Below are 235,984 nucleotides of genomic sequence, written 5' to 3'. Positions count from 1 at the left end.
TTTCCAGCATCAAAGTTTCAAGAGCATATTTATACAGAGAAGAAAGATCAAGATTATCCACGGGGACGTTTCTTCTTTGCTGTTAACTCATCCTAACTTAAAGGAGGATTAGACACAGTGCATCACCATCTCACAGGCATGAGATGTGGACATCTTATTTATTCTTGACATGCAGATTTTCCAGGTGGGAGGACACCTGAGACCCCACAAAAAACTGAATATGGAGAGTTCTTTACACAGAAAGATCAGCTCTGATTCAGACTGTGGGAACTACAAAATTAATGTGCTGCTGGCTTAGTGCATGTTTTTGAAGTGCAACTCTTATAATACTCTCAGCCTTTAGTCTGTCTTTGTTTGAATTTTGTTCATATTTTACAGTATAGGTCCACAGTTACTTTGATAAACTCCAACTAAAACAAGTATTTAACATAGCAGGTTGTACAAAATTAACTAGATGAACCAGTGACACAGGAAGAGTAAATACACAGCTGAGATTTTGTCTTTTCAGTTTTTATTCACCTTACATTACAAACAGCTTGTCAAAAGGAAGCAAACAGGAGAACCTGCAAGACAAAAAAGGATGAAGGTCAGTGGATGCAGCTAAAAAAAAAATAAACCTGAACGATAAGATGTATGCAGACTTGCAGTCCTGCTGCTGTACCTGCTTATGCTTTCTCTGCTGCTGCCTCCTCATCGCCACCCTTGGTGTTACGTGTGTAAATCAGCTGTGCTCTGTGTTTGGACACCAGTTTGATCATGCCTGCAAGACAAGAACAGGAGCTCGTTCTATCAGCGTATTCTCATTTTCATGCACACATTAGGCATCTGATGTTGTGACTTAATTTAGCTGACCTGCAAATCACTTGACCAGTGGATGTGTGCAACAGACCATTTCAAATGTCACTGTGAATGTGTCACAGTTCATAGCATCAACAGCTCCATCTTCTACGCTATCATACTGTTTTCATTTTCAGAGGACATGGTCTAAAAACTGGCCATACTCCTGTAGTTCTACTAAAACTGAGGTTTTGTTACAGGTTTCATACAGAAAGGCACTGAAACGAGTTCACCGTTATCATGTGGAAACTGTTTGACACCCGATGGGATACAAAATGTTTGAAGTAACATTCACAGTTGTACCGCTCCCTTTCAAACACTTTGTACCTTGAGTATTTTCAAGACGAGCGAGTCAATAATTTCAATGGAAGGACAAAAACAAATGCTGCAGCTGCGATTAGAGATGTTAGCAACAGTCACGCTGCACATTAACCATGAAAAATCACTGTCAACTAATGGAACCACAACAAAAACGGATCTGTAAACATTTATCAATGTTAGACGCAGCCAACACACGCAGCGCTGATGCCTGCCAGACATATCGATGGGATGAACCGAATGTTGTATCAAAATATGGGAGATGTCAAAACATGTTATTGTTGCAGTTTAGTAGCGGGGAACCATCTCCTCCTCTACCTTTAAGGTAAAACACGCGTTCTGGCAGATGAGACGACAGCTCAGCTCTAAATTACAACTTCTGTTGAACTTTTCTCTGCATCCCGTTTGTCAAGGCATCAAAATATTCATGTAAGCGTCTAATTTTTCCTGCTTCTTTGGCTAAAATTTCACTTTCCACTTGCTGGACGAACAGTCAAGCAAATTCTGCTTGACCCCCCAAACACAAACTGAGATTATATTAAATACACAAACATACAAAAAGTGTGCTTATCACCAACGTCAGACATGATCAACTAAAAACAGAGTAACAATCTTTAACTTACTTATTCTAAATAGATGTACTGAACATGTAACAATTAAACTGCATCTAAATGCTACCTGAACCAAAATGTCTGAACCTGTGCGCCCCATTTTGGGGATAAAAAATTCACCTTTGGCGAGCAGCTCCTGGAGAGCGTTCCTGGCCAGGGAGCCACGGATCTTCAGCCTCTCTGACACGACAGCGGGGGTGATGAGCTTGTAGTTGGGAACTTCTTTGTACAGCTTGTCGTAGGTCGCCTTGTCGAAGAGCACCAGGTTGTTGAGCTTATCCCTCACTTTTCCCTTGGACCACTTCTGCTCACAAACAGACACACCGGATCAATGATTAGGAAAACTCTACAGTGCACCTCCTCATCGATTATTTAGCAATTACATGTGAAGGGCCGATCCAGGATCAGTATTCGCCACTGCGTACCTTCTTCTTGGCTTTGCCTCCAGACTTGTTGACTGGGTCCTTGTCCTTTTTGGACTTCCCGGAGTCCTTCTTCTTGTCCTGCTTGGGAGGCTGAAAACAGAATAACATGCTTTAATGTCCGTGCATCAGAGTGTATGGATGTCTCTGCATCAAAATATCTTGAATAATGAAAATGCCCAGCTGATGGACAGAGAAAGCAGCCTGAGGTTAACTCGGCTGGCCCGGCATGGGATGGCCTTGTCTGCGTCTTTACAGAGCTTTACTAGCCGCACAATTAACACTATTGGTTATTATCACTGTTACACTAAGTGGACATTATTATGGCTTTGGCGATGTGTGCATTTCTAGATATTGTTATCACTCTGTAGATTTATGACTGGTAATTTTGTAGGGCCCATTTTCTATAACTTCAGTGCAGCGTGAAAGCGTGGTGGAATTAGCAAACTAGCTAACGTTAGCTAGCTAACTAGCCCACCGCTAAATCATAAATTTTAACAACTGTTTGCTTCCTCCACGCATTCTTATCGCAACGTGGGGAAAGCACATTGCTTTTAGCAGCTAATCCGAATAATTAAAACTCCAGATCAATGACAGAAACATGGGTAACTTTTCATTTGTTTCTACAAAACGTGTAATAACTGTCCTCACCATGTTTCCTCGTCAAGATGTCGGAGCGAAAGGAAGTTCACCCGTGCAAGAGCCCCTTAGACAACCTGTATATGCGGAAATGGAAACAGGGATTATGGGAAATATAGTTTTTTGTGTTGTATCCTTTGAACTGAATTTTATTTTTGTTACAGGCGCACCAAACTGCTGCACAACAGTGAGACCGGTAATTTAGAGACTGGTAGGGAGATAAAAATAATCACAAAGCTCAAACTATCAAAGTATGAGCTTATATAGATTTTTTTCTGTCTTTTGACGGTTTGTGGTCATGTGACACTTTTGTCAGCTGCGCATGACGTTGCAAAGATGGTGATCTTCAGTGTGTATGTTGTGAACAAGGCTGGAGGTTTAATTTACCAATATGACAATTATGTCCCGAGGGCGGAAGCCGAAAAAACATTCAGTTATCCTTTAGATTTAGTGCTCAAGCATCACGATGAAAAGGTCGTGGTGTCGTTTGGACAGCGAGACGGAATCAGAGGTAACGTTGTATAGCACATCGTTAGCTCTTTACTTGCTAACCTAGCTAGCCGGACATGTATAACATTACTTAAAACGTAAGACGAAGACAAATCAAGCAAAAGTAAACGTACTAATAAATCAATCTGTCATTTATGCCAATCACTTAATTAGGTTGTACCAAATGAGTTAGTTTCTCATGGACTGGCTAAAGTGTTCGTACTCTGCAGGAGTTCACAGTCTGCATGACATTTCATTCTGCATTTAAATTGGCCTTATTGTAACATTACGGATGTGAAAATCCCTTCGGAACTTCCTCACTGCATGATTTGTTAAAGTCTGAATGTAAACTGTATTTTCTGAGTCTTGAGTGCTTGTTGTCATCCTCCAGTGGGCCATGCAGTGCTGTCCATCAATGGAGTGGATGTGCTCGGTAAGAACACAGCAGAAGGAAAGGACATCCTTGAATACCTGAAGGATCCCTCAAATTACCCAGTGTCCATTCGCTTTGGACGAGCACGCCTGAGCTCCAATGAGAAGCTGATGCTGGCATCTATGTTCCACTCGTAAGTCACATCTCATGTGCCATGTGTGGGCAGTGGAGGAGTCTGTCAGTCAGCCTGTTTGACATCCTGTTTGAGAACGAATGGCTGAGCTCTGGGTCTGGTGGGTTTTAACAAGGGGCACTTCAGTCCATCTTTGTCCACCTTGATACCAATTCTGCTGTCAAACCCAGGGTTTCTGTCCAAACTGGAAGCGATTAACATCATTCCCCTGTACCTACACATCTGATCATATCTGTAGGTAGAGCCATTCGCGCACCAACAGAATGCAGCTCCTGTTGTTCTGGGGGATTCATGGGATTGTGTTAGTTATTGGTGGTCAGAGCCAATGTTATATTTGCTGTCTTCTCTGTGCCCGTATGTTAAACAAGGAAAAAAAGGCTTCACTCAGTTTAATCATGTGTCTGCATCTCCTCACCAAACCACATCAGCTCTGCTTGGCTCCATGTTTGAAACTACTTCTGTTTAATAACAACTGTTAATACAGTAACAGTCTACCATCTATTGTGAAGCATTGGCCTCATGTGTATCACTGGGTAATCTCAGTATCGAACGTTCTTTGTGTTTCTCCCCAGGTTGTTTGCCATCGGCTCACAGCTGTCCCCTGACGTTGGCAGTTCAGGGATCGAGATGCTGGAAACAGACGTCTTTAAGCTCCACTGTTTCCAGACTCTGACAGGTCAGTAGCGTGAGTGAGTGAGTGCTACTGTATGTGAGACAAAGTCCATTGCAGAAAAAAAGCTGTAACAGAGATATTCAGGCCCACGGCCCCATTAAAGATCCACCCACCCACTCAGATCCTTACAAAATGACTTGTTTACTTATTGTATGATTGACAGTATCTAGTTTAAACTGCCATCTTTCTCACTGCTTGTTCCATCTCTGTTCTGTCAGGAATAAAGTTCATCGTGCTGGCGGACCCTCGGCAATCTGGTATTGATGCGCTCTTGAGGAAAATTTATGAGATCTATTCAGATTTTGCCCTCAAGAACCCGTTCTATTCTCTGGAAATGCCCATCAGGTAACAGAAAGAGTCAGGGCGATGTCGCCTTCTCCTGTTATGTTGTTATTTAGCTTTTGTTACGTTTCAGATTACATACAAAGTGCCCAATGTCTAACACCTGTCACTGTAAATGCTTGATTTTCAGGTGTGAACTCTTCGATCAGAATCTGAAGAGTGCGCTGGAGATTGCAGAGAAAGCTGGCAACTTTGGAGCTGGATCTTGAACAAGAGAAGACGAGTTTGACTGTGCTATAATTTCTAACCGCAGCAGATTCACTGAACTCGTGTGACTGCTTAAACTTCAGTTGGTGCATTGTCTGTGTTGCTTTTTCCCTTTTGGAGTCGAAGTGGCAGTTAACACATTGTAAATATGTCATGTTTTGTAAATATTTGAAGATTAAATTGCATACTGTGTATAAACGGTCCATGTCAAATTTTCTTTTTGCCTGTAGTCTACAGTGCACTGAGCGTAATCTATGAAAGTGACTGAAAAAAAGTATCATTTATTCAAGCCTTTGACTGTTATCATGAGGAAGACCACACACTTTCTAGAAAAAAGACCAGCATTGTGTAATGTAATTCCATTCATCGTTCAGTATTACAAGTAGTTGATTAACACAGATGCTGTATAATATAGCAGTTACTAAACCAGGCTTTAGTTTTGTGCGAGCATCATGGAAATACTTCAGCAGCCTTTGGAGAGAAAACCTTTCTCTTTTCTGTATTTTTGCCACTTTTCATTCTATGACACACAACGTGCAGTCATTCGCATTCACTTGTTATTGATTAATTGTTTACAGACTGTAAATACTGTATGTAGAAAACCAACTTTCAAAAGCGTTTACTGAAGAAAAAGTGCTGAACTTCTCAGAGCTCCCATTCATGTTTCCATCCTGTGAGACTGAGAGAGAATATACTGTGGTATAAAAAAAGAAGTAAGAAAAATATGGAAATACAGTGAGAGCTCAAAGTATCCAGTTTCCTCTGGGCGCAGAGGATGAGGTGGAATGATGTTTTAGTCTGCCTTCTTAGGCACACGACCCATCTTGGTTCGGATGTTGCGCAGCAGGAAGAATGCAATAGTGGTGATGCCGCAGGTTATCTCTGCTACCCAGAAGGCCATTTCCCAGCCGTGGTGCTTGGCAATAGTGCTGAATGGTAGTCCAGACAGGAAGCCACCGACTGAGGAGAAGGCAAATGGAAGAGTTTGTTTGAGAAAATAAAAAGTGTTTTACAGTATATAAACTAAGAGAAGCTAGTGGTCTGGAACTGCATAAAGGACATTTAGCAGTAACAGCTGAGACGTGTAGTTAATGCACAATGTTGAGACTGAAATGAAAATCAATCCACTTACGGTTGGCCATCAGGGCAACAATGGCATGTGATGTCCCGCAGTAGTTGGATGGGGCGCTCTCATTGGCTATAACTCCGAACAGTGCTATTGGTCCATAAGAGGAGAAACCAAAAGCAGCACCCAAGCTGAGGATCCACATCTGAATGTACAAATGAGAGTGAATGTACAAACCACGAAGGGTCTGACACACTGCGTACTGCGTTACAGAGTCAGCCATTTGTTTTTGTCCATGCGGATGTCAGTGTGAGCGCGGGTACCTTTGAGCTGTCAGGTGTAACCGTGACTCTGAACAGGTACATGGATACAAACATTCCAGCCATCATGCAGATCAGGATGAAATGGCGAGGATTGCCGTAGATTCTCATGCCTTGCTGTAAGAAATAAGTAAATATATAAAGACAAGCTGGTTTTGCTGGTGATGAGCAGAGCATTGGCCCAAACGGTGCAGTCAGTTCAGTTGCACATGGCTGACTATGGAGGCAGATTTGTAGAAAAGAATAAACATGGATCCATGCACCAGTTTTCATGTCGCACAAGACAAAAGCAGTCAAACACAAACACCCCTAGAGGGATTTTGCCATATTGTGGGAAACAGCTATAGTTCTGCAAACTCACTTTGGCCACAGCCTTGTCAGAGAGGAAACCTGCTGCCAGACTGCCCAACAGGCCTCCAAGCTCCAGCGCACTCATGTATGAGCTACCTATCGAGAAGAATATAGTGATTCACAAGAAATAATAAGCGAAGGACACTTAGCGCTCAACACATTTCTCTACGGAACATGGAGGCATCCACTCTGCCCCCCTTCCCTACCCATGAGTGTGGACTGGCCCTTGTCCTGAATGAGAAATAGCTGGCCCCAGTCGGTGCACACCGTCTTCACCCCGAACACCACCAGGTAGGACACAGACAGCAGCCACAGGTAGGGTGACAGCAGGAACTCAGACAGTGTGCTTTCATCACTGGAGGATCCTGAGCAGAGCGGAGTATTATCACACTGAAACATTACCATCAACACAACGCGTGGATGTTAGGGGTGGGCGACACTGGGAATTTTGGTATCGATCCGATACCAAGTACATACAGGGCTAGTGTCACTGATATCGATACCGATACTTTTTACTTGAAATTTCATGATCATTGAATCATTTTGTGATTTTGCCTTTAGTTGGCTGAAGAACGGGAGGAACATGCAAACTTCACACAGAAAAGGCCCTGTCCGACCCGGGGATCGAACCGGCAAGCTTCTTGCTGTGAGGCACACACACTACCTGCTGTTCCACCATGCCACCCGAAATAACAAAATGATTAAGATAATTAAGTCTGTAACTGTAATCTGCATGTAGCCTAGATAGGAATACTAATTTTCCTTCAAGAGTTAACACAAAGGGTTATTATATTCAGCCATATTCATATTTCAGGTTTGAGGTATTTATCTTTATATAAATGAATATTTTTGAGTTCCAGTAAAACAATTAAGATTTTTTTCAACTGGCTGAACATATGATAATAGTTTAATCATTCTGCTGAAATTGCCTCTCTGATCACCAATTACACTGTGAAAAACATGACTTAATGCTAGAGATTACATGGATACGTGGATTTTTTGGCTGAAAAGCCCCTGCCAGAGATCTCTGTCTCAGTGCCGGGGGTCTTGTGTGTGTTTGGGAATCACGCCCAACCCTAATGGATGTAGCATCACTGAGGTGGGAGTGGGAGGGATGTGTGCTTCTAGTAAGACTACTGCATCTCAAATATTACTTTCTCACTTTGCCTGTGCATGATCTACACACAGCTCACACAAGTGGCATGTGAAGAGCACACTGGGTACAGAGTCCACCAACCTTTAGTCACAAGAGCCACATGCTGCATGAAAACACACACACACACACACACACACACACACACACACACACCTGCACAGTTATGTCTTTACTGCCTTTACACAAATATGCTCCTTCAGTCACTGTCAGAGAGAAGTAAAGGCTGCAAACTGTGCTTCTGATTGTCATCTGAATAGAAGAATGATTAGAAATCACGCAGTAAGACTCAGCCTCACCGCCTTTGCTCTTCTTGGCTGCTGTCTCTATATTGGGCAACCCCACATCCTTTGGCTCATTCTTGATGAGCAGCAGACAGACGAAGGATACCACCACACAGATCATCCCAGACGCCGACAGTATCGTCCTCCAGCTGTAACTCTGGGCCAGCACCGTGGCAATAATGGGGCCCAAGCTGCCAGCCAGATTCATGCTGCAGGACAGGACTGACCACCATGTCCCAAACTGAGAGGGCTCAAACCACTGAGGACAGAGAAGGGGACGTAACGTCATGAAATTATGACAGATTGAGATGAAGTGTCATCATGTTGCCTTTGATGCACAGGAGGGATGAAATAATTGAACCAGGTCATAAGTGAATGACGGTCATTTGAGCGTTGCCATATTGTACAGCGTGACTACAAACAAATGATGTCTAGCACTGTATATACATTTTCTCAGATGGCTTCTTACTATGAACAATGAGGCCCAACATGGACAACCAATCCAATCATCCAATCAGGATTTAGCAACATTTACATTTAAATGGGTCAACAGCTGTGGGACTGTTTTCTTATACTAATCTGATCAACCCACACAGTCCTGGTGGAGATTATAACACCTGAGGATGCCTCTTTTTTAATGTTAACTGTGACTGATGATTATTTAATATAACAGAGAAACACATAAGATTTGGCAACAAGTTTTCAGTGTGTTTGGGAGCATTTGGTCCCTAGCCCGCCATCTTCATTTCATAATCAACTACAAGACTGAAAACACAAAATTCAATATCTGAGTCATTGGTGATTCTCCATCTGTAGAAAGCCCCTTGGGTCAGGAATACTGAATTATTGTGAATAAAACAAAGGAGCAGGAATGTGTCAAACAATAAAAGAACATCCTCCCTAAATCAAAAATGTAGCCTCTAATAATTGTACATGTTGCAAAGCCAACATCAGAACAACCTCTGTTCAGCCACAGGCTTTCTGTCGTCTTGCTGGTCAATCTTTCATTGATTGTGCTGAAAAACATGTCAAGACTCTAGCAATGCAATCATTTGTTGAGTACACTATAAACAATGTGGTGTTACTTATGAAACAGCATTTACACAATTATCTGTTTTATGAGGCGTCTTCTGTATTTGGGGCTTTTGAAGATGAACTGGCCACACAGGCAGAGGACAATTTTCAAAAAGCTACAGGCATCCAACCTTCCTTCAGAGTCCTAGAGGAGAATATAAAGTCCTTTATCTCTGTTTCAGTATTCTGTGACTTCATGTATTCATATTAAGTAGATACATTTCAATTGTTATTTTAAGCTGTGTAAGCAAAACTCCAATCTTTGTTGGATTCCTGAAAAATATTAACTATTTAACCCCTTATATTTGAGGATTACATACTGTATGTCTGATCTGAACTGTGTTTCTACCTGCATGTATAACTGAACCCAGTTCATAGTGCATGTTCCCAGTTAATTATCAGCTGTGTTCTGGTGCCTGTTTGTTCTTTGCAACACAGGAGAGAAAAAGAAACATCTCAAATCTGATATCAGTATGTGGCAGCACTGATGTACTGGCTTGTGGGGTACCTTGCGCAGCACCCTTCCACAGGGAGGCCAGCCGAGGCCCTGGCCCAGACCGTTGAGAAACCACAGGGCAGAGAAGACAGCGACGGTGGAGGACCAGGAGAAGACCACGTTGATGCCTCCCACCATGCACAGGCCAATGGAGAAGAGCCAGCGGGCACTGATCTGGTCCGAAAGCACACCACTGATGAACTTACTGATAGCGTAGGCCAAGGACTGACTGCTGGTGATCATGCCTGAACAAAGAGAGGACAGGAGAAGAGAAATGTCCTCAGAGCACATATTTAGAATCTTGCTATGACATACTGTAAAACACACAGGTGACATGAAATGCATGAAAGTGCACCTGTAATCTAAAGTCTAGCAAGAGCCAGTATAAAGTCTCATACCCAGGTCATCCTTATCCAGCTTAATTTCTTGCATTAGAGAAGGCATCACAAAGGAGAAAGTCTTTCTGTTAAAGTAGTACAGCGTGTAGCCCACAAACATGGCCAGAAATATAGTGGCTCTGTAGTATCCGTAACTTGGTGTAGCCATGGCTGCCGATTAAGTCCTATAAAAATAAAGAATAGAGGTGAATCCAGAGGAGGGAGCGAGCTCCTGCTGTTTGACAGACTTGTGCAGCCTGTGACAGTGAACTTTGCTTTAGGACCCGCTGTACAAGAGGCAGCTGCTCCCACGTGGAGAGGCGATTGCAATCAGTAGGGAAGGTTAATAGTCAACTTCTCCTGCCCGCAGCTGAATCTGGGTTGGCATGTGCTGCAGGCCAGCTGGAGGAGAAGGAAAAGGAATTCATCAGTCAGTGTGTGACATCAGCGCTGAATATGATCTGCTGTTTTCTTCAGCCTCCTGTTTACGCTTGAAGAATGACCTCGCTGTTCTTTACATCTGCGGCTGTTTGTTCCTCTAAGGATGTTAGGGATGGCCTCCGCAGACTGATGTGGTTAATGTTTTACTGGGGAGTCCAATAGTTACTGCAGACCAGGGGGCGGCTGCTCTCCAAGAGAGGGGGTGTGTCAGCTGCGGTGATCCTCAGCAGCAAAACAGCACACAGTGTGTGAGCACAACACAGAGATTACAGTCATTGTGGCTTGTCTGAATAAAGCATGAATACAAAGCTCCTTTATCTCAGCCAACATCAAGGAGAACCGTACATTTACACTAGTCCATACTTGACAGCAGTAGTGGTAGTAGTAGTATGTAAATGTCAGACATGATTGTTCTACAAAAAGTGTCCAAACAACCCATTCTGACAGCTCTGTGTGTCCACCTCCTCTTTTATGTGTCCACCTCACAGATGTTTGCGTGTTGGACCTCTCCCCCGCAGCATTAAGTCGCTTGTTTTCATTGCAGAGTTGCTCATGTCCAGGCTGCAGAACAGGACTGAGGGACGTTTCATTTCCGCATCATGTACAGTGACGAACACCGGCCAGCCACCGGGGCGAGGCGAGCAACACAACGCCGTGTTTTAGCTGCAGTGACACTATTATCAGAATTGTGACAGACTGTTGTGAAAGAAAAAATAATAAATCGACATTAATGTTAAACCAACATACTTTAGTACTTCGTGTAAGCGTTAAACTACCGCCCAACAGAGTAGCTCATGAAACTGTGTGTAACTATAAATCATTTACCGAACAGGAAGCACGAATACGACTGTCAGCTTGATGCACGCGAGCAGTAACACGCGAGGCTAACATTGCATTTTTATGCTAACGTTTCGCGGTTAGAGTTTTCGTTTTAGACGCAAAATCCCAAAGTCTGTCGAGTAAAAGTGGGCGTGCCAGATGAAGCCCCGATTCGAGGCTTGTATAGTGCTTGTGGAAATCACGTGACCAATGACAAACGAGGCCTCGGTTTGTGTGGGTGACGTAACTGTTTCATTCAGAGTATGGCTTCCGTATAAAGCGGGTTCGAAACGCACGCGTCTCTGAGGGTGTGTCGGTGCTTATGGTAGTGTGGTGGTAGTGTAGATATATAGATATATAGATATATAGGTAGATCAGTACTAGTGCAATCATAACAATTATTATCATTAGTCATAGTATTATTATTAGTAGTATTAGCTTCTATTAGTTAGGGTACATACAATTACACCAAACCTAGCTGGAAGGTTACAGTGTTGTACACTGTGATATTTCATCCTCTGGAGCCTCCAAGAAAGAGGAAGTCTTCTCCTGTCTGGGAGTATTTTGACATGGTTGCTCACAATACAGTATATGCGAATGATTCAATTTTATTTGCACATCATCACAACAGTTGAATCATGAAGTGTGATAACATTACCCACTTACTGGACCCAAGGTTAAAAAAAATGGGTTTCTTAAGTCAGGGCAGGCTTCAAGAGGCTGTTACAAGGCTGAAGTATGAATGTGCCAACAGGAACTCTGCAGTAAATTCTGCCAGTGGCACAACCACAGCTCAGGTAGCAGCCTCTTCAGCAACATCTTCAACATCAACAGCATCCATGAACAACAGTAAGTAGTGTGTTTCTTTGTTTTGTCAAAATTAACATTGATCGGTAGTAATGTGAGCCACTGTTTATGTTTTTTCATTTAACATTTACTAGATGACCTTTGGCATCTGCTGGACACACCAGTGGATCAAAGTAGAAGAAGCTCAAGTGCCAAAGCAGATGCCACATCGGAAGTGGATCATTATTTAGCAGTGATGAACCTGGCAAGAACAGAAGATCCCCTTGTCTACTGGAGTAGACAGAAACACCAACATCCCCACCTTTACCAGCTGGCTCTCATGTTTTTATGTTGTCCTGCATCTTCTGTTCCATGTGAACGGGTATTTTCTAAGGCTGGAGAGATTGTTTCTAAGAAGGGGAACTGTCTGAGCCCCAACACTGTTAAAAAACAAAACAGAACTTATTTTTCTAAATAAAAACCAATGCGCATTCTCATCCACCACCCAATGAAACAGTGTCTCCCATGTAACATTCCCAGTCCCACATCCCTGCGCTAAGCACAAAAACAAAGTTTTATTTGTGGTGTTCATACAGGCATCTGTAATCAAAAAATAATTTTACAAATGAGCATTAGCATGGGCGTGTGAAAGAACTGTGACAAAGATTAATGTTTTATTATTTTCAATCACAGAAAAGGTGCCCACTCAGGTGATTAGCAAAATTATTTGTATTTCTTTGGACAGCAGGTGTCACTAATGAGAACTGAATGAAGCTTCGGGTAGTTAACCTTCTGGCAAACCAATGGGCTGCGAAGCTACAGTGGTTCAGGAAGCCTCAGTTTGCCATCACTAATAATACTCTATTTCTTTCTGCAACACATTGCAGTTGCTCGTTTTCTTCTTCGTAGATAGGTTTAGTGCTCACGAAACCGGATGTGACGTATCTAGACCCTCCTCATTTTAAAACCCGCCTGTTTGTTCCCATGGTAACAGACAACAAACGTTTCGGTTGTGTGTACGGATGTCATGACATTGTCAAGTTTATCTCGCCTTTGAAACTTAAGAAAGTAGAGCCGAACAAACTTCCCTCCCTGGACTAGACTAATTAAGGACCATGGTAAGTTTTAGGTTCAAATAAGAAGCAGGGTCATGACGCTTCCCATGTGACATGAGCTCCCTTTTAAACCCTAGTTTTCAAAGGCATCTCATTTGAACTGTCATTTATTGACACTGGTGATGTTAATCTCCATAGAAACTCGGATCCAGCTCCAGGACTCCCAGGAGCAGCGCACATACCCGCCGGTACCGCACACGGGCTCTGGTTTGTGATGTGGATGAAACCCTGTTTGCAAGTCCACCGGTGAGTGACTGTGGCACAAACTGCTGCTAGAGGTATCCGTTTAGCTGTGGCGCGAGAGCAGCTCATGCATCTAGTTTGACACTTTAGTTAGTGTAATATATTGCGAGTGTGGAGAGATGACGAGTTATGAGTGGGTTTGTGAGATGTCGCTTTCTAACTCTGTGCAGGTATCATCACAGGTCGACAAACATGGAAAGTCACCATCCAAAGACAAGAATGAGTCTCAGAAGAACAAAGACAAAGAGACTGTCCAAATCATCACCAAAGACCTCATTCGCAATCTAAGGTAGGTGAGAAATGTATAAACTTTATAGTCAAGGCCTAAAATCCATAGCTGTAGTACATCATAGAAAAAAATAATAATGTCACAATATTGTAAAGATTCTTATAATTAAGATTGATAATGAAACTGAAACCCGTATGACACCCTGCCATTATGCCAGGATCCCATCCAAAGATCCCTCAGGAGAGTCCATCATTCTCCCCTCAGCTGAGTTTGAGCGGATCAAATCAGAAGCCCGGGTTCTTACCAAGGAGGAGAGGGAGGCCCTGGAGGAGGATTATCAGAGGAAGAAAGAAGAGGAAATTGTAAGAAATATGAAAAACTCCCAAAATGGTCCTTTAATGTGCATAACTGACAGTAAGACAAAAAGCCCTTCGCTCTTTTTGCAATATACCAGAAAGCTGCAGAGGAAAGGAAGCGTCAGCTCTTTGAGGCAGATCTGTCCCGTAAGAAGAACCAGGCTCTGACTGAGCTGGAGCTGGAGGCCCAGGACCGTGCGCAGGGCTTGGTGGAGCGGGCCAGAGAGCTGAGGATGGAGGAAGAGGATGAGGTCAAAAAGCTCAACAAGGTGGTCGAGTTTATTTATACAGCACATTTCATACAACAGGCACAGACTCAGTGAGCTCATAGGAGTGATGCGTTCAAACCTGTTGGTTTTAGTTAATACTCCGGCTGCAGTGTTCTGAATAAGCTGGAGTTTATTTCACACCTGCTTTGTCAGTGCAGGAAAAAGGTGCATTCCATTAACCTAGTCTGCTGGAAATAAATGCATGAAGCAGCTTTGCACCGTCTGACTGTGACAGGGAGCATCTAACTTTAATTATGAAAGGCAGCCGTGGAGATATTAGATATGTGCCTCTGGAAGTGAAGATCAGCATCTAAAGTCATACCCAAGTTTTCAGCGTGCTCATAGGGGTGTTCAGACGGGAATTAAAGTGTGAACCTGGCGCCTCAAAGCCTTGGGCCCTACTGAAAGAACCTCTGTTTACTGTAGCTGGAAAAAGTTACTGGCCATCCACTTTCTGACATCAGGTAGGAAGCAGCAGCGGACATGCGGATGTAAGTGCAGCTGATTTGTTGTCAGTACATCAATACTTCTGTGTGTGTGGTTTCCTCAGCTGATTCTGGGTGCTCAGTGTCAGGCCACACTCGACGCCCAGATCCAGGAGAAGAAGCAGATCCAGGGGGAGCTGTTAGACGAGGAGAAGCGTCAAGATGTCATGATGGAGGTGGAACGCCGCAAGGCCTTGGAGACTGAGGAGCAGATTGATGAGCTGCGCAAACACCAGAGGATCCGGTGAAGGGAGTTCTACTGAGAAATACACACATGAATGGATTGATTCGATGAATGAAGTTGAAAAAATATTCTTGATCCACCCAAACCTCCCACATCCTTCTTATAATATCCCCTTTCTGATCATCAGGCTGCTGGTGAGCAGTAAAGGAAAAGGTCTTCCTGTCTAGGATAGTCATCACGTGTGTGTTATGCCTGTGTTATATTCTAGCTGGATGCAGCATATTAACAACCAGATCCAGGAACGTCTGGAGGACCAGAAAATGCAGGAGCAGATGAAAGAGTATGAGAGCCAGCAGATACAAGAGAAGCAGGAGAAAATGAACATGGAAGACCTCAAGGTGCAGCCCGTGCAGAGACAAGGCACACAAACACTAAAAATGAGGACACAAATGAGTCTGTTTCCTCTCTGACTGGTTGTCTTGTTCCAGGCCCTGGAGATGAAGAGGAATGAGCAACAGCATCTGCAGGAGGAGATCATGAAAATCAATGCCGAGACCATGCGGGCCAAGGAGCAGAGGAGAGAGGAGGAGAGGCTGGCTGACATCAGAGATATGGAATACATCCGAAACAAGATGGTGAAATGAAAAGCAGATTATCTCCACAGACAGTCCATGGACAGTCAGTGCAGTTAAATAACTCTGAGTGTTTCATGACCTCTGCAGGAGCGGGAGGCAGAGTATGAAGCAGAGCAGAGACGAATCAAGAAGGAGAAGGAGCTGGAGATCGCCAGTCTGAGAACTCGGCTAGAAAAAGCAAAAGACTACAAGGCAGAGCAGGTCAGGAATAAACCGCCGGCTGAGCACAGCCTTAGAGGATTTAACCCCTTTCCAAATCAAAATTCTCTAATCACATTTTTAATAGGGAATTAAAGCATTCAGTATGTGCACATGTAGTGTGTTTGTGTGTGTGTGCATTTGGAAGGATGAGCTCCGTGCTCGGAGGAACCAAGAAAGTGCGAACAGAGAGTGGAGGAGAAAAGAGAAGGAGCTGGCTGCAAAGAAAGCGCAGGAGATGGACATGCTGAAAGCGGCTCACTTGGAGCAGGTTCGCTACAAAGAGCACTTGCTGTCAATTGAGGCTGGCCGGGAGAAGGCAGAGTTTGAGCGCGTGCTGAAGTAAGAAATTTGATCTGAATCTCTTTTTCACATCACATCACTTTACCTTAAGAAGGATGGCTCAGTCATTGTGGTGAAAAGTGTACATAATATTTAGTCTTTAACATGTTTCCCTTCATTCATTCCATCTCACACATCCACCTACATCAGTGTATTAATGTGAGTTCTCCCTCCCTCCACTCAGGGTGCAACAGGAAGCGATCATCAAACAGAAGGAGGAGGAGGAGAAGCGGCGTCAGAAAGCGTACCGTCGGGCAGACGCCCTGCGACATCAGGTGAGGGAACGGGAGTTGTCAGCCATAGCGAGGCGCAGGGAGATCTTGGAGGAGGCCGATCGGTTGAATGAGGAGGCGCGGCAGAGACGTATGCGCCTTGATGAGATCAAAGAGAAGAAGCTGAAAGAGCTCAGGTAAGAACGAGCAGGTTAATGGCCTCCTTGTCTTGCATGGAAACAGAAGCTCTCCTGTGCTGTGAACATGTGTGTATGAACTGAGTAAACCTGATGTGTGTGTCATTGTGCAGGGCTTCAGGGCTCTCTGAAAAATACTGCACTGAAGTGGAGAGGAGGGCCCGGGACTCCATACCCTGACTCACTCACAACTGGATCCAAAATAATGTGAAGCCATCTTAATTTAACATTTAATGACCTTGAATGAACGTACCAATAAAGGTTTCTGTAGCAACTTCATCTTTGTTTTCCCAGCATTCCATCACTGGTATGTGCATGTTTAAGAAGCTTATGGTATTTTGTACATGTTGCAAAAACAAACAAAATAAGGTAACTTTTTGGGACATTATCACTTCCTCTCACACACTGACTCCACCGGAGACTGGATACAATTTTGAGTTTTTATTTAGGCTAGTATTTCCCTTTCAGGTGAGTCATATTCTTCCACTTATCAATGACAGATCCCCTTTATTACTAATATGCATGACAACAGAAAGGAATTCAACTTATGTTAGGGTTAGGATGACACTTTACACACACAGCTTAAAGCATGTAAGGAAGTTAAGTACATCAAGGTAAGTACAGGCTCTTGTTTCAGACCATTCTTGACAAAGAACTGGATGTACTGAGACCTAATTTCTTCATCATAACCATCTACACACACAACCTACAGGAGTGTTTATGGATCTAATCAAGCTGTCATAAGGACACCAAAGGTTCCACCGGCCCGTCTTCTTCGGCCTCCTTGTTTCTTCTTGCCGTTAAGCACTGACGAAGGAGGAAACAGGACAGGAGAGTGGGTGGAGGACAGATGGGTGGGGTCTCCATCTAAAAGTTTTCAATTCGCCATGTTCACATCTGTACACGCAAAAAAAAAAGTAATGGTGACCGAGGGAAACAGCACAACACCTGGCATACACGGACCTCAGCATGAGGAGGGTTCAGAGTAAATACACACACGGTACGGTTAAGGGGTGAGGGCCTGGGGTTTGGTAGCCGTGGTCCCGTCCTTGCACATACACAGATACAGTCTCACACAAGCACTGTACACGGCACAAGAGGTCACCTAAATACATGGAGCCAATGAGGGAGAGCTAACACCTAGGAGGGTGGATTGGATCGCCCAGTACAGGCTGAGAGGGGTTTAAAATTCTTATTTCGACCATCAGGTCACACTTGTGCACACACACACACACAAACGCACGCTCATTCACACAGTGACATACGTCTGTATGCATTTAAAACTCCATAAAGCTACACGCCTGTGCAGAATATACTATCATCACTTAGTGTTGCTAGCTATAGCCATTGAAATGGCAATATATGTTCAAATATTATATGTAACCTTTTTTTCCTCAGAATATACAATGATGAAATGCATTATACAGACAAACGAGACAATGTAAGCTGTTCACATGTTCCGTACATCAAAAGTAAGAGCTTCTCTACATTAATTTCTTCACGAGTGCAAAATCCAATGCTCCTCCACCTACTTCAAAGGTTCATTGCTGAGCTTTAGCAAGTCCACTTCTGCACAAACCATAAACCAATTAAAAAAAAAATGACATCAACATCAACACAAAAAAAACTAAATAAGTAGTCATAAATATGGAATGTGAAAAACAGACAAACGTGGTCCAATTTCTTTTCAAACAATACAAATAAAAGTCCTTCAATGCAGTTAAATGTTTTCTCTTGTAACAGGACAACATAATAAAAAAATAATACTCAAAATGAGAGTGGGCTGTTGCTTGCTTGTGGCCCCTGTTGTGAGTAGAAGACCATGGGAAGCTGGTGAGGAACACAAAGAGAGAGGGACAGATGGAGGGAAGGTGTCGGGTCGAGTCGTGGTGGGGGTTGGAGGGGTCGGTGGGTGTTCACATGCCGTAACCGAAGCTGGGCTGTGGCGGCTGGCCGTAGCCTGGTGCTGCTGTGTAGCCGTAGCCATAGGGCTGCTGAGGAGGAACGGCCACGTTGGGCCCTGCTGTGAGCATGAGCTGAGGTGTGCCTGGAACGGAAAGAGCAGAATAAGCAGTGAGAAGAGCACGGCTGCGCTCATGTTCTCCAAATGTTCTCCACTTTTCCTTTAAATGTCCTCAAAACAACTGTGTGAGTGTGGTCTCTTTACCGTAAACAATGGGTTGAGACTCAGTAGCCTGCTCCTCCTGTTTCCTCAGAGACTCGGATGCCTCGAGTTTGTCCACCTGAGGAAAACACAACAGCAGGGACAGTGTTAGACCTCGGTTCCACTGCAGCCAATGGGGCTCTTGAAGAGCAAGGGCTGACGCGCCGGGTTTGTAAAAACTGACCTCTGGGGCATTTCACTGGCTGACGGATGGGACCATTCCTGACAGGCGAAGACGAATACAGTCCAGATTTAAATAAAAAACAGGCTGCGGGATGCAGGCCTTGCTAATGTGTTGGAGGCCCTCTAGAAGGCAAGAGGAGTAACTGCATCTGGAGAGCTACTGGCTACTCTATCGAGCTTGGCTACCACAGTCTATCAGATAGACGTCCACGTCTTTGTGGAAAGTATTAGGGATTAGGAGGGGAGACAAAGACAAACAGCTACTGGGCAATAATGGTCCCACCATCCAGCCATCCAAATCATCTACTCTAACATGTTGGAAATATGGAGTATGTAGAGAACCAACCCCTCACCAGTATAAACAGCCGGACTAAAACCTAGTCGTGTTTTTCACCTGCTAGTTTGTCCGTCCCTGAGCAGAATATCAACACGTCCTGCACATTTTTGTACCAAAGTTGTTGGACAGAGAAGCAGACCAAGACACAGCTTAGTTAGCCTCCAGTAGTGTTTCTGTCAGAAAGAGGTGGACACTTGATTTTGAAAGACTGAGCTCTTAATAAGTTAATAAGTAAAACTTGAAAAAAGCTTCACGTCCCAGTGAGCACACTAACATGTCTGTAGACTGACGTGTGCCATCCACAAACATGTGCGCACACTTACTTCACTCTCTCCTTAGACATTCATGGGATACACGTGGAAATGCTCTTCATGAGGATCCTTCAGAGCTTTTTTGGGGTCAATGTTGGGGTTACAGGAATAAACATGAACGATTACTTTCATTATTGATTAATCTGCTGCTGATTATTTGATCTATTAATGGATTCATCCTATAGAGTGTCAGAATAGAGAAAAATGTCCATTGAGTGGAGGTGATGTCATCAAAAGGCTTGTTTTGTCCGAGCAACAGTCCAAAACCTAAAGATATTCCATTTATTACCACATACTTGCAGGTTAGAATAAACACTGAGCAGTTTGTTGTTGTTTTATTTGCCCATTCTGTCATTTCCAACATGGAAATCCAATCACCAACAATGTGTAGTGTTAGGTGTTTGAGCATTTTGAGAGGCACGTCTCTGGCCCTCACGCATGCCCCAATTAAGTCATTGCCTGCGTGCAAACAGCCACAAGAAGCACGTAGCAGCCTTGAGACTCAACTTGCTTAAACCTCCTGGTTTGTAATCGGTGCTTCGGCACTTGTTAAGCAGCTCAGAAGAAGACAATGGCGGGGAAAGGACAAAAGATAGAGCTTAAACAATTCAGAGAATGAAGCAGGCAGCAAAGAGCTTCAGATATGACCCCCAGCTATGACAGTGTGCATCTTAAATACCAATAAAAATCAGTGATGGACAATGCTACATGATGTAACAGCACAGCTTTCCTCTTAAGGTGGTTTTGGGTTCAGTTCTCTACATACTGTCCGGTTTACTGCTACAGTCAGTCAGTCTGGTTAAGCAGGCTGTTTCAAGAAAAGACAAGCTGTTGTTTCATTTCAGAAGAGAAGGGTTGAGAAACATGCTGAAGCGGCAGTTTAGTTATTTTCTCCTTGAAGAGTGCATGAGAGAGAAAGACGGAGAAGCAGAGAATATAGTGGAGGGAGTGTGAGCGAGGGTGGAGGGGATGCTTTTGTACAGCCAGTTCAAGGTTTTCAGAAGCAGGCACAGCCAACAACGATGTCTCCTAGCCTGGCCTGAGAGCTGCTGATGCTACCAAGGGGAAGGGAAACGCATGCTTGTTGCTCTACATGTAGTTTTTCCCCAGAGAACGCACCCAAACTACAGATTATATGCTCTCATAAACTCAACTTATTTGTCGCTTGAAGAGACCACACTTTATGCTTGGTTTTTAACTTGTGTTCGTCTTTAGCACCGAGATAAATTCGGTCGTACGGACAGACATGGAGAAAAATATTAGAAAGGTCTCTAAAAGAATGGTCACTTCACTAAAATAATGCCGCGCTGGCTCTTCTATTACTGAAATGAGTTCTTACACTTAGCTGCAGTCTACGCTACTGCACCGCTGTGCACATGCAGACATAAATATGCCCTCACCCCTCACAACATGGAGATATATCGAGTCAGGGTGATGTCTAGCAGCAGACTGCAGCTGAGTGGTGTCACAAAACAGCTGAACATTAAAACTGATCTACAAGTCAGTGAGAAAAGGGCCTGACCACATCAGGTGAGGCAGTTATCCAGAGTGGCGCTCTTCGCCCACTCCTGAGGAGAGCTGGTGGGTATGCTGGTTGAAGTGGGTGGCTCGGTGTGTTTGAGGAGAACAGCCGTCATGGGGCACATTTGATAGAGAAGGGGGGACCCTCATATGGACAGACCCCCAGAGAGTTGTCACCGGACTCCCCTCAGATCTGTGGAGCTTTATAGCATCTTTAAACTTAGTGTTTTGGTTCACCCTCACTGCTCTTATAGAGTAATTGTAGCAGGCAGCTGTTTTCAGAGGAAACGATCTAGTCTAGCTTCAAAGATGATAACAGGTCTGGGATGGGTTTATGGTTTGTTTCCTGCTGACAAAAAAACCCCCCAAAAACTTCGGTCGGTTTCAGTGAGGCTTGGAGCAAAAAGAAAAAGAAAAAAAAAACCCATTAACAATAGCCTCATTAGATAAATTTCATTGTATTTAAGTGTTGTTTGCAAAGTGCAAGAATATACAAAAAAAAGTCTAAAGCTGACATTTTGAACTGTAATCCTGCTAATTAAAAGTTGTGTTTACACAAACCAGAACAATATAAATGCTGAGTCAATGCTGGAGAAAATCTGACATCTCTGACAGCAACATGTCCCCGCTTCAACAAAAACACGTTTATAGTGATCTCATAAGGTCTCCCAGTAGGTGAATCCAATCAGCAAGTATTAATCATAAGGGGGGAAACAATCGGAAGTCATTGGAAAAACTGTTTTTCACACCTCCGCTTAGAACAAGTTTCGTGCCCGTCTAATTCAATAACGAGTTCTGAGGTCACTCTTTGGTCCAGAGCCATCACTGACACCAGTAAACCCATCAGAGCCCTGACGGCTGGGTGTGAAGAGCCCCACTCTGGAGTCTTGTGGGTTGGTAGGTGGTCTAGTGGAGATGTGGAGTTTACAATCAGAAGCAGCAGAGTGACATGGGGGGGGGGGGGGGCATGCAGTTTCTGCTAATTTTACTCCTCCAAACTACAGGCTACAGGACAGGGGAGAGGGGTCAAAAAGAATGATTAGAAAATGGATTCGACTTTCACCTTTTCCTTTATCGCATCAACCTGGAAAGGAAATTCAGAGAGGCAACTTAAGGAGGAAAAAAAAACAAACGGAAGTCTCCCAAAAATAGAAATTGACAGAGAGAAAAGAGCAAACAGGCGACTTGTCACAAACACAAAAATCCTGAGAGAGAGAGAGAGAGATGCGGGTAATAACACCACTTTTGATACAAATGCAGACTTGAGATTACTTTGGTACTGTGAATTTCCCCTTGTTGCTTACAAGAGTGTGACAAATAAAACACAGATGTGGACTAATAGGGACGCAGTAAGTTTTAACATTTAAACAAGATCTACTAAATACATAATGCAAAGACTTGAAAAAATGATTTTTTGTCACTATAAAAACGATTCCTTTGGTGGAGTTTGCCACAACAAGCACCAACTACAAGACTGCTAATATGACAAACTGTATTATTTTGATGTAAAATCCACCAACTTGACATTTCAAGTTTGGCAAATAAATGCTGCTTCATCCTGCCTTATCGCCCGAAAACCTTAAAATATGACTTAGGCAATTATGCTATTAGGCTAATGAAATGCTCCACTCGGGTCGACCATCTGTTATGAAGCAAACGGTGGGTTGTACTTTTTGCCATGTAACAGAGATAAATGGCATGACGAGCAACACAGCAGTTATGAATCTCCTCTAGAGCACATTTGTATGGAAAAGTAGCTTGAATGGATGGACACTCAAATGAAAAGGAAAACACCAGTGATGACACATGACAGAAGCATAGGAAGATGAGCATGAATGGAGGAAAGAATAGGCAGTACTGGGGGGGATTCATTGGTACAGTCTGGGTGGAAACTGTGTGACACCGCCTATGGCTGTATGGTATTCACAAACAAATCCTAGCAGATACTTTTTTTTTTTTAAAGGTCTCAGGTGGCAATACCAGACAGCAAACGGGGAAAAAGTAAAGATTCAAATGAATAATTAGTGTCTTTCTGTGGTACGCCCATCTAAGCAGGCCTGATAAACAGTAATGTATCAATAGTATCAATACCTAACAGCATCATAAAAATAAAAAAATGCCAGCATGAAGGTAATCTTGCCCCTTTCCCTTATAATTATCTTTTTTCACTGTAGTTGACTTTAGATTTGCTTCGATTTTGCCTTTTCTTTTAAGAAAAACCTCAGCCTGATACATCGCACACGCTGGTTACCTCCGGTCAACCCACCTTAGAGAGGTACTCCCTCATGACCTGGATGAAGTATGGCATGGAGAAGTCCATGATGTTGTGTCGCCAGGCGGTCTCCAGCACCACGTCAGGCCGCAGCAGGTCGTAGCAGGTGAAAAGGCAGGCGGCAAAACACTCCTTCTTGTCCTCCTTCAGGAACCAAGCAAGAAGTTCCTCTGCCAGCTCGATGTCTTTGGACTCGGATGCGTACTGCATGGCATCCTGCAGAAAGGGAGGCGACAATACATTGGCTTAGGGGAAAAACCACATCTGCAGTTCAATCCACGTTGGTTTCGGGGCCTTGATCTACATTATTTGGAAGGAGTGGAGTATCTACTGAAAGTTATTATTTGTTTCAGTGGTCCTGCCTTGTAGAGCTTGTCCTTCTTGCAGAGCTCGACACTCTGTTTCCAGCGGTTGTTGCCCTTGAAAAGGTACGCTGCGATCCTCCTAAACTCAATCAACTCGTGCTTCTCCAGGCCCTGGGCCAGTGAGATGTTGTCAAAGTTGTCATAGGCATCGATGGAAGTGCGCAGTGCCTGGATGAGAGAGACAGAGAAGGGATTATTAGATACAAGTGAAAATGCAATTCAAAAGTCATTTAGAAATATATATTAGGATACTATCAATACACAATGTTAAAATATCATACCGCATAGTCTTCCTCAATGATGAAGAGGTTGTTTAGTGCCTCATTTACTGACTTGTTGTTGTGATTCTGGACAGACCTTAGGTAGGGTTTTACCAGAGGCAGCTGTTTCACCTAAAACAAAGAATCAGAAAAAAAGGATCAACATCCATTTTCAGGTGAACTCGCATTCTCTCAACCACAGGCCACTTCACGGAGAGCAGTCACTCATAACTTTACACAAATGACACACAACAGCATTCATTTATATTATTTTGTTTTAAGAAGGTGTTTTGAACTGAAACACACGCCCTGTTTACAGAGAGCAATAACGACCTTGCTGAAGAAGTTGACGGCACGCGTGTGGTCCAGTCTTGGAGAGAGGACGATGAGCAGGTCGTTCAGTAACAACGGTTTGAACTCCAGATAGAAGTGGATGGCCTTGTAATACAGCTCCACGTTGGCCACCTACAATGAACAACACATGTAAAAGGTCACTGATGTGTTTTGGCCCTTAACAGTGGAATCTCTTACCAGGATGGCACCTAGCATCACTAACCAATCTTTCTTTCCTTTTTCTTACCTTGGTGACGATGTCTTTGAACTGGCCTTCCTTCCATGCGTCAGCTGGGTGGTTCATCATGGTGATGATGGCGTTGTCATACTCCTCGTACTTGTCATAGAGGAACACCAGCTCTGCCCAGAGGTGGGCCTGCTCTGCTGCCCTGAGAACCTGACACACACACACACACACACACACACACACACACACACACACACACACACACACACACACACACACATACACACACACACACACACACACAGTTAAGTTCATGAACTCATATTTTAATTAGTTCACAGATCAGGATTATTATTGTTATTATTATTATTATTATTATTATTATTGTTATTATTATTATCAATTATAACAGCTGCTTCTACAAAAGTTAATCATGCATATGATTATTCAGGACTGTTGTATGTTCACTATATTCCAAATTATCATGCACATGCCAATACCATAATAACGTAATAAGGCTGTTCTTTATTACACAGTTTGAAAACACACACAAGGGTCATAATGAATTTGAAACAAATAATCTGTTGTATTGGTTGCATGAAATGTTCAGAAAGGAACTCCACATATTCTGTGGTGGTCATATTGAGAACGCCTCAAAAAGGGACCCACCATCTTTTTGGTTATCAGTGCTTGTTTTCATGCCTTCTACAAGACAGTGCACATAAAAACAGGCAAAAACTTTCTTTGAAAAACTAAGTGACCTGAAATCCTACTGAAATGCATATGCTGTGAAGTTGATGATTAATCATGCTTTGCTTGAAGATGCCTACCTTAGGAATGTTGACACGAGACCAGAAGAGCTCCAGGTGCTCCCTCATCTTCTGGGGCTTGAATTTGGAGTAGAGGATGGCCAGCTCAGTGAACATACCCATGTGAGCACGCTCCAGACCGAGGGCGGCCTCCAGCATGGTGATCAACTCCTCGAAGTAACCACGATCCTGAAGAGTGCAGAGAGACTTAATGACAGCAGCTATAACCCTTTAAACCATACAATACAAACAAAATACAAAGACTTTTGGTATCTAAGTGCTTAAAAAGGCCAACAGAAAATGCCACCATCCTGTTCGATTCCAGATCGTATATGTGCTCAATAATTACCCAGCATTCATTCAACAGGTGAGATTTACACTGGCTCCAGTTACCTGGTAGTAGTTGATGAGTTCTTCCAGTTCATCGGCGTGGACGACAATATGCAGGCCACACATTTGGGCAAGGCGGAACTCTTTTCCATCTACACACGCAAAACACACCTGGAAGAGGAGAGGAGCAAATCAAACAATGTGTTTCATATAGGTGAGTGAGCCGCATGCTGCCAGCAGGCACTGTAGGAGACAGGGAAGACTCTTCACTCTTCAAAGAACACAACAGAGTTAAAAATGAGCTGGATCATCATTCCTCACCTCCTTCCAGGTGCGGGTGCTGTTGGCCTTGCGTGCTCCGTCCACAGCTGCCTGGTACTCTCCCAGGTGCACCAGAGTGGAGGCCAGACGGCCGAAGTTGGACACGTTATTGTAAAGCAGCTTGGCTGCCTCGTACATCTTGTCGTCGTAGCAACGGTCGCCCACCTGGACAATTGACAATGAAGAACAAAAAAAGATCAGGAGAGCAGCAACAAACAGGTGAAAGAGACGTAAGTGGTGACACCTGTTTAGAGCTCTACTGAATGTTGATTCAAAGCTTTTCACATTTGAACAAAATCCTCAATTTGATGAGAGTGATTCATCACATTAAATGAGTCATTTTTTAGCTTTCTTTAATGAATAATATCAGTTTTGGCAACATAAATACATTTGCACAAGTGCCACTGCAGTTTTTTTGGGGTCATCATCAGCAATCTGAACAAGTTTCCAAACTGAACATCTTTGTGCAATTGTTGTTGGTTTGACAGTTTTGCCCAGTGACAGCAGAAAAATTTCTTTGTAAAGACGATAGTAATTTACTATAATAGTGTTAGAGCTGAAATCGATTTTTCATTATTATGGTTATATAAATGGAATTAATGGTGCTGCTCGACTGCCCCATTAATACAGGTGCATGCTCTTGAGTGTGCTGCATGTCTCTATGCCTCCCAGAACCTACTTGCTGAATGTGAGCATTGTTGGGTCCGTTGATGAACTCTTCCAGCTCAGCCAGGCGGTTGGTCTTGGCCAGAGCAAAGATCAGCTCTGTTTCAACGTACGACTCGCGGGCCTTCTTACGGGCCATCTGCAGAAACTTCACCAGGTCCTCCCAGTTTCCTGTGCATGACAATCAACACTGATGAGTTTCATAAACACATCTATCTGCTGTATATTTACCAAAATGCTCTCAAAGTGTTTTCATTAAATAAAACAAAATTCTTCAAATTTAAGCATCAAATGAGCTAATAAAGTTCATCTTACCGCTTTGGGCTGCAGCTTGTCCCACCTCCATGTAAGCAGAGGGGTCATCAGCCTTGATGTAAGAGTCAATGGCTTCTTTGACCAGGCCCTTCTGAAGCTGGGCCTTTGCTAGCTGACTCCACACTGGTGGCTCATTGCAGCGCTCAGCAAACTCATAAGCTCGGTCCAGGTTACCGATGTGCTCAATCAGAACCTGAACAAAATGAGACCACAGATCAGATCACGTTACATCGGGCTCAATAACGCAATTCTGGTGGCCATAATGGTTGAGCAGTAATGCACTGACCTGCACAGCAGAGGTGTTGACATCAAATTTTCTAAAAATAGCGAAAGCTTCCTCAAACAGCTCATTGCTGATGGCAATGTTTGCAATGTCTGGGGCATCGTAGTTGTCCAGACGGTTGATGTACTCCATAACGCGTGTCCGATCAGCTTTAATGGCTGTCAGGATGAGCAGATTCTGGAGGTTTCTGGAAAAAAACAGCAAAGGACATCCTCAGCGAAGGTCTTATTTTCTACATATATTTTGGATTCACAGCCATAAACATTTTGGATATACAGGTGACATCAAGCCTGTCTCACCTGTGCTCGCTGAAGACAGAGTTATCCAGGACAATCTTCTCCAGAAGCTCGATGAGCTCATTGGGAAGGTCGGCGGTCATGAAGGCCTTGACTGTGACGGACACCTCCTCTGGATCCTGAGTCTCAGACAAAGCTGTCTGCACAACCTGTAACAACAGATGCAATGCACTACAGCTGATGTTTTACGTAAAAAAAATATCCTAGATTACAATTTAAGAATCTTATTCCACAACAGCTACATATAAAAAGACGAACTAGAAGACATATCTTTTAATGTATCCATTATGAAAGCCAAATCTGTAATACAGGTGCTTTCTGCATTATCAATTTTGATAAATTAGTTAATGTGTTATTATTTTGTATTTGAAATGCCAAGAGGTTGGACCTGGTCGATGAGTGGTCGTCTGTAATTGTTGGTCTCAAGCAGCACGCTCGCCCACAGTTCAGGGTTCTTGCGACGTACAAGGTAGCGGGACAGACTCTTGAATAGTGAGTTCTCATTGCAAACCTAAGACACAAAACACATATAAAGTTTAAATGAGAGACAACAACAGTTCAGAAATGTCATGAAAGTAATGTATGCACATCAGAACTAAAACAAGAAACAATAATAGACAAAGAGTTTTTTGCCTTCAATGAAAGTATGACTTCAGGCTAAACTCACATGAATCAGTTCCTGGTCACACTGTCCTCTTTCATAGGCCACACAAGCCAGGTGAGGGTCTCTTTTCTCACAGTACTTGCCCACTACGCGGCTGTCATAGTAGGGGTTCTCCCTCAGGAAGCGCTCAGGATTGTTGTTGCTGTCGATGTAGATCTTTGCCAGGGCGTTGTGGGTGGCGGGCTCCTCACAACCGTCATGAATACGAGCCTCCAGCCAGGGCAGCAGCAGCTTCAGTCTGGTGAAAGACACACGGTAAGGATTTCACCGCACAAGGTTTGAAGAGGAAAAACAACTGCTGACTCATGACTCTGGATGACTGGGTCTCCCTAAAACCTTGAAATTTCACCAAGATGGGTATGAATTTGCTAGTTCATATTCGTGATGAGACGAGCCAATGTGAGGCAATGAGAACGTGCATCAGACACACAACAGGGAGTCCTGTATAGGTCGCGAAGGTTTGACCCACAATTCAGTTCCATTAGTTCCTCCCTTCTTACCGATTTCTTTTCTCCACTTCAGCCACCAGTTCGTCCGTGGAGAACTGTCCTCTAACCACCATGATTAGGTTTTTAATCACATCCTCTGCACAGTCCACATCCAGTAATCCTCCAATGACGACTGGCAGACGGCTTGGGTTCACCTGGAATAAATGATGCTAAAGTTACAACATATTCAAGAACAAATGCACAACAGTTTAACTTAAGTGGACTGAGGCTGTCCAGTGTTTACAAGCTTGATTCTTTGCATCAGTGAGACACTATAAAACTCTTTTAACATAAGTTGAGTTAAATGTTGCTTTTTACTGTCATGAATATTAAAAAAAAATTGTTTCCATCAGGCCAGGAAGTAGTGACGTACCTTCTGCACATAGATCTCAATGTATTTCTGCAGGCTGTTGCGGTACAGGTACAGGACCAGATCATGGACAAAATCAAAGCGGTCACACACAATAATCAAAGGCAGCTGATCTGTCAGCTTAGCTTCCTGTTGGACAAAAAATATAAAGCATTTTATTGGCTAATAAATGCCTGCTTTGTTGAATAACAGTCTTGCACAAAAGGTTAGATTATTTTCATTTCCATTTCTGACCTTGAGGAAGTTCTTCACACGCTCGGGGTCGTAGCAGTTGCTCTCCCGGCAGATTCTCTCCACCTCTTTGATCTGGCCCGTCTTGCAGGCGGCCTGGATATATTTGAAGTGGACCTCTGGATCCTGGCTGAAGTTCACAATGGAACCCAAGAAGTAGAACAAACCTGAAAGATTAAAAAAAAAAAAGTCAACATCAAGAGGAGAACAACTAACTAAACGTATAGGACAAGCAAATCTGCTCAGCACTCTGTATATTGCCAGCTTACCCTCAAAGCTCTTGAATGACTCAAAAAGTTCAGTGAGAGACTGAGTACTGAGCTGCTCATGGTACTTGGAGGCGACCTGGACACAGATCTGCAGGTTCTGGCGGATGTTCGCAGACAGCATGGCTCTCAGACACTCCAGAGAGTCCTCGACTGACAAGGAGCCAAAGAAATTCACCAACCACTGCAGAGACAAAGAGAAAACAATCAGCAACACAAACGCAGATACAGTCATGAAAAACCAATCAATCAGAACACAGAAAGAGGATTAGCCATATTGTATCAGCTGTGTTAGTGTTAGTATTCTCCTGCGTTGTACCTCTGGATTGAGAAGGTGTGTGTGCACCACAGCGCGCTTTATGTCATACAGGTCAGTGTAATGCTCCAACGCCCTCTGCAGGAGACCAGCCTTTTCACACAGCTGTGCCACATGAGCACGATCATAGTGGGTGAACATCTGATTGCCCAGGATGGCATCAGCAACCTGCAAGACACGACACAGGGACAAAGACATTTCAACACTGCTTGAAGCTTTTTTTTGTTTTGTTTTTAAACCAGGAAACTGCAACAGGGGCAAAAGGGAATAAAAAAATGATGAGAGGAAACAGTGAAATGCTTAGTGAAGGAAAGAAACCTTAAGGGTAGTTTCAAAAAGCATGATTGAAAAAAACTGAAGGGAAAAAGTCCTGAATTTATTGAATTAATCTGAGTGAATGTTGACTGTTAATCATTACAGCTATAGAAAACTTATCATGAAATGGCAAGTGAACAACATGAGAATTGTGTTCATACTTGCATTTGAACATCTGCCAACCAAACTAAACTGTGGCTTTCCATCTCTAGATCAGGGCATTTATGTACCTGCGGAGCATGGACCAAATTCATTTCCAGTAGACGTGTCTGCAGTGGCCCTTCCATGGGTCTGTTGTTCTTCAGGGCATCTAGTAGGAAGGATGTGCACTGCTGGATCAGGTTGTACTCCATGAACACATCAACGATCTGGAGACACAAAAGAAAGAAATTACCATAGATGTCAAACTTCTCCTGGTTATTGGGTGGAGGGCAGTAGCCTTTGCACAACTCTGCTTCTGCATCACTGATTTTCCGGTCATGAGGTTACTCTTCTAGCCTTTAGGTAACGCAGGTGCAAGAAATGGGGAAAAGTGGACCTGCTAGAAGCTGCTACTGTGACCTGTGCAAACCTCTTGATGAAAACCACCATAAGTAATAAAATCCATTTGTTATTTTTTTTTAGTTTTTACCTGTGTAATGTCAGCAAGTGGCTCTTCATCCTGAACCAGCATTTGTGAGAACTGAAGACCCTGCTCTGGACTGATCCGCATTACGTTCCTCAGCAAGAAGATCCAGTCTGGAGTGTAGCCCACCTACAGGGACAACAGATCTTTAAACTTCATAGGCCATTTGAGATTTGGCACAGCTACAATGCAATCATATAAAACACATAAACGAAACAGTGGAACACCAATCACAACATTGCAAAATTTGCCAATAGTGTTTTGGAGAATCAGTCAATAGTCTTATATTATATTGGATAACCCTGGTAAAGCAGGCATCGTCACAAACCTTCTTGGCATAGAGGACAATCTTCTGGAACTGCCCAGTCTCTGCAAAACACTGAATGACCTTATTGGGGACGTTGGCTCTGAGGTAGACACTGAGGGCAAGAGTAGGATCTACAGACTTCACCAAGTCTCCAAGCTCCTCAGAGCACTCCAGCTGTAAACACACACGCACACGCACACGTGCACACACACACACACACACACACACACACACACACACACACACACACACACACACACACACACACACACACACACAGGAAACAGGAAAAGTAAATCAGAAAATCATCACAGGTGCACTTAAATCTCTTTCAAGCAGACAAAATGACCAAACTGGCATTTATGTTTTGTCCTGAAGCTTCAGCACATGCTGTGTTTCTGTGTTTGATTAAAAGCACCATAGTGGCTTTCAAATTGATACCACTCCCATTATTTTAGAAAAATGCTCTTGCTTAAAATTTCCTGGACAGTTCTTCCAAAACAACAGAAGATTCTGTGCTGAAAAACACACAGAATTGAAAGCAGCAGTGTTGTGGTATTTGTAGAGGAGCCACCTTACTGACTGTAGTGAATATTGTCCAGAGAGCAGATGTTATATTCTGACATGTTTGGTGAAAATAATTCCTGTAAAGACAAGACAAAGATTGTCCACTGTTAAACCAAACTGCTGAACACATACCTTGTCCTCTTTCAGCCATTTTTCTAACAGCTGCTTGCGGCCCTGTTGGAGGACTGGCCTGCACAGCTCCAAAGACTCAAACTTATTGAGTTGGCCTTGGTCCAGCAAGATGCCAAAGTATTGGAGCAAGGGAGACGTCTGGCCTGGTTGGGCTGGAACACTCTGGAACCGACGGATTGTGTCTGGAGTGCGCAGGATACCCTGAAGAGGAAAGATGGATGGATAGACAAAGTAATTAAGTGACAGTGGGAAGATTCAGCGAAGAAGAATGGTGGTGTGTGGTTACAATAGTTAAACATTAGTGACTGCAGTGAATCTAGATTTACACTGTCTTCCTTTCAGAAACTTCTCAGGCCATCACAGACACAAAACAGGCAATCAGTCTAATTGCTTTTAAACTATTTTGCATGTGTTGTATGTAAATCAACACTTGCTTTACACACACAGTACCTCTGGGTGCTGATTGTTACACTAAGCTACAAAAATCTGCTTAGTCTTAACAGTCTGAGCTTGTATTCCTTGAAGAAGGTGTAACGTCACGTCGCTTGAGCCTGCTCTGAGTGCACGGTGACACAGCGGCAGTACCTTGGGCGCGTTGGCTGCCACCTTGGCAGCTTCTGAGTAATTCCCTGCTGCAAAGAGGGTGTTGAACTTGCGGGCAAACAGCTCCTCGGCGCCGGCTAAGTTGTTGCGGACAGCCATGCGCAGAGCCAAGTCTGGGTTCTGGAGCACATTGGTGATGTAGGGAATGATGTTTTCCTCTTCCACGCACACTGACAACACCTGGGAAAGGACATGTGCATGTTTTACTGTCTGCACATTTATTCCTGAGTGTAAAACAGTGAAGTGTCCATGTTGCATTTTTATGTATTTTATTCCTCAGTCTATTCAAAAACAGCAATGGCCACTATAGCAAATAAACATGTATAGTGACATGAACATCCAAAAGGTGAATTATTCATCTAGAACACCTACAGTAATTCATCCTGGGTTAGGCACCATGCACTATACTTGCTACTCCATGCAAGTGAACACAAATACTAAGAATTACGTGCAACAATCTGACACCTGCCTGCATGAACAGGCACCTTTCAACTGACAGTGAAATGTGGGTACGCTCTTTGTTCACACCTTGGTATGCAAAAATAGGCTTAAGTGAATTATGTCCTAAGAAGCACACTTGTCACATTCCTAAATTACAGATAGGGATTAGCCCATTGTTGCGTGTAGTGTTACATTTAGTGCCTGTGTGTGCATGTGCGTGCGTGCGTGCAACACACTGAGCTGTATATGGTAGACCTGCAGGTGAGAGCCAAGGGCAATAACAGGATTAGGCTGTGTAGTTTGCCTGGCCAAGATTAGCCCTCCTGCTGTGGCTGTCACATGCTGCCTCACACCAAAGATGCTGCTACAGCCTGTTATTTTCAGAGATTTCCTCAGTCAAGGTCACACGACAACACCCAAGAACCCACACTGATACGGTACACAAAAGGGCTGACATACCACAAGGAAAGCGAATCACCGACAACAGTCTAGTTATATATACAGCATATACACATACTGAGTCTCAAACTGGCACATATTTAGAAACAAGCACTATGGGTTTCTGCCTATGTATGTTCATATTTTGGAAGATATTCCTTATTCAGAATTCATCCAAAAAAATGTAAAACAATTTGAATTTTACAAATTCAAGTCAAATTAGTATTGTAAGAAGTTCATTAGGGTTATCAGTGCTTGCCTTTATACCCCATTTCAAACCTCTAGTGACACCCCGGAGGTTTAAAAATGTCCGATGAGCCTGGCTCTTCCACGACAAGCAGATGACTCAGTGTCCCAACGCAGTGGGCTGCATTCTGTGATTCAACACTACATGGACCCTACGAACATTTGTCAGCCTGACACCTCACGCCACTTCAGGGTTGTACAGCGCAACGTATATATTACAGGTACCAAGAAAAAAAAGAAGAAGAAGCCATGCCTCCTAATGCATGTTCTGAGTCCTTCAAGGCAGAAGGTCTGTCCTCAGTTTACATAATTATAGGTTTGTTGCAAATGCCTGACATTTATTTATGATACAGGATACTTGGTTAAATTAAAATTACAGGTTATTTTGCCAAGTCACATGCCTGTTAAAGTGATGAACTACATGTTGTTGTTGAGATGACAACAGAGGTTTTATACTCGTGCTACAATTTTATGGCCTGTGCTAGAAAACTTTCAACCTCTGTAACACCATTACTGTGTGAAAAAGAAGCTAAGGTACAGCTCTACATTTCTTCAGTCTATTCAAATAGGAAGCAATCTGCATGAGGTCAGAGGCCTTATTTTCTACTGTCTGTCAAACATTCAAAATTTAATTAAGGTTAGCCATTATAATTTATGTTTAACATGCAGGTAAAGTTGCTGTATGATCCAGTATGATCTTAACACGAACATGAACCCATGTTATGTGTGCTGTTGTTAAAGAACGTGCCTTTGCACTGTGCGTATCATCAAGTCATTAATGCGCAAATTACAGAAAATTCATTTAAATTAAGGTTAAACGCACATTTCACTCTATTAAATAGGCGGGGTACCTGTCCTTTCCTGTTGACTCCAATGATACCAGCTGTGGGCTCATGGGGCGCAGTGACAAAAATTGTCTCCCCGCTAATCCTGTTCATGTAGATACAAGTTCCAGTCTCAAGGTCATAAAGGTGGATGTAGCCATATTTGGTGATGAGGAAGACTACATCTTGCTTAGAACTGATCTAGATGGACAGAAAAAGAAATCTGGTAAGAAAGTGTAAATAATGAACACAAAGATCCATTTTAAAAATGCTCAAGTCAAACGTCAAGTATTGGCCGGCCCCAGTTTCATGTCACATGTTGCAGGGGGTTCAGAGAGGTTTGTTCAAATGGTGCAACTACAACAAATTCTTGTATTTGATAACAGTATAAACAGTGGAGGGTATCATTTCCCACCAGAGGAGGAAGTCTTGTTTACAGAATAGAAGGCTCAAAATGCCTCTTTGTGAGTAGTTTCTGTACCTGCATGGCCACAGGGAAGTCATTCTGGGCCTCTGGCGGAAAGAAAACATCCACAGCTTTCTTTGGAAACGGTTGGTTCCCAGTTGGTGGAGTCCCCACTTCAATGATGTGCAGCTAGAAGCAAAAAGACATTGAGATAAAATGAGACAAAGTCAGGTAACCAGGGTCTCCAGACTGATTTGGTCCGTGTGTTACTGACTTCCATTTTTCAAATGAGTCACTCCTAATCTCCACGCTTTCATAGCCGTCAGCCTTTTGCAGTGCTTGTAAATCTTACCTTTCCCCCTGCCTGTCCTCGCACAGCAAAGCAGAACAGAGTGGACTCTTCAGTGTTGCCCTCCATCTTGAACTGTGCAAAGCCAGCAGCATGCCCCTCGATGGGCTGAGACACCTTCCTGTCCACGGAGTATAACTGCATGGCTCCGACGACACGGTTTTGCTTAAGAGGAGAGAAAATCCACAAGTTTGTTCAAAGCCCAAAGTTGCCTGTGATTTATAGTTGCATCAAGATTCTTTAAGATCTGCTTCCAGTATCAGACACAGTACTGAAATCAATCATGAAACCTTATGTTTCAATGCATCAACCTAACCTGTAATATCTAATACAAATACATCTTCACAGTAAAGCATTTTTGTATACGCTCTATGGTAGGTGACACTGCTGTGCATGAGAGTAATTAATCACACAAAATAATTCTATGGTAGATTACTGAGCAAGTAAGATAATGTAGTACAATATTAAAGTGTGGTGCTGCTGTTCTCCAGTGCAAGAACTATTTCCTGAAACTGAGACGAACAACAGTATTTAGTGAATGTGTTAACAATCAGGATCAAACGGGTTGAAGCAGCTTTTCAGCCACGCTGTTTCTGTACCTGCGCTGAAATGCCAATGAGCAGCAACCATTTCTGTTTGGCATCAGTGCGGTAGTTGATGATCTGGCAGCCTGCCAGGCTGGAGTGACGGTCAAAGACTTTGATTGGCTGAGAGTCACCCTCCATGCTCCAATGGTAGACTGCGTTGTCTGTGACCAGGGCAACAGTGTTGAGGGAGATCCATTTCCAGAAGGTCACGTCATCTGTCATAGTGTGAGCCTTCATTTTGCTCTTCATCTCAATGTTGAAGATCTGCAGGGTCTTTGCCGCTGAAAACATTAAGAGCAAGGTCAACATACAGGGACACAGATGAGTGCTGTGACACCTCAGAACATTCGTATAATTATGCTCAGAAAAATATTTAACAAAACCAGTCTAGTGACTAAAGCTACCACACACGACCCACAGCAGACTTTGGGAGTAAACATACCAATTGGGCATAACAAACTCCAATTGCTGTACAAATGTTGGTAGTCAGGGTTTGGTTGGAGTAACACCAAAGGATCATACAAAAAGCCAGAACCAGTGTCAAAACAAGAGGCAAGACCAACAAAAGAGCAACCACTTCGGTGGTGGATCTGCATTCAGTTCGGTCTGATGCTATAAACTGTTCATGAGAAACCCATTCAGTTGAGGCTGAATATGCAAACCTCTTGTGGTAATGTGAGCTGAAAATCTGTAACTTTCTCCAAAACAAGACTTTTAAATTGAGAAACTCAAATAGACTCGAATGTGTTCAAACTGATATTAGCCCTGCATCACAAAAATGCATTTGTTGCTATGTGCTCACACAGCTCACTAACTTGAACGTGGCTCAACCTTTTTGTCTTAACGTGAGGCACTATGTAGACTACACGCATGCAGGTGGCGATTCTACGTGGACTCATTTTTGCAATGTGAACAGAGTGTGGCAACCTAGCAATCACTGAAATGGACATTAAACTGTCACTGTGGTTATATTCCAAATAAAATCCTGTTTTTGGTCAGTGTTTTGGTGTCTTACTAGCACTTAAACTTGTAGATCTATTACTTGAACTGGACTTCCTAGATCCAGTTCCTTTGTTTTTTAACACCTTGCAATTATAGGTCTGGACCCACACAATTTTGAATTTGCCTTGGGGATGAATAAAGTATCTATCTATCTATCTATCTATCTATCTATCTATCTATCTATCTATCTATCTATCTATCTATCTATCTATCTATCTATCTATCTATCTATCTATCCTTACAGATAGATATCACTACTACTATGTTTTCTGTGCTTCTGAACTGAAGAATCAAGAATGACTTCCATTGTCATTTTGGTACTGTAGTTCAATTACCAATGAGCTTTTCAACCAAAACCAGATCAGTTAGGAACAAATGTCTGCTGAAGAACATGGTGCACAGTGCAGTCAAGGCGAGGCTTTATAGCCTGTGTCCAGCCCTCCCCACCACCTAACAGAGGAATGAAACTCCAGGCACGTCGCTCTTGCTCTTAAGCGATTCACATCAAAATTTAATCCTAAAACGAGGGATGTGGGAATTTGTGTTGGGTCTGAATGCAGATTAGCAAAAGAAGACCACAAAGCACACAAACAGATGTCATGATGGGAAAGATGCTGGACGGATGCACTCACACCCAAACTGTGTTTTTTTTTCCTCCAGTTCGGTCTCCTTGGAGGGAAGAGAGCCCCAGCCATTTACTTTAGATTCAAACGCAAGCCAAAAGGAGGAAAGTAATTAAAGGAAAGCACATTTGTCTTTGATCTCTACATTGTCCTGGGGCTCACCAGTCAAGATTTATCTGAGCGTTCAGTAGTACATTCATTTTATCTATTTGACTGGTATCACGTGTTAATCCAAGATCATCACTCTCAAAAAGATGACACTACAACTCTAGTTGTGTACATGATAGTGCTGAACTACAGAATTATGTTGCATTAAGTAAAAAACCCCAAAAAACTTCAGTACAGTGTCACCCTCTTTGCTCGTCTACTCTCACGTTTGCTTGCTCTCTTTCTCTTACTGGAAGCTGGAGTAAACCCAGGCGAAGCAGAATATTATGATGCGCACATTTATTGATAAATTATGTATATTTTTTATGTATTTATTTAATATTGGCATCTGTGCATCTCCCCGTGTTGTTAGAAGATGATCGTGCCCACGTCTGTGCTTTACTACATGCCACAGTACCAAAGTGGGAAATTTTCTAATTCTACACACAGTAACTTAATGGAAAAATTGGCACATATAACATAAATTTCATCAATACTCTGACTCTTCTGTTAACTGCCAGGCCAAGATTAGATTAACATAGACTTGACTGAAACAGAGAAACAAATATCATCTACAAATTGGTATGAATGTACCAGCCTCTGCTGGCTGACATTAAGTCATACATACACACATCTATATATCTATATATCTATATCTATATCTATATCTATATAGATATATATATATATATATATATATATATATATATATATATATATATATATATATATATATATATATATATAAGAATGTATTTGATTATTATACCACAGGCCAGGAACACACAATCCTGATGAGGATAAGGCCTACTTCCACAGGACAGCCAGTGCATTATGGCCTACTATTAGTTTAAGGCTGGCCTAAATGTCACTGCTTGCTTCATTTTCCCTTTGTTTAAATGACACTAGCATTTTTTCTGCATGTTTTAGCCCTTTAACAACATACATACATAATATACATTACTACCAACCATTTTCCAAGGCACATAATACTTTGCAACATTTCTGAATATTCTACTGATTTTCTGTTAATACCAGAGTGTGTTTTTCACCAGACGCATATTCTGTTATGTAGACGCCTTCAGGTAGAGAGTAAAAGCTTAAAATTGACACAGGATCCGCATTAGTGAACACTGCCACATTTTTTAAAATTGATATATTAAGGGCTTTCCATCATTTTCACACTACCTATGTTTGCCTTCAGGTTTGCAATGTGTGAGTCAACTTTGGGAGGTTTTCACCACCAAGTCAATGGATTCATTCAACTAAAATTGCCACCATAGACAAACCGTTTGTGATTACCACACAACATTAACGTTTGTTAGACAAAACACATGTGGGCAGGATGTTCCTTGAAATTAATGACCTTTCTGAAGTTGGTTTTAAGCCTTTATGTGCTTATGTTCATACCGTACAGAATGGAAAGCATAACTACATTTACAATTATGAAGTACAGTATGTTTCAGAAAATGGTAAGCTGTAATATAAAATATATGTACAGCATAGCAAATGGGACAAACACACACACACACACAAACAAAGAAAAGAACGATAGTCCTAAAGCTGCCCTCTTAATTTTGCTATGCCCTGACTGTGCTATCTTTAGAAAGTCAAGCATTCATTAAAATCACTATCAGTACTGTGCAAACAATTCAAGACAGTGCATACAGGATTACACTTTGACAACTCATGATATGTAAAATTCAACTCACCGTCTGCAAACATAAGAAAGCAGTAGGAAATGAAAAAAGAGCAAAAACAAGCAAAATACACAAAGCATTCATGACAGCATGACATTTTACTACCACTGCTACTACGGCTTATTTTTCCTAAAATATCAGTCTTGTACATTTAAACTTGTTACACTACAGTTTAGTTACTCAAACTTTTTTTCTTTTGACAAACAGAAATGGGGTGGTCTACATATGAACATCAAAATGAAAAGCAGACTGTGACAGCTATGTAACTGACTGACAACACAAACAAAATTTACACAAATGACCCAATGTATTAGAAAAGCACCATAGCACGGTACGTGACCCGCCAGTACTTAACTGTTTACTTTTCAGTCTACGTGCTTCCAGTAACCTAGCGCACTCTTGTCTAGGTGGCACATGAAGCTATGTGCTAACAGATATGCATTTTAGCTAGAGCTTACCTTTAAGGGCAATAACTTTGCTGGCAGGGTTCATGATGGCGCTGTCTGCAGAGATGGGCCTGCGGATGGGATTGTTGGGGTCGGCCATATCAATGATGACAACCTGGGCCTGCTCGCCCACTTTCTCCCTTATACAAATGAACTTGTCGGACTCCATGGTGAGAGTGCTGAATCCAATGTTGGCTGGGTTGATTCCCAGGTTCTGGAGCTGAGATATGAATGCATAACTTGTTTTAATAACAGTCAATGACCTACACTGTTTACAACAAAAATGTCAAGTACAGCACAGGACCTTTGTACTGTAGTCCTTTCTGTAAAGCTAGCATATATGCAGGATCATGTTATCAACAAAACAACTAAGGACTTATCATCCATAAATCATCTCAAGTCAAACAAAAAGCATACAAAAACAAACAAAAAAATCAGAAGAACTGAAAAATATCATACAAATTACCAAACTATAACTAGGACAGTGAGACAGTGATCTCATTATGACTGTCCCATCAGCCATAATTTCACCTTTTAAAATTGTCGTGGTTGCTTTTGTTTTTTACTTTAGATATGGATAATAAGGCAATTTGTTCCAATTCCTGGCAGAGGAGAACCTAACTAACAAGGTCTTGGTATTATGGCTTTAAACCTTAATTTACACACGTGAGTGCATAATACACAAATTCACACCCCGTACAGTTGTCATGAATGGGGAAATTAGCTAAAGAGGCCAAGACTGTAATTTTTTTGTACCAGGCTGTAAACATGTTGATTTCTGCTGTAAAGTTTGCCATCTTATGAGGGTCTTCCTTTGAAGGAAGCCTCAAGTGGCCATTCGGGGAACTGCAGTTTTTGGCACTTGCACATTGGCTTCATTTGTGAGGCCTGGAGGCTGCAGCTTGGTAAAAAGGCACTAAAAATCAAATTCATTATCATTATGAGTGTAGTGTTAATGGGTTATCCCAACACTACAATACTGGTCTTTGAGGTACATGGGCACTCAGCTGTCATAACTATTATGTGCTGGACTGGGTTGTAGTTGTACAGCACCATCCTTCAAGTGTAACCATCCTTGTTGATGATAGCATAGCATCCAGTTTCTTAGGTACACTTTGCTAACACTAATAAATATATTGTGTTAAACTAACAGGTGTTTCAATTATTTTCTCCACCTCATTTCTATCAATTAGGCAGGCTGGATAACAGAAACACCTCTCTGTATAATGTGTTACAATTAAGCAGCAGCACAAACTGAAGCCTCCAAATGATCAAAAGTTGAATCAACAATGCTCAGTTCCAACAGAAACTGACTTTCTATTATTAATTATATCATATTATTCTAACCTATAAATGAAGGATTTACTGCATGACTGTAGTACTAGGCTGTATTTGTTTTAGCTATTTATACTTAATACACTAGCAAAGAAGTGTATATTGCAAAAATGTCGTCCAATGTGCATAGTCATACTATTAAAACTGCCTCTAGTGGAGTTCAGTCTTGAAATTAAGGTTTAATGAGAACACTAAATACACGTATTAATCAAAGTGTCTGAAGCATAGATGTACTTGCTGAGCTTGAATTTGACAGAACTGACTCTAATCCGTTTCCAGGTTTTCTAGAAAATGATGATGTGTGGATGCATGAGACAGAGAGGAGATCGTGTCTCCTAAAAAATAACCTTAAAGTCTCCGTTCAGTTGTAAAAATACCCTGTCGTACATAACCTTATTATTGTATGATGACGCGAAATGGCACAGGGTTCAGCCAGACTGCAGCTGACCACGGTTTCACAGCTACTAGCTAGCTTTAATACACCACAGACACATCATCATCAGAAGTACCGTGTGTTAATAACTTAATGTCTACATCAAAACAGCCACCCTAGCTATAAACTTTGATGTTAGCCAGCTCGACGAATGAATGTCTTGGATAGCTACAATTAGATGACGTGACTCCAGCATCCCTCACGACACACTAACTGCTAGCTAGCTAATGTAAGAGCGGATATTAGCTGACGTTAATCTAAATGCAGCCATGCCTTGTCAGTAACACTAAAACTGGTCACTGAAGGTCAGCAAAAGTGCTTCATGTTGACTAGTCTCTCTCTATGGTTGCCACTGACAGCTAATGTCGGCTAACGTTGAGTCGGCTAGGCAACAGCATCAGTGCAATGAATGAGCGCTGCTAGCATGAAAAGCTAGTTGTTAGCTGCTGGCTAAACGGGGGAGGGGAGGTCATTCATTTGCTGCGGGTATTGACGTTTAACATTAGCTCAGCCAGCAAGCTGTCAGACGATGGTTATAGGGGAAAATCAACAATTAATGACAATGTTGGTGTTTCTGAAGCTAATACGTGTTTCCACATACCTGCAGGTGCTCCTGGAAGCGGATAGGTAGGATTTGAGCCATGGTGGTTTCTTTGAGCTTCTCCGGAGTCCTGAAATTCTAGCCGTGCAGCTAGCTAGCTAGGCAGTAGCACCGCGCTAGCTACGACCTCCTCACTGTATGTGTAGGTCGGAGCCAGTCAGTGAAAACAAAAAAACACGATAAAACGTAATATGCACTGTTGTTAATCGTGTTTCCGTAATCTGGTATCAGTGGAAATGCTAAATATGTCCCCCTTCTGTGTGTGCTTTCTGCACTGCATCGATGGATAGCAGTGGCTACGGCTGATCTTCTGTCCAAAATCCGCAATGGCGGCGGAAACAGCTCAGAGCCTTCCCAATCCGGAAGCATCTAGGGAGCTCTGGAAGGACACTGGCTCTGGCCCCGTGTGTGGGAAAGGCATTGGCGACTATTATTTTTAATTTGAGAAAAATAAACAAATAAATAAATAAATAATATCTGTGTTTCTATTCACCATCCTGTATAAAACCAGTCGATATTCACCCACATGCGTCAGTTCCGTAACAAATGGATACCTTTTTTAAATCCATGACAACCTACTTTTAAAGCTTTAGTCCCCTCATTTACCCATCGGAGATCAATATTAATTTTAACAACATATACAAGCAAACAAATGCAGTAAAAAAATCTAACTTAACTTTATGGTGCAGATCGTCTCTCTGCACATCTTCAGTGGAAGAAAAAAAAATCATCTAAGGGTGCAAGGATCTCTGAATTTAAAGATTTTTGTTTTCATTTTATTTCTGTTTTCACAACATTTCTAAGCCAGGCTCTCATTCAAATATTTCTACTAAACAGATGAGTTTGGATTTCAGTGTAAGAAAGTTGGTGCAATACAGCTCCATAGTTGCTCAAATGTCATTAGTCTGAAATCAAAGAAATCTTAGAACAGGAAGCAAAAGATGACTCCAGACAAAGTAATGCATTTCAAGAAGCAGCTGTATTCGACTATAAAGGCATTTCTAATCCAGTGTCTCTAAGCTGTTTTCTTAATATTTCAGTGTAAAAAGCCTAGACTCTATTAGAAAAAAGAAACAGTAAACCCAAAATAACATTTCATATGAAAACAATCATTGAAAAAAAAAAAAAAAAAAAAAAAAAGGAAAACAAAATCCCCATTCACCAGTCATTTCAATTAAAATAGAAACACCATTTCACTTTTGCTAACATTTTCCCTCAAAACAAATATATATTTTCCTTATATATATATATTTATATATTTATTCTCAAGGCAGTTGGTCATGGCCAAATTAATTGACCTCATCATGGCCATTTTCATGTTTCAAAGTTAGAAAACATAGCTAGAATGGAAGAAAATAACTAGCGGAAGCACAGTGTAGTGCACTGCACTGGCCAACAAATACCTCATTTATGAGTGAGAGGGAATAGTCTGTCAAGGCAGTGTGGCACACAGACACACTTCCTCTGGAACAAGTGCAATGCAAAGAGAATACATTTCTCACACATCATAAAACTACAACACACTCCCCTTTCACAGCACTCCGGTTGTCCATCAGATTCCCTTTGCTTGTCTCCTCTTCCTCCAACTTCTCTATCTGGCAGCAGCGAAAGCTTGTGTTGTGCCGTTTTAGTTCTTAGCCATTACTGGGAGCTCAAAGTCCATTTGATGGAGACACACTGCAGCAGTCAGGGAGTTGGGGTCTCTGAGCCATCCTCGATTATTGTTGCTTTTCCACCTCCAACTACCATTCGAGACAATTCCCTACGAGCAGATGTCTGAACTGAACTATCAGTAGCAGTGTTTGAGGTTGAACATTTGTTTGTCAACTGAGAAAAAGAGGAAAAAAAAGGATCCCAGCATGCCAGCATCTTGCTATTACAGTAAAAATGTGACAGTATGTTGTCCCTGAATACTGAAGACTGCTCTATCAGTAAATGGTGTGTCTGATAGCAGAAGGGAGAAGACACAAGTAGCAGGATATCTGCAGAAAACAGGGTTACGATGAGTGTACATGATGACAAACTGGAAGAGCAACTGTGGCTGTAGCTATGTGCTCTGAATTGGTTCAGATGAACAGAACACATGGAGGACACGAGGAGACGGGATGAATGAGCAGGGGAGGGATGGGATCGACGGGATCACCGCCGCAAGATTAGAGAGTGATCATCAAAAGTGGCGGATGGCGACATGAGGAGGTTCCCTGGGTTACCATTTACATGAAGTGAATATGCATGATGTACACATAAGCAAGTATGCTCACGTGTGTTTGTGTCAAAGAAAAGAGAAAATGTGTTGGAGAAAAAAAAAAAATAGAGAGAAATCCCTGGGCTACATGGGAGGGCACGGTGGAGGAGAGGTCTCAATGGGGCCTCAACCACATCCATCACATCCCTCTGTTACACCTGACACGCAGCTGAACTATGTGCTTCTCTTTTGCAGCTCCTGAATAAAGGCTGTGACAGGGGAGAAGAGAAAATGAGCATCAAATACTGTGTACTGAAGCAAAATTGAACATTTTTAGAGAGTGCAAAGTAATCTCACCTCCAATAATTTCCTCCTTGACTTTTTGTAGTTCTTTCCGCACCTCTTCCAGGATCTCCTGCAAAATAGAGATTGACGAACAGCAATACAATTGAGCATATGTCAGAAAGGATGAGCAAATAATCACATCCTGTTTTATTTAAGTTTTACACAGCATCCCAACTTTTTTTTGGATCTGGGTTGTACATGATGCAAACAGAAGCAGCTCACTGGAGAAGGCCAACCTGTTTTTTAAGTGCATGTAATCGCGTTCATGCTGAGCTCACGTAGGTTGCTGAGCTAATGAGAAACTCACCTGTTTCATTTTCTCTAAATCCGAGTCATCCATTCCACCTGCATCATTACTGTTGCCAGCAGGCTTCGGCCTGTAAGAGGACAAGAAACAGACAAATACACACAGTTTATGTTTGTGTTTCACACATAGCCAAAAAGGTCCACGGCACTGCACTGACAGGCCAACTGTTTATCCAGCACATCACCATAGCACCGCAGGGATGAAGGAACAGTGAATGGAAAGTAACAGAAATGTACACCAAGAGATGCAATGAGATATAAGTTGATTTTGCATACATTTATGTACTGGTTTATCCATTTATTTATCCACCTTTAACAGCTACGGTTGTATAAAAATGTCTCAACAACAGTAAAAAACACAATCAGCTGTAAAAATAAAACAGTGTCAGAACATGGTAAAGTTTACCACAAGAGGACAGCACAGACCCCAGCACTCAGAAGTGAAAAATAAGCATTAATCACAGTGTCAGACATTATTTTTATTTTTATTATTTTTATTTTTATTATTATTATGCAGTTTTCAGAGGTAACACGCTCAGCTGGTACATCTACAGGTCCCTTGGGTGTATGCCATTCTCTGATCCATTAGATGGTGCTATCAACTGTAAAATATGCTACCCCAGTATGAAGCTGCAGACATGCTGCGCTAACCTGGAGAGAAAAGAAAGCAAAGGGGACTGAGGTCATGAGTGAACGGGACAGCATGTATACCTGGAACCTTGAGACAATGAGGGAGCGGAGTCCATGCTCTTGGCGATGGAGTTATTCCTGTTAGTGAGACACACACACCTTCCTCTTAGAATGGAAATGGCAGACATTCACACTCAAAAGCACGCATGTTCACACAACCACATTCATACTGATGGAGAACTGCTCTGAGGGTGACTTCAAACGTGAGACATCAAACACTGGTGGGGGGAGGGGACAGTCAGATCTACTGACTGAAGCATGCGTTACCTGGTCATAGTAGATTTCTCCCAAGGTCTTTTCATGGTGTCTGAGAAGGAGAATGTATAAAAACACGGGCTGTTAACATCCACTTTGTACATTACATAAAAATTAATATCAGAATGAACGTAGGTGGCATGCTACAGATAAAAATGTTCAGCTCTCACCGCTCTGACCTTGAGGCTCTGAATCATCCTGTATAGAAAAGACAGACACCTTCTGATGAGAGTGAGTCATCCTCAACCCGTTTCTACTTTACTCTATAACAGAACTATCTGTCACCCACTGGGGCAGATCTAAAAACAGTATTTGTTATATATTCTTTGCAGCACCAAAAGCAATGTGACAAAAAAAAAAGCCTTGCAAAATACCCTTACATTATCTTGTGTCTTCACAGGTGGCTTCTCTCCAGTGTCTGCAGCTTTTCTCCTGATGGAAAGAGGAATCACTTCAAGTTAGTCAAGAGTCAGTTAGAGTTAAATAGACTGGGAACAGTTACAGTGACACAATGTAGACTGCATTTTAAATACACTCATTAATCAGGGGAGGAAGGGTATAAACGAAGATGAAAACTAACTCATGTAACGGCAGAAATAGAGTAAGCCTAATGGCTTAATTGAGTGTGGGCACTGTATATTTTAACTGACTTCAAAGATGTGATGTCACCCACCTTCGTGCCAAGATGGCACTCATTTCACCCATCAGACCACCTCCCCCTCCTCCTCCAAGAGAGGAGTTGCTGCTACGGCTGGAGTCAGTTCTGCCTATTGGAGCTGCAGGGGCGCTGTCCTCCTGCTGAGGGCAGCAAATAACAAAAACACAGTTCAGTGGACACTGTGTAGGCACGATGACTCCATAAATACTGACGGATGCAGGAATCAACACTATGAAAGAGTGCATCATTACAGCAGCAGAGCACGTGCATAATTAGAAAAGCACATGATGGATTCAACTACATACAAGTTTACTTCAAAAGCAGCTACAAAGTAACAGGACTGTCCAAATCCACTAGTCTGTACGATAGTTTTGTTATGTACTCACCTTGGATACTTTGCGGAGTTTAGCTCCTGCAAGGGCAGCTGCCAAGCCCCCACCTCCTCCTCCACCTCCTCCCCCTCCTGCAGGGGGCAGAGGCGGGGCAGGCGGGGGTCCTGAGGCAGGTGGTCCTGAGGGAGGTGGTCCAGGCGGGGGAGGGATACCAGCAGCTGGAGGAGGGCCAGGGGGTGGAGGAGGGGCTGGTGGAGGAGCGCAGCCTCCAGGGGCCAAAGGTGGAGGTGGAGGAATAGAGACTAAAAAACAGAGAGGGGCCATCAGCAACATTCCTGAACTATTTAGCAATAACAATGTGCCAATGCCGGTGTGATGCAGGTGCACTGTCAGAGGAAAAAGTAAAGGTCCCAGACATTTGACCATCCTCTGAGAATGGTTGAAATCATTGGTCAGTGATCCAAAACAGTCACCCTAAATTGTGATGCAATACACTGGTCTAGAGCTTTGGTGCCCAAGGATGGCCTGTGTCAAAACTCTAGTCAGAATGTGACTGCTGCTATGACGCATGTCTACACACCAATGGCAGGAAATGATGCAGAATACACCGGCCAACCGAACATTTTTAAATTAAATTCAAATCTGTACAAGACTGATGATAAGGTGTCTCTACATGCATATATATTTGTGTCCATTTACACCACAGAAATGATACATGAGGCTGACATGATTTAAAATTGGTATCATACTATAAAATTCTTATTGGACCCCTCTTCCACAGTATGTAAAGAGCCTGTAAGGTCACAGTTATGGTAGTGTGTGGGGGCCTTAACAAACACTGTTCACTTAAGACAAAAGAAAAAGACTTGGACTCGGTGAAATATGAGGACCTTCTAAGACTGGACTGCACTGTAGTTATGCTGACCAGCCCAGGTGTTTCCTGACCTGCAGCCGCTTGTCTTTCTCTCTCCAGTCTCTCTCTTTCCTGCCGCTCCCGCTCCTGTCTTTCTCTCTCCTGTCGCTCCCGTTCCTGCTGTTCCAACCTCTGCTGCTCCAGCCTGCGTACAAACAAACACATCTGTCAGCAGCAAATACGTAAACATGCTCACAATAAAATCAGCGTATGAACAGGACAGACAAATGAAGCTGAAAGTGATTATATTTCATTTGGCTGTTGTGATTAGATGGATTAGGCATGAGATAAAACAGGAAGTCAGACAGCAAAGGGGCATGATGGGTAATGCTAGCTTTCAGCCATCCCAAGTTAATATGTAAAAGTCTCCCAAATGATTTTATTATTTACGCAACAGCCACTGTTTTTGAGCAACTGCATCTATTAGTGTACTTGGCAGTGGCATGGAAACTGACTCAAGATATATACAACTGGTAAAAGGATGAGAGGTGGATTCCATAGCTTCTGATTAGCCTGCCACTGAAAAGTCCACAGATGGACACGGTGGCCTAATTCGAGCTATGTCGGTTCGCTACCACTACCTCCCCTATCCCCTGACACATCTGCCACTCACAACAGCTGTATGCAGAGCAGCACACATACAATGATCACATACACCCACTCAAAAATGCACAGGTCCTCACATCATGCACACAAGGACAGAGTTGCTGTGATTTAAAGCACAGCTGATTGACTTAGGCAGAGTGCCCAGAAAAGGGGGGGGGGGGGGCGCGGGGGGTGACGTAGATTTTTTCCATCTGATCCTTTGAATTGTGAATCTATGCTCATCAAACCTAAAAGTATTAATGCAAATAATACGCAACAATACCTGTGTCTATGCTGGATTTCAAAGATTGTAAAGGCACCCTAAGCCACAGTACACCAGCAGCCACTGAGACTGCTAGCAGCTTGACAGACAGTCCCTCTAGCCAATCACAAAGCATCCCCAACTGTGCACCATATTACCTTTTAGACTAAATGAGATTAAAAGGTTAATGCCTGGTCTATGCTGGCGTGCACGCTGTCACCACAAGAGGTCTCGCTGTAGAAACAGATAGATGGAGAGAAGGTGGGGTTGATGCAAAAGGAGTCTGCCTTGCTGTATTTTTAACCTTTAACCTACAGGGGCTGACGGAGGGTTTAGCACTGTCAGGCTAATGCCATCAAATCCTCTACATATGCGTGTGTGCAAACCCTTGCCAACAGGGCTACCACAAAGCCAAGACAGCTTGACCTGCTATTGATTGTTATGCAACTAAACCCAGAGGATAGTGTGCTTCTGTTAGCAACAAAAACTTCACATGGACCTCACAGAGCAGCCAACTTGTCTAACAACTTGCTTAGACAGAAAATATACTTAAAAAAAAAATACTGACAGCGCTGCGTATCCCTGGTGCTGAATACAGCCAGCAGACCCAGAAGCAATGTGGCAATGCTGTCATGGTTATCTAAATTTTTTGCCGAATCAGGTCCAGATGACATCAAATGGAATTCACAATAGAATGTAACATGTAAAACAAAGGTGTGTTCCATTCAGAGGAAGTCTGGAAGTACCTCCGCTGTTGTTCAAGCTCTTCTGGAGAGGGTCCATTTGACACTGGGCGGGGGAGGGTTGCATAGCCTGCAAAAACACAACACAAGAAACATTAATACAAACGAAAACATTATGGAATATCAGATAAGATCCATCCATCCATTTTCTATGCCGCTCATCCCTTTCGAGGTCGCGGGGGGGCTGGAGTCTATCTCCGCTGTCAACGGGCGAGAGGTGGGGTATACCCTAGACCGGTCGCCAGTCGATCGCAGGGCACATACACAGCCATTCACACTCACACCTAGGGGCAATTTAGAGTCACCAATCAACCTAATGAGCATGTTTTTGGTCTGTGGGAGGAAGCCGGAGTGCCCGGAGAGAACCCACGAATGCACAGGAAGAACATGCAAACTTCACACAGGAAGGCCCGACCCGGGAATCGAACCTGCGACCTTCTTGCTGTGAGGCACGCGCACTACCTGCTGCGCCACTGTGCATCAGATAAGATGTCTCAGTAAATGGTTTTAACAGCTTGAGCAATTCATGACTTAGTTTCATGTGATATTTTTTGAATCATACTGTTTATGTGCTTTTATTGGTACACTGCTTTTATACCCATGCAGCTGAGAGTACAAAGTTTGAGGGCTGTGTTGAGAGCCATGGTGAGTGGTGTGGCATTTTAAGGCATTTTACTACCTATAATTGCACTAGGATTGCCACATTGTACCACAGCTCAGTAGAGCTCAGCTCAGACCGTACAGTTTTTTTTAACTTTGTTCATGGTTCAATTGTACAAGATACACAAAGCATCTGATTGGATTTAAATAGGCAGCTGATGAGAACAGAAAACAGACACAAAAGGCTCAAAAGACACTGGAATAAGTTTCCAGTAGCTGAGACATGGATAAGGGCAGAATATGACCAAGTTATGATTTGTTGTTACTAATGACACCGCTGGCTGTTATGTAAACTGCTGTCAGCATCCTGTAGGTTACGCTCACACTATGTAGAGGTGACTGAGCTGGCCAATCCCTGCTGAGCTGATGTTACAGTTAGCTGTTAGCTGGTTGGCTGTCCCTGCCTTGCATCTCTCTTGGCTATTAGAAAACAGTCGTTAGCTATGCACCTTTGCTTTGTACAATTAAATAATTAATTGTTGGCTAAAATCAACGCTGTTTGTTATAATGCAAGTTATTATCATGGATCACATTAACTGGTGATGAAATTTGGCAAGCTAACAAATTATCACATCTACTGAGACACTAGTTTGCTAGTGATTATGTCAGCAAGCAAGCAAACTAAGGTTAGCCAGCTAGCTGTAACTTAGCTACACCGCATGGATCTGGTCTTGGTTGGCTCGTATCATTAGCTAATGAAGTAAGCTGCAAAGGGCAAGCTAGCCCATTAACAAGCCAGATCAGCTTAGGGAGACTGGATGAAATATCTGATGTAATCTAGCTAGCAATTTGACCATGTCAGCATGCAAACTAACATTAGCTAACATTAGCCAGCTAAAACCACAATATCACAATATCTTTCACATGCTTTGCAGTAGACTAATGTTAGCTTTGACTTTGGAGCTTGCGTGTTGTGGTGGGTGGTGCTTCATAATCTTAACATATTGCACGTTTAAAACTACATGAACAAAATGGAAAACCAAAGGGTATCAATCTTGGATTAAACTGCAAAACCATACCAAGAGCCAGCAAACAGCATGGCACTTTTTAAAATCACACAGACAAAACAAAGCACATTCCTCACACAGACACAACAGGGTGAACCTTGCTATTGCGTCACGTTTTCTTATTTTCTCAGTCCACAGAGTAGAATCTAGTGAGAACTCATTTACCTGCGTCTGCTATGGTGTTGAGCACCTCCAGAGCATGAGCCATGCCATTGGCGAATAGAGCAGCATCCTCCTTGCTGCCAAAGTTGAGCCCCCACACCTGCCGGGCATCCCGCCACTGATGGAAATTGGGTGTGGCCTGGTTATACTTGAGACCTCTCACGATTGGACAGTTTATAACCACCTGGGAAAGGCAGAGAACAGATGATCAGTATAAGGATCCTTTTGGTAGAGATGGTGAGCAAAATCAGTTCTTCTGTGCCTTTCTGTCGATATTCAAACAAATGCTGAGGTTAGAAAATATTAAAACCAAATCCAAACCTGCTCATCAGAGATTCAAAGTAAATACCCAAGACATGTAAAAGGATGAGGAAAAGCTCCTGGGAGGTGGGTCCCCAACAAAAAACTGGGAAAAACTATTAAAAAAAACCCTTAAACCCACATGCCTTAAAATTACTTAAAATGCTTAAAATTAGTGTCTGCTTTATTTTTGTTGGATTATCCTGGTTTATATTCCACCCAGCAGGTGGCGGGAAGCCTGTGAGCCAGGCGGGAAAAAAATGTTTTGGGTTTGAGCGCTGCCTGAATGTGCTGACACGCCATTTCACTATTTGTTTAACAGCCTCTGGATTCCACAGAGCAGAGCGGAGAAGAGACCCTGTCAGGGTGAATATCACAGCGGGCAACGTGCAGTGAAAAGAGAGGGGAGCAAATCCAACTGCCACTGCAGACAGCCGCATTCCTAAACTCTCCACAATCCTATCAAAAGGCAAGAAAGGCAGGTGAGAGAGTGAGGATGTGACCAGGAGCACATTAAAAAGCAGGATAAAGGGGGGAGCTTTTTTATCAAAAGAAAGGAGAATGTTCAAACAGCCCAAAAGCCTGCAGAATAACCTTAATACCACAGTTCCTCTTGTGTTTTCAAAAGCATTTTAATCATACAATCATAATGCATATAAGTAATTGAAAAGACAAGCGTGAAAACAGCAAAAAGTTACTCTGTATGCAGACGGCCAGAGAGAGAAAACAGGGAAGCAGAGAGAACATACAGTCACCCTGTATTCTCTCATTAGCTCCTCTGTGCACTCATCCACCACCATCCTAAACCGAGCTTCATGCCTCCATCTGACACAAATATAGAGTCCTTATTGGGTATCAGGCTTCTCCCTAAATTGTCGCAGGAAATGGTTGAACAGGCTAACTATCTCACAGGAAACATCATCCACTTTAAGACCTGTCTCTGGGGAACACTTTAGAGTCCTGAATGTTTAAAGAAGGAGAGAGACACTGAGGCAGCAGACAGAGCAGGGCCACAGTCAAGAATAGATCCACCCAAACTCAATTTACCCAGCTTTTAAATTTGGAATCTGACCACCTTTATCTGGTGGTATCTGGTGAGTCGTAAGTTGGCGATAACACAGAGGAAACCATCTTTGTTCTCCTTATCCGACGTGCTGGAACATCAAGCCCATCAATACAACATGTTAAAGCTTCAGGTCTGAGTGTGTAAATACATCTTCCTTGCCAGTCCACATGAGGGGTTAAGCATTAATTATAAAAACACTTGGACAAAACACAACCTGTACTCTGTGTGTGTGTGTGTGTGTGTGTGTGTGTGTGTGTGTGTGTGTGTGTGTGTGTGTGTGTGTGTGTGTATACACACTGAAACCATGGCTGATTTATGATATCCATATTCATGAGAATCAAATCATCCTTCAATAAATGCCGCTAGAGAGAGAAAATAAGAGATTAAAAAATGTCAAATACAAAAGACCAACACTTGAAATCATCACAGCCAGCTGTTTGCAATCAAAACATGAAGCTCATCTGTGAGCTTGGGATCGTTTTTCAGCTTCCTCTCAGACACTTGTAGACCTGTACACCTTCTCGCACTCCCAAAGCACAAACACACTGACTGCAACTGACAAGATAAACAACGTGAACAATGGTGTCCTGTCAAGTTGAGAAATTTCAGCTGTAAATCCAGCGGCCTAGCCTCTTGCACTCTCCGAGATTTATGATCAAACGAAATAAAATAAACCAAACCAGGAACGGTGGTGTACTCTGAAACAGTGGGCTCTTGTTTAACAGTTCAGTAGGTCAGCAGCTTTTTTCCTTTTTTTTTGTAGTACTGGAGCTAGACGTCATATATGCATCAACGCACGCAACTGACAAAATGAAGGCACTTAAAAAGCTATAAAAATCGACTTGGCTTAATCAAAATCAAAATGATCAGAGTACATACAGTAAATACTCTTTATGCAGACTCCCAGCCCAGCCCAGAATGAATGGGCATACACAAAGATAGACTGTCTCACACTTGCTCACTTATGCACCCTTGGGTACCTACAGGAGACCACAGACACCCACAGGGCCACATGACGAACACAGATGAATGAGCCACACACACACACAAAACTACATACACTCACATTTCCAGAGGCAAAGTCTCTCTCACAGACGTACCTGCTGGTCCGTCTGCATCTTGCGTCCCACTATCCTGAAGGCATTGTTGGTGGGGTTGTGATAGATCTGGACTCTGCTGAAGGACTGGGGTCCAGCGCCTGCCGGCAGCCACTTCTTATTGCCATCGTCATAGATCATCACAGTGGCCCGAGCCTGGCAAATACTTGACTCACTGGAAGACAGAGAGCAAGACAGAAAGAGACGACATTAATTTGAGTGCAGGAAACATCAAGGCCACAAGTGAATTGGTAAAAACAAAATCTCACTCAGGACACAGTTGGTAAATGTTAGATTTGATTTGTTATTCTTCAACCACGAATAATGTACTGAAAACAGTACGGGACTGACCTTATTAAATGTATAACAGCTTTGAGAGGTGTATCATTTCCTTTGCACAACACAAAACACAAAAGAGGCGTAAAGCCTGTACCTCAGAGCAGGAAGCTGTGGCAACTGCAATAGAGTAAAAATATAGCCACAAGAATGAAACCACAGAGGTTTGTGGTAGTGATTGCACACTCAGCTGATAAAAACACCAAGGATCTTCACAGTTGTTAGCACAAACACTTGCGACAGCCCTGAAGACCTGCAGAGGCTCAACAGATCTTCGTGGCTCTGCCTAAAAGATGTCCACAAAGACTCTTTTCTTTCATATTTTGCCGTGTGAGAGTGACAACTGATGTGCTTCAAGTTTTGGTGAATCTCACAAATTTACAGTTATGTACGAGTATAAAATAGAGTTGAACCAAACCATTTTGCTCTCAATTTCTAAATATCGAATGACACTTTGAAATGCTATGAGATTATGGTATGTAGTGTGGACTGCAGCTGGAAGGGAAGAAGCCAAACCACGGGGAGGTGAAGAGGAACTGGAGACACCGGATGGATAAACAGACTAAAAACACTCAGTCATCTCTGCTATAAATAAACTATTTTAAGAGATGAGAGTCACAATACAGTGCTTTTGAAAGTATGCTGCGATACAAACATACACCTGATGGATCAAACAGTAGAGTGTGCTTAAATGCTGAGTGTTATTGACGGTGGAGCCTCTGAATTTCATTTAGTGTCTGGCAATCTGTCAGACAGACAATGAGACCACACCCTGGATTGATCACAGAGTAGGATCTGCCTTAGCACGGTTATCATATATCACAATTAGGGCTGTGACTAACAACTGGTTTCACTATTGATTAATCTGCAGACCATCTTCTTGATGAATCAATTGCTTGACAAAAATGTCAGAAAATGGTGAAAAACTTCTCATCAAACATCCTTTGATCTTACCATCCAGAGTCAGACCGTATGGATGATTTCAACATCCTGGACAAATATGATCTGTGTTTCCTGAGCCTATTAACAACCTAAAGGCGGGCTATATAAAGAATGACATCATCCAGTTTGCTCAGTGAGAGCTGAAGTTCTCATGTTTGTTGCTCCTCTGGTGAATCCATTCTTCCTCCCTGATTCTCGCAGTGTGAGCAAAACACTTTTTCTTCCCCATCTATAATGTCGCACACGAACTAGGGTCAACATATTGTTTCTTTTTCAGCAGAAGGCACGGCATCAGCAGCCTCCTCAGTGTGACTTCAGACTGTATGTGGGACTCATCCTCATCATTGTCATTACACCTGCCCGCTTTCAGAAAAGACTTAAGGTTCCCTTGTTTGGCCATGATCTGATCTCTGTCGCTTGTCACTGTTTGCTGTTATAGTGGTTAAGACTATGGTACTCAATCCGAATGAGCGCTTCATCAGTTCGTTTCGTTCATCACATAGGGGGTGAAAATGTGGAAATTTATGTGGAAATTTCCATCGAAAATCATGACCGGAGAGATACAAATATGTATGACTAAATATGACTTCAACAAATTTTCCAGGTTAATAACAGTATTTACCAGATAATGAAAACCCTGTGACTGTCTAAACCCCAAAGACAAAGACACCAATTAGTCCATTGATCTAATCACAATCGTGTGATTGAGGTGTTTAGCATCAGTGCAGAGTAGAAGATACTTCCCACCTCTTGTACATATGACAAAACAACATGTTGAGGTGAGAGAGTAAGAGAAGGAATGCAGCAAAGTGTTGATTTGAGAGGAGAAAAAGAGATTAGTTTGATGCCGAACAAGATGGGAGGCGAGACAACAATGGAGGGTGACAAAGACAGGAAGTTGTGCCGAGCTCCGCCAAAGACACGAGGTTCTGGAATCTTCCACCTGCTCTGCATCAACCTCCAAACATGTGCTGTGGCCAGTGACAAAACATTTATTTATAGTTCCATGCATGCAAAATGCACACAGGCTGCAACACAGCCTGCAAGGCCTGCACATATGCAAGTTTAGGGAGCAGTGTGAGAAGCTGCAGAGTGTGTTTGCATTCGAGACAGTGAGATCCAAAGCTAAACAAAGTGTTGATTGTTGGAAACCGCAATTTGTACCACAACAAATATGGACCAAACAAATACCTCATACAGGTATGAGGTAAAAACAACCTGGACCAAGTGCAAAAGCATAACAGTGAGTACAGAAGGTGGAGGGGAGCACACAGAGGAACAAAGGTGGCCGACTGTCAATTCAAATTTTTTTTTTACCATTCCTCCCCCTCTTCTCCTTATTTGCCCCCCCCATGCTCTCCCCATAGTCCCCTAATCCATCTCTTCCACCTCCATCTGTCCCACCCGTGATACAATCTGCTACTTCCTGTGACACGGCACCAAAGCCACAACCCACTTCCTGTTGCCAGCACTGCCTAATAAGGACAGCCTCAGCCTGAACAATCAATGTCCACGCACGCACGCACGCACGCACGCACGCACGCACGCACGCACGCACGCACGCACGCACGCACGCACGCACACACACACACACACACACACACACACACACACCTATCCTATATTTTCCTATGAGCAGATAACATTGAAAGTCAGTCCACATTGACTGGAAAATGTATTTTGGTTCACAGCAACAGTATAAAAAGGGGCAAGTAATGAGCAAAGAATTAGGATTAGATGAATGATTCAGTGTTTGGGATGTTCGCTTTTCTCCAACCAGGAACTACTTAAATTTTCAGGCCTACAAATATCCCTTTAAACCGTCTGAGTACTCCTGAAAGAAACGGTAAATTACACATGGGAGTGATTTACGATTTCACAAAACGTCACATAGCTTTGGATTTGCTGTCAATCACAGAAAAGTGTATTACATAAACTTCAAAACGCTTTCCTGTTATTGTGTTATTTGGCGCACATCTTATAATAATGGTGCCCAAAGTGAACGTTAGTCCAAACTTTCATCATAACTTAGTCTCCTCTGTGCTTTTTTGGCACCCTGTACAGTAGAGGGTTTTGCAGATGTTTGGGACTTTACTAATATTTCCTGTATTTATTTTTCTAAGTCTTAGTTTCTAATTATTTTTGTGTCAGTCAAACTTTGCACATTCCTCTTAACATTTCGTGACAAATGCTTTCAAGCAGGCAAAGCAGTTGATGTGCCTTGACATTGTGTAGAGAGGTTAAAGGGGCTTCAAATATAAGCAAAAATGTGTAAATACAATAGAGGTGAGATTTGGGTTGGACCTGACTGAGGTAGGGGCCTCAGCATTAAAGGATATTTCTAATATTTTCCTGAGTGATACTGTATGCTGCTATTTGCCTGATAAAGAGGTGACTCTGTGAGTATGTTAAATAAAAACTGCAATACAGAAATGACTGGATATGTTTTGAATTCTGTGCCTCTACAAACTTTGTCCGCCAAATACAAATGACAAGTTCACTTTTCAGATGCAGAACACATGCACTGCCAATGTTGAGTCCACTCAATGCCCATCGGTCACTTCAAGCAGGTTTAAACCACCTCGGGTTGGACGGATAAACACAGCAGCGCTCTCTGATCTCATCTCATCTGCATCGAGCATGCTGTCGATGTGCAGGGCAGAGAGGGCTTATGGGAAGTGGGAGGGGACAGAGACATAGGACTGGGAAGTGGATGCATATTTAATAGCGGGGAAAGCGAGGGCTCAGGAGTGAGACCGAGAGTGAGCAGCTGCATTATTGATAAAACTACGGACACCGAGACTCTAAAAGCGTGTGCGGGACACGCGCATTAAGCCAAGGACTCGCACACAGGCTCAACACCTGTCAACCTGCCAACACGTGTGTCAGTGTGCTGACCCGGTCCCTGGGTATAACAGGGTGCAGAAGACTCACAACTGGGTTTGAATGTGTTTTAGTACTGGAATAAACCATGACAGGCACTGCCATAAACAATCTATTCCTGTCCTTTCTCTGATGAAGATGACCAGTTCGCCAGTGAGGACACCGAAGCTGGCCGTGGAGCTAAGCTAACTAAGTGACCGCTTGACTTAAGAGGGTTTTCTCTTAAGCACAAATAGGTCACTGGCTGATGCTCTGGGGAGGGATTTCAGCCACCAACCTTTAAACTACCTTGGGCAAAGGACTTGCTTGACACAACAGAGGACTTCAGCACAGGAAATGATTGGCAGGATGATATGCACGCACACACTGAGAAAAACACATTAAAAACCGAATCGAGTCCGTTTTCTCTTGTCGTTATTACAAGCAGAGAGAGTTCCTCAACCCACCGCGGTTCCTTGGTCAAGGAAGGGGTTAACAGGAAACCGCAGTGCATGGCCGGGACACACGCTCTCTTGGAAATGTCTGTATAAGGCTGTGCTCTCAGAGCTTTTCCCCAAATGTGCTGGCAAGTACAGTCAGGCCCAGTGGCTCTGTCTCGTCCCTCCTCCTCCCCTCCTAAGTTTACCTGACCCTCCCACCACGCTCCCCCTCCACTCTTCTCTACTTCCCGTCACGGTTCCCTCTGAATCAAATAATTTAAACGAGTGCAAGATCTGTCAAGAGATGCCTTTTGGTGGCATTCACGCAGAGATAGATTACATAACACTGCAGTTCACATTTATATATGGTGCAGGGATAAGAGGACCTAAAGTACAGTGAAATGGACGGGAGTACGTTCGTCCTGTGCACCACTTTTACAAAGCAAAGGGGCATCCATGACAGACAGACAGACAGACAGACAGACAGACAGACAGACAGACAGACAGACAGACAGACAGACAGACAGACAGACAGACTTCAGTCCTGAGGCTGAGACAAGACACACTGAAGTTACACAGGGCTGTCAAACACTAAGTAGAGTAATACCCTTTGTCTCTGCATCTATTCCTGGCTCACTGTCCCTCCCAATTTGTGAGGCTCATTTCTCCTTCAAGAGTTCAGAATACCTATACGCATAATACTATATGAAAGGCCCTCACAGCTACAGCCAACTCTCTTTTTTTAATGATGTCAGGCTTTTTCCTTGCCTTCAGGAGCACTTTTTCCTTGCTGTCTGTTTCCTCTGTGGTAAACAGAGAGCAGACAGGACAGAAACCTCCAGGTTTGACTCACGCTCAACATTTTACAAGCGCGTGCAATCGAACAATCATAATATCCGGGCAGCTTCATGTCTCATCGACATGTTTTTTTCATAGCTTTCAGAATTGATTCACACACATCTCACAGCCAAATGTAAAAAGCATACCTAAAGGCGGCCGCGCTGCACCTTAGGCGAACAATGATTCATTACTTATTATCTTTCTCTACAGTCGCATGTCACATTAAAGCCAGACAGGGAACGACAATAAGTCACTTAATAACATCTGCGTGTGTGTGTGTAAGCTAACCACTTCCTCCCTCTCCTTCACAGCCTGATAAAATAGAGACCACAGCTCACACATGACAGCTATGCATGATATTGATATTGTGGAAAAAAGGTGTCAATTTAAATGTCTTTATACACTATGTGGATAGATTTTTATATGTTTTTCAACAAATAATTTACAGGTGAATTCTTCTGTCTTTCTGAATGTTACAGTCAAATGAAAATTATTTAATGCACATAAAAAAAATAGAATAAAATAAATTATTCCACCCCTTCAGCACATTCGTTTTTTTGAGAATTTCTCTGGAGTTCATAAGATTTTAATATGTTTTTAGATATAGAGATTGAGATAGATAGATAGATAGATAGATAGATAGATAGATAGATAGATAGATAGATAGATAGATAGATAGATAGATAGATAGATAGATAGATAGATAGATAGATAGATAGATAGATAGATAGATAGATAGATAGGCGTATACAGTGAGAACTCACTGTATACGCCAGTGGACAGTGGACAGTTGACAAAAGACACCCATGGGACGGTCATGTTCCACAGAAGTGAGAAAAGGAAGTGTTAGTTGAAAGAGGCAACATGGGAAAACACAGCATGTGCCAGTATTTGAATGTCCTCTGTATAAAATATATATTTAAATAACATACATATAATGAAATAATATAATAAATCTGAAAGCCAGGCTATGTGGTTAAGCAAAAGTGGCATCAGAACATTTGTTTTAGAGTCATTTCTAACCGCAAGAGGCTGAATTTTCCTTTGAAATAACGGTTATTTCTGCCTAAATACAATTCAGTTACGTACAACTGAAGAAAAGTATCAGAGTGACAAAATCTTTCACTGCACAAAAAGTGAGCAAATGCAGATCATTAGAGGAGGGGGGAAAAAAGCCTGTTAGTATTGCGCTGCCGCATTACACACACTGGACTGAGGTCACGGTGGTGGTAAAGTACTTGACCTCTGATGCTGACTCGGACATGGGGAGTCCACACAATAGCCTGTTGACGCTGGCCGGGACATCTGACAGTACACTGTCCTCAAAGCACCCTCGGGCCACATACATGGCTGTCAGCGATGTAGAGCCGGGTCCGCATGACTCTGAGATCAAGGCCTCATGAGAGCCAGACATGAGATTAAACTTCCCTCTGATGCTGCTTCTTTTCTTCAAATATGAGGTGGATGATGGACACAGGCAGATACAGGATTCTGCTTAAGGACGTCATTTATGAACAAAACAGAAAGGCCATTTCTTAAGAAGTATAAGCTAAAAAAGGAAATTAAAGATCTAGAGGGAAATTGTCATTTTGTAAAAGCCTTTAGGAGGTTTGATGAAAGATGTTTTAGCCTTTTTCAAAGCAGTGCAGGCTGCTGACAGTAAAGGATATAAAATTAAAAGCTTTTAAACCATGCACCTTTGCCTTATTACCCCCTCGCCGAACTTCACTCCCTCTTTCTTTGTCCTTTTCCTCATGCCTGTTTCTCCTCTCACAGGTCGTAGCATGCTGCTGAAGCACACAAATAGACACTCGCTTGCTGCAGGCTACTGCTTTCTGCCTCCACGAGTCAGCCATACAGAGAGAGGCATCCAGGCTATCACAGCTATTCTTAAGCTCTTCCTCTCTTCAATATCTTTGTCTGAATGGAGTCAGACATTTTCAGCTGAAACTCCTCGACCAAGAAAACCCCCCCAGCATTCTTTGAGCGCTGACTCATCCTCTGCCTGGCATCGTTTATCGAGCATTGTGGAAAAGCTGAATAGACGTGGCCGAGAACTTTCATTTTGTTGTGCGACCACTTCAAGAGCGGAGGTGAATTCCTTCCCGCCTCTGAGGCAGAGCAGGGCGGTTGTGTGTGTGTGTATGTTTGGGGGGGGGGCACAACTGGTACACTCAATGCCCATATTTGGAACCATCTCACCTCTGTCCTCCTCACTGAGCTCAATTCCTTTTACAGGTTGGAGCACATCCTCTTCGTCTTGGGAGAAGGAGGAGGCAGGTCCTGCTTCTCCAGAGAAGAACAATCGAGTAAGAAAACTCCCTCCCCCTTTCTCAGCTGCTCTAACATGTACACTCTCTCCTTTTCACCAGAGGAGAAATGTCTCTGCGCCCAAAGTTGAGAAAAGAGAAAGCAGAGAAAAGCAGGAGGGAAACACCTAATTATGTTTCCTGCTTCACGCTGTGGCATGAGGGTGTGAGTGTGTGGACTTTGACCTGAGTGTACTTTGCAGACGGTGGTTACCTGGATAACAGTCTCATTGGGCCGGCTTGCACCTCTTCCATTCTGTACTCTAGCACCTGTTTTTACAGTCACCTACAGTACGATGCACAACACCAACAAGCCCAGTCATCAGAAGACATTTATGACAGAGTTTGAGTGCTCTTGAAGACAATGACAATTCATTTCTCCATCTCAACCGTGAACAACAAACAAGGATATCTAAAATAACCCTCAGCTGATTCTTTGTACTACTTAAGCAAAAAGCAATGCAAAAGACGCTGATCCAAACCGGCCAATCCACATTGTGATGTTTATTCTGCTACATAACTGAAACTATGTACAAACAAAACAGCACGAGTAGGCCAATATTCACCCATGACTGAGCATTAACTATTTCACTGATGACAAAAAGACAGTCCTCTTGACCACCCAATTGACCTCAAGTTCCCAAATTAAACGTGCACTGTTCAAATAGACCAGACTGCTGCTTGTACACAGTGGGAGTTTCATGCAGCATCCGGCAAACGTCCCCCACGCCAAAAATGGTTCAGTCTTAAACTGAAGAACACCAAACAGGTTCTCCCTTCTCACTGTGCCTTTCTGCTTAGTTACCTTAGTCAACGTCTGGTCAAACTCTCCCAAGGCAACGTTATCTTTCCTTAGTACCCAGAGTTTAAGTGGTGCGTAATGATAATATAAGGAAACCACTGTCCACAAATCATCTGCTGGGCTCCCTCCAATATTGTTTTATCTAATACAGCCTTTGTGTATCAGCAATCATAACCATCCCAGATAAGTAGAGCTAAGATCTGAGGATCTGAAAGACAGGAATGCTTGAGATGGCTGACAGCATACAGCAGTTTTTATACTGAATGGCGTCCATTACGCTCCATTAAGTAGTGGACCCCTGATGAACCCAATGTATCTCTGCACCCATTAGCAGTGCTGACCATACAATATATCACTACTGCATTTCTGCCCACAACAAGCTTTGGTTTCACTACACTGTTAGGCCCAGACTCTCCGTCAACTGGGATGATGTAACTCTGTTGGGCTACCAGAAGAGGGTTTGTAGAGGTGACTTAAACTACATTCAGTCACTGTGGAGCAGTTTGTTCTTTCACACTGGTGACGGCTAGATCTTTGCCACAAGACAAGTCATACAAGCTAAAATACAGACATCTAAATTGGCTTCTCAGATACACACATCTCAGATATGTTCAGCGATTTATATACTGTACATACATCTGATGTTGGGCCAGCTGAGGGGCTCCACTAGTTGGAGTGACAATTGTCCAATTAGAGCTGTGTAGATGAAAAACGGTGATGTCAACTTCCTTCATTTTTAGCTGGCTACCTTACTACATCCATGTTGTGAGTCAACTAACACATATCACAACTGTTAAATCAACTTGTTTCCTTGATAACTGCTCCTCGTAAACTCTATCGTAGCTTCTGTGATGGACACAAAAGGACCTTGGAGGGACCAATACCTCAGTTGCTCCGGACTGGTTAAAGCAAAACCAAACAAAATATCTCCCCTCCAAGATAAAAATCACAATGTCAGGCTGAACTAACGTTGCAAATCAAAATGACAATTGTGTGTCTGGCCAGTGTATTCTGCTTGTAACTCCACATTCAGTGATCACTGTGGTTAAGAGATTTCTTCCCTCTGCTTCAGGTCATGCTAATGTTTATCTGGACAATGGTCAGTCTCCATGGAGATATACTTACTAAATATTTTCCATTTTTATCAGCAACAACCCTACCATTAGGCAGTTAAAAAAAGGCATGGCATGTTTCCAGTGACTGATTTGGAGACAATAAACTATACCTTGCGTAGCCTAGAGTTGTCAGAAGTTGCTATAGGCTACATTAGACATGGCTGTAACAAACATAGCAGAGGAAATAGAGGTCACACAATAGAAAGAAAACCAGCTGTCTGTCAACCACCAATACATCTTAAACAAGTAGAAAAACTCATCTGTCCACACGTACCCGTTATTCCTAACAGGCCATGTTTTCGTGCATTGTGGGAATATCCTGGAAGACGCCAACAGTGGAAACAGCTGATCAGTCACGTGAGATGAATGTTTGCTCTCAAAACTTATTTGGCAACGGTAGCAGGCTACACAAAGGGGGGTTGTGAACCTGAAGCAAAATCAGTTGTTTCCCAACTGCCAATAAACCTCAAGGAAGAAGAAGAAGCAAGAAAACAAACAATTGGTTTAGCTCCCAGTTTACGATTTCTACTCCTTCTTCTTCCTCTTCTCTGGTTATGCACAACATAGCCTATACCACCAACTTCTGACAAAACCACAGATTTTGCAGCCTTGTTTATTCCCCCAAACCGATGGAAACACATCTAATTTGCATTTTTGCCCAATTTTTGCGACATTTCAAAAGCTTGATTCAAATTCACTCTGCAATTACATGGAAACAGCCAATGAGGACCACTTCAGCCATACTGGATTAACAGAACATTTATGTAAATTTGCTGAAGAACCATGATTTGTCAGGAGCTTAATTTATCGAACGGTGATGTCTTCACAGTGATAGATATTCAATGTACAAAGACAAAAAAACAAAAAAAAGTGTCAAAGCAATTTACACAGGTTTCCCCAGAAATTGGGACAAAGGGCTCACACCAAGACCAGTGAACGACACCTAATATGGGTGACACATGACCAACATGCTGGCTAGGGTAAAGGTTAAGTTTAAAGTAAGTGATCACAGAAGAAATAACAGCTTGGAGAGGGAACGTAACAGCCTACAGGCACAATTTAAGAAAAAGCAACAGCCACCACAGAGCAAACTGGATTTGTCACCAAGTAGACAATAGTTGGTTTTGTATGTTGGGCAACTCCTGTAGCAAAGCATCTAATCCAAGAGGCAGGCCGGCATAATGGCCTATTTATGAGTATGAGGGGTGGGAGGACCAAGAGGGGTAAATTGTTTCAAGGGAGGGGGCTGCAGTGATTGGATGTTGTGGGAGACAAACTGACAAGACAAGACCATTTTAATAATGGAGAGCGAGGCGTGATGATGAAGCATACAGGCTTTGTGATCATTTAGTCACACCAACTGTGCTGCAATGCACTCAGGAGCCTTTTGAAGTGCGTATCAACATGCAACTCTTTATCCATGAAATAAAGCCATTATTCTTAATCCATTATAGATAAGAATTCCCACAAGCACAGCACAATTACCTCAAATTGTTATTGCTCATGGGGCGCAGGGGATAAGTGTGGATATTAGGAGGGCTTTGGTGGAGAAACAAATTTGAAAAGGTTGCCTACATTCACAATAAAGAGTGCAATAATTTCACGTACGCAGAATTTCTCCCACGTATTCAGGTACAGTTTCCAAAAAACAGCGAAGGTGAATCTGAAAGTAGTATTTCTGAATATTATGAATTTTGAATTGGATTTTAGGGAGCAACATTGATTGCAAACAGGACGAAAAGTCTGTTTATGCTCTGCCGCTTATATCAGACTTCAAAAGAAAAAAAAAAGACTGCAAGGGAATTAGAGGAACAAGTGGAGACATGAAAAAAATCAGTATCCCCACACACCAAACACACTGTAATGAACATTACACAACACTGTGGCATGAACGCGCTGTTATCGCAACACCAATGAGTTTCATCTTATTATCCTTACATGGGCATGCGCACCAATATTGCTAAATGCCTTAAATAACAGCTACTGGCCTGTTGGGACATGAGGTCATAAACACTTTGGTAGAGGAAGAAGACATGACAGCAAAACTGCAAAAGATCACTGCTAGAGCTGCATTCCTTTCCATTTACTGCCAAGGCAGGAAAAAAGCTGGAGCTGAGACACAAAGGAGACTGAGGGGGAGGCCATTTCCCTGCTTTTAAGGCTGATCAATAATAAGCTCATGCAAGACTGTAAGGAGCAAAGTGGACGAGCCCACTTTGGCATCGCTTCCAGGCATGTGGAGCTTCTAAACTGAGCACAGAGAACTCGTTAGATTGCAAACAGTGTGTGGTGAGCAGATGCATTACACCTGTCTGTGTGTACGCTCACGTCACTTGTGTTAATTCTTGAGCCTGAGGCGGCCATGCTGTTGTTGTCAGATAGGGCAAGTCTTTTAGTCACAGAGACCCAGTCGGTGAATCATAGTGGGAGACACGAGTCACCTCTGACAATAACAGTGAATCATTTTGCAGATGAACGCACTTCCTGCGCCGCTTGGCCACAAGGATAAGTCTTAAACGCTGATACAGTGTTCTAAACACAGTCACCGTGACTGTAACGTGGAAGATAAACAAACATGCATCTGTGCATCTTCACTAAATGCCACAAAAGCATCTACTTTCCTTCTGGAGCACCTTGTTCCACTCGCATGATGCGCGCTGGGGGTGGTCAGTGGAGATAACGCAGATGTTTCCACGGACCGCAAACGTAACAGGCAGCTTAAAGTTGGAATGCATTAATGAACCATTTTCTCAACTGGGTCAAATTGCTGAACTTTTGACCAACTGACTGCACTTCTGTGTCAACATTCACATACCATCGGGGCGAATGACAATGAACATGAGCAGAGCTGCATTCCAGCCTTTACCTATTATACAAGGTGACGTGACATGAACTGGCCACAATGGAGGGCCAGCAGGAGCAGTGTCCAGACAAAGTTAGAGCTACAATTATCAAGACAGATGTCACCCATCAGCTGCCCGCAGACACCGCTTTGAAGGGCCAGTGGAACCTGAATATAGGCAGAAAGGTTAGACTCCTCCATGTTAACATTGTGGGTCATGGGTGCAGTTGCACCAAAGTGGTTTATGGCTGCAGCTGAGCAATTCCACAATAAAGCTGTTTACTGCTTATCTTATTATATGATGCAATAGTTTAATTGTGAACTATGTGTGGCGGGACAGTGTGTTGTCATAGTGATAGTGTTTACATGTTGTCTGACAATAACTCTTAAGCTGCAGGTAAACTTACAGGTGTATCAGAGAAGTCTTTCCATCTACAAGTCTATTATTCTTTTGCTTCATCAATGCCTCATTAAAAGGGTATGTTTAACACATTACTGTGACTGTGGCAGGATTTCAGGCAGCTCAAGTGCCTCCAGTTCCTGCTGCAATCAAAGTTCCTATGCAGAAATATGTGAAAAACAAATACAAACCCGGGACCAACCCATGTGCCGAGCACAGATATATTGTTACCGAAAGGGCAGCGCACTCGGTTTTGAGATAAAGAACTAGTCACACAGGTTATAGGCCCTGCACCACAGTGCCTCACTGTCCACAATTAAACCTGCGTCTGTCGAGCTTTCAAGCGACAAAAGTTGCTCCTTGACAACCACTCTTGCTTAATTGTGAAGGAGCGAGGAAAAGAAAAAGGAGTGAGCCCAGAGAAGCGGTGGCTTCAAAGCATCTAATTGCCAACTGCACACAGGCTGTGACAGGATGTGGAATTTGTGGACATGAGCTTTCCACAGAGCAATTTTGTTCCCGGTGCAAACTCCTAAAACTCCCAGAGGGAGAAAAATAGTAGGCGAGGGATCGGTTTAATGTGTGGCTGCGGAATGCATGACATGATACAAGCAGCAGATGCATTGGGGGGCAGCAGGGTGGCAAAGTGGTCATTGTGCAGCTGATGGAGCCCCCTATATAGACAGGAATCCACCCTGCTGAAGTGCCTTTGAGCAAGACACTGAATCCCTTTCACATGCTGTCTGAATTACCCCGACCTCTGACCCTAGTTATAAACATACTGCTGTTCACCTATGGAGTTTTTGCATGACAGTGCTTTGATTTAGGCACAATAACACTGAACTGCTGCAGCCAAAGGAGCAAAGCAAGGATCAACATGGAGCGCCTGAACCCGATACAAACCTATGTTTTCGTCATCTAACCTGCTCGACAAGCCCAACACTTTGTGAATAGTTTCCTAAATGACAGCCACACTTTAACACTTTCATTACAACCATACCAACATTAGTTTTCACCAATCGTTCGTATTCTTATCAAGTTATTCGCTGGGCAAGGTCACAAAAACCTGCTCCACGGTGTCATGTGTGTCCCTGTTAGCTGAAACAAAACAGCCAGGAGGCTCGACTCATTCCTGAGGGAGAAATGCGATTTAATGTGTCGGAAACAACTGCTGTGGCGATTAAACTAGCAGGCAGAGTCCAAAGAGACACCACAGGGTCAGGATTTAACAGTCAGCCTTTGTGAAACCAGCGGCCAAAACACAAAATGTAGCCGGGAAACACAATGAAGATGAAGGGATTTGAGCCGCTTTACCCACCTCATTGTTCGGCCAGAGTGGAGAGCCTCTCCTCGCAGGGAAGTTTGGCTGACTTCAGAGCTGAAGCCCCAGCTTTAAAAGTCAAACTAGTGGGATAAATAAATTTAAAAAACGAGGAAAACGGGCGAAAAAATAACACGCATCTACACCCGCAAACGGGGTAGCCACTAGCGGTGTAAAGAAGCACACCTCGACGATTTCCTGGTTCGTGTGGAGCGCGAGAGGAGGGAGGAGAGAGGAGATACAGGAGTGGAGCGGGCTTGTCAACTCCGTTCACTATCCCACATTGATTTCTACGAGCGAAAGAGGGGAAAGCGAGGGGAAGCGGGGCTGCGCCGAGACCACGACTCCTCTTTTCACACTTTGCGCTGGTTTAGAGCCCTGTTTATGGACATTAAAGCCGTGTGAGTGCGCCGGGCTCTCCTCTTGTGCCTCGGTCGGTCGCTCGGTGTGGATTCACTGGAGTCTGGCCCAGCCCGCCTGCTTCAAAGTAGGCTACAATCTTAAGACGCGTTCAGGTGCACCTCGGAATAAAACAAACTCGTGAGTGTGAGTGGCGACTTGGCCGCGTGTGATCCATCTTTGAAGTGTGAAAGCAGAAAGCTGCTGAGACCGAAGTTAGAAATACAAGCAGTGGTATTTACTCAAGGACTGTACCTAAGCGCATATTTGAGAGACTTGAATTTCTGCTGCAATCAGACTCTCATAGTACTTTTTAATCCATTACACCTATAGCCACTCGTTACTTACGATGAAGATGTTACATATAAAACATATGATCAGTTTATAGAATGTGGTGCATTGTTGAACAGTAGTTCAAATGAGTCTCTCCTCGACCATCTGTGACGATAACATGCTGCTCACACATGAATGTGTATTTCTTTCTTTTGATACTTAACCATATGTTGCTGCTAATACTTCCACTTAAGTAAAATTATGGATTCAGGACGTTTACTTGCAATCGACTTTACCATTGAGACAGTGCTGCTTTAAATAACCACTGACGATGACAAATGAACTTACTTTAACACCAGCTGTTAAAGTAAGAACTGCCAAGTGCGATGTAAACACCAACCTAATTGATGCTGTCCAAACATTAGTAGGCATAATATGACTGTCAGGACCATCACTCATTTACTCATCATGCTGTATTCTGTAGTATTAAAATACCATTCACAAGTGCTAACCAGAGGACCTTCTGGTGATATTGGATGCGAGTGACTAAAGTTTGATGTGATTAATGAATACAGATACATTTTAAGTGCAGTTGCTAAACAGTGCGAGCCAGACAGTGGTGTTTATATACTGAATGCTCTTATTTATTTCTTAATGTGGTTAGTGTATTTAATTTCCAGTAGTACCTGAAGGCAGCATCTCATCCAAGCCGGGGGGCCTAGCCAAGCCCTTCACCTCGCCCTACTGGCTGTCTGGGTAACTTCAGGTTTCTACTAGCAACTGTGGTCTTTGTGGTTATCCTATATACGATTTCTGTAGCATTTCATGAGTAATGTTTCTGGAATAAAACGATAAATAAATAACTGAGCACAGATTCGAAAAGATAGACAATAGGCCATGAAATTACAGCAATCGACTGTAGCAATCTTTTAAATAACTTATGTTAACTGCTGAAGTAATACTGTCTAATGCTGTTAACAGTAAAGGAGAGGAGGAATCCTGTGGCTCACATGGCCCAGTTTTCAACACTGAGATACTGCACACACTAAAAGCACTCCTTCTTCCTAATGGGGACAGAAGTGGAAGAGAGGATGAGAAAGGAATGCATTACGTCTGCATGGCATGTGTAAACATCCAGAAAGCCAATATGCCTTTCGTCTCACTACACACACACTCAGACATACAAGCTGACTGCTCTGAGCAACTGTTGGTCTGGTATATATTTATTTAGCTTTGTGTCCCCAGTTAACTCTGCGGACTGAAGCTCAAACTGTCAAGCAGAACCCCCTTTTTTTTTCCATCGCTGAGTGTGCAATTTTGCACTTATTAATATCAGATCCTGTGTGACCTTATGCTCAAAACACGTGCGGAGGTGTTTGTGTGATTTGTGCTGGCACAGTCTCAAGAAGTTGGTCCAGTTCCCAGAAAGTAGCCCGTAAAGAATTAGAAACAGTCATGCAGTAATTTTAGGTTTCTCCTGCGCTCCTCCCCTTCACCACAGCTTTATTTCCACAGCTTGACGTCAGTCGGTCAGCGCCATCCGCAGAGAGAAGGCCCGTCGGACAGCCAGCAGCAGGGAGGCCTTCATGAGACTTAAAGCAATAGGTGTTAAGAGGCATGTGTGTGAGTGCGTGGAGAAACTGAAAAACTGGGGGTTAAAAAGCAGCTGAAGAAACACAGAGCACGTGCAGTGGATGTGCTTGGTCTACCAGACTGAATTACAACTCTAGGCATCTCTCTATCCCTGCGAGTTTGTAGAGAGTCTATTATATAAACAGACTGCACTTTTGCTACATCTGACATCAAGGAGTCCAGGACTTGTTGAAGCATCCAGTCCCGAGGCAGCGTCTGAAAGCCTCCACTGCTGGATGAATAGCAGACAAATAAAGAGAATTACACAACTGAACTTCAATCAAGGAACCACAGTGTCAGCCTGGATCCTGGGGTTGGTAGAAGTTAGCCAGACAGGCATTAGTAACAGTGTAAACTATTCCAGACGAGCCAAAGTTTAGCAGCCTTGTAAAAGAAACCCAGACGACACAGAGTAAATGTTACTGTTCCTCAAGTGTTAGAATTTTCTCGCCCTCTCTTTTTGAGAGGGGAGGAATGTGACTGGAGGAGGGTAAAAATATGTAAAGGGGAGGCGAGACACAAAGGTTCAGTAAGAGGTCTGGGCTGGGAGCCCATTGAGCAAAGGGCAGCATTGTAGAGATCAGCAGGTCCAACTGACATCTCCTGAAAAAAAGGGCCTTGAACTCCTCATAGGGTGAATTGGGGCCATAACACACTGACAAAGCATTTTGTACCAGGCTACTATCCTTAAAGTGAAAGATGAGAGAATGAAATAAAGCATTTTTCTGAGTTCAGAACTGTTTATAGTTTAATATCTGAGCACTGTGCTTACATAAAAGGCAAAGCATGTGACTGACAGACCGCTGCGATACATGTCAAAATGAAACGGGCCCAGGAAATCACCTGCATGTCATATTGAATATCTGGACTCATATCAGACTAGATGATGCTTTCAAGACCCAGTAAATGTGTCTCAGTTTTCAGGACCATGTGAGTAAATTAAACTGGCTTGTCAGTCAAACTAGGTACACTGCTTTTAAAATCCACTAGATGGCAACATGACCTTGATATTAGAGAAAAATGCCACACAGCAACAAGCTGGAAGAGTCCCTCAAACTAAGTGCTGTTCCTGTGTTTTCTTATGCTGCGTAGCTCAATCTGAAACCATTTCAGATTCACATCAGGAGTAAGAACAAAGCATGAGGTAAACCATAATTCATTTTTAAGCAGCCAAGATGTCTTGCAGTGTAACCTTTCACTAAAAGCTCAGAATCCAGAACATTATGCAGCTGGTTTCCTCAAGAAAAATCTGCTGTTGTCCTGAATGCATTTCAGAAACATTCTCAACAAATATCACAGGCAAACTATCAGTTTTGATATTAAATGAACATCAAACATTGACAAAACTCTTATGTCCTCTGTAATGTGCCTGTGAATTTAGAGGTTTACATGATTTTTTTTAAGGTTAAATGAAAAAAAGGGGGGGGGGGGGGGGGGGGATTTGTAAAAATAAATTGCTAAGATGTTTTATACTTTGGAGGCCAGTGAAAAGTTTCCTCGGTAGGTGGGATGGTGCTGCTACAGTAATCCCATTTACACCTGATAACAATCCTTAGTATCCACTAAATGTTATACTGTTTCATACTTTTTTCTGATTCTAATAAAAACGCTCATTTGTGCGTCAGAGCCCAGCACCGCTGTGCTTGTTTGCAAATAGGCGCAGGTCAGCGTGCAGCAGCTCGACACACCTGATCCCTGTTTTGGCTGCCGCTCAATGCGTCCTCGCAGCTACTGCCAGTCACACTTGAAGAGAGATGCGGTGTTTGTGTGTTTCCCTCCTCTCCTCCCTCCACCTGACCTGGCGGGGGCTCTGACACCCGGACCGCGGCTCTGCTTGAAAACAAACTGCGGCGGCGGCTCCGGTTACCGGCGCCCGATCGATGCGCTGCACGGTGTCGCGTTGCTCGGAGGCTCGAGTATCGATGCATGGCCGATCGCTATCATAATCACACTTCCCCCCTCTTATCGCTTACCTACTGAATAAAACATCTGCCTTCCTGCTCATGGATCGCCTCCCTCCGCCCCAAAATCTGGAGGGAAAGAGACTTCTTGAAGTGTCTTTGAGATGAGTGAAGTAACATGAGAAAAGCGCACGATGATACCCAACAAATGAGGTCCCCAAAGTTGTTTTTATCTCGGGCATCTCCAAATAGACCCACCAGCTACTTGACAGCAGCGCTTTGTCCCCGGATGCTGCAGTCGTGAGGGTAATTATTGGGAGATAAATCCAAAATAACCTGCAGCTTCTTGATTGATAATCTTTAGTATAATGAACACCTTGCTGCTCACATCACAGCCACAACCTAATGAAGCTGGATCAAGTTTTTGGAGGCTCTGTACAGAATTTATTTGGGTCTCAGGCCCTGTAACAGCTGCTCAGTTTGCTTAATATGTCTGAAAGACACGTTTAGCTGAAAAGTCCCATCCAAACATTGAACACATAGATATATATAAAGAGTTAATTCATTGTTGAATTGACTACTTTTTTTTACACTTGGTGTCAGAACTGCAGCATAATGCATCACATTTCATGAGTTCAGCACCAGAGTCCAGCCAGTTTCAGCCTTATCTCACTAAGGTGCGAAGTGACAGATCTTCATCTTGAGTACAACAGTTACATGTAGGTTGTACCACAAATATCATATCAATCTATCGTGGATTGTAAGAGGTGGATCAGATTTGTTGCAACACTTCTACGCATTTTGTAGATTTAAGTTAATTAGCATTAAATTGGTGCTTCACCCTTTTCTAATTTTAATTTTAGTTACTGTTTAATTTGGGGTTAAGGTGACAATAAGATAGGATTCATTGAGTCCACACAGTTTGCTCTTTCTATTTTCATACCAATCAATGTGAGTTTTCCTGGGCTGCTGCCAACACATACAATCACACAGATTTGGGAGGTTTAGTTCTGTAGCACAACCAGCAGTGGTTACAGTGCAAAACCTCCTTTTCTCGTTTACACCAAAGGGTCAGTCACTTGTCTTTTGAGAGAAAATCGATGTCCACACAAACCCTTTTCTTAACTTTGATTAATTAGCTGCAATTGTGGCACAATAACACTAATTTGCACACTTGCATGGAAGGACATAAGAGAAGTGGGCTGAATAAATGCAGATGCAATTCAAAGGTGCTTCCTCATCGTCACAAAATCTGTGAACAGAGGATGTTCACATCACAGCTGGATCACATTGAACAGTGAATGGTGAATGACTGTGTTGGTCCAACAGGGGATCAAACTCACACAGGAAGGCCAAATGTGTCTACTGCAACCAGCTGCTGTGGCCTCGATGCTACAGCTAGTGCTGCCGTCCCAAACAGACTTCTGTACCCCTGCACATTTCATTTAATTTCAGTCACATTTTTAAAACAAACATTGCTTTTATTAAGAGTGCAAAAAGCGCATCTGTACAGATGAATGACTTCAAATGACTTCAACATTTAAACTATGAAAGAAGCCAGCAGTTGACTCATCCAGGGGTTTCCTGGTGGCCACAGGGCCCTTAGTAGCTGCTGTGCTTCCTCTTGCCTCAGGCTTGCAGTGCAAAAAAAACTTTTCCGGCCCGTGCAACACGATCTCCTCAAACTTTTGGTAGATGTCAAGATTTACCTGAGGCAGCAGTGCAATAGGTACCATTACATTAGTCACAGGAGAGTCAGAAAAGTTCACCGCATTTCATAAGCAGTGTTCAGACTGGTTTTCCTGGTGGCTGAGTCCTCCTCCTGACCCAGCAGGCTTCAGCTGAAAGCTGTAAATCAGTCAGGCTTCATGGTCACACATCCACCACAGGTGCTGGCCTTAGACATGCTCAGGTTAATACTGAGAGGGACGATAGATCACATGTAAAGATATCAGGGCAGTACAATAGTGCAGCAGGAAGGGAAGTTTAGGCCTACAGAAGCAGATCTTTATAAAGGCAACACACACGACTTTCAGGGAGTTATGTTCTAATTATAAGGACTACAGCTAAACCAACGGGGATTTCAACACTGATACAGCAATCGATAAGATTCAGCTCTCCAAAAGCTGTAATTCACTCACACAATCAAAATCCTGCACACCTGACCACTAAATCTGAGAGCAGCAAAGAGCAGAGGTTAGGTGCCAGAACTGTGAGAGAGGAGTAAGGCGAGACTAGCTGTTAAGCTATTAAGACAATTAACAAAGTGGTCAGGAGGGGCTGAGCGGCAGAGGGAACAGCCTGAAATGGAGAGATGAGGGTGTGAAGTGACAGTCAGCACATCTGGTCTCATCAATAATGCAGTGGGCCTTTAAACGGCAGTTTGTCGCATATTGAGCGCTGCTGACTGAAATCAAGCCCGACACCTAAGATGCTGTCAGGGGAGAGTGAAAAGGGTGACAGCGGGAGGAGGAGGAGGAGGAGGAGGCGGCTGGCAAGGATACACAAGATACGAGTAAGAAGAACTTTTCACTGAGGTTTTCTCTGATACATGTGAAGCAGTGTGCAATAGATAAGCGAGGTTTGGAAGAATGGAATGTAGTTATATTCTTAGAAAACATTCAACAACGATACAAAAAATAAATGAATAAAGTAGAATTATCAATATTAATGTTGATGTTGATCTACTGAAATGACTAAGATAAGAGATAAGATTTATACTTTATTCATCACAGCACACACATGCTACAGGGAGGAGGAGACTTACACACACCATGCTTTATGTGAAATTATTTTTCCGCGTTTGACCCATCCTCGGTCCGTTGTTCCTCCGCGGCAGACCAGGAGCAGTGGGCTGCCAGCTGCCAGCCGATGCCGGTGCCCGCGCCCGGGGACCCATCCTTTTTCGTCACTGTTGGTCAGGCGGTGATCTTCTTGCATGTTTTTAGTGGGGGTTATTAAGGAGGAAACCCCGGGTGAACACGGGGAGAACATGCAAACTCCACACAAGGGCCCTTATTTTTCCTCGAGCAGCAGGCACTGAAGACATGGTGGAGGCACGCCACCAGCGCCCACAGCGGGATTCGAACTGGGGACCTTCTAGCTGTGAGGCGACAGTGTTACCACTTGTGCCACCGTGCTACCCCAATAAAACAAATAAATAAATAAAAACAAATAAAACAAGCATTAGCATTTAATCAAATTAGCTTTAAATCATGTTTTCAAAGCAGGGAGAAACTTGGAAGCTTCATGCAAAAAACACTTTCACAACACTTGAATCTCAACACTTTTATTATTAAAATGAAAAATACAGAAGACTTTCATTGACTATGCAAAACCAGGTTTTCTTGTGCCTAAATGGCTCTCCAAAGAGTACAGATATCATTTTTACCCAACAGTGCCTGCAAAACAAAGAGGTTTCCATTCATGGTAGTCCACTGCCTTCAAATCATTCAACAAAAAACAAAACAAAAAAGACAAGAAAAAAGGCCCTGAGAGCGGTTTAGCTGGGCGTGTAGAAAGAGTTCATTTTCCCGTGATCAGAGGATTTCTCAGCACGATGATGACAGAGTCGCCCCTCAGGAACATTTTAGAAATGTAGCGGTCTTTATTCACTGGCTTGGACTTCTTCTTCCCCTTCCCGCTCTTGGGAACTTCTGTCCACATCTCCTTCACGTTCTCCAAGACCATGTTACAGTGCCTGAAATGACAGTGAGGATGTCAAACATCGAAACTTAATATTACTGAATTTGAAAGGGGGGGAAAAAAATGCCTGAAAAGTCAAAAAACACTAGTACGAGCACATTCATTCTTAACTGGCATGTGTGTGTGAGTGATTTAATTTGAATTTGTGGCATTCAGTTTTCTCATGATATGAATTTTTTCTTATATATAAACAAACTTTAGAATTTCTAACAGTCTTCCCCCTCCACACGGTCTGTATGAATTTGGAGTTTCAATTATTATTATAACACAAACTTAATGCAAACTCAATATTCTGTTCAACGACTGGCCAATTTACAAAGAGGCGTATTAGATCCTGTGATTTTAAGTGGCACATGTTGCACAGCAGTTTATCCAGTGTCATGTCAGGTTGTGGTGTAACATTACCCTCTGTAGGCTATGCTATTATCCCGTCAGATATCTCTGTCACATCCTCTCCAGCACCTCTCAGATCAGTCATGGAGCGCTATCCTTTAGGTTTTAGCATCTCGTTAGACTCGTCCTTTGTTTTCTTTTTTTTGTCTGTTACAGTTCGGGGCTGCTCTGATGACACGTTGTTGGCAGTTGTACAATTATTTTTTTCTAATTGTTTCAGGGCCTCTAATCCCTCTGGTGGATCTGCAACATTTTTCATGTTTGTTGCCAACTCATTTCTGGCAGCAGAAGAAGGTTTTCTTTTTGTTCCTCGATAACAATTTTGTGAATGAAACATGCCTCCACAGGGAGCAGAACAGGTAGCCTTATACACAAACTTTAGGGGTGGTGATTAATGTAATGAGCAAATTACATTAATGCAGGCACACCTCCTCACGAACAAGGCTGAAATGAGCTACGTATGAAAACTAAGTCCAGAGATTGACGAGCTCATACAAGCAAATGTCACAGAAACAAGTAGGAAGGGTAGGCTAAGGTTATGAAAATGCTGCATGAGGCTCAATGATATATACCTTGGACTGAACTAAAAAATGAAATAGGAGATGGCATCAGTATGCAGACATTGCTTAAAAATGTGTTATAGTATCAGGTCCAGGATTGAAAATATCCTGCAAAGATTTGATAGGTTAAAAGCCTATTAAGGTTCTTTTTTCCTTTAACCACAGAATTTGTTTTATTGTGACAATAATTATCCTGTAACAATTATCCAGTTTGAGTGGATAAATCTAAGATCTAAATTTACAGTATGTACATTTTTAGGTTCTGATTTTCTGCTGAGGGAACAGTGTGTCGGTCTGCATCATACACAGAATCTTTTAAGGAAAACAATATATTTTATACTCTTTGAAAAATCTACTTCCAAGTAATCTGTACTTGTGTATTTCAGGCGGCGAGTTTTCAGTAATAAATCAGGACTCGATCTGAGAGATCGACATCATGCGCAATCAATTACCTAGCCAACAATCTCCCCTTGCTTGGCCCTCCTGTCAACTGACAATGACATGATCTGCAGAGAAATACAAGACGTTCTCTGGTGTTACGTCCTGTAAATGCACTGATTGTGGTGCAACTTCTCCTGTTTAATGCAGGTGTGCTTATGCTGTTGTTTTGTAGAAGCATGTAAGTTAAATGCACCTGGTTGGTGCTGATCCAATTTGCTACCACGTTGGTGCCGATCGTTACGAGGTTATATCATTAACAACAAGCCTCCATGGGCCACTTGCTATTGTGAAAAGGGAACCACTGGTAAAAAGATCCAAAACACGAAAACAGAAGAGGTAGAGTGTGTCAGTGTGTGTAACTGAAACCAGAGGAGTGTGTGTGTGTATTGAAATAAGTAGAATTAAATAGCATGCTAAAAAGACAAATACACCCCCACTTCCAGTTATGCTGTTCCTCTGTAGGAGAACACTAATTAATATCAGCAAAAAATATTTTATCATCTCTAATTAAAATTAAATGTCAGAACAAAAACATGAAATAAAACTATTTGATGTTATCAAGCATTAATCTCTTATTACACTCTTAAAGCTGTTGAGGGAGATGGGCTGGGGAGAAGCCAGTGACTGGGCTCAGTACCTGTCGAAAGCCTTGACTCTTCCGAGCAGCTTCTTGTTGTTGCGGCAGTTGATGAGGACCTGTGTGTTGTTCTTGACTGACTGGGTGAGCACAGACAGGGGGCCGGTGTTGAACTCCTCTTCCTCTCGTTTCTGGAGCTCCTCCGGTGTCATCTCTGACTTGGGCTTAGTTAACAGACTCCTGGAAAATGACACAAAATGACCCCAATTAAAATTTTGCTAATAAGAAAACGGCATGTTGGCATATGTGTGGTAGGGATATTGTCAGTTCTGTCTGATATTACGCTAAATAGATGTTATATTGTAATATAGGTAGGCTTATTGTAGAAAACACATGATCGAAGTACACTAGCTCACTATACCTGTACAGCCCAGCAAACAAATCCTTGTCAGAGGATTCAAACTTCTGTCCAAAAACATACCTACCCAGAAGATATTTTCGCTAACACGAAGTGAATACTTCGTTTCACCGATGATGTTCAGACGGCGCATGCTCACACACTTGGTGTTAGCATTCGGCTAACTTACACCAAAGTAACTGTGTGACTTCTGGCTCACAACTTTTCAATTTTGCTCTAAGGCAGTTTTAAAAGTGTGAATTATTATTACTTTTACACTGTAACAGTAACGTAGTTGTAAGGCATATGAGCCTGAAAATAAATAGCAACGAAAAGACATACAAAGGGTTTATCAACTGCAGTTAGCCGGCCTTGGTTCCTATCGCTAGCACTGCTGAAGCTCTACAACGCTAACAAGGTTAGCATTCGAACTGTTAGCTACTGGCTACCGAGATTCAAAGTTCAGGCTCTGAGACAGAAAATGACCCATCTCAAGTCGATCATCATCGATACTTACATGGTTGTGGATTTGTAATAAATATTTTCTTAGATGGTATCCGCCTCGTCTCCACCAGGTGCCTTCGTATCTGCAACGATTCTTTGAGACTCGCGTGGATAGAGGTACTTCCGGGTCACGTAATACGCGCCTCAAAGTTTGGAAATGACTACCGGGTTACAGCAGTCTGGTCAAAATAAACATTTATTTATTTTTGTCTTCACTAGTTGTGATTATATCGTCGATGCATTTGATGTACATTTTGAACGCTGGCAGTGGTGGAAAGTATATGTCTAAAGACACTTTTTTCGGGTTTTGTTCTTAACTCTATACTGCATTATACTTCTACTCCACTACATTTCAAAAGCAAGTATTGTAGATATATTTTACTCTAGTACAACCATTTAACAAATTGTATTCCGTTTTTTGCAGATATGATTTTTACAAAATTAGAATGGGCAAATAAAATAGTTAAAATCAGTTAAAATGCTGATACACATAACACACAAATACATACACATAAGACCCAATATCACAATAGTCTTTTGTCGGATCTGAACCGGGACACACACACTACTAATAACAATAATAATGGTAATAACAGTTGGGTTGAGTCATCTTAAATTAAAGGCATGAATCAGGTTTTCAGCATCCGACCCGGGATCCGACCCAGAACTTTCCCGGGCCCAAAACCACCGGGGAAATTTGGTACCGGGCCGCACAGAGAGACTGAGAAAAAAAAAATTTTGTTGATCATCAGAGTCTGAAATAAGTTTTATTTTGAAAATCGGGTGCATTCGCCTGTACCTCTGTACACATGTCAAACAGACACACACTAATAATAATAACAGTTACACAACAACAACAACAACAACAACAACAACAACAACAACAACAACAACAACAACAACAACAACAACAATAATATTAACTGGAAACATGTACAACAGTTTGTCTCGGTCACGTGATACGGTAGTTAAAAAGTAAGTTCACACAAGCTAGCAAAAATGAGCGTCTTTAGAAAGGGGATAATATCAAATGATGAGACAGAAGAAAAAGAGCCTGTAACTTCCAAGAGAAGCTGCATTTAAGAGACAATATCAGCAGCCCTATTTAAAATACGGGTTTATCGCTTCAGGTGATTCTCACGCGCCAAGCCCGCTGAGCGTAATATGTGGCGACAGGCTCGCAAATGAGGCAATGAAGCCTTGTCATTGAAGAGAAACAAGCACAGGGCTCTCACTAATTACAACAACTACATTCAGGGTAATGGTGAGTTGTATTTTTAACAATTTGTTTTTATTCGTTTCTATTATTGCTTTACGTGAAACCAGTCCGTGGTTGGGGACCGCTGGGTTATGTTGTATTTATATCTTATAGATTACATTAACCACTTGGGCCCTTCATGTTAAAGACACAAATTGTCACAGGGAAAGAGAAAGCAGAGGGAGCAGTGATACCACAGACCCAAACAGATAACTCTTTGTTTTCCTCTTTAACACAACAAGAAGGAAGATAAAGTGTGTGTAAGAGAGAGAGAGAGAGAGAGAGAGAGAGAGAGAGAGAGAGAGATGTAGGCTACATTATCTACACAGCAGCAAGGAGACATTGAGAGATTGGCTTTCTGGCAAGAGACAGACAGACGCCGGCTGGGGGTGTACAACCCACCCACCTTATTTCAAAGGGTGGCACATCTACCTGTGGAAGCCACTTGCTGCAGATAATGGCAGCCTGTGTGTTGTTCAGAGCGGTGAGTGCATGGGATTGATTTCCAGAGCTGCTCTATATCTTTATGAAGCACACCAAGCTTAGCCAAAAGACTTACATCTTAAGCTGTGGAGCAGTGGGCCTGTAAAATGAGCTCAGTGTGGCATCAGCCTTACATGTGACGGGACTGCAGTAATCTGAAAACACTTTTGCAGAGCAAAGATGATCCTACAACCGTTACATCTGACGGGCAAGAAGACAATTGTTGTGTGACTCTGAAACAACAGAATCATGTCTAAGATTGCTTTTTAAAATTTACTTTTTTATGGTCAAATGATTGTTTTCTTTAGGGGTTGTACAGAATTTTTTGGGTTGAGGAGGGGGCCTGAATATTAGATTTTATTTTATTTTAAAAAATGCCCTCTCCAGCCGGGCCATTGGCAGCACACTTTCACACACTTACTGCTCTGCTTTCTTTTATGATGCAAAATGGTGGAGATGGGAGCTGCTGTCATACACTCTGAGGGAGGGTATACATTCAATCCCCAATAACTATGAAGATCTAATAACTATGGAGACATCTATTCTGATTTGTTAAAGTGACATCTTGGTCCTGCCGTCTGATTTTGATGGGAAAAATAAATACACTATGAGACATGACTGGCTGGCCCCTGCACATGGCCAACACCTTCATGTACAATCGCACACAGCAAAGACATCTTTTTCAGAATATGTGACCTTTTATCATTTTTAGAAATAGATTCATTTTTATTCATTTTTTGAAATAAAATATAAAAACCCTCAGCTCTGCCAAAAAAAAATGACACTACCCTCTGTTCATCAAAGCAAGAGATACACAACTCTCTCCCTCCTCCTCTTATAATTTCCATACAGTCCCTTACATGACTTGGCTTTAAATTGTTTCACTTTATCCTACTTTCGGTGGCAAAATTTGAACAAAATTAGAAGCCAGCACCCATGTTCATTGACTTTCAGCACATGGCCAAACTATCCCAATCCACCTGTCTGACTTAAAGACAAAGTGAGACCATGTGTGAATTTATCTGCATCAGCAGCGGTGATTATCAGTGGAGCTGTCAGAGGAAGGTGCTTATTTATTACACTAAAAGCAAACAGTATCTTCTTACTCCTGCCTCTGGGTATAAAACTCCTTCGCACCAGAGACTTGTTGATTCACAGCTCTGTCCCCCTGCTCTCTGTGCTGCTACCACAATTACTCATGCCAGTAATGAAAATATTATTATCTTCATATCTATCTAGACCGTGAGTGTGCCAGCAGTGAGGTTACCTGATCCAGCCCAGTCTGCTTTAACCACAGGCGACTGTGAACGAGAAAGGTGACGGGCTGGGGTCTTTTGATATAAAGAGCCTTTGTCTGAAGGAGGCAGCGGTCCAGAAAGCTGCTCTAATCTCTATCCTTATACATGTATTTTTTATGAATTTATATCTGAGGGGGAGCGACAGGGAGAGGTGAGGGAAAGTTTAACAGGCAGTGATGTCAGCACCGGGTGAAACACAAGACAGATCAATAAGATCAGGCTGGAAATGTCATGTCTACCTGTTGAAGTTACATCACAGTCTGCACGCTGTTTCAACACGATGGTGTGTCCTTAAGAAAGCTTCAGGCGCACATTTGAACTGTTGATTTTTAGGGGGGGGAAGCAGAGGATCACCAGATGATCTTCTCACATTAAACCGTAGTCCTTGTTGTGTGAGTGACACATGTAACACACAGCCAAATAAGAGCAATCACGAGGTTTTAATGAGGAGAAAAGAAAACACAATTAAAAATACATTATTGATCGCATAATTACATGCAGGCTAATTCAAATAGTAATGTGATATTTTTTAGTTGCTGCTCACCGAAACAAGAGCAATTAACATGGGAAACAAGCAGTTGAAATGACATTTTAACGTTGCATCTCTCTCTCTCTCTCTCTCTCTCTCTCTCTCTCTCTCTCTCTCTCTCTCTCTCTCTCTCTTTCTCTCTCTCTCTCTCTCTCTCTCTTTTTTTTTTTTTTTTTTTAACTTACACTGTCTACATTTTAAAACAATTTCACCTCCCTGGACTAAAAACAATTATATTACATTTTTACAAGAATTTAGCTGGAAGTTTTTCCTCACCAGAGCAAATCTTCCACAAAATTTTAATAGTTTTTAAAGGTCTTGTTCAATATTCTGGCAAAAGAATAACTTCAGACAAAGTGATCATTTCGTTTTTTTTTATTATTATTATATTTCTCTTTTTAAAATGACATTTTTCGAATAATTTCAGATGATGACATAGGCCGATAACAGCGACACGCGCGCAACATCACTTTAATTTCTATACTGTCACATATACACATGTGGAAAACTATAAACTAAGTGGAGAACGTTGTTTCTAAAACAAGGATATGTTTTCAGTTGTCCTGTCTCTGCTTACTCTAATGCGCTTTTAAATAATCAAATACACATTTTTTGCACATTTTTGAAAATGGCATGTGTCAGAAGAAGCGTTTGCTGAAATTTTGCGTCACAGGTTGTTTATGCATCAGCTATTTTTAGATTAAGATTCTACACAAATGGCGCAACACGCTTTCTGATGAAATAATACAAGTCAAATGCCCCCCCAAAAATCGTGTTTCAATTTAGATTTTTTTCACTGTAACACAAAGAAATTATTGAGGAAATATCGCGGGCTATTTTATTCATAAACGCAAGAAATTTTGCAAGTCTTACTCTTTAAGCAGGATGCTCTGGCCTTTTATTTGCCAACTTCTTTCATCTAAATTCTACAGAAGTATCCTATACTTAGATATTAGGCACTATGACTACTTTTTTCTATATTCCACGACAAAGGAGGGCTGGAACTAACTTGAGGAAAGTAATTTGGAAAGTCATTACAGCAACCCCCGAGGTCCGAGTGGCCGTTCTTGGATAAGAATTGTCCAGGAGACGTCTTGGACGTGGCGCACTCCTCTTGGCACGGACTAAACGTTGCGGCACATGGTATTTGGTGTGAGTAAAAGTAGCTGGCCTGTCCGGAGATCATGTTAAAAGAGCACGGATCCGACAGCGGCAGGGTGCATGCAGGGATGGATGTGGAGAAAGCGGTGCAGGCAGTGCCGAGCTGGTGGCGACGGGATTGCGCGCAACTGACTCCAATGTAAGACATCTCCTGGTGCGTCTGCACGAACCGGTCGGCGTCAGCAGCACTTGTTGCACTCAACCGGGACCGCTGTGAAACAAGCGACGTGCCGTGGTTGGGGAAACGGGGGTGAGCACTTAGATAAGTCCCTGGGCCAAGGTGGGTGCGCACTGGTGTTTGGAGAGGCAGAAACGGCGGCACCGGCCAGTAAAATGGACCCGCTGCAGCCAAGGTCACGCTGGTTGCAGTGCTGGAGGACATCAGACGACCACCTCCCCTTTTTAGTGCAAGCTTGGCCCTGGAGCCAGTCGCGGCCCTGCGCCGGAGTTTCCCTGATGTGCCACCTATGAAAACGTCCTCACTGCAGGGGTCCAGCATCCAGTAGTTGCCTTTACCAGGGTCATCATAATGGCGCGGCACTTTAACGAAACACTTATTCAGACTCAGATTATGCCTGATTGAATTTTGCCATCCTTGTCTGTTCTGTCGGTAGTATGGAAAGTTATCCATGATAAACTCATAGATGCCGTTAAGTGTGAGCCGTCGTCCGGGGCTCTGGCGGATCGCCATCATGATGAGCGCGTTATAACTGAAAGGAGGTTTCTCAGGTTTAACGCTTTCTTCTGCTCCCACGCTTTTCTTTGATTCTCCCTTATTCCCCTCTCGTTTTCCACTTGCAGTCACCGGTTTCGTTTCTACTTTCGTGCGCTGTTTGGGGCTTTCGCAGTTCTTTGCATCGGCTAAGTTTTCCTCTGGGCTGGGTCTCTCTAAATGAGCGGAGCGCAGTTTCTGGGCCGGACAATGAGACTCCTGGTCCCCCATCACTCCTTCTCGTCTCCTCAACAGGCTGCTGATGCTAAAGGAGGACTTGCGGAAAAATTTCGAATCCTCCATATTAAAGGTTGAAGTTACAACTGAAATCCTCAAAGGTGCCTGGTGATGGAAGCAGCGCGCGCCACTGAAGCCACGGAGCAAAGATGCACTGATTCAAAGTGGTGAGGATCCAAGGACGCACTGGCCTGACAGCGTGACAACAAATGCGCATGATCACAGCAGCTCAGGACTCGCTCCCTACAAAAAGTAGTGCATCAGTGTCACTGGATGTAACAGAGAAACATTTGGGGGCGTAATTTGTGCACGTTCCGGTACTCTGAGACGACTGGATCCTAATTTTAGAAAATCCAATAATTCACCCCCTTTCAGATCACTTTTTTCTCGATAAAATCAAAGCAGAAACAGCATAATGTGACTCAAAAAATGTTTAATTGACACTGGCTTTTGAGGGCCATTATCAAAAGAATCCAAAGTAAACTAGAGTAATATTATAGTACTAACCAAACCCACGTGCTCCCCACCCAAACCGTGCCAATACACACCTGGGCCCGGAATGAAATGCTGTCAATCTGTGTGACTGATCGGTGAACTCTCGGGTTCAATTATAACACTTCCGTGACTGGTGAAACCCAACCCTCTCACGCGCCTTGCCCTCTGGGCTGCGCTCATCTCTCTCTCTCTCTCTCTCTCTCCTTTTCTCCGTTCCTCTCGTCGCACCTTCGTTCACACCGTAATAAACAGAGTACAATTTCAACAAACAGCGAAAGGGGATTCCATTTATTTCTAGATTCAAAACAAGTCTCCACATCGTGAAAAAACAAACAAACCAAAAAACCAAACCAAAACAAAAAAACAAAAAACAACAACACAAAAAACAGATCTTGTTTTGAAATGGGCCCAACACCCCCTCATAAGGCACCATACTGTGTACTAATCTGCTGATTCTCTTAGGGCCATTGTGCTTTGTGCTAGTCTGAGCCAAATTAATTTGTTTGGAAATATGATACATATCACAATAAATTTTATTTATTTTATTTATATGCAAAAGTCAACTAGTTCCTTCTCCTGCTAAGGGTGTAAATATACTGGCATCTTAAAACAGCAGCCTGACTCTAAATATATGACGTACTGCTATGATCAGTGCTTGTATTATTCAATAGTGCCTTTCCATAAAAGAATGTAAGCAAAGCGGATTTAAAATGAAGGTGGGTGTTTGGGTGTTTTTTTTTTTTTTCCCAAATCCCAAAGACAAAAAGGACAGGAAAAGAAAGTCTGTGATTTCTGTTCCAATACTCAAATTGATGAGAGAATATTATTGGACTAGAAATGATTTGCCTCCAGTAAAAGGCAGTGCAGGAAGGGGTCTTAAGGGGAAATTTCTGAGCATTTCTGGAAAATTGTAGAAAAACATAAACAGGGTTGAATAAAGAAGTTGAATAAAGTTCTCTTTTATTTGAAAAAAAAAAAAAACACCACATATACTCGTTACATCTGTCACAGATGAATTGAGTCCATTTAATCAAATATAAAAGTGACACTCAAAAAAATTGAAAATGAAAAACCTTGACACATCAAAAAAGAGCCCTCTATTATCACAACCCCAACTGTAAGTTACTGCTCTAACAACTTCTTAATTTTTAATCATTGTTATTCATCAAATCAGTTGTTTGACTGACTGCTTCAGGGTTCATAAACCAGACATCAGACATGAAAACTGGAACCACACATACACCTTCTCTTACCCAATTTGATAGGGGCTGCCCACCTTAATCCCTGTGCTGCACAAGTGAGCACTTGTTGGGAATGTTTCAGGCACTGCAGAAAGCACGCATTGTTATCTCAACACTTGTAATCCCCTTGGATCTTTTTCTCCGTTCGATATTTGATTTCATGTCTTGTGTTGTTTCCAGTGATATTGCGGTGACACCCTAGAGACATTTGCATGGGAGCACGGCCCTTGCAAAAGCAATTCATAAGCTTGTACTCAGTATATTTTATCACTGTCTGAATTAATTGTTTGGTGGAGACTCCTTCTAACCCCCCCTCTGTGGGGGGAGGTAAGCTACAAGAGAATTCCTCACATGACTAGGAAATAAACCAAATCGTCATGATTTACTGACAAATGTAGCTTAACGTCACAACAGGTGAACGTTCACACCGGAACACTAATAATATCAAGCAAAGTATTCATCAGTTGAATGTGTTGCCCACCATTTTAGCATGACAAAACTGAAAGAATGTAATCAAATTATAAAGAGTGAGAGTTCCTCTGACAATTATGTGAACTGAAGCGCTTTGATTTGGAGCTTTGTAACTGCTCATTTTGGACAGCTAGAGAGCATACTGGTTTCATCCAATATGCTGGCTCCCCCTACTGTAAGAGAAACGTCTGACCGGACATGAAATGTGCAGGGCCTCCTCAGAAGCTTTTACCGCCCAAACATTCCCCCAGTTAATAAGAGAGCTGTGATAGAAATCAAAATAAGACCATCATAATCTGCAGCAAGCCTTATTTGGCATCCCTCAGTTGTGGTAGAGCGGCATAAAGTTTTCCTCCTGGACATTCAGTGCTTCCCAGATCCCTGTGCCCTAACAGAGCAAAGCTTGGGCATAGAAATCCCTGAGAGACACCAGACTGCAGCAGCTGTCTGACTGATGATAGGGCCTCACTGCTTGGCGTGTCATCTGAAATCAAAAGAAGCAGCATTATCTCTAAGTGCAAAATATTATCCAGACCTCAGAAAACCATCCTGAACTGCAGCTTTTCATGCTCTTTCCTTGACATGTAATGTGCTTTTATTGTTGTCATAATGCAAAAAGTAATTAAATAAACTTACTGTTGAAATTGCCCATGAAAGCAATCCCCAGTGAGTCATGATTGTTTCCTTTGGCATGCGCTCCTACCACACCCCAGCCGCGACCCTCGTACACTGTGCCATCTCTCCCGACCAGAAAACTGGAACAAACAGAAGCTGTTTGTTGATCCTGTAGCATTAAAAACTAGCAGAACTCATTAGAAGGAATATATAATTAATATCCATCCAATATGTCAACACAATACTATATAAACAGCAGACAAAACGACATTTCTCTTGAAGGCAAAAGGCCTTGACTCACTTGTATCCAATGTCATCGAACCTTTTGTCTGTCATGTGCCCTCTCTGGATGCTGACAAGGCGATCACTGCACTCTTTCAGGCCTGTGCACCCTGGGAGGGCAGTGTGGTGGATGACAACTTTCTGAGCAGAGCCCTTCAAAGTTTCCTTGTGTCGCGGGGCAGCCGCTCCCCACTGCGCCCTTGAAACAATGTTCACTGAGAAGTAATTTAAAGAACACGTTGAAGTTAAACATCTACTTCACGTGATAACTGAAAATGAGATTTGTGAAAAATCAGGAGTGTAAAGCTGTTTGTCCCCATACCTTTTTGGTCCATTCCTCTGTACACAGATGCCTCTGGCTTTGATGACTGACTGGCAGCGGACTGTGCAGCCGCATTATCAGGCAGCCTGTTTCAGGAGGTGTGGTCATGGGAAATACACCTTCCTCGTTCTTCCTTGTGGACAAGTCAGATGACTGTCAACACGTTATTTTTCTACAGTTGCCCAACAGGTTGTTTGGAATCTACATGTTTGAAAAAGAGGGAACTTCATGACATTGTCAATATTCCACAGTGACGGAAAACCTACGGCGGCTTCCCTCCCCCTGATGAGGCATGAGTGCTTCAAGCCTGTGTAAACGGTCACGGGAGTGTAAAGAGGAAATCAGTATGTTTTGCAATATCAAGTAGTGTGTGTGCTTTTACCGCAGGAAGAAACAAGCACAACACTGATATGAGTAAGTGGGCTGAACACTTTAGAGGCCAATTAAGCATCTGTGCTGCCAAAAGCATAGGTGTATCTGCTAATGTGAAAAATTACAGCATGTGTGTACATGTTCATGTGTTTCATTAAATACTCAAGAGACATTTGAAACAACTGATTCTTTTAATCTAACAAAGCGTTTGAAAACAACAACTGTTAAAAAACTACTAATACATAAAATTTACATTATGTCATCACATAAAGGTAATTCCAGGGTCGACAAACATCAGCAGCAACAAACAGGACAGTGAGAATAAAAAAGAACCCTTTGAGCTGCAGCGAGGAATCGTTCTTTGTGAACAGAAATACTGCAGATGCAAATGTCAGACCTCTTCATTATCACTGACTCTACTCTGTCCACCGGTGTCCACAGTGAGGGGCCGTGCAGACGTAGTACAGTCTCATAGCATCCTGTCAGGAGAAACAGAGCACAGTTTAAAGATAGCAGACCCTCTGTTTCATTACTGGGTGAAAAGCTCGTCAATGTATTCACAGACAGACAATATTAAAACTTAAGGGTCACACATAATGAATTTCATTAACAGAGATCATTACCTCAGCCTTCATACTGTGAGACTGGAAGAACACTGCCTCCTTGTGACCACACCTGGGAAGACACGGAGCACAATGTTAGAAACTGTATACAACGCAGACACTCAATGTCACAGCGTCTCTGTAATTTCAATCCGTCCAAAACACTCAAAGGCTACATTGCTGGTGATCTTACAGGAGGAAAAAAAACCCATTAAAAAGCTGTGGTGGCAACAAACTGAACCCATAATTCTGAGTGTAATCCCTCTTTGTAACGTGAAGGGGCTGTTGATCAATTTACTAAATCATGGATTACACTGAGATTCAACAAGTCTGTAACTTTATCCACCTTAAACCCATATGTGGTTTGCATGCATGCTTAGTTTCTGACACCAGTGTAAGTTGAGGCGACTGTTAACACATCAGACATGTGATGAGTATATAAAAGCTTGTTGCTGTGAATTAAGAATTTAGGAGTCAGCTTGCTGCCCTGCTGTGGTCAAAAATGACTTAATGCATATTGCAAATCTGTCAAAGCTGTTTTTCTGTAGTTGAAAACACATGAAACACTGAAACACACATGAAAAATTAACAATGATGGGCCTCCTGAGGGAACGAGTGAGGTTGACTTATTCAAACCTACTTGGGGCAGGGGTGGTCCTCTGTCCTTGGTAGTGTTGGATCCTGAGAGACATCAGCGATGATTTGTGTCAACTCACTGGAGAAAAGCAGAAGCAAGATGATGGATAACTTATCAATGACTGGCCCTGTTATGTTTCATTCAGTGTTACGGCATCACACAGAAATGTGCTTTAATCACAGCCAGCAGTGATGTCACAGTGTCCTGTGTACACCTGTACATTACTACAGCAAGCTGAGAAGATCAAACAAGTGGAGGGCAGCAAAAACAAGATTTTCAGGGGGTGTTAAGCTACTCTTTCATGCAGTGAATACAGCACAGTGATGTATTGGTAAATTCTATGCTTATCAAGATCTTGGTCATTTATGCTGCACTGTACTTTTATACTTACTCAACCTCGTGGGTGATCTTATTGACATAAATGCAACTGTTGTCTGCCTCTTGTTGGTAGTCACAGTTCCTGCACTGTGCACAGGACATACAGACAATCACTACAGGCGTACAATGAAAACGCAATCAATCGTCTCAATCAATACATTCCTCCATAGGCTATCCCTGTACACTTTGCTTCTTTTCTTCATTAACAACAACCTATCACTGGACAGAAGTTGTACACTGTATACAGGCCTCTACTTGTTAATTTAACCATCAGCACGTTTCCCTGAATCCGTGTTTTCTTATTTCTTTCTACACTACATTTCTCACTGAAATGGACTTACCACTGCAAACTTACCGCATAAAGCAGGATACGGTTCTCCTTGTCTTCTTTAGGGTATAACATGTTGTTACTGGAAGATAAAACCATAGTCTTTAGTGTGTTACCGACATGTTCGATTCTTTTACAAATGAAGGCTTTAGCTCTATATTACGGCGACATTATGTTAACATGCGTGTAGCCTGAATGCGGAACCTAAACGTTACGCTTTAACGTTTAGTTAGCCTAGCAAAGTAGCAAGCTAGGATAACTTGTTACACCCTCTATTCGGCAACAAACTCACCATTCTTGACAAAACCTGATCCCAACAAATCCTGGTTCGTATGCTCCAGTGTCTAAATCCATTGGAAAAACTATCGGTTGAAAGTAATTCTTGGCAAATAATAAATGTAAGTCTCCTTCTCTTCTTCTGCTGCCGATATGACTTCCACTTGTTTGAAAACAGACCATCTGCGCATGCGTGTGCAGCTCTGCACTCTGTGCTGTGTTTCCGCGGCAGCGCCTCTAGGCGTCGGAGGACAGAAAACACTTTGACAGACCAGCTCACAGAGAAGTGATAGATGGCATCCTCAGGGCAGGTGAAGATGTCTGTATCAGTAACCTCCTCCCTTGTTGAACAGCACGATGGCAAACTTCAGGACTGTGTTTTGGGTAGCTGTCAGCCTCCCTCAGCTTGGCTGTGAAGGCTAAAGTGCTGAGAAGGGGCAACACCTGTTACTGTCACAACAAGCAACATAACTAGAAGCACTATGCATGCATGATTGCATTGAATCAGTAAGGCAAAATGTTTCCAACTGAGACAAAATCAGTGAAATGAAATGAAAAGAAAATTCTTGAGTTGAGGAGGAGGGCTAGATTTTATGTTTTTTGTTTTTTTTTTTTTTAATGCAAGACCCTCTCGATTATAATTAATGTTTCTTTAGGTCCCTTTCTTTAGGTTGGGTCACGCAGCTACGTAATCGTCAGAGCCGCCAGCAGGGGGCGGCACTGCCTTTCTAGGAACCTGTTGACTATTTTCATACTATTTAGTGTGTCTCTTATCTAAAAGTGGATATACGAAATATTGAAATGTGTTTTTTGTTATTTTTTTACCTGAGGCCATGAGAAAGAGGTGATGATGACATGATGCACACCTGTTAAAGATAATAATTTAGATAAGGGCAATGGTACAACACAGTAAAAAGATCAAAGATATATGATATTCATCATTGCACGCAGATGGATTTAAACCTTTCTTCAGTGGTCTTTCCATGTTCAGACTGCAAAATGACACAATTACACCATACACATGCTGGCCTGTCCGGTAAAATCTGCCCTTCCTCCTGTTTGTCTCCGGAACAAGTCATCTGTCACACACAGCTGCAACTCATCTGCAGTTAGCCTGTAACATAGTTCACTGCTTGTAGAGAGAAGCTCACGGTTACTGTAAACTCTGAAAATTGATTTTTGGGCCAATTGTTTTGACCAATTGTTGCACTACAAATATTGAACTGGAAATTTTCTGTGACACTGAATTAAAAATACAACAAATTATACATTCCAAAATTTTAGACGGTGTAGCTGTTCTACTGCAGCAGTACGGTAATGTGCAAAACCAACCTAACAGAAGTTCTGCAGAAGGAGGATGCCCTTCACGTGGCACCAGCTCCTTCACTACCTTGTTCCATATATAGCCTACTGACTTAGCCTACAGAGGGGATTACACACTGCTGTTAGCAGTGCTCTCTCTGTGTAGCAATAGTTGGAGCCTGTTATATATATATACATATATATATCTGTCCCCTCCCCACCCCTGAGCCCTTGATCCCTGGGCTAATTCCATGAATCGTCCAAATCTAAATCCACTGATGGAGCAATGGCACACTCAGTTGGAAACGGGCAGAAAGAGGCACGGCCCTCCAGCAGACAGGATGGGGAAGACAGAAAAGTGCTCATATCAAAATTTGCAAAACTTGTGCTTGTTCACTTTGTGAGCAGTTATGCTCTTCCTCAATCAATTTAGCTACCATCAACAGAGGGGCTGTGTGCCATCTGTGCGCCCTTCATATGTTTCTTTACAGATGTACCAGTGACCCAGTGTGCCAACTCATCAGAGGGGACTGTCAAGCCTGACTGACGTCACCCATCCAGCCTCTGTAATCGAAAGAGACGCTAATCCTGCTGCACTCCAAAGCCTGGCAGTGGGGTGGGGTAGAACAGACAGGGATATTGACAGACATAAGGAAGGAAGTTGGATACTGGAGAAAAGGGAGCGTATGAAGACAGACTCAGCGCTGACCTGGTCTAGACAGGTGCTGTCCTAACTGACAAAAAAACCCAGCGCACATCCACCTCCTGCTCCTCTGCTTAACTCCTGGGACCTCTGAGGGTTTTGGACCTCCCCATCCAGGCTTCGCCCTGGAGGCCAAAAGCCTCACTGAGGGCTCTGCAGAGGGGGAATGCTGTGGGAGCTGCTCGGCTCCACCTGCACCCCCTCTCATGTCACCTGAACTCGCATTGGAGGAGCCGGGCTTCACTACTGTGGAGCTGTGCCAAGATGGAGAGGACATCTGCCTGACTGCAAGTGAGGGGTAAGAGGCTGATGAAGTTTACGTGTGTGCGTGAGTGTGTGTATTTCAGGCACAAATATCATTCAGTGAAAACTGTGGGTTTTCCCCAGGCTGAATCATGATGTAGATAATAAAAAGTGTGAACCTTGACCCTAACTTACCCTAGAGTCCCCGCCCTAAGCAGAAAATATTGCTGACAGTTTTACCACAAGTTCCATTTAGCAGCTGCTCTGGAGATTTTGATTATATTATTATAAATTAACAACACCTTTGACACATTCATATTTACATTTGCACATTTTAACTATTATTATTATTATTATTATTATTATTATGGCTATATGTTCTTTTTATAGAAGTTTGTAACTTGGTAGTTGTACTGCAGAAAAAGATGGAAGATTATAAACTAGGTTTAATTTACATAGGGTTTACTAGCTATAGTACTAAGAAGATAATGAATGATTAGTGGAATGACTGTTAAATCCTCATTTCATTAACTTTAGGACTGTTTGCTACATGGCTGTGGAGTGATGAACCCCATTATGAGCCCATTAATTGGTTCTGTCAAGCTGCTTGCTGTCAACAGTCCAGCTCTGGCGATGCTAGAGAAGTGTAAAATAGCTGTGACAGAACAGGAAGCACTCATGGCCTGCTGTAATGGCACCACAGAATTTCTTCAGCATCACTTCTTTGATTGCACAAGAGCAGCACGTTTTAAGAAAGCTTTACAGGAACATTTCTCAGCAGGTTTTGACTTATACATCTCAACTCTCATTTGTGGCTGAATGGCCAGGAGGGCTCTGAGATGAGACAGTGATAAGCAAAATGTTTCTGTGGAAACAGGAAAAAGAAATGCTTATCAATTAGTTTATTGAGCACATCTGCCACATCTCTCACACCTCACAGTTTTCTCTGCCAGATGACAACTAAATTTGTGTGTCACTGATTATCTGGCTTGTGGGTGCTGTGAAAATGAAAAATTTTGTTTTTGGAAAAATGGGGAGAAACTTAAAATTTTTTTTTTTGCATAATTAGTTGCAGTACATTCCTTATTTTATTTATAATGTATTTTTTAGTTAAATATGAAAGGCTTTCTGCACAGTGTTACACTGTAGGTTTGAACCCGTGGCATGCAAAGTACAGTACGCTGCACAAACAAAGAGCGATTGTTGACTGAGCTGAAACATGCAGGTGTTCAGAGAGAGTGTGTATGCGAGGGATTACATGGAGGTTAAGCTTCTTCATCGTTATAGCTACTGAAAGTTTCCATCCCAGGTGGCACACAAACAGCTTAGCGTGACACAGTTGTCAGCAGCGTAATATCAGAAATTGAATTGTAGAGCTGTGCACATTCACAAGTGGGTCAAAAATGATAGCATCCATCCAAAGCTGATCCTATTTAGATGAGAACAGGGTGTCCTCGTTTTGACGGCTCTGCAAACTGGCTTAGTGTTTCTTCATTTGTCATATTATACAATGAACATAAGGATGCTGATAGGAACACTATGCCTGAAATCTGTGACAATAAGGCAGTCAGAGAGAAAAGATCAGCTGAAATCAATTCAGCTCAATTCTAGTCAGAGCTGTTCAATTTGAGAAAGACAGAGACAGAGAGACGACGGGGGCAGAGGGAGGGAGAGACACCATTGAGGCAATTTCTGAAACTCTCAATTGTTATGAAATGATTCATTCTTTCGTTGCCTAATATATTCAAATCAATAGAAAACTCTTGTTGAGATTCCTAACGTGTGTCCAGCAATTGTAAAGGTCACCATTTCACCATCTCAGTTTAGCATGTTAGCATGCTAACATTTGCTAATTAGCACTGAATACAAAGTGCAGCTGAGGCTGATGGGAATGTCATTAGTTTTTATTTATTTATTTATTTATTTATTTTTAGGTATTTGGGAATAAACATGAAGTAGTGTAGTAGTGAACCACTGATGGCTGACATGATGATGACACTAGATGAAAAGTTAAGGAACCAAAGTTACAAGATACATCTGCTGGAAACCATGAATGTATAAAATGTCACGGCTTTACATCTAATAATTACGGTTACAAGATATAGTTTGCATCTGGAAATACATTACATTGCTATATTTCTTTGTGAAACAGTACTTTATAAATAATAAGCCCTCTCCTTGTAGCATTGAACAGCTGTTATATTTGCTAATTCGATTTCTTATTGAATGTTTATTTCCCTCGTGCTGTTTAAACTAGGCTGCATGCTGACAATGGATTGGCTATATATTTAGACCCTTTTTCCTGCTTGACATCCACTTGTGTAGCTCACTTCCAGGAAGAATTCACAATTCAAGACATTTTACCTCCTTAGTTTGACACAGAATGTGACTGGTGCTGCTCTGAGGAAATGCCAAAAAGTACCCAACACAGGGTCTAAAAACAGAAGGACTAGAGATAAAACTTGTCTTTCAACTGCAATTTCATTAAAGAGGAGGCCAGATTTAGCAGATTGTGTCATTACACCAGGCCTCCGAATGACAACAAACCATGATTGGTACTTATGGAGCGAGGACAGACACAGTGAGAAAAAGAAAGAGGGAGCAGGAGAGAGGGATAAAAAGAGGATTCGGACAGATCCTCAGTCCTCCTTAATCCCCCGTCGGCTTTTCTGGAGACCATAAACAGATTGACGTTGGATGCAGGCGCAGGCTCATGCATGTAACAGAAACTAGTGACTGCTTTACAGACACCGTGGACCCAGCATGCAGTCTGATAAAGGTCATCTGATCAGGGCTTGGCTAAAAGAAAACAGAGGTGACTGACTTTGCTGTTTTTCACACCAAATAGTGCAAGTACTAGCTGTGAGATGACATGAGGGATTTCAGAGCACGCTTCTAAGGCCTTAGTTAGAGCCCAACCCAATCACCAGAACAGATGTTGATGTTTGTTTCTGCGAACCATGGATATATTAAAACTTAACATTTCCTTGCATTCAAACTTTATGCTTCTTCAGGTTTTTGGTATTTGGATTTGATATGATGCATATGAAATGTACAAATTTAATGTATTCATAGTCTGAAGAAACACACAGTGCACATTTTACTAGTGACTGGGCTGAAGAGCTCTTTGTAAGAGCTGGCGGATCCAAAACAGAGAATTTATTCTGTTTGCCTTCCGGTCAGGAAACAGGACAGAGGACAGGACCCATTTTGGTATCAACCCCCATTTGAGTTCTGCACTAATCTGAGTGTGTTTCAGTGTGTGTGTTAGGAGAATCACACACTCACACATAGTCACATAATTCATATCGCCAGACCAGCTTTGGCAAATCAGATGTAGGACTGAAAATCTCTGACCTATCAAAAGCCTGGGACGTCGGATACAGAGATACTAGTGTAATTCAGCGGTGACATTGGGGCATGAGGGGGGCAGTGATGTTATTTCATAGAAAACCGGATGAAGTGATCTCTCAGTGGATAGTCGCTGAGCTGTGGAAAGCCTGTAGACATGTCAGAGTGAGAGTCACAAGGCCATGTAAGCAGGCAGTCATTTCCTGATCGTTTTCCATCTGGTTCGCTGTCAATCACTGCGGATTTCTGGTGTATGTTGTACCGCCATAGGTGCTCAACAACATTCATCTGACTTCCAAAGGTAGTACAGAAGATGTCCAAATGATCATTTTGAGAGTCATATGATGGTGAGAGTTATAGAATCAAAGTTATGAGATCTTTCATCCCAAAAGATGAAGAGCCTTTGTTTGTAATAGAACCTCCTCAGTGGACAAACTATTTGCTTAATACGTTAAAGCCTGCCTGCTTCTTTTTAAATGTATTCAAAAAGAATTTTTGGGGGAGTTTCTGTTGTATTGAAAGGTATTTCAAGGACTTTCTGAATAGGATTTCTATGAGTTTCAGCAGTGATTCTATAGTGAAACCCAAAGAGGTTCTGGGCGGGATCTCAGTAGGCTTTAACTGGATTTTAAGGAAGTCTTCTGAAATCAAAGTCTTATGAAAACTGGGCTCTTTTGAGGTTCCAAGAGAAATTCAAGGTATTCTGTAATACTACTAGAGTTGAGTAAAACTTGCTCTATGGGGATTTTTTGGTTTCTACAGTATTAAAAGGATTTAAAGGGTTTCTACAGATATAAAGGAGGATTAAAAGAGATTTTTTTTACGGGCTTCAGATTCACAATGTGAAGAGCAGTTTCCATCCTTGTTTCATTACAGTGTACGTTTGTTTCTAGTCTTATTGTGGCTTTGTTTCCTCTGCAGAGAGATGGAGGAGGTGAGTGGTCAAGATCCAAACTGTGAAGATGAGCAAAGGAAGGACCAGAGGTTGCCATTCCAGGTCTGTTCCATCATCCTACTGTGACCAGACTTGTTCAAATAATTATTGAAGGGCAGCAGAGAGAGAGAGAGAGAGAGAGAGAGAGAGAGAGAGAGAGAGAGAGAGAGAGAGAGAGAGAGAGAGAGAGAGAGAGTATATATAAATATGAGTGTGGTCAAAACTGGGCCTTACCTCAAAACTATTAAGACAAATGTGGATTTACAGATTGGATTAACACTGAGGAACTTGAGTGTGAACTTACTTTCAGTATGACTCCTGTCCTCAGTTCTCAGTCAGCTCTCCCACCTTCTTTCTCCAGATCTTCCCTGAACCTGTTGAGGTTGTCCTGGGCCCAGAGACCACCTTAAACAGCCTGGACCACGACCACGAGAAGGAGCGTCTACCCTCCATTGTTGTGGAACCCACGGAGGTGAGCGAGGTGGAGAGCGGAGAGCTACGCTGGCCACCAGAGAACATGGACATGGAGGAAGACGAGGAGGACCTGTTCTTGGAGCAGTGCATCCCCCCAGCCAACATTGCAGACTGGGGAGAAGAGGAGGAGGAAGAGGAGACGTCAGTGATTCTGAACCAGCAGCAAGGCTTGACACTCATTGGTGAGTGACTCTGCATTATACTCGTGATTGTAGAAAACCTCAGATTAGCCGCTGTAACAGCCCTGTCCACCAGCATTTCTTTTTGGTTTCCTGCCACAGTTGAAAATACATTTTCAACTGTGGGGTGTCAGCCTTTTTATGACGCCTCACTTCTCATATTTTGTGGGAAACTGTGTGTTTCTGTGTGTGCGTGTGTGTGTGTGTGTGTGTGTGTGTGTGTGTGTGTGTGAGTGAGTGAGTGAGTGAACTGCTACCAAGATTGTTTGGCTCCCACAAACCTAATAAATACAGTAGATTATCACACAGTCAGCATTTCCATGGTGCCTTGTTCTCTAATATTGGGTGGAAAGATGAATGTGTGTGTGTGTGTGTGTGTGTGTGTGTGTGTGTGTGTGTGTGTGTGATTATATTATATTATATAATCATTGTATTATATTATAATACATTATGACTGTATATTTGGCTCAGTATCCACTGGGAAACACCCTTGCAACACCCTAACAACAACCTAAAACACCTTAATAGCCTAATCCCTTTGCAAACACGAAAGCGATGTCAACCAAAGTCCTGCTAGCATCATCAACAGAAGCAACAGCTTAGGAAATTGTTAGCAATATGCTAATAATGTTTGAATAGTCATCGAGAACATCTAGATGAAAAGGAAAAGGTTGTTTAAAGCTAACGAATGAGCAAACTTTGGAGAGTGTCTACTTTCGCTCTTCTCTAAGCATTTCTTTAATGCCTCTATTATGAAAATACCACTTACACTGCATTTACAAAGAAGAGAAAAAAGGCTCAAAAAAACCTGGCAGGAGTGGCTGTGGATCTCTGTGAGAGCTAATGTGGATAACTGCTAGCTGTTGAATGTGGCTTCAACGGTGTGCTTTTCTTCTGCAGACCTGCAGTCGGATGCATTTCGAGACGACACCCCGACACTCCCACCGAGCAGTGCACCGGCCCTCAACTGACTTAACCCCTGAGACCTCTGATGGCCCTGTGAGGAAACATCCTGACATTCAGTAACATTCAGGCAACAACTATGGCACAACAAAGCAACCTGGAGTTTGACAACGGCAGCTGAGGCAAAGTCTGAACTGTAAGCCCATGTTGAAAATATGCTGTATATGCTGAGAAACAAGCCAGTTTGCTCCCACTGTGACATCTAGGACCACATTTATGTCAATGTGTACAAGAAGAGCCAGGTTCAGACATGCCTGCACACATGGGAACCTGAACAGGGACACAAATAGACCTTCTCAGACGCAAAAAACCTGGTGACAAAGATTTGAGCAACACTGTATCTTTGCTGTTTTTTTTTAAACTTTTAGAAAAAAAAATGCTGATGTTGTGACTTTGTCTTTCATTTCCCTTATTTCCTAATTTTTAAGGGCTCAGTGACGTCATAGGGCTAAAATAGAACATCCTGCCGTGGCAACAGATTTTCTCTAGTTTGTGCTTTGTTACTTCATCTCTGTCGGTGTTGCAGGTAACAGCCCGTAGCTTATTCACCATCTTTCTCGTAGATTATCCGTTTGACCCCACAGTACCTGGTCATACCTTCAGTGTGAGCAGCATCAATCAACGCGCTGTGAAATGTCGGCTGTTCTCTGAAACGACTTGCTTTTTAAAATGTTTGCTCAGTCCTGAATCTGTGGAGCATTGTAAGACGTGATCTTTTCTAAACCGAAGTCACTGACGGCATTCAATGACTGCGATTTGATCCGAGTCAATGAGGCAACCAGAACACAATCAGATGTCTCATCGTGCGTGATGCGAGTGACTTATGCTGACTAACGCTGTGGGCTTTGAATCAGAATTTTCCACAAGGTTACAGAAATCACTGGTCAGAGGCTTTCTTTTTTCCTTGCTGGACATGATTGGACATTCGATCTGTCTGTCATGCATACTAAACCAAAAAAAAAAAAAAAAAAGAATAAAAGAGGGCAGCTCTAGTTGCTTTTCATGACAACAGTTGTAGGCGCCATTGAGAACTCTAGAGGTGTAATAATCTAGTTTGTGTGTAGGGTGATTTGTGAATAACTTGTATATATGGAAAAGCTCTTGTGGAACTGTAAAATGATTATTATGAATTTGACAATAAAGTACTTTGTCCCACTCATACAAGAGGTGATTATTGGGTGCTGAAGGTTTATTTTAGTTTTTTGGGTTTTTTTTAACATTGAGGAAATGCTGCCCTACTAGATCCACTTCTTATATAATACTTGTCCTTGAATCTTAACTACAAAATTCTCTTATGCAAAATGTGCTAATTAAACAAACTGGCAGACTGCACCATTTTCAGGCCTTCATATACCCCACAGTATAAAGACAGACTAGAACCCAGGTAAGTATTATCAAAAATGGGAAAGCAGCATTTTTCATGAAGGGGAGATAAAACAGAGAGAGCAACTTGGAGGTACATTTTGAAGTAAAGAGGCCGAAACTGAGAAGTAAGTAATATAGATTTGAGGGAGGGTCTCTAGTCAATAAAGCACATTAAGTTCTCTTCATATCATTGTATATCTAAAGCAGCAGCAACATGTTTATGAGGGTTTAAAATGTGTCTTTTGTAATCATTATTTTACATTCACGATTCTTTTGAAACATGCATAGATCTCTAATACTGGATTAAGGTGTAGTGTTTCACCACTGTCTTTGTATTGGTAAATAAAGCTTATATCGTGTAATCTTGAGGGCAAATTAACATTATTTACTGTATTAAACCGTTAAAATTATGACAAACTGCTAAATATGATTCAGAAATACCCTGATATACGTGGTGACCATTCAGAATTTCAGATGAATCCAGGATCAGAGTGATAAACCAGCGTAGGCCGGTGAACACGATCACAGCATTTTAAGATTGTGTCATAAAAATGTTAGATGATGGGGTGCAATATGAGATATGACTTGAATTTCAGCAAAATCATGCAGAATCACTTTGACTTTATCTGGTAAACACTTTTTTGTTTGAATTAAACTTTCTGTGCCGAGAAGACTACATGTCATCTTTTTTTAGAAATATTGTGCAAGTGTGTGTGCGTGTAAGGGGTGGGGTGGGGGGGTGGGTATAAAACACACTTAAAAGCAGAACAGCTCCATAACTTCCTGCTGGCAGTATGGCTACAACATCAGCTCAACCCGTAAGTTGAAATATCAGCAAAATCCTAAATTGAATTTTAAATGAGACTGTTTTTATTAAGTGTATTTTACTTAGTTAAGATAATCCATCTTTAATCAGATTAAAATGTTGGGACTGTTTTGGTCTAATTTAAAGGATTTATCTTTTAAAATTATCACACATTACAACTGTGAAAGTTCAATTGAAATCTCTTCATGAAACATGATAAAAAGGTTCTCATGTAGGCTATTTGACATCTTTTCCACCTGCAGCTTCAAGGACTCATGGGCTATGATGACTACAAGATGTTTGACTATAACACATCTGACTATAACATATCAGACTACACACTGCCGGAGATTCCTGACAATTTGACGCCTAAGATCCAGCCGATCCAGATAGTGGCTCTGCTCCTCTACGGCCTTGTGGTCCTGCTGGGTGTCCCTGGAAATGCTCTGGTTTTATGGGTGACGGGGTTCTGCATGCCCCGCTCCGTCACCTCAATCTGGTTCCTCAACCTCGCCCTGGCTGATCTCCTGTGCTGCCTCTCCCTCCCTCTGCTCATGGTCCCGCTGGCGCACGATGACCACTGGCACTTCGGCCCCCTGGCCTGCACGCTGGTCAAAGGCCTGTTTTACCTGGTGATGTACTGCAGCGTCCTGCAGCTGGTTCTGATCAGCGTGGATCGCTGGATGCTGGTCAGCAGGCCCGTCTGGTGCCAGAACAACAGGCGGTACAGGCTGGCTGCCTGTTCTTGTGTTGCTGTCTGGTGCCTGGCCCTGCTTGGCAGCACCCCCCAGTTCATCTACACCAGGGAGATCAAGGCAGGTGAAGTGAAGAGGGAGTGCCTGACGGTGCACACCCTGCTCAGCGCCTGGCTCATCACCTCCTACCGCTTCCTGGTGGGATTCTTGATACCTTTCCTAGTGATCGTGGCCTGTCACCTGGAGGTGTACAGGAAAGCAAAGAGCGGACTCTCCTCCAGTCGGACCCGCTCCACGCGCACGCTGAGGGTCATCGTCGCTGTGGTGCTGAGCTTCTTCCTGTGCTGGCTCCCACTCCACATCGTGGACTTCCTCATATTGGTGACCCCTCGAAATTCTCCCCATAGCCCCACAATTTACCTGGCACACGTGCTAGCGCTCTGCCTGGCGTATTTCAACAGCTGCCTCAACCCGCTGCTCTATGTGTGCCTGGGCCGGGGCTTCAAGGACAGCATGAACCGCTCGCTGCGCAACATGCTGCACTTCATCAGCGAGGATCCCACGACCAGAGTGACCATCACTAATAACGACACCAGGAGCTCAAGCTACGGGAAGGAGGCCACCAAGGTCTGAGGGTGATACACTGTGGTGTTTGTATTAAAGTGATCCAGCTTCAAAAATTGTGGCTGGGGTTCAGCAGGTGTTGGTTTAGTTTGGCAGGAGTGACCTCTGCTGCGCCGAAGCGGCACAACTACAGGGGTTCACCATAAACCATGATAGTCAGATCGGTCTTTTGACACACTCTGGTCACATAAACCCAGACCGAAGCTAAAGTTCAGTAATTGACAGTGTAAAAACGGCAGCTGTTTTAATGCAGAGGCATTGAGATTGTATTTAAAGATGTTATCGGGACTTGCAGATCAGGAACTATTAGCCAACTTGCAGTATTTCGTGTATGCATTCGTGCCCCGTGCAACAAAATGCTGGCCACTTCTGTTTTTTGTTCCCACGAATGGATGATCTGTGTTTGTTATATAATAGAAGACGGTCATGTCTCTTCATTACTGTGTGAGCTGCAATTAAAGCTTGGTGTCCGAAATTAGACATTGAGATGCACTTGCTATTGTTTTATGTCGTAAAAAATGAATAATTATTTCTTGTAACACACACATTTGATTACCTCATGTACCATAAAACTTACCATAGACATAACAGCAAAACAGTCCTTTTGTGTAGTACTACGCATGAACCGCATGAGGGCGCTGTACTCCAAATCTCTGATGCTGAGGGGCTCATCGATGGTGAGCTCTTCCTCTGAGAGAACCATTGTTTCAGTGTAACGTACCCTTAAGGCAATAAATAAGATAGGAGAAGTGATTTGAGCGAGTATGAGCTTAAGCCATGTTTGTGGGTTTGTCAAGTACTTCACACAACGCAGCATGTATCCAGAAGTCCAGAGAAGAAATGTGCATTCGTCATCATTTGTCACTTGCGTAATGCATGCCTCATTTATGTTAATTTATCTTTTAGACTGATCTTCTTGTATTACAACGTTTGAGAATAAACAAAGCAATAAAAATGTCAGATACCAAAATTAAGAGCAAAATCGCCTTTATTTACAAACTACATTCATTCCAAAGAAGGCCACAAGATGGTATATACAAAAATGTACATGTTTACAAGAGAGTCTAAGTCTGTGCACATACTATATGTGCATGCATGCGTGTGCACTGGCCCCTTACTATGGCCTCTACTAAACCCATTCCTGACTCACAGATATGTGTTTATACACACTGGCCCCTAAAGCAGCTGGCAGAAGAGAGGTAGTGGACAGCTCACTTCAGCGTGAATCCACAGTTTACAAAGAGGCAGAGTACAATTACTGACGCCCTCTGCTCAGAGACTAATAATCAACACATGAATGTAAATGTAGATTTGTATTGTACATCTTTGTCCACTCCCACACAAATGAGAGATTTTGCTACAGGATTGTGGATGTCCATGTGCATGACAAGTCCTCCCTCGAAGTCTTACCACACACTAAAATGAAAAGTAAAATTAAAATTTTAGTCACGCTTTATTTGATGGGTTTGTGATTTCTGAATAACATCCTCATAATTTATGAATCATTTCCAAAAAGTTGGAATAAAAAAGTCATTGGGTACTGATTTGTGGGAAAACAAAGACAGCGTTCAAACTCCAGTTAAATGAACATACAATGCATTTCAGTGATTTGGTCGTGTGGCCCAGTGAGGCTTTTAGCCAGCTGACCACACAAAATATGAAAGTTTGAGCATAAAGTCTACAATAATAACTAAATAATCAATGAGTATGCCTGGGTTTAAATTGAGCTGTTATTTCCCTTTGATTAGTGCCAATTGATGGAAATTAATGGGAAATTTTGAACCTGTCAAACAGAGAAAACTGACATTTCTGTGGAAAATCAGCTCCACAAAACACTTTAATCTCATTTCTAGAGTGTTGCTGTTCAGAGAGACTTGAATCTTTTGACAATATACATATTAGTCATGTAGACTTGGATTTGGCCAACTCTGCACTAGAAGAATTAATTAACCATGACTCTCTTGATTAATGAAACTGTAAGGCCAACAGACATAAAAAAAAATGGCAGCATGTCAACACAGTGTAAGTCTGCATCACATCCATTATTATCAATTACAGAAGGATAATGGCCATTAGTCTAGTGTCTGATGGTTGTCAGCTACAGGATAAATTCAACCAGATACTACAGACAAATGATCTCTAGCAGATGTTTAATCATTAGCATTAATGTAAATGTCTCTTGCTAAGAGCGTACTGTAATTAGAGGTAGATGGAGAATAAAGACTGGATTGGTTACTTAACATATGATTGGTGACCAAAATTTGGCTTTACAACACAATAGTAACAATATGAATTTGACCATTTCCTCATACGGTAGTCATAACTTTGAGGGACCCTGAGCGGAATCTGAGGATCTTCTTTTTGAGAGCATGGGAGGCTTTGATCTTGACAAAGGCTTTTGGTTGAGAGGGGGCATTGGCAGTGGCCTGTGGTGAAGGTGAGGAGGAGGAGGAGGTAGAAGCGAGGCGTGGTGGCAGCTGCTGGGGCCACACCAGCCCCCCACTCTCATCTGAGTCACTGGACAGTGAGCTGGAGGCTGGGGAATACACCTCGCTCATGCTGGACTCAGACTCTGCGGGGGCGGCACCAGCATAGCCCTCCTCTCCCTGACAGAGAGGGGCCCTCTCCTCAAAGTCTGGGTGCCAGCGCTGGGAGTGCTGCTGCTGCTGCTGGTAGCAGTTCTGGGGTTGGGAATGGGGACAAAAGTGACCATGGCGAGCTTTCCGGGGAGGTCGTCTTTGTGCCTGCCCTGCTAGGGTCTCCCCCTCGTCCTGACTGAGCTCCAGGTTAGAGCACCAACGTCGCCTCCCGATGTGAGTGTTGTTGCCCGGGTGTGGCCCTGTGACTTGGCCTTGGTTCTGAGTGTGATCCCCTCTGCCTTGGTGCCTCTCCGTGGTGCTGTACCTGCGCTCAGGCAGCACTCGTTGGCCCAAGAGACTGTTTTCAGACTGGGATCGACTGGTTTTACTGCTTGATTTCTTGGCTCTCTGACGCTCGTTGTGGCTCTTCTTTGAGGTTCTGGACTTGGAGTTTGGGTGGTCAGGAGTGGTGAGAGCTCGGTTGGGCTTAGGCTGCTCTGGTTTGTAGTGTCTAGGGGAGCGCACGGGGGCATGGCAGCCTTTTCCAGGGATGTAATGAGCACTTACTAAATTGTGTTTGTGATCAATAGGAGGTTGTGGATGTAAGTAATGCTGGGGGGATGGAGGTTTGCAACAAGGGTCAAGAGCCCCAACACCACAGTGGGGGTCCAGGGAGGGCAGAGGTGATGGTAGCCTCTCAGTCAGGGAGTGTGGCCTGGGCTGGGGGTAGGGCAGAGCCAGATAGCAGTCCTCCTCCAAAGACGGGGCTTCTCCTCCACAGGCCTCCCCCTCCTGCAGGTCACAACCCCAGCCGTGGCTCTTGGGGTTTGCCGAAAGGTCAACGTGGGGCTGGAGATAGGGGTCAGGAAGGCGTTGCTCTGTGGTCAGAGAGGGAGTTCTCCTGTGTAAGGAGCTGTGTCCGGAGGCACAGCAGTATGGGGGGTCGGGGCTCAGGGTGGTGCGAGGCAGACATGGCCGTGGTGCGAGGGTATGGCGCTGGATGAGACTTAGTATGTAACCCTCCACCCTCAAGGCCTGCTGGTAGTCCTCCTCAGTGATGTGATCCTCCACAGACTGCTGCTGAAAGGCTTGGTTGTCGCTGCTGAGGTTCCACTGCCAGGAGTCCACTGCTGTGCCCTCCTCAGCGATGCCCTCCAGAGGTGGGTAAGGGGCGGAGAATGAGCGGGGTAGGGTGGTGCGTAGGACTGGCACGTCCAGTTCTCCATTCGGCACGAGGGGGTCACCTAAAACAGAAAATAATACTGTTGTAGGTCAAGATGCAGGGGCATCATTGTAATACTACAAACCAAATAATAATAAGACAAGCAATGTGCTTAAATAAAGGTAATGTGTTACTATCATAAGGCAAAGAGACTATGTTTAAATCATCATGAAATAATTATTAATTGCAAGACAGAAGATACCAGAGAAGAGTAACAAATCAGCCATCTTTTTTCCGAGAGATGAGATGAATACATGCTTCGATTCAATGTATGTTGCGATTTCTGAGTGTGAAGTGCACGTGTACTTTTTCTTACCAACAGACTTTGGCCTGTCGTTGGTGGAAGCCCAGGAGGAAACGGTCTCTGTGGGCTCAGTGGAACAAGATCTTCCTTTTGGCGACTGACCCTCACTCAATTCATAGAAGCCTAGGACACGTGATTAGAGAGAGAGAGAGAGAGAGAGAGAGAGAGAGAGCGAGAGGAGGTGATCTCATTTATCATTGCTCACTGAGCATTCCAGGTCTCTATAAATATGCTGCTGGATGCAGGCAGTGTCTCACTGCATTTCACAAACAGGCCACAACACAAAACCGCAAGCAACTGGAGCATGAACGAACAATAAGAGCAGGAATAAATTACAAACTCATTGCATTTTAAAATGCAAAGAGAAAATGTTTCATGGCAAAAAACTGCTCACTGGTTTAACTGAAAGCGAGTGAATTGCAAAATGCTCATTTGGAAAACTCTGAACTTCATGCGCCTCCAAGCTGCGGCCAGAGAAAAGGTTTAAAACTGTGGAAGTACCAGAACTTGGCCGACTGTCGCCTGCGTCTCCTTCAGCTCCGTCATAGCAGCCATTGTCAGTGTCGATCCTCAGCTCTCCCACCTGCTGTTCCAGTGCTTGCATCAGGCCCCATGGGGAACTCTGAAGGGCACTCTGAAACACACACACACACACACACACACACACACACACACACACACACACACACACACACACACACACACACACACACACACACACACACACACACACACACACACACACACACACACATTACATCAACTTGAATTCATTTCCTGGAGACTTGCCCTAACACTAACCAAAGTCCTCACCCTAACATACAATGCTTTACATTATGGGCTCCAGCGTTTTGGTCCCCATGACACTGTTGGACCCCCACACCATGAGTGGGATCCCGGTTTTAAGACCCCGCAAACATAGAGAAACAAGGCCACACACGTATACACTTTCAGCCATTTTTTTCTTTTGTGTCTGCATTTGATTGCCTGTTGAGAAGAATTTTTTAAGTAGACAGTAAGAAGCAACAATCAGTGATTTCAACAACAAAGCAAAAAGTTCAAACGGCGCTCGCAAATCAAATTACTGGTTGGCAGAAGCGCTAATGACAGAAGCACAGCTGTGAGCTCTTCACTGCTTGTTTCTCCAGCTGCACACCAGCTCTCGTTTGGTTTGGCACTCACAGTCACCTGTTGAGATTAACTCGGAAGTTTGTGCGCTAGTGAATTAACGTACTAGATGGGTCGTATTTGGGTGTGTTGTCATGCAAATTCTCATAATGAATTTCACAAAGAGAGAGTCATCTTTTAAGGGTTTATTGCTATATTTAGTCGATCATTTGCGAATGCGCCTCTGTGCATACAGTCTCACAGAATATCCTCACCATCAGAGACTAACAACTGCTCTTAGTCCGTTCACAGCTCCCATCCATCTTTCTTACGGAGTTTCTTTCTCAGACTCTATGTGCTGAGAGGGAAAGGTTGAATCTCACTTCTGATGCATTTAACACCTGCTGGGAAGACGGCTTCACACTAAACAAAGCGGACAAAGCATCACACTGCGCACTTCACAGTACAGTATAAAGCAAGACAGCGCTCATAATGACAGATTAAGTTGCATTATGTTGTGTTAAGTCAGCCACTGACTTGATTCAAAACACTGGTTTGAGTATCAGTCACTTCATTTCCAAAGATGGATATTTCATTCTGATGAAAGAGCGATTTACAGGAAGTAGTTTTTTTAAACAGCTAACAGGAAATCAATCAGCTGACAGAAAAAAAAATAAGTAAAAAAAACCCAAAATGTCAAAACGGATAAAGCCACAACTCAGATGATACAGGTCACCACTGTGCGTGACTGCAGTGCATCCATGTACAGCATCCATATCTGTCACTGGGCTCTCCTGCGTAAGCAAACTTACAGGGGAAAGTCGGAACATGAATAATTCAAGGCTCTGTGAAGGGTGAGGGGACGTTCGATCATATGGGAGGGGGTGTGGGGGGTATATACACAGACACATGCAGACCTGTGCTACCCAGATATACAAACGTGCTTGTTCATAGATATATAGAGAAAAAAATGTAAGAACAGATAATCACAACACACACTCATCCTTGTACTCCTATCTTGAACACGAGGATCCTCGTCCGATGATATACATCCCAAAGACCTCACTCTGAAGATCCAAAACTCAGAATTGCTTCTCATAAAAACAGAGGTGCAGGAATACACACACACCCACACACACACACACTCACATACACTTGTAAGACATGAAATTGGACATGCTAGCTCAGCCAGCCAGACAATTTGCCCCGGTCTCATGTGGAAATCACCTGACACATGTACTGACATATGCAGACACTCACACGCACGCTTGTCTGCATGGCGTAACACACGCGCTCGCCTGCAAACACACTCACGCGCACACACCAACGCACTTCATTTTGTTGGAGGTGATGTTGTTGACACTCAAGGCTCATTAAGAGACTTCATTACCAGAAGATTGAGCATGTCCTCGAGGCAAGGTGACACTTTTTACATTACAAACCTGCTATGATGGACCACCTGTCAGACAACTGCTATAGTCGTCTGCACTTCCTGAGCGCTGTCTGTGCATTTGTGTGTTTGTGCCAATAAAACACTGCCAATAGAAACTCAGACAAACCCTGACTGACTGACCAGACTGAAATATTTCTAGTCCACTGACTTAGCTGATCCTCTGACACCCCCTGCAGTGCTACCATGAGGTTGATATTTTTGGTTTTAGTGGCAAGTTTCGACAATTATTGGGTGGATTGTCATATTTAGATGTTATCATGATCATTGTGACTTTGTTAGCATGTTAGCATTTAGGTCAAAACACAGCAGCGTCCAAGTCCTTCCTGACACAGCTGTTCCTTCCTCCTCACTGTCAATTTTCCCGGATCAAGACACATTTATATAATGCTTCCTTCACAGCTCAAGCTTGAAGAGAAAAGTCTGTGTTTGTGCTTATTTCACTTCTTCAAAACTGTAATTTATCAAGACGAAAATTCCCAGAAAAGAGGAAACTAAGTCTGCACTGCAGCTGATCTTTTGGTCAGTGCACCAATCAGTGCTTGAGCTCTGACGGCTTTGTCTTGCAGACTAAATGTGGTCATAATGCAAATGCTGTTGAGGGCAACTGACCCAAGCTAACCTATGCTTCCCACACAACCTCTTCACCACAAACACTTTTCTTTTGTCTCAACAAGAGCAGTTATTGTCTTAGTATAAACAAAGCATTAGCATCACTACATCACTATGGTTTTGTGTGGCAGACATGAAGAATCAGAAGCTTTGTTTTAGCGACTGGCGTGGGTTAAAGAAAAAGCTGGGAGGAGGGGAGACTATTGGAAATCAAAGAATCAATAATGCAGATACACAATTGATTGCTTGCTGCCATGCCCACAAATGCACACACACATACACACACTGTGGAAGCCGTGGTGGCGGTAATCAAATTACAATGCTGCAGGAAACAGACAAACCTTTGTGGACTAACAAACCAACCAAATACTAGACAACATTTAGTAATGTGGCTTTGGAGCATGTTCAGAGTGGAGTGGGGAGCATTTTGCAGGCTGGTCTTTGATTGCATTCTATTATTAATGGTCTCACACTGGTTCCCTGACACTCTGCACACTGTATCATTACTGTTTTACTGCATCCTCTGCCCCAGGCTGGTGGGGGAAGGGGGAGACAGGGGACACGGTGCAGCCAGCCTCACCTCAGTCATTAAGCTGTAACACACTGGGTGTACAACACATCAAGACCACCTGCTCTTTGAATGAAAACGACTGATCAGCAGGTGAATCCAGGACAACGCTGTAACTGATTACCGGCTGATTCACGTGTTACATCTTCTTTGGCTACTGAGGAGCAAAGATGGAAAGTGAGAAACAGCTTGATGAAAAAAAATTGAGCCAAGGAACATATAAGCTTTTGATTGTGTGAGAGAGGGGTGGTATAAAGACATTACAATTCCCCCATGCAAGAAAAAGGAATAATATGGACCTTGGCTGTTGAAAAGAGGATTTTTATCTGACTAGAACAGACCTCTAACCAGCCACCGGTTGAAGGGTTTTGAAACGATAGCGCCAGGATAGAGAAATCTATGGAACAGGGCACACAAGGCATGCAGCCGCACTGCTGGACTTGTATAATTAAAGCAATGTTGTGACTGGCTCCACACAGGGAGGGCTGTGGGAGGCCGGAAACACACACACACACGCATTTGATTAAGATACTCAGACACCTCAATGCTTTATTTTAATAAGGTAAATTAAATTTTAATGATAAATTCTTATTTGAGGTTGAATTTGCACGCACACACACGGACACACACACACACACACACACAGGTGCCCAGTGTTTACATAACCGTAGTGGATGGCATTCATTAGCGCGCTCTGACTCAGTCATACGTGCACTCAGGCTTGCAGGCAGGGCAGCAGGGAGGGTTGACTGTCAGTGTCTCTTAAGAGAGACGTGAGTCAGGCTGTGCTCATGTGATTGACATTAGAAGACATCGTGTTTGCAAATGTGCACTGGACAATCTTGTTTGTCTGTGTGCGTGTGTATTAACATGTCACCGTATATTTTCAGAATCTAATTTACCTGATTGCCTGTATAAAAAGCCAAATCACACACAGTCTGGTGTTTTTTTTTTTTTTTTATCTTTGTGTGCCAGAACAAAGGGGAGGAAACCACCCAGTGATCCACTCGAGTGGCCGGTCACTGCTGAGCAGACTGACTGCCCTATAGTCTCACTAATGATGTGCTGCTGTCTTAACATGAGGACACACTCAACCTGATCGATGACAAGCCAGCGCTTCAGTGAAGGCACAAAACAAAAGCAGAACCTCCTGCAGACACACAATCCTGAATGAGGAAGGTGTCCGTCGCTCTCATGCAAAGGCTTTCGCATGCACCCACAGGCACAGGTGACAATTAAACACTCGATTTGAATCCATGAGGTCAATACTTTCCAGGGGAGATGAAGCATCACTCTTAAGACTCCTAGAAATCAAACTCTTCCAGATGTAATGTCACACACTCATACACAGTTCATAGTATATTTCCCTCTGCTCTCTCCAAACACACGCATTTGGTAGCTGAGGGAGGTCAGAGCTGGATGCTTTCCCAGCTGCTGTCTGGCGTCCCACAGCTGTCAACACCTCCAAAAGCACACACTGTATGCAGGAGAGAAGGCCCCTCAGCCTGTCTGATCCGGGGCCTCATTCATGTCCACCGGCAGTCTCTCCCATGGGTCAGTTGTTTCTGTGTCACACGGTGAACCATACATTTTAGAGGCTTTAACCTACATGGAAGATGAGATTGGGGACTTGGCTCGGACGCAGATGGCGACCAGATATCGTGAAGACTCAATTTTGAGACTTCAATTAGAGTCCTGTCGGGCACAAAAAAAAAATTCCCTGAGGAACTTCTCGTGTAATTACTCACACGCTTGGATAAGCAAAACAGTTAATAAACATCGATCCGCAGACGCGTTGCGTGGAAAATGAAAAGGGGAAATATGCGAGCCTGCGGGGAAACGCGTGTCACTCCGACTCCGGCCTTGAAAAAGCCTGTTTCCCGTCAGTGTGGACGAGGAGGCAGCCTGAAAAGCGCTGACAGCTCCGGCACCACCAGGGGATATGAATTCACAAGACTGGTGTGTGTGTCTGTGCGCGCGCATTGGAACCGCTTGACCCTCGCGCACTCTGTGTTCTGTGAAATTGTTTTCTAATTAAATTAATCGCTGTTTTCTATCAGAATACTACAACACAAACTCAGATCCATGATGGCAAAAATAGCACAGTGCCCATATCATGCCACCCCAAACTGACGCCGGCGTACAATACCACCTATGCGCCTTATCCTCTCACTGGGGCCTCGGTCGGCATCATTAGTATTCTGCCCCATATGCGCCTATTGTTAGGCCCCCGACGGAGGAGAAGGAGGGAGGAGAGAAGGAGGTGTGAAAAGGAGGCGGCTGATTTAATTCCCTTTTCACCCTCTTTTAATAATGGCTTCCTATTGTCGCAATGTTGAGACAGCTTGCGCGAGAGCGGCGGCCAAACCAGACCGCCAGTCCCCAAAAAATGAAACTTGTCATCAACGGCAGCGTTACGATAAAATCAACATATAAAGCAGTATTTGCAGGGAAGAGCATGCTCAGCGGTGCGTAAAACTTTGTGCGGGAGATGCTGCTGCAGGGATGCGCATACACACACACACACACACACACACACACACACACACACACACACACACACACACACACACACACACACACACACACACTGATTTGTCTTGATTAACCCATTTTCTAATTCTCATGTTGCCGCTGCGTCAAATACGTTTATCGCAACTTCGCTGGAGCTCGACAGAGAGAAAACCTCATCAAATATGCTGAGGGTAATTATGACATGAACATGTGAGCTGCAACCGCAACTCACAAGCCGAAGGAATAATTCATTCCTTTATGATCTGCTGAGAGCACAAATAAGAGCTTGTTAAGTAGTAAAAGCTACAAAAGTCCATGATGAGGGAACAATGGGCCATTAAACACTTGGTCTGTGCCACAAACGGCGGGTGCTCCACCCCCTGATTTCGTTACCCACAGGCATAAATCTCAGCCCAAAGCACAGAAACGCATTACATCCCTTCAAGCAGCGAGCCTATTAATCAAGTTGAGTAACTTTTTTTGCAGATAGAGGTCACATCCACACAAAAGGCGCAGCCCAGTCCAAGAGTCCATCCAACGGTCAAGCGGATTACAATGAGGACACGCTGTAAAGGCTCTCAGACATTCAAAACTGTGTAGGACTGTGGCACATGGGGCAAAAACGGGGTTTCAAACCAGGGTGCGGTAGTACGGTGTGAGTCAACATGGAGGAGCTACTGGAATCCAAACATGCAGTAAAGACGCTCGAACTTCTTACCAGCTGACGCCTCAGTGTCAAGTTTTCCTGCCCCCAGCTGCTGAAACATGCCAGCTCTCCTCTGGAGCTGTTTTGGGGCAGGGGGTCTCCAAGGGCCAGCGCCCCCAGCACCAGACACTCCTGCCTCTGTTTGCGGAGCTCCAGCTCGCACAGCCCGGCCAGACTCGCCTCCAGGCGCTCCTTGGTCCGACTGCGTTCCACAGTCACCGGGAAGGAGAACGCACGGTGCATGCCCCCGCAAATCCCAGCCTTGGGTGCACAATGAAAGTAATTATTTCCCCTTCTCTGTATTTCTTTTCTCTCCAATTGGTCCAGATTTACGAGGGCATTCGCGGGCTATAAAAGGCCATGCTGCATCCCACTCCTTGTGATAGTGCGGTTGCCTTGGAGCAGCATGGTTTCCCAGACCATCTACGCTCTTTACATTTTCTATTTCGCAGCTGTCAAATGCAGGCACGGAGCCCCGCCCTCTGCGACCAGCCACGGCCAGAGAGTGGGAGTCATCCTCCCCTGTGCACATCCAATCTCGAGCCTTCATTGGACGTGAGAGGCTGGTGGGGTGCTGCGCGTAACGCTGTCCCATCCCCCTTGATTCATTACAGTGACGCCTCGACCTCACCCATTTTCCCATCCTGGTCTAGGACTAATGGACTACTTCAGGGGACGGTTATTTCTGGGCGTATAGTAAAACATTGGGATTTTATTAGCCTGAGGCGAATTAAAGCCATCGCGCAGCAGTGAAGCAGAGAATACATCTATAGCAAGACTGAAATACTGGCGAAAGAAGCTGTGAAGAAATAGAGGTTAGATATGATAAAATATACCATGACATCAGGTGACGCTCGTCAGTGCACAAGTACAGATGCTGCATTTGCAAGAAACTATAGAAAATAGTTTAACGCAATTATGGCACCACACCATCATAACAAGTAAGACAGAATGGCTAGAACATGGAAATACTTGTGTAGATAGAAGTTTTTATGCGTCTCCATCTCAGTGCCAGCTGCTCCTCTGCTGTGTCTTCAGGAGGCTGAGGAATTTTAAACAGGCTCATGTCTGGAGAAATCAGATAAAACGTCTTTGATTTGACATCTGAGTGTTTAAATCAGTGACGCATCACACTTCAGATGTCATTTTGTGTCTTCAGCAGCTCCTCATTCAGAATCTGAAATATTCTCTCCAAAACAAAAAGCAGAGCGAAAGAAGCTGCATTCATTTTCCTTATGGGCGTCTTCTACCAGTCACCTGTGGGCACTGTAAATGTATGCCTGTAATATATGTGTATAATGTGCAAAATGATATCTATAATTTAATATAAGGCATAGTCTAAGTTATATATTCTACATTAACATTTGCACCAGAATGAGAAACGTTTCTGTGCATATCTCAGTTGTCTCCTCCTCTTTCTCTTCAGTGACATGGACTGGCATCATAGCTTTCATCTGCATCCACTCACTGACTTTATATAACACAAACAGGCAACTAATTTGACATTCATGCAACAGTGAGACAATATGAGCCACAGGAAACCTATGAGCAGTCTGCTTTGAGCATACAGCAGGTTGAGAGGAATTCATGCTGTACGCGCGGCTCCCAAAATAACAATGCTTTCAATAGCTGGCATCAATATTTGAAAGTCTTTTGATTTGATTTTGCTTTTTCAAAGAGCAGTAACAGATGAATATTTCATCTTGGTGCCTCATGCAATCTTCCTCTGTACTACTCCACTGTGAAGTCTCCTGAGGTCAAACATACTGGCTCTTTAAGGATAACGACTCTTATTTCCTGCCCTAGAACATGATATATCCGTACGAGACTCAGTCAAAACCTCATGGAAATGAGTGTGATCTGTCAAAATACAGAGCGAATGAAGTATCAACACTATTTGTATATTACATATATTTTTATTCATACTTCCAATCTCTACTTCACATGAACCAGAAAGCCACTTTCATCTTCAGTCTATGAGGCAAAGTCATCGGCAAGTCAGAACCTACGCGCAGCGCAGGTTGGAGTCTTTTGTCAGTGTGTGCGCACACTGCAGATATACACAACATATACTTACAGTATATTTATCTCATGTATAAATTTCACTAAAAGTCTCTCTAGAGATCAAAACATTGTCTAAAAAAACAAAAAAAAAAACAACAAAAAAAAAACATAGAGTAGAATTCTTCTTGAACAGAACTACACCAGTACATATTTTATCAAGACACACTCGAAGAAGAGCATTTGCTATGAATCTGATCAGTGGTTGTTTTCAGGAGGTTGTGTGTGATTCCCACCGTGTGTTAACCAAGGCTGTTAGTTAGTACTGGGTTGTGTGGGTGGCACTGATGCCTCGCCGGCTCTGTGACAGCAAGGCAAATGCCAGTTAATACAGTCAATGAGGCGCAAATCTCATTAGTTATCAGGGAAGAAAGGGTGGCATCCAGAACTCTCGGGTCACCTTGGTTCCACAGCTGTGCAGCGATAGCAATCATACAATCAATTTGTGTAACACAGACGTGAGTGCGCACTATAAGAAAGAGACAACAACGCAAAAAGCAACACATGGCTGTTCTCTGTGAGAGATCGTAGCTTAGATTTGCTTCAGTCAAAGCTGTTGGTGCCAGTGAGAAACATGGCGTTTCGAAGGGAACGATGGAGGTGGATAAAAATACTTCATTTGCATGATTGTAGAGATTTTAAGAAATTAAATTCATGTCTGCTGTGACAGTTTCATGGAGGCCAGAGGGAATATTTAATTTAGACTGAAGAAAATCAATCTGCAACTGTTTAGGTCATTAATTTATCGTTTCTGTCGTTTCTCAAGCAAACATGTCAAACGTTTGCTGGTTTCAGATTCTTAAATGTAAGGATTTGCTGCCTTTCTTTGTCATTTATAATAGGAAATGAAGCGTCTGGGTTTTGGACTGCTGGGTGGACAAAAGAAGCAATTTGAAGAAATCATTCTGGGAAATTCTGTTGAGCCTTTTCCACATTGTGAAAATAATCAGCATATCAGTCGATCATGGAAATATCTGTTAGTCGCAGGAGTAAATTTCAGTGTCCCAAGGTTTAAAATCAGATGATGGTGGTGAGCAAAAGCAATGCCATCAAGCATTTATCATGTCTCCTTCAAAACAATATGAGGAGGTTTGCAATTAAAAAAACAAAAACAAAAAAAGAACTCAAGCATCAGAAAAAGAAAAATACATTTCATCATACACTCCGGAAAAACAAGCTCTTTAAAGCATTTCAATCACATTTTCATAGATGACATTTCTGTACCATCATATACACAAAGCATATGTTCACTATATTCTTCCAGTGTCGTCAGGATTGTGAAAGTGATTTCTATAAAACAGAAAACCTTCCCAACCACTCACATTCAGATCTTAAGGTTTCTCTGTGTTATCGTCACTCGGTGCCTCCTTCGAATGTTAATACACACACACACACACACACACACACACACACACACACACACACACACACACACACACACACACACACACACACACACACACACACACACACAGCAGAGGTCCAATCCTGAAGCTTTGCTGCTGTTCTCAATAAGTCAGTCGATAACACACCCTGCAGGCACACAGTAAAGACACCTGTTCCCTCCTGAAATCACTCATTCTCGTCTCGCCCTTAGACAGGAGAGTGTCAGTCTTAGATCGGGCTTTGGGATGAGAAATTCATAGAGATTCACATGTAACCATGTTAAATAGAATAACGCACCAATATTCTATTTGGAAGTAACACTATTTTTGATCAGTAACAAAAGAAGAAATTCAGCTATTTCCATGAGGATGGAAGTTATAAATGACCAGTGATTGTCAAATGAACTAAAATACAGCACAAAAACAATTTCCTCAGCCCTGCAATCACCTCCAAACTAAACCACTGCGATTTCTCTCTGTCCTTCTTTACCCGAAAAGGCCTTAAAGTGCTTCATTTTCTCTCTGTTTTTTGAACACAAGGAAGTTTTCTCATACTTTTGGAAGTGCTTTCATTGCTGAAGTCTGTCAGATGTCAGGGGCCTCTGTTGACAAACTCTCCAGAGATGCTCTTTACCGCATCAAATCCAGTATATATATAATACATGACATACATGATAAATACTTCATTTAAAACAACATGATAATTCGTGAAGGTACATTTCTACTTCTTTCTTTTGGTTCAGTTTAGTTGTGTAGAGTTAATACTCATGCTTTCATTGCATCCAAGACAGACACTTGAAATGGGGGAAGGAAGAGCAGAATATGGGTTGAAGTCGGTGTTTTTAAAGGAATAGTTGGACATTTTTGGGAAATGCGCTCATTTGCTTTCTGTCTGAGGGTCAGATGAAAAGATTGATCCCACCCTCACGCCTGCACAGACAGTTAGCTTAGCACAGAAGAAGCTAAGCTAAGTAGCTGCTGGCTCTAGATTCAAATTTACCGCACAGACATAAGATTGACATCAGTCTTCTCATCAAACTAAAATGAGCGTATTTCTCAAAATGTTCCTTTTCAGCAGAGACTCGTCAGACCACGAATGTGGTGAGATGGACAAAGAGAGTGCAGATGAAGGGTTCATCTCCAAAATGTTATATATCCACTTCCAAGAGAAAAATCATCAAGTTCAGCATTCAATTTTAAAAATTTAGATCATCTGTCTTCTTCCTTTTGTCAAGCACAGATTTCAGCGACTCAGCATGTGGCATTAGTTGATAGTTTAAGCAATCAATCGTTTTGTAAAAGTAGGCATAACTTTGTCTTCAAATGTTGGATATGTCATTTTGGAACAAAACTCTTCAGTTGTAAACTGTACCCTGGTGGGGCTAATGCAAGGCGGCATCCAAACGCATTAGCATTAAAAAAGGCAGTCTGGCTGCAGGAGCCAGAAAAGAAAAATTAAGAAACATACAAGTGTGGAATGGTAAAAATGTCACACTTTACAGCACACACACGCACGCACGCACTCACACACCCACGCACACACACACACGCGCGCGAATATAATCGCGTGAATGCAGAATCATACTTGCACACTGGACATGTCACAGACATATCTGGCATGCATTTTTTTTGAGAAGAAAACACTTTTTGTTAGAAATTCTTTAACTGGTCTAGAGCTCTGATAATTTCTTTATGTACATAAATTAACAATAAATATAGGTAATGTTTATATATTTTGAAATATATATATATTAAATAATGAAATATTCTTATATATTTCAAATATATTCATAGAATTCTTTCTAATTTGAAACATTTTTTTAGAGATATAGTCACAGTTTAGTAATAAAACATGTAAGAACACAGGTCTCCCTATTCGTCTGGCTGCAGCGTCCCTTCGTTGTGACCAACGGCCGGCCTTGTTGACCGAGCTAATACATTCTACTTCACCAGGAGGATGAGGAGTAATGCAGAGGAGGGGAGCGAACACTGTGGCAGGGGCAACCCATGAGGTGAACTGTGATAGGGTTAAAGTACTGGCTTAGGTCCCGTCATTTTACTTCATAAATATTTCAACACAGCGGTGTGACAGGGAACCAGCCCTGACAGGGACCACACAGGCCAGTTTCAAGCAAGGCAACAGGGACTGATCCGTGAAGCTGAGCTCCCAGCTCCGACACTTCTTCACCTTTTTGGTTGGATACTGTACTCTGATCACATGGGGGTTTATCAAAGGGACGCTGCAGCGAGGACCTCTTGGGAACAGTTGGTTTGGAACAGTCTAAAGAGCGTAGAAAGCCATTAAGACTTGAAAGGACCCCCCCTTTCTTTGACTGGATCGCTCCTGTTCTTCTTTTTTTTTGACACACACATAGACTGGAACTGGACCACATTAACACTGACTGAGGGGAGCTAGGTTGTCTAAACGCATGCAGTAGTTTTCCTTCGCTCTCTCTGCCGCGGTCTGGTCGACGTGGCTTACAGTAGGATGCGCTTGGAAATAAGAGAGTAGAAGGAAACGGTTATCCCACAGCGGTAAAGAAGGACCAAGTCTTGCCCCTTCTGCTAATTGCTCGGTGATGTTGGGGACACCTCAGTTCCTGTGTGTAATTGGGGCGTTTTCTGTCCATGACTTCCTCCTCCTGAGGGTTTAACCTCTGTGCACGGGAGATGACTGTTCCTCTCTTTGTGTCTCTTGGACCAGCTCACTGTTGGTCCCGTCTCCCCCTCTGTCCTCTCTCTCTCTGTGTCTCGCTGCTGCCTGCATACTGGTTCACAAACAAAACAGGTCCTATATTGCACAGCATGCCCTCATGGCCTTGTGGTGGTGTGTCAGTGATAGCGACTTCTCTTCTCTTCAGCCTCTGAGCTGTAGTCCCTTATACCAATGCCTCGCTGGAGGTTCAATAAAGAGTCTTTCATCTGAAGAAGAGAACCAAGGGGAGAAAACAATGTGTTAGCTTCTTTACTACAGACTGTAAAATGACACTGGCCTAGATTAATGCATGAAACATGCACTCCTTCAGTCCCTTTAAGATCATTAAATCATTTTTTCTTCTGGTGCCACTGGGCAACTATTGGTTATTCAATAGCTTCTCCTTCTTTACAGCTTGCACTCAGTCATTGGCTACCTTTGAAAAAGCAGCATCAGGTCAGCCTGTCATCGTAGGTCACCAGAGATCATCAGCTGTTAATGAGCTTCTTTATCAAGTCACTATTTACATAGAAATTCCCAAATAACATTGTGAGAAATTCACTGTACAACATTCAAAATGACCAGTTTCTTCTCTGCAGAGACAATGGTCCATTAAGTTCATATAGAAATACTAAGAAAGATATAAGAAATTCAACCCTGGACATATCCGATGGGACCGGCCTGAAACAGCCTCTCATGTGCACTCAGAACGACAGAAAGAGACAGACTGGGCTGGAGACGGAGAAGAACATTATAGATTTTTTGACAGTCCACTGGCCCACCGATCTGCCGGCCAACTGGGATTTGTTTCGATATACCAGATTCCCATTAACCCACTGCACAAGACAAGGTGTGGCTCTTTTCTTCGATCTCTGCTGCTACTCTGTGTTATGGGGTTTGTGTGGTGTGTGCTTCCACTTCCACTTCCACGAGGCTCCTGTCCATCGTTCCTCCGCCCAACATAATGCACTGCTTAACTCAGTTCCCATAACCCACCACAAAAGCAGACTTGTACCTGGTCTAACAGCACTACTGACGACTTGATAATCTCCCTCCACTTCTGCAGCTCGGCCTCATGGTAACGCTGCTGCGCCTCCAGGAGCTGGGCCCACTCCATCTGCGTCTGAGGCAGTTTACTGGGACACACATACACACACACATTAGCAACATCAGGGTTCAGCCGCTGAAGCATGACTTCTATTTTGAGGGAATGCCAACAGTTTGGTAAATTGTGTTTCAGCAAGCCAAGAGCTATTCGGGGGTAATTTCAGGAGCTCAGTGTTTTCCTGTCACACACGTCATCTGACATATGGATGTAGTTAAGTGTGTGTGTTTAAAAGCGTCTGTGAGCATGTGTATGTCTGTAGTGGTATATTTGTGAGTGATTGTGTAGGCAAACAGCCGGATAACCACAGCTCCATTTATTCTCATCTCTGAAGCCATGTGTAATCTGAAATGCCCAGAATCTCAATTAACCACGCTGACTCTCAAATAAATGAGTTTTGTATAAATGGGTGCTAAAAGAGGTGTGTGTACACTTGTGTGTGTGTGTGTGTGTGTGTGTGTGTGTGTGTGTGTACCTTTCATGGAGTCGCAGCCCTTGCCAGGTTGTTAAGGACTGTGCAGAGTACTCCAGCATCCACAGCTTGTAGAAAAGCATCATGTTGAGGAACACCAGCAGGACCAGGCTGAAGGAGAGACAACAAATGAGTCTTTGCATTTTAGTCATTCATATTTCCCCTAATCTGTATTTAGCAATGACGCTATGTTGGGAACTCTTTCTTCTATATATGCATCTGGCTATGCTGGCTCATCAGATTATGTACCTTAGACAGATCCTACGGATGGCAATGAAAGGAGAGGAGAGAGAGATTACACTCAAGACACCAACAATGAGATATTTATAAGAAAGCAAAGCAAATGTTGCAAAAAGTGCACAGAGTCTACTGGGAAAACTGATGAAATCATGAAACAAGTGACTCAGACAAAATCTGTTGTAAGTGAGATGAACATGTGTGTCATGTCTGCACGTGTCAAATTTGTATTTGCACCCTCATAGCCAGACTTACAACCATCATCTAAATGAGTGATTGTGCACTTGTGTGTGTGTGTGTGTGTGTGTGTGTGTGTGTGTGTGTATGTGAATGTGTGTTGTGATCAGCTGCGTACACAAAGCTGATGATGAGCAGCAGTTTGGAGACGCTGTAGAAAGCGAGGCCTCCGGGCAGGTGATGGTGTTCTGGACTCTGGTGTCTGGTTTGCGTGGAGCCTGCCACTTGTTTGATCCTCTGAATCACTTCCTCGTCCGTTGGCGTGGTGACGGGGCTGAGGGCCTCGTCCAGATGCTGGCTGCGCATGTGGGGGAGGGGCCTCTTCTTCCGCCTCACCGTGGAGTTTTTCACCACCTTGGCCTTCGGAGACAGCTGGTGGGACTCGGTCAGAATCTCCTCCAGCTTGGACAGCGCCATCTCTGAGAGGGAGGAAGAAGACGACTGTCACGCATTCATATCTGATGCCTTCAAGATTCAATTAAAGACAGCTAGCCTCGTTAAAAATGTTCACATGCTGCAGTGGAGAATCGGTTCATCTCTCTTCAACAGTAGCCTAAAAACACCGTACCTCTGATTCAAATGTACTGACTGTTTACTGTTCAAACATAGTCACATATGTGTTTAGAATAGCCTAAACATACAAACAAACTACATTCATGTTTACCTAGATGGCGGAAGTTCTCTTCGATCCCGCTCCAGAAGTTTCTCTCTATGAAGCCTTTCACCAGCCCCCACGGCTGTTTCCTGTAGCGCAGCTCCGTCGATACCCTGACACAGACGGACAGGAAGCAATGCATTTACACATACAAGCAGACAGTCTATTATATAAGATGTACAAAATAAAATTCAAACAAAAAATAAAATAGGACACATGATTTAAAAAGCACGCCTCATTTGCCAGCGGTGTCTTACTCACCGTAACCGACACTTGTTCTTGGCCACCCTGGTGAGCATGTAGTGGTTGAGAGTGTAGAAGTAATCGTGGTAGGGCACGTCGTGCGTGATGACCTCAGCGTCGATGATGTAGCACTCGCTCTCCTGGCTGACTTTGTACAGAGTCTGAGAAAAGGAGGAAAGAGTGGTTTCATTGGTTTTTTTGAAAGCTGTCTCAAACCCACATGGCGCAAATAATGAGAAAAGGTTCTGTACCTGTGTCTCACTGACTGTGGATGTTTTGGGGGCCAGGGGGTTGGACAGCGAGATGGTGTACATGATCTCTCTGGTCTGGTTCCCAGCCTCCTCCTTCTTCCACGGGTGGTACACCACATCTAAAAAGCAAAACAATGAGAGAGCGAGAGAGACGTGAATGGATTAGTGAAGCCGGCAGGGGAGCATATTGCCTTTACTCCAGGGAGGTCAGAGCACAGCTGCAGAAGCATCAAAAATACTGACCTGAGATTCGTCTCTGCTCCATGAAGTCACTCATGAACTGCGACTCCGTGAAGAGGATGTCGTACAGCTTGTCCACGCTGAACTTGTAGACCTCGTTGATGTGCTGCCTGCCATTCAGATCCTCATGGAAGGCCTGGACTTCCCCTGCTGGTCCAAGAGACACACAGTTCAGTAAAGGAGCAGACGTTCCCCCGGGTTATGTATTTATGAAAAAAGCAAGGCGTTCACTCTGATGTGTACCCTCGTCGTGCGTTTCGGAGGAGTCGCTGAGCTCAGTGGGGATGTCTTCGTTGTCGTTGAAGTCCAGAGAGGGTGAGGGGACGGGACCACCAGGCCCGCTGGTATCATTGTTCTTCTCTTCCACCACCAGCGGCACAGCAAGCAGCTCGCCGTCTGGTAGGAAGTCTGCATACTCTTCTGCTGGGAGGTCAAACTGTGGAAGAGACAAAGCAGTAAGAAATGCATCACATCCCTGTTTAGAGGGTCTAAATGGGTTTAAATGTGTGTGTATGTACATATGTGTGGGTGTTAAACACAGCATACGAGACATGCCACTCACTGTGATGGGTGTGTCATGGTTGCCTGGGCTGGGGATGGTGCTGTTTGGGACGACCTTCTTGTGCAGCAGAGGAGGGCTCCCCTCAGGCTTGGCCTCAGCGCTGCTCTTGGACAAGCTGTCATTGTTGATCTCATTCTCTTCGTTGGGAATCTCTTCACTGAACCTGAAGGCACCACAGAACAGCGGCAAGCAAGGCCTTTACTCCCTCCTACTCATCTCACCACTTTTTATGGTGTGGTTTGGCTGAGTTAGGTGCCAGGTGGGCAGGATTTGACATGGGGTAAAAATGAAATTTGAATGTTTGGACAATCACAGCAAAATTGACTTTGTATACTTGCATTTAAATCTGTGCAGATGAAAGATCCAAAAACCTTTAAGCTATGGATTTATACATGTGTGGCAAGTAAGTGAAAATGATCTCCACTGCACTTTACTGAGAGGTATGTGGACTATTATCTCTCATTAGCAAAGCCACAGTAACTTCAAGATCATCATGGAGCATCTAATGTGACCTCAGATCAGCCTTTGAAGTACGTCTTTCCCTTCGCATTAGCAGTTTGAGAAGGTAACCCACATACCCTCAAAGGCAATTTGACAGATATTGGGAGTGCACTGGAGTCCAAACAGGTTCAACCCGTGACTGTATTGACTTCACCCAGTAAATCCACTTCAGACATGAAGGGAATGTGTAAATGGAGGAAGGAAGTGATCTTTGAGGCCTTTGGATGAACACTATCTGCTGTGTTGCATCTTTTGCAGCCTTAAAGATCTCCCTATTTGCTGAACAGTAAGCAATCTATCTGGTAAACCAAGGAGTTTCAAACAAATGCAGCAAAGTGCAATGTTAATCAGCAGAGAGTTGAGAAGGATGCGAGTGCATATTATGTATGTAAATTGCTTAGTTGAGAGGGCTGGAGAGTATTGCTCATTACAGCTCATATTGGACTCCTATTATTTCGTAATTTGGGTACTTCGCTCATCGTCTCAAATATTTACAGTGGTAACCACAGTAACTGAAGCCAGCACAGAAGTAGACTCACCCCATGGTGTTGAAATCATCATCAGGGGGAACGTAGTCCTCGTCGTCGCTGGTCAGGCCAAGCTCGTTGCCGTAGCACTGATGGACAAAGTGCCACAGTTCTTTGGGGCACAGGGGCTGCAAGAGGTGTCGACCAATCAAAGTAAGAGATGAGACGACGCTCTGTATGAACTACCCGTGTGAACATCATCTTTCGGACGAACACGAGCAGAATCCCAAACTGGCCAAACAGATTTGCTCACCTTGTCCAGCAGCGCATTCTGCCACAGTCTGAACATCATCATGTAAGTCCTGTCCCTGGCTCCAAATGAGGTGAAAAAGTGCTGTGAAAAACAAAGCAGTGGTTATTTTTATGAGTCTGGTTTGCGACACTCACTGTGGAAGCTTGAGGGCCATTTTATGAGGAGCATGGTTTAAACCCTTTGAGTCTGAGATTATTTTAATTATGTTGCAGTAGTGACGGTGGTCACTGTGGGCATTAATATGTTGACAACAATTCTCCAGACACCCATGTGACAGGAATATGTCCCCACAGATAGTATTAAAAATTAAATCATCAATCTTCCGGCTACCAGCCAGACGTCCAGGCTGTCTCTTTAGGTGAAGATGATTAGATTTAAAACTGACTGTTCAGTCATAGCTATGCCTGCATTAGTTACCACTCCGTCTGCCATATAAATGCTTGTGTTTCGTCAGTTTGGATCTCTTACCTTCTCATTGTCCGTGCAGACCTGGATGGCATTGGGAATGAGGCGGGCAGTCTTTTCTTTCGTCATCGAGCAGATGTCCTTTAGCCGCACTGTCAACTACACACGAATGCACGCAATTACACATACAGACACACATACGTTATGGTTCCAAGTATGACGCAATACTGCCAAAATAAAAGAATATGGGAATGCACAAAGGTCCTGAGCGTTAGCGAGCATACCAGTGTTTCCCAGCGGAAGATGTTGCTATAGAAACAAATCCAGTTTTCAGAGAGGTAGAGTCGTCCCTGCAGGAGGATGTCCCGTTGAAGAGCACAGGAGTAGTCTGGAACATGAAGACGTCATAATAATCAGAGAAAGAAATACCGCAACATGCTTTTAATTTGTATCTTGATGACGTAGTTTCTCTGCAATTTGCATTGCAGACAAACTACATCATCAAGATACACATCATAAAAAGAATGTCCATCAATATGTCAGCCGTAAGAACATGCTGATATCCAATTCTTTTCACTGTCACCACCCTGCTGCAGTCCATATCAGCACTTGTGCTGTGTGAATATCTTGATTCTGACTCTGAGCTGGGAACCCTTCATTGCCAAACCATGACAAAATCAAAGTCCCACTCTGAGCTCAGTTTTACCCTGCAGTTTTAATTTTCAAGGAATTTCAGACAATGGCAGTATTCACTGGGAAAATCATGCAACAACAAATCAGCTAAACTTGTGACACTGTGCATTCATCCCACAGTGTGGAATCTAGCTAAAGGCTGCTCCACTGACTGGCCATGTATAATCCATCAATACAAAGTTTTTGGCATGTACATTCATCACAAGTGTCTCTAAAATAAGCAGAGGAAGGTGTCTGAAAACCGTGCAGTATTTCCGATATTGGTAATCTAGACATTCAGATTACGTCACAATGTTCGACGCTTAGGATGCCCTATCTTTGTTGGAGTCTTGTCCTAGCCCTGCAAGGATCAATCATTTTCTAATTAGTAATAAGTTAGCTGCACCCTGTCCGCCCTCAGCAGGCCCCTGTTTGTGCATGGTCCACTCACCCACAATGAGTCTCTCTGTGTCAGGGAGCTGCTTGAAGAGCTTCCTAAAGTCCTCATTGCGCTGTTTGTATGTCGGGCTCAGCACCTGCAGTGACAGGCAGAGTCAGAAACACCTCATACTCACACATGCTTCCAAAACTCACACTCTTCATGCTCCCTGCTTGCTCACTTGCACGAGTTGTCTCCGTCACGCAGCCCGAGTTATTTGTTTCCATGAGCATGTGAGATAACCTTGTTAAAACCACCCACAGGCTTGATCAGGATGTCTGGTTTACTCTGATTAAACCATGGATTTCATTCTGTGGGTGATTTTCACAGGCACTGGAAATGTATTTACAGTGAATGACAAGCAGAAGTGCGTGGCCTGAGTTATCTTTACAGCTGCATCATTAATGACACAAAGTGATTTAAAGCCATAGACTGTATAATAAATAGTGGATGGAGCCACTGTGACGTCACCCAGTGGTTTGTGGACTACTGTTCTGAAGCCTCAAGTTTGGCATTATGGCCATTACCGTCTTATTTTTTGAGCCAGAAGTGGCCATATTTGGATTAGTGGGTAGAGCTGGGGAGGATATGCATTCCTACGCCTCTATCCTGATTGGATCTGACTGAGAGATTGAGGACATGGCGTATAGCGACTTGTCAATCACAAGGTAGCCATGTCATAAATCATACCCTGCTTTGTCCTCTGTTTTACTCTAAATGGGAGCATAAGTTACAAAATGAGCATCGAGGTGTACTGAAGAAGACTTGAAACCATAAACTCATTAGGAAACTGTTTACTGAGGTAAGAAGGAAGAAGTAGGGTCATTTTCTCATAGGCTTACATACAACCAGACCTCTTTTTGCAACCAGTGGAGTTGCCCCCTGTTTGCTGCATTTCTGCATTGGCTTTTTCTTTTCAGACCCAGAATCTCCGTCCACTTATTATACTGTCTATGTTTAAAGCGCAATTCCAAAACATCAGCCTGCTGTACATCATTCAATACACATGCTGCTATGAGTATGAGAGTTTCTAATATGAGTCACATTCTCAGATTTGCATTACAGAGCAACATGTGACAAGGGGTAAGACAACTGACGAAACCTCAAATGCAAACGAAACTATACATAGAGGTTGGGTTGACCTGGTCAAGCACAAACGTTTCAGCACTGGGAAGGAAACTGCATTCAACATTATCACACTTTGCTTTGCTTGGCTTCGGCAGACTGGATTATTTACAGAGAGAGCCTGCGATGTATAAAATCTCCAAATGTGTGCCAAAGTGAGGGTTCTCACTGTCTGCGCCAGATGCTTTCCTTCAACAGGAAAGCTTCAGGAAACAATAGCTGCCAATACAGTAACAAGACATACACTGAGACAAAAGAGTAATAATATTCCATTGAATTAGGGCTGGTGGGAAAAGAACAGCTTGTTCACATTAAAAATCGCCGCATGTGCCTCCCTTGTAAAACTAAGATGTTGAAATACTGAAATACTTGGGGAGTATCGGTTTCGACATTTTTTCGCCGTTGAGAAAAGTGCGGTGATGAGAAAACTGTTCTGAAAACATGAGAGTGACATCTCTGAAAGCCCTTACTAATCCTCTGGAATTAAGACCATCGAGATCCTTGTTGAAAACTCTCATCTGTGACCACAAACAACCAAACACACCTACATCAGTCATAGATCAAGTCCCTCTCACAGTAACCCGATGAATGCTCCAAACAACAGGCCTCTATGGGCTCTGGAAGAATTCAAATAGCTATGACTCATATCCAAACCAGTTGTTTTCTTTAGTAGTGGGGAATTACCACAGAGCGCTCGCAGCAGCATACAACACAGCCTTCCCCCTCTGTTGTAACTTCATCTTTGCACCAAACAGCTCGACAATCATTTTTAACCTCTCCATATTTTGTTCACTCTCTCCTCGTGGTTTGCAGCGTACATGCGGAGGTCGACTTACAGCAGGGATCTCCTCAGAGTCACACTCGGGGTCCCGCAGGTCCGAGGCAGCCCAGCCCCACTCCCAACCCCACTCCCCTCTAGCTGGACCCTGCAGAAGCCACCCTGCCAACGCCTCATCCAGCTCCAGCACGGCCTCCCAGTCCGACATCGCACAATCCTCGCACAACTCCATATTTCACCGCATCAGATCCTTTTTGGCGCCTGGATGGAGGCAAATTTTCCAAAACGGGGGCCCCAGTGGGCTCTTCTGATGTTGGAGGACCTGTCAGTTACAGTTGGTTTGAAAAATAAGAGTAGACAGCGCTTGTCCAGAGGTTTGGAAGCTGCAGTATCCGCCCCCTGTTTTGGGTGCTACTCCCAGTTCAGTGTTGAGCGGTGGACACGGCACACTCCAGCCACATGATCCTTGTCTCGCTCTGTCTTTGCCTGGCTCTCTCTCTTCCTTTCACACACACGCACACACACACACTAGGAGAGGAGTTATGGCTGTTGCCCTCTAGTAACCCCCAGCGAACAAGTCCTTTATTATCATGCCAGTAGCTTTTCCCCTTTTCTTTCTGCTTACTCCTTCAAGGAAGTGGGTGAGCTGAGTGTGTGTGTGTGTGTGGTGCTGTCCAGGTCTGAGTGCCTTGTAATTACGCAGTTTACAACCAGCAAAGAATGAAGCAAGTTTACATTGCGCAGAGGACTAATACAAACCAAGATATGGCCGAGAACAAAGAGGCTTCAGTACAAAGAAAGAAAACAGGACTGCATGAAAGAGAGAAATTCATGTTTTCAATCCGCTGGAGTGTGTGTCGAGTCCTTCTTGCTGTCCGACCAAGTGATTGAGTTACAGGGAACAGATGTGAGCATAACCTCCAGTTACCTCCGTCTGCAAAACAACACCATCAATCTTGACAGGGTCCGCACTGGTTTTTGCAGTCCAGAGCGTAAATCGCAGGGTGAAGTAACAGGACCAACATACCGCACATACTTCTTTGTCTGTTTCCTTGGATCAGTCATTTAAGGCATGAAATGCTGCTGGAATTCAAAATAAAGGCAGTAAAAGTGCTGATCAGCGCCGATCCCCTGCTTTCTCCCTGCTGTGGTATTTGCCATTCATGTACTCGCAGCTATTTTAGCAGCGCTCACAAAATTGGCGTGCATGTCCTCCCACTCTTCTTCACTTAAAACACTTCAAGAGTCAAGAAGGTGGGCAAAGTGATGGAGGTCACCACGGAGAAAAAAAAAAAACAAACAAACCCAAAACACAAACAGAGCTTGCAGTTCATTGACTCCTGCTGGATGAAGCAAATGTGTAGCCCACATTTATACACTCATCCAGGCCATGACTTCCTCTGCTGTCATTCCCCGATCCCCACTTTAACCATACGCTGTGGAGACAGTCCGAAGCAGGAAGAACAGACGAAACTTGGAAAATAATCTTCAGCAGCAGGTCAGTTTGGAAAACAGAATGGATCATTCACACGCAGCTCGAGAGCGGTCTGTGCCCTTTCGAGAATGCCTTTACATCATGTGGATGAAATTTCAGTGGAAAGAGCGATTCATAAAAACTCCCACCAGGACGAACTGACCCCTGAAATCTCTTTGTGGCGTCCGCGCTGAGAGCAGCCCTTTATTTCCTGCTCATTCAATTCATCTGTTCCGATAAATCAAGCAAAGAAAGAAGCCATTGCTGACTGATGCGGTGTCCAGCGTTCAAGTGACTGTATGAGACAGGAGGACTGTGGATACACAGAGATCATGTGGATCGAGTTAACAATTAACTCGCTGGACAAACAGTAGGGGATGGACGAGACTGGTACTGTCAACCAGGGTGGGGTTTCAGTGTTTTAAAGGGGTGAGGGGCGAGAGGTGTGTGGCCATCCCATCCTTTTTGACTGGCTCCTGTTCATCTGATGGAAAGTCAGGCGAGGTATGTGGGCGTGTGCTTCGATCTGAAGGAAGCGTCGGCTCTCCGCTGCATCGATCTATGCTGATCCAAACAAATTCACAGTCCACAGCGCTAATCTCACATATCTATGCACTGTTTGACAGCGTTTCCGCTCATGTTGTGAACTTCCTGGAGCCTGTGGGTATGACTTCCACAGAAGCATTGCGACAAACTTGTGCTGATGCAATGTGAATGAACAGGAACTGCTGCTGGAAGAAAGATGGCCACTGTGCACATCTCTAACAGGCTCAGAACTCACATGAGGACGGATGGACTTTTAATCATTGTGGCTTCAGTGCCATGGGAGGTCATCATTGCCATGTAGAGGAGCACACATATGCACAGATATGCACGCACGCACGCACACATACACACACACACACACACACACACACACACACACACACACACACACACACACACACACACACACACACACACACACTGTCCTACATGCAGGTACATACACATACAGTCACAACCAACTGAAGTAAAGGTACCAATATTAGACATATTTCACTTATTGACTGAGCTTCAGTACTTATTGTATGAGTAAGGGTGAGTGTACAAGATGTCAGGAACACAGTCCTAATACTGAGATGAGCATTTTTTAAAAGGTAAATTCACCATCGTGAACCCGCTGTCATGGTAAGTTCCACTTTCATTCACACCGCCAATACCACACCACAAAAATCATGTATCTAAACAAGCCATCTGATCACTGTGGTTTGGTGAGTACACTTACTGTAAGGCAGTTTGCGACACATGCTTTGAGAAAATGACACTTGATTTCAGCTTGTTTTGAAAGCAACTTGTATTAGAAGCGGGTGAAACACACACTATATTGCTCTATATTTTTCCTGTTGTGACTTTCTGACTTTCCTCCTCTATCAATAGAACTCAGCCCTCTGGCTCCTACTGAAGACATAAATAGGTCACACGTTTATAGTTTCACTGCAATTTTGAGCAACTGTTGGGCAACTCAAATGGTGGTAAACAGTGTATTTGTGGACTGTTTTCAGCTGCAGATTAATACCCATAATACGCTACCAAGTATTATTTCTGGGAGCAGGATGATGTATGAGGGATTGAGACTGCAGTGTGTGTGTTCATGATGATGCAGGAATATGTCACCCAGTGCAACAGTGTGGCTCACTAATTTTTTTGGAGCTATGGAGCTCTACATGATATTACTTGACAATACGTACTGCTAGGATCAAGCCATTGCTTCTTTTCATAGGACTTGTTGGCCATAAGAGAATATAATAGGACCCTTCACCCTTAAAGAAAATAAGACTTTGGGACTAACAATATAAGCTGGGGGTATAAAATGATATTTGCAGTGTATTAGAGGATGCTCCTGGTATCTTGTACACTGTGCTGGCAGCCAGCTGTGATCTGTAAACATGACATTTAACATCTGTTAGACATTAACAGCGTCAGTGCAGCATCAACTCTAGATTGTTACTTGTTACGCTCCTTTTCTAGATAGCGGGTCAGTAGAGGAAGTGTGAGTGCTGAGTGCATTAGAGAAGTATTTAAGAAGCTATCTGGACTTTTTGGACCAAGCCTCGTTCGACCTCGACACATTTCTCTGTTTTCCCTGTGTTTTCTTCTGGACCATAAAGCTTAAACGTCGCAGTGTCCATGTCTGTCAGAGTAGGACATGGACACAGAAAGTCAGGCTGTGGGGAAACATGCCACGACATAAAGCACCATGCTCCATTCCCCTGTTGTTCAAAGGCATTCAAGGCTCGTCCAGAGGCCCTCGTGATGGTTTGTTGATTTGTTCAGTACGGTGAGAAAGTCAGTCGGCTTGTTACCACCTGTTGCGTGCCAGACTTAGAAGTTTGAGTGGTGACAGGCCTTTGACCACATCTAAGGGACTCAAGGGACAAGGAACTCAAAGGCAGACTGGGATGTCTCTCTTACCATCAATACAATTTACAATTTAAACTACAGGGCTTTAGTTAGAGAAGCATTTAAGGTGTTTATTTGAACATGTTGAAATGACTTTGCGTGGCTTTGCTGTAAAGTGGTAACAACACTGACTGAAGTCAATGGAATGAGAAACAGGCAGGAGGGATATTATCATTCCACCGGTCTGAGAACCAAAAGACAGAGCAAGAGAGACAGAAAGATACCCAGGGTTGCACAAGAATACAAGTCATGCTTACTCTCAGGATGTGTTGTCTTTCATGCTGGGGAGAGAGGGGGAGAGTGTATACACAGGGAATAAAAAAAAAATAAAGAAAAGAAATAAAATAACACAAAAGAGGACAAAGTCCAATAAAGACACTTATGGAGAAACTAGGGTTTCACACTGAGAAGTGCAAAGTCCGATGCTCTCATTCTTTCTCACTCTCTGGGCTTAATTAACACAAAAGGCACCTTTACAGTGTTAAAGTTGGTTGGAACTATTATCAAGGGGTTGTTCAGCAACTGACCACAGGTTAAAAAGAAATTACAGTGGGGTCAGAAATGGTGTTAGCACACCATCTTGTGGTACAGTATAAAACTGCAGTCTAAGCTGTGTGCAGCATGAAGTTTGGTAATATTATTAAGTATCACACCTAGACTGTAGTTGTCCCATTGCTTTGCATCAGAGGTCCACCCGTTGTTCTGTCCATGCTAATCCCTGCCTGGAGGCCCAGTAACCTTGGCGCTCCAGTACACAGGGTCAAGGACAGCAACCTTTCAACTTGTAATTAGAACCCGCCACTAAAACAACCGCAGGAGACTTCCAGGAGTCACCCACATGACATCAGCTCACGCCAGTACACATATACAACAATAAAGGACTCACAAAAATCACATGTGTTGATAATGTGAATGAAAAGAAGGCGTGACTTACGTTGTACCAGCTTTGGCTCTTCTGCGGAGAGAGAAAGAGAAACAGAGGACATGTTTAACTGTGTGATATTCGTACAAACAGCACAGCAGGCTTGTGGGCTCACAGACATACAGAGGGTGTGGCATCAAGGTCATACTGTACCTCAAGCTCTGTCCTGCAGGGAATTACAGGAAGTTATCAACAATGTCTAAAAGCCAGAAACCTTTTAGTTGGACTTGATTTTGAACCTCTGGGGTAAAGACAGTGAAATTCTCTTTCAGTTCGCTCACCTCAGCACTCAAATCAGAATCATATTTACAGAATGAGGCGAAGTGCTCTGATTCAAGCACTTATAGGAATCTTTCAAAATAAAAGCATTTCTGAGGTAAATGCTGCTTCGGAAAGTAATTTCACTCCAAAACTGTCACTTATAATGTATCTGAAAGTTGTTCCACCAAACAAGTGTGAAATGATTCCAAGAATTTTCTAGAAATTAGAGTTTTGAATAAAATACAATATTTTACAATTCAAGACAGAGCGGGTGAATAACAAGCTCAGCTTCTTAGCAGTTTTGTGACTTAATGACTTATTTTCATTTATAGTTTTTTGCACTCTTCATTAACAACAAATTGATTCTGTCGCAGCTCTACAACAGCAGAGGGCAGCAGAGATATCTTAATCATGACTACAACATAACAACATTGTGCAGCCACAGAAACACACTTTCTGCTCTAACAGTCTAAGAGCGAAAGTCCCAGAGGGGAAAACATGCAGGTGATCATTCAGAGGGTGAAACAAGGAAGAAGGGATTCAGGGGAAGAAGAGGGGGAATAGAGGGGTTGAAAGTGATATCCAGTGTCTGATTCCAGTGGTACAATCAATAAAAGCACCAAATTTTCAAAGTAAAAAAAAAAAAAAAAAAATCAGATTTTTTCCTATTTTAGAGACCTTTTTCTGATGACCCTTCCTAACAAGACCACTGTTTAACATATTTACATTTCTGCAAACTCAATAATTGTGATTATCAAACTGAAGAATTTGTCTCAATCATGTTCTTATTTGACCTTGCAGATAATCAGCTGTACACACTATTTGCTCCATATGCTACACGTAGCAGAGTTCATCGTACATTTCTCTTTCAAAAACCTGAAACACGTTCAATTTCTCTTTTGTGCCTCGGGTCATCTGAGTCTCTGACAGGGTTCAGTGGTTATCTAGTGTGCGTGGCGTCAGTGGACAGTGAGTTGCAGTCGCAGGCCCGAGGCCTGGCTGTGACGATAGCTGTGCTAATGTGGGCTAATCTGATCTGAAGGTGACAGAGACATGAGAGAGGAATTACTTTGAGGCCACTGTCTGGATAAGATGTGTGTGTGTGTGTGTGTGTGTGTGTGTGTGTGTGTGTGTGTGTGTGTGCCATTGTGTTTGACTTTGTGAGTTTGCCAGATTAATGACGGCATTGTTTATGCGGAGATAGACTATTTATTGTGACTGTATACGTAAGGAGAGAGAGAGACAGAGAGAGAGAGAGAGAGAGACAGAGACAGAGAGACAGAGAGAGACACAGACAGAGACAGAGAGAGAGAGACTATCCAACAGTCCAACAGAGTTTTGCCTCCATTTGACTGCGACTCCTCTGTGATTAAGTGATTTATTCTTAAATACATTACTTGGTTTAAATGTCAAGTTGTCGACACACATGGGCCTGTGGATAACAGAAACATGAACTTTTCGCTGGATACACAGCTTCAAAAGAATGAATAAGAACCAAATTTCAAGTGACATCTTTTTTTGGACTTCTGTCATGGAATGAAAAAGTGAATTTCAGGGAAGAAATCAGCCCAGAGTTCAAAACATCAAAAATGTCTCTCATGATGGCAAGCAGACCTTTTTAAACATGGCTGTCCTGTTGTTAAGTGTTCATAAAGAAAGTAAAGTGTGCAAGTGATGGTCCTGCCCTGTCACTGAAAGCAGGCATCGGTTTTTATATTACGAAAAGAACCAAAGAGGGAAAAAACAAAAGAGGCTTTAGTAAATGCAGAATCTTCAATATTAAGACATTTTAAAATAAGCAACTTTGCACAATTCACAAATCTCTGTCCTTTCACAGAAATCGGGGGATGGAAAGCATGGGAAAGGACACGAGGGACTGAAAGTGTCAAAAGGGATCCTACAGTCGCACAGCTACAGAGGAAGTGGAGGGCCAGGGGATTTAATGGGGGCCAGCAGGGATTGTCAATGGGTCAAATGAAAACAAGAAGAAATGCTTACTTTAATCAGGTTTAGTCTGTCATACTGAAAGAAAATTAAAGAGAAAACAAAACGTTAACCAAAGCAGTGAGCAACATGAACACAGAAAGAAGGAAAATGAGAGAAGAAGCTGACATCTAATGGCTCTTAAACTGAGACGCGCAACTGTCACAACAATGCGGCAGTTTTTCGGGATCTCATGTTGAAGATGTTATGAAATGTGGCTCTCCACCTAGCTTGCATGCTACATCAGAAGCCTGCCTGATTGTTGCATCGTCGTCACTGTTATCGTCATACGGCCCTCGCTGCAGAGAGGCCCTGTCGCTGAATGCGCTCTTTTATTTGGATTGCATTAGGGCTAGGGTGATCAAGCTCACGTTGCCAGGACGACCTCACGCCATGGCTGGGGTCATGTGACCCCTGCTGGCCGCAGAGGCTCGCGTGGGGGGATTGCACTGGGGTTGGGGCGGGGGCTTGGACTGCAGTACAGAAATGAAAAGTGATGTGATCAATTGGGATGTGTGTGTGCGTGTGTGTGTGTGTGTGAAACAGAAACGGCATAGCAGCACACAGAGCATCATGAGGCTATTCACACCAACCTCCCATTTATTATCTCCCTGCGTCTGACTGTCCCATTGCTGCCTGTGTCCATACAATTTGGACATGGATGAGACCCTGTGTATGCTGACACTCACTATACTGACAATACATTTAATGAGTGACAAAAAAGTGGGATGAAGTCTGACAAGCAGCAAACTGGATGGATGAAAACGTGACACCAGCCTGCAGTATATTTACAGGAAGGGGGAGGAGGTGTTTTAGGCTCGTGGTGCAGGAAAAAGAGCAGGAGGGGTCCTCTCATGTGGCAACAGAGAGGCTGCTCAAATAATGATGTAGTCCTGGAGCTCTGGACTGGGATGCTGGCAGGACTTTTAAGAGTTTATGCCTCTAAAGCCGGGTGGTTACACAGCATGACAGATAAAAAGCTCTCATTACCAAAATGTAACAACGGGATAACTTTTCAAAGAGAGGGAAGGGACACAAGCCAGAGCGGAGAAAAGGAAGAGGGAAGGAGAGAGGATTTTAGACCATTATTTGCACTGTTTTTATTAAGAATTTGTACCAGAAATGTTCATTTTAATTGGAAATCTCAAACATAAGGCTCTGTTTCTCCATTATGTCATATTTGTATTCATTTTCTTTCATTTCTCTACATTTGAATAGCAAAAAAAGAGCATATTCTGACTCTCTTTGTGCACAAGCTTCATACAAATATTTGAAAATGTAACCAGGAACTTGCTACATTGCATATCACCAGAAAGGAAAAGAAAGGACACAACAGGAGAGGAGAGGAGTGGAAGTGAGTGCGGTTATGTTGGGGGTCGTCTCTTTTAAGAAATGTCCATCTGCTATGATTGTGGGTCCAGATGGGGCTTGTAACGGTTAGAGTGTGCACAGGAACAAGCTGGGTTCAGGGTGAAGCATTGCAAACAGGGTTCAGACATTTCCACAGAGCAGCTCACAAGACAAGAGGTGGGGCAGAGGGGAGGTGGGCACAGAGATATTTGAAAAACAGAAAAAAGAGTAATGCTTACTTTGGAAAGTCGCTTGTGAGACTAGCATGCAATCAGGAGAAGAACAAAGAAAAATCAGATAGAAAAAATGAAAATAAAAAGAAATCAGCTGCAAGAGGAAACAGCTGAAAGTACAAACAGAAGAGCTGAACAGTCATTATCAGATGGCACACGTTATCATATGGCATGTAGCAGCAGCAGCAGAGAGAGAAGGCGTGCACACTGTCGTGGAGACAAAAAATGATGAAAGAAAAGGAGACAAAAACAACACGTGTTTTAAAACAGATGAGGACAGAATGAGCAGGTAAATAAGGATGGGAGTGACATGGCTTGTGTCTAACATTTTGGAAGCTCAAATGAGTGCTGAGCGTACAAAACATTAGAGCCCCATGCTCCATCTGTGAAGAAACCTGAAAGATTCAACCCGTCGCTAAGATCAGGATGCAGATGAGCGGGAGCACAGCAGCTACGACTCCTGAACTCCTCTGTCAGCAGATTAACTTCACTACTCTTAACAGCAGGCTCTGCGAAGACAAAGCTGGCGTCCAAACTCCGTCTCTACTCAGGAACCAGGAAACAGCACAGCAAACCACTAACTTCTCCAACTTTCTGTTAAAGTCTGTCTTAAAAAAAAAGTTTTTCTTGCCCTTCCTTCCATGGAAATCTGTTCACAAGTTGTAGGGAGATCCATCTAACAGGTCAGCAAAACAGAGGGGCCAAAAACAAACCTATCTTCACTGAGGCAACAAATGCACCACTAGTTTAGGAAGGATATGGTGTGCAGCACGGTGGCTTTAGTTAGCATGGTCGGTTTTTAATAAAGTGCGGAAACGAACCTTTAATGAAGACATGCTGCTTGTTAGTTCCTGCACCTTATTTAAAGCTTCAGCTATAACTATGCACACCAAACCGTACCCCTGCAGACCCTGTCTCAATCACTGATTTGACCTCATCCTTGTGCTACATCATGAGTCCCCCCCCAATTCTAGCGTCCCCTTTCGATGGGTAAATGTGGTGAGTAAATATGGTGAGTAAATATAAAGAACGCTTTCACTCCAGCATTTCAATATTGAAACTATCCTATCATGTAATTCTAGCTTTAGGAAAGGGAACAGAGAGTAAAAGACTAGGGGGTACATGGGATGTAAAAATGAAAGGCTGGAATGAAGAGGAGGGTGCAATCTCTCCTGTGGTGGGAGAGTGATAGCTGCAGCTCACTAGTTACATATCAGTATGTACAAGTCAATAACCAATCACAAAGGCTACGTCACTACGCTGGGAAAAAGGGAACACAGCCGGGATGACTCTGACTTGTTCATGCAGTCACAGTTTCTGACTGGCTGCCGTATCATCTCGACTACAATCTCGTAAAGTCACTATGATGTAGCTTACGCTCGCCATGAAACATGAAAGAAAAACAGCTGCTAACCTCGCTTTGCTGTTCTCTCTGATTTGTTTCTACTTAACACAAGAAAGGGGCAACGTCATTTTCTGACCGTCAGTAAACATGGAGGTTGTATAGCTGTTTCACATGCACTCTCCCTCTCCTGCTTTACTCCTGTATTAGCATTAATGTGGATGTTCTTTAGCTTCCTTAACATGCTTTGCGTCCTTCTGTCCAGTCGTCACATACAACAATGTGTCGTAATGCGAGCTGTTTTTGCTTCTGGTCAGAGACAAGTTACAGTTAAGTGTCTTAAACCTTATCCTGACCAGTCTAACAAGTGTGTGAAATTGGCACCTTGTGTCCCACTGTGAAGCCTTTCACAACAGCTATTCTGTGAAAACGTTAGAACGGCTTTGTGAGGCACAAAGTGACTGTTCTCTACCGGGAATCGCTCTCTCTCTTCACAGTGCCAACTCATTTCGGTGTAGAGGAGGCACTGTTGAGCATTCCTGACAGAGCTGAGAACTTAATGTGCTTTTAGCGCTGTTGCTAAATATGTTTTAAACTCCGCTAAAAGCCTGCCACACTTCAAACCTTCATGTCTATCAAACAGGCACCAGGTAAATGGGTCAAACGGGTCAAAAAAGGAGCATCTCCTGGTCGCTCACCTTTGAGTTCTTTCCCCCGCTTCTTGCTGACTGCAGGGAGTATGTTCTCTGGACAACCTGCTCAGGCGTGGAGGGGGATTTGTCAGAGGAGTGGTCTGAACCCTTCTCGACCATATTCTCACCCTCCTGGCTCTGTGGTGTGGGAGAGCGCGAGCGTTTACGCAGGACTGGTGAGCAGGCAGGTGTGCTCTTGTTTGAGTTACTGGCAGTGCTAAAGGAAGAGAGAGAGAGAGAGGGATGAGGACATCATCTACACATGTCAACAAATACAGATACAGTACAATCTTGTCCTGCATCATAGCAATCATATAAATACTCCTTGAATATATGAATGTAAACACGATGCAAGGCAGTGCTGTTTACAGATCAGTGTAGACCGTAGGACAGCACATACACGCTTTCCTCATGCTTACATCATTTGAGGCTTAACAAGCTTGAGGCACCGTGCGCTAACCTGGCTAATAACAGCTAAGCTAATACAGGAAAGCAACAACAACAACAGCAGCAGCAGTGAGGGCATCAAGTGTAGTCAGACACCGTCATGCACGAGCTGAGGATCTTCTCACTTAATGCCGCACTTTGAAAGCAACAAACAAATCGATCTGTTTGCTCCTGAGCCCGTTGCTAATTTCATAAGAAGCGCACCAAGCCTGGAAAAATATCCAGTTTACATTTTCTCCACCCTGACATTTATTGAGCTGTTTACTTCAGACCCTGTAAAATATGAGGCCTTACAATAATTAAGACTCTTTATCCCTGAAACGCTTCAACTGTTTTCTTGGCTGTAGTAAAGCCACTCTGGACGACAGAACACAAATTAAATGATCAGAGATATTGTGCCAGGTGGAAAGCATCGTTCTGGGTATTGAGGCAGCCCTATAACATATGATTCTATTATCGCAAACAGAGGTACACGTTGACATGGAGATTTGCCTTAATACCTCTATTAACAGCTCTCTAGACAAGTGGAAGGACTGTTGTCTTAAGACGGGTCGTCCCTGTCCTTCCATTGTACACAAAGTTCCTATCAGGTATCCTCTGTGATCCAGCACAAGACACTCTCTTTTCTTACACACACACACACACACACACACACACACACACACACACACACACACACACACACACACACACACACACACACACACACACACACACACACACACACACACACACAGGCTCAGCAAGAAGCCTTCTCCTCACAATGACAGAAGCTAACAAAAGACTCTGTAAGTGATCCGTGTGGCAGGATGCCCACCAGGCACGGTTACTTGACATGGCGTTATGCAAGCCCTTACGTCACTGCCAGCCAATGGCCGCCGTTTGTGGCCATGAATTACTGATCTACTGTTACATTTGGGAATGATGGAGGGCAGCGCTGACAGCTTCTGTCTGACCGTCAGGGTCTGCTGTACCACTCGCTGGTTGATTTTAGAAGGCAAGGATAACACAGAGCCTGCACATCTGTTGAATGCATGGGGGCAGATGCACATCTGGTATATTACAGTACCTCTGACATCAATTTATATGATTACCAAATGATGTGCTGTTCTGTGGATCATCATGTACATTGTGTACTGACTACTGATTAGGCCCTGCTGACCTGATTGGGAGTACATTTGCAGAAAAATCTCTCTTTGAAAGACCTTTAAGCAGACATCTACTGGCAGGTGAATGCCTTACTGCGGAGCTGCAGGTTAAACACCTTTTTATCTATTCTATACAAATCTCTGGATCAGCAGGTGGTGCACATCATCCATCAGGATATGAAGTCTGAGTACAAATGGTCGCTATGATGGTAGAAAGCCGAGTCCATTGACATTCAGCATGCATGATAATCTCTGTCTGAGCCAGGACGCTGTCTGGGTTACACACACATGCAAGCTGGTGATGATGGGGTGTGTCAGCATCCCTTGATGTACAATGAAACTGTTCCTGAGATCATGTCACATCTTGTCTCACGATGATTTTTCCTCAAAGGTATCAATGTATATGTAAAAAGTGCAAAGTGTGTAAAGTCTTTTTCTTTTTTTATCATGTAAGCAGAGGTGGTCTTTATTTCAGGCGTGGTGGCCTGCCTCTGCTATAAAACACTGCAGGCCAATGACTGTTTGCATAGCAACAAAGTTTGAGAACTGTAAATACTAAGAACAAACACTAAGTTTCTTTTTTAGTTTTGGCCACAAAATACTATATTGCAAAAAGAGAAACTCTGTCATCCTTGAAATCATCCACACGAAAGGAGGCAGATGAACTAAATCAGGCTCCTACTGTCTTTTGATAGCAGAGCAACTTGTGGTATCAGAGTGCTTGATTTAACTACCGCTGTTACACTGCTAACGAGGGCAGAAGGGTGGGTGTAGCACTGAGTATTTATGGAGACTCTGAATCTGACTGTACGGGTGTGGGACAAAAGGTGTTGTAGGGCATGTGTTGTGTTGAGTCACAAGAGACTACTGGTATTTGGCTTTAGCTGTCCATCTGTCCTCATCATGTAATTATACATACAGTACGCGGCTATAATGTGAATGTCTGCCATTCACTGGTAGTCAGCGTTCAGTACGGCATGAGAGAGGGAATTGTTGCCACATCCTCTACATGTCCGGCTGGTGGAAGCCCTCAGGTTCTGTTTGTCTAACATCGCTGAACCGTTTCTTACACTGGGCCACAGTTCTCCTCAGGTCAGCGCAGCACATTAAAAAAATGGGTTATCTCCTCCCAGGATAATTTCTTCATCATATGCTGTGGCCATCTTATTAGACATGCTGTGTCGTGTATTTGTTTGTGGCCATTCTGACCGTCTTGTCCAAGGACATCAGTTTACTCTTGGGAGCAGCTTTTTGGGCTGTTCACATCCATCTATACTTAAAAAGTACTAAGAAGTACACTCTTAAAAATAATGCCATAGAAAGATATTTTGTGTACTTTAAGTAAGCTTAAAGAAGATTTTTCACAGATGAAACTGAGCGCAGATGTGTGTCATTTAATGCAGCATTGAGGTGCAAAGAAGTTTCTTTCACATCCTGAATTAAACCTACAGGTAATTACGACAGTTGTGGTCAGTTAAAATGCCTTGATGGTGCAGCTTAAGAAACACTTCACCACTGCAGAGACCTGAGATCTCTCCACACTGCGTCCTTCTGCCTACACTCTCCTCAGATGACAGAGGGAGTTCGCATCAATAAGGACTGCAGTGGGGACAGTTTAGCACTGCAAACTACAAGGAAAATTTGCTTAAAGCTACATTTTGTTATCAGAAAGGGAATGTAAAGAAGTGACTATGCTTCACAAGTGCATGTCTACTTGCACTGTGTGAACCTTGATTTGGGGAGGTGGTGCACATGATGTGGTGATCAGGCTAAAAACTGACCAGCAGTAAGTTCTGCACGTTGGTGACCATTGGCATCGTCTGCCAGGACAGGATCCAAACTGACAAGAGGAGTGGAGCTCTGAGTGTCTCAAATCATGGTCAGTCAGTTTGTTGAGTTGTACACAAATGGAACAAATAGATGTGTCGACAATATATCCATAAAAATATAATGATATCATCTGCAAAGGATCTATTTAGAGAAGTTTAAAGAGCACAACCTCACACCTTTCCCAAGAGCATCTGAGCAGGCCTGCCAACAATCACCTGGTGATGATGCCATTCAAACACAGGCAGACTGCAAACACTGTGTTCCCACCTCTCAAGTAACTGCATCCACCACCACTGCATGTTCTCATGCAAACGATGTACAAGCACCACCCAAGCAAACACATTATTCTGCCTCAAAGAAACAAAGATGGAATCATCATATAATGTGCAAGTGCGGCTCTTTTTCGGTCACATCCTAGCTTGGTTAATGATGCATCAGTCAGCTTTCATCATATAAGCAGAAGCACACTCGTTCATGATCAAGCTAAAATCTTTGGGTTGTACTATTATGTACACACATAAGCTTATATTACGGTAAGTAAAGTTACTCAAAGGTTGCCTGAGAAGCAGTACCTTTTATGATTAAGAACTGTGTTTGGGTAACAAACCCCAACTGAAAAAACACAAGAGAAAAAAAACTGTGTTACATAAAAGAAAACATTAACAGGAGGATCATCCCTCATAGCTTCCGTCTGCGCAGAAACCGAAAGGACTTCATCACAGGAACCCCCACTTGTTGTTTTTGGCAGATGAGGAATTCACGGATCACCTCGCCTTTCCAGATACATGGCAGTAAACAATAGGGACACGGCTCCATCATCAGCAAATGGATGACTAAGCCCAATATCAGCCATTCACACAACTGTTTGCTCTCTGAACCAGCATGGTGGTGTGGATAGAGCGAACACGCAGCTGACACTGGGCTGCAGAGGAGCGGACAAAAGCTGCTATCACAGCTGCTTTGTTAGAAATGGCTTCATGAGACAAAACACTGAGAGTTTGACATAAAGCAAGAGTACCTGCTGAGGCTTTATCTCTGGACTGTAATGCTGCGGGCATTAAATGAAAACACACAATGAGTTATTCAGCTGAATAACAGACGCGAGGGTTGGACCATGTCTACTGAACTGGCATGTGAGGATTCACAGCCCATCCTCACGTACTCCCCCAGTCTGTTACAGCCTTGTTATGAGAGTAGCATGACTCCTTTAAGGAACAGGGCAGTGTGTGTGTGTGTGTGTGTGTGTGTGTGTGTGTGTGTGTGTGTGTGTGTGTGTGTGTGTGTGTGTGTGTGTGTGCTGGGTCTGTGGTTGAGTGATGGCTGTATTCAGAGCAGACAGGTGTTGGCTATCGAGCAGAGTTAGCGTTAGCAGTGAAGCTGTCTGGGGGCAGTAAGTAAGTCTGCCCATGAATAAACGCTGCAGCTCCTCAATACCCAAGAAGTTCCCGGTCTTGCTTGTCAGCTGCTGGGTAAAAGTGAAGGTTCGGGTCAGCCCTGACGCTGGCTGCTGTGCTTCCCGGCCATGGTCTGGAAGCTGCAGCACAAACACTGAACACAATGCTTAAGCTACCTCATCTGATTCTAAAATCTTTTAAATATCGGACATTATGATCAATTACTCGTATTTGCTATTTAATTGTAATGCTTTTATTGTAACAAGATTTTGGTGTTCCTTTCGGACTCTGTGTGTGTGTGTGTGTGTGTGTGTGTGTGTGTGTGTGTGTGTGTGTGTGTGTGTGTGTGAGAGACAGGGTGGGCCCTGGTGTTGGTGTGGCTGTGTGGGTGGTGTTGGGGGAATAGATGGTATGATGGTAGAGGGCTCAGTGGTCACCAGTGATGGCATCTTCCATCGGCCCAATGCTAAGAGACACAGCTGTAATTACCTGCACAGTAGCTGTGTTACTACAGACACATGACATAGAAGTCAGTTATGATGCCATGAAGGACAACACACCTTGGGGTGTACTGATCAAAACAAACAAACAAAACAAATTAAATTTAGAAAGCCTCATTGGAATTACACGCAGCAATCAGGCAGAGCTGGCGTCAGTGATGTGAACACGTGCTTCTCTCATGGAAACTGCCGTTTTCAGCAGAGCGCACGTGAGCTATCGAGTTATGCAGCTGCATCGATTAAGCGGTCCGAAGACTTCCGTGCTGTTCAGCGGAGAGAGACAGCGAGCTGACAAACAATTTAACAATTAAAAAGCCATTTCACTCCGAGCACCGCCCACACGACTACAAAGCTCAAACAAAGCTCAGCTTAGAATGAATATCTCTATAGCAACAGTGAACAGAGAGAGTGGTTTAAATATTCAGAGTGTGACTAAATATACTTCACCAGCTCCACCGGTAGAGATGCCGTCTGAGCGGGAAATACAGCAGGCAGGCAAAGAGACAGACCATGCATCACGGCCCATCGGGGCTTCGTTTTTGCGCATTTAATGATTGATTTCTGAACTTACTTAACACATATCCATCATTCAAATGCATGGATATTAGTATTTTAAAAGCTGATATTGCACGTTAAAAAATTCTAACTATGCTTTGTGGTATATAGCATTAACTTCAAATATGAAACGCAAGTGACAGAAACCTCTTCGTAACCCAGCGCTGCAATTTAGCTCAGAAAGATGAAAAACATTATGGGGTTAGAGACTGTAAATCACAGCTTATTCTGATCCAAATGTTCTACATCTCGCACTATTAGCATCTTACTGGATTATTAAAACACTGAAATCTAACATTTTGTACAGCACAGCATGTTCATTTGCATACTGTGTGAGAGGGATCGGTCCCAGAGGCTCAAGCACAGAACTCATCTGCATTACAGCGCTCTGCGCAGACAGAGAGACGGCCGACTTCAAGGTGTTGATCAGGCAGGAATCCTGCATGTCACTCAAAGCAGGTCAGGTTTGTACATATAGAGTTAAAAAAAAAAAAAAACTACAAGAGAAACAAGCATGCTGCTTGTGCCTCTTTGTTACAGTCTTTTCTTTAAATAAGCTCTAAAGCTCTAAATCCAGCCGGCTCAAGCTGTCCAATCGTTCAGCTTCACAATAGAACAGAGTTCCGGGCCTTTCTAAAGGCCCTGCTTGTTTCCACAGTATTGCTGACCCTGGAAAATACCCATCTGGCAGTGGCCCTTCAGCTCCGCTTGGTTTGAAAAGGCCACGAGGAACGCCATGCTCACCAGCAACCACTGCGCATGCACACACGGGAATGCGCATTCGGTACACACACACGCAGACATAAACACGGACATGTGTGTGGACACATACGCCCACGTACTGCAGAAATACATGACAGCTTTCGCTTACATGACAAACTCACTAATGTCACACACCTAATCTAGCAAATACTACAAACTCAACAAGGGCTGTACATAATATGCAATCTCACCCATGCTACCCCACCCATCCACTCTCTCTGCACAAGCACACTGGCACTAACATGCATCACAGAGCCCGCCATACCCCGGCTGAAAGACACAGTCCCTCAACACCTCGCCGTAGCAGCCTTCAAGGCAGCGGCAGCCCTCGTTGGCCACCGTCACACACTCAAACACCACCATGTCCTCGTAGTCAGCCCCCAGTAATGAGCTGTTCACCCAGCGGATCATTCCAAGGACTGTGCCCCGCACTTTCCTTTCTCTCTCAGCGTAAAAGAAGAAAGGTAGCTGGACAGATAAATGGAGAGAGAGAGAGAGAGAGAGAGAGAGAGAGAGAGAGAGAGAGAGAGAAAAGATGGAAGTGGCAGGCGAGGAGATTTTCTTCAGCAGGCTTAGGGCCACTGATCTTCCCCGGCCAGCTCTGATCTCCTAATAACCAGCTTACAGCGCCCTTAACACCACCTGCCAAAGAAGAGGCATTGGTGGTCTGAGATGCAGCAGCCCTCCCCTTGGACTCTCCTTCTAAATAGTATACATTGATCTCCAGGCAGGGAACCTAATCATTATGCAGGCTGCATGTCATTCTGCTTGAATGCAGGCAGGTAGGCAGCCTTTTTGTTCCCAGCACTAACCTGGTCGTAGCCATGTAGAGAGCCGCTCCGCAGCGATCAGCCCTTTTCAAACGGCTTCATTCATGCAGCGGGATGAGGCAGAGGAGGAAGGAGAGGAGTTGGAGGAGGAGGAGCAGGGGGGGAAGGAGAGAAGAGAGAGGGATAAAAGGGAGGAGGGTGGATGAGTTCTGGAGCATGCCAGGAGGATGGGGGAGAGGAGGAGGAGGAAGCAGACACAGCAGACGGAGATAGAAAGAACGTATTTTCCTGGCAGACGAAGAGAAACCACGGAAGCTGGAGCTCAGGCTCCGTCTCTTTCTCTCTCTCCTCCTATCAGCCGCTCTCTTCTCCTTTGTCTATGGGGGCTGAGCTCCTGTTCTCTCAAGCAACCTGCACTTTTCTATTCCCCCCTTTTTTCTTCCTCCGCTCTCCCAGCCGTTGGATCGTCCGCCCGATTACTGCATCCGCTAGTATCCGAGCAGGGCTCTTCTCTCGCGATTTCAGCCCTCCGTTCACAGAATTTCACGGCTGCAGACTGACAATAGATGGAAGGAGATTGAGGATGAATATGCGAGTGGATAGAGAGAGAGAGGGCGAGAGACAGAGACAGAGCAAATGAGGAAAGAGATGGCTTTCACTTTGCATTCCACCTCTACTTGGTGCTGGTGCACTGAGCCTGCTGCTTCCTCAATTATTCATGTGTTTCATGAATGGAGGGGCTGACATCACCAGCATTCAGGTCACTTTACATTCGAAGCTCCTTCTAAATCACACAATAAGCTGGACCGGGCTTTGTGGTAAACATTATTCGTAGTTACACACACTCTGTTCTCACACACACACAGACACTAGACTAGAAATGAACTAGCAGTCCATAATCAGCAGAAATAAATGCAAAGGAAAATCTTCTCAGGTATTCATAGTGAATACATGAGCAAAAAATTCAAGTAGTACTCAGGCATAAATCCAAATAATATTTTCAATGTGGCAGCACACTGTGTCTTGTGTTTTCTCTAAATCCAACTATTGCAAAACTTGTGGCGCTAGATGTTTCCTTCCAATATCCAACAAATAATTAGAGTGAATGCCCCACTGCAAAACCAATATCACCTGACACATCCTGCGCTTTCATCTGTGTGGCATGGTCCAATAAAGACAGATGACAGGAAATATGAAAGATTATCCTCTGTGCATCCTTACCATCTATTTCAAACTGTGTCCTCCAGACCCTGAGGGCGATCCAACTGTATTTTAACACATCGCCAAGCACAACTTTGGCCCTTAGTCATTGCTGCCGCAGTGTATAATATAATATAATATAATATAATATAATATAATATAATATAATATAATATAATATAATATAATATAATATAATATAATATACAGCAGTTCTAATAACAACAACAGAAGATCTGAAAATGCAATCAGCCTTTTTCATGGAAGAGATTTTGATGTGTTACAATGACAAAAGCACAAGTGTAAATAATAAAATGAATGAGGGCTGCTTCAGTTCCAGGGTCCAGGTATTGTTCCTGCTGGCTTCCATCCACTGCCAGGCAAAGCCATAACATTTATCTTTATTTCATGTGCTCATTTGAGGAACGTTGCAGTCTCCTCTCCAGCAGACGCTTGTGATACATCAGTCACTGCTTCATGTATGTCAGGATTTAGCTTTTTTTTAAGTCTCATTTTGCTTTTTTCAACTTCCGCTGCAGCTGAGCATACAAACTTTTTTGTTTATTTTCATTTCTACTTCTGGAGTTCCTATTCTGGGTTTTTTTTAAATGCACAAATTATAAATACACATAAAAACAGGTGGATGGAAGTGTGCTTACTGTCAAGGCCATGGCCGGAACCATCACTCATGTTAACGCCTGTGCTTTATCTACTGTAAGAAGGCAAAACGCCTGCTGTGAAAAAAGTCTAATACAGTACATACATTAAAGCCTGAGTGTATTGAAAAACACCATTTGGAACATTACATCACACAATCAGTCCCTGCGTGTGTTATTAAATCCTCTTATATACATAATGTGTGATTATATATGTGGGTTTAATGCCAGAAAATGTAAATAATTTCACTAGCTTGGTTGACAATCTAGAGAATATAAGGATGTTGGATGGGGCCTAATTTCGAACATCCACAAACGCAAATTAACTCTTGCAAGAAAATGTCACCCATCCCCTCAAAGGCTTTATCCACAGGGCTGGAACTGAGCGTCCAACACTGGGTTCCAACAGTTATGGTGGATTACACGCTTACTGCAGTGTTAATGAACTAAGTGGCATTTCCAAATGCGATCAAGGAACAGGTTTATTAAAAGATGACACACACAATATAATTTACTTCCAACTACTATCAAACAAGCTGCTTTATTAAAAAACAAGGTGTGCAGCATTCCCACTGCTCATTCTTTTCTGAGTGACATCTCATCAACCCTAAACCAACACTGACTATCCTCCTGAACATGCCAGGAAAAATCATTTTAAAATAATCTATTCACACGCACAGAAAGATTAGCACAGGCAGTAATCACCTCTGTATCTCCATAAAGAAGCCCTGAGCTGTGCTGCTGGAAAGACCTGACCCCGGGGCTGCAGCCTTGCTGGCTGCCTCTGTGGGAGCGCTGAGCGGAGCCGTGCTGTGGAACAAAGGGAGCTGGTCCACTGAGCCGAACCACTGTGTGCCCAGATAAGCCTGCCCAGCCTCACACCAACAACTGACCTACTTAGAGGACCTCTGTTCTCATTGTTGTTGCAGGAGACACACAGATGGTCAAACTGACCACACACTCTGAGACATGTTACAGTAGGTATTGAACCGCCATGAGCACTGAGCTGTTGATTCACTCATCTGATTCACTAATGACTGACACGCTTGACAGGCTTGAATAGCTTCAATTTCATTTTTTCCCAATTAATTCTGGTGTTGATTCAAGCCAAACGTTAAAGACTCCAACAAGCATCTCCATCTTTCTGAGAGCAGGGCGTGCTGTTTACCGAATTGTCATGGCAACATCAATGTGGCGACGCCTGGCTGGGTCGGAAATGTCTGTCAGCCCGACTGTGTCTCGGCCGTGCAGTTGCCATGGCAGCCAGTCAAGCCATTCATGTGCACCGCCACTTGAAGCGTTCCCAACTGGAGGGAGAAAGAGAGAGCTGGAGGAGGGTGTGTGTTTGTGCGTGTGAGGGGGTGATGCTGCTGCTGCATACAGCATTAACACACAGAGTTAGTGATCTGCAAAGCCCTGGAGTTTAAGTGCACTTTTGTTTCAGAGTGAAAGGAGTTATATCAGTGGGGCCCTGACGGCTGATATCTTCCTTTCACTCATAGCGAGAGGACAGTCTGAAATATCAGGGCACATCAGCCAGTGCAGGATGAAAACAAGCAAATACAGAGTGAAACCACTGCATGTCAGTGTATACCGTTCCTTAAACTATTTCAATCCAATCCCACAAGCATAACTTTAGCATTGAGTCCCAGGCTTCATTAAAATGCCCAATTATCCTCAATGTGTGGCAACCTAACATAGACAGGCCTGTAACAATTTTTGGGTTCTCATTGAAGCTGCGACCTACTGCACCTCTGGGTGCTAGAACCCGTTTTAAAAGCAGCTATAATTAAACACACTGATTTAAATTCAAGAGCGCAACTCGTCCCGGAGAGGTAATTCAAGGACTCGGCGGAGATGTCAGAGGGGGGCAGGAGGGGACAGGAAACTGGCGACCGGATTAAGCTCCTGTGGGACACATTGTCCCGGTGGGACGGGACACAGCCACTGCCATCTGCAGGGGATATCAAGATGGAAGGAAGCAGGCTGGGTGACAGAGAGCGGCGGGCAGAAAGAAGGCGAAAGGCGGAGAGACAGTGTGTGTGTATGTCAGCTCAGGGCGAGGGTACTTTGTTTTCCTCAAATTTTGCAACACTTGTCACGTCGAGAAAAGCTGCCACGATGCGTTGACAAGAAGCATCTTAAAGAATGATGTTAATGCTGCAGTTGACAGTTTCTGATGAAGCGAAAATGATCTTACTCCTGAACAAAAAGGTCTAGCTCTGTAGGGATCCTTTCCATAATGTGGTCAGACATTTAGAATAACTATCTGAGCCTCTTTGTAGCAAAAAACAAGCACTTTTAGTGGACGTACTGCGACGGGCACATTTGCAGTCAAGGATTACGTCGCAGCCGTTGCGGCATGTTTTGCGGCCGTCAGCTAAGATGATCTTCTGGACCAATTCCCAAAATTTTGGTACCTATTAGTCATTTAAACCCCAAAATGCATGAATGTACAGTTTGCATATCGATGCTCCAACATCACAGCTCATCTCTGCATGCTGTTGTCTGGCTGTAGGTCTATCCAACTGCATCCAGAGACAGTTTGGTCGGAGTCTTGGAAAATGCATCTACCTACCAGGTGTGCATTAGATAAGACTTGGGTCGACTAATAGATAGAGTCAAACTAAGGATATTATCTAATACAGTTGCTCTACTCACAAGATGGTATAATGTGACTTCACTTCTCATGAGCAGTTTTTTTTTAAAATACAAACATGTACATGGCAACTTGGAAACACACTAAACGGGAAAATCTTACTCCCCCTTTTCCGACTGTTATGATGTCAGCACTTAGCTGCTACGGCTACATATTAGCTAACTAGTACGTGGCACCCTGATGTACACAGGAACACAAGTTTACAGCACTAAAAGGAGACTGGTGAGCAGGAAGTCATTATTTTGCTGGTGTACAGTAGCGTAAGCGATTCAAGGCAGGGAGGAAGGGAGCAGGTTCTGATTGTGCTTTTAAAAAGCTTAATGGAAAACGGTCTTATTGTTTGGACAGGCTTCATTTGAGAGACAAGTGTATGGAATGCTAATGTGATGTCCTTTCATCAGACATCGATCAAGGAGAGGTACACATGACTGTCCGTCCCTGAACGCAGTTTGCAGTCCATTAATAATGAGGCAGATAGAGACAGAGGGAAACAGGGACCCCTCCCACATCAAGGCATGAATGATGTTTTAAAGTTGTCTGTCTCCTAAAGATAATCTTTTACAAATCCATAACATTTCATAATCACTGTAGGATTACTGCAAATACGACCGGCCTTTCTAGTCCTCCTTGTTACCACTTAATGCCAATTTAGGCACAACATTCCTTCATAATTAAGTGCAACGCAAACATCTGTTTTCTTCAGTGACTTTATTGATCACTGCAAAACCAAAGGGTCATCAATAATATCATTAGAAGAGGCAGGGGAGTGTTTCAGGGAACAATATAGAGCGCAATCAGCAATGACAAATGGCTTGTGGGAAGGATGCAGTATTAAAAAAAAAAGGAAAAAAGGGGATAAGAGAGAGAGAGACAGACAGACAGAGAGAGAGAGTTAATAAGCTGTGGCCAGGAGGGAAACAATTCTGCAGTTTCTCTCCACTGCAGAGCCCCTGCTGTGAACTTTCCCAAGTCCATTGTGGCCCAGTCTGATGGCGCAGTGCTTTATCTGTGAGGCTGCAGTTGGATTCCAAGCCTCCAAGTCCTCTCTCTCTTAGCTGTGGACATTTCACGATTTTGTTTTCAGGGCAAGTCGAAATAGTTTTGCTTGAGGGAAGGCATTTAATAATCATTCCTGGTGATTACAGCAGATCTAGAGGACCATCTGACCAAGCAGCAGTTCACCTACAGTTAATGCAGAGGGTCTGTTCCCTCTCCCTCTCTAATACTTAACATATTGAAATGAATCTTCTTGGCGCAGAGGCCTGGGAGCTACAATTTTCATGTCAGTCTAAAATAGCCCAGAGAGACATTAGCGGCTCGGCCCTGGATAGTACACGCCTGGGGATGTGGTTAGTATGCATGTATGTATGCGAGGATCTGAGGCATCCGTGCATATGCTGGCGGATGCTGTGAGTTTCCAAGAGTCTTTGATGTTCTGTTTGTGTGTGTGACAGCATGTACGACTCATTGTAGATGCACACAGTACATGCATATGAGAGTGTAGACACATGCACACTTGTGGCTGCGATGGAGCTGCAGTCTCACGGGGATGGAAAGGCAGAAACCACGGATAAAAGACTCTGCGACCACTACATGAAACACTGCAGTCGCCTGCTCTGTTTGGCACTGACCAATAAGATAAAGAAGATGAACAGTTGACCGGACAAGTTTGGGGAAAAGATGCACACACGCATTTGAGCATGCAAGTCTGCACTCACAGTCTGTCTAACTGTCCTGCAGCAACAACCGGCCTGTCCATGGTGCCACGTGCGGAGAGTAAGCTCCGGCTCTAGCCTGCTGTCAGGGCCTTGCTGTTGCTACAGCTGCTGCTGTTGGCTGCGTGTGCACATCTGTGTCTGAGTGCAAGTGTGTGTGTGTGTGTGTGCGTGCAGATTTAAGTCACACCAAATGTCATATCAAGAGCAAACATCCCCACACTGGGGCCACTGCCAAATCCTGAGCAATCTCCCTCTCACACGCATGGATGTACGCACACATGGCCTCTCTCTCTTCTTATCGCCTCCTTGTCTTCTGACAACTAAGTAATGCTGCAAAAATACCCCCCCCCCGGCTCTCAATCAAAGCCCGCACTGTGACAAACATACACCCAACAGGGCTGCCTGGTTTCCAGTCTGAAAACTCTTTTCTTCCCCTGATCAACTCACAGCACATCACATGAGATGTTTTTGTTTTTTTTTTGGTTGTTACTGTTGAATCATGATCTCAGCTATTCTGTCTTTGGTGGCTTTTGATGCAACTTTAGTACATGTAAAGATACTTTTGGGATCATATTCCTCAAAAAACAGGTAATAATAATAATAAATGTCAAAAATAAAAATGAATAAAATAAATAAGAAAAACTTAAAACAAGGCCTGACCACTCTGGTACAAACCTTAACACTGACCAATTCAGTCATGACGTCAAAAGCTTTAATTGTAACTTATGAGTGCTGTTGTAGACATGAAGGTCTAGAGATCTGATTAAGTAAACGATGTGAACTGCTATTTTGCATGACTTTTTATACTCATATTTTGTAATCATTTCAAAGCACATGTGCATTTTGGATCATCCTCACATTCATTTGTGGTAATCTTGTAAGCCTAAGCATTTTTTTGGCATTATGCAATAATCAGAATCTAAAGCTATCTTGTTTGCACTGATAAGAAACACCCTGAGCGCCTCCAAGAATCTTTGTCCAGTTCAATCACGTACATGGAGAGCTCTAAACCAGTTAGTGCTGATAAACCACTGTATCCAGCACAGATAAATCAGCTGCTATAGCCATCAGCAGCTAGTGGTTTATAACACACAGGATAACAAATGTGCTGATTGAGGTATTGATTGATGGAATGACCTCTAGGTCACACTGTTTTGCCTACGTAGCAGATTGTCCCTGGGAGAACAGAATACAGCTCTAAAAGACATGTAAGATTTCAGCTAGCTCACCCCAGTGATGACTCTGCGAGTGGGAATTGATATTTTATCATTATAATTTGCTCCTTGATTGATTTGGATCTTTATTTCACGGTGGACTGAAACACAGCTGAACTGAAGCTTTAGGACCATTTTACATGTTTAAGACTTTCTTTTATAACACTTACTCGAATAAAAGCTCAAAGCATTGTAACATTTTGTACTTTTGGAGTGTAAGTGCAAACATACATACGAACATACTGTTATATAACATGACAGCGTGGCAGCAAACTATGATGCTGCAAACAGATTAAGTGACGACAGATTCAGGTTTAATAGTGTGTCTGTGCTGGAGAATGATAAAGAGGCCCTGGTATGGTCACACACACACACACACACACACACACACACACACACACACACACACACACACACACACACACACACACACACACACACGAACAGGAAGACACATTGGCTGACACACACATACAGTATACACTCACTCTGATTAATCTTAAGGAGCCCTGAGAGGAAATTTTCAAAGCTACAGTCCACAGCCTAAAGAAAAAATGACTGGAGGATTAAGCGATTGATTTGAGATTTGAGAGGCATAAAAAATACGAGGAGGGGAGAGAAGAGAGGGATGCAAATGAGAGAAGGGCACAGACAAATATAGAGAGAATGAAAGAGAGACAGAGACGTCAGGGAAAAGAAGAGGCCCTCATGAAAGTGAGAAGGAAGCAAGCGGGACGCACGTTGCCGAAACTGCTCCCCCTCTCATTTTTTTCCTCCTGCAGTGCTCTGTAATTCGTCTCTAAAAATACCAGGCAAGAGGAGGAGGAGCATAAACAAACACAAGGGGAGGAGAGCAGAGGAGAAGGGAGGATGGAGGGAAAAGTGCACGCACTGTGGCGAGCAAAACAGGTTAAAAAAGAAAGTGAGAGAGGGGCCACCTGGATGTGGATCTGTTTGTCCATGTGAGACAGCGAGGAGCGCGGGACAACAAGCGAGGAAGGCAGCGAGAGTGAAAGCCGGGGAGAGACGGAGCGAGCATGTGCCTGCTCTTTTCCAGGCAGCCACGTGAGCGCTTCTCCTCAGCTGCTCCGCTCACACTGAGCCCGCCAGAGGGGAGCAGAGCGGGGTCGCCACAGCCACAGTGAGAAAAAAAAAAAAAACACTAGCCCACACTGGATATACACACTCTGGTCACAGCTTAGCGGTGTCCTGATGGAGCCGTTGTTGCAAAGTGGTACATTATCTGGAGATTTACGTAACCATGTAGAATCTGCACAGGTGCAGATGGACAGATAAACACAAACATATCTAATGTGTTCTTTGTTAAAAAAGCACAGATATTTGACAGTCCATACAGCCTTGCAAAGAGAGCATGTAGCTTTAGATTGGTATATGTCAATACAGCCACAGCCTGTCCAGAAAATGGTCACAGACGCCAAATCCCTGCCTGGGTTGTGCTTTGCATACACGACAGCCTTAAAGCTATACAGAGGGAACAGGTTACACAATCAGACACACAATCAGGAGAAAACATCCATCTATTGAGCCTTACCAGGCGAGCTTGAAGCCTTTCATTAGTACAGCGAGGAGTGTCTGACATCCATAGCGTGTTGTGGGCACTGGGCTGCCCGTTCACACCGCCGCATGCTGACTGACAGCCTGCCAAAGCCTCACCTCCCATACACAGAGCAGGAGAGATGCACAGAGGGAAGAAGGGAGGAGTGGATGCAGAGGCAGATGGATGGTTGGGGACTTAAGTCTGGAAGGATGATCTTCAGCTTTGCCCACCTTTCCTTCCTTTCCTACATTCTTTCGCTTGTATCGAGGTGCCGCAGTGCTGAACAATTGTGCCAGAAATTCACACCTCCCTGGGGTTCTTCAGTTTTCCCAAAAGAGAAGGAGGTGACCTGTGCTGCAATGATCACCGCGCAAACTGCTGCATGCAGCAGAAGCAGGAGGGCTAGCGGTTGCAGATAAACGCCGACATGGCTGCTCCTTTTTAACTCTGTCTTTTCTACCGAGCTATCACACTGTCCCTCAAAGCTCCCGTTCGCTCGCTCAAACTCTCTCCGTCTCTCCCTCAGTCTCCGCTGCGGATGAAAGCTGCACTTGCTGTGCTCACAGTGAGCAGGCGCAGGATCTCTCCCCTATGCCTCCCTCCCTCCCCCCTCCCTCCTGTTCTCTCTGTCCTCTTCCCTAGATGGCTCTCTTTCTCTATTTCTCTCCAAGATAAGCCTAGCTGGCCCAGTGTGGAGGACTAGAGCAGGATTGTGGCCTCTGGCCATAACATCCGCTGTGCAATGACCCCCACCCCAACCCCCAACCTCTATGCTATGTATGAGAAGGGTATTAAATAGGGGGACCTGCTGCAATTCTTTCCTCTTGTATTGGACTCCAGCCTTGATCAGCGTCAGCAGCTAACCCAGTTAATCTCTTAATGCATTGAGTGTACTGGGGTACTCCCTGTGTTTGGAGCTGCGTGCTGCGTATGTGTTCTGCATACATAATGAATCAGATGGACATCGTGGTGACTCAGCTTGCTTAGTTGGCTGCTAAGTGCTTTATAACTGCAATAAACTGAATTTCAATCTAACCAGGGACTTTTGTTAATCGTCCTCATTCACCTAATTGACCGGCATGGCAGGCCTGTCAAGCTGTGGATTTCTGCACATGCCAAAACGGTGTGCATGGCTCTCTAATTACAGTGATACTGCATATCTCAAGAGTTAGGAGCGTGCTGTCTTTTCTTCTGCCTTTCCAAAACATAGAAAACAGGTGTTAGCATGCCCAGCTAACTGGCTTACTACCCACAGCTGAGCGTTATGTCCAAGGTAACTACATTATTCAGAGGGGTTACAGGTTCTGTTTGAAAATCACAGGACCGAACACCCACCCTGAGGGAGACAAAATGCTACTGGCAACTGCTGCAACCCCTCCAAACCCTGCTTTTTCTTTGCTCTGAGGAAGTTCATATTTCAGCATAGCTTGTGTTTACCAAACTCACTGCCTTCAGCAAACAAGTTTTTTGTATTATATCAAACCACTCAATCAGAGTTCAAAGAGTTTTAGCTTTAGAGATGCTGGCTAACCAGCTACAGTTTAGAAAGCCCCACAGCTGCAGTTGGAATTTGCCAGAGAAGCTGGCTTTTATAGAATTCTGTCATTTGCTTTAAACTGTGATTTCTCAAGATACATTATTTAAACACTTGGGCAGAAAAATCTGAATCAAAAACCTGTAATCTCATCTCAGCTGTATTTGCAATGGATTAACCTTTAAACTTTCGTAGTCCACTAACGTCCAAAGAAGTGGTTGTTTAATCTGTTCCCTTGGTCACTTCGGACCACAGGGGTCAGAGTGCAACCGACCATTCACTTCAAAAGAGCCTGTCATCAAAAACAATGGCTGACCTGACCGCAGGCACGGGGTCAGGGTGCAGAACATTCTTCCTGTTTAATCTTCTTAAAACTGCAAGTTACAAATTACACCTCATTAGGGATGGCTAATACTACGGCTAATGCAGACCCCTCTCCACCATCAGAGCTGACACACACGCTGACACACACACACACACACACACACACACACACACACACACACACACACACACACACACACACACACACACACACACACACACACACACACACTTGCATGTTCCGATGATGTACAGATTTCATTAATGTTATTTAATTGATTGATTTGATTTATCTGTCACTAATTGATTCCTGTAATTGACACTCTTGTTGTTTGATTTTATTTGTTCTGTGATGGCCGTACAGATCAAAGCACTTAGCAAAGAGCAATATAAAGTTGTTGTTATTATTGTTATTGAGCTCATCCTGCTGAGTCACTGAGCTCCATTCACTCACTCCACTTTTTTCAGATGCAGATGGTGCCAGGAGAGCGCGAGCGCAGGGCTGCCTGATAGAGAGGCAAGCAACCAAAAAAGATAATGGCGCGCAGATGATGCAGTGCACTCGGGCTCTTGGCCTGAGAGGACACGTGAAAGTGGGCCCTGCGCCAGGTTCTGGATGTGAGATCAGTAAACAGCCCTGAGCTGACCCCTACCTTTGGTGATGCATACAGTGGCACGATCTTGTGACTTTATCCGTGTTACATTAATTTTCCAGAGGCTTTTGCCCACGGCCTTAAACAGGCCAAGGAAAGTGCCTCACTTAAAAAACATTTTACCAAATTATAACAATATAGTGCACTTATGTGGTCTGATGTATTATTATGCTTCTCCTCGGTTGCTGATGCATTCATTCAGTAGCATAGATGCATGGGATTATTCCAGGCAGATGAAAACATATTCTTAATCATTACTTTGTGTCTTAATTTAGTCTATTATTCCAAAGTGTAACCTGGAAAATACAATCTAATGTCTATGTTTGTGCAGCACTGTGTGTAGCTACTGTACATTTCACTGTGTACAACACTGTGTGTTTTATTTTTTTCTTGCATATTTAGACGTGTATCTTTAGCTGAGGAGGCCTTCATGAAACAATCTATAACTAGCAATCAATAGCTGGCAGCTGCTGATTCTTAAAAGCACCTCAGTCCATATTGTGATTACTTTCATTATGAAAACCTCTCAGGGAGAAGGCGATCGTTCATCTCTGTGCCGTGAGGCAGGCGAGAGTAGTCAGGAGGACACAGTCTCTCTCTATTGTTAGCCAGCTTTGCCTCTCCCCATGGGCTCCTGAGAATGTGGCGAGACTGCAGGGGGAAAAGTGCGAAAAAGAGGCAACGATATGAGAGTGCTCTAATCCCTTCCCAGGATGAAGCAGGGAGCGCTGTGGCCTGAGCTTCAGTCAAGCAAAAGGACAGTAAGTCATCTCACACAGAGTCCATCTGGTGCCCACCTAGTCATTGCTTGCAACAATTAGACTGGTGATGGCCATGACTCCTGGGAACATCCACATCACTCTGTCATAGACAAGAAGCTCATTTTGACCCAGCTTCCTCTACTAAAGTGACTGATGCAATAAAAGAGCATGTACTGTTATTTCCATTAACGCTACTTTATAAAAAAGACCGTATCAAAGGAGCCAGAGGAGTCATTGTGACATTTTAATTACTTCTGCATCCCAAAAAACACAGGTTCAGTACCTGTGCCTTTTGTGCCTGTCAGAAAGAATTACTGGGATTTGGATGTGTCATACCTAAATGCAGAGAACTTAAAAACATGTTCTCTACATTTGCAAACACTGCAATCAGGAGGTCGTTCACCTCAGGTCTTGCTCTGTGCTGCATTTTGGTTAGTCAGATTAATCCAATCCATAAGGAACAGGACGTGGGTATGATGCAAATAATGCCACGCCTGATTGTTCAAAGGTGGATTTTATCCAACAGCACAAATATTTAGTAATATTTGAGCGTTTTGAGGCCTTTGCAGCCTTCCTTTCTTTATTTTGTGTCAGATTTCTCTCATCTTTCCTGATGTGAGCAATGGTAGCTTGACTCTTGCGAGTGCTCTGTCCAGCCTGCCGAGGAGAAGCAGCAGCAGTGTGGTGCTGAACGGACAGCTCCAGAGCTCCAGAGTCAACCGCTGACTCAGAGAAGCTCCTCTCACTGACGCCCCCTGCTGACTACACCAACATCTGCAACAGTGAAATACTTATACAAAAAGGTGTTCCCTCTGGCTTCTGGCGAAAAAACAAGGAAGAAATTAATTTACTGTCATGCTAAAGTAAATAAATTTACACTCTGATTTTCTTCATACGTGCTGTGTTAAATGTGTCGTTTAAAGCAAGGAGCATAAAAGAAATAGGTGATTCTCTGGGCTGCATTGCTTTAAAGTTTGCTTAGAGAAAAGATAAAAGAATAAAGGCCCAAGCTCAACTTTCATGGATTGAGTCATGCCCTGACAGATAGCATTCATTAGTAATAGTCTGAAAAACAGCAGTCATGTGATTTCTGCATCAGCTTCTTTTTTGGCATCCTTAAACCCTAATCTGGCCCAGAGATTTTTCATTTATTTCTAAGAATAGCATTGGCGGATAATCTGGATTAATCCCTCTACGCTGCTTTGTGGGATTGGACGCCGTGGCGAGTTTGACTCTCCCATTCTGCCTGATGGGCGTTCCTTACTCTGTAACACAGTGAGGATTAAACTGGCACTGTTTGTCTATTCATGCTGAATAAATCCCCATAGATTGATCTCTACCATCTGATCAGAGAGGGAAATGGGTTGGTTGTTTGGTTATTGCTGACCATGTTAGATAGTACAAAACTCTCAAGGCCACAGAGGGGAGACAAAGAGCACAATCTCAGCCTGAAAAGACGGGCATATACAGTATGTATGTGTGTGAAGATACACTGTTTATTGATTAAAAAAAAAAAAATGATTGTAGCACAAAGTATGATGCAAAACAGGAGCAAAAAATACATAAAATGAGATTAATTTACTTAAATCTAACTTTCATTTAGTCAAAAAGGTGGAGTAAGAGCTGCGATTACCAGGTTCTGCATGTTTTTTCATGTCTTGATTTAAGGCAGATGGAGGCGTCGAACAGACTGGAATGATTGAGCAACAGAGTAACAGGCAACAGATCAGCAAGATAAACATGGAAGCTGTAAGAACAAGGCTAAACAGGTACAAACGTGGACATCAATGCACAACAGAAACTGGCACATTAGGAGGCCAGAGTAAATTTAATATTATGCAGAAAACACAGCAGCAGCAGACGTCCCACTGAGGACAGAACAGACACGGTGCAGACAGCCAACACTGACTAAAACATAAAAGCAGCCCAGGGAGGGGCGCCATGATGACAGTGATGATGAATGACAACGTTGTTGAACCAAGTTCAACAGCACAAATGAGCAACACTGTGAGGGGATAGCCATCATGTTCAATATTAGGTCAACCCGAAAAAGTGATAAAGTGAAATACAGATGGCCTTCTGCGCGGCTGTCACGTGTGCCATGAATAAAAGAACAAAGTACCGCACGTGCTGACATTAAAGCGCTCATTTAAAAAAGCCCTCCACTTCCTGTTTCTGCTGTAGCAAGCAGGATGAAAATAGGCCGAGGTTTCTTTCTCAACAAAGCTCCAACGCACACACATACTCATAATTACTAAACAAAGCACAGCGAGAGGGAGGAGCACGGAAAGGTGGCGGAAAATAGAGCCTGGGATTATCCATATTAACCTCAACAATAGGTTTAGGCTTGAGAGAGAATAGACCTCCACTGAATTCAAATATCTGGTAATTGTTAATATTAGTCTTATTAAGACTTAAAGATTATTTAAAAACTCTCTGTCCTCCGCTGTGTTCATAATACTCTCGAGGTTATGTATAGGGATGCACTCATATGTCGATATCTGCACCAATACTTTCCCTAATAGGCGGGTTGGGTCGGTCCAGTCCACTGATATGTCTTAAAACTCCTCCTTAGTCTCTGACATTCTAAAATTCAATGATTCCACCTTCATTCAGCTGCAACAGAACACAGCACCATGACGCCAATTGATTCATTGATGAGACTTATCCTGAAACAGCACTATGCCACAACATAAATATCAACCTGTTTATGTCACCTTACGATTAGAAGAATGATCCCACTCACTCAAATGTAGTGACGTTCATTGATTAGAACGCCCCTGCATCTGTATACCCCCAGTTTAGGTGCTGCAATCAGTATCAAGAGAGAACAAGTCAGACTGGTGCATTCCTACCTTTGAGCAAATACATATGTAGTAACATAAGCAGCTGCTTTCCAAGTACAGCTGACAAACACTGAAGGCCCAACACTGAGACAATGTAGTCAAAAAATAACTGAATAGATCCATATATAATACTATTAGTTCAAAAATCAAAAATGATTCATTACATAGAATGTATTTAACTCTATCTTTTACTAGCTGGTTTTACTTTTCAACTATTTCATTTTGCTATTTAAAGGACCAGTGTGGAAGATTTAGAGGGCAGAATATGACAGAAATGCAAAATAATATTAATAATTCTGTTTTTATGAGTGTGTAATCACCTGAAAATGAGAGTCAATGTGTTTTCTTCACCTTAGAATGAGCTCGTTATAGCTACAGTGGGAGCAGGTCCAGACAAATTGGGCTGAGGCGACAAGTATTCACTTGGTTGCAATCCAGTGTCACCAAATCCTACACGCTGGTCCTTTAAACTAGCTCAACTGAAAAGCAGTGTTGAACATCCATCCATCCATCCATCCATCCATCCATCCATCCATCCATCCATCCATCCATCCATCCATCCATCCATCCATCCATCCATTTTATCCCTTTCGGGGTCGCGGGGGGGCCGGAGCCTATCTCGGTCGTCAGCGGGCGGGAGGTGGGGTACACCCTGGGCCGGTCGCCAGCCGATCGCAGGGCACATACACACAACCATTCACACTCACACTCACACCTAGGGGCAATTTAGAGTCACCCATTAACCTAATGAGCATGTTTTTGGTCTGTGGGAGGAGGCCGGAGTGCCCGGAGAAAACCCACGCATGCACGGGAAGAACATGCAAACTTCACACAGAAAGGCCCGACCCGGGAATCGAACCGGCGACCTTCTTGCTGTGAGGCACGCGCACTACCTGTTATCAGTTAGCTGTTACCTATTATTAAATTAGTTACAATTACTTCTCTCAAATGTCAATGAACTACTTTACCAATGGCCGCATAAAATGATTAGTTACTTTGGAAAGTCACTTTACTTTTAAATGTCTGCTTCACTTGTCTTGCTAATACACCACAGCTTCAGCATTTTAGTGTCAAATATGAAAATCGGCAAATTTGATCTGCCATTCACCCCATTATTACTGGGTACGATGACAGATAGACTGTTTGTCTGCTGTCCTCCGCCATTTGTAAAAGTAATCAATTATGTAAAAATAGTGGAATTACAACTTATTACTTTGTACTGCATCGACTCCCAGCTGACTGTAGCTAACATTCGTCATAACTAGCCTGTGCATGCCATGTTAATCATCCACACATGGCCACTGCATCACCGCACAAAATCAGCATTTTAGTCGACAAGCTTATGCTAACAAATGGAGTGTGTGGCTTTAAGTTAACAACAGACTGTTAATGGAGTGTATTATAAAAGGGATATTTAAAGGGAGAAGTGTTTTCTGGACTCCATGAATAATTACTGCTTCAGCGGCGTTACAGAACCATAGAAATATATGATTTTACACTCACCATGTTTATGATGCCATTTACTGTGTTTGTGTTATCAGTGAGTGAAAGACACATTCAGATTCATGAAAAGTGATTATCAGTATTAACAAACGGATCATCAGAGCAGCATATCTCTATGGGCTACCTGCGAAAAGGCACGAGAGGTCTGTGTGTGCATCTCCAGCCCACACTGGAGCTGGCGCTATTATGCAGTACATCAATGACTCATCACATCCATGACCCTGAGCTCCTCCAATACACAGCCGCTGTGCTCAGGAAAATGATGTCACGACACAGAGAGATCAGGTTCAGCTGATCGCTCCAGATCTAGTCCACATCCAGATATGTATGGTATACGGTTTAGCTGCGGCTGGATCACTGCACTGCTGACACTGCTGTCTAGGGACAGAAATGTGAAAGTCGGCTGAAGGAAGCTGTTAAACCACATGATGGAATAAAAAATTTTAAAACAGATTTATAGCTGAGTGGCAAAAACCGGCATCAGCCCTCTGAACACCGAGCTGGAGGCTGCAGTTTGCATTTTTTTCTCATCCTTTGATCATTTGGTTTCAATGCCAAAAACCTTTCCAATATCATCGACACCTTTTTCCACATTGTTCCCAATTACATAACTACACAACGCCAGCTCAGTCGTCACACAATTATGAAATCGCTCCACATGCCTACATCGTCAGCGAGCGTGAGATACTGTGGTGTGGAAGTCAGTGTGGTCACATGTGCCATCGCTGAGGGCTTGTTCACTGTTGGTAACACTCAAACACAAACCTCAGAGAGTGGAAGAATAACCCGTCTGTGCTCTCATGCTCTGGCCTCAGAGGAACCTTTTGTCTAACCTTTATTTAAACGGGAAAGTTGATTAAAAGCACAGCTGCAGCATGGAAGACGCGCCTAAATTAAGTCCATGGACAGTTTGTCTTGGTATTTAAGTGGCACTGACACTCACTTGCTCTGAAGCAAAGGCTTGAAGGTAGAGTGAGGAAAGCTATTTTTACATGAAAGGACTGGAGCGGTGATGGGATAAGGGATTGGGTGGAGGGATATTGACTGACCCTCCCAGACAATCCTTCCATCTCGTCAGTCAGGGCTGTTGCCGGAGAGACGACCCTGCCATTATCGAAGCTGGGAGCCGTCCCAGCCAGCCTGTGGCTTCAGGGCCACATGCGGACCTTGCTCTTTTCAGTCAGATATACAGATGTAAACAGGGAAAACACACTGCTAAACCCCAACAAGAACACACACAAACACACTTTACATTTGCTTTCCACTGGTTGCTATGCCATTATCACCCACAAGGCCTTCAAGGACGGCACTTGAGCTATTTTGAGCTCCACAATGATGCACGTCACTCACGGCGACGAAGCCACAATCACTCGGCAAGGCCTCAAGACTTTCAAACACCTCAACTTTGCGCTGATGAAATCTGCAAAGCTAATTTCATGAATCATGACGAAAACCCACTGGTTTGTCGACATCAAGCCTATGCAGAGGATGAAAACCTGAAACCAGGAAGACTGTTCTCCAATGTGACGACAACAGACCTCAGCTGTCTTACATGATTCCTTATGTCGCCCAGCAGATACTATTCAAGTTAATGACACTGACGCTGCTAATTTAATCCCAGCCTTTAACACTGAAATCACTTTAAACACTGGCCTCTTACCGTCCAGCTATAATAAACTTCATGTGAATAATCCAAGTTAAATTGCATGCTTCCTTAATCACCTTCCCCAGCCAACAAGCTGCATGTGTATGTAACATCACCCCTCCCCATGATTTATTTCTCAAATTTGTTTTCTACTCATACATCACCAATACACAAATGATCACAAGTGACACAGTGGTGTCTAGAATGCTGAAGTACTGTCAATGAAATGTAATATGTCTCTCATCTGTATTTAACATTAGGGTGTAACATACAAAACACTGAAATCAAACATGTGAGGGGGCTTTCTATTAATATATTTGATAGTGAATTCCATTTCACAAAATGCATCTTTAAGCAAAAAAAGATATCTTAAAAACATCTTCAGTGCTTAAAGGGGTACTCTGTGATTTAATATTGTACTTCCAGGTGGAAGTTGGAGGACTCACTAGAGAAGGACTGAAACATAAATGATCAAAATCAATGCAGCAGAAGCAGAGATATCCTGACTTTAATCCCGAGTATATGTCAAGAGTGTCCATGTCTTTCAAACTCCAAAACTGATAATTATGTTGTCTCTGGGATGATCATTGCAACATCTTGGTGTTTATTTTCTCAGAAATGACAAAGTTGCTCTGGAGGCACAGAAGACTTCATACAACTGTTTTCATTGGCTGAGAAAACTCATCTCGACGAGTAATCTGATGCTGTAAGATCAGTGTGTGCCCATCATCTGTTAACGTTTTGACCTCATGTCTCAGCCGAGAGTTTCACCAGGTCCTCTCCAGTCCTCGCAGCAAGGCCTTGAGGAGTTATCTTTTACGCTACAGATGGGCCACACTGGACCCAAAATGAAGATCGTGTCCCCACCTCTAACCCTGCGACGCTCCTGCAGAGGACAATGCTGACAGCGTTTCAGTGAATGATGGTGCAGCAGTTTTATTCCCGGATCTCACACACTGTGAAATCTGAGGACTGGAAGAAGTGGACAGGAACTTGATGCACTTGTGGGATTTATATTCATACAGTGTGTCGTACTGGAACAGCCTCCTCTTCAGGTGTGTGTGAGTACGGCATTCTCAGATGCGATGAATCACTTCCAGGCTCTTTAGCACCATTGATGACTATGACACATACGTTTATTAAAAAAAAAACGGGGGGGTATATGTAGAGGATGAAGAATACTATAATGTGCCACAACCTTTTATACATCTTTTCTTGAACGTCATGAAGCACTAAGCTGCCATATAATGTCACTGCCCATGTGTGGAGTGTCTTTTGCTTGAGTTATAGCCTACCTTTGAGGTTTCCATATCAGTTTCTTCCACTTCTTTTGCTTGGCCTATCAGTGAAGGTAGAGAAGAGTGAATGACAGTTTGTGGTAGGTTATCTTCTTTACTTTTCATGATATGATCACCCTGATGGCTGATGATGCTTACTAAAATGCACAAGTATCGATGCCTCATTTCTGGAGCCCTCAGACTAAAAAAACCAAGATGCAAAACAATCCTAATGGGTTGTACTTTTTGTTAGAATCTGTTATCTCGGGTCTTCTTTTATATGCTTCCTGTAGTTGCTTCAGATGACCTTTTCACTGGTAAGAAAGTAGCGGACCAAGAACCGCACTTTCAGTCATTTGGTGAGCTCTTGTCCTGATGTGGCCGTAAATATGCTCTGACTTCTTATTTCAATCTGGGTGATTTAAAACAAAGGATAATTGCTTGAGGCTAGCATTTCACACAAAATTACATGTGCATTTGTGTGTGTGTATGTGTGTGTGTGTGTGTGTGTGTGAAGCAATGGGTAATTGGATTTGCAGAGTGCCGTCCTTTCACTCCAGTCACTGCTGCCGCCAGTGACTCAATACAAAGCGCCCACATGTACCATGAATCACTGTGATCAGAGGCCCTCAACCACTCCTCCATCTATTCAATCAATTCATTTTTGCCGTGGCACCTGATAATACATTTGCCTCTCCAGTCAGAGCAATTTATTCCCACTCCTTTACCCCTGACTGAGCTTCCCAGCACCTACTGAGAAGTTTCTTTCGGCTGTGCGGCACCTTCTCCAGATCTCATGTCTGTCAGTGAGGTAATCAGGCATAACATTTTCTTACTGAGATAAAATTGATTAAATGAGGAATTTTCTGTTGGGATTAAACACAAAAGCAAGAACACTTTAGCCGATGGTGCGTTGCAGATTGACACAAAATGTTTCCAATGCTTCAATATTCAGTCAAGACTATGGAGGAGCTGAGAGTGACCCTTGGCGCTTTGTTCTTTTGTAAACGTAGGATACAGAGAAAGAGAGGAAGCCCTAAGTAAGAATAATTCATGGCCCCTTTGGATCAGCTAGAGGGGAAATCAATCATGGCTGCTACTGAGCAAGGCAATTCAGAGGAGACAGATTGCATCGCTTGATTTATGAAACCTGAAAAACAGACTTTCCATTAAAGACGAAATATGTTTAAGAAAGGCAGTTTGACTGTTGAAGTCTTTGGAATTTAGTGTAAATCTCCAACAGCTCTGCATTGCTAAACCCCTGGATGGACCTGCAGCGTTCAGCATAGTACAACTGTATTATAAATTTTTGCACGACAGATGGATCTCCACCTACAACATATTTTAGTTTTCTCCCCGTGGATACGCGTCTGGATAAGACTGCTTATTTGCAGAAAAAGGTGCATTAAATGTTGCCCTGCTGGGGCGGAGATACAGGTATACAGCGGGATCAGTGGGATTGATTTGCTGATGAACATATGCGACTTATACTGTGAGTCACCAGAGGCCCTGTGATTAGTCACCGGTGAAGGCCTGCTGACAGACACATGGCCCACTCAGATACAGTAGATACAGAGGGGGCTGTAAGGGGATGTGAAAAACCTGGATGTACATTATGGCTGGCTCTAGTCTGCTCCACAGTATCTGTCTCCTCATCCTTGCCTACATACTGTAAGTGCCCCAATTTACTACTTTGAGCAGTGCAATGGATTGAACGAGCCCTGGTTTCATTATCTTGCAGAACTGAAACCCCCTCTGCAACCAATATTCCATTAATAGGACAGTACATTAAGTGGGCTCTGGACAAAGGCAGGTCTAAATTTAGTTTAGTTCATACCATTAAACGGCATATGTGCATGGCATATCTCCTTGTGTAACTCTGCAGCGAGGCAGACGTCCACACAGCATGAAAACAAGACCTTTCACCAAAGCCGTAAGTGGGTGTGCCAGTGACAGACACATTTTCTACAGACAGGAGTGCTTAATGAATCACCTTCAGTGAGACGTGTCAACAGCTGGCCCCAAATACAGGCCGTGATATGATAACAACTCAGGCATAGATTGGTGGAAATCTTAAAAATAGCTTTGTTTGTTTCGTTTGCGGAAGCTTGATTTTATTGTGAATGAGCGAGAATGCACCCTTTTGAAATTCTTCCAATCAATCCATCCAAAAATTGGAGTCTACAGATAAGGAGCCATATGTCCTGCTTTGAGGTTTATTTCAGAAATTCAGTGGGTGCTGTACCAACTTGGTCCCTTCTTAATAATGTTTAATCATCTAAACACTGGCCTAAATTTACAATAACTGCAGCTGATATTACATTTTTAAGCATGTCAAAGTGCACAACATTTAAACATGCATTGGTGAATTTGCATATTTTCGTTTGTTTTACTCATGAAGCTCACATTTTAGGGCCATAAAATGAAAATCCACAGAGTGTGTGTTTTAATTTGAACTCAGTGGTTAAATGGACAGCGGAGGATTAAAGTTCATTGTCTGACCCGATTCGGCTTTTGTGCGGCCGACCTCACTGATGTTTTGCATGAAAGCTGAGAGCAGGAGAGCAGAGCACACCTGGTGCGAGTCATGCAAAGACTGGTCACAGTATTCTTAAACAAGATGCATTTGAGGGATTTTTAGCTTGAGCATGCTGGTGGGGTGCTGTTAACTGTGATGGGTGCAGGGGTTTAAAAAAAAAGAAAAAAAAAAATCCTGATCTGAAAACAACAATTTGAAGAAGAGGTGGGCTATTTGGGAAAAAAAACAAAAAAACAATAATGCTTATAAGTTTTAGCATTCTGCAGATATTAAGTAGGCAGTAAGTATAATATAGTTGATGCAATTAGTAGCAGCTAATTCACTGCTTGGTATCATAGCTTTGCTCCAACTTGTTTTTCATTTTTAATTACTTTTAGAACAGGAAGGTATGAGCACATGAGAAACGACAACATACTCAATACCAACACTTTTCAAAGAGCATGATAATATTAATATCCTTGCATCTAATGTCATAAAGAGCACCTCTTCTTTGCATTTTTGTCTATGGCCAAAGGGTTGTGTGCTCTCCAGTGTTTAACTCCACTCTGTCAACACTCCTAATAATTTGAATAAACTGTGCAGCCGGAGGTTTGCTGGCAGAGAAATAGAGAAATGCTCCAATAAAAATCAATAATCAATATTTGATGGATTTAGAGAACTGCAATAGTAAAGAAAAAAATGATACAAATGACTATTTGTAGATGTGGAGCAGCGAGCCTGTTTTCTAAAAGAAATCGGAGGCTTTAATCCCCTTTTTTCCCACTAAAGCAAATGAAATGAGCCATTTTTTTTGTCTCATAATAGATGAATAATAATAAAGAATCAAAGTGTGCTTTAGCTACTAGCACTTCTTTCACACTTTAATGGCTATCACTCATGATTTGTGAGGAGTTATGTGAGGGTAACACAGTAATACCTGCCAGGAGTATTTATCACAGAGCGGTAATCTAAAGCAGTGCTAGGACTGCCCCGTATCCCCATCGACAGCCACAGTAAATCTACCCAAATTGCCCTTAATGGACCTGGGGAGCAGAGATCACGGTGGGGATTTAGGACGCCCAGAGGCCAGCTGGAAAATCCCTTCCACTCAAATGTGTGTGTGCATGTGTGTGTGAGATATATTGCAGAAATACTGACAAAGATGTGATTTACTCCACCACACCCTGCATTCATCAGGTTAAGGTAAACGCATGTTAATCATTTTGACACGTTTCTCCTATTTGAATGAAATGCAGACTAAAGCGAAAGCTGATGAACAGTCATTCTAACACTGAAAACACTAATATAAGGCCTGCCCCACCCACGGGAATAAACACATGGAATAGTTAACGCAGTCACAGAGTTACAGCTTTATTCACTGACAGCTCTCTGTGATGCACTCAATGTACAAATGAGCTAAACATGTCACTTTACATTATTCCTACGCTGTAAAAGGCACGTTTAAACCTTTCAATGCTACATTTCACGAGCAAGCCATTTGGCATTTGGAAGTCTGCTGTGGACAGAGAGAAAGCAGATGCATTTTTCTCAGCAAAGGTCAAACAGAAAAGGGTACAGCTGCAGAACAATACCAGGGTCGTCTAGGCTGTGTGATTTAGTCAGTGGAAACTACATTAGCACTTAGTTCAGTAGATAATCAAAGGGCGACTATCAGACAGCCAGAGGACCAATTCTGGATTACACAGTATATAATGGATTGGAGAAGTAGTGGGTATCACAATATATGTGAAAATAACAAGGGTGGGGTCTCTTTTAGACTACAGTGCAATTCAGTGTTAGATATGGAGAAACATGTCAGTTCACATTTAACACTCATGTGTGAATCTTTGGAACTTGTCTCGCATCCTGAGGAAAAGTTTACAAATGCTCACATACCAAAGCTACACTCTTCTCAAACATAAAAGGCTATTCATGGCATACATTCACTTCCATCTTAATCTGCTATGCATGTCAGGTGACCGAACTGCAGACTGCACAATGAGAAAGTACCAGAGCTAACAGAAAGGTAACAGAAATCAGACCTGACCTTATGTTTGTGCATGGTGAACAGGAAGACACCATCCTGGCCTCTCTCCTGGCTCTCATGGCCTCTCTTCAATCACTGTCTCCTTGTCAGATTGTTACTTGTCCAGCGTGCTTTGTCATCATCGCCAAGCCTCATAAAATCCCTCTTGTCCTCCCCTCTTACACAGCACATCCAAAATCAGTCAGAGGGAAAATAACGTCACCGGCTCAGAAACTGAAAGTTGCAGAGAGAAGTGATACAGACGACGCTTCTGTATTTCCAAGCTGCAGGCTGCAGAGACTGACTAGAAGCCACTATCCTGATATAAATATATCTAAACCAGTGTTCTCTTCCTTTGCTTGCATCACCTCACATCTGCTTCGCTGAGCCATGGATGAGCAGTTGTACGAGGGAGGACGGGTCAAGGATGCGAGCGCTCTGATTGGCTGGCTGGCCATGGTGTGTGTGTGGGGGAAGGTCCCTCTGGTAGGCTCCCTGGGAACGGCTATGCTCGATAAGAGTGGTCCTCTACCTCTTTTCCTCCTCTCCCTGCTTTATCAGCCTCCGTCCCCCTCCCCTCCCCTGCTCTCCCTCTCTGTCTATCCTCCTCTTGTGACTTCACAGTGTCTGTGTGAGGAGCAAAATCAGCGATACGGCGCACGCACACACACACACACACACACACACACACACACACACACACACACACACACACACACACACACACACACACACACACACACACGCGCGTATGGAGAAGGGATAGCAACTATATCATGTATTCATAGCGGCTTGCAGACATAACCATCCCGGTGAAGCACATGACCCAAACCCACCCCCCACTAAAAAGAACAAAGAAAACACACATACATGATTGTCATTATCATCATCATCATCATCATCATCATCATCATCATCATCATCATCATCATCATCATCATCATCATCATCACCACCGTGTGGACATACTGATATGATCTGGAGTGCAGTTGGAGCTGGACTCGTGTGTAACTACAGGAATCATGAGGGAAGACTGTCGAGAAGGATCAGATAGCACTAACAATCAGACAAGATTAGACAGAAAACTACAGTTATTGTCTGCCAACCAGTCAAATCAAGAGTAGAGGTCACAGTGACCTTGACCTCAGACCAACAGAAATCAAGTGAACGTTTGGGCCAAAATTCTAGAAATTCCCTCAAGGTGTTCCTGGGATGTACGTACATACAGAGAACATAATGCCTCTGGTCACGTGGTGTTGCCGGTGTGGAGGCTGCACATGTGCCCATGTAAGGCTAATGAAGGGAAACTGTAGCCTCATCATCATGTGGACATCATTGGATAATAATTTCAAGTCTCTCACAATCTTGGGTGATCTCCTTTACTCGTCTGAAAGTCATCGGGAATGAGAAACTGGGCACTCGCCTTCTTTGCGAGTATCACATTCTCAGGATGCCGTATCCTTGCTTTTCTGAGGCTGCCGCACAAAGTAAAGAGTGAGATCAGATTATGCTGACCTCCATCACTGGAAGCTAATGTCTCAAAACCTCAGACGGTGATCGATAATCCAGCATTTGAGACGGCGGAAGAGCAATGCGGACATTAGAACGGAGACAGAGAAGGCAGAGTACAATACAGCTCTGCTTAAGAGAATCTGAGCTGCAGGACTCCGGGATAATCATAGTCATTATCAGCCGCAGAATACATCAGAGCTGCTTTCTGCTTGTAGACACACAAGCCGTGTTTCCGTCTAACTGTCAAGCTGAGTGTGAAGCAAACTTTCGAAATGTCATAAAAAGAGAGAGAGAGAAACAAGAAAATGTATGAGCTGGTTTGGAGTGAATAAACTGGGCCACACAAAGAGTTTTGTTGCCAGATGTTGGTGGTATGGGCTACGTCACACATGGCTTTAAAAGAAGTGGAGATCAGGAACCGGAAACAAAAGAAAGGGTGTTTTCATCTCCTGTTGAGTGTAACCACAGGCAAAAATCATCAACCTTATCCAATGAGATACTTCAAAATGCACATTTAAATATGTTGATGGAAACACGTTTACTGTCAACAACTGACTCCTCTTTCAAAACTGCAAACTACAGAGTTTTCCGATGCACTTGCATCCTGCCCACTTAATCCAGCAGAAGGCATTTTGCATGAATTATTTACAGTTGGTCTTATCCAAACTATCGATCTAGTGAAGTTTGTGCGACTCGTGTGCACTTAGGACCTGCAGTCGGGCTACAAGGGATACAGAAACCAAACCCTGTATCAGAGTACTGGAGTCCAGGCAAGACAGGAATAATCAAACACTACGTGGATCCAGGAGACACAGTGTATTCGTGTATTATTGATTTGGTAACACGAGACAGAGGTCATAGGGGATAATACACAGATCTTTAAAGGTCATTATCATTTTCTGAACTCTGCACTACAGTTACAGATGGTTTTGTTCTGATGGTGTCACAGACTGTCAGAGATGGATCTGCACAGCCACCATATGACAAACTTTTCTAAAATACAGGAGATATGGATGATCATTATTGTGTCACTGTAGGAGGCTGACTTCAGTTCCACAGTCATGCATTTATGCTGCTGATTTCAATCAAAAGAGCTTTGCTCACTGTTGGAAAAGGAGCCTCAGCTGAGTATAAATCGCCAACAGTTTAATTTGCAATTTTTACTTTACAGGTGATTGATACTGTGTCAGCTAACCCTTTGAATCAGGTTCTCTTGTGAGGAGATATTAACCCTGAATCATTGATTTTCTCTGATTTTCTCTCACTACACTTTCCAAATGAAGCCTTATTTTAAAGTAAGGCAGATGGGGTGCAGTGTTGGAAAATTCACTCTGCAGTCACTTTCGGTGCCAGAGCAGCATAAAACTAGAATTTAGCCATACGTTTTCTGACGTGTTAGTTAGCAAGCCAAAAATCCTCATTTCGAAACTGCTTAAGTTGTCTCAGTGCACATTCTCAGTATATGTAAACTAGAGACTTTAAAGTTCCACATCACATTTGTGTTTACTTACATACTGAACCACGGTGTGCTTGCACACGAGTTGTGATGTCACTGAATCATGCTTGTAAGGTGCAAGTTTTAAACGTGGATGAAGGCGAGAAACTTTCACCCTTTAGCTGATGAGTGTGAAACAGCCATCTGGTGTCAAACACACACACACACACACACACACACACACACACACACACACACACACACACACACACACACACACACACACACACACATCATTCTGCACAGTGAAGCTCAAACATCCAACTGAAGTAGCAAATGACGACAAAGTGCTGACAATACCCTCAATACCCCAAATCCAAAAGAAACATGACTGCGTCTACTGGCTGACATTAGAAAATTGACTCACTGCTATGAAAGTCTTTTTCAAACTGAACACTGTAAAAGTCACATATTTGATGTGACTTTCAGTCAATCTGGCCTCTTCATTCAGAAGCACTTTAGCAAAAGATTGAAACAACTGGATTTTAAACAGTGAATGTCCATGAGTGCTGCAGAGAGACTAAACAAACTGCATTCAATAAACCATCTTTTGATTGTGTGTTGGACCAGAGAGACAACTAGTGGTTTAAACCTGGCCTGCTAGTCGCACAACTCGCATGACTGACCACTCAAAGCATACCAAACCATACACACACGCACATACCAGGGTGCATGCACACAAATACACCAGAACAACAGTGTCCACTCAGCTCTGAAAAGGCACCAGTCAAACACCACATCTCCTGACTGATCACTGCACGCAACAACACGTACACATACCCATGCACACACACACACACTTACAAGCACACACCCTCTAAAAAGCAAAGGGCATTCATAGAAAACTGCAAATATTACATTGGATAAATATTATCTATCTATCCAAAGCCAAAATTAATCTTAAATAATGCACAATATGTAGTCAGTGTTACTACCAGACATCATCTGGGAAAATTCTACTACGCCACTCATGCACACATACAGCAAAAACATGCAAACCCACACAGACTAAATGTAGATATCATAAAGGAAACGATGCAAATTGAGGTTAAAGTTAGCTGTTATTTATTCCTATTCTTAATTCTACAGTATAGTGCACCTGTGTTCAGAGATTTCTCATGTGTTGCACCACAGACTAAAACCATCATTACCTATCACTCACCTTTTCAGCTTGTGCCTTGCACCCCTTCGCTGCAGGACTGGCACAGTGTCTCTTTGACAGCAAAGCCTTCACACCCAGAAGAATAAAGTGTCTGTGCCCACAGTGTGTGTGTGTGTGTGTATGTGTGTCCACGGCCCTGACCTGCCACCGGCTGGTGAGCTAAAAGACTAAAAACTCCACAGCAGCGTCCAACTCACAAAGCCCTGTTTGTGTCTGATGTTGTTTGTCCAATAAAAGCAAACAAAGGCATTCCATGGCTTGCAACTGTATTCACTGCCGGCCTCTCCAAATGTAAAGCGCATTCAGACACCTTGGTTGGTGGACAAAGGCGTGAATCTGTGTCACATGCGGGGTGGGAGGGCCGGCGCAAATGGGGTGACAGTAGGGCCAGTCCCACTGGATCGCAGCGCCATAAGCCCACCAGCATACGGTGCATGCTCACACTTCTCTCAGTAAAAGATGAGCAGTCAGAAGGGGCACTTACCTGATTTTGTCCGCTGCACTGTCAGACCTGCACGGGAGAAAAGACAATAGATCAGTGATGTGGCACTGAATCTGTGTGGTCTTACACACTGCACATACTTTAAATACCCCGAACAATAGTGATGATGATAATAAAAGAGAAAAGAATATGAAACTTTATTTACCATTTTAAGCAGCATATAAACAATCAACACATGGTTTCTGATACATAACATATCATTAAGTAGTTTTTAAGCAGATACAAAGATATTTTAGTGTTGTCTTTATAAACAGCTACAACTCCTTCATAACTCCTTTGAAGCATCCATTCCTGGTATATAGAAAGTTAATGTATGTTTGCTTACATTATGTAGCCGAGTTTAACAGGCTACAGTTTTACAAAGTTTGAAATCAAACATGTATTAACAATTGAGTGCACGGTATTGATCACACTTTATATTTACTGTAGGTGCACATGTTCACCTTTAGCTAGCTGCTTACTAGCATGCATAGTAGTGTGATATTGGCTCTTTATTAGTCATTATAAAGCACTTATTAATGCCTTATTCTGTGGGTTAGGGTTAATAAGATCATAATTCATGTACAACAGATTCCTTAGTATCAATACGCAGTTATTCTGAGGTTATTGTGGGAAATAGTTTATGGCCGAGCAAGTGTAGAATACGGTCATGCAGAATAAGGCATGAATAAGTGCTTTATAATGACTAATAACAAGCCAATATGCTATTACATGCATGCAAAAAAGCAACTAGTTCAGGGTAATTATGCAGCTTAATTTAAAATGTTACCATAATAATACTGTTTTAAGTACATATGCAATTATAATCACTGACAAATACATGAAAAATGTCCTTAGAGCCACACTGCAGTGTTTTATACAGCGGTGTTATTACGCCTGCTAATATGCCGCTCCGTTCTCGGCTGCCTCTGTTCAACATCGACGTGCTCCCAATAGCTCCGATTATAGAGAACAAGAAAATGTCTTACCATGATTATGCAGATGACACACAGATTTATATAACAACATCACCAGGTGACTAACAGTCACATACAAGCACTGAGTAAGAGCATCGAACAAATCCGTGACTGGATGTTCCACAGTTTCCTCCAGTCAAACAAAGATAAAAGTGAGACGGAGCCAAGGGAAAACCGAGCCAGAAAATCTTAGTGCAGTCACGGACTCAGATCTAAACTTTAACAGCAACAAAAGGACAGTTACAAAACCTCATGTCTGAGCAGTTGGGCTCGTCTACTGTAACGCTTCACAGGTCTCTCTAAAAAGCCGATCAGACAGCAACAGCTGATTCAGAGTCCTCACTGAGACCAGGGGAGCAGATCACATCTCTCCAGTTCTCAGGTCTTTACACCGGCTTCCTGTTTGTCAAAGAATTGATTTTAAACACCAAATGTTGGTTTATAAAGCGTCAAAACTTGACACAGAGAAGCAGCATTCAGTCTTTAATCTGAAACAAACACCCAGAAAACTCTCTACCAGTTTGTTTAAATCAGGGCAGAAGACTTTTCTGCTTGCCACTGCATTTATTAAATAACATTTAACCCCATTTTAACGGTAGCTGTAGTTGTTATTCTCTTATTCTTAGCTTACTTTTTATCTTCTATTTCACTGTATACCCTAAATCCTTTTTGTGAGTGTCTTTATAGAATACATTTTGTTATAGTGCCTTTTGCTATACAAATACACTTGCCTTGCCTTGCTTGTACATACTAAAAGTAAAGTGCCACATGCCTTTAATTGACAACCTAATGTAAAATTCAGCAATTGCACTGTAGTTACATAAATATATACTCTATACTATAAAGTGACCCACTGATGGCATGGCTTGCAGCGTGTAATCCAGATTCACAACTCACAATCATGCTGCGTCATCTTCACTGATGAGTCATATTACACTGTCTCAGCAAAGTCACATTGTGATATTACATAACCCTATCTGCAGTTATAGTGGGGGAGTTGAATTTGGTAGATGTAAATATATACGCAAATGACCGCGAATGAGCAAACTCGTCCTCATGCCTCCATCCGAACGTCTCTCCCTGAACCTCCGCGGCTGCCCCGCTAATCTGGCAGAGGCAGCCAAAATCACAGCTAGGGGTGCATATTAGCCGACAGCCTGCTGTCGCTTCACCAGAAAACGCAGCTGCACACAGCACACCGAACAAACTGCAGCACACAAGACAAGCAGACCGATGCGGTAAGAGCAAAACAAGACTGACGGACATGGAGGCGGCGAGACAGGTAGAGAGGCAGCGGTGCAAGGCTGCAGGCAGAAATGCAGCTGTTTTTACCTGCAGAGGAGACATGACATTCCGTGCCCTCTAAATCCGGCTACAGAACGCTGCTCTCCCTGCAGCTGCCGTAGACACCCCTCACTTGCTATCACCAGCACAGCAAAGAGAAGTGCAGCAAGAAATCCCATATGTTTGACAGGTACCGCTTCCTAATTCGAGCGAGTGGAGACACTGAGCGAGAAGGGTGCGCGGGAGGGAGAGCCACAGAGAGAAACATGGAGAAGAGTGCAGGACAGAGAGAAAGAGTGGAGGTGTAGTGGCCGGGAGACAGAGCACAGAGGGAAAGGCAGCTGTGTGGGAGGTTATTATGAGGCCAGACGAAGAGGGTTCCAACACATCTTCAGTTTGAGAATTTTCCACTTTTATCAGAATCTTTCTTCACCGTTTCTTGGATAAATTAGGAACTACTATCAACACGTGCATGTTGACAAAATCAGCAGCTCTGTGCAGCCTGTGACTGTTTAACTACAGGAATAATCTGGATTTCATTCTATTTTGTGTCAATTTTTTATGCTAAAGAAAAGTTCATTTTGCATCACCCAAACCAAGAAATTAGCCAGAGGAAACCTATAAAGCTGAAGCTCAGTACCTTTGCCAAGAGCTGAAAAGTGTTAGATTTGGCTGAGACTTGTGTACAAGTTGCCCTTTGTCCAAAAAACCTGTTTAAAATGTTTTGGTGATCTAAATCCAACTCCTCAGCCATTTGACTGTGTTCATTCATGTGCTGGTCGTAAAATCTAACAACAATCTGCGAGCTATCAGATGCTAAACAGCATTAATCCAAGAGTCAGCCTTGTTAGAAGTCAAACACAAAAGACAGAGGAGACCACACTCACGGCTCTATCTTTAGAGCACTGTTAAGCATTTGGAGAATGGCTTCTGTCTTACTTTGATAATTAGGTGGACAAGCAAGAAGAGACACCCCTGCAACAGTGCAATGCAGATCTCATTAAACCGCACTTCATACCATCTTTCATGTCACTGTATTTCAGGACAAAAAGTCCAAAGCTTCAGTGTTACACATAGCTCTACTTTCTGGATACATCTACTCCTTGGTCTCCTGACTAGTTTCCTCCTGGCTACATGACTTTACTTCAGGGATAAAGTACGAAACTGCATATCATATCCCAAGGCACACGCACGCACACACACACACACACACACACACACACACACACACACACACACACACACACACACACACACACACACACTCTCTCTCTCTCTCTTATATTAGACAGGTACACACACAGACACACACACCAGGTACAATAACTAATTTAATGTACAGACCTGTCACTGGTGCGCCTGTGACAACTGCAGCACTGCAGAGCTAATGATACAGCCTGTCTCTCAACTCAAACTGAGCCATGGGGAAGCAGAGGCAACAACTGCTGTAAGTCTATACACACATGTGGCATTATTACGTGATTATTAAAGATCCAGATAACTGGTAAAAGGATGGCTCATGCTGACAAAAAAATTTTTTTTTTGTTACAATATGCCTTTAAAGTTTTACAGTCAAGTGCACAAACACCACCTATGTTATTTTGAAGCCCTCATTAAAGTCACTGACATGACTCCATTTGCACAGAATAAGACTCCTCCAAGACAAATCATATCAGCTGGTTGAAGGCTTGAATTTGTAGTTTGAAGAAAAAAAGTAAATTAATTAAAAGCAGCAATGAAACAGGCTTTACAGCAAGGCCTTTGTGGAAGAATATGAAGAGGAAGTGCCCCCTGGTGGAGAATGTATGCAAGGCACAGACTGAAATTAGGGAATATGTTGACATTTTCAGGATTCTTCCCAGTTGCATGAATCTACTTGTGACTAGATGGACACAAACTGCATTGTATGTGCTCACCCACAGATTCATTGCAATATAGATATAAAAATACAAATAACTGTAATACAGTTCCAACATTTACTGTACATCTCCAGCTTTCAGTGCTGGGGCAGTGAAAGCTGAAACTTTCACACAACACACGCACACACACGGCTCACCTCTCCTCTCGTATTAACGGAGTCAAGAAGCGAGTGTTGTCATCTTCATGGCTGCTCTGGAGGCTGCTCTGTTGACTGCTCTGCTGGCTGCTGCATGGCACATGAGAGGGAGACAAGGCAGAGGTGAGGCGATCATTATGGCATGGCTCTGTTAAACTTGATGGTGTATAGTACACCTTGCGGTGCACACAAGACACACTCGGTGAAAAACATGCATGGCATAAATAGACCCTCTTGTATAAACTCGACAATTATATCTTGACATTACATTTCTTTATTTTTGCTGTTTATACTATGTTATCCAGGGAACTGCAGGGCAAAAATGCCAGTTTCCATCATGAAACTGTTTCTGCTCGGCCTTACATCACCTCCCCGCAATCCTAGAAATTAAGCATCAAATACATACAGTCAAATACACGTGGTAACTGCAGACATGTACATGGCAACTTGGTGCACATATCCAATGTGAACACTAGAGGGGGCTATATGACACAGGCTATGCAAAAGATAAGGATCCTGATATTTAGTAAGAAGGTTACAGATGTGTAAGGGAATGAAGTCCAGACAGAATTTAAGATGCACACATGAACAAGATTTTTTTCAGTGAATGATTTCCCTTTTTTAAGATTCTGCTGTCAACAACAACACTTTGACATTTAAGAATAAAGCTGGTCTGTTGGGAAAGGTCCTCATGAATTCACACTCTGCTGGGTGCCATGATCCGCCTCTAACAGTAGCTGCTCTACTCAAGGCTGGAGGGTTTGAGAGTTGAGGTACCTTTAATACACTGTAGATGCACTGTGAAAACAGCTTTTGAACTCTAATGCTATTTGAAATGCTATTTTTTCCTCAAAATTAAATAATATATCCAATATTTATCTTTACTCAAATGAAACAACATTGAAATTAAATGACCTTGCCGGGCTGACAGCCAGTTTTCTCATGCTTCCAAAGAGAGAAAATGAGGATTTCACAATGTGACTTTAAGTAAAAGTCAGCTTTGAAAGGTCTTACAGTGTAAATGAGTGGCATGCAGTGAAATACGGCTGCATTAAGGTTGAAAATATGTTTAAAAAAAAGACTTCAAAGGTAGGAATTTAAGAGTAGCCTTCAGTATAATTCCTGCGCTTGAACAGCTTTGATGGATACATAGGAAACTGTACATATATGTTGACTCAGTAATGAAGTAAGACGATGTGTGTTATAAGAGGACATTTTTTGTGGAATATCACTTCAGCTCCTCTCCCTTATCCTCTAGCTGAGGCCTCCTCTGCAGCAGGTGCGGCATGTCTGCAAGCTGTTCTCTCAGAGGGAAAACAGCGCGCTGTACAGTACGAGCAGACGCATTTGTTGGGGTTTATGCAAGTATTTGTACTTGTGCCCCCGTCCTTTAGTGCATGTTCATTTGAAATCAGGAGGACAGAAAGTTGACATGTGACCCTCACCTAATTATTCATTGCTCATGCACAATTGATGGAATATGTGCTTTGAACATGATAGCGAAGGCTTGGGACAAAGTTGACAACCATCTGCAGTACACAGTAAAAATCTCATTTTCGTTTTCAGAGATGGACTTCATCCTGTCACCTGCTCCGTGGGAACTGGCAGCATTACACAGACGCTTTTCTCATACAATTTATCATCTCACTGCTGCTGCAATTGAGCAATTTGAAGAGCTTGCCGACTTAATAACATTTCTTCAAATGGTAACTTTGTCAGAGGTTGTGTGTCTGAAATATTTAAATGTTTGGGTGAGGTGGAAGCAGCGAAGCCTGGCAAAAGACACTCCATCGCTTCCTCAAAATAGCCCTGCTCTTATCAGCCTGCAGAACAGCAGATTCCCTTGTGCCTGCGAGCTTCCAATGCTCCCAGACACACAGTCCTAAACACACGCACACATTTAAAGTCCACGCATGCTATGCATCACAGAAAGTGAGGCAAAAACAAGAATGACAAGATTAAGAGAGAGAGACAGGAAAGAAAACAACAGTGATGACTATGAGCACTTGAGCTTGATAAAGAATGATTTACTCACCAGAGATTACACTCCACTGTGAGGTCAGAGCAGATTAAAATCCAAATATTCTCACAGTTTTATACGGCATTTAAAAAAAAAAAATCTCTGAATACTGCTTTACATCATTCACTTCTGACCACCATTAATCGTTACTGTATACCTCAACGACAAACAATAGCAACAATTCAGTTTAACACCTTTTAACTGTAGTAAATAAGATGTTTTTGAACACTTACTTCATTCTAAACTGCTGCTGTGAACAGAAGACCATGTTAACAGTGTTCACACTGTGGCAGACAGACCACAAGTATTGCGTTAACTATAAACCCTCTGCCATGTTTGTATATTAACAGGGCAGTGACAGCGCGCGTCAAGCCACAAACAAACCTTTGACTAAACTGCTCACGAAACACCATATCCACTCAACACTTGTGCATGTTCAGGGTCATAAAGCACAGTAATGACGAAAAATGAAAAAATATAGTTCACACATTTTTCAGGACCTTTAACCAGACACGCATCATGAACTTTTCAGCTGAGGAAGTTCACGGCTCAGAAAAAGCTAATTCAGAGGGTCAAAGTGCTGGGCAGCCATGAGTGTTATCCCTGCTGGAGGCAAAGGTCCAGCGTCTTCAGTGCTTTAAGAAGAATTGATAAAAATACAGCAGCTAGCAACAATGTGCTGTAAGCATTGCACTGACTCGACACAGGACAGTGACAAATACATAAAGTACACAGGGTGACCATACATACAATAAGTGTTTCTTGCTGCAAATTAATGCCAATTTCTGGAACTTTCTGAAAAAGACAATCTGACACTCACACCAGCTGCAGTCCATGATTGGTCAGGGGGAGAGAAAGTAAGCAGTGAGCACGTCCCACGTCAACAACTGAGTGTGACACTCTAAAAACTTTCCAGGAGAGACTGTTTGAACATGTGCACATGCTAATCCTCAATTTAACAACTGTCCCGTCTTGCCCCTCCCTATGATGCTCTGCCTTTGAGCATAACCCGGCCCTGAGACCAAGAAAGTGGAACATATCAAGTTCTCAGATCTTTGCAGTGGCTTCCTGTCTCACAGTAGATTTTCAGACAATACTTTTACTTTGTAAAACACTGAATGGCTTGTGGCCCAAACCGCGTCTTTAATCGGCTGCTGTGTTACGAACTGTTCAGGCCTCTCAGGTCATCTGGGACACATTTGCTTACTGTCCATACACCTCATATCTCTGCGCCAACTCCCAGTTCTTTTAAATGTCGGCTTCAAACTTTTGTGATGCCTCTGCCTTTTATGAAGCTAAACTTGGGTCTGTTAACGTAGACTGTCGCTGCACCATATTTCCTCTTCCCCGTTTAACCTGTTTCATACCATTTTAGCTTACACAGCATTTATTATTTTGGTAAGCACTTTGAATCTCTGTTGAAAGGTGTTATTGAAAATAAACTTGCCTTGCACAGCTGCAGGTGCAGCTTGCGTTAGAACAACAGGACCTGAATCTAATGTGCTACATCATCAGTAAACATCCTTCTGTTTACTTGTATTGACAGATAACCACGCTCCATATTCTGCATGGCTGTAACACCAGAGCCAGTGTGCATTCGACTAAATAAGATAGCAAGACGCTGCTACTTTTGTTTTCACAATGATGCTACTGTGAAACAAAGGAAAAAAAAGAAACAAAAACCATCAAGCAGTTATAATAAACAGATGTGGGCAATGGGGCTGATAATCCTAGAAAATATGTATCTGCGAGGACATGATGTACAACTTTCCATGACAAAACCAGCTTGTTCTGCTTCATCAATAATTAACTGAGGATAAACATTAAGATCTGGATTATTCATGTCACTCCCACACTGGTTTAAGCCTGGAGATTTTTTCATATACCACATGCAGCTAATAACAAGCTGCAGCTCGAGGAGGAGCCATGTCAGCTTAACGCCACAGTATGCTATTAAGCTGAGGAGCGCTTGTTAGAACAGTCCACATTACACCCCGAAGGGGAGCCGGGCTGTGCCCATGTCGTGCTGGAAAATGACAGTATTTTACACTCAGGGATGCTGTCGGGGTTATGAACTCATCCCTCTGGAGACATGCTGTCTTCCGTTCAGAGACAGATAACACACTGATGGAGTGAGTAATGAACTTGTTCCTATCAGCTATCTGTTACCAGCGATAACTCTCAGGACACGGCAAAGAGAGACAAGAAATAATGACCAGATATTCTAATTTCCACCTCAAACAACCGCCCTTCTGAAAAGATGACATTATTTCCCAGAAATGGTAACAGTGGGCCACGGCTGATCAATGTCCCCACAACGAGTACAATGAAGCAGGCGGTTTAAAACTGAAATTAGTGTACCGTGTGAGCTCTGTCAATGGGAAAAAAAGGCGCTGTTTGACTCAATTTTTCCATAACTGTGCTCAGTACATTATCAACAGAGACTGCTCAGACTTTATTCCCAAACACAAACATACACATGCTTGAGAGTAAATTCACAAATTCATCTATAGAACCAACTGGATGGAGTGAGTTCAGAAGAGTTCATACGTTTTCTGAAGATTTGTTTGGCTTGATAGAGTTTTTTAGCAGGGCTGAACGATATCAAGGAAAGAGTCACATTGCAATGTTTTTGGCAGATGTTGAGATTGAGACATGAGTCATGATTTTAGTAGGAATGGTACAGTATGTTTTGCATTTCATTTTCACTGAAAAAAATGGAGTAAAGTAATCTTTAGTATATCCATATGCAAGTACTTTTTAATTACACTTAACTGAAAACTGCATAATTATTCCTATCTCTTGTCTTGCCTTTTATTGCCCTTTAATCTGCATATTCTCACTTAACACGTTTCAATTCAACTGCGCTGAAATTGTTAAAAAAAAACCCCTAACTTTCAAGGTCCTGATTTACTGTATTGACTGTATGACCTTTCCTCTCGTGCCAGCATCACACAGTGTATCTGAGACGTCAGTGAATATCTCACAACAATGCATCCCAAAGAAAGAAACCTATTGATTTTGTAACCTCTCAACCTTTCATCTAGTACTGCTGTCAAGACAACCTTTTAAGTTTCAAAAGACCCTCCTGTATCTCCTGAGGCATTGTTTCAAACACACAAGATACTGTATACAGTGTGTACGTTTACTCACCTAAGAGGAAGCAACCACTACCTTTGCTGACTTTGTCCTTGTTAGGTAATGTAACAGTCTTTAATCATTTTAGCAGCTGCTGCATGAACTATACATTTCTTGTAAGTTTCCACTTTCCTAAAACTGGTGCCTTCTGCAAGAATGTTGTATTCTAGTACTACACTCAAGTGAACCTGGCCACCTGACACTTATAACAAAACAGCACAAAAAAATGTAAAAAAAAAAAATGCTACAATACCAGACTTAAAAAAGATGCAGGGGAAAACATCACATCCAGATTCCACATTCAAAACTACTACTAAAAAAAAAAAAAAAAAAAAAAAAATCACTGCTGAATTGCTGCAAGCAAAAGACAACAATCATTTTACAAAAGATAAGACCTCAAGAGCACCGAGAGATTTTGTTTCTCTGGGGCCAAAGGTGCTACATTTACTATTTATGTTAGAAAAGTCATGCTGCACTTCAGATTGAACACAAGAACCTGTATCAAAACACCTGAGAAGACATCACGGCCACTACCTCCTGTATTCCCTTGTGCGCGGTCGCTAAGCTGCTGGCTGCTGGACAAGCGTCAAACTCTGAAAGGTGAAGAGAAACCTCAAGCTAAACAGAAGCTAAACACACATTAGTGCAGGTAGCGGGAGCCTTGAAGCAGCATGGAGGTATTAGGGAAGATGTGGGGAGAAGAGGGGGACGGGGAGAGGTGAGAGGGGAGGGCCCATACCAACCTGCTCTCACTGCCTTGCTCCTTCTTCTCTCGGACCTTCAGCCACTTCCTCAACAGGAAACGCTTGCGTCGCGGAGAGGCACTGGGCGTGGAGCATCTCGACCAGGAAGAGGGGGCGTCTTCGTCGCTGGATGGCGTGATCTCAATGGAGGGCAGCTGGAGGTACTCCTTGGAGCCCGAGCGGGATCGAGCCGCGACCTGACCGCCAGCTAGCCGACCCCTATCCATCTCCTTCTCGCTGGGCACGTTCCTCATGCGCCGCATCTTGAAGCGCTTGCGGCGGAGCGTTGGTGTTGAGGAGCTGGATTGCATAGAGCCATCTGACACGACGTAGCTTCCTCCGTCTGAGTATGCAGGAGCATCATTTGGGATGCTCACCTGGAGTGAAGGCGGTCTAAGAGTGTCACTCATGGCCCTGATTAGCTTTCTAAAATGAAAACACAAGCCCTGAAGCGCTTCTTTTTGAGATCCTTGGTTAAAAGAAAGGCAAATTCTGCAGTTCCGCAGCTGGAAGGGCTGTTAGCAAAGCAAAGGTTGAGGTTCAGTGCTGAACAGATGAGGCACTATCTAGAGATCTTGACAGTCTTTGGTGGACCTCACACAGCCCTCTCTGTTCTTCTTGTTTATTTTAAAGCCCTATCCACGTGCCAGCCAATGGACTGAAAGACTGGTTGAGAAGTCCTGATAGCAGATATCTTGGGCCTATCAAGTCCTTGTGCTGCTCCTCAGTTGTTGGTTGATATGCAACAGTTCAGTTGCTGGCTGACAGACTGTGAAGAGCAGTCTTGTGGCAGTAAACTCAGCCTCTCAGGCTGATGAGGAGAGGGCTGGGTTAGATAACAAAGGGGGCTTCTGTTCTGAGAGCAGCAGATGAAACATGTATAAGGCCTGTCAGGGAGTGTAACACAACTCCTTTGCTGGTCCTCCCCAGGGACTGGCGGGCTGAGTTACACACACACACACACTTACACATTGGCTATGCGACTGTCCAAGCTGGCAAAGCTGTTACCTTGGCTGCTGTTGCTAATGCTTAAGAGGAAGGCACCAACTGTCAGCCCTTGAATATTGATGCTGATGTTGTGAGTCTGCGAGGTCGTTTGTTGCCACTTTGTGCACATTTTGAAGTTGCTGCAGCAGAGGAAAACAGCGGCAGGCCGGGTTGTGCTGGCAGGGAAAGCTCCGTCTTGTAGTGTGTCGCTGTCTCCACGTAGTTAATGCCTATAGGTTAGAGGGAGGTGATAGGATTGCAAGGTATAGGCAAGGCTGAGGGTGATGACGACCAAGTTAAGCAGCCACTCAATCACTCACACACACACAGGCAGAGACTATGATAACCAGTCACAGGAAACAGGCAGCACTTCTGATGGGATGCAAACATTCACACACCGAATTCTGATCTCCTAAATGTACAGTTTCTCTCCACCACCATGCACCAGCCCAATTTTCTGAATCCGTAACACCCTCTTTGCCTTAAAATGCAGTTAAATGTATCACAGACTTTTAAATGTGCGTAACTTCCACAAACAAAATCAGGGATAACTAACAACCTCTACAGACCATTGTTCACAATAGATAGATATCAGCTGGCTAACTGTTCTTTGGGTCAAAGGGCATCCACAAAAATGAATGTGCACTGAGGAGAGGCCACATACTTGAGACTTAGAAAAAAAACATCTCACCAAATGTTTGACCTTGACTACGGCGGCAGTGTGTTGACTGGCTGTTTTATGATAAATCCTTGAGTTTTCATGAACGTGGGCCAGGACTACCTCTGTCAGTTTTGCAGGTGCAACAGTCGAGCTAACAGAGCAAAGAAATCAAATAAAATGGGGCACAGTAGCAACCATCACTGACCAAGCAGTCGGGGTAGAATGGGAGCCCTCTGGATCAAAAATAAGGCAGACACAAAGTCAATAGTGAACACAACCATCTGCGTTCTTCTCACAGTCTACGACGTTAGCATCACTTGAATTATTGCTCTGCACATATGGCTCTCTCAGCAGGGCATCTATGAGGTGAGAAACAAATAGCAGGGGGAAGTGCTATGAGCCTACTGAGATAGCAGAGAAAGCATACTGTATACTGTTTGCACAGAAATATTAACAGCCTAACCATTTATTACTACTAATAGTCTTAATGCATTTCCAAATTAAACTGATTCAATAAAAATGGCTATAAAGCTTATTTGAGGCACAGTGTACAAACAAAGTCAAACAGCCCTTACAGAGGATGCAAAACCTTTGCTGTAGAAGCTGGTATAGATCCATAAGGTCAGGAAGTGTGGAGGAATAATTGATTTGGAATTTGAACAAATTTACCCTCTACTGTAAATCTAAGCTTTGCTGCTGCTATGACTCAGAGAAGCACACAACTATGCAGCAATCTAGCCTCGAGGAAGTGAAAGCATAAAAAAGACTTTTCTTAAGTGGGACAAGTGAGAAAAGGCCTGATCTTATCCAGGATGATCAAGGAGACTTAATAAAAGTGGGATTTGACAACGGCAACACAGACAATAATGCAAGGCCAAGACAAAAATTACTCCGAGCTTTCTGGCAGAGAGGAGCAGCCAAGCAGCTTAAGAGATTAGAAAACTCATATCTTGCATCCCGAAACTACAGCTTTCAAAATGAATTTTAAGAAGTGCCGAAAGACCATAAGACAAAGATAACTTTCATCACTGTCTGTGTTCACAAGGAAGAAATTGTGATTCTGTCGTATGATGCAACACTACATGTAACCTTCAATGGACAGATACCAATATAATCAGTATAGCAGTTAAATGTAATGTTGTGTAAATACTGTCCTTCGGTAAGAACATAAATGCAGAACAGGACTAATAATTGTATAATAATGCATAATGCAAAAGGTTTTGAATGTGCACAAAAGGGTGTTTATTGAAAAAGTAGGATGTTAACCATTCAAACCACACTGACCCACAGCATCAGTGTGTTCATCAGCACGACCTTATCAGGGCAAGCAAAGACAACAGTGAGGTCAATAAGGCCCAACACAGAACACTGAGGCTAATCTGCAACCGTCAACCATCAGTGGAGACACAGAGCACTGTAGAATCAGTGCTAATGAAAGCAGCATGAATGAGGCTGCTTGGCTACTTCTACAACCTGCATGAAGAACTTTTTCAATAATTCTCAAAATACAGCTAATTTGTAGATGGCCCTGTATTTACCCAAGACCCAGTAATAACCACGCACTGTTCAGCCAAATGGCTCGAAGCTGATTATTCCGCTTCCCACCACTCATTTAGTGATAAAACAGTAAATTCAAACATTGCTATCAGTCTAAAAGAGATAGCGAGCCAAACACTGTGGCTTCCCTTTGGATTGAGCCAGCACGGATTCATTCACAAATATTTGACTTGAAGCAATTGGATTGTTTAAAGGTCAGCGGGAAGGGGCAGGAATACTGTGCGCTTCAGCGTGCACGGCCCCCTTCCTGCTCAAAGAAAACCTTTCAACTCACTTGAAAACGGGATTTATTGTTTTTATTGCACAAAGAACTAAAACTTTGAGCTATGCTAAAAGTTCTACCAGATACCACTGCATATTCTTCATTGAATGCTATTCTGCTATTATCAGTCCATCTAAATCTGAACATTGCACTTTTTGTTTAGGAAAAGAAAGGACATGAAGACTCAATAGAAGAGTTTTAGGCTCTGAGCCTCAACAGTCCAGGTAACTTACCAATGTTTTTTAAATTATGTATTATTATGTGTTATTGTATGCTGTAAATGATTATGAAACAACACAGATAATTCTAATAGACTATTGATTTATTCCCCTGGCTTTATTAAATCATCATGAAGTCTTGTTGAATACTTTCTATGACAGGTGTTCTCAAATTCATTAGTGAAGATGGAGCTGTAAACAACAACAAAGCGTCTGCTGACAGATGCAATATCACTGACGTATGTTCCAACACGGCATTGTTTATGTTCCCATAAACATGCTCAATGTAGACCCAAGCAAAAGCACAAAGACACACACGCACAACAACACACACTCAGACCTGGAAGCTGAGTGTGGAAGTGGGGGGACGTCATGCATTAATCATGGAGAGACGACGTTTCTCGTTACAGTTTCACACGTTCCAGTCGCCTCGGGTCATACTTTGGCATCGCCGGGCTCAACTCAGGTGAGCGGCTGATGTCACGGTTGAGCACACGGGCACGGCTGAGAATGTAGTTAAAGAGTGTTGTTTCAGGCCACTGCCATGATTTTCATGTGTTGTTTTTAGTGTCACATCTTAGAAAAGAGAAACACTGTTAAACACTGCTCTCTAGCGGGAGAGCGCGTTGACACACGTGTGCATGTCTAAGCCCACTATAACAATATCAAATAAAAATAAAGAGCACAGCAGGACAGACCCTAATGGTCTAGCCATCTTGTGACTCAGTGCGTTGTGCACTTTGCCATGCATACGTTAGCGGAGTCAACAGATGGACCTACCACGGAGAGGCTTTGCTGTTACAGCTGAGACGGAGAGGGCTGTTTTCCATCACCGTGATGGCTACACAGCACAGAACGACCATGTGATTACTTGCCTTTCACGAGCCATTACTGACCATCAAAGTTCAGCTCCATTGTTCCCCACTTCTCTATTCTTAGCACCGTGTCCCAGTCAGCACAATGTCAAAGACCGTGGGCAGATTACAGAGGCATGCTAATGCTGATTAAACTAACACTCATGAAAATACATGCTGCATAAAGTGCTCTGATTAGTCAAATGAATTCTTAACAAGTGCACAAAAAAGAACATCTGAGGACTGGCAAATCTCTTTGCCGTGGTGATTAAAGTATGAAAAGGACTATAACATCGAAGAGGCTGCAGCAACAATCCTTACCAATCCTGAATCTACCTGTACGAATGCAGGATGCTGCAAAAATAAACCTATGTACTTGATACTAAGCAGTAGAGTTGGGCGGTATCCAAATTTTGATATCGTCAAACTTTCCCCACATTTTCCCGGGGTATACGGTATTACCGTGACTAATTAAAAATCACTTTGCAGGGCAGTGCAGTTCAGACGGTCAATGCTCACGTGAAGAAGCACCAGTCCTAACTTGTAGCATACCAGAATGATGGAGAGAAACTCAGTTAAAAGCCTCTACCAAGCATTGGCACCCAGACGAAACACAATTCATAGCTGCGTTAGTTCGAGATCAATCACGAAGGTCCTGGTTGTTTACATAAAGAGGAGGGGGTTTCGCGAATGGAGGGAGAGCTCTTCATGCAATAACCTATCTCTGGGCTTACTTCCTTCTGGATCGTCATTGGTGTTTCTATGGTGAATGTGGGCGGGTCGCTGAGCGATTGACCGGCGTAACCACGCAGTTAGTTTCATCGCTCCGTCTCATGAAAGAGCTGAGTGCTTACAGAGGACTCTGTTGAGCAGCCCGAAGTGTTATTTTACCGTTTTATTTGCATTTCGTCCTTTTATGAGAGCTAAGAACAATAGCAAGCAGAAAAAAGGCTGAAAAAGTGTTTTCAACAGAGGAGTTTCTCCGTGTGCTTGGACAAGATGCGCCCATAAGAGCGCATGGACATACCTGTGTTAAAACATCTGTACGACTGCTCAGGTTCATTTTGTAGCATGTACTTTTGCACAGTCACCTTTTTCTTGAGTAAAAATTCAAACAGATACATTGAATGGAGTGGATTTCATTTTTGTTATGACGATGCTACAATTATGTTAGACCCCTATAGACCTATATGCGCAGCATTTTTTTTTAATGACGGTAATGAAACTGATACCGTTGCTATTTTTAGATACCGCGGGATACCTTATTACCTGATTACCGCCCAATCCTACTAAGCAGTGCCATGAAACTTAAGTTTGAGGATTAATATGAGAGCTGGATTGTGAATGCCACCATAGTATGGCATGTAAGGACAAAACAGACATGTTAATTAAAATGGGTATAGATACTGTAGGCGTCAAACAGACTCGACAGTCCCACATTCCAGGATGTGGCCTGGAAGTTCACATCACTGTTAACTCAGGAGACAAAGAACTGAGGGACTGACTTTGCCATACAGAACTGAAAAGTACATTAAGTGATACGTGTCATCCAACATGTGTTTTCAGTTACTGTAACATGCTGATTTGGACTCAGGGACAATAAACCCTGAACTAACAGGAAGTGTTGTCGGCTAATCCATTAAACATAGAGATGGAGTTTCTGGAGTCTGCACCCAACCTTATCCCTAACCCTAACCAGTTTTTTAAGTGGCACTATAGGAAACACAATATTCGAGGGGGGGACAGACTTTGACACGACACCCGTCCACGTGGCTTTCTTCCCCTGAGATCAGCTGAATCCCAGGCAAACATGCTGAAGGCTGGCATCCAACCAGCTCTGAAAAAAGACAGATATCACAAGAAATCTGCTGCAGTCTGGCTGTGAAAGTCCTGTCCATACACAATGACCAAAAGTTGGAAACGTCACAACTGAGACAAACTTCAGCAAATGCTGCCACTGTGTCTCCTGCACACCTTAGTGAAGTTGTGTGAAGATGTTCTCACCCTGTCACCTGCTGACAGACACAGCCAGCTGAAGACAGGTCGCCACAAGGGATTGAGAACACCTGAAAATACCCAAAAGCTCCAGAGAGCAGACGTACCAGCTGGCCAGTCTGCAATGTGCGAGCAACAGCAGTCCATCAGCTCTGCTTTATTCACTAATTTGTATGATGAGTAGTTATTAGTGGTGTGTGTAGTTAGTAGTTTAATAAAGCTTTTATTTATAAAGAGCCTGGTTATGGGAGTTTGAGTGTATGAAGTACTACAGTCACAGTGCATGAGGCAAGAACTCCAGAACCGAGACTGAGTTAATTAACTGAATATCATTTTCAGTTCTTTAAAGGTGGTGCCCTGAGGTGAATTTAATGCAAGTTAAATTCTGTTATTTAGCATAAATATTATTTCTGATAGCCCAAAGTCAAGTGGAACCACTCGTCTTCATCTTTTGTACAGATAGATGTTTTCATGCTGTATAATTTTGGTTGGCTCTTTGAGGCTTATCATATTGTTGCATATTTTGGTATCCTTTCAGGCATTCTGCTACATTTGAGACCCCTTCTTCTAACAAAAGGGCTATTTTCCAAGGGAATGAAAAAAAAGGAGACAAATTAGGTGAAACAATATTTTCACATAAAATATTTATACCCTGCGTCTGCACAATGTCTCACAGGCATGATGCTATTCATGTGCCGCGATGTGGAGCCCATACTAAACAACCCGCTCCCCATACAAAACGTATCAGTGAGCAGCTCCTCATTCATACAGGAGCGCGTCATGCAACACAACGGGGCAGCAGTACATTATTACTGTGAGGTGACGGGAGAATATGACATGCCCTGTGAAGCAATGATGAGATTATAAACTCTGCTCACGTAAGAGGCTTCAGCCCACCCTACCTTTTCCCTTCCTGTGCTAATCTACTGCATAAACCTGAGTAGAGCTCCTGTCACACGGGCATCTGATTGCACACCGGCCCACTGTAAAAAATGAAGGCGCACACTGTCCTGCAAATAACTGCATTCAAAACAGACTTGTGTCTTTCTTAGTGGAGCTCTGCTAAGGTGCCCTGCCGTTCACCATCCTGGTCACTGTAAAATAGCTTCATTGTAAATACCACAGCTGTATTTACTCACAAAAAAGTTACATGAATGACGCACACTAAAGGATTATCCTACAAGGCTTCTTCACAAATGTTGAGGGTTTTCATTAGGCTTCATATACAGTACAGAGACATACAGCTGCTTAAATAGTATTACATATTTTGCTGTACCCTCAGTGCATCCCTCTTGTTTAGAGCTGGCTGTGTCTCGTCATAAAAAAGGGCTACCCCTCCTCTCCTTCTCTTTGGTCCATGTGTTTTGAGACTTGCTGTACTGATCAAAACCCCAGCTTTCATCTCTTATTTAGACACCCTGGCTTCTAAAAATAGCCTTGTTACACTATGGAAACAGGAACAGCTCTTTAGTGAGGTATAACACAGCATGTGGTATTGCAAATGCGAGGCTGTAGTTGAGACCCAGATTATCTGAATTAGAGTTGAGACAAACCGAATCCCAAATATGTGACTGAATGAGCTGGTTTCACAATTATTGCATTTTAATTGAAGGTATGCACCGGGGATGAACTGGCCAAACCTGTTCTGAATGAATTTGAAATTGAGAATAGGTCATATTGTTGCAGAGTAATGCTTTATGTTATGCCTGCATGTTCTTCATAAAGCTCCCTGTACAAGAGTTCACTGATTGGTAGATACATACCATGCTGAATCAATTCCCAGTGGATGTTTTTCAAGGCAAAGTAAGTTAAAGAGTACACACTGAGGGTAAAGGAGAATCAGGCAACATTAAACGAACCAGTGAAACTACTCATTTTATGAAATGAAGATTTTATGTAGCCCTAAAATACTACTTGAGAAATAACACCAGTAACATGAGGGAAAGCAATTTTTGCTGAGTCTGATCAGTATCAGCCCAAAAGAGCCCTTGATAAAAGCAATGATACTACAGAAAAAAAACTTACTTCAGCTTCAGTCTGTAACTGCTGGATCCTGCATGCAAAGCGCCAAACACAATGCCAGTTTGTGGTTCGTTACAGTCTGTTAACCTTCATGACAGCGAGATTTGTCTGAGTTAGGTCTGACTGGTACTATTAGATTCTAGTTTTACCACAGCAATTAGGAGCCATTAAGTGATGGTAGTTAATGAAGTGCTGACGAGACATTGTGTTTGGATCCGTCACGCTGTACTGCCTCTCATGTTTGGTGCTGCTAATATGAGTGATGTGTTTATGTGGCTGTAGGTCTCCATCTGGCCGCTCTAATGCTCCACTAATCCCGTACCTGAAGCCCAAAACTTGTGATGAAATCTGGGGAGCCTGAACACATCAGCCTAAAATCAACAGGCAGGTACTTCTTTTAGTTCAGAAGATGCTCCTCATTACATCCTTTTCAGGTGTAATGAAAAGGCTGTCGTGTCCTAATGGAACTGAAAATGACTCAAGCAGTGTGGTGCTGATTTTGGACCTCCATCAGATGGAATAATCATCTCCGAACTGAGGATGTGAAACTGTGCCAATTTCTAGTTCCACGCCCACAACTCTCAACGCTTTCACTGCACATAAATAACAATCCAATGAAGTTCACTGTTTACTGACAAACTGTTATCATTATCTTACTTTGTTTATGAGCTAATGTATCTGCTTCTCCTATCCCGACTGATGGTTGAAAGCCTTTTAAAAGCCTGTTGATTACAATGTAGTACAATCAGGCAAATACTGTGCCCTCTTTTTCAGAAACAATGCTACCATTAAAAAAGAAAATAAACTGTTTGTCAGATATCAGTACCCAGGAAATCCATGGTCAGACCACGCTTAGCAGGGAAAAAAAACCCAGCCCACAAAACCTACAGAGTCTCTCGAACCGACGTACTGACGACAAAACAAAACTCTCATTAACTACAGAATGAGTCATTTCAACAGATCGGATCGATGCCTTCTAATCCAGCACATGGGAAAAAACACCTCTCGTCGGCTTGTACATCGCCACTGAAACCACATGATTTAGAGGTCGAAACCCTCTACAGCATTTACAGTCAAGTGTAAAAGACATGTATTCGCACTGCAGATAATAATACAGGTCACTATAATTACCCCCCTGAGAAATCACCCTGAACAACCTCATCCTTCAACACAACCTGTGACACTTCTATATCTACAGTACGACTGAAGCACAGACAACTGCGAACAGCAGCACTCTCTCTCCACCAACTGTCATTTCCTGTGGGGTTAAGAGGCATTTTCCCAGGCCTGACAGCCACAAACAGCTGAGAGAAGAGGGGCTGTCAGAAACTGTGAGATGCATTCAAAGTGGTCTTATTCAGAGAGTGAGAGCTGGCCACAGTGACAGCCACAAGCGGATTTCCAACTGCTCGCGTTGGGAGCACGCTGTTGTTTACATGCCAGTCAGCTACAGGCCTCCACAACTGTAAGACATCAGAGCATTTCTTTCATCTGGTTCAGGGTAGAGATGTGCAGAGGTGCAATTCCACTGTGCTGGTTAAAAACAAGCTCTGACACCTACTGTAGCTCACAAAACACAACGTCTTAACAGTTTGATTTCTGCATGTGTCTCTATGCGCACTATAAATAAGTTGGTCGTTAAATTGTTATTTACGCTAAGCTATGATAACAAATCCCGGGGCTGTGAGCTGGATGCTGAAAGGAACTGAGACATCTGACCCCCTCATTTGAGTTTGGTCAAAATGGAAATCAAGTGTATTTTCAACTGTCACTGTCACTTTCACTGTCCCTTTAATATGTGAATTTTCGATACAAATGTCATGTTCATACTGAATCAAAGGGAAATGTCAGAGATATACATGTGTGCATTCACGCATGCAAGCACAGAGAGAACTGAATAAGATCCTGCTGGGACACGCGGGGATAAACTGCAGATTGTGCTTGAGGCCTCCTGAAGCCTTTTTTTCAGAACATGCTGTACTGCATGTGTACAACCCCACAGACAACCAACGAACGATCCGAGTCTCATACAGTCACCACACACACTCTTCACGTCCACTCCTGAGGCTTGATCAGGAACATCAACCAATCAATAAAGATTATTTGTTATCATTTGAACGAGAGCATTGTTGCATTGTTTCTATCTATCTATCTATCTATCTATCTATCTATCTATCTATCTATCTATCTATCTATCTATCTATCTATCTTACAGGACTCACAGCCACCATGCTTTTTACTGAGCACAGTACAGCAAAGTGATTGTTGCAACCAATGTCAAGGTTAAAACTTGGAACAAGCAGGGTCCTGCTGAGTTGAGTTGAACGATCATCAGTGAAATATGAAAAAACACTCCACGATGGTGCACGTTTAGTGCAGTGTAGAGTACATTTTACTTATAAAACTGTATAAATAAAAAGCAGAAATACCCACAAAAATAGTGAAGTTAGTTCTATCAACCTGCCTACAACGATGGAGACATGACAACAATCAGATGGTAAAATGTGGTCTTACAGGAGCCATGGACAGACAGCAGGGGCCGGGGATCGAACCCCCACCCTGCGACTGAAGCCACATGTCCTTTAAGACAGCCTCAGTGGAAAGGCACGAGGACCCTCTGCTCCAGCACGAACAGACAGAGCACGCAGATGGCGAACAGTCGCTTTTCGATAGAGACATTTACTGAAAGGCTGAATAAAGTTTGGTGATGCACGCACAGCAGCACCTGTCTCAGACAGGAACTGGAGAGACACAGCAAGTGCACTGACACTGCAGGGAATTAGAATGCATTCCGGATTACGGGGCATGTATTTACATTCGGGAAACACACTGTTTACCCATCAATCAACTGTTTAGCCTGTGCGTTTCAGCGATGACGACGTGTAAATTGTGAATCTATGTCGCGCGCTGAGAATGACTGCGCACGCTACCGACTAAACTGTCGTCGTTCCGGGTTCTGCAGCGCAAAACATCCAGAGACAGAGCAACAAGTGTCAGGTCCAGCAAACCCCAGGAAACCCCGGCAAAACTCTGACATGTTCCGTCGCTGTCTGTGCTGCGTATTTACCTTCGATTCGACCTCGCCAACTTCCACAAACTTCTCCGTCCGCCACAGTCACACAGCGCCAAACCCACAGCAGGGCTTCATGGCCGGCGCTCATCCATGTTGACAGGTTGAAACAAATCCGGCGAGGTGGGTGCTTTGTTTACCAAACTCAAATCAGTGCATCTCGGAGGCGGGGACCTGCAGCCCGTTACTTCACGGATGAGAGGCGCAGAGAGCAGACCACCGAGCTGTGACCTATCAGTGTCTGCCCAGACGCCACAAATGACCTCCCTTCTTTTAACCTGTTAGTGGCGCGAGCGCTGCAGAGAGCCACCTGCCTGTAACACGCCGTGATTTACACACTGCTGTTTTTAATCTGTATTGTTGCGAATCCTCCACCGTGAAGACAAAGGAACAAGATGATGTTGTAAAACGATAAAACTTCCAGGAGGTGTGAATACTTTTTTTTATAGGCACTGTTTTAGGTGTTGCACCAAGAAAGATAATGATCTCTATAGCGGATGGAAAGCACGTACAGTAAAGTACTACAACATACTGTAGTACAGTATATTTTACACTTCTCCAGTGTGTGTTCTAATGTGTAGTCGAGGTTGATTAGAAATAAAGGTACTGTGAGTTTGACGTGCAGAATGAAATTATTATGCACTCGCACTGTGGTGAGAATTTACTAATCTTGAACTCACTTAATTTAATTTATTTATTTGGCAAACAAATGCTTGGATTCCTGTGATTCAGAGCTATATTCAGCCTTATATGATGACTATATAAACTATTTTATCAAGTGCAGTACACAGAAACTGAAAGCACAGCAAACAGTCATTAACCAGGTAGCAGTAATACTGAAAGTAAGACATAGCATAGTCACATACTGTCCTGTACTGTAGTGTATGCTGCAGTGTCTGCACATCGTGGCTGCGGACAACGGCAGAGAAACACACCAGCAGGGTGCACTCACTCAGATTTGCACCTTCAAACTGCCAGACTTTCTAAAATATGATATAGACCATGTTTGTTTTCACATTTTGTTTCTGCTGCCACAGTAATGTGAAGAATTAACAACCTCATTTAATCTTATGTGGACATCAAGAGACAGTGATGGCATGTCTTGCAGGATTTCTGTAACCTGTAAAAGATGGCGGGAGGAGAGAAGATTACAAGATTGCAGTGACTTATGTCACAGATCACGAAGCCTGAACTTTTCCGCCTCTTTGGGAACAAAGGGTTAAAGGTTACAGACAATCAGTGTGGGCTGTCTGTCTGTCAGTGTGTGATAAAGATGCGTGTTTGTGTATTTCCAGCCCTCCTCCTCTGAGTGTGGCTTTTTCTGGGGCCTTGTGCGCGGAGCATGCAAAACGCTGCTGTATGGCAGAAGCAACTCGGTTCTTGGATTCTACGGATGACTTGAACAATGACTCTATTGATGGGAAAGTGACAGAAAGAAAGAAAGAAAGAAAGAAAGAAAGAAAGAGAGAGAAAAGGCAGACAGATGAGACAGAGACAGATCTGCAGTTATTATCCGATCACAATCAACATCATTCACTGTCACAAAAAGACTTCTTACGAGAGAGACGGGGCTTCTGGGAATGCTGACTGAAGCTTCCACAGCTCAAGACTGTCAGTTCACTTTTGAGATACATTTTGATCTTACAGGTGCATTTGGGGAACAGAAATTTAAAGCAAAGCACAAATGACCTGGGATTTCCATTTTGGCGCTGTTTTATCATGCAGATGAATTCAATATATTATGCAGTCCATCCGCTTAAGATAGCTTAAACTCCCATATCTCATCAAAAACATGGGTTCTGATCGACTTCCATTAGTCTGCTCTCAGGCTACAAACAGGGTTCAAGGCATTTTTTTAATTCATGAACCATATTTTGTCCCTCTCCATCTTCTATCGCTGTAACTTCAAAGATTCATGCATCAAACAACTGTGGTGCATAACTGTCTCCTCAGACTCCAAAACACACAAGGGAAGACTTCATATTCATATACAGTAGATGACATTTGATAAACAACATACGCAACATATTCTTAAGATCAAGCTGTCTATTCTATGTTTAGAGGCAAACACGCATGAAGCACACATCCAGATGCTAAATATAGACTGTTTCACTGGGACAGCTAAAGGATTTTCACACTTGTATTATGGCTATATAATTGTTGGGTCTGACCCTTGAGGATAACGCGATTAAGATACGTTTGATATTTACACCAAAGGCATCAAATACTATATTTGGTTAATTATGAATCATATGGGAAAAGATGGGTTACAGCCCAAGATTTCAAGTGACTGATAAGAGGGCAGTCAAAGCTTCAGAGAAACAATTAATTTAATAGTGATTTCTTATCTTTGGATTTAAAACTTCCCTGCTTCTCCCAAATCACCTACAGATATTCCACGTTTGTGTGCCAGACTCTAAGTGTGTGCTTGTTGGGTACAAGTTGGGTACTCAGCCTAAAATAGCTCCTGTTTGATAAGACTCCAGTTGTACTGTGAGAGGCTTCTGTTACAACAAGTCAGTGCTCTGATGAATAGGAAATCACTGTAGGTGCTGTTGTAATGTGCAGCCACTGAGACTAATTCATGGCATGCACCCTATAACGACTCTGTCGTTCATAGATGCCACATTACTGCCGACTGGGCAGCTTATGAACTCATAAAATCCCGTATCAGCTATCCATTAGCCCACATGCACAGAGCAGCTGCAGTGTCTTTGCATATAGATAAGGTGGACAAAATGAGAGCGGTTTCCAAAATCACCCCCTGTTTACTATATCCCGCAACCCCGAAAGGGATAGGCGGTATAGATAATGGATGGATGGATGGATGGATGTTTACTATATAGTGCGCTTTATTTCTCCTCTGCCTCTTTATTCAAGTACCTTAATTCTGAGGATGAAATGAATCCACTGGATGAGTCCTTGTATTCATATAAAAAAAGTAGTGTCCATGGCATTTACATTCAATAGCTCTATCACAAGTGAGAACCCCAGCAGAGACAAGTGCAGCCACCGCCGTGCCCTCTGTCACATTTCATCACCAGTAGCTACCCCATAACCAGACGGCAGCTGTGCATCTGTTAGCAGCAGAATTAAGCAGTGTAATTCCAGATGACCTCAGGTGGGAAACACACTTTTGCCAGTGCATGGTACCAAAACGGACCCTGGCTTGAGCGCTCTGCGAAAGGCACTAGTGCATAATGTTGCCCTTGTAGACAATTTAGGGTTCATGCATCATGGGATTTAATGTTTACAGTAAAGGGCTGTAAAAATGTGTTCACTGAGCACTAAAGAAGCATGTCTCACCCCCTGAGACCTCATCTGATGTGCTTTTGAGAAGGTCTTGACCAAGAAATGCAAAACAAAGTGGAAAGAGCGTTACACTGGCTGCAGCTTTATCAGGTGATGTGGTAAGGAGACCACAATCACATCAGTTGTTTCATTTTTTGTGTTCTTTTCCTGTTGTGTCATCCACCTTTTAGATTCTTAAAAATACTGGGATGTTTACCAACATCGAATGAAAGGTATGTGAGCATAGAATATAATGTCCCATGCACACAATGTAGTGTTACATAGTGTTGTCCATGGTGCTGATACAGCTGTTACGATGTCACTGTTTTAGTGACTGCTTGGCATTAGGAACTGACTTTGCTCGGACTGTTTGTGTATGAATTGTAAGGTTTAATAGTGAGAGTACCAGACTTTAGCATACTTTGCCATTCTTATAAATAATAGTCTGTGCTATCAGATCGCAATGAATTCACATTGACTCAATTGAATTTTCATTTCAGTGTCACCATTAACATATTCAGCAATTAAGCATATCATGTTGTGGACTTATTAGCATTACTAAGTGTGGCTACAAGTCATCAAGCTGTTATAAATGATGCTAATGATGCTATTTTTTATAATATCTCTCTGCTAGACCATGCTGCCACCCAGTATGCAAAATGTCACCATTTCTGTTTAAAGAAAAGGTCCCCAATGTGACGTCTAAGGTAGTTTTAGTGCTGTCAGGCTCACCCAATTACTGACACATTACCTGAGACACTGCAGCTTCAAGCTGTCTGACAGCACTGGAAACACTGGTGAGCGATACAGCAAACATGCCAGGCTATTTACATGTACACTAAATTGCTACATATACCTATACTGCACAGCATGCCGCACCGTGCAGCTCAATGCTCTTATGAGTCCATGAGCGCTGGAGATATAGAATATAAAGTAGGAAAATGGGGAAAAAAGGGAGAAAAATGGAAAAAATCAGTGGTGGAAGAAAGCTATGAGATGGAGATGGAGAATGAGAGATACAAACAGTGGCAGATGAAGGAGAATGTGCAGGCTTTGAACCACTCCTGGTAAAGTAATTGCAGTATGCTCCATCATCACATTCATCTTCAGCCACCTATCTGGCAGCTCCAGAAGAATGGAGAGAGAGAGAGAGAGAGGTTGTTATTTTCTCCTCCTCCTCCTCCTCCTCCTCCTCCCTGCACCGATTCATGAAAACACTCTTCACATACAGTTTGTATACAAGCTATGAGGTGAGAAATATACAGAACAGGCGTGGGGTTGAGACAATTGTGCTTGGTTTCCACAGTAACAATGGGCAGATGATGCTCATTGACTGCTATATTTAACTGTCTCACCTTCAGATTAGTAAAGTTTGTTCACTGGTATGGACTTTTTACTGGAGACAACTGCAGTAAAAGTTTTAGTGGGGTTTATTTTCAACATGCCTTAATGGAGGAATAATGTTGTTTTTAAGTACTTTGATCGACTGGCGACCGGTCCAGGGTCGCCAGTCCTCTCGTCCTCTCGTCCGTTGACAGCTGGGATAGGCTCCAGCCCCCCCGCAACCCACCCCGGGATAGGCAGTATAGAAAATGGATGGATGGATGATTTTTACTCCATGAACAAGCTGGATTTCATCCTCCAACGTGTCAAAGCACACACAAGTAAATGACAGCCAAATGTGCATAATTATCACTAATTTGATGTTACAGTGAGATAATCATGAGCAGCTCCTTCCGTACATGGATTATAGGCTCATAAGGTTAATGCCTTTTCACTCACAGTCTATCAGGATAAAATTACAAAGTCTCTTTATCTGCTGAATCTTAAGAGCCTTGATGTGAGTGGGCTGGAAAGAAGTTTATCATTATTGTGTGTCAAGTTACTCAAATTTTGTCTCATTTGTAATGAGAAGGAAAGTCAAATCTCAGCTATTGAACTTTAGCACCTACAGTTCAACTACAGCTTCTCTCTCTGTCTTTCTCTTTGTTTCAGAGAGCTGTTGATTCAACTAGTGTATTATATTGTACTGCTTGTGTGCTTTACTGGTGGCAGAGACTTGCAGAGGGGGGAATAAGATTGTTGATGTTGCAGGTCCAACTGGTTACCATCAGATGTTACGATCGTTTCCATACTGTCCCAGCCCTTTGAGCATTGCTGAAGGAATCAAGAGTCTCTCTTTGCTAGTGTCGTAAGTTATACTACAACATGCAAATCATGTTGTGGCATGTACCAGACTCATATCAGTGAGTTAATTTTTTTCTTGGCATAAGCCTATGTGCCAAGCTTTATGGAAATGTGTTCATAGTTTGGGGATTTCCTGCTTAAAGACTAAAGACAGTATGTGTATGAGCTGTAAAGTTGGTGGGAGAGAGAAAGGAGAGTTGGTAAAATCAAGCACTGAATGTCCACATGTCTACTCAGTAGAGACAGCAGGGGCCCTGATGGTAAAATACTTAAGAAGTTTCCATAAACAATAATTCACATTGTTGTTTAAATTTATCTGGGTGTGTTGTATATGTTCATGTTCTGTCATGAGGTAAGAAGCAATGAGGTCATTTGCTAACTTTTGTTGGGTTTTCAAGTTCATTTACAGTTGGTATTCCAGTGCTGCTCCACAGCAGACTGGAGGAAATAACTCTGACAACACTTGCTACTGATTTATTACACAAAATAACATATTTGAAGTCACCTTGCCACTTGGCTGCATGGGGCCAGACGGGAATAATTAACACAGCTCCGAGCAAAATGGAAAATTCAGCCGTACCCACTGCAATGACATGAAGATTTGTCTTCCTGCTGTATTTGTATTTGTATTACTGTATTACTTAGATGATGTTTTGTTTTGGAAGAAAATGTCACAAGAGTAAGGGAGACTGCTTTTTGCAATAAGGATAAAGACATTAAGAAACACAGTATTGAACCTTTGAGGTAGATAATTACATGGAGAAGCTATATGTTTCAGTCCTTACTGCAGACTGTACTGGCAGCCATTGCTGCATGCCATCACCTCTCTGTCTGTCTCTCTGCCCTGCCTTTCCTGCCTATCTCCAGCTCTCACTATCTAAATAAAATACAGCAGAAATAAAAAAAAAAAAACAACCTTACAAAAAACTAGTACATGCAGTGACAACACAAAACATGTGCTCATTGTTTCACTACGGAGGCTCTCAGGCAAAGTCAGCTGAGTATACAAACAAAGCAAGGACAAACTCGAATTCGTCACATTCTGCTGTGGTGACACAAGCGTTGGAAATATGGCTGACGAGATGAGCTTGCTATTGCATGAAAAAAGATTGATCCTCATCGCTCTCTATACTCTCATTGCCCTATGCAGTGAAGCAGATCATAAATCCCAGAGATTACGGCAAAATGACATTTGGACGTTATGACCTGCCATTGTTATGGATGAACCAGCTGTGAGTCACTGTGTAACAAAGTAAATTATGCCATGTTTGCTTGTTTTTATATTCACTTTTGTTCCCAGATGAAATGTCACAACACACCACCACTGCACGGTGACAGGCCCGATAGCGGGAGACGTTAGCATAAAGGGGGCTTTAAATCCACAGTATTCTGTTGGGTCACTGACTTCTTGAGGATTTCAGCTCTTCAGTCTGTTTTGAAAAGCTTTTGGCAATGATCCCCCAGTCCTCTTCAGCGAGTGAATATGTTTAACGATGCTTTTTGCAACTGAGTTACGAACAGCGTGCAGCTGAGTCTGCAGACAGGGACAATCTGTTCTTTCCATTCTGAAAAATATTCTTCGATGAAGCCGTGATGAAGTCTCAGGAGTGAAAAATCACACTCCTGGAGACATGTGAAACAGCTCAATATGTCTCTGTGGCTGTGTGGATGAATATTTTGCGCTTAATGCAGTAAGATTTACAGTTACTTAAACCTATCCTGATTCAGGGATGTGTTGTTATATCAGCAGATTCTCATCAGAAATGACTGAACACAATTATTAGAAACAGAACATACAGCATCACAAAAAACAAGACACTGATTTGTTATCGGATTTGTGCCATTTTTAGCATCTTCTCCCATCCCTCTGAAGCCAGGAAAGGTGCAGGCTGACACGGGCTGGCACCTTCAATAGCAGTTCCACCATAGATTTGAAGCATTGGACACATTCACTCGAAGACATCTATCAGCCTCAGCCATCACGGATGGAAAAGAATCACAGAGAGACCTAACTGACCATCAACCTGACAGTGTTTGAGATGTGGGGCTATAAAGAGACACGGGGTAATTAAAGTCAGCTGGGAGACAGAGGACAGGGCTATTTCTGTTATCAGAGATGATTTTTTTCTTTTTTAACTGTTGGGCCTTGAGGCTGAGTGTCTGTGCAGTATGGCGCCCAGGGGTGCCACTTCAGCAGAGATAATGAGCCTCATGTGTTTCCAAGTACATCTTCTCTCCAGAGCTTTTGCTTCCTGAAATGAGGAAGGATGTTTTTTTTACAGTAAACACTGAGCACTCCTTTTACAGTCACTGTTAGCTTATTAAAATGATCGTAAATGACTGACAAAACATTGGGGACATCTCAGTGATGGTCACTTACAGCCCCTTTGGCTTAATCTACATGACTGATGGTGGTTTGGTACGGGAAATTAATATTAGCTTCTCAGAACACTTTGTAATAATAATGTTTTTACAGACAGCGTCTCTCTAGAGACATATTTAGCTGTTAGAAGCTGTTGACATGCACCTACAGGTCATGTAGGTCACAGGTGAGGATGATGTACAGATACAGATCGCTCCAGCCTATAGATTATGATATTGATATAGAGGATGATACGTTGATATATTTTGTAGCTTTTCAATGTGCCCCATGATCTTGCTCAGCAGATGGAGTTTGCTCAGTTGTTCTGGATAGTGGCTGTCCAAGCTTTCTTTATTTAATTTTTTTTTCCAGCTCTTTAAGGTCTTCTAGTCTATGGAAAAACTGATCCTGTGATGATTTGTCCTTGATTGAATTTTAATGTGAGCCTTTAAAGCTCAGCTTTTGAGCCACCATTCGGCAAAAAGTCCTCATAGCGCGCCCGCGGATAAAATGAAAACATCTACACTCCATTACTTTTAACTTGAAATTAATATTACCTTCTTTGATTGAGTAAGATTAAAGCCTGGAGTCATCGACAACTCAGCCTGAACTTCTTCAAACAGGCACCCTCTGTTTGAAGGAAGGTTCAAGGAAACTGCCAGTCTGAAGGGTGATCACGTATACTTTCTCTCGCCTCTAATGTAAAAGTATGGAATTATCCATATCCTTTACTTTCATCCTCAAGTGTGGGCCTTTAACTGTGTCGCTAGGAAGAAGATTTACCATTGTCCAGTTATGTGTAGAAGCTGAGCACGTTACCATTTCAGAAGCTAAAATCATATATTTTTTTGCATTTTGTTCCACACTTAATGAGAAAATTTCAGCGTGAAAAACAACATCAAAAAAAAAAAGCAGTGACATGATTAAGCAGCAGCCATCGGGAGCGAACGGCCATCTGGAAAACGCTACAAGTAGTTAATTAGTCCTGAAAAAACAGGCACCTTTCCAGCTGTAGCTGAAGAAAATGTTGAACATATCCAGCGCCTCTCTGAGGACCGCGGCATCAATGGCTCATTAGTAGTTTATGGAGAAATGTTTTACTTTCTCTTAGAGTATTGGATAGAAATGGATTGGACATTCCTATTTGCTTAATTTTGCCTGGATCAATACGCAGTCCCGTTCTTCTAAAATATCACTGTAATGTGTTCATTTACACAACCTCTCTGACGACACTCACCACATACAGGCTACAAAGAGGTATTGATTTATGAGGCAAAAGCACACCGGAAGTCAATATTCTGCAGACTTTGCATTACCTTTCGATAACAGCAGTGCACAGATGGAGTACCTTGGGATCCTGCATAAAAAAAACATTTGAATACGAGGCAACAAGTGTCACAGTCCCGGTCTCCAGGAAGCTGGGAAATCAAGTCGTCTCGCTGAAGGAGATAGCTCATTTCTGTAAGCCAAATCTCATTCATGATTTGTCACAATTACTGTCTGACTGTCCACTGAGACCAGGGCCGGATCTAAGATTTTTCTAATTCAGAAGCCATAAAGGGACCATATTTTACACAGAGGGGCCAAGCAAATTTCCAAGTCGCTGAGTTTCTTCAAAGCTGCGTCAATTTTAAAATTTTGTGTCTCCTGTTGTGACTGTATAGTGAAGTGGTTTGCATCAATCGATTAATAAGAATCTTAGCTTTCTAACAATGTATACTAAACATACGGGTGAGCCATTGGGACGGTTTTAACTAACTAGTGATGTATTACTGTAGCTTGCTGCTACCTGACGTCAAACAAACCAAAATTCTGTGACAGCAACAAATAAACACTCTTCTAACACTATAACACAAGCTATGTGGGGAATGGTAACTCACCATGAAGCTTCCGTGGAGGATGAAATGCTGTGCGCCCTTCAGATGTGGTCTCATGCCACTTTCACATCAGTTCAGAATGACCATTTCCCACCCATAAATACAATTTTCACTAACATCCAAGCTGCATTCAAGCCTTAAACATGGGTTTCTCTCCCATTATTACCTTCCCTTCCATATGACTCAAATGCATCATCACTATATCTAAGTGCTGTTGCAATTTATCAGAACAGGCCGAGATACTGTGAGACCTGAGAAGAAGAGTGGTGATTTGTGAGTGTGCGTGAGGTGACTGCAAACCCTTCCACAAGGAAATCAAATGGACAGTTATTCACGCTACAAGTCAAAACATCAGAGTAACAAATTGCCCAAATTTCAGGCCACTGTATCACCTTGAGAAAAAAACACAAAAAAAGCCAGAAGCACAGCCTGTGACGGTCAATGACAGCTCGACAGATGGAGGGGAGCCGGTGTCAGTACAGTGTCCACATGATTAATTAATTGACAAGACAAAGAAATTATTCAGCTCCACTTACGATCAGCGCCATTTAGCATCGCTTCTGTCCACATAAATCTGCTATCATGGCGTGACCGCCACTGTTGAACACGACTCACAGTTTGTTATTCTTAATGTGAAAGTGACGCTCTATAAAGCCGGTGTTTCAAACACAAACACTCGCTCCTTGAAGGTAGTCGTTAAAAGATTATTGTTTGCTCATTCACGACGAGCCAAAGCGGCAGTTAGACGTGGAATAATGACGCTCTAGCCAAGGTTCAGTCAGGAAGACTGTTCTTCTGCATGTTTAGGCCTGTAGCTTATTTCTCATACTCATCCTGCATTCACTCCTCTAACACATGCTCACTCACAACTGCTTTTCTGTCATTGTCTCTGGCTGTCAATTGAGATATCAGCTGTTCTCATCAGCTGGTCACACCTGTCCAGTGGCACCACCACACACCTTCACCGTTATCTCGCTGCTGTCCTTTTAAACACGATTCCCTCTCTGCCTCATTTCTTTCATGCTGCTGTTTTGCTCCCCATCACCGCCCAGTTTTTGCAGATTCTTCAGCTTCATCATCCTCATCAGCCTCAACAGAGTCATCTTTTTTATTTACTTTTGATTTACAGCTACTTTGCTGCTGCTCGGTGCGACAGACTTTGAATATCGCATATCATCTGTCATAATAAACAGTTATCTTCACCTCATTCACTCATCTCTCCTGGTTGAAACTGCAGTTATATGGATTACAATAGAGAAAAGTTTTCATATCAGCAAAAAATATTACAGTGTCCAACTCTTGCAGCGTAAAATACTACAGTATGATAAAAAACAAAGCCTCCAGAAATATGCATTACATAAAAGACGAGAGAAAAACATCAAGTCTCTTTGTGCCATCCTTCTAAAGGCTATGCAGAAAGAAGAATAATAAATGACTGCATATGATTTTGAATGAACAGCTACACATAGCTTGATTTCAGTGTCTGCGACGACTGTCTGCAGAATCAGCTTTTAAAGAGGTCACAGTTTTAATTACTAACAGAGGCCTTACCCCTCGATCACCAGACAGACTCATTTCGCTCTTCCCAGTGAGAAAGAAATGGGGAAATCCATCTACTCAATTAATCTGGCAGTTCCCACAGATGAGGCTTCTCCTACTGTGGAACTTATATTAACATTCTGCTGTAGGAACTTAATCTGTCCACGCACATCAGTGAGAGCAATGAATGTCCCTCAAGACAGAATGAAAATGAAACGACAGCTTTGCTTTGATCTCGGAGGGTAACGCATATGCTTTTACAAACTACTTTTGAACACACTGTGTGGGGATCCATCCAGAAGGCAAATGGAACCATGTCAAAGCAAAATGAATGCTGACAACATGTCATATTTTGACTGTGATTGTATTTTTCTTTTGAAGTAGGATATTTACACGATGAAAATGAACAGGTTACACGCAATTCGTGACACACTGTGTAATACTGAAAAGTATAAAAAAAGACCTTTGCACACTTCTTTGCCTCTCTTCACTTTTGATCTGCTCAGTATTTGTGGTTTTGTGTCGCTTGCATGCCGACAATAATCCCACCTCCCTTTGCAAGCAGACGGGCATCAAACATCACACCACTGAACTGTAACCAAAATGTAAGGTGACAGCTCTGTCACAACACACTCACAGAATGCTAAAAACATAACAACAATGCAGTCTATGAGCTCACATGCTATACGGCATCGTTTTTGTTACTGCCAATATATTAATGTGCAAAAATCCATTTTTCTATTCCAAACTAATCAACCAGCGTAGACTGGTGGCGCAGCATAAGAGCACTGCTGCTGGGTCGTCAGTGATCAGGTACAACCACAGACTAAAATAACCACAGAACAACACTTCAGTGTCATGTTAAGACAACTGATGATGCCAACTCTGCCAACATGTCTGGTGTTGAGAGAACAAGTAAGTGTGTGTGTGTAGAAACAGTTGCTGCACAAGTCAAAGCAACTTTAGCAGAAGAACAGACGATGCCATGCTGGGACCCATTTCATTAAATTACTGGTATGTTTGACGGCCTTGGGCTTGCTTCGGCTGTCTTGGTGTCCGAGGCCTGCTTGCAGTTTTGACTGTCTTGCAGGTTAACTGGTGGGCAGGATTGTCCTCCGAGCTCTGTAAAAGTCCCCTTTGACCGTCTGTGTTTCTTTTCCGCTCTCAAACATCCTCCCACCGCCCTCTTCACACATCTCTCACCTGCATAGGACTTGACTGCATCCCGGTGCTATTTTTCTTTATTGCATTCGGCTCTACTTTTGTGTCTCTCTTCATAAATTGATCCATGCAAGTGGAGATTTGCATAGTGATATCATTAGCTCTTGCTGTTTGGGATGAAACAAATAGTTTCCCATTTATAATGAATGCAATTCATGACATGCTTTGGAAAACTGATGTAGTTAAAAATTCTGGTACAGTAAGAACTGATAAATACTACACAGAATGTAGCATTATTTACTGCAATATGTTATTAGATTCAAAAATGGGTCTTGGGTAGGTAACGGGTGGTTAAGTGGAACAGCAGAGCTATTTAGATGAATTGATAACCACTGTTCTGATTAATTGGCTTTACCCATACACACAGCCCCAACAACAAAACTAGCATATCTTAAACTTTTCAAAATAAAGGCTTAATACAATTATTGATATGATGAGCCAAAACAATCAACAATAACACAAGAACCCAGAGCAGAGAAGCAGCAAGACATAACTACAGTTAACAACCATGACAGAGAAGAAAATAACAGACTTTTCTCACAACATCAATCAAAAAGAAGAAAGCAGGAGACAAGTCAGGCAAACAGGACAAAGAGAAAAATAATGTTTCTGGCAGTAATAGGAGAGGTTGGCAGTGGTGTTCCTGAGGGGCTTGGTATCAGTGCTGAGAAGGCGAGCACTGCAGACAGCAAGGCCTGCAGAGGGAGTCTAGGCAGCTGCACCTCCCGCGGTGATGGTGCATCTGAAGCTCACACTATTTAAGACTATTTAAAACAAAGCTGCTTGGCTGGAAACTTAATTTCCCTATAAAGCAGCTTTGTTCAGGTTTTGAAGAACAAGGCTGACTATGTGACATGTCAGTGACACAAAAATGCTAGCATCTAAGGTCCGCCTGCAAAAAAAATAATGTCAGACACTCCATGTTGTTGAGGAGTCCTGTCTGAATGTACAACGAGAAGAGAAGCTCCTGTGAGAGGAGTGGGCTAAAAATAGAGAATGCTGTGTTTGTTGAGAGAATGTATTGCACACAGGTGCACACCGGCTGAAAACTGCCTTTCCATACTTTTGAGTAATTCAAAATACTTTACATATAACCCATCTAGTCCATGCCTATGCTGGTGCTTAGCAAGTGTTTACAATGTTCACCATCTTAAGTTTAGCATGTTGACATGCTAAAATTTGCTAATTAGCACTAAACACAAAGTACAGCTGAGGCTGATGGGAATGTCATTTGTTTTGCCGGTACGCGGCCCACAGCCATTTTGACCTGATGATGAAGATGAAAAGTCAGATTAACAGTTGTTGGACAGTCTTTCCGTCCTGCCTCCTCACCTCTCCTGCCTCATCCTCCTCAAACTCCTTCTCCCCTCTGAACCATCTTTTCATTACCTTGCACAGAAATTTGCCACTTCAAACAGATGTTGTGTCACACCCAACCATTAATTATGCTGTGCTCTAGAGGAGAGATCCTCCTAATCTGTCCAGGCATCTAAATTCTGCATGCCACGTGTGTGCTCCACCGCTGACACGCTGTGTTTATACTGTGGCGCTCCTCTACCCTATTGTGAGGGAATGTGCCAAGTCTCCAAATGTTATCTGCAAAGTGGAGGATTTAATTTTGTATTATGGTACATGTCCAACACACACACACACACACACACACACACACACACACACACACACACACACACACACACACACACACACACACACACACACACAAAGGTGGCACCATCTGCAATCTGAATGTACATTGTACTTGCAAATTACTGTTGTTAAATGGGCTACAGCTCCTGGAGACAACCGCTGCGTGCTTTAAGTGTGGTCATAAAAATCTTTCTTGTCTCACACAAGCATCATCATGACACATGCTAATTATAGTATGTGCTGTGCCCACTCTGTTTTTTTGTTTTTGTCTCATCTGCTCTCTTGTGTGACATGCAGGAAGTTAGTTTTGCTTGCTAGCTGCTTGTTAATTTCCCAGAGGTACACTAAGCGGTTTCCTTGCATTAGCGAAACGATCATTGGATGTTATAATTTCTGTTCAACTAGATGAAAAAGAGCACAGAGCAGCAGAACTGAACTAATGTGTTTTATATTATCCATTACACTGTTAACCACACAAAATCAACTCCCAGTAGGGATGTTGACAGGATGGGCAAATACAATTTCCCTTGACATAAGCCGTTTTCTGATTGGTCTAGGTCACACAAGGTTCCGTTCTTCATAAGCAATTCAAGATGTATTTTCCCCCTCGCCACATCACTCTATTATTGGCATTCCATCCAAACACTTTGGCAAAATACTTTTCTTCTCGTTTTTACTGCTGTAAAGCATGGAGCAGTTTTGTTTAATGTAGGGTATAAAGAGAGTTTTTCAATCACACCTGACCTCACATGTGAAATATAATTTTCTTCCTTCAGCCTGGAATCTTCGAACTTCACTCACTATCTCGAGAGATTAAGATGTAATCCACTGTACTAATTCAGCTTCATTGTGCTGATGTCAGGAAAACTACTACCACCAAAAGACACGGGTCTGCATCAGATGCCTCAAAACCGAGAAGAAAGACAAATGCAAGCCTTTGTGACTTTTAATGTGGTGTGATATGAAAATGACCTTAAAACTAGTCATCAAACAGTAAAGCACTTACAGCGAGACCTGAATTATTTAAGAACATCATGATATTCAATTGTACTTTAATTAACACCATATTCAATGAACTATGAACATGCTAACATGCCATTCCAGATGAACCCTAAAACAGACACAGTGAATCTTAAATTAGCATTGAAGTAAGGCGGTAAATTATTACCCATTGTGTGGTACTAATTAAATAGTGGACTTAATAAAACACAGCATGTCTCCCACAACTTAAGTCAATCTGATTTATGGTAACACCTGTTAATACCAGTCAGACATGCCAACAATGCTAACCCTCCAAGCATTTGATTTTTATTAAGTTTTGAGTGAGTGGGTGATTAGTCAGTCAAGGAATGCTGATAAAGAATATTTATTAGCGGAGGGATTACAGAGGGACACAGTTTCACACAGGCCACTTAAGTGTTGGATTTCATTATGTGAACTCTATGGTACTGGAGGGAAACGGCTTTAGAGCTAAGCACTTATAGTATGCAACCACAAAGTCTAAACCAACAGTACCACTGCACTTCAACTTCACACAAACATTCACACAGCAAAGTGTGACATGAGGAGGAAATGTATGCTCTCCAGATGGCAGATGCTGTCAAGATAACGATAATGCAGCTGCTCATCACAACAAGATGGTGAGGAGAGTGGGCCAAAAGAGATTGCAATCATTTTGTGGCAAGAATTAAAAAAAAAAAAAAAAAAAAAGCTGTCGTGGTTCAACATCAAATAAGCTCTGTAAGGGCAAATCCAGCAGAAGACAAGAGGACGTCGCAGAATCTAACCCGGTCATGCAACACATGCAGACGAGACAAACTCAATACAAAGCATATTTTGCATATTTTATGCTTGTGTTCAGTGCTGATATTCTACTATTGCTTTAGAAAGGACGAGAGGAAGATCGATTTTTGTAAGACTTCCAAAATAAAATGGAAAAGACAAATATAAGCTGAAAATAAATAGCACCTGTCAGTCTCCATGGAAATATGGATTCAATTTAGAAAAAACTGTCAAATGTCAATAGAGAAGAGAAAACTGCCGCACAAAGACAAAGCAAACCAGATCTTTATGTACATACTGTACATTGCAGGGTGATCTCTGATTGGGTTCAGCAAGGTTCTAATTTGAGTGACCCATAATACATCCAGAGCAAAAAGGTCACGCTCTGACTGTCAAGTATGACTTCAAACCCTTGTTTTCCTTCTTATCTCTCAGACACACTCAAAGACCTGGTTGGTTAAACTACGGCCTTGCAGGGACTACAAATCACCTGCTTTGCCATTTCATCTGGGAGACAGGAAGCCACAGCATCCTTAATCTGAGGCTAATGGTGTGAGTGTCAGCATGGGCGCTAGAGAGCAGGAGGGTGACCCTGGGAATGCAGAGGGAGGAAATCCAGCATCAGTCTTCCTGAGCAGGGTCAATGAAGGCTAAAAATAAACACATTAAACTGACACTGACAAAGTAGCACTGCTTAAACTGCGCACCTACAGACACCTACTGTACAAAGGGGAAGCTACATAGTGTTCAAGAATAACTGAAGATTTCTTGATGCACTGTGTCCATTTTTACTATGCCGTGCAAAATGATGGCGAGAAAATAACAAGCTTAAAACTGAAAACCTCCGCCCTCAGGAAATCGTTTGCAAAATCATGATAAAAAATTAAAATACTTGCCTTTCTGGATAGAATGTTCTGCGAACTCTGAGTTAAACTGTTATCTTCCTATAGCATCGCCCTCAGAGCAGTGTTTAACGGATGTGATTGAAATGGGGTCTGACATCCGTCTTGGTATGTCTGCTAAATATTTAATTAGCTCAAAGTGTAGTATTTCTAGTACACGTGCTTGCTGAGGGTCCCAGTGCTGTATTACTCAGACGGCTCCATTATTATCTGGTGTATATCACTGATGTGGAAGAAAAGGATTATGAGCAAACTAGCTGTGCAGTTTTTGCTCTTACTATGTATTATTTGGCTTCTGTTAAACTGTTCAGAGTCACTGTTAAGAGGAAAAATCCTTTGGAGGATGAGACATATTTCTATTCAAATCAGAGCTGAATTTATACTAAACCTCAGTCAAAATACAGGAAATTACATACAAAGGCTAGATGAAACAAACACTGAAACATATCATCTCGGTAGGGAACTTACCACAGAGGAGAACTTTGTAGTAACTAAATTCTCATTGTGAAAACTGCTACAGTATGATGGAGGCACGTTAGGTTGCAATTTGTCACCCTCTGTCTGTTTATGCTGTCCATGCTGACCATCATGTCTGTGTTGGTTCAATTTTGCTCGTCTTTGTTGATGTTAATTACATCACATCAGTGATTACTATGTACCAGGGGACAGGTGGATTAATATTAGTTTGGTATGGTTAGCTTGGTTCAGGAGCTGGAGGTGGGGGAAGCAGTTAACCTCTGCTAAAGGAGGAGAAACGCCACCCTCCATAACTCCAAAGTTGTCTTATTCACATGTTGTGTTCTTTGATGCCATTAGCCACTGGTATATTCACCTGGTTTTGGTGAAGGAGTAATGTGTAATGGGTAATTGGGTAATTGGGTAATTAATTACAGTTCTCAACTTTCAACAGGCGATCTGTCCTTGATTTGGATTTTGGCAAATCATCTGTGCAGTGCTATTTCAACGCTTTCATAGGGCATTCAAGCTATAATAGGATTCACCTTGGTGGTGTTTGAAATTCTCATTGATTACTTCCTAGTCCTCAATCCCTTGAGACAAACAAGTTTGCATTTATTGTTCTTATTTGAAAAGTGCATTTCCACTTCAGGTGACACTCCACATATTGCAGTGTGCAGATGGGTAATCATTCCCCTGGAGGACACTCTGATGGAGATCAAACCAGTGGATGAAGCCTCACTGCATCTTTATGACACATTTCATGAGAATATCTGTTCAGTGGGATTTAAGAATCAGACTACATCAGTGCATAAAGAACTTTGCAGCCTCAAATGCACAAAGATAATGTTCATCTATCAAAGGTAAGTAATAACAGTAAAACCATTTCTCTAATCCAGTAATTCACTCTGTAGCCAAAGCAAGTACAGTCGTTGGAGACTAAGCTCCAACGTGGGTGGCAATATTTCAATGGTTGATTTGTGCTGCAAATCTAGCCTGTGCTATTCATTTTATAGTGTCACATTGTTGTCTTATCTCCCCTATTACGTACAATCAATGTTCTGTTCTGATTCCTCTGAACATCAACCTCATGCTGAGAGTAGGAGGGAGAGGACAGGAGAAGGAGACAGACTGTGAGGGAGACAGGGCCGTCGAGAGAGAAGGTGAGTGAATTATTACACACAGACTGAGCTCAGTTACTCAGCTATTGTTCCTGATGCAAACTTCCCCGCATTCAAAAATCTCAGGTTATCACTAGATATTACAGAGACTGTCATCTATTTTGCTTAGGAAATTAAACAATACATTTCCAACAGTGTTGGCTGCTTGGGAGAAGCTAGCACATTGTGTTGAGAGCATGGGTTTTAAAAGAAAGGCTGGCGAATGGCCAACAAGTCATCTGATGTTAATCCTGAGTTACATGAAAGAGTGCAAAAGTAGAACAAAATCTAAATGTCCCTTGTTATATGCACTTCATACATATATGTAGGGAAGTTGGTATGTTTTCTAGCCACTCCTGATACAAGTATGTTATAGCCGTTCACTCAATTATTCAAACATTTCAGAGTTCACGTTTCCTTGAGAAATGCCTTACGACACAGTAACTGGTATGAGCGCAGTTATTCCTGCAATGTGACAGGTGACGGGCTACACTATTTGCCTTTTTCTACAACAAGAACCACGCAAATCCCAAAGTCTCTGAGCGTCACACCACAAATGCTCAACCAGCAACGCTCCACATCACACACAACTCCACTCCAGGGACATCGCCTAGTATTTCTAACACAGCACCTGCTTCTGTTGCAACTTGTGCCACCATGATTTGTAAGTCTACAGCCAGTCGAGGAAAGTGCAGGTGGGTGCAGACTCAGGAGAAAAAATGCTGGCAGCAGGGCGCTACATTTCAGCTTGGCATGACCACCCTTCTCTCTGGACCTCAGGTTACTGTGCACACAGCATATGAGGGTCAGTACACCTCTGTCACAAGAGGGAAAAAACACCACTGATGAACACAAATGATAAACAGTTCCACCTACTAAGCCGTGCTAAATAACTCCTCACACTAGGTGCTGATGAGGTGGTGATTGAGCTACAGTACTTCCTGTCATCTCACCCTTGCAATGTAAACTAGTATCTCAGGCATACCTGCATGCACATTGAACTGCTGTCTTCATTTTGCACATTCATTCAAGCACATTCAAGACAAACAGAGCAGCAGAATGAATGTATAGGCATGCAGCTTTTTTTTTCTTTGCTAAAAGCAGTGGAGAGGAGCTGACATACGTTACCTCAGTGAGTGGAGCGAGGACTGGTCGCTGGGTGAGAGTCAAAGATCATTCTGCCAGAGCCATCTGTCAAGCAGGTTGGGTACAAAGGAAGTGGGAGCAAGTGCCCCTCTCCCTCCTTCCTGTGCGCCTCTCTCGCTTCACAACAAAGTCCAGTGTTACATTAGAGGAGAGAGCCGCACTCCACAAGCGGGGGAATCCTCTGTCAGACTGAAGCCAATCTGAAGCCAGTTTAAATCCCCTATAAGCGAATGGAAGGACGCGCCTCCCCTTTCCTGGGGAACCGCGACTTGCTCCTGCTCCTCTGCCACTGCACAAAGCCCTCTCTCTCCCTCTGTTTCTTCTGTCTCCTTCTCTGCTCTCCTTCCTGATCCTGCACCGTTTGTACACTCGCTCGCTCACTCACTCTGGCATGCATTCTTATCCACTGTGGCTCAGGCACCCACAGACACACACACTATACTGTGCACACAAATATATGCAAATAACACAGACACATAGGCAACAAACTCCTGTCAGCTTCTTCGCAGAGTATTTCTCTGTAGCCTGTTTGGTTGCTTGCTGTTGTTACACAGTGGAACATGTGTTTCTGTGTTATATTCCTTCATATTCTCAAACATACTCCAATGTGAGGGTCACTGTAATGTAATCTCTTTTGGCTATGAAAAATGTTTGCTTCCTATTTCTGCTATAATTAAACTGGATTATATTCATCCCCTGCTTTGTGGATGACCAAAAAATTACTCACACATTCAACCGGAAGCAATGTGTGTGGAGGGATACAGCCAGAATGGAGGATGCCGCTGCTCTGATGTAAAAATGGGTATAATGAATGAGTCACTGTACAGTAAGACTTCACTTGCAAATCCTATTTCCCCATGATCACATGAAAAAATAGGCTACATTGTGTGAGTGTGTGAGTGTGTGCCTGTGTGCGTAAAGCTAGCATACGCATGATTGGACAGTCTCTGGAGATGCGCTATTTTGAGCCTTCAGCCATAAAGCACAACAGAAGAAAGAGGACAGCAAGGCACTATTATGAGAATCTCCCCTAAAACTACGTCCCTCCCCACTACCGACCACCGCCTCCACCTCGCCATCTCTCTCTCGATGCTGAAAATCTCCATGCTTTATGGGGATAACAGCAGGAGGGAGGGAGGGACACAGTTGTCTTAGGGATATAAATAGTGCTGGAGTGACATGAACCATTAGTGGTGGTGGACCAGCAGCTAACATCATGACAGGACCAATTTCTAGAGAAACACACACATTAATGCTCACAGTCTGCACATGAACAAACACATAAAATACACAAATATCTGCCCGTGTCCAGTTAATCGCACACTGCACAGTGACAATGATGACAAGAAAGACAAAAACAAGACAACCATTCAAACAATTAAGTATATGTAGATAAAATCCACCGACAAAGCAGAAGCAGAGGTATGAGAATTCAGATTTTGAACTGTGTGTAAAAGCAGCCTAATGAAGCCGTAATCAAACCAGCCAGGAAATTCGTCCAAGAATTAGAATGGCACACACAATTTATTGCACGGTGGCTCTAATCTGTAGATTAGCTCAAGATTAAGGCAGAGATGAAAGTTTCGGCGGGTTTATTGCGGGCAGCTAGAGATCAATAAGGATCAAAACCCACACACCATGTTCTTTCAGTTTGGGGAGTATTTTTTACCATTTTGCTTTGACCAGAAACCTTTAAACAGTAGTTTTTGGGTGTTTTTGCAATACTGTGCACTAGCTGAATGCAGAAACTCTATAGGGCAAGATTACCAAGTAGAAAACGCAGCTATGTTTTATTCACATAAATATCAATCCATGTCTCACTGGTTGATATGTAATGTTTGATGACACTGTCTATGACTTGATGCATCATAAACATACTTTCTGCTAAAGCATTAAGCATTTCTAGTTATGGTCAAGCATCATAATACTTCAGAATTTTTGGTCACTTTTGCAGGAATCATAGTGTATTATAATTATCATAGCTGTAATACAGTCGAATCATATTACAATGCATCATAATGTGATTATAAGTTACTCTACATGGTCACTGGGTGCCTTCAGCTTCAGGTATTAATTCAATAATGTTTAGTGCATTCATCTAATGTAATAATTTTGAGTCAATTGAGCCTTTAGAGTGAGTTTTCAGGGACAAATATTACATCAGTGACATGAAAATGTCCATGATTCAGTTGTTCATCAAACACTTAGCTGTAAAACTACAGCATACTTTGTATTCACCCCTATAATTCCAGTAATATTTTTACGTGTCATTGATAGATGTAACATCAAAGTGATTTTGTGACAGTATTTGTGAGACCGAATAAGAAAATCTGACAGTATACAGACCAGCGCAGCATTTGAAGAAAACCCACAGGGCGTGCATTAATAACTTATTTGCTGTGGAGTCTTTCTGTCTTGGTTGGAGATACATTCATATCATCAAAGTGAGCTGAGGGCAGGTTTTCCCACACAGCTAATAAGAGACATGGCCAAATGTGACCTGTTAACTGACAATGTGTATTTTTACATGCTGCACTCCTGTCTGTTACTGCATATTGTAACCTTCATTAAAATTAATTGGTGTGATTTGATCCGGTGCTGCATGTGACCTTTGTAGAGGTGTGGATCATGCACTGCTTCCCTTTTATGCCTGGAGCACTTCTTTCTTTCTTTTGCATTGTTCTTAATTACAGTCCATGGTAAAACTCATTAGGACTCAGGGTATTTGTGGTACATTGAAAAGGAGTAAACATACAAATATTATTATACTGTACTCTTTAAATCTCTAAAATCCCTAAAGTAGCAATCAGAGTATATTACAATCATTCATTACTATTCAGATGATTGTGGGTAACAATATTAATTTCTTTGCTGCTGCCTACAACCACTGAACCTCAGAACAAATGAGTCTGTAGAGATTTGTGGGAATGCTGCAAGGAGCGTCTCAGGATGACTACGTGTTCTGAATAAGATTTCATGAAGGAGAAATGAAATCTTAAAAATCAATTAGAAGTAGTAACCCACAATCATTTCCTTATTTCTACAAATACCTCACACTTTCAAAAGCTAGACTTTTAAGTAGTTACAAGTTCCTGCTGCAGTGTTTGAAGCTGGCTGTTAGGTCAGACTGGCAGTTACATGCTCATCTTTTCCTCTTGCGTGGATGAATAACATGCTGGTGTCCACTGTGTGGTTACAATAATGAGCCTGCTCATCATCTGTATCTCCCTTTTTTGCCATCACGACAGCCTCAAGTAGCCTTCCTCTGGGCTTTTACGTTAGTTTACGGGGAGTGATGCAGCACCATGCCAACCTGACCATTAAACCAGTGTCAGTTTGACCCAGTTCCTGTGTGGCAGATGCTTGATTGATAAAGGTACACCAGCGCATCAACATCTTGATTGTCTCATAGCTTCAAACTCATCTTCTTGGTTAGAGTAACACTTTTGTGTGTACAAGTATTGGAACTGATCTGGACATATAGTACAGAATTAGTCTTGGGTCAAAAAAATTGGTTTTGTGGCACTGCTTACCTTATTTGGGAGTGTAGTGATGTTACAGGGATGGCCATGGAGTGCCAAATATCACCATCTTACAACAGCTCCTTCTATAATCACCTGCTCACATTTTCTTGAGTCATTGGGTACAACACCAGTCATCCTCCCATAGCAGATGGTCAGGCTCAGTGTCAGGAAGTGTTTGATAGAATTGTGCATGCACAAAGAAGAACGCTTTTCATCTTGAACGCTGTAACTGTGCCTTCAACCATCGCTGCTTGAAGTCAAAAAATTACAATTGGCAGCTAGCAAACTATGCACATTAAAAAAACATTCAGGTTGCAGTTTCTCATTTTTACCCATAAAATGATTAAAACAACAAACTTCGCCGGTGGCAGGTGATATCAGCTACATAACGTTCATTCTGTGAGTAACTTCAATACAGGCCAAGATAAACTTGGCTGTTGTTTGGTGCTCTCTGCGAGCCAGTACATGTACTCTGCCAAAGATTTATGAAGTAAAAGGAGCATCACTGTGTAACACTGCAGTACAATGGCGGAGTTCTGTCATGTGACATGGATAGCAGGAGTAACGATACCTTTTAGGCAGTAAAAACAAAAATGAAAGCTATTAAAATTTGAGAGAACAACTTGTGGAAAAAGTATTTTTTAAATTTGAAATTCCAAATAACTGATAGTTATCCAGGAAATTGAAGAGATTATAGATAATGAATATGAGACACAGCCAAGTTTTCAGGTCAAATGTGCCCTTGTGGCGCATTTTTAGTATACTTGAAAAATTTGTACAATACCAAAAAGAATTTTGGTCATTACAGAGGATTAATAACTTGTTGTACTTGCAGATGGTTCCTTTTTTTGCATGTCCACTGTGTAATGCCAGTATTCTTAGTCTGGTTTTTATTCTAAGACTGTGCAAGTCTTTTTAGAAAATCTCAACACTGACATCAGCAGTGGTTGATACAGTACAACTAGACCAAAGAAGATGTCTTAGATGGTTGTTCGAGAGCGCTGATGCCAAAATAATGGTAGTGGAGAGAATGATCAACACAAGACAATGCAATTCACTGACCCTACAACAGATAGTACCTGTGCTAACCTTTTAATTCCCCTGCCGACTGGTACAGAAGTAGAAGTGCTGGTTCATCTCTGTGGTATATTTTAGCGATCTAATGTATTTCCTGTTAAATGACCTTCAGCCAGTGCTCATGAAAGTCTGATTTGTGTTTGACAATTCTTTTCTTTTACAGTTTGGCATCTAGTATGATTTTTCAATACTTTTTGAGAACCACACCTGCCTAAACCCCAGTAAGCATGGTAAACCATGGCAGAGTGTAATGGCAGAAAGTGCTCATGTAAGGTGACAAACGCATTGTACTGTTTAGGTCGGAGGTCTTGATGGCCGCTATGCAGACACATGTCTTTTCCTGTGCAACAGAGCTAACTCCTCTTTACTCATATGTGCTGTATGTAACTCCATAATGCAGGAGATCCATTTTAAACCAGCTCTAATTACAATTAAAAGGCATAGAACATTAATCAGCATGATTGCACTTTGACTCAAATCAGAAGCCATCTCATCTGGTGGTCCACAGTAATACACAATGGCTGACATCATACTGGCATTTGATTAGTGCATTGGTCCTCAGTGATTAAGCTGTTCTGCTCCAGAGCAAAGACTGTGCATTTAAAGCTGAATGAATGAATATTTCATGTCATGTTAAATCGTCTTACAATATGTACAGTAGTTTAATGTAAAACAGCTTCACACACTAACAAACACAGAGAATTATCCCGCAACTCCTTACTCCTAAGATTTTCCATATTTTTTTAGTTTGCTGTTTTGGCTTTATGGGCATTTACTGCATATGTCAGCCACAGCACTCTCATTTGGCCAGCACCAAACAGCAGACAGACAGAGTTAGCACCTATCTGTTGGGACTCCACCACAACACATACCAGACACACACGAAACTCGCCAGTCAATCTGTCCTACTTTCATGGGAAGCTTCTGCTAAACAAATGCTTTGAAAGTACAAAGCAACGCATGCAGGCTTATAAAACCATTGCAGCTGTGTCCCCACAAAGGCTCACATGCTTTTTAAACATCTTGATCAGTTCACATAAATGAGCCAATATTTATCTTCATTGATTTAATAGAACTGAGGGATGAATGTGACCCCTCTCCATTTTTAATACCCTCAATCCAATGACACAAATGAAAGGCTCCAGCACTGCAGATAGTGCTCAACATAACCGCTCTCTCGACAAAGCAATGAAAGAGGGAGGCAGTAGTAAGAGGATAATTACAGAAGAGAGGCGAGGGAGCTAAAAGTCATGGCACAGAGAAGGATATTGTTACAGAGTGACACTTTATTTCACCCTCTGTTCTTCTCTTTGTCAGCAAGGGGAAAGAAAACCCCAATATCATACATTTGAGAAGGATTAGTCAAATTGGTTTTAGTGCATGCTGTATGTGCAGTGAGGATAAAATGGCGTGCTTGATTTTGATGAGGCAGCTGTGTGGAGGCGCTGCACTGTATTATATGACACAAACAGGTATAATCAGGGACAGAAAAGGCTGATTCCTCTCAGGGTGGATGAATGGTGTTTGAACACAGAAGAGTCATTACCAGACTTAAATACATGAGAGCCATCCTGGGGCGTTGCTAGAGAGAAGAGTGAAGGAGGGAAAATTGCACAGTGTGTGTGTGTGTGTGTGTGTGTGTCTGTGTGTGTGTGTCTGTGTCTGTGTATGCTCCACTGATGCATTGGCAATTGAATTATTTTGACTGCTAGCTCAGCTGTGTGATAAATTCAATTCAACACATCAATGTATGTACAGGTAAAGGGAATTGGTGGTGGTACATGTCATCATGGCTTTTGGATAATAACTCCTATTTTACGTGATTATATTCGGCCGTTATGGTTGTGTATCACTGTGTCATTTTATTCAACAATCGTCTATCATTTGACGAAACAGCTTTCACAAACTAAATGGACTGAAACAGCGGGGTCCTAACAGACTGAGAAACACACGGCCTTAAAGGAAGAGTTCAACCTTTTCGGAAATACATTTATTAGCCTTCTGGCTGGGAGTTAGATGAAATTATCAAAATCTGTCTGTAGCTGTCTGTTGAATATAAGGCTACAACCAGCAGCCAGTTACCGTAGCTTAGCACAGTGATGGATGGAGCTAGTAGATGATAACAAATGCAGCACCTCTAAAGCTAATGAAACTAATTATCCTGTCATACCTCACTTGTTTTAATCCACATAAATAGCTAAGTTTTAAAACATCAATATGCAGTTTTACAGGGTGTAACATGGGGACTATTTCTTGACTGGGACCCGCAACTCCATAAAGTCTTCACTGGTTGCCTGGGTAACTGCTTCCAGCAAGGAAATAGTTTGGCACATAACCGCCTGTGACACATCAAAACAAATGAGACATAACATGTTAATTAGTGAGCTTGAGAGGTGCTAGTAGGTAGATTTTGTTACCTTTAGACAGAGCCAAGCTAGCTGTTTCCTGTGTGTGTGTGTGTGTGTGTGTGTGTGTGTGTATGTGTGTACTACTGTGGTTGTGCGCTGAGTTTCAGAGATGTAAGAGATTTGTTTTGGCAGTCCTTGACCTGCAGCTGCAACATCATTTAATTTGTCTGGCAGTCTTGGCAGGAGCCTGACCTCACCTGAGGATAACCTGAAGAGTGCCCTGTCTTCACTGTGTTGCAAAATAACTTATCTGGAGAATTTCCAAAGATTCCAGCTTTCTGAGGCTGCTTCTCCATCCTAAAAATTTGCTCAATCAGTAAGAGTGATGCTATTGTGCCACCATGTGGACAGTAATCCACACCACATTGAATGATATGGAAAGTAATAATGAATAGTGAGAAGAGAATATCATTACTTTAAGAATGGGAGGTGTACTTTTCATGAATGTATTTTATTAAATCTTTCATAAGCTAAATAGATACTGATGGTGTTGACACACAGATATTTTCCTAAAGGTTAATCAAGACTTAACTGTATTCAAAAACCTTCATGAAGATTAGCAACATGACTATTGCACATTACAATATTAGAGCATAATATTGTACGTGTCACACATACATGCCATAGCCTGGGGAAAAATGCATGGAATTACTTCAGTTCACAGGTGCATCTTTGTCACCATTAAGGCACCTGCTAACAGTGCAGGATTGCATCTATTCAACATGCTCACTAATTAGGCCTGATCCTAGATTTTATTGGTCTATAATTAATCTGGCTCTTCAGTCAGAGGAAAGGAAATGACTTTGGAGGGCTTTACTGAGCCATGACCCCAGGGACTCACCCTGTTTTATCTTTGGCCTGCATGGGATGGAGATAGGAAGGTGGAGACTAAATCAATTTGCCTGCGTCGGCTCATTAGCTGGGGCCCTTGGGTGAGCCAGGCTCTGTAGTGATGCCCTTGGAGAGGAACAGACCCAAGTCACTCGTAGTCTGGCTTGTGGAGCCAGAGAGTGAGAGGTTGTGGAATGCAGACACATGGTATTACGAAACATGGTTTTCACAGACATCATGCTTTGCTGAGACACAGTATTAGTGTTTTTGGTCCCAAAAATGAAAGAGCAAAGATCAGTGCTCAACTTAACTCCATGTCACTGACAACAACAGATAAAGCCAGAAATCTTGGTGTAATTATTGATTCAGACCTGAATTTTAAGAACCATTTAAAGCTGATTACCAAATCAGCCTACTACCACTTGAAAAATATAACCAGAATCAAGGGATGTCTGTCCAAAGAAGACATAGAGAAACTGGTTCATGCATTCATTTTCAGTAGGTTGGACTATTGCAATGGAGTCTTTACTGGCCTAAACAAAAAATCAATTAGGCAACTACAGCTGATTCAAAATGCTGCTGCACGAGTCCTTACAAACACCAGAAAAATGGACTGTATCACACCAGTCCTCAGATCACTACACTGGCTTCCTGTGAGCCAAAGAATAGACTTTAAAATCTTACTGTTGGTCTATAAAGCATTAAATGGTCTAGGACTAAAATATATTCTAGATTTATTAACTCCATATGAAGTGTCCAGACCTCTCAGGTCATCAGGGACAGGTCTATTGTGTGTTCCCAGAATGAGAACCAAACAAAGTGAAGCAGCTTTCAGTTATTATGCTCCTCACCTGTGGAACATTCTCCCTGCACACCTGAGGTCTGCACCAACTGTCAGCTCATTTAAATCAGGGTTGAAAACATTATTATTTGCTACAGCTTTTACTTAAAGTAAATGTATTTGCTCAATGGCTTTAATCATTTTAAATGCTAAATTATTGTCTTTTACTGGTGTCTGTTTTTAATTTTCCTTTAATTGTATTTTATTTTTATTTTTTTTGTTCTCTTCTAATCAAAATGTATGATTTTTATGCTTCTGTAAAGCACTTTGAATTGCCTAGTGTATGAATTGTGCTATACAAATAAATTTGCCTTGCCTTGCCTAAACTTGAGTAATGGTGGCAATATGGATGGTGACACACACACACACACACACACACACACACACACACACACACACACACACACACACACACACACACACACACACACACACACACACACACAGAGTGTGTTTCCATCATTTTTGGGGACTACATAGACTTACATTCGTTTCCTGGAGACCTGACCTTAACCTAAACCTAAGCTTAACTCAAGCCTTCACCCTAAAATTTAATGATTTATATTATGGGGACTTGTGTTTTGTCCCCACAAGGAAGACAAATCCCCCCCCCCCCCCCCCCCCCCCCCCCACACACACACACGAATATATCCCTGTGACACTGAGGCATTTATGGCATATGGCACAACATTAACGTGGGTAAACTTGTGCCTTGTGATCCAATAAACAGCTCAGTTTTTCTAATCTCTCTGGCTGCAGTTTGTTAACAGGTCTGCCAGTTCAACATCAACAGAATGCAGTGAATTTGAGCAGGATTATATCTTTTGTTGTTTGGATTATCTGAATCTAATTACCTTGCAGAGGAGCTTAGCTGACTCTGCAGCCTATTTGCCTGATTGTTCAGCCGCTGAATGCTGGGGAAATTGATAACTTATGGACCAAACCCACCAGACAACTGATGGTTCACTACTGTATATGTCTGTGTAAGGAACATTATATGGTTCTTCTGCGTGAAATTTGATATCAAGCATGCTGTGTGAGGAGTCCGGGGGACATTCCTCCAAGATACTTCAATTCAATATGCCTTTATTTGTCCCGCGAGGGGAAATTCCAAGGTATAGGTATTCCACACCATCGTTTCTTCTAGACTTGAACAAATTCCCTTTGCTTTAGCCTTAATCTTACATACATCTCCCATCTCAAGCTACTGAACTAAATCTAAAAAGCCACATCCCACCCACCCTTCCCTCAGTACATGAGATGCCCATAAGTTGTAGAATACACGTGTGCCCCCGTGTGGAGGAAATGTAATCAACTACACATTCTTTTTCTAAATGTTATGCAGCACATTTAAGCAGATATCGATCATGTTTCTACTTTGTAGATCAACAGGTAAGAAACATGTCAAGGGCTAGAACTAGAGAGCAAAGGTAAAAGGACAGGCACTCAGTAATGAAGACAAAAATGAACTAAAGGTGAGGAAACACATAATAGTCGAGCCTATTTCAGTTTCAGTTTCAAGTCATAGTCCAGAAAGATGGAAAGATGAAACTCAAACTGAAACACAACAGAATTTTAGGTGTGCTATGATATCAACATTTGGTGCAATAAATAAAAAAAAAATCTTTAGCACAGAGATGAAGTAAAATGAGTTTTTTCAGAAGGTAAGCCCTCTGCTGATCATGCTCACATCCATATTGATTGCTTCTCCATTTTACACTTACACTAGTGTAACATGTAAAACATTCAATGAAACCTCTGAAACGAGTTACCAAAAACTGGTTTCTATCACTGTCTACATAGATATACACTTTATAAATAAGCCTATATGGTTGAAGAATCAAGCTTTATAGAGTATAGCGCTGCATCTGTGCTAGGGTGCGATTGATCTGCTGTTAACTACCAACTGATTAATTGTTTGGTCCGTAAATTGTCAGAAAATACTGAAAAATACCCATCATAATTTCTGGAGGCCTAAGTAGTGAAATTGCTACTTTTGTCTGACCAGCATTATAAAACTTAGATTGTTTACTATCACATAAGACTTAGAAAAACAGCAAATCCTCGAAACCGAGACATCAAACAAAGAAATGTATGGCATGTTTGCTTCAAAAGATGCTTTAAAAATGATTTACAGTGATTTTACTATTGATTGGCTATGTAATCGGCAACTCTAATTTATTTTAAATATATCGTTAACATCTATTCAATTGTGTATCTATTTCAAATAGTTAAATAGGCTAATATAAACAGAAGCGCTGTTAACAAACCAACAGGCGGTGATATTGCCCTAAATGCACGCTGACCAATCAGAAGCCTGAAGAAAAGTGGGACTGGGTCTTGTACAAAACTGGCAATGTTGGTGGGAGGGTCTGCCAACATGCACAAAATGTGTCCTCATGTAAACAAAGAAGATAATGGCACACAATGTGATGTCACAAACCAAAAGTTCAGTTTCTCCTGTCTCCGTATCAGCATTGAAAACAGAGTTTCTGAACATTTTCACCCTGGAAGGACTTTTCCAATCAGTCCATTATCAGTGACCTGAAGCTGCCAGAATGCATATAAAAAGCTAAGTTTGGAAATACCCACGTAGGTTTGGACTAGGCCTGAAATGTATTGCAGACCATAACTGGGAAACTAAATGTCCCAGGTCAAATATTAATGGATAGCTGCAGGTAAAGCAACCAACTCCTTGCTGAAATGATGAAATATTTGTGGGAGTTCAAAAAGCATATTTTTGTAATGTTCTCGTTACAAATGGAGTTTGGCATTTTAAAGTGTTTTCCCCAAGCTTCCCAGCAGGATTCACAGAGCATTGTAGAGGAAGTCTTGAGGCTCAGCACACAGTGTAGCATACAAATAGGTACAGAACAAAACTCTTCTAATATACATGTTAGCCCAGATGTGCTGTGAAAAAAACATGCTCTGCCTCATTTTCATTCAAGGAAATCATTTTAAAGACAATGCATGCAATCCAACAGCCTCCATCCTTCTGTCTATTGTCAACAACAAGCCATTTAATAGTTTCGCTTGCCAAAACAGACAGGATGGTGGAGCCTGTTTCCTAAAGCCCGATTTAAAATACACTACGTCATGGCTTTGATCTCGGCTGTGTTTGTGGATTATCAGAGGGAGCTGCTGCATAAGATATCGCAGGGATAAAAGAAAAGATCAATTCCTCGACCAAGGCTTGGATCTGCCTCATTTACCAGTCACAGCTTTGACTGAGTCCTCATTAGTACCCTTCCACACACACTGGATCCACTGTCACAGCTTCCATGTAGGGCACTGTGACAGAGAAGAAAGTGCATCAGAATCAGACGCAGCACTCAAACTGACACAATTCAATAATTTAAAGCACTCAGGCCCCATATCACACTGAGTCTAATTAGAAATGGACTTGTTTCCATAACCTGAGTAAACCACAAGGGCCAGATACATTTTCAGTAAACAGATGAGCATTTTGGTGATTGAATGGCTGATATACCTGCCGAGCTGCAAACGATGCTATTCTCTCTTTCTTTTCCTCCCAATTACAATGACTGCTATGCAACACTCACTATGACGCCACCTTTTTTCAGCACTCAGCTTCATTTCACACTCTGTGCACACAGTGTGTGTGTGTGTGTGTGTGTGTGTGTGTGTGTGTGTGTGTGTGTGTGGTAATGTGTACACTGCCACTGTCCATCAAATTTACCATCTACAAAATTTGGTTTGACTCATGACACTGGAAAAAGAAAAAAGTCTGTTTCTGGGCCAGGTCTCAGCAGATCGTCAGCTAGCTGTTTCTGCCTCACTAGACTCTCAACGCACTACGAAAACGAAGCGGGTAAATTTGTGACAGCGTGGCTCCGCTGACCTTGTGTGATGCAGGGTGTGCATCACCTCAGCCAGGTCCACTACCAACAGCATGTGCAGACATGTGGTATCTGTGAGTGACTGAATTGCCTGGTAACAAAAGCACCACGGATGAAATATAACAAGCATAATTACATATTTATGACCACAGGAAGGTTCATGGCACCATTATTGCACACTGTGACAGGAGCTTCCTGGCTGCTGCTAAGGAGGGATGACTGAAACATGGTTCTTGTAGCGTTACAGCACGTACTTCTCCATCAGTCTGCTTATATACATCAGCACGACTATGACAAATTCCTGAAACACTGCACTCTGGATTAAAACCATCCCAATATTATAAACCAAATATAATTAGTTTTTCAATATATGTATTTAAATATGTAACAGTTCTCCGGGTCCTTTAAATTAATATATTTCTGCACTCCACAAGCCAGGTAAGATTTTCTGTAAAATGGACAAAGGTTGTCATACTGTGTGATATTCTCCAAAATGCCTTCACTGTTCTTTTAGTGCTTTCATTCATCCTCTCTTTCCATCACTGTCCTCAGTATCTTAAACAGGTACAGCATGACATCAAGGTTGGCAGCAGTGGGCTGTTAATTCTACTGATTGGAAATGAGTAGGTGAAGTAAAGAAAACATCCATACTCATCCATTTGGAGTAATGCCAGCCTGGGAGAAGCGTTATGGGCTGGACAAGATGAATTCTTTATAAGTGCTTCCCTAAGGGCAATTTAATCAACTGGCAGTAAAATTCCTGCTGACTGAACCTGTGCAGTATGCACCAAAAGAGCAGAGCAGAAGTTTCTAAATACCACACATCCGAGATGTTGCGCTGATGCAAACCTACACGAGTTTTGTCACATTATGATTTGACACGTGAAACCTGTTGTCAGTGCAAAGGGAGGCGATGCAAAAGAAAAAAATAAATAAAAAAATTCAGCGATGAATAATGTCACAGATTTATTACTAGCCCACGGCAAGAAACAGCTACAGTACAGCGATGTAGCTGGAAAAGTCAGAACAGCAGTAACATTTTTACAGTGTTATACTGCCACAGGGGCAGGCGCCACAATTATATAAAACCTCAAATTACATCCACCTGAGACGAGCTTGGGCAGCTAGCATTAAAATGCGCCGTGATGCCCAAAAATTGCCACTGTGAAGACATTCCTTGTACTACGCTCAGCAGTTTGTGGGTCACTGAGGATGATCATCAGAGATTGCTTTCAACAGAAAAGATAGCACTCTACTGCTTCCAGCAACAGTCAAACTGAGACACACAAACACAAAAACATTCGGTTTCTTTCCTTCGTAACATGATTCCTGTATGATTAAAGCAACACTGAAGCAGTTCCTCGCGGCACAAAGCACACTTGTGAATTTCAGCCCAGAGTGAGAGTATGTCTTAAAAAATTTGGCACATTTCACACTTTCGGTTTAATCTGATTATTGTGCAGAACAAATTTTTTTCAGCCCAGAAGCTCCCTTCAGAAGCCACATCATTAGACAGATGCCCCTCGGTGCTCTAACACTATCGCTGAGCTGTGTAATCTGGCTCTGACACAGTTGGCGTGCATCATTTCTACCCAGAGAATCACAAGACAGATTCATGACATTGGAGGGGTTGATAACTGTTGCACAGAGGAAGAGATGGATGCCTAATCACCATACCACTGTGGCTGCTAACAGCCAGTTTTCATATTAGACAAAGCCCCAATTAGATCCTAACTGTCCCAGGTGACAGCTCCCATAGCAACAGGCAGGGACGTCTGCAGTGTCACAGCAATACCTCACAGCACACTCTCGTTCTAACATCTTGCAATAGTCAAGTTCCTTCAACCTTAACTAAAACTCACGATTGAGGAAACTTTCCATCAGCCACTTGCTGGATGTACAATCACCCGGATGTATTTTATGTTGCCATTTTACTTACATTATTTGTCAGGTTTCCAGTGCTTCTCAAACCACAGTAGGCCGACAGTAGATAGAGTGTAAAATTAGGACACAAAACTACACTCTTATGCTGCGATTTCAAGCACACGCAATAGCCCTAAATGGAGCGCGGACGTCTTTAATGTCAGAAATTACACCTGAGCTGTTCTTAGCTGTGACATGCACACACGTGTGCTGTGAGAACGGTCTATCTGCCACCTTCACTTCCCACCTTGCAATCAGTGATTGCCGTCAAGACAAGAAACAGCTGGTCGAGAAAAGCTGTGGCTGCCTCCTCTCCTCCACATGGAAAGGGCCTGCACTGATCAATAGCAATTTACACATATCAGTGCATTGGTGAGCACAAGCTTATCTAATTTTCAGCTTCATGAGAGCGTATTTTCAGAAGGTTTTGTAATGTGTTCTGGCAGAGTTAACATGCTAATTCCCTCAAATTCTTTTACTGTTTTTCATGCGAATATTTATCCACAATTAACAATTTGCATCAAGGTTATTTAAGCTTTTCCTCAGATAGGTATATTGAGTTTCAAAGGGCTATAGTTAGGCTAATGTGCTAATGAAGAGCTTGTCTTGGACATCCGACATGCACAGAACAACATGACATTCATTTCTGGATATTTTCTCTCCTTTTTCAGCTCTGTTCAGGTCTCCAGCAACTCCTGAGAAAAAATACTTTTCTCCCTTTCTCCATGGTGCACTGTCCTATCTCTGACATTCAAAAACAGCAAGGACGAGGGCTGAATTTGCACTCTTAAAGTGGATTACTATGGTTTATTTTTTCATTACACTTGCAGTATATGGCAGGGAACACTACAGCTGTATTTCTTGACACCCCAAATTTAATCCTTTCAGCCTCACCCGCAATAATCGCCTTGTGCATTCATAGTTTTGTCTCCTTGCTGGAGGCCTAAACCCCTCAACCCCCTCTCAGCTGTTGCAGAAATCTTACTTGTGTCGTCTTCTGTCACTGCAGGGAGAACTTGACTTCCCGCGCTGGTGGTGTCCATGCTGAAAGGGGCGGAAGGTGATGCTCCTGAACATCCCGTCCTCTGCTTGCTCCTCCAGCCTCAGCTGAGGGATGAGATGCCCAAAGGCCATGTCCAGACTCTTAATGACTTTTAACAGATTTGGCACGTCGCAGTTCTCTATTCAGTGCAGGAGATATTACCTGCGACCTACTGAAGGCTACATTACCACTAACCTGCAGCTGGAGCGTCTCGAGCTGTGAGGGGAGGTGGAACGGCCTCGTGCTCGTGGAGTGTGGGGACCCGCAGGTGTCCTCGAGAGGGTTCTCAGCTAATTTGAAAATTGTGTCACTCACTTTGTGCTTCACATTTCATTAGCACAGTGTTTATCAATCGTTATTCTAACAGAGGCTCGAGTGTCCTCGATATATCTCTGCCTACATTTCAGATAAGAGGGCTAGTTGGGATTGGCATTTCAACATAGTTCCCCCACTTCTTCTACTTGAATTACATACAAGAGCTTAACTTTCATATGCACATCAAACACTTTGTGGGACCTTTCAAGCTGGAAAAGTATGAATTAAGAGTTTTCTGAAAGGATCATTGATGTTTGCCTAAAAGCAGTCATGGATATGGGTATGATTATTATTATTCGTGTTCAGCATAAGCAGAAAAGATTGACTAAGTGGCCCCTGTCATGGACCATCAATGATTAGTCTTCATATTTAATTTCCCCAGTGTGGGATTAATAAAGTTTTTCCCTTTAACCTACTACTTGTTGATGTAGTAGCGTTTGACTTGGACTTGGATACAATAATATCAAATAATTTTACACATGGTTTACTGTATTTTAGTTTACATGTCAAGTTGTATCGGTCTTATCATGTGTGACAGTAAAAGTTAAAACAGTAAAACCAACTAGAAAACCAATAATATTGGTTTCTGTGGCTTGCATTGGGAAAAGGAAGCCAAGCTTTGCCTGTTCCTGTAGTCTGAGCCTGAAAGCTCTTGTTCTGGTTAAAGTTAAAACGATGTAGTATTACTCTTACTGTACAGCATATTTGGAACAACATTTTAGATGAACAACCTGTACGTCAGAATAAAAACACACGCGATACCAGAGAGTCTGAAGGTGAAGGCCTCAGCTGAGTCGTGCCCTCTTCACACTATATAATTAAGGATCTTCTTTGTCTAATTTAGCTGCCAGTTAATTTTACTTGCTTGCTCCATTAAAAGATACTGTATCATGAATTGCCTCATTTTTTCAATTAGATGGACTAATAGCTTTCAGAATGAAGATTCTAGTTTCCCAAATTGATATTCATGCATCGTGCTTTCCCTTTTTAAAGAAAATCAAATGCTTTGATTATTGAATATTACGCTATCTTGTTGGCTGTCTGACTTGTGCACACTAAGCTGGTGTGCAGGGATTTGTGGACGCAGCACCAACAAAAGGTGATCCATCCTGCACCGGCCTGATTAAAAGCTCTACATGAAATACAACACAATTGTTCCACTTAAGCAGCAGTTTTTCTCAGCTATGAAGGTCTGAGAATCACATTGTAAATGGATGCTCTCATTTATCAGGGGTGTCATGGGTGCATTAATCATAATCGGGCCCGTCAGATAGAACAGTATCAGGTAGTTAGTTTGTAATTTAGCCTCCACAAATGGATAATTTCTCCATAGTCCATGCAACTCAACTTTTAAAGCAGAATTGCAGCAGCGAACGAGTGTCAAAAATAGCATGCTATTAACCTCTCTATCCGAATTTATGGCAGCCCTATAATTAGTGTAGTTGTCAGAGAGTGAAATATACTTTAGATGTGGGTCACAGAGCAATGTTCATTAGCCAGAGATAATCAGAGCAAAGCACTGGTAAAGGTCCACGGTATTATTCAAAAAGACTGACAATAGTGAAGCCGATTTATTGCCTTCAGCGGTGTGCTGAAATACTGTGCTTTTACACCGTTCAGATTAGCCTCAGCTTTCAGAAATGAAACATGAAAAGGAAACACACAAGCATTTTTTTTTTAATGGAAACAGACTCCTTCTGCTCCACTCCTATTCACCATTGTAGTGTGCTGCACATGGGAAAGATATCAGGTTCCACCAGAGGGTGCTTTAAGCAAAGCCACTCATGTACAGTGCCTGCACCCAATGACACCCACCAACAGTACTACTGATGCATCCCTCCATTGAACCATACAGGACAACTGTGCACAGCAGATTGTAACATCGATGGATAACTTTATCTTTCAGAATTTTTGAACAAAGCATGTTTGTGGTTAAAGTAGCGTAGAATTATCTGCAGGGATCCAGGAAATGAGATCTGATGATTAGTGATAATGTCCAGGAAAATGTCATTCAAGCCTCACAAACTTAGAATTTAAAAAGACACATGGATGATAAAAGCATAATTCAGCTCCTGAAACTGGATCATCAGCTTTCAAAACTTGCTGTCAGCTCCCTTCTTCGTTTATATAGGTTACAGATGAGTTTTCCAGGGAACTAATCTCAACTGCTCGACTTATGATTCCTCTCGTCTCATGAAGAGCCTATCAGCATCACAGATTACAAGAGAGCAATCCCCAGTCAACACCAGGGGGTGCAATTATATAAGTGACTTCAATTATGAAGGCCTTGTGTGGCAATCTCAAAGTATTTACTTTGCAGATTATAGAGGGAGACCAGGAGCAAAATAGAATTTGTAGTAATTAGGCTACAAAGCTCGCTCAGAGCGAAAAATATTTCTTATCTGTGTGATGGCATATTTTATCACTTTTGTATTTGGGCTAATTAGAGTGTCCGTGTTAATTCATAATTGTGACACATCATGCTATTACATGATTTGCAACACCAACGATGTGTCCTAAATAGGCACAATAAATAGACAAATGTAGATTATTTCTGTCCAACTTGTAAATAACAAATACAATCTCTGACAGTGGAAACCGCCATTCTTATTTATTTTGTCTTCTGATGGTCCAAGCCATGACCGAATGTCGTCAATGTGGCATATGCATGCATTCATAAGTGTGTGTGTGTATGTGTGTGTGTGTGTGTGTTTGGGGGGAGGAGGTGCATGGCAGTGAGATGGGTCCATGACAGTGTTATCACACATGATTAATCATGTGGAACAGTGTGCACAGAGGCATGGAAAAGAGGCTGGAGAAATGTGATTTGGCCTTGAAAATTTGGTCTTGCTTAATATGGATACCGTGTTTTGACAAGATGTAAATTTAGCCAGCAGTCTGCAGCCAACTCCTCAACAAACAGATGTCAGAGAACGCTCTGGTAATTATATTATCCCCCATGGCTGGTTCATGTGCATTTACTCAGAGCCTTATTTCCACCTGTTCAACCCACTCTTGTGACTTCTTGCCATACTTTTTTGTGTGCAGAGGGGATGAAGAGTCACACCCTGTCTTTCTGACCGGGGCTCACACAAACACTGCATCTTGGCTGTTCGATGGGCTGTCAACATAAGAAGAACTTTTCAGAGGGGGGAGATGAATGTCAATCAATAAGTGCCTGACAGATCAATAGATATTGCTGACCTTGTTGCCATGGGGGTGAGTGTCACATTGAAAGGCTGGAGATCAAGAAAGACTGTTGAGGAGGAAGGTGAAGAAGGAGCTCAATTATCGCAACCTCAGCCTCCATCAATGGCATTGATGAAGGAAATTCTTTACTTTTATGTTGTACATATTACTGCTAACCGATTTAATGACACAAAGAGAATGAGTCTGTGCTCAAGTACAGCAGTGCTCGGAGCTAAATGCTCAAAAGCAGCATCGTCATTGTCAGTATGACGATGTTAATGAGCTGATGTTTAGCAAATATAATGTTGACAATGGTCCCCTTTTAAATTTAGACTTAGACTTAATAGTAATAATTTAATTATCAATAATTTCACTGCAGTAGAATGCTAATGTTTGCACAATACAGGAAGCACAGCAGAGACTGATGAATGAGATGACATATTCCCTTTAGTCAATGTTGAGATAGGTGATAAAGTGAAATATTTGACCTGTGGTGGCTGGACAGGAAAAGTCTGGGGATTACAATTATAATTACATCCTTCAGCAAAAGTTATCAGGATTCGTTCTTTGGGGAATGTGAATGTCAAAATTTCACGGCAATCCATTCAGGAGTTGAGATGCTTCAGTGTGAACCAAAGGAGTGGACCAACCTTGTGACTGACAGATCGAGTGACCAACCAACCAGCTTCCCTGCTCCATCCTGGAACCATGCCGCTAGCAAAGCCAAAAGCATGTCCTACGAGTCTACATTCATTTCATACGATG

General features: G+C 42.8%; 14 protein-coding genes across 40 annotated transcripts; 4 read left to right on the top strand and 10 right to left on the bottom strand.

The window, feature by feature from the left end:
- Nucleotides 1–494: 494 nt before the first annotated feature.
- On the bottom strand, nucleotides 495–2,899 carry rps25 (ribosomal protein S25). Its single transcript, XM_070970710.1, has 5 exons — nucleotides 2,840–2,899; nucleotides 2,192–2,281; nucleotides 1,887–2,070; nucleotides 662–760; nucleotides 495–563 (listed from the first exon to the last, which is right to left on the bottom strand). The coding sequence occupies exons 1-4, from the start codon at nucleotides 2,840–2,842 to the stop codon at nucleotides 666–668; spliced, it is 372 nt and encodes a 123-aa protein (XP_070826811.1). The 5' UTR covers nucleotides 2,843–2,899; the 3' UTR covers nucleotides 495–563; nucleotides 662–665.
- Nucleotides 2,900–3,144: 245 nt separating this feature from the next.
- Nucleotides 3,145–5,299, top strand: trappc4 (trafficking protein particle complex subunit 4). The gene is made up of 5 exons (XM_070970671.1): nucleotides 3,145–3,338; nucleotides 3,708–3,882; nucleotides 4,455–4,558; nucleotides 4,774–4,900; nucleotides 5,028–5,299. Exons 1-5 carry the CDS (start codon nucleotides 3,164–3,166, stop codon nucleotides 5,104–5,106), a joined length of 660 nt encoding a protein of 219 aa, XP_070826772.1. The 5' UTR covers nucleotides 3,145–3,163; the 3' UTR covers nucleotides 5,107–5,299.
- Nucleotides 5,300–5,366: 67 nt separating this feature from the next.
- slc37a4a (solute carrier family 37 member 4a) lies at nucleotides 5,367–11,639 on the bottom strand. Its single transcript, XM_070970513.1, has 8 exons — nucleotides 10,247–11,639; nucleotides 9,861–10,093; nucleotides 8,294–8,537; nucleotides 7,048–7,206; nucleotides 6,852–6,937; nucleotides 6,494–6,607; nucleotides 6,237–6,375; nucleotides 5,367–6,064 (listed from the first exon to the last, which is right to left on the bottom strand). Exons 1-8 carry the CDS (start codon nucleotides 10,392–10,394, stop codon nucleotides 5,898–5,900), a joined length of 1,290 nt encoding a protein of 429 aa, XP_070826614.1. The 5' UTR covers nucleotides 10,395–11,639; the 3' UTR covers nucleotides 5,367–5,897.
- A 1,624-nt stretch (nucleotides 11,640–13,263) lies between these two features.
- On the top strand, nucleotides 13,264–17,014 carry cfap45 (cilia and flagella associated protein 45). Its single transcript, XM_070970825.1, has 12 exons — nucleotides 13,264–13,389; nucleotides 13,525–13,632; nucleotides 13,800–13,918; nucleotides 14,076–14,220; nucleotides 14,313–14,483; nucleotides 15,034–15,212; nucleotides 15,421–15,550; nucleotides 15,641–15,787; nucleotides 15,875–15,988; nucleotides 16,134–16,327; nucleotides 16,512–16,736; nucleotides 16,850–17,014. Exons 1-12 carry the CDS (start codon nucleotides 13,387–13,389, stop codon nucleotides 16,914–16,916), a joined length of 1,602 nt encoding a protein of 533 aa, XP_070826926.1. The 5' UTR covers nucleotides 13,264–13,386; the 3' UTR covers nucleotides 16,917–17,014.
- Nucleotides 17,015–17,162: 148 nt separating this feature from the next.
- LOC139336943 (clathrin heavy chain 1-like) lies at nucleotides 17,163–42,495 on the bottom strand. 4 transcript variants are annotated; one of them, XM_070971266.1, is made up of 34 exons: nucleotides 42,152–42,491; nucleotides 39,795–40,002; nucleotides 35,877–36,145; nucleotides 35,281–35,442; nucleotides 35,004–35,117; nucleotides 34,550–34,723; nucleotides 32,556–32,753; nucleotides 31,971–32,171; nucleotides 31,293–31,445; nucleotides 30,971–31,093; nucleotides 30,570–30,707; nucleotides 30,028–30,192; nucleotides 29,712–29,892; nucleotides 29,446–29,609; nucleotides 29,215–29,340; nucleotides 28,854–28,996; nucleotides 28,357–28,591; nucleotides 28,078–28,200; nucleotides 27,693–27,838; nucleotides 27,397–27,580; nucleotides 27,111–27,303; nucleotides 26,809–26,966; nucleotides 26,130–26,294; nucleotides 25,872–25,979; nucleotides 25,500–25,667; nucleotides 24,730–24,879; nucleotides 24,483–24,614; nucleotides 24,171–24,281; nucleotides 23,887–24,057; nucleotides 23,519–23,740; nucleotides 22,316–22,336; nucleotides 19,085–19,122; nucleotides 18,904–18,979; nucleotides 17,163–18,783 (listed from the first exon to the last, which is right to left on the bottom strand). In XM_070971266.1, the coding sequence occupies exons 1-33, from the start codon at nucleotides 42,191–42,193 to the stop codon at nucleotides 18,949–18,951; spliced, it is 4,917 nt and encodes a 1,638-aa protein (XP_070827367.1). In that variant the 5' UTR covers nucleotides 42,194–42,491; the 3' UTR covers nucleotides 17,163–18,783; nucleotides 18,904–18,948. The 4 variants fall into 4 exon arrangements, with proteins under 4 accessions (XP_070827367.1, XP_070827363.1, XP_070827364.1 ...); XM_070971262.1 differs by lacking the exon at nucleotides 19,085–19,122; XM_070971263.1 differs by lacking the exons at nucleotides 19,085–19,122; nucleotides 22,316–22,336 and having other exon boundaries at nucleotides 42,152–42,495.
- Nucleotides 42,496–43,238: 743 nt separating this feature from the next.
- On the bottom strand, nucleotides 43,239–68,367 carry vaspb (vasodilator stimulated phosphoprotein b). 5 transcript variants are annotated; one of them, XM_070971208.1, is made up of 14 exons: nucleotides 67,924–68,367; nucleotides 53,721–53,892; nucleotides 51,258–51,438; nucleotides 49,429–49,495; nucleotides 47,868–47,980; nucleotides 46,977–47,224; nucleotides 46,606–46,730; nucleotides 46,313–46,364; nucleotides 46,103–46,130; nucleotides 45,945–45,984; nucleotides 45,699–45,755; nucleotides 44,989–45,058; nucleotides 44,694–44,751; nucleotides 43,239–44,605 (listed from the first exon to the last, which is right to left on the bottom strand). In XM_070971208.1, exons 1-14 carry the CDS (start codon nucleotides 67,926–67,928, stop codon nucleotides 44,571–44,573), a joined length of 1,251 nt encoding a protein of 416 aa, XP_070827309.1. In that variant the 5' UTR covers nucleotides 67,929–68,367; the 3' UTR covers nucleotides 43,239–44,570. The 5 variants fall into 5 exon arrangements, with proteins under 5 accessions (XP_070827309.1, XP_070827311.1, XP_070827310.1 ...); XM_070971210.1 differs by having other exon boundaries at nucleotides 46,112–46,130; XM_070971209.1 differs by having other exon boundaries at nucleotides 46,606–46,727.
- A 7,037-nt stretch (nucleotides 68,368–75,404) lies between these two features.
- snrpd2 (small nuclear ribonucleoprotein D2 polypeptide) lies at nucleotides 75,405–78,842 on the bottom strand. The gene is made up of 3 exons (XM_070970579.1): nucleotides 78,722–78,842; nucleotides 77,868–78,047; nucleotides 75,405–75,831 (listed from the first exon to the last, which is right to left on the bottom strand). Coding segments are annotated over exons 1-3 (357 nt in total). The 5' UTR covers nucleotides 78,724–78,842; the 3' UTR covers nucleotides 75,405–75,656.
- A 4,386-nt stretch (nucleotides 78,843–83,228) lies between these two features.
- On the bottom strand, nucleotides 83,229–84,452 carry foxg1c (forkhead box G1c). Its single transcript, XM_070970680.1, has one exon. It carries the CDS (start codon nucleotides 84,450–84,452, stop codon nucleotides 83,229–83,231), a length of 1,224 nt encoding a protein of 407 aa, XP_070826781.1.
- A 2,225-nt stretch (nucleotides 84,453–86,677) lies between these two features.
- On the bottom strand, nucleotides 86,678–87,928 carry pglyrp5 (peptidoglycan recognition protein 5). Its single transcript, XM_070970785.1, has 4 exons — nucleotides 87,813–87,928; nucleotides 87,510–87,705; nucleotides 87,230–87,348; nucleotides 86,678–87,077 (listed from the first exon to the last, which is right to left on the bottom strand). Exons 1-4 carry the CDS (start codon nucleotides 87,823–87,825, stop codon nucleotides 86,902–86,904), a joined length of 504 nt encoding a protein of 167 aa, XP_070826886.1. The 5' UTR covers nucleotides 87,826–87,928; the 3' UTR covers nucleotides 86,678–86,901.
- Nucleotides 87,929–88,352: 424 nt separating this feature from the next.
- polr2i (RNA polymerase II subunit I) lies at nucleotides 88,353–90,575 on the bottom strand. Its single transcript, XM_070970689.1, has 6 exons — nucleotides 90,422–90,575; nucleotides 90,157–90,211; nucleotides 89,815–89,888; nucleotides 89,427–89,501; nucleotides 88,808–88,859; nucleotides 88,353–88,663 (listed from the first exon to the last, which is right to left on the bottom strand). Exons 1-6 carry the CDS (start codon nucleotides 90,481–90,483, stop codon nucleotides 88,601–88,603), a joined length of 381 nt encoding a protein of 126 aa, XP_070826790.1. The 5' UTR covers nucleotides 90,484–90,575; the 3' UTR covers nucleotides 88,353–88,600.
- A 1,483-nt stretch (nucleotides 90,576–92,058) lies between these two features.
- On the top strand, nucleotides 92,059–99,725 carry lbhl (LBH regulator of WNT signaling pathway, like). The gene is made up of 4 exons (XM_070970529.1): nucleotides 92,059–92,708; nucleotides 96,926–97,001; nucleotides 97,300–97,594; nucleotides 98,492–99,725. Exons 1-4 carry the CDS (start codon nucleotides 92,617–92,619, stop codon nucleotides 98,560–98,562), a joined length of 534 nt encoding a protein of 177 aa, XP_070826630.1. The 5' UTR covers nucleotides 92,059–92,616; the 3' UTR covers nucleotides 98,563–99,725.
- A 998-nt stretch (nucleotides 99,726–100,723) lies between these two features.
- c5ar1 (complement C5a receptor 1) lies at nucleotides 100,724–103,000 on the top strand. The gene is made up of 2 exons (XM_070969605.1): nucleotides 100,724–100,737; nucleotides 100,988–103,000. Exon 2 carries the CDS (start codon nucleotides 101,000–101,002, stop codon nucleotides 102,050–102,052), a length of 1,053 nt encoding a protein of 350 aa, XP_070825706.1. The 5' UTR covers nucleotides 100,724–100,737; nucleotides 100,988–100,999; the 3' UTR covers nucleotides 102,053–103,000.
- Nucleotides 103,001–103,015: 15 nt separating this feature from the next.
- Nucleotides 103,016–113,572, bottom strand: LOC139335837 (dapper homolog 3). The gene is made up of 4 exons (XM_070969604.1): nucleotides 113,118–113,572; nucleotides 106,650–106,782; nucleotides 106,161–106,271; nucleotides 103,016–105,866 (listed from the first exon to the last, which is right to left on the bottom strand). Exons 1-4 carry the CDS (start codon nucleotides 113,346–113,348, stop codon nucleotides 104,350–104,352), a joined length of 1,992 nt encoding a protein of 663 aa, XP_070825705.1. The 5' UTR covers nucleotides 113,349–113,572; the 3' UTR covers nucleotides 103,016–104,349.
- Nucleotides 113,573–115,001: 1,429 nt separating this feature from the next.
- Nucleotides 115,002–196,794, bottom strand: gramd1bb (GRAM domain containing 1Bb). 20 transcript variants are annotated; one of them, XM_070969784.1, is made up of 23 exons: nucleotides 196,637–196,696; nucleotides 179,113–179,202; nucleotides 174,799–174,825; nucleotides 138,654–138,864; nucleotides 136,620–136,640; nucleotides 135,046–135,069; nucleotides 132,799–132,819; nucleotides 132,122–132,145; nucleotides 126,058–126,142; nucleotides 125,219–125,322; nucleotides 124,998–125,093; nucleotides 124,530–124,610; nucleotides 124,289–124,404; nucleotides 123,249–123,411; nucleotides 122,930–123,122; nucleotides 122,690–122,836; nucleotides 122,447–122,565; nucleotides 122,214–122,356; nucleotides 121,962–122,065; nucleotides 121,416–121,716; nucleotides 120,827–120,934; nucleotides 120,262–120,382; nucleotides 115,002–119,473 (listed from the first exon to the last, which is right to left on the bottom strand). In XM_070969784.1, exons 4-23 carry the CDS (start codon nucleotides 138,765–138,767, stop codon nucleotides 119,384–119,386), a joined length of 2,175 nt encoding a protein of 724 aa, XP_070825885.1. In that variant the 5' UTR covers nucleotides 138,768–138,864; nucleotides 174,799–174,825; nucleotides 179,113–179,202; nucleotides 196,637–196,696; the 3' UTR covers nucleotides 115,002–119,383. The 20 variants fall into 20 exon arrangements, with proteins under 20 accessions (XP_070825885.1, XP_070825866.1, XP_070825865.1 ...); XM_070969765.1 differs by lacking the exon at nucleotides 196,637–196,696 and adding an exon at nucleotides 185,014–185,904 and having other exon boundaries at nucleotides 122,690–122,833; XM_070969764.1 differs by lacking the exon at nucleotides 196,637–196,696 and adding an exon at nucleotides 185,014–185,903.
- Nucleotides 196,795–235,984: the final 39,190 nt, after the last annotated feature.

The sequence above is a fragment of the Chaetodon trifascialis genome, chromosome 9, assembly GCF_039877785.1.
Source record: "Chaetodon trifascialis isolate fChaTrf1 chromosome 9, fChaTrf1.hap1, whole genome shotgun sequence".
NCBI lineage: Eukaryota > Metazoa > Chordata > Actinopteri > Chaetodontiformes > Chaetodontidae > Chaetodon > Chaetodon trifascialis.
This window is presented reverse-complemented; position numbering and strand designations above follow the sequence as displayed.

Excerpts from the sequence above, each read along its gene's own strand:
- rps25 (XM_070970710.1), bottom strand. Across the intron at positions 2,071-2,191 it reads GAGGCAAAGCCAAGAAGAAG|AAGTGGTCCAAGGGAAAAGT; the intron begins GTACGCAGTGGC and ends GTTTGTGAGCAG. Across the intron at positions 761-1,886 it reads CCAGGAGCTGCTCGCCAAAG|GCATGATCAAACTGGTGTCC; the intron begins GTGAATTTTTTA and ends CTTGTCTTGCAG.
- trappc4 (XM_070970671.1), top strand. The coding sequence starts at position 3,164 with ATGGTGATCTTCAGTGTGTATGTTGTGAACAAGGCTGGAGGTTTAATT. Across the intron at positions 3,883-4,454 it reads CTGGCATCTATGTTCCACTC|GTTGTTTGCCATCGGCTCAC; the intron begins GTAAGTCACATC and ends GTTTCTCCCCAG. Across the intron at positions 4,559-4,773 it reads CTGTTTCCAGACTCTGACAG|GAATAAAGTTCATCGTGCTG; the intron begins GTCAGTAGCGTG and ends CTGTTCTGTCAG.
- slc37a4a (XM_070970513.1), bottom strand. The coding sequence starts at position 10,394 with ATGGCTACACCAAGTTACGGATACTACAGAGCCACTATATTTCTGGCC. Across the intron at positions 8,538-9,860 it reads GTGGAAGGGTGCTGCGCAAG|TGGTTTGAGCCCTCTCAGTT; the intron begins GTACCCCACAAG and ends CTCTGTCCTCAG. Across the intron at positions 6,608-6,851 it reads CTGACAAGGCTGTGGCCAAA|CAAGGCATGAGAATCTACGG; the intron begins GTGAGTTTGCAG and ends TATTTCTTACAG.
- cfap45 (XM_070970825.1), top strand. Across the intron at positions 15,551-15,640 it reads TGAACATGGAAGACCTCAAG|GCCCTGGAGATGAAGAGGAA; the intron begins GTGCAGCCCGTG and ends GTCTTGTTCCAG. Across the intron at positions 16,737-16,849 it reads AAGAAGCTGAAAGAGCTCAG|GGCTTCAGGGCTCTCTGAAA; the intron begins GTAAGAACGAGC and ends GTCATTGTGCAG.
- LOC139336943 (XM_070971262.1), bottom strand. The coding sequence starts at position 42,193 with ATGGCTCAAATCCTACCTATCCGCTTCCAGGAGCACCTGCAG. Across the intron at positions 35,118-35,280 it reads GAGGACAGGCAGGGGGAAAG|CTGCACATCATTGAAGTGGG; the intron begins GTAAGATTTACA and ends TTTTGCTTCTAG. Across the intron at positions 24,615-24,729 it reads TCAAAGACATCGTCACCAAG|GTGGCCAACGTGGAGCTGTA; the intron begins GTAAGAAAAAGG and ends TGTTCATTGTAG.
- vaspb (XM_070971208.1), bottom strand. Across the intron at positions 51,439-53,720 it reads AGATGCAGACGGACCAGCAG|GTGGTTATAAACTGTCCAAT; the intron begins GTACGTCTGTGA and ends TGCCTTTCCCAG. Across the intron at positions 49,496-51,257 it reads CAACACCATAGCAGACGCAG|GCTATGCAACCCTCCCCCGC; the intron begins GTAAATGAGTTC and ends GTGTTTTTGCAG.
- snrpd2 (XM_070970579.1), bottom strand. Across the intron at positions 75,832-77,867 it reads AGAGTCAAGGCTTTCGACAG|GCACTGTAACATGGTCTTGG; the intron begins GTACTGAGCCCA and ends CTGTCATTTCAG.
- foxg1c (XM_070970680.1), bottom strand. The coding sequence starts at position 84,452 with ATGGAGGATTCGAAATTTTTCCGCAAGTCCTCCTTTAGCATCAGCAGC.
- pglyrp5 (XM_070970785.1), bottom strand. Across the intron at positions 87,349-87,509 it reads TTCGATGACATTGGATACAA|TTTTCTGGTCGGGAGAGATG; the intron begins GTGAGTCAAGGC and ends TGTTTGTTCCAG. Across the intron at positions 87,078-87,229 it reads TTTCATGGGCAATTTCAACA|ATGACACGCCAAGCAGTGAG; the intron begins GTAAGTTTATTT and ends TTTTGATTTCAG.
- polr2i (XM_070970689.1), bottom strand. The coding sequence starts at position 90,483 with ATGGATTTAGACACTGGAGCATACGAACCAGGATTTGTTGGGATCAGG. Across the intron at positions 88,860-89,426 it reads GAGGACCACCCCTGCCCCAA|GTGTGGTCACAAGGAGGCAG; the intron begins GTAGGTTTGAAT and ends GTGTCTTCCCAG. Across the intron at positions 88,664-88,807 it reads CTCACAGTATGAAGGCTGAG|GATGCTATGAGACTGTACTA; the intron begins GTAATGATCTCT and ends TTCTCCTGACAG.
- lbhl (XM_070970529.1), top strand. The coding sequence starts at position 92,617 with ATGTCACCTGAACTCGCATTGGAGGAGCCGGGCTTCACTACTGTGGAG. Across the intron at positions 92,709-96,925 it reads TGCCTGACTGCAAGTGAGGG|AGAGATGGAGGAGGTGAGTG; the intron begins GTAAGAGGCTGA and ends TTTCCTCTGCAG. Across the intron at positions 97,595-98,491 it reads GCAAGGCTTGACACTCATTG|ACCTGCAGTCGGATGCATTT; the intron begins GTGAGTGACTCT and ends TTTCTTCTGCAG.
- c5ar1 (XM_070969605.1), top strand. The coding sequence starts at position 101,000 with ATGGGCTATGATGACTACAAGATGTTTGACTATAACACATCTGACTAT.
- LOC139335837 (XM_070969604.1), bottom strand. The coding sequence starts at position 113,348 with ATGCACCGTGCGTTCTCCTTCCCGGTGACTGTGGAACGCAGTCGGACC. Across the intron at positions 106,783-113,117 it reads TGACACTGAGGCGTCAGCTG|AGTGCCCTTCAGAGTTCCCC; the intron begins GTAAGAAGTTCG and ends TGTGTGTTTCAG. Across the intron at positions 105,867-106,160 it reads CGACAGGCCAAAGTCTGTTG|GTGACCCCCTCGTGCCGAAT; the intron begins GTAAGAAAAAGT and ends TTTCTGTTTTAG.
- gramd1bb (XM_070969764.1), bottom strand. The coding sequence starts at position 185,423 with ATGAGTGACACTCTTAGACCGCCTTCACTCCAGGTGAGCATCCCAAAT. Across the intron at positions 136,641-138,653 it reads GCGGGGGAAAGAACTCAAAG|TCTCACAAGCGACTTTCCAA; the intron begins GTGAGCGACCAG and ends ATTGCATGCTAG. Across the intron at positions 121,717-121,961 it reads AGAGAACTTCCGCCATCTAG|AGATGGCGCTGTCCAAGCTG; the intron begins GTAAACATGAAT and ends CCTCCCTCTCAG.